Source organism: Miniopterus schreibersii (assembly GCF_964146895.1).
Source record: "Miniopterus schreibersii genome assembly, chromosome: 8".
Taxonomy (NCBI): Eukaryota; Metazoa; Chordata; class Mammalia; order Chiroptera; family Miniopteridae; genus Miniopterus; species Miniopterus schreibersii.
In genome coordinates this window covers 13,817,218-14,084,244 of record NC_138109.1, presented here as the reverse complement: position 1 = coordinate 14,084,244, position 267,027 = coordinate 13,817,218, and the positions used below count along the sequence as shown (strand labels likewise).

At 49.8% G+C, this 267,027-nt stretch overlaps 7 protein-coding genes and 1 long non-coding RNA gene across 23 annotated transcripts; 4 read left to right on the top strand and 4 right to left on the bottom strand.

Annotated features, from left to right (window-relative positions):
• The first annotated feature begins 23,708 nt into the window (after positions 1 to 23,708).
• STMN1 (stathmin 1) lies at positions 23,709 to 30,154 on the top strand. Of its 2 annotated transcripts, XM_081143997.1 has the most exons (6): positions 24,116 to 24,166; positions 24,486 to 24,694; positions 25,671 to 25,743; positions 26,239 to 26,411; positions 28,545 to 28,736; positions 29,643 to 30,154. In XM_081143997.1, the coding sequence occupies exons 3-6, from the start codon at positions 25,731 to 25,733 to the stop codon at positions 29,712 to 29,714; spliced, it is 450 nt and encodes a 149-aa protein (XP_081000123.1). In that variant the 5' UTR covers positions 24,116 to 24,166; positions 24,486 to 24,694; positions 25,671 to 25,730; the 3' UTR covers positions 29,715 to 30,154. The 2 variants fall into 2 exon arrangements, with proteins under 2 accessions (XP_081000122.1, XP_081000123.1); XM_081143996.1 differs by lacking the exon at positions 24,486 to 24,694 and having other exon boundaries at positions 23,709 to 24,166.
• A 20,621-nt stretch (positions 30,155 to 50,775) lies between these two features.
• Positions 50,776 to 61,468, top strand: PAQR7 (progestin and adipoQ receptor family member 7). Of its 3 annotated transcripts, none has more exons than XM_081143815.1 (3): positions 50,776 to 51,079; positions 55,376 to 55,471; positions 59,392 to 61,468. In XM_081143815.1, exon 3 carries the CDS (start codon positions 59,413 to 59,415, stop codon positions 60,454 to 60,456), a length of 1,044 nt encoding a protein of 347 aa, XP_080999941.1. In that variant the 5' UTR covers positions 50,776 to 51,079; positions 55,376 to 55,471; positions 59,392 to 59,412; the 3' UTR covers positions 60,457 to 61,468. The 3 variants fall into 3 exon arrangements, with proteins under 3 accessions (XP_080999941.1, XP_080999940.1, XP_080999942.1); XM_081143814.1 differs by having other exon boundaries at positions 51,045 to 51,165; positions 59,392 to 61,460; XM_081143816.1 differs by lacking the exon at positions 50,776 to 51,079 and adding an exon at positions 51,342 to 51,822.
• A 1,131-nt stretch (positions 61,469 to 62,599) lies between these two features.
• AUNIP (aurora kinase A and ninein interacting protein) lies at positions 62,600 to 66,861 on the top strand. The gene is made up of 3 exons (XM_081144688.1): positions 62,600 to 62,764; positions 64,448 to 64,586; positions 65,906 to 66,861. Exons 1-3 carry the CDS (start codon positions 62,681 to 62,683, stop codon positions 66,757 to 66,759), a joined length of 1,077 nt encoding a protein of 358 aa, XP_081000814.1. The 5' UTR covers positions 62,600 to 62,680; the 3' UTR covers positions 66,760 to 66,861.
• Positions 66,862 to 68,079: 1,218 nt separating this feature from the next.
• MTFR1L (mitochondrial fission regulator 1 like) lies at positions 68,080 to 80,367 on the bottom strand. 11 transcript variants are annotated; one of them, XM_081144689.1, is made up of 8 exons: positions 79,406 to 79,619; positions 78,908 to 79,170; positions 77,529 to 77,652; positions 76,883 to 76,987; positions 73,176 to 73,285; positions 72,750 to 72,961; positions 71,228 to 71,549; positions 68,080 to 69,049 (listed from the first exon to the last, which is right to left on the bottom strand). In XM_081144689.1, the coding sequence occupies exons 3-8, from the start codon at positions 77,550 to 77,552 to the stop codon at positions 68,944 to 68,946; spliced, it is 879 nt and encodes a 292-aa protein (XP_081000815.1). In that variant the 5' UTR covers positions 77,553 to 77,652; positions 78,908 to 79,170; positions 79,406 to 79,619; the 3' UTR covers positions 68,080 to 68,943. The 11 variants fall into 11 exon arrangements, with proteins under 11 accessions (XP_081000815.1, XP_081000819.1, XP_081000818.1 ...); XM_081144693.1 differs by having other exon boundaries at positions 78,937 to 79,084; positions 79,406 to 79,557; XM_081144692.1 differs by having other exon boundaries at positions 78,908 to 79,084; positions 79,406 to 79,529.
• A 278-nt stretch (positions 80,368 to 80,645) lies between these two features.
• SELENON (selenoprotein N) lies at positions 80,646 to 94,818 on the bottom strand (the record flags this gene model as incomplete). 2 transcript variants are annotated; one of them, XM_081144686.1, is made up of 12 exons in its annotated part: positions 80,646 to 82,896; positions 84,324 to 84,425; positions 84,518 to 84,630; positions 85,678 to 85,783; positions 86,139 to 86,327; positions 86,773 to 86,854; positions 88,575 to 88,712; positions 89,250 to 89,374; positions 89,546 to 89,758; positions 90,346 to 90,479; positions 93,888 to 94,005; positions 94,627 to 94,818. In XM_081144686.1, 12 exons carry the CDS (start codon positions 94,816 to 94,818, stop codon positions 82,732 to 82,734), a joined length of 1,677 nt encoding a protein of 558 aa, XP_081000812.1. In that variant the 3' UTR covers positions 80,646 to 82,731. The 2 variants fall into 2 exon arrangements, with proteins under 2 accessions (XP_081000812.1, XP_081000813.1); XM_081144687.1 differs by lacking the exon at positions 84,324 to 84,425 and having other exon boundaries at positions 80,669 to 82,896.
• Positions 94,819 to 94,930: 112 nt separating this feature from the next.
• Positions 94,931 to 97,182, top strand: LOC308560627. Its single transcript, XR_013999361.1, has 3 exons — positions 94,931 to 95,417; positions 95,683 to 95,898; positions 96,815 to 97,182. It is a non-coding gene; the product is annotated as an uncharacterized lncRNA (long non-coding RNA).
• A 4,476-nt stretch (positions 97,183 to 101,658) lies between these two features.
• MAN1C1 (mannosidase alpha class 1C member 1) lies at positions 101,659 to 211,369 on the bottom strand. Its single transcript, XM_081146214.1, has 12 exons — positions 210,774 to 211,369; positions 170,733 to 170,829; positions 132,916 to 133,031; positions 130,652 to 130,732; positions 124,893 to 124,987; positions 117,618 to 117,744; positions 114,524 to 114,617; positions 110,275 to 110,390; positions 107,841 to 108,060; positions 104,928 to 105,100; positions 103,616 to 103,731; positions 101,659 to 102,662 (listed from the first exon to the last, which is right to left on the bottom strand). Exons 1-12 carry the CDS (start codon positions 211,266 to 211,268, stop codon positions 102,536 to 102,538), a joined length of 1,857 nt encoding a protein of 618 aa, XP_081002340.1. The 5' UTR covers positions 211,269 to 211,369; the 3' UTR covers positions 101,659 to 102,535.
• A 27,747-nt stretch (positions 211,370 to 239,116) lies between these two features.
• LDLRAP1 (low density lipoprotein receptor adaptor protein 1) lies at positions 239,117 to 261,978 on the bottom strand. 2 transcript variants are annotated; one of them, XM_081146240.1, is made up of 9 exons: positions 261,788 to 261,978; positions 253,613 to 253,755; positions 252,733 to 252,845; positions 250,653 to 250,767; positions 245,186 to 245,258; positions 244,721 to 244,807; positions 244,077 to 244,207; positions 242,642 to 242,676; positions 239,117 to 241,115 (listed from the first exon to the last, which is right to left on the bottom strand). In XM_081146240.1, exons 1-9 carry the CDS (start codon positions 261,873 to 261,875, stop codon positions 240,971 to 240,973), a joined length of 930 nt encoding a protein of 309 aa, XP_081002366.1. In that variant the 5' UTR covers positions 261,876 to 261,978; the 3' UTR covers positions 239,117 to 240,970. The 2 variants fall into 2 exon arrangements, with proteins under 2 accessions (XP_081002366.1, XP_081002367.1); XM_081146241.1 differs by lacking the exon at positions 261,788 to 261,978 and adding an exon at positions 261,354 to 261,410 and having other exon boundaries at positions 239,124 to 241,115.
• Between the last annotated feature and the right edge of the window lie 5,049 nt (positions 261,979 to 267,027).

Genomic DNA, 267,027 nt, shown 5'->3' with positions numbered 1-267,027 from the left:
AGCAGAAACAGAATCTATTCACTCAGGAAGTCTGAAGTGGGGTTGCTGGCTGTCTGCATGGTTGGCAAACAGCCCCACGCTCCACAATCCCCAGGGAAGATCTTGGAGATGTCCTCTCCCAGGGACCATATTATTAGACTCCGTGGAAGGGGATTGACTCTGCTTGTATCCTGTACTCACTTCTAGGGTGGCTGTGGACAAATGACAGGCACTGTAACTGTGCAGGCCTGAGCCATGGCTCAACTCTTACACCGCGGCAGGCATGACCCTGTGACTGATTGTTCAGACCATGTGGGGTGGCCGAAGGGCCAGCAGCCCCCAAAGGGCAGAATTCAGGCAGACAGACCCATATCCTCACAAGGATCCTAGGGTATTCATCCCTGGGTGGAGTTGCCTCTTTCTTTCCCTTCTGGGACCTCTCACCTCTTCACTTGGGAGCCCCCTAAGATCTTTCGCTTTGTTTAGAAAGCACTTCCAACACCTTTAGAAGATTTTAAAGTAGACATTCAACCATGACACATGGACACAGCGCTACTCATATGAGGATATTTATCCTAAAAACCAAATCATTAAATTTATAGTTTTGTGGGTTTTTTTTACTTTCAAGTGGTACATGTAAAGCAGACATCCTCACTTCCACTCCAAGCCCCACCCAATGCCAGCTCTCACCTCTGGAAATCAGGAATGCTCTGCAGTGGAGACTGTCAGAGAGACACGGTGGAAATCAAGAATAGAGTCAGCGTCAATGTTGGAATAAAAGTTAGGGGTAAGGTGAGCATCAGAGAAAAAGTAAGGGTTCACCCTGGCCAGTTTGGCTCAGTGGTTACAGTGTCGGCCTGCAGACTGAAGGTCCCGGGTTCAATTCTAGCCAAGGTCACATACCTCAGTTGCAGGCTCTATCCCCAGCCCTGGTTGGGGCCCATGCAGGAGGCAATCAATCAATGTCTCTCTCTTTCTCTCTCTCTGAAAAGCAATGGAAAAAATATCCTCAGTGAGGATTAAAAAAAAAAAAGTAAGGGATATGCCTTTCATAAGCTACTTGGTAATTTTTAACAGTAATTATATATATATATATTTTTTAAATGTATCTTTATTGACTTCAGAAAGAGGAAAGGAGAGGGAGAGAGAGAGATAGAAACATCAATGATGAGAGTGTTGTCATTGATCGGCTGCCTCCTGCACGCCCCCGACTGGGGACCGAGCCCACAACCCAGGCATGTGCCCTGACCGGGAATCGAACCCCAATCGCCTGGATCCTAGGTCGATGCTCAACTGCTGAGCCACGCCTGGCTGGGCAGTAATTTTATATTTTGACTCAGTTCTATCAAGATGTCTTCCATGTCAAAATGTCCCCCATATCAAATTGGCTTTGCCAGCCTGCCCTGCTTTGAGGCACAGTTGGACTGAGACTCAGGTGGCTGACTCCCAGGCCAATACTCTTATCAGATAGGGCACAGTCTCTTGGCAGAGTGGGCCCGGGTCCAGGCAGGACAGATTCCAGGCCCAGATCTGCCCTCGTTTGTCTCCCGTGAGCAGCCTGAGCAGTTGGCCTGAGCAGATGCTCCACCCATTCTTTGTCTCACTCCCCCCCCTTCCCCTCCCTCCTGGGTGAGGAAGGTGAGGGTGAAATGGGCAAGGGTGAGCTAGCCGCCCGATTCCACCCCACAGCCCCCACCCTAGCTTCTGCCACTCAGTCTTTCCAGCCTGCTTGTCCTCCATAAATAAAACGAACCCCAGGGGATGCCTTCACCTTCCTGCTCCACCCAGTTCAAAACACCCAGTTCAAAAGCTGCAGAGTCTGTAAGACTTCCTCTTAACTGCTCTCGGTGGCTGGGAAAGAGACCCACAGCCCCTGGACCCCTGGCCCTGGTGTAAACCGGCCAGTTGACTCCCCAGGGACCAGTCCCTCCTCACTTTAGGGTCTCAGCCTTGAGGCACTATTATTCGTTTTAATTTCTCTTTGCTTGCCCCCACCCCATCCCCATTCTTTGAGTAAGAGATGCTGTCTAGTTATCTGAGGCTGTCATAAAATACCATCAATTGGGTGGCTTAAACAACAGGCATTTATTTCTCACAGTTCTCATGCTGGGGAGTCCAAGAGGAAGGTGCCGCTGATTTGGTTCCTGGTGAGGGCCCTCTTCCTGGCTTAAAGACAGCTACCTTCTCTCGGTGTCCTCATAGGGCAGAGAGAGAGAAAAAATTCTTGTCTCTTTTCTCTTCTCATAAGGACACTAATCCCATCATGACCTCATTACCTCGAAAAGCCCCACTTCCAAATACCATCACATTGGGAATTGGGGCTTCAACATATAAATTTGGGGGAGAAACATTCAGTCCATGATAGATGCTTATTGTAAAAATTTTGAAAAATATGAAACAGAAAAGCACAAACCATCTAAAGTAGTTAGAAACTTCTAGCATATTTCCTTCAAGTATTTCTTGACACTTTTAAAAGTAGATCATACATAAAATTCCGTATCTTATAAGCATTTTCGCATATTAAGCAATTTTTATATAACATTTAATAATGTTTATGTATTCACCATTTTAAATGATTAAGTAGTATTTTACTCTATAACTATACCATAATTTGTGTGAGCAACACCACGGACTGGCTCTGCTGATCCTTCCTGGGGACTGTGCTCTGCTGCACGCCCCAGCATCTCTAGTTACCTGTTTTATTTTCTTACTCACAGATCCCTGTGAGCACTTAAATTAACTTGTGAACTAGCGCTTCGTATCGGCATCTCACCCACTTTGGCAGCTCGGGTGCCATCTTCTATAAATGACCTTTCTTCCAAAAAGCAGGCCAGCTGTCTGTTTATTTCCCTTTTACTCCATCACAAAGTCTGGAAGCTTCAAGTTTTCTAAGGATCGTTGAGTTCTTTTTATTAAAAGTGGGATGTATGCTTGGCTTTCCAACAGAAAATCAGGCTAAAGATTATTCACTGGATACTCTTTCATTTTCCAGCCACTGTTCCAGGCATCAAGGATATGGATAGAAGTCTTTGCCCTCATGGAGCCCAGGTTTTAGGGAAAGAAAACAAACAATAAACAAGTAAAGATACAGCCGATCAGATGCTTTAAAGTGCCTAGGGGAGAAATAAAACAGGGTTGGGGCATAGGGAGGACCCGAGATGAGGCATTGCACGCTTACTTCAGGCGACCAGGGAAGGCCTCACTCAGGAGTAACAATTGAGCTAAGACCTCTGCGGCATAGTGGAGAAAACAGGTTTTGGGGTCAGACAGGCTAAGTTTAAATCTCGACTCTGGTTTTTTTAATTGTGTGGCCTTGGACTACACTAGACTCAGACTGAGCTTTAGTTTCCCCATTTGCAGCAGGTAGATAAAAGTACCTACTTTATGGGGATGGGAACAGTTGTCAGAGCTTTTCTATATAATCTTGAGAGTCCATCCAATCCAGTGTTCCCTTATTTCTGGAGGGTCTTACTTGGATCCAGAGGCCCAAGGGAAGGGGCTAGAGTCTCCTTTTCCCGAGTCCAGCAGCAAAATGAGGTCTAAACCTTCTCCAGTGATGATTTAGAAGGAAGTCACTCTGCAGGAATATGAACACTTCTCTCTGAAAACAGGGTTTTTGTGTTTAAGAAAGACTCCTCATATTTCCCTCTTCCCCTGCCTGGTAAAGATGTGGTCTTCCACTCAGTTCCCTGGTTGCAAAAACCTGGGTTGATTCAACACGCTTCATCTATTTTCATCTCTCCACCACTTGCTTAAAATAAGGAGCTCATTGCTGTTCCTCCCACGGCAGCGCCCAAATCATAACTAGGCTGGGAGCTGAAAGCATTTCTCTCTTCTGCTAAATATAATTTTTATCTTTGAGGAGCCCACGGGGCCTCAGACAACAGTGTCTGCTTTAGCAGTCCATGTGTGGGTCTCCACGAAAGGTATTGAGGGACCCCTCTCTAGCTCAGGGTGAGCATCCAGCCCCATGACCTGTTTGCTCCCATTGAAAATTCTCCTCAACCCAGAGCTAGCGGAAGCCACCTTCCAAGCTGTCACCAGTCCCTCCTTCTGTTTTTTCCCTTCTTCTGTCCTTGGTGGGGGGAGGGGAGCTTTGCGAGCCCTTGAGTCTCCAGTTTTTCCTGCAAAGGCTTGAATCTCAGCTCTCTCTGGACGGGAGTCTCCCCACTTTTTCACCCTTTTTTATAAGAGGTAGAAGATTAGCAAAATGAGGAATTTAGGAAACTCCAAAAAGCAGTTTCATAAACGTGAATTAAAAGAGACTCTAGCCTCCCGAAAGGAATGATGTCAGGCTCTAAATTCAGCCTGAAACTCCTGCTTTTTCATCCCTAATCCTCTGCTTTCCAAGCCCAGCTCCTCCCATGTACCTGCTCTCCTCCTTCCCAGGACAAGGCCCACATTATCACCAACATTGTACAGGCCATGAAATCAGCCCCCTGGGGAGCAAGTCAGTGGCTTGGTCCCGATTAGGACGCGAGGCTCCCCTGAGGACAGACTGGAGCTTGAGGTGTTCCTCGACTGTCTCATTATTTTAATCATTAGGACTTTTCCCTTTTCAGTTAGCTACTGTGCACTTGTGATAAGAAATTCTTGCCACCCACCCGCATTGCAGACCTCGTGAGTGAGGAGAGGGACTGGGAGACAGAGTAAGCGCCCATTCTGCTGTTGGGAAGACTGAGAGTAACTGGGAGAAACAAAGGGCAAGGGCCCCGAGAGAGGAACACAGGAGCGAGGGTGAGGGCTGGCTTCTGCCTCTCAGCCGGAGCCATTCAGAACTGGCACTGCAAAGTGACGGGCTTTCCAGCTGTGAGCCGAGCACAAGACGGGCAAGGAAACAGGCTCTGAAGTGAGTCGGCCTCTAGCCAACCCTGATTCTGCTGTTTAGTAGCCATGTTACCTGGAACAAGTTACTTTGCCTTTCTGAGCCTCAATGTCCTCATCTGTAAAATAGGAATAATAATATTTCTACCTTGTAGGATTGTCATAAGAATTATGTGAGCCCTACCGGGTGTGGCTCAGTGGTTGAGCATTGACCTAGGATCCAGGAGATCGCGGTTCTATTCCCAGTCAGGGCTCATGCCAGGGTTGTGGCCTCGACCAATGACTCTCTCATCATTGATGTTCCTATCTCTCTCTCTCCCTCTCCCTTCCTCTCTCTGAAATCAATAAAGATATATTTAAAAAATAATAATTTACAAAAAAAAAAGAATTATGTGAGATGATACAGTGCAGCGCTATTCAGATTACAGTCTGGGCTCCAGGGTCCCATCCTTTCCGTGGGCACCTAGTGTTGGCTGTTGGTGGTTCCTGGGAGAAAGAAGGTCCAGTTGTGTTGGTTTGCTGCTGACCAGTGTAACTTGCCCCATCAGGCAGGCATTTCTGCCAAGCCACCATGGTAGGAGCTGGCTTCTATAGGGCCCAGCATACACCAGGCCATCCCATTCCAGGTCTGAGCAGGATTGGTTTTAATCACAACCCACTGCAACCTTATGCAGAGAGAACTCTTTAGGACACCTTCTTCAGAAGGGGCCATGAGTGGAGCAGGTACTTAGCTTTCCAGAACCCATCGCTTGATGGCGTTTGTTCTACATAGGCTGTGTTTTCTATTCTCTGAGTCCTTCTCAGTTGGGACATTAGGGTCCAAGGTTGCCATTTCATTATTTTTTTCTTCTTTATCCTGATCTTAATGCAGTTTCTCCTATGGAGCACTGCATGAAAGTTCTCCCTTGGACAGAGAGAGCTGGAGCTGAGAAGGAACCTTTAGAGATCACAGTCCAACTTACTTCACAGATGGGGAGACTGAGGCCCAGAAAAGGTAACAGACTTGCAAGTTAGTTGCAGGGCTAGGCCTAGAGTCAGGTCTCCTGACTTCAGTCAGAATTTTTGTTCGATATATAAAGGTACTTCTGCACTGTTGAAGTGTTTATGGAGCCACCTGCTGAGCACAAGGCAGCACTCTGTATCCTGGAAGAGGCAGCCATGTCATCCCTGTCCTCTAGGGAGCTACAGCCAGGGTGTCAGAGCACAAATAGAGAAAGAAAGCTGTCCAATTTAAAATGGCCTTGAGGCCCTGGCTGGTTTTCTCAGTGGTTAGAGCATCGCCCTATGGACTGAAGGGTCCCAGGTTCAATTCCAACCAAGGGCACATACCTCAGTTGCAGGCTCCATCCCTGGCCCTGGTGGGGATGTGTCTCTCTCACATCGATGTTTCTCTCCCCCCTCCACTCTCTCTGAAAAAGCAATGGAAAAAATATCCTTGGGTGAGGATAAGTAAATAAATAAATAAAGTGGCCCCGAGGGAAGCCAGTGCAGTTAGGTAAATTTTACTGTGTCGGAGGGAGAGATCTGTAAAGTTCTGGGTGCCTGTCTGATCCTCCATGACCTTCTGAGAGAGGTGATCATCAAGATTTTTTTAGGTTTTGGTCTTGTTAGAACCAGACAGGCCCCAGCTGGACGTGGCCATAAGCCAGCAGAGAGCAGTGAGGAGCCGGAGGGAATGGAAAGGGGAAAAGATTGGCGACCTCCCTGAGTGTGACCTGTTCCCTAAGCCATCTGTTCTTGCAGATCCCTATAAGCAGCCCAGAGCAACTAGTAAGAGGGACAGAGGTCTTTGAAACACAAATCATTAGTGATTACAAAGCCATTGGGTGTGAGACTGTCTTTCCTCTACAAGTGGATGTGGCTATAAAGGACAAGTGGTGGGGTTTTTTCTGGCTGGCCCAGTGTCCCTCCCTTGCAACAGCTAAGGGGATGCTGTCAGAGGCTCCTGGGAGCAGCGGTGGCCTGGCTTCCAGAAAGACCAGTTAAAGCCCGGCTCCAAGGTAAGCTCCAGAGCCTGGACCCAGGCAAATTAGTCTTTTGGCCTGGTTGCCATGGAGACAGACAGGCGGCAGCTGCGAGGGAAGAGGGAACAGCAGCTTCCCCGACATCTAAGATTCTGACGCAGCCACGATGGGGGAGGGGGCTTGACACCGCCCTTTCTCCCCCAGATACAGAAGCTCCCGTCTGCCCCCCGACGCCCAGACCCAGGATCTGGTGAGTTGCCAGGGTCACAAAAGGAGCCATGGCAGCCGCTGAGTCCCCGGGTTTTCTGCTTCTAGGCCAGCGCCCTCCCACCGACCATGCTGCCGGCTGCTCCACTTTTGGAGCAAACAGATCTTCCAGCGCTGAGTGCCGGGGCCCTGGGAGGGTTCCCGAGCTCCCTCCTTGGAGGGGATAAGTCATTAGAGGTGACTCTTAGTGTTGGCCACTGGAGGCCAATTTGGCCCTCTGCTCTCGCCATCTCTCTGGAAAACCTGGCAGAGGCTGTGTGGGGACGTGACCAGCCATTGTCTGGGAAAGGAACTTGAAACTGAGCCCAGAGGGAATTCAGCAAAGGATGGGGTTTATTGTTTTCCCATCTGATGCTACACTGATATCATTAATTTGTGGCTTCAAGCCCTGTCCTCACTGGCCTGGAGGAAACAGTGCTCGGCTCTCCCCTGCAGGGGGTTATCTCTGGAAACCGAGGGTGGGAGAGAGGGGCCCAGGATCCAGGTCGCCTGAGTCCACTTTCCCAGCGGAGCAGCCAGTGGTGTCCCAGCATCTCGGTTTCCTCCTCTTTGGAAGGGGAGAAATGAGGCTGGTATTGTCTGGGGCTTTGCGCTCCAGCAGGGTCGTTACCTAAGAGAACAGAGCCCTAGTGTGGAGGGAAGCAGAGCTGGAAAAAGCAGAGGCTCCTACCCACCAGCCAGGCTTTTAATGTTGTTGTTTTAATTATGATTTAATGTATGGTTTAATATAAAGTAAATAGAGAAAATGACCCAACCCCTCATCCCTGCTGGAAACTACTGGTAATTTTGTTGTGTATCTTTTCAGATCTTTCTCTAGGCTTATACTCTCCCCTGATATTATTATTTTAGTTAAACAAATGATATGAGAACACATTTTTATAGAAGATGGGAATACCACCCATCTTCAAGCAGAAGTCATCTTTTAGTCTTTTCCCTTCATCAGAGACAGCTTTTGTTAACAGTTTACTGCCCTCCACACATTTACACACAAACACAAATACCAAGTTCCAGCTTCTCTTTCTTTAGCATACATGCGACCATAGTATCTGCATTGTTCTGCAGGTTGCTTTTCCAACCACAATAATGTCACCCTGTAGATGCTTTCATGTTGACATACCTACCCCATTCTCCATAACTCTTGCTTAATAGTCTATATTTATGGGTGCTCTGTACTTACATAAGTGGTTTCCTCTCATGGACACTTGAATGTTTATAATCTTTTGGTATTAATAATACTCTGAGCACTTGTGCATCTATTTATACAGGACTTATTTCTAAAAGCAGAATTGCTGGGTTAATACGTCTATAGAGCTTTAATTGTTCTAAATACTGTGGGGATTTATTTTTAAGTTTTCTGTTTTTAAAGTTATCCAAAACAGGGATACCGATTGCAAAAAAAAAAAAAAAAAGTGTAGAAAGTTATACAGGGGGGACAAGATCACTCAAAATCTCTGCACCCCGTGGCCATGACTGTTTACTCTTGGTACACTCCCTTCCAGTTATTTTCTACGCCTGCTATTGTTACTGTGATCAGATCGCACTGCACAGATAATTTTCTATCCAGCTTCTTTTTTTTACTTAATGTTATAAGCATTTTCCTATGTTACTAAGGTATTTTTATAAACATCCTTTTTATGATTTCATGATAGGTATTATATGTACTTACCATAATTTTCTTAGCTATTCCCCTATTGTTGGACTTTTAAGCTTCTTACTTTCTTTTCGCTCTAACACCTCAGTGAATATCTTTTTGTGTAAATTTTTGTAATTTCCTTAAGCTAGATTCCCAAAAAGGAGAATTACTGGGTCTAGAGGTAGGATTTTAGTGAATCTATTTTTTTAAGTTGAATTTTGAATTGCTAATATGTACACCTAGTACAAAAGGTTATAAAATGAAAAAAATAATGTCTTTCTCTGACTTGGTCCTTTAGCTGTGATTTTCCTCCATAAAGGCAACACTAATCCAGGAGGCAGCAAATCGTTATGGTTAAAGGTTTCAAAGGCAACACTATTCCCTGGTTTCCTATGTATTTTTCTTAGGAAAAATAAAAAAATATATATATGTATATATACACACACATACATATATATATATATGTTCCTTTTTTCATATAGAAATAATAGCATATCAGGTACATACTTTTGCACTTTTCCCTTTTCATTTACTATTTTTGATGATTGTGCCATTATAAAAAACAACTGCCTCGTTTTCTAGAAATATTTACATAGAATTTCTTTAAATGGATCTGCTATAATGAGTCAATTCTGTTAATACATTAAAACATTTTTTTAATATATATCTTTATTGATTTCAGAGAGAGGAAGGGAGAGGGAGAGAGAGAAATAGAAATATCAATGATGAGAGTCATTGATCGGCTGCCTCCTGCACGCTCCGACTGGGAATCGAACCGCGGTCTCCTGGATCCTAGGTCGATGCTCCACCACTAAGCCATGCCTGGCTGGGCCTGTTAATACATTTTGAGGTTGTTTCCCATCTTTTGCTATTTGAGCAGTGCAGCAATGAGTGTCCTTACATATATACCATTTTGTCCATGTGCTAGGGCATCCATCGTAGAATAGATTCCTCCCAGTGGAATTGCTGGGTCTCAGGGAAGGTGTATTTTCCATGCCAATCATTACTGCTGCCTCCTTGCTGTCTCCTTAGAGGGTGGCCATTTCTTCATTAGAGGGGATGGACAGTTTCCAAGTTCTTGATTCAAATGGCTAAACTGCTTTTCAGAAGCGTTACCTATTTACACTCGCACCAGCAGTACACCAGTGCCCTGTTCATTCCTCCCACTGAGGGAAAACAGTATAGTGATGTTTGCGGTGTTTGTTCTCAATTGTCTTTTTCCCCAAAAAAAGTACCTGTGAGAGATTAGCAAAAGTGAGCAAATAGTTAATTTAAAAATATTAAAAAAAAAATAAAATACAGCATATGGGAGAATTTCCTAACCCACTTTTGCCACTACATACGTGTGACCTTGGGGAATTGATTAGCCTCGCTGAACCCGTCATAGCTTAGAGCTGCCACGGGGAGGAAATGAGATAATACACTTAGCACAGTGTGTGGCACATACTAAGGGCTCAAAAGGTGCTAGCTAAGAAAAAAATGTTTAAGAGCAACATGCTGGCCTCCAAGTAATCTCAACTGTGAGAGGAAGGGAGCCAGCCTGCCAGGCTCTGAAGGGTAGGCTGGGCCTCGCCAGCTTTGTTCTTCCCCAGATTATCCCACTGGCCCTCCCTGCCTTGAAGAGGAGAAGGGAAACCTGGCGCCCAGCTCCTGGGGGAGCAACACCCCACACCAGGACTGGCCCTGAAGGGGGGCTGGCGCCAGGGGCCTCGCCCTCATTCCCCTATGCACCTTGGAGGGGCCCAGGCAGCGCTGTCTTCACCCTCCGTGGAGGTCCCTGCTGCGGAGCTTACACCCCGATCGGAGACGGGGAAGAGAGGAGCGGGCCCAGCTTCCATGTCTTACTCAGCCGCGGGGCGCTGGCTGCCCGTGCCCCCCCCCCCCCCCCCCCCCGGGCCCAGCGGTTCCGAGCTGCGGGAGCCGCTGTGCACTAGCTGGGGAGGACCTCGTGAGAGCTGAGCTGCCCCTGGCTGCGGGGACCCCTCCGAGGTGCTGCAAGCGGCGGGAGGTGCCCCTGGCCACCGGGGGCTCCGCACCGCCGCCAGTGCAGGGGCCCTGCCTGCCCCTCCTCCCAGGACAGGGCTGCGTGGAAAACCCGCAGCCGGGCGCCACTGTTCCCGCCCCGGTCGGGGTCCGGGAGGAGCCGATCAGGTCCGCGCGTGCAGCTGCGACAGCTGCAGGTAGAAACTGCCTCGGGTGGGAGAGCAGATCCCTGCAGCGCCCGGGAGCCATTTTCCCGGAGGATCTGGAGTCGTTTCCACTCCTTGTACAAGGACCGCGTTGGAGAGGTTTTCCACTCACCCCCCTCCGCGCCCCCACCCCACGCACACAGGGGTCTTCCACTGATTTTCCAGGGAGGGTTGACAGGGACAGTGTGGTGCAAGGACTGTGCTGTGGGGAACCGGCTGACCTGGGGTTAGACTTGGCCCTGAACCTGCGCTGCGGCAGCCTCCTCGGGAGGCAGGACAGCCCCAGGCCCCAGGGTTCACATAAATAAAAATGCGAGGAATGAAATCAGACCACGTCAAGCACTGGTGAGGTTGTGGGGAAACGGAGGCTCTCCACTTGTCCTTACCTAGCAAAGCTGAAGATACTCAGACCCTGCCCCCTGACAGGCCCCTCAGTTTCTACCCTGGAGAAATACCTGCTCCTGCGGCCCGGGAGGCTGCCCACTGCAGGGCCTACCTGACAGCGAACCACTGAGAACAGCCCCATGGCCGCCAGCAGGGCGAGTGTAAATAAAATAGCATTTACATTCATAACGGGCCACTACACGGCTCTGAGAAGGAGCAAATTACATCGTAGATGCAGTGACATGGATAGAGCTCAAAACCTATTAAGTAAAAAGAGAAAGTTGCAGAATTATGCATACAACATAATACAAGTTTTGCAACATTTAAAACAGAAGTGTGGATTCTCTGTGCCATATTCAGATATATGTAAAAGCATTTTTTTTTTTAAATGAAAAGACTAAAAAGATATACTCCACACTCCTAAGAGTGGCTTTCTCTGGGGAGAGGGGAAGGGAGTTGGTACAGCTAGTGGAAATGAAAGAGAACTTCACCTTTCTTTGTAAGATTCTAATTTTTTCTTTTAAAAAATGACAGTACATGCATGTATTACTTAGGGAATTTTTAAAATATATATTTTTATTGATTTCAGGGAGAGAAGAGGGAAGAAGGAGTGAGAGAGAAACATCTATCTGAGGGAGAAACATCTATCGGCTGCCTCCTACATGAGCCCCAACTGGGGATAGAACCCACAACCTGGGTATGTGCCCTGACCTGGAATCGAACCTGCCACCTTTTGGTGTACAGTATGTCCCTCCAACCAACTGAGCTACACTGGCCAGGGCTCTTCTTTGTACTTTTGGGGTTTGTTTCAGTTTTTAAAAATTCAGGGAAGGGGTTCAAGGGTGACTGTGTGACCCATCAAATCTCTTACCTCAAAGGACCTGTGATCTTGTGATTCTAGGCTGGTTTTCCTAAAGTCCTAGCCCCAGTCCATCAAGGGTATGCATACCCAAAAAGCCACCAAGTATCTGAAGGATGTCACTTTACAGAAGCAATGTGTGCCATTCCATCGTTGTAGGTGTGCCCAGGCCAAACAGTGGAGATGGATACAGGATCAGTGGCCCAAAAAGAGTGTTGAATTTTTGCTGCACATGTTTCAAAATGCAGAGTATTGCTGAGCTTAAAGGTTTAGATGCAGATTCTCTGGTCATTAAGCACATCCAGGTGAACAAAGCTCCCGAGATGTGGTGCAGAATTTACAGAGTTCATGGACAGATTAACCCATACACGAGCTCTCCCTGCCACACTGAGATGATCCTCACTGAAAAAGAGCAGATTCTTCCTAAACCAGAAGAGGAGGTTGCACAGAAGAAAACAATACCCCAGAAAAAACTGAAGAAATAAAACTTATGGCCTGGGAATATATTCAGCATAAAATAAATGCTAATAAAAGTAAAAGCAGAATGTTGATTGTTTTTATTAGCAAATATATTTCAAGTGTCCTTACAAGATGGGTCAAATCAGTTTTCTTCTGATTAAAATTAAAAACATAAATTATTCTGTTAAAAAAAAAAAAAAGAATTGTGGAGGACCTCGTGTGCCATGCTAAGGAACTTGGCCTCTAATATCATAGGAATCGATAAAGTAGAGGGATGGAATCAGATGTTCTAAAGAGAACTTTGTGGTGACAATGGAGCAGAAGTTGACTTGTTTGGCAGTCATGGTATTACAAAAAGTTTAGTTATATTTAATTAGATGCCAATATTTAAAAATCAGGAGAGTTCATAAGAAATCCTAAATTCCAGCTTCTCTAGCCACACATTGTTCCAGGACAGCCATCAGGCAAAGCTAAGGGGAAGCCTCATCTATGGATTTAATTGTGTCCCCTCAATAGATGTTGAAATCCTGATCCCCTGTACCTGTGAATGTGACCTTATTCCTAAATTGGGTCTTTGCAGATGACCAAGTTAAGATGAGGTCATCAGGGTGGGCCTTAATCCCATATGACTGGTGTCCTTATAAAAGGGGGAAATTTGGACCCAGAAAATGCCCTCTACAAGCCAGGGAACGACCTAGGCCACCAGAAGCTAGAAGAGAAGCCTGGCAGATTCTCCCTCACAGCCCTCAGAAGGAACCAACCCTGTTGTTACTTTGGTTTTGAACTTCTGATGCCAGAACTATGAGACAATAAATTTCTCTTGGTTAAGCCATCCAGTTTGTGGCACTTTATTAAGGCAGCCCCAGAAAAGTAATACACCTCCCTCTTCCCGCTTAGATGGGGCCTGCGCTGTCCAGTGATTTGAGTTGGCAGGTGCCCATGTCCGAAATGGATTCGAGGCGGGTGGACGCAGACCAGTTAGGAGGCTGCTGTGCTGATGTTACTAATTGATGCAAGGGCTAAGCTCCCAAAGGTCTGTAAATCAGTCCGAGTTCCAGTGACACACCTTTTCTTCCCGCATGTATTTTCTCTTACACAGCATCCCACCCTTCTCTGCCTGACACCCCAGCCACCCCCACCTTCCCGGCTTGAATTCTACTCTGTGTATAATTTCACCCCTCAGAATGGGTGTGATTTCAGCAGCCTGGGTTTCAGCTTCCTGTGACAGTTGTAACCTCTGTTCTCACTGAATTGCTAAGATTGCTTCTGAATGTCAAATGCTTGGAAGTTTTGTGGGTACTGGGAACATAGTCCTGTGGCCAGGCCATGGAAAAATGGGCTATGGAATGGCCCAGAAATTTAATGAATTGAAAGTAACTGATAACGCCCCCTTGTTTTTAGGCCTGCCAGTGTCCACTCAAGAAAAGGACTAGATCTCAAATGAAAATCATCCTCCTAGCCCCAAATGGAACTTGTTTGAGGCCCCCCAAAACCCAGCAGAGGGCGAGGGCTCCAACTTCATCACTCCCACACCATTTTTCTTGCTCATGTTTTAATTATTTGGAAAAGGTTGATTAGAAGAAACAATAGAAAGAAATCACCTTAAATTAAATGTCACTGGTTAAGGAGACCTGATGCTACATGCAAGGTAGTGTCCCAAACTGGATCCCCAATTAAAGCCGGCCGTTTAGTTAATAGTACTGTACCCAATGTTAATGTTTTGGTTTGGATCTGTAAGATGTTAACATTAGCTGGCTGGAGGGTATGTGGGAACTCTGTACTAGCTTTACAATTCTCTGGAAATCCAAAATGATTTCAAAATTAAAAGTTTTGAATGTTTAGTTTTAAATGTCCCTGAGATAGCACTTTCTGGACTCTAGGAGACTAGACTCCAGAATATACCCGTAGTCATGCTGTTTGACCCTCTGCCTTAAGTGTCATTTAGTGGCCAAAACACAGCAGCCAAACAATTCGACATCTGCCGAGTGTCTATTCATGGCACTGTGGGGACACCGAGGCAAAGATACAGAACCCTGCCCTCAGAGAGCTCACTTCTCACTGCGGGAGACAAACGTGTGTGGATAGTTACAATGCCAGCGTAGTGTGTGAGGACCAGAGAGATTAAGCAAGGTGGAGAGAATTTCAACAAGACAGAGGCCAAGGGCCGCAAGCCTGAGAGCTCATGTCAGCAAAACACTGCGACATACAGGCGAGTGACTCCTTAGGGCGTTGGGATTAGTCCCATAAAGCTGAACCTTGGAGGCATGGGGAAAGCAGGGGCTGAGGTCCTAGCAGGACTTAAGAGCAGTGAGACATAGGAGGACTCACATCAGTGAGAATGACAAAACTCTTTTCTATTTTAAAAATATAATTGTTTTATCATTAATAAAAGTAATATATGCTCACTTTAAGGAATTTGGAAAATCCAGAATAGTACAAAGAAGAAAATTAAACTCAATTGTTATTTTACCCTCCAGACACGTATTTTGGGGCAATTCCTTCACTATATTTTGTTCCTAGTTGAGCTCATATCGTTCACAGTTGAATGGCCTTTGTTTAATTTAGTGTAATATCACAAGCCTTTACCCACCTTATTAAAAAAGAACCTTAAAGCATGAAGGGAGGTCACTTAGTCCACCTTTCTCCAAATGCAGGAACCCTTCTTCAACATTCCCAGGGGCTGAGTAACAAATCTTTGTCTGGACACCTCTCAGAGCAAGAATCTCATGCATTCTTTAAGAGGTCCATTCTGTTGTTAACCAAGTCCAGTGAGCACAGAGTTTTCCATGCATCCTAAGTGTGCTTCCCTAGAATTATCCTTTTTGAGATGGCAGATCTTCAAATACATCAAGAATCAAAGAGTCTTAGGGTTTAACTGATCTTGAGGTGGATTGCAGTTATCTCATGGAGGGTCTCAAAGACCCTGCCAATGACTCTTGGACTATAATCCAAAGAACTCATCAATTTTTTTAGGTTTCAGGAATTTTTATTTTTCTCATATTGTTACCAGGGAGACCACAACGAGACCTCGGTTCTTGTCTTCTTCAAGGAAAGATTTCAGTCAAGAGACAACACAGCAGAAATATCCTCAGGATGGTGAAACAAGGAAGGGCACAGAAGCAGCAACAGGGAGCCCAGGCTGGGCTGCTCCGGCTCAGTGCGGAGTCAGAGAGAAGGGGCCTTGGAGACAGGTTGGGAGCAGGGGACGCTCCTCTGGTGGGAAGCATGCCCGGGGTCTTTTGTCTTGAGCTCATTTATCTCTTTCTTGTGGGTGGAAATCTTAGGGGAGGTCTCTAGGGAGCATGTCGTGGTCTCCAATGATTGGTCGGTGCAGGCACGGGGGTGGGGGTGATCATTAGTCAATGTAGCTGGCCCTAAAGCAGCCAAGGCCCCATTGCCCCATTGGTCTGGTTTTGCTGCTTTTCTGGGCCTGGAGCTGAAATACAACTGAGGCCTAGATGTTATCTCTAGGAAGGAAATGCTCAGGGGGTCTAATATGCGGGTGGGAGGGGGGGAGGATAGGTTACCCTGAGGACAAAGTTCTTGTTTTCCCAGTTTTGCCCCTTTCTGCCCTGGTGAGTTTCTGTACCTGGCCCACTGTCCTTGCTCAGCTCATGTCTGCCTAACTACATATATAACAAACAGTATGACGCACCCAAAATTTAATTCATGGAATGTTTCAAGCTGAAAAGTGGCGTGATCAGAGTTGTGCTTGATGATTAATGCCGCAGCGGTCACCTATTGAGGGTTTAGTATGCATCAGAAACAATGCTAGGTACTTAACACATATCATTGCATTTAGTCCTGACAAAATCCCTGAGGTGGGGGCATTAATCCCACTCACAGATGATGAAATGCGGGCCCCAAAAAGGGGAAGTCACATGCCTGAGCTCACACAAATAGTAACTGAACTGTACCTGCAGCATCATTCCGGGCACAAGATGCAAATTCTGCTGTGATACGAATTTGCTGTGTGACCTTGGGCAGATGTCTAAAGTTCTCTGCCTTTCTCCCCAACCCATAAAATAATAGGGTTAGCCTGATAAACCAGTTTAGAGTGATAGCTAAAAGCAGAGACTTGGAACCAGACTACAAAAGCTCTGTGCCTCTGGGTAGCCTAGTTAGACAAGTGATTTAATCTCTCTGCAGGCCTCTGCTGACATTTGCCAGACCCTAGGTAGGCGTCTGAAAGGGAAGCCCACATACCTTAGATCTATCTAAGTATGTAAGAGTCACAAATCAAGCTAACAGACTAATTTTTTAAAAATACATGTTTATCCTTCTTGCTTGACAAATAAACCTCTGTAATAACCTGGAAAGCCAGCTCCTGAGTTGAGGATTCTGGGATTCCTGGGAGTTCCAGGTCAGAAGGAGGCAGAGCCAGCTCCCGTCTCTTCCCGCTCCTGGTCCTGGGCCCACCCCGGCCCCCTGGCCCAGGTTCTGCCCACACCACTTGCAGGCAGCCAGCCGTGCACTCACCGGCAGGGAAGTTCCCCTTGGCAGGAGAAAGGTCCGGAGTCCTGGGTGCCCGGAGTGTGGTCTAGAAGGGGTTAGTATTCTTGCCTCTGGAGCAGGAGGGGAGGGAGCGCAGCCTTCAGAGCCTGCGGCTAGGGCCAGGGCCCTACTTGACGCGTCTACAGAAGATACTGTCTCTCTGTGACTCAGGTTCCATTAGGGTGACCAACTCATGTGGGGTGGCCTGGAACTTTTCCAGTTTTAGCACTGAAAATCCTGCATCCCAGAAAACCCCCTCGGCCCCGGGCAGACGAGGACGGTTGCTCACCCTTGTTTCCTGATCCTTATAACGAGGCTAAAGGGGCTCGGAGGACTGTTAGGGGGATTAAATGAGTTTCTGCGGGTGGAATGTTTAGGCCAGTGCCCGCAGCATAGTAAGCACTGTATGAGCATGCTAGCTATTATCCCCCCCCCCGAATTATTTCTATTGTAATAAAATATACATAAAATTTACCACCTTAACAATTTATTTTTACTTTTTTAAAACCATTTCTAACTATTCAGTTCAGTGGTATTAAACACATTCAGAATGTATTTAATCATCACCATCCCTCTCCATAACCTTTTCATCTTGTAAAACTCAAACTCAATCCCCATTAAACAATAACTCCCCCCAGCTCCTGGCAACCACCCTGTGCTTTCTATTTCTATGATTTTTTTAAGAAAACTTTTATTGATTGATTTGAGAGAGAGAGAGAAAGACATTGATTTGTTGTACCCCTTATTTATGCATTCATTGGGTGCTTCTTCTATGTGCCCTGACCAGGGATGGAACCACAATCTTGTCATATTGGGACAATGCTCTAACCAACTGAGCTACCCAGCCAGGGCTCCTCTATGATTTTGACTAAGTATCTCACATAAGTGGAATCATACAGTATTTGTCTTCTTGTGACTGGCTTATTTCACTTAGCATAATATCCTCAAGGTTTATTCATGATGTAGCATGTGTCAGAATTTCCTTCCTTTTTAAGGCCGAGTAATACCCCATTGTATGTACATATACCACATTTTGCTTATCTGTACATCTGTCAATGGACTTTTGAGTGGCTTCTACACTTTAGCTATTGTGAATAATACTGCTGCGAGTGTGGGTGTGCAAATGTCTCTTCGAGACCCTGCTTTCAGTTATGTTGGGTGTCTCAGACTTGGAATCGCTGGATCAAATGGTAATTCTATTCTTAATTTTTTGAAGACCCCCCCACATGGTTTTCCACATTAGCTGTACATTCCTGCCAACAGTGCACAAGGGCTCCAATTTCTCCACATCCTCTCCAACACTTGTTTGTTTTTTTATAGCAGCCATCCTAGTGGATGTGAGGTGCTATCTCGTTGTGGGTTTTATTTGTATTTACCTAATGTTAGTGGTGTTGAGCATCTTTTCATGTGCTTATTGGCTACTTGTGTGTTTTCTTTGGGGAAATGTCTATTCAAGTCCTTTGCCCATTTTTCAATTGAAATTTCTTTTTTAGTTTTAGGAGTTCTCTCTATATTCTGGGTATTAATCCCTTAACAGATATATAATTTGCAAGTATTTTCTCTGATCTGTGGGTTGTCTTTTTACTCTGTTGATATTGTCTTTTGTTGCACAAAATTTTAAGTTTTCATGAAGTCCAATTTGTCTATTTTTTTCCTTTTATTTCCTGTGCCTTTGGTGTCACATCCAAGAAATCATTGCCAAATCCAATGTCTTAAAGCTTTTTCTCTGTTTTCCTCTAAGAGTTTTATAGTTTTAGGTCTTACATTTAGATCTTTGATCCATTTGGAGTTAATTTTTGTATATAGTGTAAGGTCAGAGTCCAACTTCATTCTTTTGCATGAGAATATCCAGTTTCCCCAGTATCATTTGTTGAAAAGACTGTCCTTTCCCCATTGAATGTCTTGGCATCCTTGTCAAAATCATTGGACCATATATGCAAGGGTTTCTTTCTTGGTTTTTTATTTTATTCATTGGTCTATATGTCTGTCTTTATGCCAGTACCACACTATTTTTATTCCTGTAGCAGTGTATTAAGTTTTGAAATCAGGAAGTGTCCAGCTTTGTTCTTCTTATAGCTATTATCATTTTAAAGGTTCCATTCTACTAGAAAATGCTAAGTTTCCATAATTGGAGGCATGGGGGCAAGGGGGAGAAGAGGAAGTACTGAATCTGACTGAAGTTTTAAACCTGGAGGGCAAGAGTCCAGCAAAGTCACCAGCTGAACAGGGAACCCTAGATGGTGGTTCAACCTGAGTCATATGAAATTTGATCTGGGATAGGGGCATCCATGAGAAGATGTCCTTTAGGCTTTAGAAATAGTGTGGTTTTATTTTATTTTTTAAAAAATATATCTTTATTGATTTCACAGAGAGGAAGGGAGAGGGAGAGAGGGAGATGGAAACATCAATGATGAGAGAGTCATTGATCTGCTGCCTCCTGCATGCCCCCCACTGGGGATGGAGCCTGCAACCCGGGCATGACTGGGAATCGAACCCTGATCTCCTGGACCCTAGGTTGATGCTCAACCACTGAGCCACGCCCAGCTGGGCAATAGTGTGGTTTTAGATTTCAGGAGAGAAATAGGAGCCCAAGAGGCAAAAGGGAGTCATCCTTATAAAACGAATCCTTAGAAGAAGGCATGGACTTCGATAAGGGGGGTGAGGGTTAGAACGTGGCGTGGGAGACTGGCAAGGGCAGTGACGTCTAGACCCCATTCCACTCACACATTTAATATGTGTGCGCTTTGCCGTATTTCACTGACTCAAAAATGCCACTGATTTTGAAGACATACCATTTATTTTTGTACCACTAAGAAGATATGCTATCAATAATTATGACATGTTATTTATTGACTATGAGGCACAACTGATTTCAAAGAACAAAAATGCGGGGGGGAAATATGTCTTAGAGTGAGTTAAGATATATGCCAGGCGCTGTGTCAGGAATCATGAGGAGGGGCGTGGGATAAAGCTGTGAAAAAGACCCTGCCTTCAAAAAGCTTCCAGTCTCGAAGCGACACCTACAGATACTTCTAACCCTCCGTACTGACTGAGACAACTGCTACAGCGCAGGCACCCGCGCTCTTCTGAGATCAGCTGCTGCTTCTCAAGTATTTTTGGAGTTATTAATATAGACAGAATTGACAGCCACATCCTTCTTGGGATTTCTAGTCTGCCCCCTCCTTTTCCCTGATGCCTGAAATTTCTAGGGACAAAGCCTTTCATATCATTTTTGAATGAACTGAGGTGGTGAATTAAACCACCGCATTGCACGTGTTGAACTGGTATAACTCCTGTGGAAGGCAAGCTGGCACCATCCAAATTACAAATGTGTTTGCCCTTTGACCTTGCAATATATATACTCTATATATACTCTAGCAATATATCTTGCAGATACATTCACCCACGTGGAAAGTGCTATACATACAAGGTTATTCATTATAGCATCATTTGAAATAGGAAATAATTGGGAACAACTTAAGAGTCATAGATAGGGCACTGGTTAACTAAGTTACGGAACATTCATTCATACAGTGGATCCCAGATCAAGGGAATGCTTGATCTGTGAACAGATCCCTGTATGAAAAGATCGCTGACGTGTATTGTTGAGTAAAAAAACTCCTAAGTGCAAAACAGTTATAGTAGACTAATAGAAGGGGCGAGGAATGCAAATCTACACATTTGCCTGTGTACGTATGGAGAGACTGTAGGATAGCAGGAAGAAACAATGTTATGCTGGGGCGGGGGGAGGAATCAAATTTGGCAGTGGGATAGGGAAGGGAGAACTTTTTGTACTTTATTTCTAAACTATATGAATCTGTTATCTATTCAAAATGTTAACTGAATTGAAATTTGTAAAATACCCCATGGAAAGAGTTAACCCAGTGACTGTGATTCCCACCAAAGGGTGAAAGCCTACTGTTCACTCATTCATTTATTCAATAACCTATAACAATCAAGAAACTTCTTTAGCAATCATAGTTAACACGTGTTAGGCACTTACGATGTGCCAGGCACTGTAGCGAGTACTTTTGTGTACATGATCTCACTGTAATCCTCTCGCATTACAGAAGAGGAAGCTGAGGGTGAGAGTTGTTACTGTCTAAAGTCAACTGCAAATATCCAGGCCCCACCATCCTGGACTGGGCTTGGCTCTGGACACTAGGGATATCAAGACAAAGATACCAACCCTGCCTTCTTGGACTTGCTACTCAAGTGAGGGAGCCAAGCGTGTGAAACAGCAGATTCACAGGCAGCATTGGAACAGGCAAGGGAGTGTTAGAGCACAATGCCTAGGAAATAGGGGACAAAGGGAACAGAGAGTCTGGGCACAAGGAGAAAACCTCTCCCACGACACCCTTTTGCCAAGGACAGGCCCTGTCAGCAGCAGTGGAACTCTGCTGTGCCTCTGTGGGAGACAACCCCTCCAGCCGCAGAACCAACAATGAACAAAGGCTGCCGGTGCTCTGTAAGAACAGAAGAGATCTGACAACTGCCCCTGCGCGTTTGATCAGTGTAGACATCCCTTCTGGACTTTGAAGCCTGAAGTGCTCTCCTTTAGCTGTCTACACAGATCAAATAAGCTGGATGACTGCCATATCTTGACTTCACTTTGTGCTAATCCAGTTACAGCCAGCTCCAGAGCAATCCGACCATCTGAGCAGAGGCAAAAATAATTCTCAGGGGTAAAGATAGACAGTGCCAAGATGTGAGCATTAACTGCTTGCTGCCCCTTCAGGAGGGAGTGGGTTTTGAAGTTAGTTTTAGGAAGCTTCCGAGAAGGGAGCTCCTTACCCTCTCCACGGGGAAGTGGCTAAACTGTTTTCTCTCCTTAGAGGTGAAAGCCCTTCCTATTCCAGGGCTCGTACATGAACACCCATAAGAGCTAACTGGCTCTCAGAAAGACAACCCCACCCTAAAGAACAGGGATCATCACACCACACAAGCTGGGGAAACCTTCCCCCAGCCTCCTCAGTCCCCAAGCAACAGTGAGGATCTCAGGAAATCCTTGTCACAGAGCCTGGCAGGACCAGGCATCTAACAACCAACCCAGAAGCTAAGTGGCATCATTAAAAAAGATTAAAAATCTACATGAGTTCTAACATCTTCGTTGCTAGCTATGGTTTCCATGGAAATAGACATCTGCTCTAGGGAGAAAGAAAAGGTGGGGGGAAGTGTTGTAAATGCTTTAAAATAATCAGTGTTTTGAAGGATTGATTCCGCCCCCCCCCCCCCCATCACAACATTAATAGTCAGAAAGTGTGAGATTTTTGCATAGCAATGCCTTATGTGTGCTTTTTTTTTAATGCACCAAATGGGTGGGACCTTCCTCTGGAAACCTCCAGATCAAGTACAAAGACTTCAAGATAAAGGCTGGTTCAGGGGATAATAGACCTCTTGGCCTTGGGTTCTTTGCTGTTTATTTGCCTGCCAATTTGTCACTTTTCAGTGAGGTCTGGTCCCCAGCTCTCTCCAGCTTTTCTAACAATTTCTGAAATTTCACTTGGAAAACTGACAGAGATGGAAACACTTGGCTGTTTCATAGGCAAGTTTGGTCTGAGAGGGAGAAGCCTTTCAGGGCTCAGAATCTGCATAATTTCTGGTCCTGCTCACAAGCTAAGGGAAAACTGCTTAGATTGGGGGTGGGGGAAAAGGCTGACCCCACACAAGGGCAATTGTTGGAGAAAATGCCGTAACAAGCATATTTCAGGCCACAGTACATTGCTAATTGTTTGCTTTGTGTGGAGTGTCTGCTGCCTGTATGATCCAGTTTTCCTTGTCTCAGGCACCTATTCACTGTATTTGTCTCCAGCACATCCTTAGTGACTAGCTGGACATGGAGGGTCTTTTTAAACTAGGACTGTTGTTTCAGCAGAGTTGCCGTATTTGCTTCTGGGTCTGGGGAGAGGAGGCCATTGGTTAATGGAATGAAGGTGTCCTTCTGCCCGGTCAGGATCTCAGAGCAGATGCATTGGTGGAATGACCACTACCTGAAGACACAGCCCTGGTCAGGGGAATGGGGGTGGAGGGGTGGGGGTGGCGGGAAACACATTCATTTTATTCTTTTTCCTCTGGCCTTCTTGTGGGAAGAGGGAGGCCAATCATTCTGATCTGAGAGCCGGGGTCAGACCGATTTCCTTTGCACCTGTGCTGTGCGTGATCTATCCAGGCAGCTAGGAATGGTGACCTTGTGGCTCCCTTTGTTTTGATTTTTTAAAAAGGGCCCAGCAAAGCTCTGGGGAGCACGTGCTCCAAGAACAAAAGCAACACTTAACTGCAATCTGTGTAACTGCTGTTGCTGGATCTTCCCTCTCTTCTGGCCAAAGGCTAGGCAGAACAGATGGAGCCTGCTTCTCAGCCTAGTGACTGTTACACCAAAGGAGATCCAATTCCGGAGCTTTTGGTCTAACGGTCACTCACGCTCCCCCCCTCAGCTCTCTGGTCACCAGTTCCGCGACCCCTCGGATGGTAGCGAGAACGCACACAGTGAGGAAAGGCCGAGTGGGTTAGAAATTATGATGTCACAATACAGGTGACACGCGGGTGTTAAGGTACGACTCCGGTGCAGGGGGCCTTTCCACGCCGCCTAGAGTGGCATTGTCTTGTCACCAGGGATCAGTCTTAGGTAGCGGCACGGGGTGGGGCACCGTTGGGGCACTGCTCTGAGTATTGTCCTTTGGGCGATGCAGGGCAAGTAGCTCAACCGAGGCGGAGTCCGGGCGGCCACCCTCGGAGAGGTGCGGAGAGACCCCGCCCCGTCTTGCCCCTTTCCTGGGGATGGGAGAGCTGGTCCAGATCCAGGCCAGGGGTCAGGGGAACGCCTTTTTCCGCGGCTAGACAACAGCCTGCGCCCCTGGCTTATACCTGGGGAGACCCACGAACGTCCCCACCCCTCGCATTGTCCTCCTGCCACGCCAGCCCGGACTACATTTCCCGAGGTGCTCCGGGGTCCACGGGGGCGGAGCCCACGGGCTGTGAGGGGAAGGGGCTGCACGTGCCGCCCCTCTCAGCCAATGCAGAGCCCTGCAGGGAGGTCACGTGCCGCTGTTTGGCGCTTTTGTGCGCGCTCGGGACTGTTGGTGCTCAGTGCGGCCAGGCGGCTCGGACCGAGCAGGTGGGTCGATGGTTCCTGGAGGAGGCTGCAGACAGCTAGAGGGACGCGGTGGGCGGGATGGGCTGGGCCTTCGTAGTGGCCCCCTGGGTGGAGGGCTGCAGGCGGGGCCGCCCGCCCAGAGGGGCTGACGGGTGGGGGTCGCTCCGCTTTGTATGTGGTTCGGGCGGAGCCTGGGCTTTGTCCCCGCTCCCTGGGGGCGCGGCTGTCGTGGGGAAGGGGCGCGGCCAGCTGGGCAAGCCTCGGGCCTTAGCCCCGGGGTGCTATCGAGGAGACAATAGGGGGCGTGGGTCCCCGTTTGCCTCCCTCACTCCCCCTGCAGACGCGGCCCTGCTGGGGTCCCCATTGTCTGAAGGGGCAGGGAGGCGCCTGCTGTGAGCAACGGCCTTTGGGCCAGACTGCGCCACGCTAGGGCTGCGCCCGCTCCCCGCTGTGGTCCTTGCCCAGTGACTGTGACGCTGCGGCCGAGAGGCTAACACCCCACCAAGGCTCCCGCTCTCGCGATGGGGGGCGCGGACAGCTAGGATGGCGGTAGGTTGGGTGGGGGCGCGGGGAGGAGGTGATGAGCCGATGTGGAGGCTGTCCCACGGCTTGTTCTCTAGCTGCAGCGGGGTGGGGGTGGCCTCGAGGTGTTTTTGGCGGGAGTTGGGGGGGGCGTCCGCGGGGGGTGAGCCTGGGATGGGCGGAGTTATCCGATAGGACCGTTAGTCCCGCCCATCCCTCCCCTTTCCACGCGCGCGGGCTCCCGGGTGTTGTGAGTTCGGGGAGATTCGAAAAGGCGCGGGGAGGAAGGGGGCGGGGCCCGGGGCCGGGGCGCTGAGCCTGCTCTGATTGGCCGGGGGCCGGGGGCCGCTTTTCTTGCCTTGCTTGACCAGGGCCACGCCCATCCTGGGGTCCAGTGCTGCGTTTAATGCTCTGCTAGTGTTAGGCCATTTCTCTGCCTCTGATTTTGATTTCCAACTGGTGGGAACCCGCAATCCTACGTTTTTGATGCTAGCCTGGGGCCTACAAGAATCACGACCTTAAAAAAATCAAGATAGGATGTAGAATTTTTCATGACTTACGGCAGCAAATATAACCTAAAACCTAGAGATGCGTAAAACTAATTTTGCCTACTGTTGGACAAGGAGCTTAAATCCCAAGAACAATAGGAGTTCAACATTATTGGTTAATATTAGCTTGGGGGTTTTGTTTTCCACCATGGCAGACACAGACAAAGCGTGGGTGGGTGGGTATTTCATTTGCACAATGAGTTGTAGGCAGTGTTAAGATGGCTCCGGTCTTACTGTTGAGTTGAACTATGACCAACGTTCTATTCAGTTCACATTTCCCAATGATTGGTATTTTAGAGATTTTCATAATGTCTAGTTAATGATGTTTTATTTAATTCCACGGTAGTGATTTTTCTGACGTTGATTTATGTGGATATGATTTGAGGTCCCCAAGGAATCAATGACATATAGAAATGCAAAGAAATTGATTGCATGCTTTTGAAAATCATTTTCAGGGCTTTCCTTGCCAGTGGATTGTGTAGAATATATTGCCAGGCTCTTGTCTTCTGTTCACCATGGCTTCTTCTGGTAGGTAAACTATTTAGAAAAACTGAAATTGTGATGGGCTTATGATTTTAGAATAGGAGATGGCTTAAGTCTTAAGCCATTAATTTGACAACTGTGTTTTGGTCTTATCAAAAAATGTATTTTATAAATTGGAGAATAATTAAAGAAAATGGTTATCACTTGAAATACTGAGAGCTTATAATTAATTGTTTCATTATTAGACGATTTGGCTTGCTTTGAAGCAAATTTGTGGAGTTTTGCACCAGTCTGTTCTTTTGTTCATGAAAGTGATGGTCAAATAATGATGTCTCAGAATGGTATTTATTAACCAAAATTTTTGAACTTTGTTTTTCTGGGAGGTGGTACTTACATAATAATTTCTTGCTTGCAAACACAGCTTCATCAGCCCTAATTCTATTCATTAAATTGCTTTGGTTTTTAGAAAATTATAGAACAGTTTATTAGAATAGGAAAACCCTATTTTTCTGAGTACATTATAAATACCATCAAATCCAGATATCCAGGTGAAAGAACTGGAGAAGCGTGCCTCAGGCCAGGCTTTTGAGCTGATTCTCAGCCCTCGATCAAAAGAATCCGTCCCAGAATTCCCCCTTTCCCCTCCAAAGAAGAAGGATCTTTCCCTGGAGGAAATTCAGAAGAAATTAGAAGCTGCAGAAGAAAGACGCAAGGTAAATATCACAATTCACAGAAATGGGGTATTTTTTATTCTAATGTGGCAAATCAGTTTTATTTTCATAGGAGGAAAACAGAATTATAGCTAGACGCTAGGCGTGAAAATTACGTAATGCCAGTGGCTGGAAGAAAATACCAACCATCATTTATTGAGCTCCTATTATGCACAATCTTCTTTACTTATATTTTTCCTTTTTAATACAGTGACTCTGAAAGGGTAGGTTTCATCTTAGATACCGAGCTTAGAAAATGGTCTTCGGGATGTTAAGTCATTTCCCCAAGTCATATAGCTAGTGAACATTGGAGTCGGAATTCAAGCCCAGGTCTGTCTGAAACCAAAGGTCATGCTTCTCATGCTTTCTCTTTGAAACGGACTTGTTGGTGTATGATTCATTTTCTTTATTTCTTTAGATTTTGGGGGTTTCTTTTGTTTTTTGTGTGTGCCTGTTTAGTATTTTTGTTTTTGTTTTTTTTGAGAATAAAACATTTAAATTGCTAGTAACGTGACTTTGTTGCTCAGCTGGCATTCTGGTATCGTGGCAGTTTTTCTCTTATGTAATCTATTCTGTTTAACGTAGGCACCTTTAAAAAGAACTAATCAGAAAAATTAACAAGTATTAATATGCTTGTTGTAGAAACATTGGAAACCACAGAAGTTTATAAATAAGAAATTAGGAGTATTCATTATCCTACTTCCTAGAAATAACCAGTAACATTTTGCTGGGGGTTTTTTAATCCTCACCAGAGGATATTTTTTCCATTGCTTTTCAGAGACAGTGAAGGGGGGGAGGGAGGGGGAAAAACATCAGTGTGAGAGACACATCAATTGGTTGCTTCCCACATGCGGCCCGACTGGGCCAGGGATCGAGCCTGCAGCCGAGGTACATGCCCTTGACCGGAATCAAACCTGAGACCCTTCAGTCCTTGGGCCGATGCTCTAACCACTGTGCAACTTGCCAGGGCTTGGTGCATTTTCTTCCATTCAACATTATTCTATTAATTGAGAACTTTACATAAATTCTCATTTAGTCCCCTTTACCAACAACCCTGATTGGAGTGAATGAGTGTAATTGTAAAATTAGGGAAACTAAGTCACAAAAAGGTCTTAAAGTAGTAACCTGCCCCCACCAACACAGCTAGTGCAGTTTAAGTCTGATACATTTACCCACATACATACACATATAGGCCCCTTTTTTAAGCTTCTGTAGCATGTGTTATGTACTTTTCAGTGCCACAGTTGTATACACACGCACTCGCCCACTATCAACACTGCAAACACATTTCCTCAGGAAGAGTGACAGTGTTTGCAGTGGTGCATTGTCTCCTACCTGCTCTTCTATGTAGTTTGTATTCATGGAAGAGATGCAGCTGAAAGCTGGACAGAGAAGTTTCTAGAAATCAACAGTGGCCCTGTAGCCATTAGCCTGTGCTTTACGTAGTAACTGACTAAATATAGTGAAACTCTTATCTGACTGGGATTTTGCAGAAGAGAATTAACAGAACCACTGGCAGATGCTTTGTAGTTTTCCTACAAGTCATTGCTTCCAAACACAGCAGAATCTGTTTGGTAACAAGCTATTCTGAGTCTGTTGAGGGAGCCACACTGGTAATCGAGCTCAGTGGTCTGGAAGTTAATGAAGCTTCCACAGAGAAACGCTAATAAGCTTTTTTTTTGAAACAGAAATCCTTCTGATTTAAATAGTAACCTGGAGGCTTACATTTTCTATCATTCATGCATTTTCTTTTATCAGTGTGGTTACATTTTTTATAATGAGCTAATTTTCTTCAGATAGCCTTTGAAGTCAAATAACAAAATTCTTTATAATAAAGTTACATTTTTAAGTGCATCTCATTCATGTCATCTTGATACCATTAAGCAGTAAATCTTACGAGGATTTCCTTAAGGAGTAATTGGGTAAGACTCTGGACAGCTTTCCAAAGTAAATACAAACACTAGCAAATGATTTTCGTAATATTTTGATACAGATAACTGAGGTCCTGACTTCAGTATTCTTTAAAGAGCACTAATATTCTGCCTCTTTCAGTCCTCCCAATTAATAATTTCTTCTGTAATTTTGCCTTATGCTAAATACATTTCTGAGAGCCTGACCGGTTAAACTTATTTTTAGTCCCATGAAGCTGAGGTCTTGAAGCAGCTTGCTGAGAAACGAGAGCACGAGAAAGAGGTGCTTCAGAAAGCTATTGAAGAAAACAACAACTTCAGTAAGATGGCAGAAGAGAAGCTGACCCACAAAATGGAAGCCAACAAAGAGAACCGGGAGGCACAAATGGCTGCCAAACTGGAGCGTTTGCGAGAGAAGGTAGGTGCCAGCCTGGCAAGAGGTGGCTTAAGAGCTTGAAGTTTCACGTACCAATGAACTGGCTTCAACTAATTGCCTTGATCCTTGGTCAAAGGTGTTTGGCATCGCTTTGGGGGCTTGCCATGTTAAATGAGAGGTCTCTTATTTTAAAATAAGAATGGATTTTCAACAATTTCCAGCAGAATTGCACTTTCTTTGGAAGAGTGGTAGGAGGTTCAGTCAGATTCCTTTGATGATCCAGGAAGTTTGAAGATTATGTCTTAGAACTCTAATTATATGATTCCCATAATACGTAATTATACAGTAGTCCTCTATCTGTGTGGGATGTGTTCAAGACCCCCAGTGGATGCCTGAAACCATGGGTAGTACCAAATCTTGTATGTATACACTGTGTTTTCCCTATGGCTACTTGCCTGTGATAAAGTTCACGACTTCTCTTCGGCACATCCAAATTGCCAGCATCACTCCTTTTGTACTTTGGTGTCATTATTAAGAAAATAAGGGTTACGTGAACATAGATACAGTGATTTTGTGACGGTTGATCTGATAACTGAGACTGCTACTAAAGGACTTAACAGGCAGGTAATACAGTGTGAATACACTGGACAAAGGGATGATTTATATCCCAGCGGGACAGAAGGACAGCGTGAGATTCATCATCCTATTCAGAACAGCATATAATTTAAAACTTATGAAATGTTTATTTCTGGAGTTTTCCATTTAATATTCTCATACTGTGGTGGCCTGCAGTTAACTGAAACTATGAAAAGCAGAGCTGCAGATATGGGGAACTACTGTATTTATATTATTACATCTATAATAAATATACTGGCACTGTGTTGGGCCTCTTTCGGAGGCGTGACTTGGTAGGCTGCTTTGACAGATATATATACTATTTCTTTACAGGACAAGCACATTGAAGAGGTGCGGAAGAACAAAGAATCCAAAGATCCTGCTGATGAGACTGAAGCTGACTAATTTGTTTTGAGAACTGACTTTCTCCCCCTCCCCTTCCTAAATATCCAAAGACTGTACTGGCCAGTGTCATTTTATTTTTGCCCTCCTGACGAATATTCTAGAAGCTGATGTAGGACCATAGGTAGATCCAGACTGTATGATGTTGTTTTAGGGGATAAAGGGGAGAAACGGAGTGTTTTACTCTTTTTCTAAAGTGTTGAGGTCTTTCTAATGTAGCTATTTTTCTTGTTGTATCTTTTCTACTTCAGTACACTTGGTGTGCTGGGTCAATGGCTAGTACTGTATTGGCTCTGTGAAAACATGTTTGTGAAAAGAGTATGTAGTGGCTTCTTTTAAGTTGTTAGATGCTGAATATCTGTTCACTTTTAAATCCCAATTCTGTCCCTATCTTACCAGATGCTACTGTACTTGAATGGTTAATAAAACTGCACAGTGCTGTTGGTGGCAGTGACTTTTTTCGATCCAGGTAACAAACTGCCCAGTGATGGAGACCCTCCTAGCTTATCCTTGTGCTGGGTGGGGCCTTCGGCTTGGCGGAAATACCCAGCAGGCACATGGCTGCAAGTTCTCTGCCCTCAGTTCCACCAGAGTGGTTTGCATTGTCTTCTTCCACAATCGTCACTTTGTTGTAGTGCCTCGGCCCAGATCAGCTGTTATGATAGTCATTCAGATGTTTATTTGCAAACAAGCATTTTTTTGTTCCTGTGTCCCTGTTAAAATGGCAGATCTTCAAGGCACAAATGGTGTTTCTAGAGAATAGAAGAAACCTTAAGATCCTAGTTAGAGGTATTTGACAGTTTGCTTTGTGTTACAGTTGAGGATGGGGGTGCATCCTAATGCTTTCCTGCTATGGAAGCTATGACTCAAGAGTTGAAATATCCATAAAACTTCTGTGCCCCTGTAGCAACTCCTGCGAAGTGATTAAATGGAACCTTAAATTCAGGAGCAGCATTTGACTTGGGTGGTTAAGATACGCAGTTGCTTCATCTCGTATCCAGAGGCTGTATAATGTTCACTGGTGTCAGAGCATTGCCTCTCAATTCAGGCAAAGCCTTTGGCAGCTTTCCTAGGGTATTTGGGAAGTAGGCTTAATTACATATTCTTTGCTTCTCAGCCATCTGTATAAAAGCTCTTGGGAGCCAGCACCTATAGCGAGGAGAGCTGCTAATGCAGTAGGGTCTGCGTGCCACCGTGTGTGCCTCTGCAGCTCTGGCTTTATCTTTTTTTTTTCTGGCTTTATCTTGATTAGAGTTTTACCAAACTTAGAAGGAGAATAGCCTCTCTCAATCTTCCTCTGTTAGGATTAAATGAGTTTGTATGTGTAGAAAGAGCATGCTTAGAAATATTTAGCATGTATTTAGTACTACCCATAAATAATAACTACTATTTGTCCAGAGGCCAGTGAGTGAGCTAAGTTTACACTCGAGTTAGAAATGATTGTGCAGTTTTTGTGTACCTTGAATTGATACAAATTTACTTAGACCAACATGATGATCAATTGTAGGAATTCAAAACAGAAAGGAGAATGTAAAGAGTTGCGGCCATATAGAGCCAGAAGGAACAAGATCAAGCGTAGTTTAGTAAAATGATAGGTTCAGACAATGCCTAAACATAGGTCAAGGTGAGGCCTGTGTGCAGGAACTCAGCATTGTTCATCCTCAGATCTTAGTCTCTGGCACTTAGTAGGTGTCAGAGGTTTGCGTGGGTGAGGTGGTGCCTGCAGGAATCTTTAAAACAAGTTCTGAGTAGCTGGAATATAAAGATGGCCTGAAAGAAATTTGGAGTAATGGTACAAGGTGTCCGACAGATGGCAGTAAGCTTTTCTTCATGTCCGACTCCCAGAGAAGGGAACAGCCCTGGAAAAAGCAAGAAAGGGGTCAAGCTGGGTTTGAGGGACAATCCTCCTGTTAGTTACAACCATCCATGGTGACCCTGACTTAGTACAGGAAGTGGTCCCGAGCTCCCACCTCATGACAATGGTGTCACGGACTGAAGGGGGTGCATTTACCCACAAAGTCAGAAGCCCCACTTTTCTGTTTCACCTCTGACCTTTGGAGAGGCACTTAGTCCTGGGCCTCAGTTTTCTCCTGGGTAAAATGATGTTTAGCTAGGTTAGTTAACTATCTTCCATTCCAAAATTCTTTGCCTATAATTTGGAGGGAAGGAGGAACAGTGGTGCCCATGGGTTTCCAGGGAGTGTCTGCCTTCCTGGGCCCAGGTGTTCTCTCTCCTGTCCTGTGCATCTCTTCCATCAGGGCCTCTCCCAGGAGCACACTCCACTCCCTTTGTTTTGATTGGAAAATAAGGTTTGTTTCCTCTTTCTGAAGCTTTGGTACTTGAATGTGGTGATTTCCTGGCCTTGGTGGAAGAGCAGTTTGAGGGCTGTGCAGAAGGCCCTTAAATCCACATTGAACAAGCACCCAGAATGTGGACCACATGGGGCTACACGCCAGCGATGGAGAGGTGAAGGGGGGTCTCAGCGCGTCACGCGTTATGCGGGAAGGGGGAGGGTAGCTGTACAACACGGCTGAGAACACTGCTCTCGACCACGTGCTCCTGCTCACCATGCGTGCTTCAGTGGTTCGGTGGAGGGAGTAACCACTTGTTATCTGGGGAGAGAGATTTTTGTGCCCCACCCACCGGCTCTGAAGGTGTTTCTCTCTGTGGGTGTTACTCTCCCAGTGGAGAGCCGATTTCCAGGGGGATTTAGCACCCCTTGTAAACCCTTCCAGGCAACAGTTTGACCACTTGACTGGAATTCAGTTGTCTGGATCACTATTAAGCATGATTTACTTGGGAACAAGAGGTGAAGGGCTGGCTCCTCAGAAGAGCTCCTCCTTTTGGGCAGGGGGTTGCATTAGGTGCCCTGACTTTCCTCTTCAATCTTCAAATCCAAGACTGGTTCTGGGTCTTCTCTACCTGGTTAGATTGCAGACTCCTGGGTCAGGGGTCATGTCTCAGCCACTCAGGATTTCCCCACTGAGCTCAACTCCAAAGTCCCAGAAACTGCTGCCACTTAAGTCTCTTACCACCTGCCTCCTACCTCTTCATCCAGGTCAAACAGAAGGTCCACAGTGTCCCTGTGGCTGAGACTTCTGCCAGCAGAAGCTGGTATTCTGTACTTAAGGGACACAAGGAAGGTTTCCTGACTTGTTTTGAGCAGGCACCCAGATTTTTAAAACTTAGTTGTAGAGTTTGATGAGCTACAAAAGAGAAGGGCTCTGGCCCATAGCTGGAAAGGCCCAGCCTTCTTCCAGTGTGCTCAAGAGTGGTACCTTCCCTGTCCTTGGGCACCAAGTCCAACTGGGGCAAGTGGGCTGTGAAATGGGTCCAAGGGAAGAAGAAACAGGCGGGAGATTAGCCAAATACCCATGGCCACAGTAGAATGGTAGACATGAGGGACACAGCCCCTGTGGGTGCAGGCATCTACCCTGTGGCCTTCCATCCCCTTTACTGGCAAGAAGCCCCAGTATCCCTAAGGTGGGGGATGACCTTGGGGGGGGCTCCCAGCTAAGCTAGGCACCCCTTTTACATGCTCTCACAGCTCTCTACAACACAATTTGGTATCTGTATACTCTATTGCATGCTCACCACCAGAAGTCTAGTTTCCTGTTACCATATATTTAACCCCTTTTACCCAATTTGCTCTCCCCCCAATCTCCCCTTAATTCTTAAAGGAAACTCCATACTGTTTTCCATAGTGGCTGCACTGATTTGCATTCCCGTCAGTGGTGCAGGAGAGCTCCCTTTTCTCCACACCCTCGCCAGCACTTGTTACCTTGTCTTTTCGATAACAGCCATTCTAACGGGTGTGAGGAGGTCTCTCATTGTGGTTTTGACTTGTTTTCCCTAATAATTAGTGATGTTGAGCATCTTTCCGTGTGCCTGTTGGCCTTCTGTATGTCTTCCTTAGAAAAATAGCTATTCAGATTCTCTGCCCACTTTGACTTTATTGATTTTTAGAGGGAGAGGGAGGGAGATGGGCAGAGAAACATCGATGAGACAGAAACATCGATGAGAGAAACATCATCGATCGGCTGCCTCTTGCATGCCCCCCACTGGGGTTCGAGCCCGAAACCCGGGCATGTGCCCTGAGTGGGAATCGAACTGTCACCACCTGGTTTATGGGTCGCTGCTCAACCGCTGAGCCACGCTGGCCGGTTGCTGTGCAGAAGCTGCTTAGTTTGATGTAGTCCCATTTGTTTACTTTTGCTTTTGTTTCCCTTACCTTTGGAGTCAAATTCACACAAACACCACTGAGACCAAGGTCCAGAAGCTTAGCGCCTATGTTTTCTTCTACGTGTTTTATTGTTTTGGGGCTTATATTTAAGTCTTTAATCCATTTTGAGTTAATTTTTGTGTATGATGTCAAATAGCAGTCTAGTTTTCTTCTTTCGCATGTGGCTTTCCAATTCTCCCAACACCATTTACTGAAGAGACTTTCCCCATTGTATGTTCTTGGCTCCTTTGTCATAAGTTAGTTGCCCATGCATGTATGGGTTTATTTCAGGGCTCTCCATTCTGTCCTATTGCTCTGTGTGTCTGTTTTTCTGCCAATTCCATACTGTTTCAATTACTGTAGTTTTGCAGTACAGTTTGAAATCAGAGAGTGTGATACTTCCAGGTTTGTTCTTTTTTCCCCTGGGTCGCTTTGGCTATTCGGGGTCTTTGCATCAAACCCAAACTTTTAACCCCCATGCTATACTGCAGCCCCTCATGTATCACAAATGAATCAATCATTATGCAATTATTTATTTCAAGAGTATCTCCCTAGCTAGAAGAAAGGGTTCCCCAGAACAGGGGCTATGCCTGTCACATTCACCACTGGATCTCTGGCACATGGTGGGAGGTTAAGAAATAAATACTGAATTAAATTATTATGAGTGGGTGATTCCTGCGGTCCACCTCTGGGCCCTTGCTTTGCCCTCACTCTTTGTGGACTCCATGGGGAGTCAACCCATTTTTCTAGAAGCATAGGATGGCTCTGCCCTGACTTCGCAGACTTGCCTCAGAGGTGTCCAATCCTTACTGGCAACCTCCTAGATCCAAATGCACAAACTGGCGGCCTGCAGCCAGAGTGTGTCCACAGGCATGTTGTGTTCGGCTCGTGCTGTTTTAAATTTTTGAATTAGTTGATAATGAATTCCATTTGAAAATCTAATTTCAGGCTTATCTTGAAAAACCAGAAGATCTGGCAACACTGGGCTCACATTCCCACCCCGACACAATCAGCAGGCTCTGGGCAGCTGCTGCCCCCTTGAGGTAGCACGTAAGCTCTACAGCTCTCCATTCCTCTGGGCCATGCACTTCTGTTCCTTAAGGACTGCGGGTGCCTCCCTGCTGCAGGCCTAGAGTTTGCAGTAACTGACATAGATGACAGACACTCCATCAATCAAACTTTTTAGGTCCAAAGGCCAGTCAGTACAAAAGGTATAATAAACAGTAAATAGTATAATAAATGACTCCTCTCCCTCTGACAGCCCTCAACTCTTCTTCCACAGACATGCTGCGCCTCTGTGTTACAGTCATTGTCACCTCTTAAGGGCCAGACACCAGCTGGATACCAGAGTCACATGGCACTTTTTCAAAATTCAGAGACTCAGGACCCTCAGACCTTTAGAGGCAGAATTTCTAAAATTGGAAGCTAGGTGTCTATAGGTTTTTTTAAAAAGCCAACAGTGTGTTGTTCTGTTGCTCAGCCAGACAGAGACTACTGTACTCAAGATGCGATGTCCCAGACCTAATTTCTGCTCTTCAGTCCCCCATGGTCTGGTGGAGTTGGGCCCAGAGCTCCAACCGTCAGAGATGCTGCTCAGAGTTGTGCAGAGTGTGCACTGCACAGGGCACCCAGCCAAGGCCTGAAATCTGGTCATCCCCTTGAACCAAGGCTCATGTTAACACTGCCCTACCCCCAGAGGAGCAGGCACCGCTTTCAAATTTACCATGTCAACCATTCAATGCAAATACAGGCAGACCTGTGCTGCGAAGTGGGGGCATAGACAGGCTCATCCTGCACGCCCAGGGTGACGTCCTGTAGGTGATGCGTGGGCCATGTTCGGTGTAGGGGTTAGAAGCAAAGAAGGCACACCTCTACCCTGTACCATCTCCCAGCTCACCCACTCCCCAACTCCCTGTGCTTATGAGGGCAGTTGATGGGAACACTGTAACACTGTGCATCAAGAAGGCCCCGGGAGATGGGCTAGGGTGGAAGGAGAGCTCTAGCCATGATTTGGACCAGTGTCCGGCCTGAGGCTGCTTGGGGTTGACTGGCCTGGCATCCAGAAGTACCTGCTTGGAGGAGCAGGGATGCAGGAGAATTGCTCCTTCTGGAAAGTCTTCTAAGGGGCTGTGCAAAGCCAGAGCCCACCTCTCAGCAGCCTGAATCAAACAGCAGTCCTTGGACGGCTGCCAGTCCACAGACTGTTACTGGTCTGCAAGGAGATCAGTACAGAAACTGAAAGTAAGCATTTAGAAACTTTTATAACAATCTTAGAGAATCTATTGAATACTAATAAAGGCTAGTATTTTGCATCTTTTTTTTTTTAAGCGGACATATCAAGATTTTAGTGTCAGGTAGTATGAAACTTAGAATTGGATCAATGGCCCTTTTTCTTCCTCTCTCTTCCCAGCTCAAAATGCTTGCATCTCTTAATAGCCAGCACTCTCTCAGACCTGCAGTTGGGCTCAACGCATTCAGACCTCAGCACAATCATCTTTGTAGTTTTAGTCTTTATGTGGAAAATGAGCTTCGTCTGCCCACCACGGCCACTCTGCTTCCTGTCATAACACTGCTGTCTGGGCATACAGAGGATGCATGCCCTTCTTGTTCTGTGTTACTTCGTGGGCTTGATGCTTATCACACTTCCTCCAGGAAGTCTGCCAGATTTTAGGAACATCGTGTTTGCAAAAGCACCATCGGCACTACCAGAAATGTACATCTTTCATCAAAAAGTTGTTATCGTAAAATATACATAACATAATATGTGCCATTTTAGCCATTTTAAGTGTACAATTTAGTGGCATTAAGTACCTTCACAATGTTGTGTAACCGTTACCACGATCTAGTAGATTTCTTTAATTTTTACTAAAGTATAATTCTTAGTAGATTAAAAAAAATTTTTTTTTTAAATATAGTTTGAGAAGCACTGGCCTAAATCTTGACCTGTGAGCTTCCCAAAGCATCAAAGGCTTTGGGGAAATAGGCACCTCATTGGAAGGTTTGATACATTGTTTGGCTTCATTTTCTCAAACTGTTGAGTTGAGATTTGCCCCAGAGAGTGGCGTGGGCTGGGAAGTGGAGGGATGGGCACCACCCTGGAAGCAGGGCAGGAGGCATTGCGCAGCCAGCCAGGGCTGGGGCAGGTGGAGGGGCTCTCCCTGGGCAGGGCTCCTAGGGCAAGAAGGCCAGATGAGAGGCTGCAGGGCCTTCTGGCAGGCTTGCCTCCTGACTCAGCCCTGGGATGCTGGGAGGGGTTAGTTTAGAATTCCAAGAATGTCAGCTCCAGCTGGAAGGGCCCTGGTGTCTACACTGCTTGTTTAAAGGAAGAATTTGAGTCTAGAGAGAAAGGACTTGCCTAACATTACAGCCAGTTAGTGGTAGTCCCAAATCCAGGCCTTTACTTTCCAGGCGGAAGCAGGGCACAGCTTTTTAGAGTCACACAGAATGGGGTTCAAGTTCCAGCTCTATTAGCTAGCTCTCCAGGGGCCTTGGGCATCCGTACCTTCATCTGTGAAATGGGGACAATCCCTCATGGGCTGGAGGAGTATTGAGCCGGTGCTGAGTTGAATGAAGCTCCTAGCACAGATCCTGGCTCTCGGGGGATGGGCAGAAGTCAGCCCCCTGCCCCTCCACGTCCTTCCTTGTCCCTCCTTGGCCAGTGCTCTTCCTGCCAAATGCAGGGGCTTCTCAGTCTGCCATTGCCCCTCACTGCAGATGAGGGCAAGGAGGCAGACACTCTCTCCAGACTGAGAACAGGGAGCTCACAATCCACCACACTGCCCACCCTCAGCATCTCCCTCCCCACTGGCCCTCTCTCTGCGCTTGACTCTTCTGCCAACTCTCTGGGCATATTAGAGACATTTTTGTCCTTTGTGGGACTCAGAACATTTGTAAAATGAGGGAGTTGAACCAGGAGAACTCGAAAGTCCATTTGGGAAGGGGATGCTAGAGTGCGGGTGCTTTAAAGTTCGTATCTTTCCTGGGAGAACCAAACTCCTGGCATGTCAGACTGGGCTGCCCCTGGGTTACTAGCCTCTCTCTGTTGTTGCCTCTCAGCACTTTCTTGCTCCCTCCTGCCTCTCTCTAGTGGCTGAGCGCTTACTATTTACTGTGCACTGTATGTGCATTTTCCATTTTCCATGTTAATGAGTCCTTAAAACACCCTTGTGAAGTCAATACTATTCTTATCCCATTTTCCAGATGAGGAAACAGGTTCAGAGAGGTTATGGCACTGACCCCTAGCTGGTCAGTGGCAGAACCAGCAGGTGGTGGTCTCAACACCAATCCCCAGAAGATCAGGTTCCACTCGGGCCTGAATTTGGCAGGTTCGATATGCCAGTGCTCACCTCCTCCCTCCTGTTTTCCCCACATGGACTCTGACTCTCACCTGGAGATGCTCCACTGGCAGGATCCCTTGGGCAGTCAGGGAGGAGGGTTTGGCTGTTGGTGGGAAGATCACTTGTTGGTTCCAGTTTCTGACTTGTATCTCAGGTATTACGTCCCCTCTCATCAATCTCTTTCCTCTCCTTTCTCTCTAGATGTCCAAGAGCAGGAAGGTCCCCTAAGGGATTACCCCAAACAAGCCTCTCCATTCATTCATTCATTGAACAAATACTGAGTCCCCCCTACATGCCAGGCACAGTTTCAGGCCATGGGAACATGGCTGTACGCACAGCAGATAAGGCCCCTGTCCTCATGAGCTTACATTCTGGTTGAGGAGACAGACAAAAAGCTTATGGTGAGTGCAATAGAAAAAGTGAAAATGGTGATGTAAGAGGCGAGGGTGAGGGGTGGGGGGAGTTTTCTGCAGATAAGGTCGGGGGCAGTGTTTTGCTGGCCGAGGGAACAGCTGCTACAAAGACCTAAAGGCAGGTACCATGTAAACATGTGATGGGGTAGAAGGTGGCATGTCTGTTCTCACCCACCCACTGTTAGCAAATCATAATGGTCAACATATTTCTCTCGTGTTTTCTATGACCTACCTGCATTCCTTTCTATGAGGAATTATTATCCCCATTTTGCAGGGAGATGCTATTATTAACCCCATTTACACAACTGATAAGTGGCTGTGCTGGAATGTGAACCCAGGGCTTTCAGATTCCAGAAACCACTGGGCTCACTGACCCCCTGGGTAGCCTCTTGGCCCCCCTTTCCTGAACCCCCTTTGGTCATTCTTTGCCAGACCCCTTCCTGATTTCTCCTCTTTCTTTGCTTCGGACAGGGACTATGTCTCTCGATCACCTCTCTATTCCAGGCACCTAACAAGGACCTGACACCCTTCACTCATTCATCCCACTTTTCAAGAAGCTTTTTCTGCACTAAGGAGTACAGGACAAGTCACAGAACAACCCACCCAGCCCAGGGAAGGGCAGGCAATTAACAGGCATCACAGTGTGGTGGGTGCTGGTAGGGTGTCAGAGGAGCCAACAGAACAGGGCAACCAAGTCAGACCACGGTGGTGGGGACCGGTCTGGGAGGGCTTCCTGAAGGAGTCAGCACCTGAGCTGAGTCCCAGAGGAGAAGAGGGAGTTGAGCAGGTAACAAAGCTGTGGTGAGTGTTTCAGACAAAGGGAGCAGCGCACAGAAGGCTGAGAGAGGTGAGGCATGTGGGGGTGACTGGACTATGGATGGAGTAGGAGGGAGGAGGGAGGCATGAGGCTGGGAGGTCACGCAAGGCCTTGTCAGCCAGGACAAGGAGTCTGGATTTGATTTGGTAGGCACTGGGGAGCCACCAATGGCTGATGAGCAGGGTAGGTCTGGGCACTCCCTACTTGATGGAATGAGCACATGAAAGGAATAACTGTGGGGTTCCATGCATGTGTCCTACAGGGAGGGGGCTGGTTAAATGACCTGACAATGGAAGGACAAGCCAGGCAGATGCCTGGCCACCAGCCAATCATTCCTCTCACCTTCCTCTTCTCTGCCTGGGCCACGACTGTCACTCACTGGAATCTTTAGGGGAGCCTCCCCGCCAGCCCCCTCTGCTGCCTGGCCCCCCTCTGTGTGTTCTCTAAGCCACCCAGTGACCTTCTGAAGTCAGGCTCTCCACTGCCCAATGCCTTTGCCACCTCAGCTGCATCCAAACGGAAGAAACTGCTGCACTCATCATGGACGTTGGCTCTGGCCTGTGCAAAGCTGGCTTTAGTGGGAACGATGCCCCCAGAGTGTCATCGTAAATGTGGGGCAGGACAGATAAGTGGGTGATGAGCTTGAAGCAAGAGTAGCGTCCTGACCCTGAAGTGCCCCACTGAACTCGGCTGACATGGAGAAGGATCTGGCATCATATCCACCACAGCGCCGCACTGCCCCGGGAATACCCTGTCCTCTACCAAAGCTCCACTAAGGCCAACAGAGAGGGTGACCCGGGCCAGCTCAGAGACCTTCGATGCCTCCCACGCATGCTGCTGCGCAGGCGCGGCCTCCCTGCGTGCCTCTGTTCACGCCGCCAGGATGCTCGTGGGCTCCAGCGTGGTGCTACCCTCGGGGCCCACTAGTGAGGGTTATGTCCTGCCCCACGCCAGCATCTGTACTCAGCTGGCCACAGCTTGAGAGACGACCCCACGGAGATCCCGACAAGAAGGGGCTACAGCTCCACTCTCCCAGCTGCGAGGGTGTAGGACACGGAGAAGCTGTGCTGTCACTCTGGCCCTGGGGCAGGAGACGCCCCTGCTGTGTCCTGCTGCTCTTCCCGGGAGAAGGCTCTGAGCTTCTGATGGTCAGGAGGTCGCCTTGGCAACAAGAAGTCCCGATGGCCAAAGCACCCTCCTTCCTGGGCTTGGAGTCCGGTGGCATTTCATGAAACAACTTCCAGCTCATGGGGTGTGACGTGGCCATCTGAAAAGGACCTGTGTGTGCCCACAGGACATGATCGGGGTGCCGACAGAACCCATGGAGACATCACAGCCAATGCCACAACCACTGTCCAGCAGATGTGGGTCAGCAGGAAGCGGGGGGAGGAGCGGGCCCATTTCCTGTCCACCGCGAGCGCCTCCGAGTGACGCAACTGCACAGCGTGTGCTGCCCGGCTTTGTTCACAAGGAGAACTTGCCCTGGCCTCGTGAGCCTGGAACGAGCCTTCCAGAAGAAGCCTGCCCCTGATACTGCAGAAATAGCAGGCCTGGGTTGTTAAGTGAGTTAATGAACTAGTGTAAGTCAGATCCTGCCTCCCACTGCCCCCAGACGGTGGCCCCGAGCACTAAGCGTCAGGGGGAGTCCTTGCAACCGGGAGGCTGAAGGAAACGCCGACCTTCCCCCCTCTCCCTCCTGACTGTCCTCCGAATGCCACCCATGCCAATTAGGGGCTTTTATATTTGTCCTCCGTGGGCATGCACGTGCCACCCTAGCCGAAGCAAGGCCCCCGTCCACCCTCTCTAAGCAGCCACCTTCCCGCCCCAGCATCGTGCCCTGCTCCTTGCCCTGCCTCATTTTATTCACAATTGATACCCTCTTCCCCCCATCAGGAGAGAGGTTTCCCAAGGACAGAGACTGTCCCTGTCCTGTCCTGGGCCCCTGGCGCGCAGTGGGCGAGGTGCTCTGTGAGTGCCTTTGGAAGGAAGATGCCTGGGCCCGTGAGGCACCCTGCGAGGCCTGTCTGTGCCCACGGCTGCCAGGCCCCGTCTCCAGCTCCCAGGCACTGTTCCTCCCACCGGCTGTCAGGGGAAGTGGAAATTTCCACTTAAAGAGGGAAAAATGACTCTGTTCCCTGGCTGGGCTAGAGGGACTAAGAGGAAATTTCCATGAACTGGAAAGGCTGACAGAGTGGCGGGGGTAAGGGGAGGGGCCAGGGGTGAGTGAACCCCGTGAACCCGTGAACCTGGGCCCCTGCCCCCTGCCCAGCCTGGAGGACAGTGTCTGTTTACAGATCTGCAGATAAGGGCTCCATCTGAGCTTGTCCAGTCTGTGGGGCCTGGAGCAAACTCCAGCCCTGGAGCCAGAGGCTCTTTCATCATCAAGTTCAATCCCCTCCTTTTCCAGATGCAGAAACTCAGGCCCAGAGAGGGGAAGCAATTTGTCCCAGATCACACAGAAAGTCTGTGACAGACAGGGGACTCAAACTCACTGCACTGCCTGGGTGTCTGCATCTCTTCCATTCCCTCCCTCCTACCCTTCCATACTCCTCCAACGAATCTTTCCCAAGTGCCACTTTTGACCAGCACAGTGTCCTAGGCCCTGAGGAGCTCCCTGCTCTGGGACCTCAGGCTCCCTGAAGCTTGTGTCATTGCCACTGCCTCCCATCAGACCTCAAGAGCTGCCTGCCCCTCCTCCCCACACCCTGGACCTGCCGCAAACTTTGCTACACATTTAAAAACCCTGAAGACCAGGTTGCTCCTCATACCAATTGGATAAGTATCTGGGGGTGGGGTCAAGGAATCAGTGTTTTAAAGGTCCCTGGGTGGTTCCATTTGCAGCAAAGCTTGGAAACCACTGTTTTAGCCTTAATTAATGGCACCTCCACCTCCTATCCCTTGGACCCCAGGCTGCAGATCACCTGCTGACTTTTTCCCCAAAATCTACTTTCTGGACACATAAGCCCAGGCCCCAGGACAGACCTCGGCTGAGTAATCCTATCTCTTTTTTGGAGAGTAAGAACTTTACCCTACTACAAAGGTTATTTCGGCTGGTCCAATAATTAAATTGATATGAGACAGATTAACAGGAGAAAAACAAATTTAATTTTGTACATACAGGAACCCCACATATGTGACAGGTTCCAACATAAAAGGTAAAATGAAGTTTATATACTATGCATATACCATCTGGAGTCAAAGAATGGGATAGGGGCTTGTAGTTTCAGAGGGGAGGAGGGTAATTCACAGGATAATAAGAGCAGATGTTCAGTAATTAGATGTTTGCCCTGCCATACAGATAGGTCATAACACTTATTTCTGGCAATAACTCTTATTATGAGCAAAGCCCCCAATTTACACTCATTAAGGGAGAGGTGAAAGTTTCTCTTGAATCCACAGGGGTCTTTAGCTCAAGATAATTGTCATGCCCAAGTAGTACATCTTGGGGGGCCTGTTCTTTTTTTTTCTTTTTTTTAAAATTTTTTTAAATTGATTTCAGAGAGAGGAAGGAAGAGGGAGAGAGAGATAGAAACATCAATGATGGGAGAGAGTCATTGATCGGCTGCCTCCTGCACGCCCCCTCCTGGGGATCGAGCCACAACCTGGCAAGTTCCCTGACAGGGAATTGGAACCGAGATCTCCTGGATCATAGGTCAATGCTCAACCACTGAGCTACTCCTGCCAGGCAGGTAGGTCTGTTCTGAACCCCTTCACCCTCTTGCTCCTGTTTTCGCCCAACCCTGGGCCTCCAGTCTGCCTAGATTGCCTGGCCTGACCTTCACCGGGTACTTATTAAATATTTGCTGTTAATGATGGCAACGATCTCAGTCTGGCCAAGAGGATCCTTGACTTGGAAGAAAGAAAAAGGCTTTGAGGTCAAGCAAACTTAGATTCTAACACCAACCAGTTCTGCTTGCTGTGCCTGGGCCCGGTTTACTCATCTGTGAAGGGGGTGGGGCAGGTGAAAAAGCCCACCTTGTAGTTTGCTGTCAGAGTCAGAGACACTACCAAATATATGTAGAGGGCCCAGCAGCTCACAAACCAGTTGCTCTGAGAACAGGCTGCTGTTACCTGATGGTGGGAAATGGTGACTGTTTCCGTGGGTGGGAAGTAAAACCTTAGGAAGGAAGGTGGCTGTGAGCCCTCTAAAGAAGACCCTGCCCATGGGGACTTCCTCCTGGGACATGGCAATCAAAACAGAGAGATGAGCCTGAGCCAGCTTTGTTCAGTGGTTAGAGCGTCAGCCTGCAGACTGAAGGTCCCGAGTTTGATTCTGGCCAAGGGTACATACCTCGGTTGCAGGCTTGATCTCCAGCCTTGATCAGGGCACGTGCAGGAGGCAAGTAATCGATGTGTCTCTCTCTCATCGATGTTTCTCTCCCCTTACCACTCTCTGAAAAGCAATGGAAAAAAACAACAGAGGTGAAGGGGAGGGTGCAGAAGCTGAGGGCTGGAGGTCGTAAGGGATCAGCTAGAAAGTGCCATCACCCTGCCTGAGAATGTAGGGTGGAGTCCCTGGTGGGGGGTTCTCTTGGGAACCCCCAAGGGGGCCTGCCTGGGGACAGAGTCAGCATTTGGCTACCTGCTCCCCCCGAGACACTAATGCCCGATTACAACCCCAGCAGACAAAGACGAATTTCCTCCCCTGTCTCTTCCTCTGAGCTATCAGAGGGGAGAAGCTTTAGACTGACTAATACATGAAAATTTTGATCACAACCAGAACTGGACTTTTTAAGACCTAGAAGATGAGACTGTGCTTTGCACCAAGAAGGAAAAGCTACAGGACCATATTAAGCAAGGGCAAGTCTCCAGGGAAGTTAAAGGGGCTCTGACAAGAAAGAATCAAGGGGCCACTGTTGCCACATTTAGTGACTGGGTCCTGTGGTATCTGAGTTATGAAGCCAGCCTGTGCTGGGCATCAATGGAACTACTGTCAAACGCCTGCGTGGCCTTGGCAAGGCTTTTTATTTATCTGGGCCTCAGTTTCCTTAGCTGTAAAATGCTTCTCTTTTCAAAGGGGCCTGCTAGACTTTGCCAGTTGGTAAAGAAATCGAGGTCTCTCAGCTCCAAGCAGGGAAATTAAGTATGTTCTCAGCCCAAAGCCTGAAACAAACTGGTAGGCCTTAGGAAGTAAGGTCAGGCAGCGAGTCTGAAAAATGACCTCTTCTGTATAGTGAGGAAATAAAAATTTTTTAAATTGTTGTTTAAAGATGTTAATTGCAATGCTATTCTTAACAGTTTTATTGCGACATTAATTCACATACTATAAGATTCATCTCTTTTTAGTGTACAATTCAATGACTTTTAGGAAGTTTACAGAGCTGTGTAATTACCACCACAATCTAATTTTAGAACATTCAAACATCCCAGAGATCTCTCATACCTATTTTCACCTCTACCCCTGGCAATCACTAATCTATTTTCTGTCTTATAGATTTGTCTTTTCTGGGCACTTCACATAAATGAAATCATGCAATATGTGTGTGTGTGTTTTTTTCGTATCTGGCTTAACATTCAGAGGTGACTAAACATAACATTTCTGAGGTTCATCCATGTTGTAGCATGTATCAGGACTTCATTCCTTCAAACAATAGTCTATTATATGGATATACCACATTTTATTTACCTGTTCATCACTGATGGACGTTTGGGTTGTTTCCACTTTGGGGGGCTATTATGAATAATGCTTCTCTGAACATTTGTGTTTAAGTCTTTGTGCGGATGTATGTTTTCAATTCTCTTGGGTAGATTCCTAGGAGTCTAATTGCTGGGTCATATGATAACTGTGTCTAACTCTGAGAAACTGCCAAATTGTTTTCCAAAGTGGCTGCACCAATTTTACACTCCCATTAGCAATGCATGAAGGTTCCAATTTCCTCACCTCCTTGACACGTTTCTTTTCTTTTTAATTATAAATATTGTAGCAGCTGTGCAGTTGAAACTCATTGTGGTTTTGATTGTGTTCCTGTAATGACTAATGATGCTAAACATCTATTCATGCGCTTCTTGGCCATCCATATAGTCTGTTTGCCGAAAAGTCTATTCAAATCCTTTGCCCACTTTTTAATTGAATTATTTATCTTGTTATTGAGTTGCAACAGTTCTTTACATATCCTAGATAAAAGTCTTTTAGCGGATATGTGATATTTGCAAATATAAATATAAGTCTGACATCTTTTTTTAGTTACTTTATCATAAATGTAAGGGTTTATTTCTGGACCCTCAGTTCTGTTCCATTATTTATGTCTCTTCTTATGCCAGTATCACAGTGTTTTCGTTATGTTATTCGATATTATCTTTTGAAACCAGGAAGTGAAAGTTTTCTATTTTGTTCTCTATTTTCAGAATTGTTTTGACTATTTTGGATTCTTTGCATTTTTATATAAATTTTAGGATCAGCCTTGGCCAGGTAGGTCAGTTGGTTAGAGCTTCGTCACTATACGCCAAGGTTGTAGGTTTGATACCGGTCAGGGCATATACAAGAATCAAAAAAATGAATGCGTAAAAAAGTGGAATGACAAGTTGGTGTCCCCTCCCCCCTCTGTCTCCCTTCCTCTCTCTCTAAAAATCAATAAATAAAAATTTTAAACAAGTGATTATTGCCTGGCTGGTATGGCTCAGTGGTTGAGAGTCAGCCCATGAACCAAGAGGCCAGCAGTTCGATTCCCAGTCAGGGCACATGCCCAGGTTACAGGCTCATTTCCCAATAGTGGGCCTGCAGGAGGCAGCCAATAGATGTTTCTCTCTCATCATCAATGTTTCTATCTCTATCCCTCTCCCTTCTGCTCTAAAATCAATAAAACATATTTTTAAAATTTTTAAGTGATTATTTAAGTGATTAATCTTCCCCCAAAGGATTACACTGATCATACAGGACCATGACAAACGCTGAGGGTAGGGACAACATCTAATTCATCTTCCTTTTCCTAGGACTGAGCAGAGAGCCAGGCACAAACCAGATGCTCTGTGTGATGGCCACTAGTGTTGGCCACCAAATATTTGTTTCTCAACGCTTACCACGATCTGGGTAACAGGGATAGTCAGCATGTAAATATCTGGGTCATCATAAAGCCGGTCCCGAATGGCTTGCATACAACGCCTATCAGCTGCTTCATCTTGGGTGGCCCACTTGGCATTAATAAGGGGAGATGGACGGTCTCCCTTCTCAGGGTAAACAGACCTTACAGTGGCTTTTACCCAGCCCACCATGCTGGCTGTGCCCTTGGGGATAAGATCCTGTGTGTCTGGATCATGCACGGCCACCTGTGATTGTTCCACAGGGAGCTGTGGGTCCTGCATGAACCCAGACGCACTCTTCCACGCTGCAGCATTCAAAACTGTGTCTCAGTGGACATTCAGCCTCGCTCATACTAGGAGAAATGCGAAGTAAAAGAAAACCAAGACTCCAGTTTTCACCTAGCAAGTTAGCAGAGATCAAAAGGTTGGATACCTCACTCAGGCGGCAAGGGGAACAGGCACTTTTACACATTGCTCGGTGGGCATTAGGTGCCAGCTTATATAGGTAGTCAGGGAAAGCCTAATAAGGTGACATTTAAACAGAGACCTGAAGGAAGTGGAGCAGCCAGTCATGCAGCTTCAAGGCCACGAGACCTGTGCAGTCACACAGGGCCCTGCGCTCCGCAAGGTCCCACGCTTGGTTTAATGTTTTGCTGTCGCTATCCTGAAATGTTTAAATTTTGAACGAAGGCCTGTGTTTTCATTTTGTACAGGGCCCCAGAAATGATGTAGTTGGTCCCTCTGGTGCAAAGTGAGTCCCAGGCAGAAGCAACTTCAGGTGCAAAGGTAACGAGGTGGGAATGTGTTGGCGACTCTGAGGCTGGAGCAGGAAAAGAGGGCGAGGCCGGCGTGTCTATTTCTGCCCTTTGAGCCCCACCCCGCTTCCCGCCCTGTGGCTCGGACCCCTCCAGGGCTCTCAGGAGGAGGCTCCAGGGGCAGGAAAGGTCCCCCTTAACCTACTGTCGAGCTAGTGTTCATGTTTTCCAGGCTTGGCAGGGGTTTAAGGAGGACTCTTTCTCTTGTTGGGGGATAGGGGTGCTTTCCTAGAAGCCTTGGTCTGGTCTCCCCCAAAGCAGAGCCTGAGACAGAGACTTAGGTGCATGTAGCCTGTTTGGAAGGTGACTCCAGGAAGCCAAGGGAGGGAGTGGGGACAGCGAGACAAGGAAGGAGGCAAAGCACGGAGGAGGGTGCGTCTCCCAGGCTGCTGCTTAGGTGGCGGAGCCTGGGTTCCGGACTGAGGTGCAAAGAGAACGCCTCTCCCCGATGATCTTCTCCTGGACAGGAGGCTGGGGCTTTACCAGCAGCTTCGACACACCGCTGGGTGAGGGCTGTTCCCAGGCAGAATGCACTTACATGCTTCAGTGCTTTGCCTCACCCAATAAATGATGCCCTTGTTTGGGGGAAAAGACAGTAATGTGTTCAGGACCCACGTTCATCCTTATGCTTACTTTGGGTCCACTAAAGCCCTTCCTGATGGTCTGACTTGTGAAGCCTTTTGACTCCTTTAAAGTACCTGATGTAGGCATGTCCAAGAATCCAGTCTCGCTGGAGGCCCCGTTCCTCTAAAGGCTGACCCTGTCACGGGGGAGGACAGCTGGATAATGCACAGGTGACCCAACAGGTTCCCCTTCCAGGGTTGACACGATTATGGGGCTTTGGGCTCCTAGAGCAGGGGAGTCACTGTACCTCACTCAGGGAGTCACTGTACGTCCCCTGGCCTAAGCCGGGGAGGGGGAAGATAGGAAGAGAGGAGCTCTTGGCTGTGCTAAAGGAATTGGAGCAGAGCAGGAAAGAAAGGATCCTGGCCCCACAGCTTCACTCCCTGATACCAGCACTCCGCAGCAGAGAGGAACTGGGCTTGCATTCCTGCCTGCCACTAGCCAAGTGAGTGGCCTTGGGTAGGTAACATCCTCCCAAGCCGGTTTCCTTATCTACAAACTGAGATAATGACAGCACCCCTCATGGGCCTACAGTGCATGCGAGGGGCTTTACATGAGGCCTGGCACATGGTAAGTGCTCCCTAACTGATCACTGTTTTTACTTTATAATGTTTAACATTCAGCTCTTAAATACCCACAGCCAGGCTTCATGGTTAAGTGGCTTTTCTCTCCACGCACAACTCCAGGTCCATTTCTCAAAGCCTGAATACATTGGAAGCTATGTGACCTGGACTAAGTACATCATGTCTCCCCTCACGGCCTCAGTTTTTCTTTCCATAAAATGGGGGTCATCACACTCCCCTCACAGGGATGCACGCATGAGGCTAAATAAGATAATATCAGTCCCATGTCCTCTTTCTGAGCCTCAGTTTCCCAATTTGTAAAATGGGTTAATAGAGTTGTCTGGATCAAAGAAAGTAGTCATGGCAACTGCTTAGGGCATGGCTGTACACATAAGAAGAGCTTAATAAATTGTAGCTTTATTTTACTTTATTTTTAACTCTCATCAGAGAATATTTTTTCTGTTGATTTTCAGAAAGGGTAGAAGGGAGAGAGAGAAACATTGACATGAAAGAGACACATCGATTGGCTGCCTCCCGCAAGTGGCCCTGGGGATGGAGCCTGCAACTGAGGTATGTGCCCTTGGCTGGGATTGAACCCGGGACCCTTCAGTCTGCAGGCCGATGTTCTAACCACTGAGCCAAGCCAGCTAGGGCAATAAATTGTAGCTTTAAAAGTAAGCCCAGTACAGAGCAGGTGTTCCAAAAATGGAAGCTGAATTCAAGTGACCTTCCAAGTTCTACATTTTTATTCACTATTATAGAATATATTCTATTTTATAGAATATAATCTCCATAATGTCCTTACTTGTTTTCATTCCTATACCCTACCTTTTCTAAATGATTAGATTTTCTATGACACTTTTCTTATCCCCATGGGTAATGGAGATTTAATTAATTTCTATAGGTTTGCCTAAATTTGTTGAAGTGGAGACCTGTTTCATCCTATCATATTATGATTATATGCACTTTGTTATAGTAAAGAAATATACGATCCTCTAGTACATTGCAGTTGACAAAGAATCTTCACATCCATTGTTTTATTTAATCCTCTTAACAATCCTGTCAGGTTGGTATTATCTCCAGGGTTTTTTTTGTTTTGTTTTTGAAAATTTGGAGAGCAGTAGCAAGTCATTTATTTATTTATTCATTCATTCATTCATTTAATATATCTTGATTGATTTTAGAGAGAGGAAAGGGGAGGGAGAGAGAGATAGAAGCATCAATGATTAGAGAGTCATCATTGATCTGCTGCCTCCTGCATGCCCCTGACTGGGGATCGAGCCCGCAACCCAGGCATGTGCCCTGACCGGGAATCGAACCTGGCTCTCCTGGATTCTAGGTCGATGCTCAACTGCTGAGCCACACCCAGCCGGGCTCCAGGTTTTTTTTTAATCCTCCCTCAAGAATATGTTTTTTTATTGATTTTCAGCGAGAAAGAAAGGGAGAGAGAGAGAAAACATCGACGTGAGAGAGAAATATTGATCAGCCACCTTCTGTATGAGCCCCAACCAGAGAACAACCCAGGTATGTGCCCTGACTGGAAATGGAACCTGAAACAATTTGGAGCAACGCTCCAACCAACTGAGCCACCCAGCCAGGGCAGTATTATCTCCATTTTACATGTAATAAAACTGAGGCCCATAGAGAACAAGGAGACTTGCCCAAGGTCACATGGTGAGTTAGAGGTAGGGTAAGGACAGATCCATCAGGCTGTGTGCTCCCAAGATGGGTGGGGTGTCTCCCTAGTCTGCTTGGTCCAGGTCTTTGCACACCTGAGGAGTGGACAATGCCTGCCATTGTTAGTCTGACATTTACTGAGAGCCTACTATGTGCAGGGACCCCTCACCTTTTGGTGTTCCCACTCCTGGGGGAGATGTACACTTACATTAGGGAGTAGAGAGTGGGTGTTTTAATACAGGTCCAAACAAAGTGCCTGGGGGTGGGCAAATCAAGGGACGCTGCCCAAGGAGAGGGCTTTAGGTAGGAACTTGAATATAAGGGGGTGCAGAGGTGGGGTGGAGCCCCCAGGCAGAGATGAAGATGGGGAAGGCTAGGCATTATCTCAAGCAGAAGTAGCTTAGGGAGCGGTGTGGTGTGGGGGTTTAAGTGGCTTCGGGGCCTAGCCTGGCCTCTAGCTGGGAAACTTGTCCTGCTCCTGCCAGGACTTGCTCCTTCAGGATAAAGTCAGCAAGGCCCAGCCCGGAGAGCCGGTGGTTCGGGTCCGCTGCAAGTGGGAACCGCTCGTTTGGAGCCTCCGCAGCTGAGCCCCGGGACTTGGACAACAACTTCTGCTCTCTGGCCCCCGTTTCCCTGTCTGCACACTGACCACAGAAACTCCCCGGACTCCATCCTGTGCGTGATCCTTCTCGCCTCCGCATGCAACAAGTGGACGCGGGGGGAGAAGCTGGCGACCGGCCCCTCCTCGGCGGGCGGAGTCCGCACCGGAGTCCCCCGGATCTGCCCGGCCCTCCCCCGGCTCGGGGTGGGGCCACCCCTTTATCTGCGCGCCCGCGGTCCAGACGCGCTCGGCCGCCTGCCCAGCGCCGCGGGCCCGCCGCAGGTACCCGGCTCGGGGCGCTGCAGGAGCGGGCGGAGCGCGGCGGGGTGCTCCCGCGGGGCGCGGGGTGCAGCGCGCAGCCCCGGACGGTGAGGGTGAGGGTGAGGGTGAGGGTGGGGGCCCGTGGGGAGAGAGAGGGGAGCAGGACCGCGTCGCCGGAGCTGGGGCTCCTCCGGACGCCAGGGGAAACCGGCTGGAGGCGGCGCCACCGCGCAGCTGGAGGGAGCGGGAGGGAGGCGCGGCGGGGGAGGGGCGCGGGGCGGGGGGCCGGGGAGAGGAGCTCCCGCTTCCTCCCAGGAGGAATCGAGGGAGACTCTAGGGGCAAAAGGGGGTGTGAGTGCCTGGAGCTGGGTACCGTGAGGAGAGTCCCTGCTGGGAAATCGGGAACTGTGGGAACTGCACCGCTGGGGGCCCAAGGAGCCTGGGCCCGGGGCGGTGGGGAGCCTCCGTTGGTGTCTGGAGAGCACGGGGTTCCCCCCCCCCCCGCAGTAAGGGAAGCGGAAGATGGAGCGCCACACCGCCCACAGCGTTTGACTCAAGCCTGCGGCTTTGAGGACCCCGAGGTTTCCCCGGGGACAGCCCCTGCAGGCCCGCCTGGAGTGCGCGGCCGGTCAGGCCGGGGCTGGGGAGTTGGAGAGTTCGATGGATTCTCAGAGCCTGGTTGCACCTGGGTGGATGGCCCAGCAGTCTGTCCGAGAGGGACCCAGCCTCCTGTCGTGGGGCTTGTGCCACCTCTGGGCCCTTTGGTAAGAGCGTGCCCCTCTCTAGCCTCACTTCTCATGCCCAGGGGGCTTCTGGCTGGTTAGTGGTGAAACTCAGGCTCTTTTCTGTTTCCCATGCTGGGTGACTGTAGCCAGCTTATCCAACCTCTCTGGGCCTGCTTTCCTCCTCCAGGTTCTTCCCTGTGCTCAGAGCATTTGTGAGCCTGAGCTCCACGGAAGAGTTCCTTTAAGTGTTATTTATTTCATTCAGATCACACTTTTCAGTACAAATGGAGGCCCTAAGTACAGTTACAAAAAAGCAAAAGTGGTTTCTGTTCAGTTTTGGAAGACATTTTCTTTAAACACATTGGGCTGAGTTGGGAAACTGGTTTGCATTCAGGGAGGTGACCCAGTTGCTGCCAACCAGGGATGAAAACTTTGCCTGTGTAATGTGTGGCCACCCACTGAGTGCCTGGGAGCTGGCCACAGTGGATGAAGGACGAGAGAACTGGGTTTAGAGTTAGATGGATGCCCTGTGCTCTGCCGTCCTGCCTCTGGAGTTGTGACACCAGTTTAGATGCAGATCGAAAGGATTGTAAACAGCAAGCCACTGTAAATTATTAATGATAGTTCTTTGTAAGCAGCAAGGGACTGTAAATTATTAATGTTGGTGCCTAATCTTATTAACATTTCAGGCCCTGCCATACCGTGTCATCCTTGTCAGTGTCCCTCAAGAGGATTTACCTCTGACAATCCTACTGTGAACACAGGCCTGGTCCTACTATTATTTGTATTTAATGAGGCTACACTTTGCTTTCCATGGCAAGATAAAGTTGACTCTAAGGGAGTGTGCTGAGCAATCAGAGCCTAGAAAAGCAACATTGCATTTGACCCTTGAACAAGGAGGGGGTCGGGGCACTGCCCCCCCAGTCAAAAATCTGCTTATAAACTTTTTTTGATATATCTTTACTGATTTCAGAGAGAGGATGGAAAAGGGAGAGAGAGAGAGAGAAACATCAATGATGAAAAAGTTGTCATTGATCGGCTGCCTCCTGCATGCCCCAATTGGGGATCGAGCCCACAACCCGGGCATGTGCCCTGACCAGGAATCGAACTGTGGGCTCCTGGATCCTAGGTTGATGCTCAACCACTGAACCACGCCCGGCCAGGCTGCTTATAAACTTTTGATTCCCCCCCAAACTTAACTACTAATAGCCTACTGTTGACTGGAAGCCTACCAATAACATAATCAATTGATTAACACGTATTTTGTATGTTATATGTATTATATACTGTATTCTCACAATAACGTAAGCTAGAGAAATGAAAATGTTATTAGGGAAATCATAAGGAAAATACACTTACAGTACTGTACTTATTTATTGGAAAAAAAATCCATGTGTAAATGGACTTGCGCAGTTCAAACCCGTGCTGTTCAAGGGTCAACTGTATTTTGCATACCAGAGGAGACAAAAGAAGAAGTGGAATTATAACCAAATAATATTTATAATAGCTAGGTGTTATTTAGTTAGGGTATTAAACTCCAAGACATCAGGATATTAATATCCTTAGGTGTTACCCTTAACTGTTAATGGGCTAGACTATTGATTATATGAGGGTGGTATTTTAACTGCTTTGTTCACTTTGGAAGCTCCAGGCCTGGCACATAGTAGGCCTAAAACAAATATTGGAATGTCTCAGGGCCTGAAGGACCCTTTGAAGTCATGGTGAACTCACTCTCCTGGATATTTGGAGAAAAAGAGCCAAGAGGGGAACAGACTTGCCCAAGGTCACAGGGATTGAATGGCTGAGCCAGGAATAGAACCCAACAAAAACAGTGGAACCAAGGCTGTGCCAGAGCCAACACCCAGCATCTGTGACTATTTTGCTTTTGCAAGAACCCTTGAGGTAGTTAATTGTTATTCTCTGATTATAAATGAGGAAAGTAGGCTCAGAGAGGTAAGTCACACAGCTGGTAAGTTCCAGTCTTGAAATCCCATCCTCACATAAAAATGGGCGCCAGGCTTCTTTTGAAATAGTGTGCCAGAGGTGAGTGGTGGATGCTGTCCCTTGGGGCAACAGTTCTCTCAGTCACCACCTTGGTGGCTTCTCGATGAGCTGGATTTTCTTAGGCCCTCGGGCATTTGGTTTGTTCGGTTTGTTTGTCAGGGCAGGGAGCCTGTCTGTTTCATTCAACACGTGCTGGTGGTGATCCTTGTATCTGGCATGTAGCAGACACTGAGTAAAATCTGTGGGATGCTATAACCTGGCGCTCTCCCGCTCCAGAGTGCATTTGCTACCCCGCCCCACAACCTAGTCCTCTGTTTTGCCCCCAGAGGTCTTAGTGGACTATGACAGTGTGTATCTGGTGGAGGGACCAGAGGGTGGCAAGCCTTGGCTGAGGAACGAGGTGGGGAGGTTGATCTTCAGTTTAGGAAAAGGGGAATGTAAATTGGGAAGGCTGGGGAGATGGGAGAGGAGAGGGGGAAGGAGCTGCTCAGTGTGACAGGAACTCCCACCATGGCTTCGGAGATTTCGGGTCTGAGGCTCTGCAAACCTGAAAACTTCCCGAACTTGCAAGACATGCCTGGCCAGGCCACATGCCTTTTGGATTACCTGCTGGCACAGTTTACCTCCTTTACTCTTCCCCTGCTTGTTCAGGGATGGGGCTGCTGGGGCTGCGGGGCTACCCCCTTTCCCCTGGGGGTTTCATTTCCCAGCCACCTCTCTTGGGCCTGTGGGCAAGTGTAAATCTTCAGAGCTCTGTGAATCCAGAGGGGTTACTCTGAATGGTCTTTGCTGAGAACAATTTATTTAATAAGGTCAGTGTCCCCAGAGGTCCAATATCTAGCCAAATGTCCCTGGTCCCTAAATGCACCCTCAGAGAAAGGTAAATATTTAAAGAGACACAGTTAACTTTCTGAAGGCCCCAAATCCAGTGGAATTAGCTATTGAGAGCTAAAAGAGGACTGAGGGTTTTTTTTGTTTTGTTTTATTTTTTTTATTTTATATATATCTTTATTGATTTCAGAGAGAGGAAGGGAGAGGGAGAGAGAGAGATAGAAACATTAATGATGAGAGAGTCATTGATCGGCTGCCTCCTGCACACCCGACTGAGGATCGAGCCCACAACCCAGGCATGTGCCCTGACCAGGAATCGAACCCCGATCGCCTGGATCCTAGGTCGATGCTCAACTGCTGAGTCATGCTGGTCTGGGCCTGTGTTTTTTTAGAGGATCCCAAGCAAATCTGTCAGGCTAGGGATATTTTCAATACTACTACTATTTTTAATAATTAATTACTACTATTAATAATAACAATAGCAGTCGTTTATTGAGTCCCTAAACTGTGCTAAAAGTTTGTTCTAATACATTTAACCTTCCCGGCACTCTGTGAGGTAGATAATATTGTAATGCCATGAGGGGCCTGAGGATCAGAGAAGGTGAATCACTTGGCTCAGATCACAGAGCTCGTATGTTACGGAATCTAGTCAAACTTGGTTTGCCTGAATCTGAAGTCCATCTCCTTCATGAGCCTGTATAGAACCTGCTTTCTTTTTTCTTCCTAACTTCCTTTTATTCTGTTTCCCACTGAATAGAGGACACAAGCCAGTCAAGGTTGCCTGACATTCAACAACCACGCCCTGGACACCTGATCTCAGCCCCACTTTGCCTCTCTGGCTGTGCGCTCTTGGGTAAGTCCTAGCTTTTCAGCCAGGCTCTGGTTTCCCCCATGTTTCATGCAGAGGTTAATGATGAGTTTCCTTTGGCAGCTGAGGTCTGGCTAGGAGGGCAGAGTTTAGCCTGGATTTGACCAATGTGGGAGCGGTCATGGGGGGAGGGGAGAGGAGTGGAGGTTGTTTTTAGCTCCACCCCTCTGGTGACATCACACAAGATACCTCCAGTCCCTGGAAACCCTGCCCTCAGTGACCCTTACCTGTGAAAGTGCCACCCAGTGCGTGGTATCTGGCTAATTTGCCCAGTCCCACAGCAGAAGTCATCAGCCTCAGGCTCTAGAGAAACCCCTAGGTAAGCTGTGCAAAGGGGCCATGGAGCTGTGCTGGGCTGGGGCAAGCTGCCTGGAATAGGCAGGTCCTGGCAGCCTGGTGGGCAGACTACTCAGAGATTGCCTTGAGGATGTCCTCTGGATACCCACCCTCATCCTTCCAGCTCGCGCTGAAACCCTGCCCCTGCTCCTTTCCCTTGAATCCAAGACCCTTTGTCATGGAGTCAAGATATGGGTACTAATTCTGAAAATAGACCTGTTCAGATGGACTGGGGTCTCTAGCTGAGGTCTAAAGGAAACAGGATGGCAGGACCTCTGTCATCTCAGTATGTGGCCTCTGGGTTCTGTGTTTAGGGCCCACTGTTCCTGGGGGAGAGGGGGAAGGCTGTGAATGAGAAGGTAGCTGTGAGCCAGGGTTTCACTGATGCAGAGCCAGTGGGTAGCTGCTAACTGGGGGAGACTGAGGTCCCTGGATGTGAGTCAGTTGCTAGAAGCCTAAGAGAGTAATTTACAGGAAAGGATTTGGTTGCCTGCTTTAGACCAGTATTTTGCAAAGTAGTTCTGTGGGATGCGGATAGGTGTGACAGGAGGCTGGGCAGCAGCAGAGCAGCTAAGAGAATGTGCTCTGCAGAGAGCTGGGCCCAGTCTTGGCTCCACCTCTCTCTCTGTCTCTGGGTGACCTTGGGTAAGAAGCCCACCTCTCTGAATTTCACTATCCTCAACAACAAAGTTGGCATAATAATATCTACCTCACAGGCTAGTTATGAGAATTAATTGCAACAAAGTAGTAAAGAGTAAGCATACTGTAAACACTTATTACATATCAGCTGGCTTTATAATATAATTACTACTGGGAAAGGAATTCTTGGTTACATAAGCTTGGCAAATGTAGGTTCAATAACAAAGTGAAGCAAGGTTCTTTGCTGCAGGACTTCTCAGAGCCTTTAGTATGCTGTGATGCCTTGGGAAGTTCTAAGAGTGGGATATGGAGCATTTGACTGACATAATGCATTACGGAGACCCAGGAACTAGCCTTCGCTCGTCTTTGTGGTGGGATTGAAACCTCATCGGATTGGGCAATTCTGGAAAAGGCCTTCCTGTCGCTGGGCTCTTCTTCCCTCAGTGTAAACAGAGGAGCTGCATGAGATGCTTTCAGAAGCCTTTTTTGGCTCCCTGAGGTTCTGAGATGGGAAGACAAAGTTGTAGACAAGGGTGGAGGCCAGACTGTTGAGGCTGAAGCTCAGTTTCTTGAGGAGGAGAAGTCCAATGTTGGCTCCCCAACCACCAAGGCAGGCCGGGGTGTTCTTGTGCTCTGGATGAAAGTGGTCCCATTAATTAGTCCCTCAGTAAGGTCTGCTTCCTAAACCTGCTCTGGGCCAGGCCGTCTGGGGAATAGGAAGTGCAAGAGTCCTGGAGTCCCCTGTCCGAGCATCCCTCATGCAGTAGAGTAATGACTTCTTTCACACCTGCCTTCCCATGAACTAGGAAAGGCTACAGACCAGAGAGATGCCAGAAGTGTAATGTGGGAGGCGCTTGCAGACGCAGATCCAGCTGGGGGCGAGGGGAGTGTGGCCTGGGGGCTTGTCTTGATGATGCCTTTGCATAGCAAGCTCTTTGCATTTACTTGGACCGTGTGGGAATTACTGAGTGGTTTTGGGGTGACCCTGGTGCTGCTGGTGGCAGAGAACATGAATACTTTTCCTGCCCAGGTCTCCTTGCCACTTGCAGTGCAAGAGTAGCCGTAATAAAATCTGATGCAAAGGTAGTTGTAATAAAATCTGATGAATGATGGACAGAAAACCTGGATGCTGAGTTCAGTAAGCTTGTTGGAGGGAATTTATTTGACGGAGGGGAGTTGTCTGGCAGGTGCTAGTTTTTCAGTAGATATTTGATTTAATGAATGACACAATGAATAATTGATAAGCCTGAATAAAGCAGCTGGTACCAGGCAAATGCTATAAAAAACTATAGCATATAATTACAAAGTGATTAATGGCACTTGCTACCTTATCTTGCAAAGGGCAGTTTAGGGTAATGGTTAAGATTGGAAACAGAATTTTCATTGTACCTCTGCTGCTTCCCAGCTAGGTGGGTAGTAGGGCACTTCTCTGTGGCTCAGTTTCCTTATCCAAAAAATGGGAATAAAGATAGTATCAACTTCACAGTGTATTAGGAAGTGTAAATGAGTCAATCACAATGCTTAAAACAGTGCCTGGCACATTGCAAGTACTGTATAAGTATTCGCTATGATTTGTTTTCCTTTCTAAAAGGAAAACCTCTACCATATCATGATGTTCCTGAGGAAGGTGCTCAAATACTTTTCCACTCTGCCCTCCCTGGATCCAGCACAGGACCTGAGGCAGAAGAGGAGCTCAGAGTTTGCTAAATGAATGGATGAATGAATTTTAAATGCTAAATTGTATAACCCATTATAAGCTTCCCACAGGGGAAAGTGGGTGGGTGCAGTAAGGAGGGCCCCTGGAGGTGGCAGCTTATGTAGGGAAAGGCAGTTGGTATAGGGTGTGACATTTGTGTTAGGTGGAAAATGAGGGTGGGAGCAGGTCATGAAGCCTTGAATGCTGGGGTGAGGGGTTATATTTGATTTTTTTGGAATTGGCAACCATGGCTGGGGTGGAAGGGCTGGAGGAGGGAACTCCTGAGTGGGGGATATGGCTGAGGGAAAGGGCTCTTTTTATAAGGATCAGTTATTCCTGGGGACTTTCAGCAAAAAAGTGGCTTTTTTAGTTGGGCCTTGAAGGGTATGAAGTATTATCAGGATGCTGCTGTTTTTTGACTCAGCATACATTGAGTGTCAGCTACCTGCTAAGCATCAGGGGTTCACAAAATAGTAAGACGAAGTGCCTACCCTCAGTGAGCTCACAGTAACAATTTTAATGCCCATGATAAGTGTTATATGGTCAAAGGACATGTATCTGATGGTAGGAACTCAACTAGAGAGGTCATCATTCAAGGTTCAAGGGGCCAGGGAAAGTATCACAGAAGAAATGGGTTTTGAGGGATGAATATAAGTTTGCCAGATAGGCAAGATGAGGAAAATGTTTCGGGTGGAGGGAACAGCTTATGCAAAGATATAGATATGTGAAACCGGCCCAGGGGGTTGGTGAGGCTGTGGCTGGATTTGAATGCATTGTGGTTGAGCAGTAAGGCTAGAAAAGGTAGCAGGGGCTAGATCATGTAAGGTAATGAAGGGTCAGGGGGAGACTGAAGGGGCTAAAGATAGAGGCAGCTGGTCTGTTAGCAAGGTCATTGTCACCACCATGTGAGCACTGATGGCAGGTTAAAAACACAGGAGAAAACAATGGGGGCTGCTGTGTGGCGCTTGGACTAGAAAAGAAATGGCTGAGGTATTGAACCTTATTAATTAATGCATTCCTCAAACAAATATTGAGCACCTGTTATGTGCCAGGCAGTGTTCTAGGCGTTTGGGATACATCAGGGAGCAGGACAGTCATGAGTCAGAGCTAAGCTTTCCCTCAGGATGACTCCTTTCTTCTGAAAGTCAGTGTGGGGATAAGGGGGCAGGGAGGAGGGCATGGGGGCGAGGGGGGAAGGCCACCAGCCCCTGACTTTGCTCTGCTCCGTCCCCAGCTCCCTCCCTAGCCCACAGCCATGGCCACCATGGTGGCCCAGAAGCTTGGCCACCTCCTGCCCAGTTTGTGGCAGGTCCCCCAGGAGCCTCGGCCGGCGCAGCCAGAGCCTGTGTTCACGGTAGACCGGGCCATGGTGCCCCGCCTCTTCTGGAAGCCCTACATCTACGCGGGCTACCGGCCGCTGCACCAGACGTGGCGCTTCTACTTCCGCACGCTGTTCCAGCAGCACAACGAGGCGGTCAACGTCTGGACCCACCTGCTGGCGGCCCTGGTGCTGCTGCTGCGGCTGGCCGTCTTCGTGGGCACCGTGGACTTCTGGGGAGACCCCCATGCGCTGCCCCTCTTCATCATCGTCCTCGCCTCCTTCACCTACCTCTTCCTCAGTGCCTTGGCTCACCTCCTGCAGGCCAAGTCCGAGTTCTGGCACTACAGCTTCTTCTTTCTGGACTACGTGGGTGTGGCCGTGTACCAGTTTGGCAGTGCCCTGGCACACTTCTACTATGCCATCGAGCCTGCCTGGCACGCCCAGGTGCAGACCATTTTCCTGCCCACGGCCGCCTTTCTCGCCTGGCTTTCCTGCACCGGCTCGTGCTACAACAAGTACATCCAGAAGCCCGGCCTGCTGGGCCGCACGTGCCAGGAGGTGCCCTCGGCGCTCGCCTATGCGCTGGACATCAGCCCGGTGGCACACCGCATCCTGGTGTCCCCCAACCCTGCCACGGATGACCTTGCTCTTCTCTACCACAAGTGCCAGGTCGTCTTCTTCCTGTTGGCTGCTGCTTTCTTCTCGGCCCTGATGCCTGAGCGCTGGTTCCCTGGCAGCTGCCACCTCTTTGGGCAGGGCCACCAGCTCTTCCATGTCTTCTTGGTGTTGTGCACACTGGCTCAGCTGGAGGCTGTGGCGCTGGACTATGAGGCCCGGCGGGCCATATATGAGCCACTGCATACCCGCTGGCCCCACAACTTCTCCGGCCTCTTCCTGCTTACCGTGGGCAGCAGTGTCCTCACCGCGTTCCTCCTGAGCCAGCTGGTACGGCGCAAACTGGATCAGAAGACCCAGTGAAGGGAGGTGGCAGCTGGTAGGGAGGGAGGTAGAGTGGGAGCCCAGGGGTCCAGGCTTGGCTCCACATAGGAACAAGGCCTGGTAAAGTTGTTTGTGTCTGGATTACGGTGACTCTGTGCGTACGCCTCAGCTGCCAAGGGTGGTGTTGGCTAGTACTTGGATTTAGGGATTGACTTGGAGCTGCTGGGGTCAACTCCTGGGCCTGCCCTAGCTCCCTGACTTGAGAGAGAGAAAGAGATGAAGATGCAGCCACCCTGGTTTGCCCCCCCTGATTGCCTCTCACTCGGGTTGAGGCTAGGAGGGTCAGCTGGGGCCAGGATTCTGGTTTGAGGCTTCCAGATTGTCTGGGAGGGGGTGGCGGTGGAATTTAGGCCAGAGTTAGATTTGATCTGAGGCAGAGGAGGCCTCAGCAACTCCCATGTACCCAGATTTCATTGGTGGATAGGGAAAGGGCAGGGCCAAAATGTGTGCAGGATATTACCATTGTTTGAACCCACGCCTGGAGCTTTGGAGCTTCAGAGTCCCCAAAGGTAAAGATTGTGCCAGGTGCAGTTGGATCCCATTGAGTGCCCCATATCTCTGTCACTGTCCCGGACAGTGAGCCCAGCCCTCCTAGCTTTGGCCTCTATGTTCCATGCATTCTGTTCTCGGTCATTCTCCTGGTTCCCTTGTCCACGATTCAGTTATCCATTCAGTGTTCCCAGGGCTTCTGCTCAGACGCAGGCCACTGAGTGGGCCCACGTGGCTCAGTGCAGAATCAAAGACTTTAATATTGGAATGAACTGTCGGGGGAAGCACTGAGGAGGGGGTAATCAGTATGGCCTGGGGCCCTCGGGGTCTTGAGTTGGGAAGGGTGAATAGGAGTTTGCAGCTGGGGAAGAGGAAGGGCATTCCAGGTAGAGGGGAAAACCTGTACAAAGGCCGGGAGGTATGGAAGGAGTCCAGTGGGACTGGAGCTCGGGGTAGCCTGGACTCTGGTATGTCCTGGATGCAATAAAGTTACTGTGACAACAGCTGCCTCTTTGTTTTCTGTCTCCTGTTCCAGGGAGACCCATGGGCCTTCTCATGGTGCGGTTTTGTTCGTTTTATCTTTCCCTGAGGTGACATTGGGGCCTTATACACTATATGTGTGAACTTTTTTGGAGGGGGGAGACATGGAAGTGGGGGGCAGTTTTCTTAAGTAATTTTTAGAAGTTAAAAGAATGTTTAAAAAATATACATATCCCATTTTGTAATTTGATAAATTTCATTTTTTGGTCTTTCCTTCAGTCAAGGAGGATTTTATGACTTTTCATGGTATTGCTACATGTTAACTTTTAATAATATTGCTTTTTTCAGAGTACACAAGCAATATATGTACAGCGAAGGAAAGTTAGGAAGTACAGATAAGAAAACCCCCCAAATTTCTAAGAAATATATACATACATATATATAAAACATCTGTAAAGACTGTGGTTAGGGATGGAAGGACAGGGGGATGCCATCATTTTTGCATTTCTGAGAGGCTTTCAGAATTTACAAAGTACTTTCACAAACATTACTTCACTTGATCTCCTTTAAAATCCAAATTCACACAGTAAGCCATGAAGGTGGGACCGAAAGCTACTTCTTGACTCCAAGTTTTTAGTTTTCATCTTAACATTTTCGAAATCCTCTCCCATGTGGTTTCGTAGTTAAGCTTAGATTTTCTTTCTTTGAATTACACAATTAATAAACTCGAGAGTATGTTCACCATTTCGGGCGGTGGTGTGGACCTCGGATTTGGAGTCGGATCGGAGCTTCCACTCCACCCTTCCTCTCGGAGACGAGGAAAACCCTGAGCCCCGGGGTAGTTATATTTACAATAAGAAAGCACAACTAACTCGGCAAAAAGAAAATGCACGGTTCCTGTGCAGAGCGGCGAACGCTTATTTCCCGGAACACAACCCTTGAATGAAAAGAGCAGCGAGAACACGTCGCCCTTGGCAACGGGAAAGGCGCTTCACGCAGGACGGGATGGGTTTGCGGTCGTCTTTCAGCGTCGGGCGGGGCTTAGGAAAAGGGGCGGAGCTTGGTCCGGGCCCGAGCCGACGCTGGGGGCGGTACGTGCGCCGGGGCGGCCGTGACGTAGCTCCGTCCCCGGAGTTGGCGCGAGATACGAACGTCGGCCGAGGCTGCGGGGGCTGTTCCCTGAGGCGGCCGGGCCCTAGCCCCGCGTCGGGTTCGCTTGGTGCCCTCAGCGGCCATGAGGCGAACAGGCCCCGAGGAGGAGGAGGAGGCCTGCGGCGTGTGGCTGGACGCGGCGGCGCTGAAGAGGCGGAAAGTGCAGGTGGGACGGTGGGAGCGTGAGGGGTTTGGGGAGGGGTTAGGGGCGGTTTGGGGGGGACCCGGAGGTGATGAAGGTAAAGTCGGGGACTGAGAAAGGAAGAGCTTCGGGAATTCAAAGGCGAGAGGGAGTGGAGTTTGGGGAGGGTGGAGAGAAAGTGGGGGCGGAAGGAAGACTGGGGGGATTCGCAGAGACTGGGACCCCAGGCCTCGAGGTGTGGGGCGGGGTGGAGAGAAAACGCGCTCTGACGATTCCGTCCGGCAGACTCGTCGGGAACTCGGAGCCGAAGTGCTGGGAAGCTCTGGCCCTTGGGTATCATCTAACACATGTGTAGGTTAGTATTCAGTAACAGTCTGAAGGGATCTCTATGTAGATTCCTGAATGTTTTCTCTGTGCTGGAAAATCCCAGCCACCTCAGTTTCCTCAACTTCTAATCTCAATTTACTCCATTCATTGAGACTGTGGTGCTCTGCCTGGTACTCTATACATTGCAGTCTGGCAAGTGCTTCCAAGAAGAAAGCTAGGGCATGGGGCTTACCTCATTTGTTTTCCTTCTCAAAAATCCTTTTCCGGGATCACAGTCCTGCACTGTCTGTTATCCACTGCCTAAAATCAGTTGTTTCATTTAACTTACCCAGTTTTCTAGTTTTGTACAGTAAAAGGGAAAGTTCTATACCAATATCACAAGTCAAAGTATGAATTTTAAATCCAGAATTTTTTTCATTTAACCACTTAAGTTTTTTAGTTTCCAGATGTAAAAATAAAATGAAGTCAGCTTTGGGCTAGAATTAATAATTTGGGTTCAGGTTTCATGCCTACTTCTAACTTGCTGCATGAATATTGGCAAATCCCATTTCTTCCTTGACTTTTACAGCCAAAATGAATTGAATACAACTCTATTCTCCCTACTTCTCAGGCATTCCACAACAAGCAAATAGAAATAAAAACAAATCACACTAAATAAAGATGAGGTTATAAAAGCTGACACTTCCAAAACCTCTCTGGCCCATCTTCCATTTCATGTTGTGTGGTATAAAGGGGCCTGAAATGAAAGTTTGGTAAGACTGATGCTGTTTCATTGCTTTTCCTTCTATTATTGAATGCAGCTATTATTGAGTGGCAGGGACTGTGTAAGAATTTTTCGTGAATTAACTCACCAAATCCTCATAACTGCCCAGTGGGATAGGTAATGTCATGTGTCCCCATTTCTCACATGAGAATGAGACACAGAGAGATTAAGCAGCTTGCAGAGGGTCATACAGCTAAATGGCAGTGCCAGAATTGGGATTGATTTGAACCCAAGCTGTGTGACGCAGGAGCCATGCTCTTAACCACTATGGGACTCTGAAAACTATCGAAATTCATCAACTGCTGCTGATAGAATCATTGTCTTAACTATAAATTCATCCCCGGAATTCTTTTAACAAATCCTATTTGTTTAGTTGGCCTGATTTCAGTGAGGAAGCAGAAAGATTGGGTTATAGTTGGAATGTGATTCCTGAGAAAAACACACCACCGGTATTGCAGGAAATGGTGGAAGATGGTATACAGCAAAAACTACCTAGGAAATAGGATCTGAGTGGAGTCCAAGGGTCCAGCATGGGGCCACTGGTGTTTATTGAGTTTCTCCTGGCTGGCAAATGTTTTGATATTAATAGTCTCTATTGTTTTTCTCCCCATTTTCAGACACATTTAATCAAGTCACACACCAAAATGCTAACACTCTTTCCTGGAGAGAGAAAGGCTAAGATCTCTTTTACTGAAAGAACTCCACCTGCAGGCGTTCGGCAGACCAGCATTGCTTCCTTCTTCACCTTGCAGCCAGGTATGGTGACCTGCCTGGGCACACCCAGGGAGCAAAAAGAAGTGTGTTCATTTTTTCATGCTGGAACATTTATAAGTGGAGACACCAGTGCATAGCTCACCTCTTAGAAGAGGTTATAAAACAAGAAATTGCTTTTTGAAAAGCAATATATACATGCTTTTTTTTTTATTTTTTAAATATATCTTTATTGATTTCAGAGAGAGGAAAGGAGAGGGAGAGAGAGAGATAGAAACATCAGTGATGAGAGAGCCATTGATTGAGCACTGCAACCCGGGCATGTGCCCTGACTGGGAATCGAACCCCGATCGCCTGGATCCTAGGTCAATGCTCAACCGCTGAGCCACGCCTGGCCGGGCATACATGCTTTTACAAACAAACTTTTCTGGTTCTGTTTTGCTCAGTCTAATATTAAATATTTGTATTCCCTGTCAGAGCAGTGAAGAAGGGTTTACTTGGGATTGAGGGTATATAGGGGAACCGACGTTTAGTTAGGTGTGTCTTGGATTGGTCACAATGAGTAGTTTGTGTAAGATTAATTGATAATATTTTTGTATGAAGCTTCTCAAATTAGTCAAGGTTCAACAATGGTTTTTTTCTTAGAAAAGTTGGCATAAAGTTGGCTTGTGTCTCATCATCCTTTGACGATTCTTTGCTTGCATGTCCCACTTCAGGGGACCAGCTGATTCAGAGCAGGCTAGGGCTTGCAGAGCAAGGTTCCTGCCAGGTGAAAGAGCTCCAACTCTTGGTGCGGTTCCCAGAATTGCTTTGCATAAACCGTCGAAATGCACTCTCCATACTCCAAACAAAAACTTAAACTCTTTTGCTTTAACAAGGACAGACTTTTTCCCCCAAAAACACTTTCCATTTCAAAATTCCATTTCAAATTCAAAAATTCTGGTATATTCTAGTCTATAGAATTTTTAGGCAAAATTGAGAACTCTTTCACAAAACATAGTTTCTGCAGTATAATTCTTGGAGAAGGAAAGGAAATCAGTAGCTCAAACCCCATATATGAAAACTCAGCTGGAAAAGGAAACTGTGGTCTGATTATATGTCATATTTGACTTTATTAGGTAGGTCATGGGAAGCATCTATATATTTGAGTAGAGGCATATATAAGATCTGTTTTAGAAAGATCATTCAGACGAGAATACAGAGATTGAAAGCAGGAAGCTCAGCCACAAAGGTATGTGAAGAGTCTAAGACCCCTGTACAAAGTAGTGATAGTAGCTGATACTGATTTCTGAAAACGCCAGCTAAATCCTGCTCAGCGCAGAGTTTTCCTGCAGAATAATATTTGTTCATGTCTGTTTTACTAGGAAAGACAAATGGTGGTGATCAAAGGAGCGTTTCATCGTATATAGAAGGTCAGACCAACAGAGATTCTAAGAAAGATGCAACCCAGCTAGACCATCTGATCCAGGGCTTGGGGGATGATTGTGTGGCACCCCCTTTAGCTACTTCAACCCCTACAGACATCCAGGAAGCTGGACTTTCTCCTCAGTCTGTGCAGGCTTCTGGCCACCACAGAATGGAAACCCCATTCTTGACTGTGCTGTCTTTGTTCCAGCCTGAGACCTTAGTCTGTGCTGGTGAGAGTCAAGAGTCACTAGCTTGTTCCTTCACCCAGGACTTGGAAAGTTCTTGCTTGATGGACCAAAAGGAGGGAGAGATGGATTCTTCCTGGAAAAAGGAATGGCTTCATGGATCTAAGAAAAAGAACTGTCAAAGTATGGAGAGACGCAGTAAACCACTAGGGGGCAAGAGCCATCAGCCCTTGGACAAACCTAAATTGGAAAAGATGTCTGCCAAAGAAAATAGGCATGCCCCTGACCTCTTTCAAACATACAGGGAGTCCTGGAGTGGAGAGAACACAGAAGCAGTGAAACAAAGTTCTTGTCCTGTTCCTGTGGTTTCCTGGGACAGTGAAAAGAATGACAGGGACTCCTGGAGTCAGCTTTTCACTGAGGATTCTCAGGGCCAGCGGGTCATTGCTCACAACTCTAGAGCTCCTCTCCGAGAGGTAACCAACAACCGGAACCAGGGCTTAGGGCAGTTTCCTAACAGCCTTTGGGCTCAGTGCCAGGATAGGCCCACTCTGTTAAATTTGCAGCCTGATTTGCTCTTTACCCAGGACTCTGAAGGTAATCAAGTTATCAGGCACCAAATCTAAATGTCTTTGAGGGTTTGGTTTTAAAAATACTTTTTGAAATGCCAGGTATAGGAAAATATCTTGGGGAGAGGTTGGTGGGGAGTAGTTTGGGTAAGGGGTAGGTATGGGATGAAGCCGTTATTGTTGTTGAACATTTTCTTTGTGTAAATAAAGCAGGTAGTGACATTTATTGAGACAATATGGTTGGCATCATGCCTTTCCCTGAAGAAAAGGTGGCTGGTGCATTCCCTGTATGAATCTGGTGAGCACTGAGGAGACAGGGGAGGGGTATTCATCCCTCCACTAAAGGGCCTTACTCAGCTGCACTGAGCCACTTCTTTGCCCTTTCATTTGCCTAACTGGGATATTGCTTTTTATAGTGTATACTTTTAATCTCTGGTTGTAATCATACTTACTCAACCTAAGCTTGGGACCACTAATTCCTGACACTATTTTGAGTGGAAACAGGGGCAGGGATCCAGATAGAGAAGAGGAAGGTAGAATGATGGCAGTTTTATTTATTATTTTTTGTTATTTTTATGGCGACTTTACAGCATTTTAAACTTCTCTGTTTAAACATCTCTCCCTTAAAATTCCTGAGCTATATAACAATCTGGATGTGACTATATCACTCTTATACAAAGTGGGAGAGAACTCCCTTTGTAAAACTGAGTCCAAATAAATGACTGTTTACAAAACTGGCTCTGATGGTAATTAAAACATTACCAGTTTTATTTTTTAAAAAGCAACATTTTAATATTAGATGCTGTCACTGCCCGGGTCTGATCTGAGCAGGAGTCTAATTTGACCTTTGTTCTACCCAAGACTTTATCCACCAGGTAGCAGTTTTCCGTGATACAGGTGTGGTACCTAAGAGACTCCTAGGGGCAAGCTTGCAAGTTATAAGATAGAACTGCTTTAAGAGCTTAGGGCCATATCTCTACAGAAAGGTACAAGAGCTTTTTAGGGAAGCTTTATTTTTTTTAAAATCCTCACCTGAGGATATTTTTTCCATTGCTTTTCAGAGAGAGTGGAAGGGGGAGGGAGAGAGAAACATTGATGTGAGAGAGACACATCAATTCGTTGCCTCCTGCACATGCCCTGGCCGGGGCCCAGGATTGGGCCTGCAGCCGAGGTACGTGCCCTTGGCCAGAATCAGACCTGGGACCCTTTAGTCCGAGGGCCGACACTCTAATCATTGCACCAAACTGGCTAGGGCAGGACGTTAAAAGGAAAGGGGGGAAGCCAGGAGCCTATTAATGAAAGCTCATATACTATAAAACTGTACCCATGGGGGATACTAGGTGATTTTAACTCAGAGATGGACACAGCAAATGCAGTATCTTGCCAAATCCTTCTTTTAATGTCAGGTAGTGCTTCAACCCAAACACACAGGATACATACTGCAGAGAAAGGGACCTGAGGGTGTCTGAGTCATGCATGGTGTGGGTACAAACCTTGGCCCAATGCAAAGAAGCAGTCAAGGGCCTGGAAGAAAGATGGTATTTTCTTTCCCCTCCTGATTTCTCTTTCCTACTGGGCTTAAACTAAAGTCCATGGAAGAGCAAAAGTTCAATCAGTGGAACCAATGAGGCCCCAGGGCCTTGGAGGGTAGATGTGGTTGTACAGTATTACAAAATAAATTTAAGAAAAAAACAGCCCAGGCCTCCTAGATGCAGCCCAAATGTCAGCTGGTCCAGAGGCCTGACCTCTACATCTAGGTGTTGGACACAGGAGAGGGTGATTGCTGGGCATTGGTGTTGGTTTGTGATGTGAACATGTACATAAACACTGATAGCTCCCTCAGCTCTGCTCTGCTGCAAGGAAGCTGCTGAGAGTGACAGCTGGTCACAAAGTGTCCTGTGAGACCAGTTATGGGGTCTATGCAGTGAATTAACTCATTCAGGACCGATTTTCACACAAGGGCAAGGAAAAACCAGAAACTTATAGCTCAGCCTTTAGACTGAAACATTCCAATCTATACATTTACCTGTAACAAGTGTCTCAGCTCAAATTGGGCCTTAGCTTCTGCTAAGGTTTGAAGTATGTGAAACATATAATCCAGCTCTTCTTTCAGTCCAAGCTCCAGCTTTCGGCAAGACTGTTGCAGAAAACTAACGGAGAGGCAGAAACATCTGCAGTGAGAAAGGCAGCTACTGAAGGAATTCCAGGAGCATGAGACTGAGTGTGCAGAGCTGAGTGCTGTCAGTTTCCTTTCCTACTGATATCTTCTTCCTTCAGAGCAAACTTCCTTCTTAGGACCTCAGAGATAAGGACGGCAGGGTCCTCCTCCTTCAATAAACTCCGGTTCCTAGAAACACAATAATAGTTTAATTATTAATAATTTAATAATTTATTGAGTACTTACTCTGTCTCGGGCAGTATTCCATGTGTTTGAATTTGATCTCATGTAATCCTCACAACAATCTTGGAAGGTAGGTGCTACTACAACTCTCTTTTACAAACAAGGAAACTGAAGCACAGAAAGGTTATACAATTTCCCCCAAATTACTAAGCCAGTAAGTGGTGAATCCAGAGTTCAAAACCAAGCTAGCTGGTTGTAGATCTCATTTAACTAGAATGCTTTACTATTTCCTGAGATGGCTATGAAATGTGGGCAAAGTTAAGGGACGATTATCTCATTAGAATTGGCTGTAGTGGCTAAGCTTCTGCTCCCACCTTTGGTGCTATCTTTTCTTAGTAACTTTTCCCCAGATCAGCAGGGGAAGTGACTAATAACTCTTGGCCATTCTGATCTTTATTAGTTCCAGGGAAAAGGTGTTTGGAAGATTTCCTACTATTCTGTCTCCCCATCAAAGGGGCTGTGAGATTTTTTAAAAAATGACATCTAGAATTAATAGTAAGATGTTCACATCATAAGGGACCTGTGGGAACAAAACCAACTCCAGATTGGTGTAGGTTCAAGTGACCTGATACATCATAAAAGCGTGTCCTAGATATCTGGAAAATAGTTGCTTGAAATCCTAGTGAACTTACATTCATATCCATACATCCTCATGAAGGTGTTTTACTAGTCATTAGGCTAGATGTAAGGATCAAGAATGATTATTACACCTTGAAAGCAAAAACAAGAGTAATTGCCTTCAGTCTGTCACATTTCTGCCCCTTTGCTGGTGGGGCTACTTTCACATCCTTAGTCATTGGCCCATCTCCTATTAACAAGGGACAAAAGATCCCAGGACACAAGTGGGAGGAGGGCCTTAGATCTAATATGGGGCAAGAGGCAAGTAAAAGAAAGCTTGAGAGTCTATGAAACACTGACCAGAAGAGAAGGACTTGGGGTAGCCCCAAAACAGCAGCTGAATTTGGGAATGCAGGAGACCAAAGAACTGGGGGAATGACCAAGATTAACTTGGCTAGGGCCAGAAAGGAAGGTGAAAGTGACTTCACTAAAGGACGGACTACCAGGAAGCAATAAGGGAGTCACAGCCTTGTCTGGTTTTCAGACAGAAATGGGTCACAGAAAGGGGTCCTTGCACAGGTGAGTAACCTTCCCTTCAACAGGAACTTCAACTCGGGAGAGAGCCCTCATCTCCCACAAGAGCTTTAAATCTACACTAACAATACAGCTGCACATCCTGGCCTCTCGCCCAGGAACCTGCAAACAAGCTCCTCTAGTATGTCCCACACAGGTGCCCTGACCTCCCACCAAACACCTAGAGCTCCACTCTGCGGGTTTGGATTTAGTACGTGTAAGGTGTATTTTGAACAAACATGAGAAATTCCAATGGGCAGCCAGGTTTAGGAACTTCCTATGAGTCTCAAAAAAGCCTTGTTCTCCAATCTCTGAAATTGCAGGGTTAGTTTCCATAACAGACCACTGAATTTCAAAGCAGAAACTCCCAACTTTATGAAATTCTTCCACCAAAAAACTCTACCAATCTGAGCTACTAAAATTATCATGCTACCCAACTTTGAAGGGTGGGCATGGGAACACTTACTAGCAGAATGAGAATGGAAGTGGTAAAGCCCCTGGGGGACAGAAGCAGGGTTAGAAGCAGCCTGCAAAATTCCTATCACTTTTTTTTTTTAAAATATATCTTTATTGATTTCAGAGAGAGGAAAGGAGAGGAAGAGAGAGAGAGAGAAACATCAATGATGAGAGAGTCACTGATCGGCTGCCTCCTGCATGCCCTAGACTGGGCATTGAGCCCGCAACCAGGGCATGTGCCCTGACCGGGAATCAAACCCAGATCGCCTGGATCCTAGGTTGATGCTCAACCGCTGAGCCATGCCTGGCCGGACCCTACCACTCTTAACGGTTGAGTTAGATCACTCCAACCAAATGTAAAATGTTCTTTCCTCAAACTGGGGCCCCAGTAATTAGCAAGCAGGTAGCAAGGTTTGTGAATGAAGTGAACACATGGCTATTACTGAGGACTTGCTATGTAAGTACCTCTAGTAGATCACTGGCCACAGGTGACTTAAATAGTAACTAGACCACCAGAGCTCCTTATCATATACTTACAGATCTTGGCTCTGTTTCATCCGGTGAAAGTCCTTCAGGATCCCCATCATATCTGCAAAGCTGCTGGCCTTGGACAGAGAGACGCAGTCATCTTCTTCAGACGAGCTGCAGGTAGCTTTGTGTTCTGGTTTGCAACATTCAGGGCTGGCAGAACAAAGCAGGGGGACTGATGGAAGCTCGGGGACCTCTACCTCGGTCTCCTCGGTGATGTCACTAATGACAAAGGAAGTTGTAGAGTGGAATGAGGATCCAAAACAAGGTAAGGGAGAAGAGACATTTGAACTTCCTGGAGATAAGAAATCTGGCGTTAATGAAGCCGAAGCTGAAAGAGAAAACAATAGGCATGGATGGACATTGGGGCCAGAATACAGCAGTAATATCTTCTCCTCACAAGCACTGCCTACCAACATTCTCTCACTGGTCTGACACCATGACATCCCGAAAGCCCAGGGTGGTATCTAAGCCAGTGGAAGGTTTTTCCACTACCCTTCCTTCCCTCAGGACCTCAAGAAGATGCAGAAGCACTGCGGTCCAGGGGGGCAGAACACTTCCCACCCCACCCATAAAGGCCTTCGCTCCTAAAAGCTCTCATTCTGCATTGAGCTCTGGAACAGCAGCCCTGTGCAGACGGAAACAAGGCCAGAATCTGTCCTTTTCTCTAACTGAGCTCGTGCTCTTGACGACCCTCCTTTGAATGCTGTCTGACTGGAAGAAGCATCCTGCAGCAAAAGCAATGGCGATGGTCCTACTTTCCCAAATTTTAATAAACTTCCTCAATTACTAAGTTTCTAAGAAGCACTCTAGTTTTTCATAAACTACTTTAGCCTGTCTCTTAGATGACAAAAAAGTAGCCAAGAAATGCAGTTCCTTTATAAAACTGTCATACAAAGGAATTAAATACATGAAGATTTCAAAGAGCATAATTTTCATGTGTTCTACCAACTGATAAGGTTTGGGAACTGACTGAGCTCAACTAGGAGCAAAAATGTGGATGGGAGGAATATGAGGATAAATAAACGAGCTTGGAGAGATCCACCTGATGGTATTTTGTGCTACTGGTGAAGGCAGACTCCCAGCCTTTCCCGGTGTTCTGCCTTAACTGCACACGGAAAGGTGGAGGGGTGGAGAGGTGGTCCCTGGTAGACAGGACAAGGAGCGGAGACAGGTGTTTAAAGGGAATGTTTATTTCTTAGGTTGAAAAGGAAAAACTGCTGAGGGCTCATGGAAGACATGTTCTTAGAGACACTTGGCAGAGGGTGTTGGTTTTGTGGCCAAGGGAGAGAACCTGCTTGGGGTCACAGGTTAAGTGAAGCTCTTGTTCCTGACCAAACCAGTCAGCTCAAAATAACTGACAAGCCATCCAAGAAGTACTTCAGGCTAGCCAGGCCTCAGAGCAGCCCCAGAGTCCTGGGCCCAAGTCCCCTTGAACCAGGGATCATCATTTTCTTTACCACTATCCTGTCCAAAAGCCAGGGGGAAGGAACAGCCTGCTATATTCTGGCTCTGACTCAGAGGCTCCTACCTGTATCAGCTGCCACTATCTTAGCAATCTGGCTGCGCAGGTGGCTCAGCTCATCCTGCAGCTCTGTGGTACGGCTCAGGGCTGGCAGGGCTGGCTTCTTCAAGGCCAGGAGCCTCTCCTCGGACCCACGCAGGTTGGGCACTGAGGCATTTCGCTGCATGACAATCAGAGGGCTGGGCTTCCAGGTGTGCCTCAGGGGGCGCGTATCACTCCTGGACCGGGGAAAGACAGGTATATTAGAGTCAGCTGGCTACTCACCCCTTCTAAAATCCCTACAAGATTAACAGCCAGGCTTTGCTTCCATTCTGAGACAGAGATCTCATTCCTATTGCGCTCAGCCTCTCACAGGCACTCCCCCTGCTGCCTGCCACTTCACCTGGGAAGAAGCGCCCCATTCCCCAGCAGACCGGCTACTGCCTCAGCTACCTGACCCGGGCATATGTCTCCTCTTCATCTGCAGCAATCCAGGCGATGTCAGCCAGAGTAGGGACTGGGGGCACATCCCTCAGACACAGATCAGAGATGTTGGGCAGGGTCTATATGGAAGCAAAATTCATCAGCAAACACATCATGATGAAACAACCAGACTGCGCAAAATACAGAGGAGGGGCATCTAATCCAGTACTGGGTGTCAGGAAGGCTTCCTAGAGGAGAAGGTTGGGTTCCAGGTTGGAGACAGCTTGAATAAGAGGCCAGAAGCGAGAGTTTGTGGGATTACAAATAGTTCAGCATGGCTCAAACAGAGGATGGGGGTGAGGGGGTTGCAAGAGATTGGAAAGTGAATTAGGAGCTTTGACTCAAAGACCAATAATAAGCTACTGGAAGATTTTAAGTAAGAATTAGACTTTAGGTTTTATTATTTATTATTTTTAAATTTTTAAAAATATGTCTATTGATTTCAGAGAGGAAGGGAGAGGGAGAGATAGACACATCAATGACGAGTCACTGATCGGCTGCCTCCCGCATGCCACCTACTGGGGGGATCAGGCTTGCAACCTGGGCATGTGCCATCCACTGCCATCTCCTGGATCCTACTGCCATCTCCTGGATCCTAGGTCGATGCTCAACCGCTGAGCCATGCTGGCCAGGCTAGACTTTAGGTTTTAAAAGATTACTCTACTGCTGTGTGGAACACAGATAGGAGGGTGAACAGCCCAGTTATGAGACTGTTGTATCTTTCAAGCAAAACAGGGTGGCCTAGAGGACGGATGGGCCCTGTTTTAATAAAGTTTTATTTGAAAAACAATCCCACCAATTTGTGTGTTTTTTTTATGAATATATCTTTTATCTATTTTAGAGATGAGAAGGGAGAAAGAAACATCAATGAGAGAGAAACATCGATTGGCTGCCTCCTGCAAGCCCCCTACCGGGGATTAAGCCTGAAATCTGGGCATGTGCCCTGATGGGAATCCCACCAGCGACCTCTTGGTGCTTGGGACAACACTGAACCAACTGAGTCACACCAGCAAGGGCCCACCAATTTGTTTATGTGTTGTCTGTGGTGGTTTTTAAGCTATAACTGCAAAAGTAAGTAGTAACACTGTTACAGCCCACAGCCTAAATGTTTATTATCTGGCCTTTTAAAGAAAAAGGGGTTTTCAGTGGGACCAACCAGAGTTACCTTTTAACAGAGATGGTTACTGTCTTAGGAGTGTCTTGCCCTCTGGTTGTGAGAATACAGGTGCAAGGATATCAATCTGTTACACCAACAGGAAGTTTCCTCTGGCTAGCTCTTTACCACACCTCTGTAGTGAATTGGGATTTACATTATTAACAGCAACATTGTTTTAAACCAACTTGATAATCTGAATATTCAGACTTGAATAAAAAGACATGATTAATTATACAAAAGGAATATAGTAGGATTCCTTAAAATAGCCCTTCAACCCAAATGAACAACCAGGGAACAGAGAGGCTGACACTATGTTAAAATTAAATGAAAAATTAGGAGGATTCAATCATGTTGAGTGTGAATACAAAAAAAATACATCTAGAAAAAGAACTACACCAGAACAACAATAGTTACTGTGTCATGACTATGTGATTATAGGTAATTTTCCTTCTTTTTTCCTTAATCCTCACCCAAGGATATGTTGATTGATTTTAGGGGGGGAAGAGAGGGAGAGAGTTGCCTCCCATAGGCACCCCGACTGGGGACTGAACCCACAACCTTTTTGGTATACCAGACGATGCTCCAACCAACTGAGCCACCCCAGCCAGGTTCTTTTCTCTTTATTTCCCATAATTCAATATTTTTATATAGGTAAATTTAAAAAATAAATCAAGATTTCCTTAAATAATATTCAAGGTAATTTACAACAGAAATTCAGGGATAATTTCTCAAAAATCTACCTATACATGGGTTAAATTCAGTTGTTCCTGCTACCAATTGTTTGGTTGGTGGCTCAGGAATTGATGGCTTTTGCTTTTAGATAGGGAACCTGGGTCTCACAGGAGTGAAGTGATCTTTCACTGACCCAGGAGCTGCTGCTAAGGTGGGCCATTTAGGGAAGCTTTCCTGGATTAGTTAAAGCACTCTGCTATTGGCAATAAAATGAGTTAACAAAGTACTCAGCACAGCACCTAGCATATAGTATGTGCTTGGTAAATGTTAGCTGGTATTACTGATACAGGCATACCTTGCTTTATTGTGCTTCACAGATGTATTTTTACAAATTGAAGGCAAGACCCTCCATGAGTAAAAAGGATTACAACCTGCTTTATTGTGATACTTGCTTTTTTGTGGTGGTCTGGAACTAAACCTGCAACATCTCTGAGGTATGCCTGTACTATTCACAAATACTCCTATGTGGGAACCTGTGCCCCTGATTAGCTCTGCCCAGCAACATCTGGCCAAAGGACTGGAGAGATTATAACCAAGTGTCAGAGCAACCTCTACTGAGTCCCCTATACTCCTAGCTGTGCTTCCCTCGTTTCTGATGCTTGAGACAGTTAGGGCCACACCCCACTCGTGCCCTTTAGGCAATTCTGGATAATTTGGGTCATGAGACAGCTCTCCCTTTACCCCCCAATGCACACAACCTTCCAACCCCATTCCTGATTCTCAATACCAACCCCGACACCACTTCTGACTCCGGACAGACTTCACAGGCTAACATCTAATATTCATCTCCTTTTTTTTTTTTTTAATTCTTCCATTGCTTTTCAGAGAGTGGAAGGGAGAGAGAGAAACATCGATGTGAGAGAGAGACACATCTATTGGTTGCCTCCCACACATGCCCTGATCAAGGCCAGGGATTGAGCCTGCAACCGAGATATGTGCCCTTGGGCAGAATTACTGAGCCAAACTGACTATGGCCATCTCCTTCATTTCTGTAGCCACCTGGGCCCACATCTTTTCGGGCATATATTTCTGCCTCCTCTGTGTAGGCAGAAAGTTGGAAGTGTTTCTTTTGTGTCTCAGCTCCCCAGACACACACACCTTAAGCATGTAGCCTGAAGCTGTACTTAACCATTAGTTCTTAGAGGGAGGCAGCTGGGACTAATAAATGCTACTTGGTTTTCCATTGCAGAAAGGGGTCTCAGAGACACTGGCTACGCAAGAAGCTCTACTGCCCAGTGGGTGCTAAAGGCCCCATAGACACAGAGGTAAGACTGAAGTAGCCCAGTAAAGGAATGGCCAGACTTGCCCAGAAAGAGGCTGGGCCTCAGGGAAACTAAAAATAGGTGGCTAAGTGGCCAAGTCTTAGCGCTAGTAAAGAAAAGCAGAGTTCAAGTCTGAGTCACACACAGCACTCCAATGTCCCACGTGGGGATCTGCCAGTGTTGTAGGCAAACACCTCAGAGCACAGACATGGCTAGTCTGGTGATGTGGCTCAGTAAGGGCCTTTGGCCCGCTCTGAGAAACTGAGCTGCTAGAGTCTGATGAAATCTGAGTCACTTAGCAGAGGTATCAAACATGTAAAATTATGAATTTATGTGCAAATTGGAAACCTGGCTGTTGTGGTCATAGGTCTATGTGCAATCAGGAAGGCACAGTGACCAGGATCCCTTAACAAGCACTTACAAATTGGAAAAAAAAAGAAAAAAGACCAGGAGTCTGGGGCACAGAGCAGCATCATCCTTCCATACTCTCTGAGCCTCTATTCTCCCTGACTTTCCAGTGCACTCACCTCAAAGGATGCTCGAGGACATGGCTTCAGGGGCAGGTTGGTCCCAATTCTTCTCACTACACTGCGAGCAGCCCCATGTGGTTTGTTTTGCCAGATTGGGATGGTCTAGAGCAGAAAGAGGGACAGCCGCAACCTCAGAGATGAGTTCAAGCATTGTCCCTGTCCTCTCCCCAACTCCCCTTAACCAGGGAGACTGGATTCCTCAATCCCAGGGACAGGGCACCCTGGGGGTGTAAGTCCAGTCTTAGTTATAAGTCGAGGGCAGGTTTTCCAATTGTTAGCCTTTGCCTTGGCAAGCCAGTTAAGGGATACCTGCTGCCGCCAAGGCACAGTCAATGTTGGGAGGGTCCAGTAAAGGGCTGAGGAATTAGCTGGGTTGGGGATCATCCAGGCTTCCCTCCCTTCCCTCTGCACAGAAAGGCAGAAACACATGGACTCTTTAACTGCCCCCAGATCATAGTTGGTTCTGCCTGGGGGAGTGAGTGGAAGGATAGCCTCCCTCCAGTTCCAGACCTCCAAGGGAAAGGAAGGATTACCTGGAGAGTCTCCATTTCAGCAGGCCCGTGCCCGGCCTTCCCCACCACACCATTGCCCTGGGAGTGCCCAGCCTTCCCCACCACACCATTACCCTGGGAGTGCCCCTTACCACATTGGCTTCCATTCCTGACATTTCAACTGGCTTCTGCACTTGAAGGACAAGGCAGCTTGGGGAGGCGGGAGGCGTGATTCCTTCATATCAGGCCATCTTACGAAACACCAGCGTTCCCCTCCTGTGAAACCACCCTCAGAGTGGGGACTCAATGGACTACCACACAAGCCCCACAAAACCAGGCCCTGCAGAGCAGGGACTAACCAAGGCTTCTCTTATATTTCACAGGGGAGAAAACCAGCCCAAGAGGCTGCCCTCACCCACCAATGGCTCTTCCAAATCCAGACCCTTAAAGGTTCTGTTCCAGACCTGTTGCAGGAGCTCAGACAACCCTGGGAGCCCACCTGGGCCCTTGGGTTCCAGAGGCAAAACTTCTAAAGATGAACTAGAACCTCTTGGTAGTTTAAAAAGTTCATGGGAAAGGCAAACTATAGGTATCACCAAGCCCTGCATTCATTCTTGAAGACGAGATGTAAAAGCCCGGCTGGTGCCACCCAAAGCTCATTCTCAATAATAATTCTTACGAGCTCCGCTCAAGCATCACTTCCCCCTCCCTGACAGTCAGGTCCTTTACTGTTCAGCCCACAGCATCCTGTATTTCCTCCATAGTTCGCCACTTGTCCCAAGGGCAGGGACTTCCCCAGGCACAGCACAGTCCTGCCCGGGCCCCAGTACACACGTAAACATTTTTTCAATTAAGGAACGAACGAGCCCCGCCTGAGCCTTCACGCCCTCCCCCCCCACCTTCACAGTGTCACTGGCTAGAAGAACGTCGTCCCCGTTCCCCGGCAGCGCTGGTTGGTTCTTACCACCCTGCGCTCGCACAGCCCCTCTCGAGGCCGCTGTCACGTTCACACAAGGTCTCCCGCGGGAGACGGGCAGCGCGGGGCCTGGTCTCATCACCGCTGGGTCCCGGGCGCCCCACGGAGACCGCCGCGCTTAGCGGAACTTCGCTAAGCGGACAGCGGCGCCCGGAGCCGCTGCGGGGACCTTGCCCGGGCCACGCCTCCCCTCCCCCGCAACAGCCCGACCCGACAGGGCCAAGGTCGGCCAAGTTCTCGCCGCCGGCCCGGCGGTCCCTGGACCCACAGGCCCGGGGACAGGCCCCAAAGGAGCGAGGAGGTGGCAGAGGCGGCGCGGCCGGCCGAGGACCGCGGCCGAAACGAGAAGCCTCCGTGTAGCTCGGCCACCGAAGCTGGGTGACTCGGCTGAGCAGTTACTCCTTGCGGACTCAGTTTCCCCCCTTGCCAAAGGAGGCCGACAGCGACCGGCTCCCGCGAGAACTGGCGCGGCAACAGGAGCCGCGAACCCCGCACAGCGCCAGGCACTAGGCCGCGCTCCCTCCTCCCGGGCGGCACTCGGACCTAGTCTCTCACCTCAGTCTCGGGCTCCTGGGCTCACTCACCTCACGGCCCCTCCTACTACAGCGGGCCGCCCAGCCTCAACCGCCCTCACTTCCGCTGGCCCGCCTCCGGAAGCGATCCTCTGCGGCTGCGCACGGAGCCGCGCCCCCGCGCGCCGTCAGAAAGCGGCCCCGCGAGCGCGGCTTCTGCCTGGGCGGGGCGGGGAGCGGTCTCACGTGAGCACTCCGAGGGGGGCCACGCCCATCCCCGAGACCACACCCCCTCCTGTCCGAGCCCTGCGGGGAAATGGACGGGGCTTCCAGAGGCCTGAGAGCTGACTGGTCGCAAACCCCTCTCTGGTCTCTGTCTCTTTGTTGCTCTCAGTGCCGAAGGACCTTTGGAATCGGAGGTCTGACTAAGTCGCTGCTCGGCCCCAAAACTGTCTACTGTCCCCACCCCGACATTTCAGGTCCTTCGGCCGCAGAGCTTGCCTTCCTTATCGCCCTGACCCCCTTCACAGCTCATACTCACCAGCCACGACCCTCTGCAACCTTCTCTCCAGCAAGAACGGGCCTCTCTGGCTCCTGCCCTCCAGCGCTTTGTAGCTTTCTCCCGCTTTAGCCGATATGTGTTACACACACACAGTATTTTCAGTGACTTGGGTAGGGTAGATTCCAGAGGCACTGGAAAGAGAACCACCCACATTCCCACATTCTTTCCAGGCCCACTCACCCAACCCAGCCCTGGTCTCCTCGGCATCCAGGCCTGGATCACATGCATCCCGCTGACCTCAGCACGGGCTGGGCCTGGCACCCAGGTTGCAGCTTTTTGGTCTCAAATCCTGCAAGTTCCAGCTGCTGGGCACAGGCCAGTCACACAGGGCCTCAGGTCAGGACTCCGTACTTGTTTTAATGTTCTGCTGTTGTCCTCTTGAAATTCATATATATATATATATTTAAACAAGGGGCCCTGCATTTTCATTTTGCACTGGACTCTGCAAATTGTTAGCCGGTCTTGGCCAGAGACCTCAGAGGTTGTCCCCAAGCACCACCACATTTCAAATGATGTTGACTTCCAGGTCCAGCCCTTTTTCCAGGACAGCAAACTGTTTAATCATTGATTTCACCGTCCTGGGTAATGCAGATCTTGCAAATCCACCCTAGCTGTCTTTCCTGGACGTGGTAGATGCTGTCTTGGTGCCCCACCCAGGTCCCCTTTACTCTGCCAGTGAATCCATCCTCCAGCTGCTGTTGACTTACAGCTGCCCCCTTTTCTGGAAAACTGTCCTTGCAGAAGGGAGTGTGGAGGCCCTATCTTGGGAAGCTACTCCACCCCGCTAGCCAATGACTGACTGATACAGGTTACAAAAGGCTGGTTCAACTTTGTGATGTGGTTTATGCTCCAGAGCTCCTTTCCTGTGATCAGACCAAGGCCAGGCTTTGATGCTATCCCTGCTCAGCATTTTTCCTTTCCCCTTTTGCTTCACTTTTTATAGGTTTTTCCTGAAGTCCACTCCCTCAAAAAAAAAAAAAAAAATTTACCTAATGCCTGTCTCAAGCTGTGCTTCTAAGACAATGGGTTTGACTTTATTAACACAGCATCAGATCCTAAATATAGGTCCCTCACAAAATTATTTTAAGAAAGTCACTCAAGCCCTCTTGTGACAGAGAAGATAGTCCCCAAAGGCATTCCAGCCACGTTCCCTTGCCCATCTAGCAAGCCAGTCCCGCAGGGAAGTCAGATCAAGGACAAAACTGAACAACATCCCACTCAAAGGCACTTCAAACCACCCTTATCTCTCCAATTTTATTACAGGACATGATGGGGACAGGTGAGGGAAGTGGCAGAGGTGTGACAAGAGGGCAGCTGGGGGCCCTCCCCCACCATGAGCTTTGAGGCACATGGGAATTGGGTAGAAGCATCTGATGAGGATGCTGAAAGCCCAAGCAGTCAGTACCTTACTGCACCCATGCTTGGAAGCAGAGATAGGTTTAGGGACCCTCCCTCCCTGTAAAGGGCATGGAAGCAGGCCTCCCAGGACATAAAGAACTTGGCTGAGCTTGCTGGCTCATGCCTCATTTGGTCTAGAGATCAGAAGGGAATGAGACATTTTGGGTTGAAAGTCTTTCTTTTTCACTTCAGTGAAAACAGGCAGGGGACAGGTAGGGGTGCAATGCAAAACAAAACACCCCAGAATCAAGACTCAGGCTGAATCTCAACTTTCCCACTGGGTGACGCTGAGCAAGTCATTTCCCTGAGGCACAGTTTCTTCATCTGCAAAATGGGAATGATTAATAGCTGCCTCACAGGCCTGTTGCGAGGATTAAATGAGAAAAGACGTAATCTTAACAAAGTGCCTCAGATAGAGAAGGCTCAGGGTGGCTACTCCAGTGGCAGGCAGGCCAGGGAACTTGGCCGATGAAGGCCTGGGGGGTTGTCTGAGGAACCGTCTGCCTTCCTTCCTCTTCCAGGTTTCAGAGTGAGCCCTGCGGGGCGAGGGCAGGGAGCAGGCTTGGCGCCCTGGCCTTAACGAAAGCCCTAGGGGCCTCATGGGCCTGAGTGGAGAGTAAGGATGTATTGACCCTCTGAGGGCTGTTTTTAAAAAACTAGAAGAGAAGGAAGAGAGGAATGTTTCTTCCCATGGGTGCAGCTACAGACACATCAAGCTGGATCCATCCAGGATTTCAGATCCAGCCATCATGGGGCAGCTGCTGGGGGAAGCCTACCCCTTCCTTCTCCTTAGAGCTGGGGTTATCAAAAATACCTACAAACTGTGAGAAAGTTCACGTAAAAACACTTTTCTGCACCTATAAAAAAGAGACTGGCCGTGGTCAGTGGCTTGGGATGTGAACAAGGTCCTAAGAGTGGCCAAAGAGAGTCAATAGTCACCCAATGGTGGACAAGCTGGTCTGGGGGCCCTGACAGTCGCCTCTGGGGGAGGCCCTGTTCTTTGGCTGGGTTACGCTGCTGTGGAACTGAGGTGTCAGGGGCAGGAGGCAACACCAGGGCTCTGGCTCCAGTAGTCTACTGTGACCCTGTGCTGGGGTTGGTAGGGGGGTGCCTTGGGTCTGGGCCTCAGGGACCCCTCAGTGGACCCCCTTGCTAAGGGCAGCAGCCTACTTCACAGTAAATCTTCCCACACAGCTGGCCTTCAGCAAGTCCCAAAACAGGTTTGGGGGTCCTATCAATAGGTCGGATAGATGAGACTGCTCTGGGAGCCAAAGTCTGGGGTACTGTGTGGTTTCCCCTCTGGAGAAGAGTTCTGCCCTCCAAAGTCTCCAGCTGAGACTGACCCAAGCAGGGACACCAGGCACAGGGCAGCAAGGACTGTGGCCAGGAAGGCAGCTCCGGACAAAAGCAAAAGCACTTCTCTGGCACCCCCATCCCCACCCCATGCCAGGACTTCTGGATGTTCCTTTGGGAAGGGGTGATAAGGTAAGGTGAAAGGGGTGGCCCTGTTTTCCGAGCACCCACTTCTCCCTGTTCTTCACCCCACAAGGGCCTGGACTATGTGCCTGAGGGTGATGCCTAGAGAAATGACCCCATGCTCCGTTTGGGAGGTCCGAAGCAGCTTCCGGAGCCGGGTGGGTAGTAAAGGGCTGATGGTGGCAGCTGGAGCTGGAGGTTCACCCACTGGTCAGCCCAGGCACCTCCTTGTCAACCCCCCCATAACAGATGCAATAGGCTAGCTCCCACCTCAGAGGCAACCTGGGCATGGTGGGGGGGGAATGCCTGACGTTTGAAATGTGTGAGGACCACTCTGGCTCTAGGCCGACGGCCTGTCCATCGCTGCTGGAGGCCTTTCTTTCCAGCTCCCCTCTCAGCCTCCTGGCACGGATGAGGCAGGCACACTAGGGCTAGAGGAGGGGCAGGCCGCGCCGCAGGCCCTCCTTCAGGAACTGCATGTAGGTGGCTGTGGATGGGTCTTCAAAGGTGGACGAGAAGCTGAAGGCGTTGTTCTCGATGTCCTCAGGCTTCATGGAGGTGATGTCCAAGAAGTAGTTGGCATTGATGTGGTGGACCTTAGAGAAAGGCTCGGTGAGGCGCGGGGCCCACCCAGGCTCGCAGCCCCTCTGCTCTGTCTGCTCGGCCTCTCGGGAGAAGTGGCCACTCTCAGGCCTCAACTGTCCTCACTGAGTGGATGGCAGACAGATGAACCCTTGTCAGAACCCAGCCCTGGACCAGCCGGCATGGCTCAGTGGTTGTGTGTCGATCTAGGATCCAGAAGATTACAGTTCGATTCCTGGTCAGGGCATGTGCCAGGGTTGCAGACTCAATCCCCAGCAGGGGCATGCAGGAGGCAGCTGATCAATGACTCTGATCATTGATGTTTCTATCTCTCTCTCCCTCTTCCTTCCTCTCTCTGGAAACAATAAAAATATATTAAAAAAAAGAGAAAAGAACCCAACCTGGGGCCAGGCTGGTTCCCTCCTGCCTCTGCTCACACAGGGCCCTCTGACCACAGAACTCACTCTCCTCCTCCACTAGATGAAAACCTAATGCCTTTCAATTCACCTTTCTCTCGCCGCACCCCACCCCCACTCCTTTGCTCCCGTGACCCCTGAACTCCACACTCCGTTTGGTCAGGAAGAGCAGGAGATGCTGAGGCTCCCAGGCAGGCCTGGTTTCAAAGTCAGCTACACAGCTTTCTTTAAATCCTCACCTGAGGATATGTTTTTTTGTTTATAAGAGCGAGAGAAACATCGATGTGAGAGAGAACCATTGATCGGTTGCCTTCTGTACACGTCCATATGCATCCTGACCATGGAATGAACCTGAAACCCAGGTATGTGCCCTGACTGGGAATTAAACCAGTGACCCTTCAGTGCACGGGCTGATGCTCCAACCATCTGAGCCACCTGGCCAGGACTCAGCTACACTTCTTACTTGTGCAAGTGTCACCAAGTCTCTGGACCTTTTGAGCCTCAGTTTCCTTGTCTATAAAGTGGGCATTTGTAATCATCTAGCTCCCAAAGCTCCTGTGAGAGTCCAACTGGAGGACGTGCTTGGTGCTCATAAGGGGACCTTAGGGAGAAGTCGAGTCTTGAAGTTTGGCTGGGCCTGGGGGGTGTCCCTGGTCCTCTCTACCTGTCACAAGGCCTGGCCGGTCCCTCCTTCTTCCATCCCAGGGATGACTGCAGAGGTCCAAGGTGAGCCTTATGCCTCTTTCCACTCTGCTGCTACACTGTACCTACTGCTTCCTAGTCCCCAAAATGCTGTTGGGGTCCCCCTTCCCATAGCAGAATCCAGACACTGGTACGACACTGGGCATCAGGATTCCTATTTTATAGATGTGATAACTGAGGCTCAGGCTGGCTAAGAGACCAGCCAGGAGGTGGTGGAGCCAGACCGGAAGCCTGATGAGGCCTGTGAGTCTGTGCCCCTGGCTGGCTGCTTCCTCTACCCAGTGCCAGGCCTGGACTGGGTGTAGGGAATGGAGGTAACCTACCACAGTGCCATTGGGCAGACAGATCATCATCTCCACGGGGAAGCTGTACTTCTCCAGGTGCAGGTCGGCCAGCTTCTTGTGGGATGGGTTCTCCTGATTGTTCTATGGGGACAGTCGGGCACACTCCTGATGCCTCAGCCCCCAGTACTGTTCTAGGGGCTCCTAAGGGGTGTTCCCAGCCATCCCCTACTCACCTGTAGGTCCTCCAGCTCCTTCACCAGGGACCAGGTGCTAATGAAGCTCTCGTTGAGGAGGGCAAGGATGGGCGAACTTTCCAGGACCGTCTCCCGGAGAGTCCGCCCTGAACCTGTGCAGGGAGAGGCAAGGCCCGAAGAGTGAGGCATCCCCACATGTCTTACTGGCTCAACCATCAATAAGCCTTGTGGACTACAGAATGGCCTGTGCACCCAGGTGAAATAACAGAGTCAAGAGTCTGTAGGTGCAGAATAAATGGTAGCTGTAATTCACATCAACATACTGGCATCCTGGGCTGAGATTTAGGGTGGAGCCCTACCCAGGGACCTGTAGTCTCAAATCCACGAAACTCTGTGTCCCAGGGCCTTTGCACAGACTGTTCTTATACCTAAAATACTCTTCCTCCTGTCACTTGACAAACTCCTACTCATCCTTCAAAGTCTCATCTTAAACGTCACTTTCTCTAAGAAGTCTCCTGACACCTCAGTTACACACCCTCGTGCCCCTCTGGACCTTGCCTGTGTAACACTCACCATGCTTGTACTTACTCACTCACCGTCTGCCTTCTGCCCTGCACTGTGCACTCCCCAAGGACAAGCACCACTTCTGCCTTCCTCATTGCAAGACCCCCAGCACCTAGCTGATGGCGTGGCAAGGGGCACCCAGGATTGCTGACTGACTGACGAGGCCAGGCTCATCGCATTACTCATCTTTGTACCCGCTGTGTGACAGCTGAAGAACCTGGCACGCAGCAGGTCTTTGGTGAATTCTCTGGATAAGCAAATGCATGCCCAGCCTCTGGCAGTTTTATTTTTTATCTCACTGTGTGCCACACTTAGCAGAGCACAGGCACTTTCACGCCATTTCTCACAACTCTGGGAGGTATGTTATTCCTCCTTTACTGTTGAGAAAACTGAGGCTCAGGGAGAAGTCGCTTGGCCAAGGTTTCTAAGCTGAAACCGGCTAGTTGGGCTCTTTCTACTGTATCCAGCAGCCTCCTCTGAGCTCAGCACAGAAACCTCCAAAGCCCTCCCCCTGCCCCTACCCTGTATAGGCCCCAAGTCCCTCATGCTCCAAAAGGAGAGGCCCATTGGTCTTAGATCCTTTATACCCCATGAGGTGTGACACTCCCCCTCCATCCTCCCCTTGGGCTCCTCACCTCAGCAGGACTGGTCATCCAGGGCCCCCCACAGCAGGATCGAGTGCACCAGCTTGTTCTTGGCTTTCGCTTGGTCGAAGGCCTCGATGAATGGCAGGTAGGTGACCTGGGCCAAGTCAAGACAGAGAGGAGCTACTGTGTGCAGCCAGGGTCCCATTCAGGGGCTGAGTGTGTACCTTGTATGTATATGCATATGTGTGTGTGTGTGTGTGTGTGTAGTATAATGTGTGTGTGTGTGAGTGTGTGTGCGTGTGAAGGGGTGTTGCTGAGATGGGGGATGCCTCCTCCAAGTCCCAAATGGTGAAGGGAGGCTCCCCTGGCACCACTGGGCCCTGCAGGGAGAAAGCCTAAGTAGCAAGCACTGCACACAGCCCAGTGCCCTGTGCCCACCTGCTGTTCCCACAGCTCCAGCCCCAGCCCCATAAATTGTGTGCCCTGCCCTCATCCCTGCCCACTCTCACCTTCTTGAAGGGGTACATGGCCACCTCTAGGCGCTGGGCGGCCTCCTCCCAGCTCAGCTCCTGCTGCCACTTGATCTCCTCAAACACAAACTGAAGGGGTTCCCCTGAGGGCAGGCGGCTGTCAATCATGTTGCCATTCTCGTCCAGGATCACAGAGGGTACTGAGGGGCCTGTGGCCTCCAACTCCATCTAGGCCAGAGGTCAGCAAGGGGTGACCTCAGTCAGGGATATCTCAGAGATGGGCAAGAATCCTCAAGGGGCCCGAGAGACCCTCAAACGGACCCCACTCATTGCAGAGGTGCGGAAACTGAGGCACAGGGAAGGGAAGGGCCTGGTCAAGGCTATGCAGTGAGTCCAGGTCAGGGCCAGTGTCCAGCCAGGGCTCCTTCCACTGCGTGATGCTATCCGAGGGACACGGCAGATGCTGGGTTCTGTGTGCATTCAGGTGGCTTCCCAGAATCCTACTTTGGGACAGTTGGCCTCAGTCTGCCAGGAGCTCCATCCTTGACCCTGGATTGCCCTGAGGCCCCTCGCCAACTGGGCCCTCCCTGCAGCCAGGCTGAGAGGCCCGGTGACAGAGCCTTGCAGCTGAGCCCCGCCTTCCTAGCTGGGTAGGGACCACCTGTGCGCTCACCTGGGGTATGTAGCCAATGTCCACCTCCATATTGCTATTCTCACCGGCCCCATACAGCCACTCCATGTCCACATTCAGAGACCTGGACACGGAGAGAGTGGCCAGGGCAGAGCATCATCAGCAAGGCCCATGAACATATGTCAGACAGTATCTTGCTGAAAGCACATAGCTGTCCCCATTTTACAGATGAGGACACTGAGGCTTGGCAAATTGAACCCAAGAACTCAGTGCTGCTGCGACTCGGACTGAAGAGCCTGGGCCCTTTCCTCTCCCCGGCTGCTCTTCCTAAGGCACTGCAACCACACCCCCTCCAGGGGCCCAGCCCTCATGTTCACAAAGGGCTTTCACACCCATGACTTTTGTATTGCCTTCGACCCTTCTAGGCAGAAATCAGTGCATCCCCCAGGACACAGTGGAGCGGACTGACAATCTGGCACAGTCCTCCAGCAGGAAGTCTGGCCTGACCAGGTGCCATCTGCAGATCTGCCACATGGAGGCACCCCAAGACTGACAACCAACCACTATGGGCAGAGTGAGCTGGGTGCCCTCAGAGGGGGTCAGGAGTCCCTGTGGCCTGGTCCTGGTCATTTACCCCTCTCCTTCTGTTTTATCCAGTCCAGGACCCCCTACCTTCAGCCCTGGGGTGGAGGCAGGTGTGACCTGGGCTGAGCCCGTGGAACACAGGTGCTTGCCTACTGAGCAGAGGAAGGAGGAGTCAAAGGAGAGGAAGCCACTCAGTTCCTAGGGGCAACTTTCTCTTCCCAGGTCATCCCGACCATCCCCTCACCCCTGCCAGCCTCCTATCTAGAAAATGAGGAAACCGAGGCTCAGAGCCTTGCCCCTAGACATGCAGTCCACTGGTGTCACAGCTGAGAGACTTAACTCTGGGCCTCCCTGCTCCCACCCCAGGTTTTCTCCCTGTACAGTCACTAAGTGGCCACTTAGGAGTCAAGAAAGACTCAAAACCTGGGTCTCCAGGTCTTCTGATCCTCCAACAAGAGGTTGACCCTAAGCTGGTCAGACAGACAGGCAGGTGGCTGGCACAGAGCCATCCCAGAAGCCCCTAAGGCCCAGTGGTAGCAACTACAGGCAGCAGAGGGCCTGCTCTCAGGCCTCTGCATGTGCTGTTCCTCTACCTGGCTAAACCCTCCTCAGCTCCCAAGTCTCTGCCTAGATGTCCCTTTCTCTGAGAAGCCTTTCTATTTTTTAAAAAAATATGTCTTTATTGATGTCAGAAAGAGGAAGGGAGAGGGAGAAGGAGAGGGAGAGATCACCAATGATGAGAGAGTCATTGATCGGCTATGTCCTGCATGCCCCCTACTGGGGATTGAGCCTGCAACCCGGGCATGTGCCCTGACCGGGAGTCGAATCATGATCTCCTGGATCACAGGTCAATTCTCAACCACCAAGCCATGCCAGCTGGGCTGAGAAGCCTTTCTAGACTCCAACCAGTCAAGTCCCTGCCCACCTGCTGGCCTCCCACTAGGGTGGCATAAGCAGGCTGTGGTTATGGATCAGCGTTATGAGGGTGAAGAGGCTCCAGCTTCAAGGAGGGTCTGTTGCTGCTGCGCTGGGTCCTGGGCACAGAGTTGGTAGGTGGGCTCAGCCCATGCAGCACCTGGGACATGCTTGTCAAATGATGGAATGACCCTCCTCAATCTGCTGCAAGCTGCCTCTTCCTGGGTTAGCCCTTGGTCCCTCCCAAGAGGGTGCCCAGGCCTCTCCCAAGGACAGAGACTGAGGGGGACCTCTAGTCACCCGATTCCAACCCTGGAGCCAGGGACTTGGGCCAAAGCTCCCACCTGTGGTTGGGCACGAAGAGCCGGAAGTCGCGGACGTGGGTGGCGTCTTTGGAGAGGGTGATGTGGCCGGTGAACTGGCCGGGTGAGAACCAGAAAGGGAAGTCGGGCGGCTCACTGAGCTGGAACTCGGCGTGGATCCTGGGGGAAGGAGCCCAGCTGGGAGCAGGCCCCGCTGAGCGGGAGCCACCCTCTCACACCTGCCCCAAAGCCTGGGAACCAGGCTCCATGTGGGGGGGGACAGGGCTCGGCAGGGGGTAAGGAGAGCGTGGGGCAGGGAGAAGGTTCAAGGCCTCCAAGCACCACCCATCCTCAGGGCCCAATTCACATGCTGCCTTCAGAAGCCTTGTCTGGCCCTCCTCTGAGCTCTCTCAGTCTCTCAAGAGTGTGTGGGACCTGCCGTCACAGCTCTAGACACCCCTCTTCTGTATGGATGACAATCACAGCCACCAGCCCTGTGCTAAAGATGCTCTGGCCCTTTTCCTCCTAGAAGGAAGTCACCACCCTTGATCTTCACATGAGGAAACCGAGGCTCAGAGAGCCCAAGAACGCAGGATGCTAAGTGGTGGAGTGGCGGCTCTGAGCCAGGCCTGCTCTCCCCTTGCTGTGCTCTTCTGTGCTGCCCTGGAGTCTCAGGCCCGTGTGGGAGGAAAGGATGGGGCTGGGAGGACCACCCACCTGAACATCACAGTGTAGTAGAAGTCACTGATGGCAGTCAGGCAGGCGACTGCCCCCTGAGGGGCAAAGCGGGTCTTCACAAAGGGCCGCGGGTGGAACATGCTCAGGAGCCGGTGGATGATGACCTGGGGGAAGGGCGGTGGGACCAGGCTGGCTGCCAGGCCCTGCAGGCCTAGGGCTCAGGGTGGAGGTGGGTCCAGAGGGAGGTGGACAGCAGGTGGGGTAGGCCTGGCATGGCGGTCCAGGTGAAGAAGGGGAGGGACGCAGGGCCCGGGGCTCCCATGGGCTGCCCTTACCTCCTTGCCCTTGGGTGGTGGTGGGTAGAAGCGGTTGTTGGACAGATAGCCAGTGAAGACGCTCAGCTCACTGGGGATGATCCACCAGGGCTCACCCAGCTCTGCCTGGCCCCGAGGGGGAAGGAAGGGCCGGAAGTGGCGGGCGGCAAACTGTGCACTCGGCAAGGCTGCGGTCGTCCAGTTGCGGAGGCCAGACAGGGCCAGGCGGGAGACCTGGGGCAGAGAAAGCCGAAGCTCTGGGGCACCGAGCACCACGACTTTGTCAGGCGTCCTCCCACCCCCCGGCCCCTGGCTGGGGGCAGAACCTCACAGAGTGGGGCACCCCTGTCAGGTACGGGGCACTGTGCTAGGGGCCTGGCGATGCACAAATGAGAACACAGGCTGCGGGGAGACGACCAACTTGCAGAAAGTAACAATTTGAAGTGAGGCGACTGCATCACTAGTGCACTTGCTATTTCCTCCAACCACACCCTTCCTTCCCCTGCCTCATCTGGCCAAGCCCTCCTCCCCCTGCAAGCTGTCAGATGTCACTGCTCCAGGCAGCCATCCCAGACCCCCCACGTGGGTTCCAAGCTCATGCTATCCCTCCTGCCTCCCCCAGACTGTGTTCCTGGACAGCAGGGATGGTAGTGCACCCGCTTTTGGACCCCAAGGCCTGGAACATTGGCTGCACAGAGGGCAGCTGATACAGGAAGAAGACGAGACAAACACAGCCCCATTCTCAGGCAGGGAGTGCACGCAGATGGTCCTCCTGTCTATGGTCCTACCTGTGGGGAGCCCCCTGCCTTACCCCAACTCACCCCTAGGAACCCATCTTTGCTCTTGGTCATGGACTCTGGGAGCAGCGGCTGGAATCGGGCTTCTATGGTGAGTGTCTCCTCGCTGGGGTCCGGGGGCAGCTCCTCCTCCTCGTAGCTGGTCGTAGGAGTTGACCCTATGAGACACAGATCACTGGAGAGGGGCTCTGCCCTTAGGCATCCACTCTGGCCAGTGACTAAGGGAGCCAGGCTTGGAGCTGGGGGCGGAGGAACAGTTAACAATCGCCCAAGTAACAACCAGTATGTATCACATTTTAGTCTCAGAGTAGTCCTGTGAGGCAGATAACATTACTACAGACTCCCGTTTTAGGAATGAAAAATTGGAGGCTCAGAGAGGTGATGTCACTTCCCCAAGGTCACACAGCTAGGTAGTGGGGGAGTCAGGATTCAAACCCAGGCCTATTTCATTACAAACTCATGGTTAACTACGACCCTCTTCTGGGGGAGTTAAAATCTCACAGCCTCCGTTTCCTCAAAAGCTCAGGAACCAGATGACCTAGGTTCAAATCCCAGCCCCACACCTCACCAGCTGTGTGGTGGTTGGCCAGCGGCTTGTTATGAGGATTAAGTGAGATAATCCACGTAGTGTTAGCACTAGGTCTGGTAGAGAGCAAACCCATAGTAAACTTTAACTGTGTCACTATTACCAGAGGTTTCAGGGTCAGGGAGCTAGGGAGCTGGGGAGCTGGGCTCAAACCTAGTCTCCAGACTTCAACCTGTGCTCTCTCCACCAGGCGAGGCTGGCCGCAGGAAGGACATTCTCACTGCCGCCCTTCCCTCTGCTCTCCAAACCGAGTCCCTGATGAATTTGGTGCTGGGCCATCAAAGGTGGCTTGTGGGCAGGCAGCTGCCTCTCCCAGTGGCTGGGATCCCCAGCACCAAAGAGAGAAACTATTTTCCAGGGCTAGGAGAGGAAAGCCCAGCCCAGCTCCAAGTTGAGGTTGACTCCACTTCCTGGACCATTTGGAGCAAATCGCTCAGCCTCTCTAGTTTTCCTACATGAGAAACGGGGACTATCCATGCTGTCGTGGGATCTCATGAAGAAACAAACACTGCAAGGAGAGGCTCTCAGTCCCAGGACCCAGAGCAACGGATGAAGCAAGAAGCAGAATCAGGCCATCTTTGGTGTCACAGAAAAGCACTGGTTTGGGAGGGAGGAGACTCACTTTTCCCTGATTTTCTGGGTGGCAGCTTTCTTTTTTAAAAAAATCCTCATCAAAGGATATGCTGAGAGAGAGGAAGGGAGAGAGAGAGAGAGAGAGAGACATGTATGCCCCCTGACTGGGGATCAAACCCGCAACCCAGGTATGGGCCCTGACCAGGAAATTGAACCAGCAACCTTTCGGTGCCCAGGACAACACTCAACCACCTGAGGTACTCTGGCGGGGCTGGGTGGCAACTTTCCCCATCTGTATAAGAAGGGCTGGACTGGCAGTGGTTGACCTTGATTTCTCAGATCTCTTCCTGCTCAGAGATGTGCCAAGTCTGCAATCTTTCAAGTGTGGAGGGAGTCATGATGAAGGCGTAAGGGAGAAATGACACCTAATTCAAAAGGGGTGACAAATAGAAGGGCAGGGCCCCACGACACAGAATGGAATAAAGCAGTGGTGGATCTTGTCACATCTGCTCTCCAGGGCCCGTGGTACAGAGATGGTGCTGGGCATTTGCTGACTGACTGACAGACTGCATGGGTACATTTGAAGCAATTCTTAACCAGGATCATCAGAATCCCTCAGGATGCCTTTTAAACCACGGATGCCCAGAACCCATCTCAGCCCTACGGAGTCAGAATCCTAAGGGGCCAGAATCAGCAAACTGCCCTTTTAATTAGCACTCCCAGGGCTCCTGATGCAAATCCCAGTCTGAAAGAATCACTGTTATATCTGCATTTGTAAGTTAATGCAGCAAATCTTCCCCAAACCCGCCATCTGGGAACCTCAGAGGAAGGGAACAGTAGGATGTACAGGGTTAGTAGTCTGCTTGCTTATTTATTTTACTGTTGTCAGAGATAATTATTAATAATAATGTCCAGCATTTTATGGCCCTTTGGTTTTTTAATAAAGTTTTATTTCCTGACTTATATAAGTAACATTTGCTCACTATAAACAGTTTGTAAAACTTTTAAGGCATAAAGCAGAAAATTAAACACTTAACTGTACCAGCTAAAAATACTGTTTACCTCTTTTTGTTGCTTAGATTTGGTGGTTTTTGTTTTGTTTTGTTTTGTTTTTTATTTTGTTTTCTCCAAAGTTGGTCTAATTTTGCACTCGCAGTGGCTCCGGAGGTAAGGGAGGGAGGGGTTATTCTCCCAACGGAGAAAAAAATTTATGTAAAAAAATTAAAAAGGCCCCCAAGCCCAGCAGGCTTGGCCAACATGTCATTACAGAGGAATTCTTGCTCACTGGCCATAAAATTGACGAGGAGATGGCTCTGTGGGTGCTTGGAGAAGTGTGTCCAAATTAAGAGGTCAAAGCGAGCCCACACAGGGCTGACCTGTTTACCTGCCTGTCTGCTTTCACCACAGACCTGACTGCCACAGAGACACTGACCCATGTCTGCTCCGGCAAATTAGCATTTTTTATCTGACTCTCCTCCTCTGGCAGTGACCACAGGTCACCGGGCCAGCAAGTGATGGACCTACCCGACCCATCCTGAGACCCAGGAAGCTCATCACTGGGCTTTGGTGCTTACTTGCCGGAGAGCAGCTCGCTTCTCTTCTTGCCTTTCCCATCAATTGACCTACTTACAATGGGCAATTTGGGTAAGAAGTAGATGCCCAAGATCCTAAGTTCAAGAAATGTCACAAGAAATGGACACAGAGGTTGGAGTGGTGGTGAGGGGGTGAGAGAAGTATTTTATAATTCATCAGATGTTTCAGGCCTTCATCTTTACAAAAAACCCCCCAAAAACCCACTGATTACAGTGAGGCGAAAATGGGTAGAGAGAATGGGACAGGAATCTGACAGCACCTAAGAGAGTTTAATGTTTAGTAAAATATTTGGAATAGACCCTACTGACTATCTACTGCTTATCAGTCACTTTGCAGACACACTAATCCTGGGGCAGGACCTGGAGCCAGATGATCCTGGCTCTGCCCTTTCTAGCTCAGGCAAATCGGTGACCCTTCCTATGTCTCAGTCTCCCAAACTATAAACATGGGGATCTCATAGGGCATCCTATGAGATAACTCCCATGAAGTGCTTCAGTGATGTCTGTCTGGCCCTGAGGAAGCGGTCAGGGAATGTTAACCAGTACAATTCACATGTGAGGAGTACAGACTGGAGTGTGTGTGTGTGTGTGTGTGTGTGTGTGTGTGTGTGTGTGTTGTGTGTGCACACGCAAAGCAGCTTGCTCCAACCAGCAGCTAGAAAGTATCAGAGCCAGGAGGCCCCCAGGGCTGCCAGGACCCACAACCCTCCCTCTATTCCAGGCGCCCACCTGCTCACAGCAGACACAGCAGCAGGCAAGCAGCAGAGGGAGGTGCCTGGGCTCCCTCCTCCCCAGTCCCCAGCTTCTCCTGGTACCTGTCAGCTTCTCCGCGATGGGCCTGAACTCCTCAGGGCTGAGGCACAAATCCCCGTCAGTGTCCAAGGAGGAGAAGAGGAAGAGGCCCTCTGTCCCCAGGGCCTTCAGCGCCGACTCCTGCTGGGGGAGGGCCGGCTGACCACCAGCTGGATGCCCTCTTCCTGAGTTCCCTCAACACCTGGGCCATCGGTCTAAATGCCGCCGCCCCGGGGCCCCAGGCCCCCTTCTCTGGTCCCTGCCCATCCACTGTGGTCCCGCCTTTCCCAGTCCCTCCTATCAGGCGCCATGCCCACTTCACCCTATTCAGAGACCCACTGTCCCCTCTCACCTCCCCTCCCTGCTGTCTCCGCGCTCCCCAGCCCCCCTTCCAAATTCTCCGGGTGCCAGCTTCACTCTAGGTTGGTCCGCAGGCCACTGTCCTGAGGACTGCGCCCTGCAGTCTGTCCTTCCCAGTCTGCCCAACCCCTGCTACCCTCTCCTCCCCCGCTTCCAAGCCGCCCTCCTCAGCCCCCCGGCCCCTCCCCAGGCCCCGCCCCCGCCCCCCACCCCCGGCCCCGGCCCCCTCCAGGCCGCCTCTCCACCTCCCCAGCAGCTCAACCCTCCCGACGCTCCCGCACCGGCCCCTCCAGCGGATGCACCCGCCTCCCCCGCCTCCCCACCGGGGGCCCGGACGCGCGCTGCCCCCTCCCCCCGTCTCGGTGCCCGCGCCCCCGCCCCCGCCCCCGCCCCCGGCCGGACCTGCCGCGCGGCCGCCTGGGCCTCGGCGTGGCGGGCATAGGCCCGGGCGGCGGCGGCCGCGGCGGCGGCGGCGAGCAGGGCCCCGAGCAGCGCCAGGGCGCGAGCGCAGCGCGGCGGGGGCGCGGGGGGCGCGGGCGGCGCGGCGGGGCGGGGGCTGGGGGGCCCGCGCTCGCCCGGCCGGGACCGGCCCATGGCGGCGGCTGGGCGGCTGGGACGGGGACCGGCGGGGCGGGGCGGGGCGGGGCCGGGAGGCGGGGCGGGGCGCGGCCTCCGGGCTGTGGGGCCGGGACCCCCGGGGGCCGCCTCCCGCGCCTGGCGCGGTCCGGGCGCGCGGCGGCGTCAGCGGGTCCTGCGCGAGTCGGTACCGGATGCCGCAGCCCCTGCTGCCCCTGCCATCCTCAGGCCTGTCCTTGCTGCCGTCTCCGTGCCTCCTTCCCGCACATCCACTTCCCCCGCGGCCCCTCTGCAGGCGGAGGCGGGAAGCAACTCCAGGCTGGGGACGCGGAGAAGGGCGGGGCTGGGACGGAGGGGGCAGGGTCCGCACGCCCGGAGCTTCCAGGGGAGTGGGCTCATGGGCCCCCAGGCCTGGCGTCCACCTCCGGCGGCCCTGCCCGTCTAAAGCAGCAGATGGGCACACCCCTCTCCACTCTCACCCCACTTGCTTCTAAAATGTCTTCCTTCAGTCAGCTAGAAAGAGAAAAATGGCAAAATTTAACGCCTGTTTCCTTTATGGTCCAGCTGGAAGGCACCTCTGCAGGTTTATCAGAGACAGAGGTACCTGGCGCACACAGGTAGGGGTGCAGGCCCGAGACCCTCGCCGGTCAGGGCCCGGCTTTCCTCCAGCGAGGAGGGGTCGAGAAGCCCTCCTTGGGCTGTGGTGGGCGGGCCAACCTCAGCTGCGGGGCTGGGCGGTGAGTCGCTGGCTGCCCTCTGCTCTGCTGGGCTTGGCATCGCCACAGGTGTGATTTTTCCAAGAGCAACATTTGGCATGCTTGGCGAAGGACCTTGGGAATGGAGGTGGGTGGGGTTTGAGGAAATGTTTTCCTGTCTGTGAAGCCCCCAGGACCCTCGATTCCACTGGAGCTCTTTTCCGTTATGTCAGCGCCCCCAGGAGCCCGGGGAGGCTCTGTCTGCACTTTCCCAGGAGAGGGCAGCAGCGACTGAAGCCTCTGGATCTGAGCCCAGGGAAGCAGCGGTGCCATCCTTGGAGATCACCGCTAACCCCAGCGCTTGTGCAACTGTCCGGTTTGGGATGTCAGTGGGATTTAACAGGTATTGAACCCCCACTGTGCCCTGGACTTGGTGGTGGGTGCTTTACCTGACCTCATTTTGTTCTCAAGCGACCCGGTGGGGTGAGGATTATTTGCCTCATTTAAAAATTAAGGGCCTGAGTTTTGGCACCTAGGTTTGTCTGAGTCCAAATCTCTTGCTCACCTCCCAGGGGATGACCCAGTGGACTGCGTGGGGGCAGGGGCTTGTCACTACCACCACTTATGTCTTTCATGGGTAACCAGCCATGACAGTACCATGCAGGCAGGGCCCTGTCTTCCAAGCTCCACACAGGACCTGGCATATGGTGGGCAGTGTCTTTTGGATGAATGATTCCCAGGGACCAGGAATTGTGGGTCCTGGACCCAGCCCCCTGCCCAGTGCTCTGGCTCCACATCCTCAGAAGCATCCACGGAGGGCCTGACATCTGGTGTTGGCTTCCAAAGGCTTCCAACTGTGCCACTTCCAACTCATTACCATTAATGTTTGGGGACACCCCGCATACGGCAGATGCCATTAGAAAAGCAAATTCCATTCTGTCAGGAAGCAAAGCTAACAGAGCACAAAGCAGGTTAGGAGGGGAAGATTGATGAGCCAAAGCCCCTGGAAAATAAATGAGAGAAGTTTTCTTTACCAGATTACTTTTATGTACTACACTTTGTTTTTGTTTAAGACACAGACACCCCACTGGTCTCTGGGCCCAGGGCTGGAGAGATGTGCTGCTGGGATTGGGGTGTTTCTTTCTTTCAACGCTCAGAAGGGTGAGGGTGAGGGGTGGGCCTACAAGACTGCTCAGGTCAGCGAGCCTCTGGGAAAAGGCTCAGCTCTGGGGAGATGGCAACTCTGGGCTTCCGTAGAGCTGCCCAGGGGCCAAGAACAGCTGTTACACCTGAGCAAGCCTTGGTTTCCTCTTCTGTAGATCTTTGCCTTCAGGGTTCATCAGGACTCCTGTGAAGAGGAAATATGAATTGGACCTCAAACATCCCCCAAAGCAGGGACACCTCTCTGCCAGATTCCTGGGCAAGCTCTCAGCATCTTCCTTCAATCCTCCACGCCTGCCTGAGCATCCCTCAAGGCCAGCCTGGTCCCGGGAAGCCCTTGGACAGTCAACAAATCTTCCTCCCAATTTCCTAGATTCAGGGCTAACGGCAAGATGCTTGCTCAATGCAAAAGACATAAAATGTTCAGATTTATTGCTCTGAGAATTTTGTCTGTCTCCTGAGTCTGGTTGATGCTGTTTCCTCCAAGTTTCAGAGCATTTTGTTTTAAAAAAAGGATTTCGATAGCAGTGTTTTGCCTCACATTTACTCAAGGCTTTATGGTTTACAAAGGACATTCACACAATAGTAATCATCACTGTATGTATTGAGTTTCAACACTGGGGAGCTCAATTAACCCTTGAAATCACCCTTACTTTCCACAGATGGGGAAGCATATGCTCAGGGAGGTTAAGGGCCTTGCCCAAGGTCACACAGCCCAGGGAAAGGGCACAGGTGGGCTGAACCCAGGTCCACTTGGTTTCAACCTGTGCTGGTCCCCTTCTGTCCTGCCACTCTGCCCGTCTCTTCAACCTGACAGAATGCACGGCTATCTGCAGGTAAACAGTGAGGGAGAAAAAAACCAAAACAAAATAAAAGCCAGAGGCTTTTGCAGAAAACAGTCGGAAGCTGGGATGAGTATAAAAATAACCACGTATATTCAAGGGAATCCTTGAGTTCCCACACAGTGTGTGTTGTGCCAAGATTACTTTTGTAATGATGCAGCTGGTGGAGGGTCAGGGAGTTAGTGAGCAGAGGACAGGCTTTCTAAGTCAGCACTGTCCAAACAGCGACTGGGAATCATACGTGGCTATTTATATTTAATTAAAATGAAACAAAATTAAATATTTCGTTCCTCAGTCACACCTGCCAAATTTTAAGTGCTCAACATCCACATGTGTCTTCCCTGCTAGATGGCACAGATATGGAACATTCCCATCGTCGCAGAGAATTCTACCGGACAGTATTGATGCAAGCCGCCAGCAAGCCTGCTCCTTTCTTATCCTGACTGCCCTGGAGGAGGGGGAGCTGCTGGCGTAGGTAATAGACACATCTTTGTTCTCTGCAGCCAAGGTACCGATAGATGCCATCCCAACACCTAAGTCCCTCTACTGTACTCTGGAGAGGCTACAACTCCAGGGATGCAAATACAAGGCAGAAACCAAAGGAGTGGCCATTAACTGAGGCCTTATTACTCAGAGTGTGGCCCTAGGACCTGCAGCATCAGCATCTCCCGGGAGGTTGTTAGAAGTGCGGGATCTTGGGCTCCACACCAGAGCCACTGAATATGAACCTGCATTTTAACAAGATCCCCAGGTGGTTCAGGTGCACATTCAAGTTTGAGAAGCTCTGATTTAAGAGACAGGCTGAGTGGGATCAAAATATTGTCCCAAATATAGGAAACCTAACAGATATTTTTGGATATAAAATAAAAAGCATCAGTACCCCTCTCCCCCAGTAGTGTGTGATTAAGCATTGATCGTTGAGGGCTGACATCTCTGTGTCACAGGATCAATGAGCCTGTTTTCAAGGACAGACCCCCAGAGGGGGAGGGGAGCTGGGGGGATCTGGCCCATTTCCCATCTCCAGCACCTTCTCAGACCATGAAGGGTTGCCTCCCCAGAGCAAAGGGAAAAGAACTGAGAATCACATTTTGGATCGCAGGGATGCTGCCTTTATTTTATTTTATTTTAAAATATATCTTTATTGATTTCAGAGAGGGGAAGGAAGAGGAAGAGAGAGAGATGGAAACAGCAGTGATGAGAGAGTCGTCGTTGATCGGCTGCCTCCTGCACGCCCTCGACTGGGGATCGAGCCGGCAACCTGGGCATGTGCCCTGACTGGGAATCGAACCGTGGCCTCCTGGATCCTAGGCCGATGCTCAACCGCTGAGCCAGGTCAGGCCAGGCAGGGATGCTGCCTTTAAATCAGATTTTCTGTTTCTGCTTCTCTTTCCAATGCATTTTGTCTTTTGAACTTTGTAACTTGCCAAAGACACAGTGCGATGCACGACGCCAGTCCAAACAAACACACAGTCACTTAAAGGGAGGAATCTGGAAAAGGGGGACAGTGTCCCCCTCTTCCCAGGGGTGTGGTGCTCTGCAGGCCTCAGTGCCTGGAGCCAGGTGCTAGCGAAGCATTAAGCTGGTCTATGAAGAAAACAGGTGCAAAGGTGGTTCCATCCAAAATCAAGGGCAAAAATGAGGCTTAAATGAGCCCAGCATCACGCTGACTTGGGCTCTGGAGGAGGGGTCTGCTCAAGGTTCAGGAGCTTGGATTCTGCCTCAGTGAGTATGACTCAGCCTTTAAGTCCTCTCTCCTCTCAGCCTGCCTCAACTCTTACTTATTTTATCCCTGGAACAGAGTTAAATTGCCTAAAGGGCCCTTCACCTGCGAGGGCCCTCCTGGGGGATGAATTTAAAAATATTCATTTTTACAACTTGTTCCCAGCGATACCGCAGAAGACAAGATACTGGGGGAGGAGAGGACAAGTGACATGGGCCCAGTGGGGGAGCCTGGGGCCTTGGAGAACTTTGAAGTGACTCTGCAGTAGGGAGATATTCCAGGAGCTGACCCTAAGGAGTTGGACAGAGGGAAAGAGGAATGGTCGAGTACGCTCTCATAATTCTCTTTATGATGCTGAGAAACATCAAAGCAAAACCCGTGAACAGTCCTGCTGTTTTTGCCTAGCCAGCAGGCAGGTCTATTATTTTGGTAGCAAACCTCATTTTCTCCTCCAGTCAGGATGCCCGCCCCCTGCCTTGGCTGGGGGAAACACTTGGATTCACCCAGCCCACCCAGCCTGGTGGTGGTGCCTCGGGAGGCTGCCCCCCCCCCCCGTTCTTGCAGCCTGGGTACCTCGCCAGATCCTCTGCCTAGTCCTTCTTGAGGTCTGGCTGTCCACGCTCTTGTTTCACGAGCCAACCCGAGGCATTTCAATACATTATTGTTATTATTATTTTGCTTAAATCCGACGGAGTTAGTTTCTATTTGGAGCTAAGAACCCAAACTGACGCCAACCCAAATGCCCAGCAATAGGGCTTAGACCCAAGCGCGTGATACAGCGCACGAGGGAATGCTATGCAGCCAGGCACAGCGATGAGGTAAATGCACATTTGTTGGCATGGAAAGATGTTCATAATCTGTAGTTTAGTGCAGAGCAGATTATACTAAGACAGGATGCATAGTATGATACCATATTTGCAAAAAAAAATACTCTGTACATTCATAGAAAAAGATCTTGAAGAAAATATAGCGGTATTCATCCTGGAGGGTCAGACAGTGAATGATTTCTCTTTTATCTTATCTGTCTTCCCTAACTTCTCTACAATGTTTGTGTAATGCATTTTTCTGTTTTCCTTTCTTTTTTAATGGGCATGGGTGAGTCTCCAGGGCCATGCTTTCAGGGGTGCAGTGATTTGCTAGATTTGGGCAGTGACTTATCCACCGAATGCCAGGGCTCCTGCTACAGGGACAGTTCACCTATAGCTCTGACTACTGCTTAGGAAACATGCTGGGAACACTTCCCACACCCCCAGGGCACCAGCAGTATCCCTCTTACTCTGACAGCAACCTTGTGAGGTGGAGGGTCTTCCCTCTGCTTGATGGAAAAGATGACCCAGAGAGGTGAGGTCACCTGGCCCGGGCCCCAACAACCCGGGGGCTACTCAAGTTGATAACAGAGCCAAAATGAAGCAGCTGAGCAGGAGGAAGGGCTCGAAACTACCTTGTGAAGTACGCTGTGTAGACAAGCTGCAGAGGGGTGGGGGCGAGGGGAGGAAAAGCGCTCACCACACTGTTGGGACCTGAATTCCTGCTCAGCAGGGGAGCCTGTGTTTCAGGGGGCCTCAGGGAAGCAGGGGATGGGTGGTCACGGGGGAGAGTGGGTTTGTGGGGTGCTTGTCCCACCCTTCCTTCTTATCTTCTAGGTGTCAGCTTGAAGGTTATCTGGTCAGAGAGGCTCTCCTTGACCCCTAAGATACGTCCTTGCCATCAGTACTTCAGCCCTTTGTCTCCTCTGTAGCATTTCCTATAACTTGCAGGCACGTTGCTTACTTGTTGGTTTGCTTTACTGTCTGTTTCTCCCTCGGTGACTTATAGGCTTCCTGAGGGCAGGACTTACGCCTGTCTCGCTTACAGCGTCTCTGGCACCTAGTGCAGTGTCCGATCCCCTGTAGGCACTCACTGAGTATCTGCTGAGTGATGGAGCAGACGTACACAGGGCTGGGATGGCCAGCAAATCACAGTGGCTGGGTCACCTCTGCCTTAATCGGCTGCGTGACCTCAGGCAAGTTGCTGCCTCTCTCTGGACCTCTTCCAAGCCTTGACCTAAGTATAAATATCCAACTCTTTCAAAAGGATTGTTCTCACCCTTCCTGAATATATTAGGTCCTATTTAAGGGAAGGTAATAGGAGTTGGAGTCATTTGCTAAATTATATCTTAAATCAGGGGTGGGGAATGTCTGGCCCTGCCACGGCCTCACCAAAGAGTAGCAGTTCCAGCCATCACATTAGGGGAGAGTAAATTAAATGTGTGACCAAATATAGCAGGCTAACTTTTAAGTTGGTAATTTTATACAGCCCTCGAATGATAGAAATATCCAAATGGCCCTTGGCAGACAAAAGTTTCCCCACACTTGCAGATCAACTGCTGGATGATTATTCTGATAACACTGCAGTGGTTTTCCCAGGAGTCACTGATGTACAATGAACCCAATCGTATTTTACTCAATAAACTCTTTTATTGTAAGTTTCCAGATTTTTCCATTACAATAATGAAAATAGCACTAGTGATTCGTAACACTTAGGCCCAAATCAAAGGGGAGCCCCTCCTCAAGTTATAACATAAATGACACATAACTGAACATATAGTGAATGTTGGGCAAGAGGCATTTAAAATACAGTGGTCCCTCGGTTTTCGAATGTGATCCGCTCCGGGAGACCGTTCGAGTTCTAAAATGTTCGAAAACCAAGGGATCCACAGCCGATAGCTGGGCCTCAGGAGCTTGCCCTCAGCGGAAGCCGTGTGGCGTGTTCGACTTCCGAGGCGTGTTCGAAAACCGAAGCATTTAATTTCGGGTTTACAGCATTTGTAACCCAAAATGTTCGTAAGCAGAGACGTTCGGATTCCGAGGCACCACTGTACAGAAAATAAGGTCAAGGTTTTTGTACGTGGACAAACACTTTAAGGTTTAATTGATCAACGTGATTGTTTTTGAAAGCACATGATTTTGAAAACTACTTATAATTTGTGATAAAACACAACTGTAGAGAAAAGGGAAAAATCAAGCAAAAATAAAAATACCCCCAAAATGAAAGGAAGTGAACCAAATACATGGGGTCGATATGCAAACCTCCAGTCCTTTGGCCCTGAAATGGCAACTGAGAGGGTTTCATAGAAATTCTCTGTAGAAAGGAATGTCTGGCCTGGTGCGACATTGCTGTGTCTTCAAGTCCTGTCTCCTCACAGAGGAAAATAAGTTGCTTATCCAGCACATCTGCCTGGAGTGGGGCCTACGTTCCCAATCCTTTTGAGAACAGTCCCAAAACCTGAAAAGGCAAGGTGTCCCTGCAGCGGCCTCAGGAGTGGCAGGGAGATGGGGTCAGAGTTGGTCCCCAACCCTGCCAGCGCTGTCCGAGTGGTTCACGGGGAGTGGGTGGGCCTCCGTGTTGAACACCCAGTCTTCTAGGGAGAGCATGTCATCTTCAGAGAACAGAAGATAGAGATACCTGTGCCCCCAGCAGGGAGGGAAGCAATACACAGCCTGTCAGTGCTCTGGGAACAGGGCCTCCCCCGAGAATGAACCTCAGGGGCCTCTGTCACAGGCCTGTGGCTATGGGTGCAGGGTGCTCCAAGACCCCAAATCCGCTTGGAGGGTTGGACCCAGGGAAGATGCTGTGGACGCCAAGAAGAGCACTGAGCTTTGGGGAAAACAGCCCTGGTTTAATCCTGGCTCTGCCCCCAGCCCTCACACCTAACAGCTGTGTTCAGGTACTTGCCCCACCTGGCCCTGTGTGTGAGTCCCGCCAGGAAACCTTATGGCCTAGATTCTCCTTTCTCTGCAGGGTGGCCTGAGTACTGCACCAGTCTAAACTCTTGGGATGCTCCCTTACGTGCCCTCCAGGAGACTCTATAAAGTAGATGTTAGGGCACTAAAATGAACAGGAAGTGGTAACTCCAGAACCCCAGCTTCCCAAGCCATGTGGGTTTTTACTAGAAGGAAAGGATCATTCAAGTTCATCCTAAAGGGTTAAGGCTCAAGGGCATTGCTCTGGGGAACAGCAAGGAAGCGAGGGAACAGTGCAGCTACATGCAGAGGTAAGTCACCAGCAGTGACCAGTATCGAGATCATCATGGTTATTTTTATTTACAGAAGAAGGCACAGTTTTATAGGACTTCAGTAACCTGAGGAGACAGGCTACAGAACTGAACTTACCACAGCTAATACTTCGTGGGGTAGAGTCCAACCTGGCCTCACTCTCTGAGTAGAGAAACTGGCTGGGCCCAAGGCTCATTCCTGGGGATGTCACACTCTGGATCCCAAGACCCCCATCCCTCTTGGGCCCCTTCCTGTGACTGAAGACTCTGACACTGGTGAAGGGACAAACTGCTGACCCCTCCGCCATCCCTAAGAAAAGCCATGTAGTCCATTGGAAAGAATGCTGACCAAGCCCCGACTCACTTTAGTGTCTCCGCTAGAAAGAAGGTCTGCTGCTTGTTGTCGTAGCTGGGAATGCTACTGTACACATTCTGGATCCCAGAGAAACCGGTTTTTGTCCGACAGTATTTCTCCAAGGCCTGAAGAAAAGGAAGTGAGCCCTGGTGTGAGGAGAGGAGAGGCCCCCCAAGACTCATGCCTGTGCAGCAGGCCAAGCTTGACAATGGTCAGGCCCCTGACCCCTCAATGGGGACCCCTGGCATTTGTGGAGGCAGAAGGCCGAATTGTTCTCAAGGTTCAGCCCTGCTGCCAGGCTTGAAGGGCCTGCTGCCCAAAGCTCGGTCCCAACGGACTGCCCGAGCTCTGCACCTGGTGTGAGCCTAAAAGAAGCTTCTCTTTACCTTTCAGGGAATAGACTGATGGCAGACTTGTCTACAGTGGGGACAGAGGAAGGCAACTGGTGATGTCTGTGGGCTGGGATCTGGGACTGACATACTCCAGAATTCTCCATGGAGATGTGGTCCGTGGGCTAGAGGTCCGTGGGCTGTCTGGTTTTTGTATAGAAATGCACTTTTTACCCACTGAGCGTTTGCAGATGGGGCCCAGGAGCACAAAATACTTAGCCTTCAGTGGCCAAGGACCAGGTCTCAGGGAAGCAGGAGACTGGCCAGTGAGCCATTGCAATGAACCTGAGCAGGCCCCTGTGCTCCAACTGAGGATAACACTCTGGATATGGCTCTCTCCAGGACAGTCAGTGCCTCTGAGAGCAGTGGGTTGGGGAAGGTGGGGGGAAGGACAGAAAAGGCACAGCATCCATCAAGGAACCTTCTGGGGTCTCCACACCTGCCTTTGACACCTGCCCCAAAGTGGGCATGAAATTTCCCACTAGGTAGTTGGGGACAAGAGGGCTACTAGAGGAGAGACTGGTGGTAGGGGTGGGTGGAGCAGAGCCCAGAGAGGGATGGGGGTTGCATGGGACTGGGATGGCTTTGGAGAAAGGAGGGAAGTGAGCTGCTGGCCTGGCAGCCATTCCTGTTTGAGAGAAGAAATCTGCAGCATTGGTCCAGGCTTCAGGGTCAGAAAGCAGGCCCCCAAGGCTACGGGCCTCAAAACTTTCTTCTCAAGCCCCTGGCTTGATTCTGCCGAGCTGGGGACTCCTGGCTCTGCAAACACAACTTTGACCCTTTGAATTCTGAACTTTAGCCAGATGCCAACCTGACTTGACCTTCCTCTCAGTGCTGAGTCAGGGGGTTTGGACCCTGACTGTGACTTCTCAGGGTCACCTGCTACCCGTTTAAGCCTCCCCACCCCTTTTCCCCCAGCCTGGCCCACTCACCATCACCACTTCCCAGCCCCACTCCCTGTAGATGGGGTTGTGGGTCTGCCGCCATAAGTACATGTAGCTCTCCACCACCTCAGGTCTCAGGATGTAGTAGCTCTCGCTCAGCTGCGTGGCCATTGCTTCTTTGCCGGAGTTAAACCAGAAGGCCTCGGGCCCCAGTTTGGTATCTGTGGAATGACCCAGAAAACAGAGGGCCTGGGTCAGACTGTCCATCTGCTTTTCAGGATATGGCTGCCCCAGGATAGATCTGGGAGTGATGGTTGATGATGGACCGGTGTGGGGTAGGCCCTGCCTGCAATGCCTGATAAGGTTGAGTCTGGCAGATATACAGCTTCCCTGTTGGCCCAGGTTGGCCAAAGCAAGACCCTGGAGGCCTCAAAAATTTTGCAGTTTTAGAACTTGAGAATCCAACGACCCAGCAGTCTGGGGAAGCAAAGGTTGGGGTGGTGTTCCCTAACTGTGTATTTTGAGACATCAGCTCTGTGAGATGTTAGCCAGAGCTCAGCCAAGACAGGGTTCCAGGTTTAAATACATTTGGAGAACAGTGGGTTAAGCAAAGTAAAATAGTCTCACTCACACAGGACTTATCAGATCCTTTAATATGCTAATATGCAATGAAGCTTCTCCACAGACCTTAGGAAACTGCTTTTAGCTCTTCTCAGAAACAGCCTTCCAGAGTTGACAGTTTGGGAGACTGTTGACATGGAGATGAGGGAAAGACCTGCCCAGAGCACATACTCAGGCAGGGGATGCTGACTAAATAAAGAAGGCTGGTGAGGTCTGGGTTTTGCTGCTGTTATTGTTTTGTTTGTGGACAATTTACTGCCATTCCTGTTTTGTGGATGACCACAATTACATCACCACCACTGCAGCTGCCATTTATGATTTCAAAGGCTGTGCTGGGTGCTTTACAGACATTGTTTCAATCCTTAAAGAAATGTGGTTTTGCTGAGGGAGATGTTATCCCTGTCATGAGTGTGGAAACTGAGGATCAGAGAGGCTGAGTAACCTGTCCCAGGGAACACAGAGCAAGCTGTGGCTGAGCTGGGATGACACCCTGGATCTGTCTGATGCCCTTTCCCAGCCTGTGCCCTCTCTCTTTCCCTTCTGAGCCTAAAATTTAGGGTATGTGGGTTGGATGTTCCTCTCTTTTTACTTTTTTAAAATATATTTTATTGATTTTAGAGAGAGGAAGAGAGATAGAAACATTAATGATGAGAGTCATTGACTGGCTGCCTCCTGCACGCCCCCTGCTGGGGATCGAGCCCACAACCTGGGCGTGTGTCCCGACTGGGAATCAAACTGTGACCTCCTGGTTCATAGGTCGAGCTCAACTGCTGAGCCACGCCGGCCGGGCAGGACCCTCCTCCCTTTAGTGCCTGCGCATCCTGTGCAGGTTGGCAGAGGGCCCAGTTTTGGTCCTGTTGTGAGCCCTTCCTCTGCTCACTGGGGTTCAGGACCCGAGAGGCCGTGAGCTGCCTTTCCTCAGGACACAGGCGTCACAGGACATCCTACTCTTCTGTGGAGGGCTTCCTAGAAGAGGCGTAAGCCAGACCCAGGCCCTTCTGATCTCCCAAATGGTGCAGCCACTCCTAACATCAGAAAGCGGTCGTCTTGCCAAGCTGCTAATGGGCGAGGGTGAAAGCGACTCCTGCAGCCGTCCGTGGCCAAGCCGGGCTGGCTGGAACGATCTGCTCTATTAAGCCGACTGTCTTTTACGGTCTGGGCTGATTGTCCCAGACAAATAGCAAGCTTTTATTGTTCCTGAGATTTCCTATTTGTTTATGGCGCTGACAGAGAGAGCTCTCTGAAGGGAACGGAAGACCAGTTTTAGGCACCCATCGTGAACCGCTGGCTTTCTGAACAGCTCGGGAGATCAGGATTCACTGTGGCGGTCACAGACACATTTCTGTGGGCCACTAACAAACGCCTCCGTGCTATTGGCTGAAGGAGGCCGGCAACGTGCTTTCTGTGGGACCCTCTACTATCCTGGAGACCTGCATTATTGTTCCCATTGAACCGATGAGAAAACGGAGGCCATCTAGCTGGTGAGTGGTGGAGTGGCACCCGACCCAGGAATTTTTACTGTAAATCTTGGGTCCTCTCCTCCAAATAAGACTGGGATTAAATTCAGAGTATCGGGCACCTTCTGGGGTCCTGGGGGCCGGGGATTGTTCTGAGGGCCGCTGTTCAGAGGCAGCATACAAGGTGGACCTGAGCATCAGGAGACCTGGGTTCGAGCCCCAGCTTAGCTACTCACAGCGGTGTGACTTTGGCTCTGGACTGACTCTGTTCTCCATGTGTAAAATGAGGAGTCAGGCTCATGTTCTTTAACATGACTTCTGACTCTAGCATTTGACAGTTCTGCCTGAGTGCTGAGCGGACAGTGAAAAGCCCTCAAGCTTGGATCAAAGAGGTTGATAAATGGTGGTGCCAGGAGGTGCCGAGACTCACTGAATGGGGGGGGGCTTCTGGGGAGGAAAAGCAGAGGTATGTTTGAGGGTCGGGGGTCAGGGGAAGGAATTCACTAGCCTCAGGAAGCCAATGTTTCTGCCTCAGGGGCCGGAGGACTCCGCTCTGTGCCCCACTCATGGGACCTTGGCCGCGTCATCTCTGAGCCTGTTTCCTCATCTGTGTTGTGAGGTTCAGCGATGATATATGTCAAGTGCTGAACAACACCTGGCACACACCAATGGCTTCATACATCATCCCTATTTTCCCTGTAACTTAGGTTACAGCCTCAGCGCATAGAGAGCACGTCCCTCGTTAAATTCTGTATACCTGCAGAAGGTGACACTTCCCTAAGACCACGTGTTCCCTTCACTCCTGCCACTCTGCTGGACTTCCCAGTTCTTCCTTGTGTCTAGCCTCAGTCTGTCCTGCTGGTCAGTCTCCTTGCTGGGTTACCTGAGCGGTCGTATGACTCGTGGCACGTCTTAGTGATCTGGGCTGCGAGTTCTCGGTAGTGGGCCCTCTTGTCCTCCTCGGCATCCTCGGCGCCGAGGGCGATCATGCCCCCAGAGAAACAGGCCAGGTGCCCCATCTTGTGGTCCAGAATCCCCCCGCGCCACTCAGCAATGTAGGTCAGCCCCTCAGGAGACACTTTCACCAAGTAGGTATCTATTGCCTGGGAGCAAGGTAGGAATTAGGCGGGAGAGGGGGTGTGGGAGGGCACAGAGAAGGGAGGGGAAAGGATGGAAAATGAATGTTTTGGAGACAGCAGCAGACACAGCTCCACTGAGCCCTGCATCCCGGGCAAAGGAGGCCGACTGACTTCAGCCGGGAGCTGGCCCGATGGTGCCTATGGAGGTTCCGCCCTCGCCCAGCTGAGGCCTGGTGCCTGCTGGGGCTTAAACATAAGGTAGCTGCCCAGGGTAAGCCTCTTACATAGACTTTTAAATCTTCTACATACAAAAAAATTTGTTTCAGCAAATCTTTTTTTTTTTTTTTTAATACATCTGTTGATTTCAGAGAGAGGGAGGGAGGGGGAGAGAGAGAGACATATCAATGGTGAGAGAGTCACTGGACCTGGAGGCAATCAGACTGTGTTTGCACCCTGGCTCTGACTTGCTGTTGTGTGATCTTGGGCCTTTCTGACCCTCAGTTTCATCTGTAAGATGGGGGCTAAATAAAACCAGGCACTGAAGGTACCTGCCAGGAGAAGGCCAGAGTGACAGAAGCTCTGCCCTTCTTGCCCGTTTTCCCATAACCCTCAGGGGTTGCCCAGTTGGCCTGTCTGAAGCCCCCACACCCTAACCTGCACACTGGAACTGCCCCTCCCTCCACCCCAGCAGCTTTCCAGGCTGTTGCTTGGGTCCCACCCCAGAGGTTCTGATGTAACCTTGGTGGGGTGCACACTGGCCATTGGGATTTAAAAAAATACATTTTTTATTGATTTTTAGAGAGGGAGGAAGGGAGAGAGATAGAGAAACATTGATGTGAAAGAGAGACATCTATCAGTTGCCTCTCACAGGTTGCCTCTCGCATGCACCCTGGCCGGGAATGGAACCAGCAACCCTTCAGTGTATGCGATGATGCCCCAACCTACTGAGTCACACCAGCCAGGGCTGACCATTGGGATTCTTAACGTGTGACTTTTAACATGCCAACAAGGTTGACAACCACCAGAACATTCTTCAAAGTACCAAATTTGCCACAGGTCCAGCCCTTACCCAGGGTCAGAGACACTGAAGGCTGTTCACTGGGGAGATCAAATACAGAGCAAAGCCAGTTGTCTCCTGTTCAATCAAGTGTTTCCGTAAAGCCCCCAGTTTGCTTAAATAATTCATGGTCATTTCTTCCCTTGAGGCCTCAGCTACAGGGTGCCCTGAAGGCAGGGAACTAGGCTGCTTGTTAACTGTGGTGAATGGTGGAAAGGGTAGCAAGGGCCTTTCCAGGCAGCACATCTGGCCACCAGCTGAACGCTAATCCCACAGGAGACACTGGCTGAGGGCTGAGCTCAGCCATAGAAGCTTGGGGTGGATGGGCTGAGCCAGACTGAGCTGGGACCGGAGTCCTAAGAGCTGCTTCATGACTGCAGTGTTGGTGCCTGGGAGCTGGGCAGGGAAAACTCATTATTGAGGCCGTAGATTAAAGAGTCCATAGCCCTGCAGACCTGTTTCAATGTGTTTCCTTTAAGCATTATCATTGCTGGCTAGATTCATGTGATCATGGCGTAGTTTCGTCCATCCAACCAACTGCCTACAATCCATCCACCCATCTCCACCTACCCATCCACCCTTCCATCCTTCCACCCACCCATCTATCCACCCATCCTTCTGTCCATCTATCCAGAGCCAGGACACCTTGCTCTAGCTTCAGCTCTGCCAGTTCCGTGCTGTGTGGCTTTGCCTAAGTGCTTCCCCCTCTGGGCCTTGGTTTCCATCTACATAAAGAGAAGGAACAGAGCTGGATGCTCCACTGACGAAGGGCCCTCCCAGCTTGAATATAATAATTGTCACCTCTGGCTGGGCAGGAAGATGGCTGATGCTTTGGCAGCCGCCCGTGTGGGGGCTCCCAGCCCCCCAACTGGCTGCATTCTGGGCTCTGACACATCAACTGAAGCATAGATACCGTGGTTTCTGAATCAAACTGCCTGCTGCTTCCTGTGAGACCTCAGACAAATGATTTCACCTCCCTGAACTTGGGTTTTATATCTGTGAGACACGGATGCTAACCCGGCCCTCACCGCAAGGTGCTGGGAAGAGTCCTGAGAGGGGGTGTGCAGAGTGGCCGACTGGGGAGGGAGCTGTCTTGGGGGGGTGAGCGAGGCCCCCGCGCTCAGGGGCCTGTGTGAGCTGGTGGCAAATGCCCGCCCGCCAAGAAGCCGGGCCTGCCTTACCTTCAAGGCTTTGTAGTACATATCTTTAGCCTCCATATCTGTCTTGGCCGACATCAACCAGGATTTGATCAGATATTCATAAAAACTGTCCCCGAGTCCTCCGACCGAGACGTGGTCTGTGAGGGGAAGAGAGGACAAGGCATTATCTCTGTCTGTGAGGCCCCAGCACAGGGCACATCCTGCCCACTGGCCTGGGCGGCCAGTGCTGTGCTCGGTGCCAGCGAGCATTTAATCAGCAGCCGCCACGCTCGGAACGAGACGGAGAGAAGACACGGCCAGCACCGGGGGAGCCAGGCTGTCTCAGCGCAATGGTCCCACACAAAGGTGCCCGGGCTCTTCCAGGTGCTATAAATCATGTCGCTTTAGCAGGCCAAGGACGGCAGGGCCTCCGGTTATTAGCTGTAAATGAGCTGCATTTCTTTAAAAAAGATAATCTGGTGGCAGGGAGTTGAGATTTGTATTACCTGGTGACAAACATGGTAATTAATGCTGGGCAGGTTCATAAAAGGCAGAAAGAGAGGCTTAATTTAGCCAGAGTACAGAGCCCTTCTAGAAAAACAGCTTAAATTTAGCAACTTGGGATAAACAGAGTTCAAAGGAGCAGGGGGAAGGACAAATCGGGTTTGAGGACCCTCCTCTCTGCCTGGTGACATCTGCCCGGAGTCCCTACAGAGCAGGACTCCAGGTTGTGGTTGAAGGAGGAGGCATCTCCACACGGGGCCGTCCCAGGAGAAAGACGAGGTGACCAAGGACCACTTAACCACAGAAGCAAGACACGGAAAACACTCACATGCTTTAAAAATTAACAACAGGGAAACATAAAGGCATTTAATGATATAACAAAGCACAAAACGCCAGTTCCCTGTTATGATTCACTTAAGCAGAGAGACAGAGGAAGGGGCTCGGGGTGGGGGTGGACGAAGGTAGGTGGGGAACGGGAAGGATATTTTCAGCTCCTCTGCAGAAAGGCGGTAGAAAGAGAGGGAAAATGGGAGAGTGGGGAGAAATAGAGAATACACCAAGAGCTACCATTTATTGGGTCCACGGTGAGCTAGGAGCTTCACTGTATATTCGTAACAACCTTCCCAAGAACCTTGCGAGGTGAGCACTGTCAGCCCCATTTCCCACAGAAGGAGGCCCTGGCTCACAGGTATGCAGCTCGGGGCACTGCCATCTCCACACTCACCTGCTGGCCCTGCCTCCCCTCACTGTTTTCTCTCTACCCCAGACATTCCTAGCCCCCGGCCTTCCCACATTATTTCTCACCTGAGACTACCCCTCCACCCTCCACCTGGAATGGCCTTCCCCACCTGGCATGGCTCCCTGTCCTCAGAAAGGCTTCGCCCAGTGGTCTCATAAACCTGCTCACAGTCCCTCCCCGCAGGGTGACCATGAGGCTGAGTGTGACAAGGCATACACCACACCTGACCCGGGTGGAAGCGCTCGGTGGTGGCTGCCCTGCCGTTGCTGGGTGGGTGCCTGATGCTGTTGTAGGAATCTGTTTGTGGGTCTGCCTCCCCAATTAGGCTGGGGGCTCTCTGTGGAGAGGGACTGTGTAGGACTCACGTTTTATGTCCAGTATCTTTATGGCACGCAGCAGACACCCTGAACAAATGAAAGGAAGGTAGGTTTGAGCCGTGCTGGAAAGGGCCTCGAATGCCAAGCCAGAGAGTTTGGACTTCATCATATGATTTTAGAGTGTGTGTGTGAGATGTGGTTGAGGGCTTTACCTGGCAGGTGTGCAGGAGAGGGGAGCCAGGTCACCAGGAGTTCCACAGGCGATTGAGGCCTGACACCCTCTTGGGGTGTGTGTATAGTCTCTCGGGGGACCGTGACTGAAGTGAACAATTCTCACTTGGAGGTCCCACGGCCTTCTAGCTGCTGTGTGCGTGCGGTGTCATCCCCAGCACCATGTAAGTGCGGGAGTGGGAATCAGAAAACGGGTCTGGGCAAGCCATTTCCCCCGTGGGCCTTTAGTTTTCTGATGTAAAATGCTTTTAAAAGGGGAGCTCGAGTTGGTGTCAGTGGGCTTTAGAGCACAGATGGATTCTGCTGCTTCCTGACCGTGTCAACACTCTCATCACACCGGGCAGCAGGGGGCAGCCACCCTACAAGCCGGGAAATCAGCCGGCAGAAAAGTAGCAGGAACTGGGGGAAGCTGCCAGGCTGGGGCTAATGGGCAGCTCATGGTCCCATTTGGAAGAATCTAGACCTGCCACTTCCCACCGAGGAAAGAGGGGGATTCAGGAAGTGGACAACGAAGACAAGTCACTTCGGGGCCAAGCTGAGAGGCTGGCATCCACGCTTGGTGCCAGCAGGAGCCTGGAAGCTTCTCCCGGCTGTGAGGTCCTAGCAGCAGGAGCTCTTGGTCTCCCCTGTTGCCCTGAAGCTCAGCTTCAAGCAAGAGTGGGGAGCAGCCAAGAGCACCCCAGTTCCTCCTGCACCTCTCTAAGCTGCAATTTCTGTGGTTGTAAATGGGCTAAACAGGATTCAAGGAGAGAAAAGAATGTGAACACACTTAGCTTCTGCAAGTTGGGAATGTTATCATCTGGAAAAATACACAATCACACACACACACGAAAGAAAACCCGAGATAATCCCAGGCGCCAAAGCCAGGAAAGGATGACAGCAGACACCCAGGCGAGCAGGGCTTTGTAACCCTCCTCTGCTCTTTAACAGGCTCTGGATTCATATTTTATTAATATGAAACAATTTTTCACGTGACTGACTTTGCCCAGCCCTGTGACCCCTGGCGCAGCCTGAAAAGAAAATTATGCTTCTCGGTGGGGGCTCCCCTGTAATTTGCCAAGGTAGCTGTTCAGGCTGGGAAGCCACACCCCTCTCCTTTTTATGGGTTTTGCTGCATTGTGCTGGAGCAGCTAAGGCCAGCAGCAGGGTAGTTTATCTCCTTGCCCAGTCAGGCCTTGCAATTAAAAGCAGTAACAGTTACTGAACTGTCTCTTCCTGTGGCCATAATCTGTAATTCAAACCTTCATTTTCTCCCACACTTTTAGATTTCGCAGCATGTTCGGTTAAAAATACTTTACATTTCTAGAAGTGGTTTTTGCAGGAGGCCACTTGAGAGTGAGGCCATCACCAGGGAAAAGTCCTGGGTCGAACTTTCTGGGCCCCCTGGACCTGCAGATAGATCTTGGAGGCTGGGGTTGGAAGCAAAAGGCCCCTACAGTCTCCACACATCCCTGCCAGGCCCTGCTTTCATACTTTTACTGATGGGACCTCTTCCCTTTCGGGACAACCCATCTCTGGCAGGTGAACTGAAATCTGTTTCCTGCAGCTTTTGACCATTACTTCACACCCCTTCCCGATACGCAAAGGACATATCTCAAGTGCACCCAATTTGGAGGAGAGGAATCTAAGGCTCAAAGAGATAAAAAAACTCCCTGGGGCCCCAGTCATACTTTGCCCGCCCCCCCCAAGCCCTTGCTGATGCCATTTAACAGCTGGGGCTAGAGGGGGTGAGGGAAGGAGAAGGGTCCTTGTTTGGGCAGAGGCAGTGAGGCGGGGCTCTGGGAAGCCCCGAGAGCAGGGCCATGGAACCTGCTGCCACCAATCTGTGCTATGACCACAGGACCAGGGCCTTGGTCAGGAGGGCAGGGTGGAGCAGTGCTTCTCAGCATGGGTGCAATGCCAGGGGTCTGGGAGATTCTCAACACTCTCCCACCTGAGCATTCCCCCAGGACCCATTCTGTTTCAGTGGGTGAAGCTGGGGGCTGTGAGTGAGGCTCCATAGGTGACCAGGTGACCAACAACCGTCTACTTGAGAAACAAGCCTCTGAACAGAGAACAGCAGGAAGTTCTGGGACCGATTCTGGCAGGTATAAGATACAGCAGTGAACTTATACTGCTGTATTAGTTAGGTTCTGCTTAAGTTATTTTTTAAATCTAAAGTTGGAGGTGGGAAACCAGATGGAAGGGGCTAGGACAGGAACATTCCTGAAAGGGTGGGGGATGAGGAGACTTCAGTGGGCACCAGAGATGGAAGCTTTAGCCCTGATGGAGGCTGGAGACAGCGAGTGCAAGGGGGACACACAGGGCAGGGCCTTACTGGACCATCATGTCTGTCACCACAGCAATGACAACTATAGTGAAAACTCCCCAAGCTACCTGGGGGGGCTGGGGGATCCAGGAGCACTGAGTGAATGACTCACTGGTCTGAGCCCTGCCAGGGGCCCCATGGAAAGTTGGGTGGGAACCAGCTGCAGGAGGGGCGGGGTGTCTCTGTACTCACGTTGCATCCAGTTCCCACTCACTGGACTGATGAAGTTGGGGTAGAGGCCGAAGGGCTTACTGATATTCCTGAGGACCTTCCGGATGTGCCTGACCTGCCAAGAGATGGACACCAGGTGCGCCTTCACTTTTTAGCCGAAGCCAGCCCACTCCCAGCCCACCGAGGACCGGGGCAGCTGGTTCAGATCCAGAGGAAACAATTCCAAGGAGGCGGAAAGGGAGAGCTGCGTGACCGACAGCAGGCTCTGACCCAGAGCTGGTGGGACGGCCTTGACCTGCACTGTGCCCATGTGCGGGCATTGGGGCCTGACCCACTATCTCTGCACTGACCACTCTGCCAGGCCCCTTACCCCCACTCTCACCTCACCCCTTCCTCACTGCATGTTGCTTTTTTGGAGGTGGGTCTTTTTAGGAGGGGAGATTCATATAAGGGATAGTAGCTGTTTTGTAGACTAGGTAAAACTGCCTTTTTAATAGGTCAGAAATGGTCAAATATTGGAAATTTCATATGGTTCAACCTGGTAACACATTATTTTTTTCTGACACCGTAGGAACCATTCCAGAGGAGAGGTCTGGGCTCCTCAGTACCCCTGGGCCCTCATAGGCACCTCAGGGTCTTAAAAAAAACAGCAGCTGTTAACATTTCTCAGTTCCTCTGAGCCAGACCTGTTATATACATTATCTCCAAAAATTAGGACAACCTATGTGGTATTATTATCTCAGTGTAACAGATAAGACACCTGAATCTTAGAGAGGTTCAGTGACTGGCCCATAGTTACCCAGTACGTAAGTGGCAGGGCCAGAACATGAGTCAGGTTTGTCTGACCACATGGACCAGCTCCTGGGTCTAGCACGGACTGGGGTGGGGACAATGCAGCAACGTGTAGCAGAGGCTGCCCCACCTGAGCAAAAGGAAGCTAGATTTGCAACCTTTGGGGATACCAAGCACAAGGGGGCTTTGGGCTATAAAAGTGGGAAGGCTTTATCCCTCAGGGTCTTTACTCTGGCAATCCATGAAATCCTCCCAGGACGGCACCTGCCGGGAGAGAAAGGCCCTCTGGGGCTTTACTGTATCATGCTCATAGATTTATCTACAAGGCAAGGAGCAAGGGAAGCAGCCTTTTAGCTGTCAGGCCTTTCCTTACAGGGGATGGCATTTGCTTTGCCACATCGGATTTCATATCCACTTATGTTAATGCAGTCCATTATGGGGACAGGGCTGTGCTTGTACCTGACTTATTCTCGACTGTCCTGGTGGTAAGCAGTGAGGCAGGCTAAATGAGCTCCCCCAGAGGGTGCGGGCGCTTCTAGAATTTGGGCCAATTTGTTGACTGCCAATAATCACCTCTGTGGGAGGCATGACTGGGGGATGGAAATAGCTGGAGAATGTAAATGGAGAGAGAGAGAGAAGCAGAGAGGCGGTGGACTCTGGAGAAAAAGCCTAAAGCCTGCTGTACTGATCTGCTCTTGAAAGAGCGTGGGCCTCAGAGACAAGAAGTCCTGGATTTGAACCCTGGTGCTATCACTTTCCAGATGGATGATCCAGGACAAGTGACTTAACCTCTGAGTCTTAGTTTCCTCTTCTGTAAAATGAAGATGACGTGGAGCTGGGAAGAATGATCGGCAAATAAAATTAATTGGGAAGAAGGATTAAACTTATTGCATGAACTTTTGAGGTGGAGTGTCACAGGGAGGCAGAGTCCTTTCCATACAAGGTCTGACGACGTGATGGGCTCTTTAAGGGTGGTAGTGAGCCCCAAGGCAGAGGAAATGATCAAGGAGCTGAAATGTTCTTGAGTGTTTTCTCGAGAACACGTGGCTGGATTCCCACACTGAATAAGCAGTGGTCCTAAAGCTGGAGTCAAAACATGCACGAGCCCGGCCAGGCGTGGCTCAGCGCTTGAACATGGACCTAGGATCCGATCGGGAGATTGCAGTTCGATTCCTGGTCAGGGCACTGCCCGGGTTGCGGGCTTGATCCCCAGTTGGGGGCATGCAGGAGGCAGCCGATCAATGACTCTCTCTCATCATTGATGTTTCTATCTTTCTCTCCCTCTTTCTGAAATCAATAAAGATATATTTAACAAAACAAAACAAAAAGCACACGAGTGCTTTTATTAAAAATGCAGATTCCTGGGCCTGGGGCAAAGCCCAGAGATCTGTTTCCTCACAGGCATGCCGGGGGATGCTCTGAGGCTGGTTGGCGGACAGAGACTGGGAGCCACTGGGTGAAGAGTAGATCTAGGAGCTCCTAGCCCCCTGGCGTTCTAAGAGCTGACCATTAGGGGGAAAGGCTTTGGGAGTGGGGCCCTTCAAAGGGTCCTTCTTGGAGGGCAGGGCTTCATCTCCTTGGGCAGGACTCAGGGAGAGACAACTGCTAATGAAGCCTAAGTGTCATCTGAGGGTGGTGTGAGTACACTTCCCTTCTTTGGGTTTAGGGTAAGACCCATGGAGACACTTCCAGACAGTGGGACTGACAAGGCTGAGGCACTGAGAAACTGCTCCTCTGGAGGGCCTCACAGAGGGACAGGCGGCTGTCGGAATGGACGGCAGCCTGGATGCTCTCTCTCAGCATCCCCATGGCCTTAGCCAGCCTGGTAACAGTGAAAAGGAACAGACACGTGCCTCTGCTGTAGAGTGAAATTGCTTTGCCAGCCTGTGGACAGCATGAGCTAGATGGGCATCTGGAAGGAAAGGTCAGGCAGATCTCACATGAAAAAGTTAAATGTCTCTGGAAAGGGGGCTTCTGCATCGGGTGGCCCATTTCTGCCAGTGTGAGTTGATGCCTAGATTTCAGCTGCTGCGCTTTCTGTAGACTCACGTTATGCATGGTCACCACGAGCTGACATGTGCAGCTGACAACTTTCCCCGGGGCAGCTTTGTCTCTTCCTTGCCCTCCCTAGGATCCCGAGCACTCCCTGCACTCGCCTTCCCTGCCACCTGGGATTGGGTTCAATCAGGTCTTTCCCAAGTAACTGTTAGTGGGGCTCTGGGTTCCCCACGCACCCTCCCGCTGATCTGGGAGCCACTTTCCTGTGGCCCATCATTCTGCTCTCCATGGGGCTGTCTGGGGAGGGAGCAGGGAGAAGACTTGCCTTTTCAGCGAAGACCTGGTTGCCAGAGAGCTCAGTGAGGTGTAAGAACTCCAAGTGCAGGGATCCAAACTCCGCCAGGATGCTGCTGCTCCCGGCCATGGTCCAGCCCCAGCTCCTGTTGGAGCCACTGAAAAGACAGAAGCAGCCACCATCACTCCTGCCTCCAGCTGGCTCCTCTATTGAGGGTAAGGCGACTGCTTAGTGGGGGAGCACCTACCCTGTGCCAGCACTGTCCTAGGACCTTTCGCAACGTAACCTCAGTTAATCCTCCCTGGGGATCTGTACTAGTAATTGACCCATTTTGCTAATAAGAACACTGAGGTTGAGATGAAGTCGATAGTGGAGAAGGGCACAGAATAAGAACAGAGCCCCAGTTGTTTAATAATTATTCACCTTACTAACTATAGATAAGAGGTTTTCTTACAGGCCCTGGGAAACTGGAGGATGTGTTGCAAGAAGAAAAACAGGGCTGTAAAGAGAAATATACTTTTGTTTGTTTTAATCTTCACCTGAGCATATTTTTTTCCATTGCTTTTCAGAGAGAGTAGAAGGGAGAGAGAAAGAGAGAGAAACAGCGATGTGACAGAGACACATCGATTGGTTGCCTCCTGTATGTGCACCAACAGGGGGCTGGGGATGAGCCTGCAACTGAGGTACGTGCCCTTGGCCAGAATCGAACCCAGGATCCTTCAGTCTGCAGGCCGATGCTCTAACCACTGAGCAAAACCTGCCAGGGCTAAAAAGAAATACATTTTGAGAACAGACCAAGGACAGAACACGCTTTGATTTGGTTGCTGTGCCCGGACCCTGACCCCCTCCGGGAGTTTGCCTCAGGAACACTGACCATTCTTTGGTCCCAAGAACCAGGCTGAGCCGTTTGTAACATCACAGATTAGCCATCTGGTTATCGGACTTTGAGCTCCTGAAGGCCCGACTGCAGCCCTCCCCTCCCCTTTCCCTGTTACGCTTGTAGCTCGCAGCTGCAGGTAGCTATCTTCCCCCCTCGCTGGTACATAACCAGTCAGCTGGTGAGGGGGTCAGAGCAGAATTTCCAGGATGACCAGCTGCTCTCCCCATACTGCCAGCATTATTGGAATAAACGCTCATATATGATTCAACCCTGTGTCTGCTTAATTTGGCTCAAGTAGTGACAGGAGGCCTTGGATCCATTGTGTCCAGTTTCAAAGTGACTTGCTGAAGGTTATTTAAACCCAGGCCTGTCTGACTTGCACTCTTCTTTGTCCCTGTACGACTTGCAGGCTTGAGAAGGACAGCAGCAGCACTGTCTTGGTGGCCAAGACACGGCACAGGTGCTTTTCTAAATTTACAGGTGATAACTACAATGCTGTCAGGACCATAAAGACCCCAGAGACACTCCATTTCCATCCTGTGGCTGAAGGCAACCCGGTGGCTCACAGTCAATGGCTCTGCATGTGGAGGGAGGGTCTGAACAGGGGCTGATGAAAAGCAGGGACCCCGCCTGGCCCTTCTCCTTTCCCTTCCCTGCCAATGCTGCCCAAGGACACACAAGGGCCGCCTCTTCGAGTTTCATGGAACCCACACCTGATAGGGAGGCAGCTCTGATATAACTACACACCTGGAGCTGTCAGACCCTGGGGAAGCCGAGGTTAGAAATAAAAGAAGCAGGGGCTCTTGAAGCAAAGATTTCTTCACTGGTGAACCATGTATTCTCAAGAACACCTTAGATAAAGTACATGAGGTATTACTAACACCCTGCCACCTCACCGGACAAGGCTGTCAAATGACTCTTCACACACTGGGTGCTTCCAAGGAGGGAGAGTGCAGAGGCAGGGCCTCAGGCAACCCTCCCATCTGCTCCTTTTACAGATGAGGAAAACAGGGTACAGCACAGTAACATCACCTGCCCAAGATCACACATCAAGTGGAGCAGCTGGGACCCAACGCTGGGCTGATGTCCTAACCACCTAACCACCATACTTTTATTACACATTAATAAGCAAGGACACTGCCCTTCCAGGTGCTTTCACTTAACATTTCCCTAGGGTTTGCAGCCTGGAGGCACAGGTTCAAGTGTGTTAGCTGAGAGGCCTTGGGCAAACCATTCCTCCTCGTGTACTTCAGTTTCTGCACTGGACAAAGTAGGCAAGAGTAATACCTCCCAGTCTCCATCCTAGGACTTTTGTGGGGATTTAGAGAGAAGAGGAAGGTGCAGAATGGGGTGGCCTTGGGCAAGCTGCTTCCTCTCCCTGTGCCTCAGTTTCCTCATATGCATCATGATGATCTTTTCTATGAGACATTTAGAACAACTAGGGGGGCAGGGGTCAACCTCCCTCTACAAGAGATTGTGGAGGATGGGGTGGGGTCAGAGCAGGGTGGAGTGAGCTCCTCATTTGTAGGGGCTCCGAGGTGTAGTTAGTATAGGGTAGGGCTGGGGGAGAGCCCTTTTGCTTCCTTGCTGTGATAGCTCTGGCTCCCTAGGAATAGCTCCTGTCTGTCCCTCTGCCACTCAGAGACAGGACCTAAGAAGGCAGGCATGGGTTTGGGAGGTCACAGTTTGTCACCTGAGGGGCACTGATTTTCCTGGGGTGGGGCTGGGGCTCCCAAGGCTGCCCTTCTCATTTCTAAAGTCCATTCTCTAGCCTGGATGCAGTTTCCGGGAAAGTTGGGAAACTCAAGTCTCCCAGCTTCCAGAAACAGTCAGAGGACTTGCATTTTGGGATCTTTTGGGGCAGGTGACCTCAGTAAACATAGAGGAGACCACCGGTCCTTTCTTCCTGTCTCCACTTCCTTGGGTATTTTCCTGACTTGGGGGGAAGGGGCAGATGGAGGAGGGATGGATTCCATAGAGAGGGGACACTTGGCTCCTGGGTAATAAATAAAACAGCTTCCATTTATTGAGCTGCTATAGATGGCAGGCACTGGGGCAAGCTGCTTGCATTATTTCATTTAAAGCCCACAAGGTAAAGCATCATTAATTCCAATATGCAGAGGAAACTGAGGCTCAGAGAGGGAAGAGAGCTGTCGAAGGTCACTTTGGTAGGTGGTGGAGATGGGATTCAAACTGAGGTGTGCAGGGCACTTCCCTAAGGGGGTCTCCCACCCAGATGGCCCTACATCCACCCGGAGGAAAGGGGAAGCTGTCCCCACTCTGTCCCTCTTTCCCAGAGAGACTTCTCTCTCCAGCTTGTGATCTCAATGGGCAGAGGGTTTTCTGAATAATTGATGCTTCCTGCCCTTGCAGAGAAATTCAAGGTAAGAAGAAAGCCACCAGCTTTCCAGACATCTTTTGTTCTAGTTTCTCCCCACAAAAGCCTTCCTCTCCTCCTCCCTCCAAAGCTCACCCTCCCAAGTGGGCTTTCTGTAGGGGAGCCGCCCTGGCAGACAGGCCGTGCCAGCCAGGGCAGAGGCGGGCAGCGGGCAGTGCCTTCCCCCCTCCTGCCTGCCTTCAAAATGCTGGCTCCCCACGTGACCTCAGGCAGGTAGGTTCATTTCTCTAGATCCCAGTTTCCTCATCCATTAAATGACGGTACCCACACCTCAGAGAGTCGGTGTGAGGTATAAATTATGCATGTAATTACTGTCATTTTATCATTATGTAATTATGCACATATAAATTATGTGCTGTTTGTTAGAGTTATTAAGTTCCTGATATGTGCCAGGCAGCTGTGGTATCTTATTTTAACTTCACATCCAACTTTGGAGGGTAGATACCATTCCTTATTTCATAGGTGAAGATACACAGGCTCAGAGAGGGGAAGACGCTTTCCTCAAGGCCACACAGTAAGTGATAGAGCTGGTAGAGTTGAATCTAAATCCAAATCCCAAATGCTTCTTCTCTGGGCAGCATCGGGAGACTGGAAGGGCCTCTGGTCAGCCCTGTGAGGCAGTGAGCTAATGGGAGCTCTGCCCTCCCCTCCCCTCCCAGGCTTTGAAGCCTGCAAGTGGGCCTGTAACCTGTGCTCTCTCCCCTCGGCGGGAGGGGCCGCTCCACAGTGCCCCTCCCCAGCCTGGCAGAAGTTTCTATGTGTGTGTGTGCACTCCTGTGTATGGTGCAGTGATTAACTTTGGAGCCAGACCTGGATTCTGATTCTAAGTTCACTTTGCTGCTGTGTGACCTTGACTAAGACACCTCACCTTTCTGAGCCTTAGTTTTTTCACTGATAAAATGGGATCCATGTGGTTGTTGTGAAATTGAAAAAAGAGAATCCATGTCATGGGCTCACATTGTGCCTGACACACAGTGAAAACTCAATAAATGGAGGCGATTACTAAGATGTGTACATCAGTGTGTGTGCATTTGAAAATGCATATTTTTGAGTGTGCGCACATATGTATGGATGTGAGTGTGTGACACAAAGGCGAGCTTATGTATCTGAGCCTTCACGTTTTGGGTGGGTGGCAGTAGAGAGTAATGTGTGTGTAAGAGCGAGTGAGTCAGCTGCAGGGGTCCTTGGAGTGGCCACGGCCACTTTCCCAGAGAGCCCAGGTCCCTGGAGGTCACCGGTCATGGCTGCCCCTGCCTCTGCCTCCCAGGCCAGGCTGCAAAGACACACCTCCCCATCAGGTAGGAGGAGCAGTCAAGCTCACTCGGGGACCACCTCCCTCAGGGTCCCTGTGACCAGCAATTTCGGGTCAGAGCCTAGCTCCCCCTCCTGTTGGGGCCCACAGCCAGCCCTGCCCAGAACAGGGGCAGCGGTGTGTGGCCCAGCTTCCCCAGAGCACCCTCCAAAGAGCAGAGTCAGTGCCACTCGGGCTGCATTCATCCCTGACATTCCCTGGGGAACAGGGAGGCGCTTTTAGCAACAGACTCCTACCCAGAAAATGGAAGGGGGTGTTGCCAGGAAAGCAGCACATGCCTACACGTGTGCACAGCGCCGGCAGCATGCACACAGCCCCCACATAAATGCGCTTTCTTAATCAGGAACGGCAGGACCTATGCGGACCGGGTCCGGGCTCTGAGGGCCTCTTAACCAGACAGCTAGGGCTGTGGTTTGTACAGCCCGCAGTGCTCGCACACAGGAGGAGGGATGCCTGAGCTAGCTCCCTGTCCCAGACGCCAGGCAGCGAGGCTCCAGAAGCTGGACCCAGGAGGGAGCTGTGCTTGTCTCAACTCCATGTCAGCTGGTCCTGTTTCTTTAGGTTTGTGGAAAAGGAATCTGAGCAGAGATCCAAGTGTCCAGTTCTGAGGAGTCAACCCTGGCCCTCAGAGATTTCAGCGAGGTCACACCCCGAGAAAGCCTTCTGACCACAGAAGACAGTAGGTGGAGATGCCAAGTCCTCTCTTCTCTGTGAGGCCCAAGAGGGGATGCTGAAGCAATTCAGGCTGACGTGAGGGCGGGGCCTCCCCAGGACAGAGAGGGAGCCGGGCACTCTCACCAGGGCCCAAGCCCCCCCCCCCCAGTGTCTTCCTTCCCTCCCAGACAGCTGGCTGAAGCTCCTGTTGGGCTGAGAGCCCTGAGATAAGAAATCACTTTAGGAGGCAGACAGGGGACATCTGGCGCGATGGAAACGTTACAGCCTTCCTCCCAGGCCTGGGGTTATAGGAGGGCCTGGAGGTTCAAGGATGGCCCCAGAGAGCTCTCCGGGTGTTTTCTACAAGGTTTCCCAGGGGTCCACTCTGCACAGCTCAGGGGCAGCAGGGTTCCCATCTGAGGGCCAGCCGGGCAGGCTGTAAGAGCAGAGCTTTCCAATCGATCATAACAAAATGAGTTTAAATCTTAGCCCTATTACCTATTAGCTAGGAGACCTTGGGCAAGTTACTTCATCTCTCTGAGACTCCGTTTTAACAATGGGATAATATAAATGCCTACCCTCAAAGGATTGCTGTGAGTAGGAAGTTTGGTGAGGCAATGTACAGAAACTCTTAGCACCATGCTAGGCACATGGCGACTACTCAATAAATGAAACAGTGTTATTGTAAATCTTTTATCCCAAACACACTGTCTAGCAGGAATATTTGTCAAAGGAACAAGAATTGGATGTGGATCCTGACCTTGAGAAGCTCCCAGGCCAGTGGGGGAACATGAAGATGCGTGTGACAAGGGCCATGAGAAAGGAGATAAAGTGCCTGGAGGCCAGGACAGGCAAAGACACTTTTGGCCTAATGACAAAGATGTCCTCTGAGCTGGGTTTTGATGGTCAGGGAAGCTGTGAGAGATGGGCAATCCAGTGAAGGGACAGAGTGAGAGAAAGCAAGACAGGGGGCACATCTGGGATGTCCAGAAGCAAGATATATGCACCCCAATGTATCTTAAAGCTGGCTGGGCCATTAGTTTTCTTGACTTTGACCCTGTCCTTTCCCCTCTCTGGGTCTCAGTTGCTACATATGGAAAATGGGTAGATATAAATACACTCCTATCCCATGAGAGGGAAGTGTTGAGGGGACAAGTAAATGCCCTGAGGTATTGAGGGAACAGGTGAGCAGGACAGAGCTGCAGCCCTGGCTCCACCCTTCTCTGGCTGTGTCACTCTGGCTCTGTGACTTAGGGACTACCCAGGGAGATTTTAGTTCACATACTGAATTAAGCAACAGATCAGAGGGGAAATAATGAAAGTGGCCAATAAAAATAAATGTTTTAAGACAGAGCCAGGAGAAAGAAACACTACCAGTGAGTGGATTCTTTCATTAGTGGGACCACATGTTATTTTTTAGTCTTATCCAACATTTTTGGTATAATCCACATGTTCTGCAAAGAGAATTTATTATTTTTACAGAGGGTAAATTCCAATAAATATTATGGTTAAAAATGGAGTTGGAATTCCTGGGTTCATGTCTTGAAATGGTCAGTTACTAGCTTATGTGAACTCAGCCAGTCACACACTTTACTCCTCGGGGTCTGAGCCCCTGTGGGTTTGACACTCCTGGAAGCCCCTGTGTTCTGACACTGGGCTCCTGAGACCCAGCCCTGAGGGTGGGGGTCGACAGACCAGGGGACCCTCTGCCCAGGGTCCTGAGACCCCCTAGCAGCTTTGGGTGCCTTCACATGGCGGAGGGTATGGTGTGCCTTACTGGCCCCTGGCCCTAGCTAGAGAGGGAGGGCACACCTGGAGGGCTGTGGGTCAAGGCAGTGGATGGGACAATCACAGAGGAACAGCTGCCCCTGCCCACCCCTGAGGATCAGGCCTTGGGTGTCCTAAACCCCAGAACCAGGTTTGGTGACAAACACCAGCCCAGGAGAGCCCTTGGTGAGGGCCAGTCTTCACTTTGCTGCTGACTGGCTGTGATTCCAGAGGCGAGTATTACGCTCTCTCTGTGCCTCAGTTTCCACGCAGATGCAACCAAAGGAGTCCTACCTTTTGAAGTTCACGACACCTTTTGGGATTCCCGTGGGGGTGTTGAAGGCCGGCAGGAGTTTCTCTCCGAGCTTGATGGCCTTTACTCGGAACACCTGGAAGGATCAAAGGACATTGTGAATCTGGGCTGGGTGGGGTGCAGTCGCTGCAAAAAACTGCTGCTGCTGGGTAAACCCGCCAACGCTGCCGGGCCCAGGGTGGGAGGTGGCGCTGCATGAGGCTCTGCAGTGGGACAGGCCTGGATGTGAGCCTGGCTCCTCGAATTCCCGACTCTGTGGTCTGAGGTGAGGCACCTCTCTCTGAGCCTCAATTTCCTTGGTCATAAAACAGCGACAATATTGCCTTCCTCAGAGGGTTATTGGGAGGAATACAAATTAGGTAATAGTTGCAAAGCACTTAGGCGGTGTCAGGACTACAGGGAAGGCTCAATAATTATATCTGTGAATGGGTGACCTGAGAGAAGATGAAGCAGCCAGGGCAGTGGGTCACCAAGGGTCCAGGCCTGCCCACACCGTGGGACCAGGATGTCACAGGCTGAGCTAGCAGGAAACACATTTGTACAGAATGTGTTTAGAGCCCTGGACTGGGAGCCCAGACCTCGACCCGGTTCCCGTCCTTGTCGCACAGCTTGGCATCTATGTGCTTCTCAGCAAACCACTGGCCTCCCTCTGGGAAACACTTACCCGTTGTAAACCAGGGAAGCACCTTTTCCCCTTTCCCCTTCGGATTCTGCCTACTGTTTCCATTTTATGGACCAGAGAAGGAGAAGGAAGGGAATGGCTCATCCTAAACCACGGGCATGATAGAAAGAGAGCCACAGGAGGTCCCAGGCTCAGGGCCCCTGCCCCAGGCTATGACCCTGTCAAACTGCTGTTCTGATTGATTCAAAAGCTCTGGTGACCTCCTGACTCAGCAGTTTCCCTTGCAGGAATTTATTCTAAGGAAATACATAATCAAGGGTGTCCTGAAGATTTAACCTTATGGCCATTTATTCCAGCATTGTTAGAACAGTGGGGAGAAAATGGAAACACTCTGAATAGGAAACGATAGGGAAGCGGTTAGGCGACAGCTTAGCCCTACCTTGGAACACCAAGCAGCCCCTGAAATGATGCTGTAGAGGACTAGTTAATAGTGAAGAAAGGGTTTATAATGTATTCAGAAAAAAACATGTCAAAATAGTGTAATTCATCTTTTTAAAAAAATTACATGCACGTGGACACGTGGGGAAAGGATGGACCACGCCAAACTATTAGCAATGGTCTCCTGGGAGGGGTGGGCAGGCTCATGGAGGATTTTTCTTTTCTTTTCTTGGCTTATCTCTATTTTCTGTGCTATTTTTATAATGAAAACAAACCCACACTAAACGTCATTTATCTTTTAAAAGATGAGAATCGAGTCCCTAAGCAACCGCTCCCAGTGGGACAACACACGTTTCCTTTTACTTCTGGAGCTTGAGGGTGACCCAGTTTGCTGACCTCCTGCATGTAGTTGCAAAGCAAGGTCATCTTGAGGCCCCCCCCACCCCAACTAACGCTGAGGCAGCTGCTAAGGGAATGCAGTGGGAAGAGGCTTGGGAGGGGTCCTTGCTTAGGAGGAGGGGAGAGGGGGGTGAAGGCAGGCAGGAGGGGAGGGGCTCGGCAGTGATGGGCAAGAGAAGGCGATAATGTCAGTGCCAGGCAGGAGGTCCAAGAGTGGACACTGGGGGCTATGTCAGAGTTCCTGGGGAGCTTGGCCAGAATCCAGGTTCCAAAGTCTCCCTGTCACCCCAGAAGCCATGGGTTGAGCAACAACTAAGGGCTTTCATTTGAGGCTCCTGATACCTTCACTGACTCCTGAGGAGGCCGAGCTACAGACCCAGGGGACCCACTGGAACCTGAACCCAAGGCTGAAGCTCCAGGCCGCTGTCTGGCTGCCCTCTGCTCTGAGCACTGAGGGCTCACTCTTCTTAGATGCGCTCCTCGGCCGGCAAACCATGTCTTCCCCTGCGGAAGGCCTTGCTGCCGGCTGGCCGTGCAGGCTCTCAGCCATCCCAGGGAGGATGCTGAGTGGGTGTGTGTGGACCAGAGTGGGACCGTGGGAACAGAGCACTGATCCCTCTTGTCACCTAGGATGTGAGTGGGTGCGTAAGGGGTCCTGGACCCAGTTCCACTGTGGGTGTGGGAGTTTTCCCACACCACCAAGCGATTCTCTAGACACCAGCTCCATGTCCAAGAATTCAACTCGATTCTGACACTATGTATGTGGAGATAGCATCAGATTCCATAGGTTAAGGGTTCAGTCCTACAAGACTGCCCCCCCCCCCCCCATACTTCGGCTGCCAATGGAAAGTGCAGGCTGTTACCTGTACTTCTGACTGACAGGCTATAAACGACAGGTTCCCATGAACTCCACCTTAGGTTTGATTAATTTTCTAGAGCAGCTCACAGAATTCAGAGAAACATTTTACTTACTGAACTACCGGTTAATTATAAAAGGATGTAACTCAGAACAGCCAGACGGAAGAGATCCCTAGGGCAAGAACTGGGGGAAGGGCATGGAGCTTCCATGTTCTCTGAGTGCAGCACTCTCCCCAAATCTCTGCCTGCTCACAATCCAGAAGCTCTCTGAACCCTGTCCTTCTGGGTTTTTATGGAGACTTCATTGCATAGGCTGGGTTGATGAAATCACTGGCCACTGATTTGTCCTCTAACCCCTCTCCCCTCCTCGAAGGTCAGGGCGGGTATCTGAAAGCTCCAACCCTCTAATCACATGACTGTTTCTCCTGGCAACCAGCCCCCATCCTATGTGGGGTCCCAAAATCACCTCAATAACATAACAGAAGACACTTTTATCATTATCATCACTTAGGGAATTCCGATGGTTTTAGGAGCTCTGTGCCAGAAACAGGGTGAAGACCAAATACCTAGTTCTTATGATAACTCACAATAGCACGGTGTGCCAGGTGTCTCATCTACAGGACCCCCAATCCCTGCGTCAGCCTTGTGGGCAAGGCGTTGACCCACTTGGAGGACTAAACCGAGTCTCAGCAAAGCATGTTGCCTGAGGTGTGGAGCTATGAGGTGGCTCTTTTCCAGGACACCCAGTGGCCTTTCCAACACAGAAAGGCCTCAGACAGCATGGTAAGCAATGGGCAGCGGCTGTTGGCACCAGAACAGAGATGAAAGAAAGCGGCAAGAATTATTATTACTATTATTATTTTAAAATATACCTTTATTGATTTCAGAGTGAGGAAGGGAGAGGGAGAGATCATAGAAACATCCATGATGAGAGAGTCATCATTGATCGGCTGCCTCCTGCATGCCCCTGAATGGGGATCGAGCCCGCAACCCGGGCATGTGCCCTGACCGGGAATCAAACTGTTATCACCTGGATCACAGGTCAATGCTCAACTGCTGACCCACATCCGGCTGGGCAAGAATTATATTCTGTAGAGTGATATGGGTGCTGCACTGGGAGTCAGAGCCCAGGTTCAGATCTTCCCACTTAGCAGCCATGTGACCTTGGGCAAGTCATGCACTGTCTCTGAGCCTCCTCTGCACAGCGGAATGGTGACACGTGCCCTGGCTGCTTGACAGGGTTCTAGACATCGAATGAGAGGGTGTGTGCAAGTAAGTGTGCTATATAAACTGTAAAGTGCTATGCCAGCGTCACCTGGTGTAACTGTGGCTGTATTTGGGACTCTCATGGGTGTCTTGGTAGGGCTGGCTACCCAGCAGGGGATTCCCCTCCCCCAGGTCCCCTCTGAAGCAAAGAACGGCATCAGCCCAGGAAAGGGTATGGGGCCTCTTCACCATTCAGAGTGAGGATATTCATGGGGGATTTTTAAAAAGCCTCACTCCACAGGCACCCATTGTGTGTGAGATGGAGGACTGCGAGAGGAGGGCGGCCTGCACCAGGCTGAAGGAGGGCCGACGGTGGAGAGGCCAGAGTCATGAGTTGACCCAAAATAGCCTCAGAGACCGTGTGACCTGAGCAAGTGACTGCTAAGTCTCAGATTCTGCACCTGCAAATCAGTGAAGACAACATTTCATGGGCTGTGTGAGGAACAAGGACAGCGCACATGCCCCATCACTCTGCATGTGGAGGTGCTGGGGACAGAGAGGGACCAGGAAGGTGTGGCTGGAGGACAGGGGCTGCGCCAGTAACCTGCCTGCTCAGGGATTCTGAGCCACTTAGGCGTCTCCTTGGGCCTTAGGGACTATTTCTAAGTCACAGGTGCTCCTGTCCACATCCCACTGGCTAGGCTGCATCCTGGGAAGCCAGGAGGATGGTCCCTTCTAGGGAGCCAAGGTCTCAGAACAAGTTCTCAGAATCACAGACACCTCAGAGCAGGGAGGGAGGGACAGCAGGCCTGAGGAGCGCCAGCTCCAGCCTAACCCACTGGCCCCCACACCGTCCCCTGTAAGCCCCGCTGTATCACTGCCTCCCCTTCCCCGCATCCACCGCCACCTCCCGCCACCTAGACGGGAGGTGGGCAAATGCCCGCAGACTCGAGTGCCTTTTTCTGCTCCGTGTGTCATTTCCTGTCCTGGGGTTTCCAAATGAGATTCAGGCCTTGGGTGGCTCAAAGCTGAGGGCTCCCATCTACAATTACTTGGGGACAAATTGGTACAAGTGGTAATCTCCGCTGAGGAGATTATGCCTGATGGAGAGAGTCTAAAGCAAGCGGAGAGATAAAGCGCATGCTCGTTCTCTCTGAACTCGCTTCAGTCCGTTGCCTTAAATGAAGGGAAGTGGGTCAGGCAGCAGCTGTGCAGGTGAAGGGGGCCTTTTCCTCCACTTGCCCCTGCAGGCATAATTATTCACCTCCGGGTGGACAGAGAGGGGCAATGAGGGGAAAGGAAAGGGGTCCAGCCCCAGGGCAGCGGTCACACCGGGCAGTGGCCCTTCTAACTAATGGGGAGCACAGCTGACCGATGTCCTAGGAACTCAGCCCACCTCACTGGCAGACACTCGGGCTGTAGTTTCATAGAGGCTCACAAGGGCCTCCCATTCGTACAGAACTCTGGTTGTCAAACTCCTCTCATAGTGCAGCACTGGGGTGAAACACTTGTCCTCCTGCCCCATGTCAAAAGACTTTTTGACCCAAGCAGGGATTAGGACCATCCCCATGGTGGGGAAGGGAGTGAGGCCCAGGGATGGGAGAAGGGACTCGCTGAAGGCCACAGGCAGGTGTGGTGTGGGAAGGAGGTCCAGGTTTCCTGTGCCCACGGCCCTCCTGGAAGCCAGAGCAGTGCACCTGGGCTGAGGTCTGGTACTTACAGCATGTGGCTGCTCCATCTCCTTTACTGGCCCCCTCAGACCTAGAGCTGGTGTCTGGCTCAGAAGGGGAGGGCAAGGGGTGGTTGTCGAGTCCAGAACAAGGCCTAGGAGCCCCTGAGTGGAAATGGTGAAACAATGGTCTGGCTCTATCAATCCTGAGAACCAACACCTGCAATAACCAGTCCAGCAGCTCTGCAAGCCCACACCGAGCCCAGGTATTGCCGCACACCCTGCAAGGACTACATGGATGATGAGGAGACCCAGTTATTGCTCTCAGAGAATTTACTACCAACTGTGGAGCCACTAGGGCTCACCTGGCCCTACTGAAGCATCAGACAGAAGAGGTTGCATGCAGGTGGCACCATGGAGGTAAGAGACTTGGGTGGCCCTGGGCACATCCTCTTGGATGCCTGTTTGGCATCCTTATTGGTGAAATGAAGGGATGGGAAGGATGTTCTCCCAAGCCCTTTCCAGCCTGGATGGAAGCACCAACTCACCTCCTCTCCTGTCAGGTAGAAGGCTGAGAGGAGTCCTCCGATGTACCGGATGTTCACCTCAAACAAAGATGCTTCTCCACTCTGTAGGGCAGAAAGAAGGGGGGAGGGCAGTGAGGACACTCGTGAGATGCCCGCAGGGCTCCCAGAGGTGGCCTGCCGCTTGAGACAGGTCACACCACCATTGCACCCCACCCCACCCCGCTGATCTGGCCGCACCTGGGCTGGTTCCTGGGATGCTCAGTGGTGGTTTTCAGAGCAAAAGGCACCTGCCTGGTGGCCCCTGCACATTTACAACATTCCAAATAAACACCGGGTTTGGCTTCCTTCCCCAGCCCCTGCCCGAGGCCACTGGAGCAAAGTTATGCCTGGCTGCCCTCCAAGGAGCTTAAGAACCCACATGGGAGCTGCTGGCTGAAGCTTAGCCTGAGAGGAGGCTAATCTTCCTCTAGCCTGGCCACCTCGGCTTAAAAGGAGGGGCCCTTCCTTGAGGTGACAGGGCAAGGGGAAGGGTCCCAGGAGGCTCTGGGATAGACAGGGCAGTGCCAAGACTGAGAAGGAGGAGCGCCAAGTAGATACTTGTAGGTCAACAGCAATTTCTCTGCCTGGATCTGCAGCCTTTGGGGTATGCCCAACCTTGCCTGAATCGTTTTTTTCTTTCTGAAGTGTGGCCTGCATATCAGGGGTGCTGGGCATCATGCCACAGACCAGATCTGGGTGAAAACACCATCTGAGCCACTTCCTTGGCTTTGGGGCTTTGAGCAAGATGCTCAGCCTTCCCTTTCCTGAGTTTCTTTATCCCGAGCAGGGCAGATAGGAGACGATGAGTGGTGCAGGTGAGGTGCATTCCCAGTGCCAGGAGTGGCTTCAGAAAGGGACCTGTTGTTGCCTCCCCTGCCCCCAGGGCTCTCCTTGGCACACTTGCCATGTGATGGCCTTTTATTACTGACAAGAACAATGATCATCCCTTTATCTGGGGGAGCTTTTCCCTGGACAGAGCCCTTGCAAAGCCACTCTTTTCTAGCCTCACAGCACACAGTGATGTCATTGTTCCCATTTTTCAGATGAGAAAGCCAAGGCTCAGAGAGGGGGAGTGACCATGTCTTGCTTTCTCCCAGGGACACTCCCTAACCTGTCCCGGCCTGAATGCTCCCAGGCTCCCTCAACCTGGCCACCACCTGGTACCTCCGGCAGCTGCCTGATGCCCACTCTCTACCCAACATCTGCAGAGGGACAAGGTGGGTCTATGAAGATACCTCCCTTCTCCTGCTTCTGTCTTTCTTCCATCTGAGACAGTAGAAAATGAGATTCTAAATTTCTCACGTCACACAGACCATTGGAAGTCATAACAAGCCTCAAAATAATCATGATGGGATAATGGTGGCACTTACATCTGTGTGGGACTTGATGGTGTTATAAAACGCTTTTTACAGCCCTCCGTGATAGTTAAGGCTCACAGGCCTGCGCATTAGGCATCGTTAGTGTTGCTGTTGTGTCATTCTGTCTTAAAGTGGGCCAACTAAGGCCCAGGGAGGTTGAATGACCTTCCCCAGCCTGCGTGCTGAGCCAGAGAAGCGCTCCTGTAGCTTTGCTTTCCCAGACTTTCTCATTTGTCTCTCTGCCCTGCTCTGTACTGATATTGGCCTCAATTCTACCATGAGCTGCAGGAGCTGTCCCCATTCCCACCAGGACCTGTCACTCGTAGAGCCCGATGGAACCCTACAGTGTGTTTTGATGTCACCCCCTACCCCTTCCCATCTGTCTCCATTTCTTGCTCCCCAAATCCATCTAATCAGCCTCTTCCCATGCTGGGTGGGGAGATCAGTGGGGGTGGGGTCTGATACTTAAGGGTTTTGTGCCATCCAGACACATTACCATCTCCTTCTCAAGACTCTGGTCCCTGACCAAGGATGCTTTCAAGGCTGAAAACCAAGAGGGGGTTCGGACCTGGTAACAGGCCTCTCACCTATCGCAGCACAGGGGGGGATCCAGGTTAGAGCAGCTCTGAGCAGATAAGCCTCTTCTCTACTCCAGAGTCACTTCCCCTGCTGCTGTTGTGACAGATGCAGCCTTAGAAGGGTCTTCCTGGGTGTGAGAAACGTGCCTGGTGCCCCAGGGAGGGGAAGGAACGGCCATGGCTGGACTGCTCTGCTGCGCAGCCTGGAGCCAGAGTCCCCACACCTCTGGGTTTCAGAGATGACAGGGTGGAGCTGGCCATGACCTCTCGGGCTGCTTCTGGCCCTAACACCCCAGGGGCCCTGACTCACCACGTTCAGGTGGAAGTTCTTTTCAACCCAGGCCTTGGCCTCCTGGAACTCCTCCTTCAGCTCCATAAGGTAGAGGGTATCAAGGGAGTCAATGATAGTCGCCCCTCTGAGGCCTCCTGCAGTACAAAAGATTGAAGGCGTGACCCAGGGTCATGCATACCCTTTCCATGCAGCCATACAAGCCGCTATCCCCCAGACCCCTCTAAATGCCTGGGCAGGCTCCAAGGCCAAGGCTGGCCCAGGAACTATCCAGGGAGACTCCAGAGCCACCAGCCTTTGAAGGCAAAGGGGAAACCAAGTTCATGGGCTGAGCTACTTCCCAGACCTGGGGCCACTGATATCTGCCAACAGGTCCACCAGTCGGGCACCCACCGCTTTTCTGTGATGCTGGAGGTAAGGACAAACTGGCTTTTGGCTCACACAGTCTTAACAAATGTGCCAGTCCTCTGGCTCTTCAATTCCATTCCTTATTTAATTCTAAGAAAGAAACATGGAGATGTTCACAAATATTTATGTAGGAAGGTATTTATTGCAGTGTCATTTATAATGGGGAAAAGTATGTGTGTGGGGGGAACTCCAGGTCCAACAATGGTAGATTAGTTATTTAAATTGTGGCTCAAATGTAAGAGAGGATATTAGCCCTGGCTGGGTGGCTCACTTGGTTGGAGCATCATCTCATACATCAAAAAGGCTGAAGGTTCAATTCCTGGTCAGGGCACATACCTAGGTTGGGGGTTCAATCTCTGGTCAGGGTGCACACAGGAGGCAAACAATCGATGTTTCTCTCTCACATCGATGTTTCTCTCTCTCAAAACTCAATAAAAACATATTTTTTAAAAGTAGATTGCAAAAACAAACTAAAAGCACAGTACAATTTCTTTATTGTATGTCAAATGTGGATGTGTCTGCACAGAACTAAGTCTGGCAGGACATGATTCCTTGGTTAGCTCCCAGTACTGGCATTACAGGTGCTTTCTGATTTCTTCACTCATGAATTATTTTTATAATCAGAAATTTATTTCCATTTTTAAAAAAGGAAAGAATATTTGGGCAAAGAAACCACACAATGCACAAAACAAAGATTTTCATAGCCATTCTTGCTCTGGGCAGTGAGTATACAAGCATGATCTATGAGGCCTGGCCCCTGCCACCGGGGCTTCGAATCTTGTCCTGGGAATAAAGGCTGAGAAAATTGTGCAAGTACGTTTTCCACACCACAAATTGGGCAGAAGAGTGATGTGGAAGACCTCTCCATGTGGCACAACCAGAGACTGAAGTGCAGAGGAGTGTGAAGGAGGAAGGGAAGAAAAAAGAGATGCACCTGCTGTCTTCTGGAGGGCTTCCTGGAAGAGGTGGCTGCTGCCTCCCATCAACTTCTTACAACTACTGTCATTGCAGGCAGCAGCAATTTCCTTTAGGGACCAGAGGGTAGCTTATGAGAAGTGATAGTTCCTTCAATGTCCTCCTTGCAAGGGGCTCAAAGCATTGAGAACTGCAGGCTCGGCCTTCCCCACTGGAACTCTAGAGCCCGCTGACAGCGCTGAGCCCCACTTGAATCTCAAGCACAGCTTAGTGGGCACTCCGGCATTCAGAGTTAGCATCTAATCTCCTTAATTAGTGCTTCCCTAACTGCTCACTTGTGTTGACTTTGCAGCCAGAGAATCCTTCCTTCTGAAACTCAAACACTTAACCACCTCTGAAGGCAGGTGGAAAGGGCGCCGCAGGGAAAACATCTGGAGGGAAAAGTTGGAGAAAGATAAGGGGGGGTTAAAGAAGTCACTTCCAGAAGGGAGGATTTGCAAGGGAGAGCGGAAGGAGGGGAGGGTGGGGAAGGGGTCATCTTCTGGAGGAGCTTCGGCAATTGGGTTGAAGTGGATTTCTAGAATGTCAACCCCTCCTCTGCTGAAGGATTTAGTAGAAAAACATACCCAAAGCCAAACAAAGTCAATCCTTTTCTGGTTTATCCCAGCTGCTTCCCCTGTAGGTGTCAAAGGCTAAACATGGATCATGGGAACTCTACCCTCCTGAGGGGCTCAGGAACAGGACAATGATGTGCCACAAAACCCAGGTCACAGACCCCGGCTTTGTTATGCCACAGGGCCTTAGACCTCGGTTTTTAAGCACCTGAAGGGACTTTTGAGATCCTGCTGCCCAATCCCTTCATTTCATAGATGAGAACCACAGAGCAGGGTTGGGATGGCCTAAGATGAGACTTTAGACCAAGGGAGGAGTGGAGCCCCGGCCCCCGTAAATGTGTGATGTATTTTCCATGACAAGGGTGCCTTTCAGCTCCCTGTGAAAATTTCAGGTCTGATTGCTGACCCTGCCCCACCCCTGCAAGGGCAGGAGGCCGCTCTGAGCTCAAAGAGAAACCCAGGCTGTGCGCTGTGCATTCTTCAAGGCCAACGGAGAGGTGGCCCAGAGTATCTGATTTCTGATTCTTGCCCTGGGCTGCCTGGTGTTTTCACCTCATGGGACCTGCTGCCCCTGGGCTGAGCCGAAGGCCTGGCCCTTAACTGGGCTGGGAGGGCAGCCAGGGCTCCTCGTGACCAGCTCTCATTCCCAAACCCTCCCTCCAGAGGCACAGGCTGAGAACGCAGCTTGCTAAGAGACTTGTTGGCAAGGTTCTGCCCCTGCTCTCAGATTCCTGAATTCTTCTCTTGGTTGATCTCTCACCCTCACATCCACCTACCACATAGCTGGGCTGTGGGCCAGCAAGGCACTTATTGGAAAGCCTTTCATTCCAGGCCAGAGGTTACTCAGCGGCCAGGCTGGGCAGGAGAGAAGGCCCTATCCTGAATTCAACTCTATTTGTACCTGTGGTGGCCTGGGCAGCTTCCCAAGGGGAAAAGACACATGCCCATTCAGTAAGCAGGTCCATGATTTATATGCAAAGAACCAACAGGGCACAAAAGTCAGGCAGCCAGCTTGGACTGGGCTGGGCCTGAGCATGGGGCAGGTTCCAGGTTGGCCCTTCCCCCAGCTCCAGCTCTGAACACTAGCTGTTCACAAAGGACTCCTCCCCCTCCTCTTCCTGCCAGGACAGGAGGCAGTGAGGGTTTGGGTTCAAACCCCAGGGGTTTGGGTTCAAACCCCAGTTTGGGCCAGCAACACATCTGCTCTAAGTGTCAAAGTTCTCATCTGTTAGACCAATGGGCTAGGGTACTGGGGAGTCACTATAGGTTCCTGAGCCTGGATAAATGCATCATATATATACTTGGCCCAAATACATCTGATAAGGGCATTTGTATATGCCTGGCTCAGAGCAAGTGCTTGACAAATCAGTTCACTGGTTATTTCTGTGATCCCTGAGCTCACTTTGAAACATTGGCCTAGCCAAGGAGAAGTGGGTTCAAAACAGCTCCATCACATACTAGCTTTGTACCTCTCTGAGCCTCTTGTGCCTCATCTGCAAAATGGGGATGGTAAAAAGTACCCAAGATATTGGGTACATGTGAGCTTAACATAGTAAATAGAAGTGTGCTCCCCATCCAACTGCCCCTGGGTAGCCCCTGCACAAAGTCTTTTGGGGTCATTGTAGCCTTGTGGAGCTCCTGCATTACTGGCCTCTCCCCTGCCCTGCAGGGCTGTGTGGTCATGAGACTGCAATTTACAAAACCTTTGGCCCAACTTAGAGGAAAAGTGTCACATGGGTCCCACCTGTGTCTGCTGCTGAAGTCATCACCACCACTGACCTGGGTGTGCTACCTCCCTTTTCTTCTAGTTCACACTGTACATTGTTGCCTGACCTGTCTTCCTAAAACCAGACCCCACCTAGTCCCTCCACAGCTCAGGAACCTGCAATGGCTTCCCAGTAACCATGCAATAAGGGGGTGAGACCTTTTGGGTCTGATTCCAAACGATCTGGTTAATCTCATCTCCCATCAAGCTCTGCTTCCTGGACACATATTGCAAGCCCCTGCCTCCATACCTTTGCATGTGTGGCCTCTGCCAAGAAAGCTCCTCCATGCATCTGGGCTTACTCAAAGCCCACACATCCTTCAAAATCCACCTCCCTCTGGCAACCTTCCCTGATTCTACCCAGCCAACCTCCTCCTGCTTAGAGAACTACAGCATTTTCTTGGCCTCCCATTCAGGCACCCACTACTCCCCCCCGGGACTGTGGGGCTTTGTCTGCTTGAGGTCAAAGGTTCCCATGGCCTCTCTCACATCTCTTCCCCTCCTTGTCTCCAAGCAACCCCAAAGGCCAGAGCCCCCAACCCAAATGGGCCACCCACCATTCCTTGTGACACTTGTACAAATTGCCAGGAATTGCCTTCCCATTCCACCTTCTCCTGTGGAAATCCAGAGCCCACCCCTTGCCCATAAAGCTGTTGTGATCTCTACCCCATGGTCCACATGAAGTCTCACCCCCCCTGACTCTCCTCCATGAGAACTGTCCCCTGGCCCCTCCAGGGCACATTGGATGCCCCCACTCTGTCCACCTCACCTCCAGCACAAGTGCTCCCATTCCTATCACACTATAAAGGGTTCATCAATTTACTTGTCCCTGCCCCTCCCTAATAGCAGGAGCTCTAGTCTGCATCAGAGTCATCTCCAAGCTCAAGGAGCCTCTGAGAGTGAAAGTGGGAAGGCAGGAGGGTGGGCGTCCCGCTTGCTCTCTGCTGGATCTTGGCCTTCGGGACATGGTCTTCCTCTTGCTTGTCCTCCTAACCCTGTGATTGCTTCTTTGCAGCCCCTCTGCTGGTTCTGCCTCATCTCTACACCTCTAAAGACAGGTGCCCAGGGCTCTGTGCTGGGGCCTTTTCTCTTCTCTGTCCTTCACTCCCTTAGCGATTCAATGCGGCCTCACAGCTTAAATACCCTCTGCGTGATGACTCCCAGATTTAAATTTCCATCAAGGGCCTTGTCCTCGAACCCAGATTTACCTATCCAACAACTCCCCACCCACATTGCCACACGGAGCTCCACAGGTATCTCACGTTCAACTGTCTGAAAGCAAATACTGCTCCTCCTTCAAACCGACTCCTCCCACAGTCTTCCCACCTCGGTAAATGCCAACCCCTTCCTCCTAAGAGCTGTGGCTTCAAACCCTCGCCTCACTCCCACATCCCGTCCTGCTGCAGATCCTAGTGGCTCTATCCTCACTATTTCCAGATTCAGCCCACTTCTTACCTCCTCCAGATACCACCTTTGAAAATGCAAATCACATCATGTGACTCCTCTGCTCAAAACCCTCCCACGGTCCCATCGGACTGAGGCCTGTTACCTGGCCCTGGCTTCCTCTCCCCCTGCCCGGCCTCTCACCCCCAGTCGCGAACTGCTCCCGAGCCCTCAAGCCTGCGCCATCCCTAGGCCTTGGCGGTGTGACTGCTCCGCTCAAAGAGAACCCCCTTGGCCTTCCCCACCCTCTTTCTTTTCCTCAGCACCTTTAGCCTAGGGGTGTTACTCATGGATCTGCTTCCCCTGTTTGCTGTCCTCCCTGACAGAGCACAAGCTGCTGGGGGGAGAGCTCTGCTCTGTTCACTGCTGTCCTGCACCACCTAGAACCCTTTCCAGCCCATCGCAGGGGCCCCTCCCCTTGGGGGAGGCTTTGAGTGGGCTGTGGCTCACTCACATCTCTCAGTGCCTGGCCCCCAGAGGCATTAAGGGTATACATGTCGGTTGGACAAACTGAGCGGGCATCTGCAGGGACCATATCCAGGTCAGCTTCACTGTCTCCTCGGCACCACTGCCCTGTGCAGAGCTATTTGTCATGTGTGTGTCAGCTCTACCGGGAGCGACTCAGCTCCTGTAACCTCCTCTCTGGGGGCTGCCTGGCTAAGCACCACCCTGCCCTGCTGGACTGTGCTTGTCATCTTCTGATTCTGCCACATTGGTGACAATGGGTTTTTTTAAATGTGATTTTATATGAACAAAGAGAAGTGGGTCAGGCTGGGCGACATAAGCTCCAGGAAGAACATTTAGAAGGAAAAAAATCACCCAAGGCATAGCCTATTACTGCAGTATCCCCAGAGCCATATATACTAATGGCTGCATTTAATTTGATGATATAATCCACCAGAGGCTTCTTAATCTGTAAAGAAACAACACAATGTTTTTCTCAGCTTCCAATGAAACCAGTGTGGCTGAGTGGCAGGCTGTGTTTTCCAAAGATGAGAAATACACCCCATCCCACAAGAGGAGCTCGTCCCAGGGCTCCTCCCCTTGAACCTGGGTGGACCTGTGGGACTGCCTGGAGCAACAGAACAGAGCAGAAGGATCATGTGCTACTTCCAGGCCCAGACCCTAAGAAACAGGCAGTTTCCACTTTCTCTTGGAATGCTGGCTCTTGGAACCAGCCACCATAATCCAAGGTAGCCGCAAGAAGAGAACATACGGAGAGGCCATGTGTATGTTTTTTGACTGATAGCCCATCTGAGCTCCTAGCCAACAGCCAGCATCAATTCCAGACCCGTGCGTGGAAAAGGTCCCAGCTGCCGAGTCACTCTTGGCCTTCAAGCCCTTTCAGCCGAGGGCCCATGCACGGTGGTAGAGATAAGCTGGCCCTGTTGCGCCCTTTCTGAATTCCTGACTCTGAATCTGTGAGCATAATTACTAAGTGTTCTGAGATACTAAGTTTTGGAGTAATTTGCTATGCAGCTGTAGCAACTGGAATGTTCTTCCACGTGGGTTTCTAGAAAGATTAAAGTGATAGCCCCACTATCCCCAAGTACATTGTTTAAAACCACATCATCTTACGTGGCGAGGTCTTCTGGCTGCATGAAGTCCGTATAGGGTTTAGGGCCTCTCCATTCCTATCATGGCTGGGTTTTGTTTTGTTTTGTGTTTTCCTCCGGTATGAATTTTTCTTGAATCCTCCCGCAATGGCTACTTGCTAGGTCAAATAAAGTTTCATTCATAGGCTGTTTCCAGGCAAAGGTTTCTCAAAGCCTCTGGAAGGACTAACAGTATTTTTTAGGAACTATTTCTGGAACCCAATAGAATGCTCTTTCTAGAGGCTGACTAATAAAATGTGATCAGATCTGACCACGTCACTGCCCTTTTAAAAAGCTGTCAATGCCCCTGTTCTCCACGTTCAAAGTCCTGGGCACAGTGTACAGGGTGCCTGTGGTCCAGGCCTTGGCAACCTCTCTACTACTCTCTCTGCATGTGATGCTCCACCCAAAAGCTCTGGAATGTCTGCTGACACGGGTGCCTCTGCCTGCACGCCTTCCTTTTCCGAGTCGGCTTGATAAACGCCTACCCATCGTTCTGGCCTTGGCTCACATGTTGAGTCCCTGAGCCACCAGGCAAACCTGACCACCCCTCCTTTGCAAGCCTGTCCTGCTCCACTGCAGGTGCCTCCTTCACAGCACTGCCCATGCCTGTGCTTACATGCCTGTGAGTCCCAGGGGCAGTGGCTGGATCTGACCTTTCCCAGAGCCTGGGCATCTATCCCCAGGCCAGGCACAGAGAAGGTGGGAACAGATAACTGTTGAATGAATGAACGGCTAGCGGCAATGCCTACAGCACTCTCCTAGGGATCTCCGAAAACTTTACAAGGCCTCTTGGCCTCGGAGAAAATGCCACATGCAGCAGTGGTCAGCTTTCCAAGGAAAATACCGTTGGAGGGACAAGATGGGCAGCAGCAGATGTCAGGGCCCTAGTGGAACTAATGGCTTCCTCCAGCCTTCCCAAACAGAGGCCACACTTTGCAGCCAGGGCCGCCTGGAGAATGCTTGCCATGGTCAACTGCTGGATAAGGTTCATTGTGACGAATGGCCCGACATGGTTCATTCACTCAGTCTACTGGACAGGGCTCCACTGGAAATAAGGTGGTTTTAAAATTTTAATGTATTATTTGTTTGTTTTTAAATAAGAGCTGAGGGTGCTGTCTGCCCTGGAAACTTATATTTAAAAACTCTCTGACAGTGCTGAGGATCAAGCTCTGCACAGCTTTTATCTCAGAATATCTGAGAGAAGAAAAGGCAGATGGAGAAACTGGAGCCCAGGACGCTGCGGTGATTCTCCAAGGTCCCAGAGGCTCAGCAGCTCAGGGCAGGCTGTAATCAGATATCCAGATACCACCTTCTGCCCACTGACCTTGCAGGCGTGCTTCTAACCCCAGCTTTGTCCCTTCCCAGCTGACTCAACCCTTCTGGGCCTCAGGAAAATGGGACAATGGGATCTCCTTTTTAGAGCGGTGTGGCCAGTTCAGACAAAGGTATACACAGAGCATTCAGCGGACACTCAACATAAGAGAATCTGATATACCCAGCACACAGCAGGTGCTCAATGCATGGGGCTGTTATCACAAGGCTCAGGTCCAGCCAAGGAAGCCACACCAGGGCTGGCAAAGCTAGGACCTTCTGTAGATCATTGGCTCAGCAGGGAGGATGGCACAGCCTTTATGCCAGACAGGCAGGCAGGGAGTGTGAGCCATCGGGAAGGCAGGACAGAGCTGGACAGGCACTGTGGCATTTTTAACATGATTTTTGCCTCAGTAGGGAGAAGAGCCCTTAGCTGCTCACCCCAAGAGACACTGAAACACAACTGCTGCTCCAGGCAGCTTCTGAGGGCAGGCCCGGGTGATTGCTCAGTTCTCTCTCCACCTCCACAGGAGGGGTGAACATCTCTGCCCCGCTCTCAGCCTCGGTCTTGCCCATGTACCTTGCTTTGGCATCATGTTGGGTGGGGAATTAAACTCTGCCCCTGACTTTAGGCTTGACCATGAGACTTGCCAATGGGACTAGTGGACATGACCCTCCTGCGCTCCTGCTCTTCACCCTGAGGACAAGTTTCTAACGGCCAGTGGTCCAGGAAGGATGAGAGACAGGTGGAGCAGCCCTGTGCCCCGCCGAGCAGAGCCCAGGCGGCCGGAACTCCAGCTTCTCTGCAGCCAGACGCACGAGAAACAAATGCTCACCGTTGTTTGCCACTCGCTGTGGGGTGATTTGTTACACGAATTATTTCGGAAACAGCTGACTAATAAAATATGCTCTACTTCTTAAGTCTTTTCATGTTTTCCATACTCTAGCTAGAAAACCGATTCTATGTGGTCCACTCTTTCTAACCATCCAGCCTTTACTCAAGCTGTTCTCAAATGCCCTTCTCTCACCCCAAATATCCCACGGATGTCCCAAACCACACACCTATTTTGAGTCCTAGAGAAAATGCTGCTTCTTCAAGAACCTCAAAGACATCTCTGATTCTCCCACCTGGACCTGAGGCTGTCTTCCTCTGAACTCTTTTATTAAAAGAACTGCTCTCCGACTCTCACTGGAGTAACCTAGGTCATTGCTGTGTCGTTTCTCAAGTCCGTCCCAGGCAGAGAGTCTGCAGGACTGAGTCTAAGCCTGGTCCCTCTAAGCCGGCACAGGCCCTGCAGAGTCCAGGCGTCACTGTGATCTGCCGAATGAAGGGTCGCGCAGCCTCCTCCCATTGCCTCATGCCCAGAGGAGGAAGCCTCCCCAAGAGCCAGTGCCCCTGCCAGAGGCTGCTCCTGTGTGGTGTGAGGTGCTGGGGGCAGAGAGCAACTCCAAGATCCTGCCCCGGGGCAGAGACCCCACAAAGGTTTGCTGGTGGAATGTGGAATTCTCCTAAATGCCAGTCACCAACCCTTCCCCAACACAGGCTAAAGGAAATAATCATAGCACGACCAAGCACTTGCTTGGTGCCAGGCATTGTGCTACGTGTGTCACACACATCTTGTTTTTTAAACCTCATGACAACTCTATTACTGTCCTTTTACAGATGAAAAATGAGGTTTCAAGGAATTGAGTCACTTGCTCAAGATTTATTTAGTCCCCCCAAAACATATTTTTGAGTGCTAGGGATGCACCTGGTGCTAGAGCACAGTGGGGAAGGGGCAGTCCTGGTCTCCACCCTCAAAGAGCTGCTGGCCTGATGGGGGAGAGAGACACTAATCAGGTGTCACACAGGTGACATCTGGCTACAAAGTAATGTGCGTGATAAAGGTAAAGAGAGCAAGCGGCAGCTGCGGCCAGGAGGGGGTAGCGGCAATGCCCCCTAAAGGAAGCACAGGAGGGAAGAGAGGGCATGGGACCATGCCAGGCAGACAGCACAGCAAGCAGAAGAGCCTGAGGTGGGGAAGTCTTGCCCTGTTTATGGAGCAGAGAGGTCACCGGGACTGAGAAAGAGGGAACACAGTGGGCGGTGAGGGGGCGGGGCCTTGGGGGCTGTAGGGATGGCTTAGAAACTTGTTCTGACTGGTGTTTTGAAATGATCCTCTGGTAGCTGTGTGAAGAGGGGCCCAGAGAGGACCCCATGTGGGTAATTCATGAGCTATTGATCTGGGTTGTTGAGTGCCCACTAGTCACTTTTGGACGGAAGGGGGAGGCAAGGAGCACCCGGGCCTGCACATTGAGACCTCACAAAGGCAGCTGCTTACCAGCCCAGGAACAAGAAGAATTAACCCAGAGCACAGGGCGACACTGGCCAGTTGCCTCACCTCAGCCCCGTCAGGGGAGGCTCCAGCTGTCCTCTGATGGCACCGGGGCCGCCCAGGCCCACAGGCTCAGGGCCACAATGCTATCTTGGATATACATTGTGGCCACACAGAGCTATGCATTGATCATGGCAAACACAGCCTGTGGGCCAGAGCCAAGAGGCGCAGATGTGTAGCTTTGATAACAAGATGAATGATGATGATTGGAAAGGGGAAAAGAAAGGGAATCAAAGAGGCCCTATTCAACCTAAGAAACAAAGAGACGTCAGAGGCAGGGTCGGGAGAACCTGGTACAGAACTGAGCCCCAGCAGAGGGTCCTTGTTAGCTGCAGGGTATGGGACAGCAGAAAGGGCTGAGCCCTGGAGCCACACTTCCTAGCTGCCTCAGTTTCTTCATCTGTACAATGGGAACAACACCACCTCCACCTTGCAGAACTATCCTGAGGGTTAGAGATCGCATAGTGTGTGTGTAAAGAGTGGATGCAGCAGCCACTCCCAGCAGGCCTCAGTGGACGTGACAGTGATCAGCGTGTGTGGAGGCAGATGCTGTGCTGCTGAGCTCCCCATGGGCAGTACCTCTTTTAATCCTCCCAACAACCCTATGAGGAAGTTAAAATTAGTATCCCTGTTTTACAGACAGAGAAGATGAAGCTTCGAGAGAACATGCAAATTTCTCAAGGCTGATGAATGGGGAAGCCAGAATTCAACTCAGGCCGCCTGCCTTGGAGGTTGCGTTTCATTGCTGTGACATCCTGCTCTTGTGCAATATCTGCAACTTGGCCAGGTTCAGAGGGTTTGAAGGGGTCCCAGGGAGGTGCCCACAGCCACAAAACCCCCAGGCCATCTCCTCAGGGCCTCGCAGTACCTCCTACCCGTGGGCTGGGGTAATGGCCCTCAGTAGCAAGTAGGTGAGAAGAGGCGGGTGTCTCTTCCTGCAGGAGCCCTGCCCATGATACACTCAGACCAGCCTGGCACCACTTCCTCTTGGGACAGATTTTTATTTCCTACAGAGGATGGGGTAAAAAGTTATTTTGGAGTCGGGTAGACATAGTGTAAAATCTTACCTTGGTATTCCTAGCTGTGTGACCTCTGGTTAGTATTTCACCCATGTGAGCCTCAACATCCCCACCTGTGAAATGGGGATAACTTCAGAGACTGCATATTACTAGAGAGACTGGCATTAGAAGGTGCACGGTGAAGGTTTTTTTTTTTCTTAAATGTAAATGGGCTGCTGGGGGTGCTGTGAGTCACCTTTTATTCAATTTAATTTGACTTTAGATGCAGCAATAAGAGTGGTTCTGGTCAAAGTGTTTGAGTGTTGGCTTTGCATATTACCAGCTGTGTGACCACAACCAAGTTACTTAACCTCTCTAAGCCATGAGCCTGCATCTTGAAGGTGTGGGCGGATTGGATGAGGCACAGAGTCTGGCAGAAAGAAGGAGCAGGAGATGGAGGGGTCTGTGCCTGGGCTGAGCAGGGAGAGGCCCCTGCCCCACTTGCCTATGCCCACCCACCCACTCCTCAACCCCTGGTGGGCCAGCCCTGAGCATGCTTCCAGGGTGAGAACTGCCTCTGCTTTAGATCTCGAGTCACAAATGCAGCAAACATGTCACAGCCCAGGAGACAGCTCTGTCTGCTTCAGAGAAAACACACAGTTCAATCTCCTGAAGATCGAACCCCAGGAGCCTTTCAAGGTTTTCCCAACAAGAGCAGTTCTCGGAACTCGGGAGGCACTGCCCTCACGCGACTGAACAATTAAAGCCCCACGTATTTGTCATTCTCAGCGAAGGTTGGCGAGGATGACTGAGAAAATGAAAAAAGAACTGATTTCAGCGGTGCAGTGTTCAGAAATGTAAGGCAATCCATTTCTGTCAATCCACGGAAGGCACTGCTCAAATCATTAAAAAGCCATCGTACTTAATCATGCAGAGAAGGCCGGTCCGTGCCTCTTAGATCATTTTCAAATCGTTTCAGGTTAACTTTCAAAAACTGACAGGCAAACAGGGAGGGGATTATGACAGATGATAATCTCAGGAATTTCTGGTTCTGGTTCTCAGGAGAGGGGGGGATTTATTTGAGAGAAAACCGCCACCCAGGCCTTGGCATGGTGGTGGTGGGGACAGTGGTGAGGAGGAGTCCAGGATGGATCAGCTGTGACTCCTGCCCTCAAGGAGTGTGCAGCTGAAAAACAGCAAATTCACAGCAAACTATTCAGTAAATGAACAGTTACGATGAATTGTGACAGGTGCTGATAAAAGGCGGAAGTTTACCCAGTGGTTAAGTCTCAGCTGTGAGCACACACACCTGGTTTTGGAACTTGCCTTTGCCATTCACTAGCTGTGTGACCGCACAAGTTCCTGTATCTCTCAGGGGCTCATCTACAAAATGGGATGCTCATCTCATAGGCTTGGGAGGTTATGAATGAGTTAATTCTTATAAAGCCTTCAGGCACTGCCTGGCACATACCGAGTTCTCATTCAATGCTGGCTAAGCAGCTAACTCTGCTGAAGGAGGCCTCATAGATGACCTTTGATTTGGATCAGGAAAAATGGGGAGGAGTCTGCAGGGGTAGAGCTGGAGGGGGGACATTCCAGCAAAGGCCCAGCGGGAAGACATTCGTCTGGGGGAGCAGCACAGGGTACATGGGAAGAGGGTGAGGGAGGGAATGCTGCAAGCTAAATTGGAGTCTTCCTGTGAAGGCCTGTGGATGTCAAGCTAAGGAATTGGATCTTACTGAGAGGGCAATGGGGAGTCATGGAGGTGTGTTAGCAGGGCCAGGCCCGTGAGCAGCTATGTGGATTAGAAGCTAATTGAGGGGTAATGAGGCGGCTTTGGACAGTGTGTGAGACGCAGGCTCCTCAAAGGTCAGGGATGTCTGTGTCTTCTTCCAGGTCTCAGTTCATGTTGGGGGTTTGTTGACTTTCAGGTGACCACCCCCTACATCAAACTCTGATCCAGGGTCCCCAGGCTTTGTTTGAAGAAAACACCCTTTACTATGGTCAGCAAAGCCCACGCTCCCCTTTCTCAGGGCAGAGCTGCTGTAGGGAAACCGCTGCCCAGTCAGAAACTGCGTTTCACCCCCCTTTGCATTTAGGTGGGGCCCTACCACCTAGTTCTGGCCAGTGGAATGTGGACATAAGTTACATACACCACTCTGAGGCCTGGTCCATTAGCACCAGCCATGGGATCCTCCAAAGCTGAGACAACATCAAGAGTCATAATCTGAAGATGGAGTCTCCACCATCCTGGGTCCCCGAGTGACCCTGGGGAGCAGACTCCTTCTTCTTCCCACCAACTGGACTTTACATGAGCAAGAAAGAAATGCCTGTTTTCTCAATCCACTGCAATCTCTGGGATTATTTGTTATAGCAGCTAACACTACCTTAAATAAATATACCCACTAAATGGGATGACCTTGGGCATATTATTTCACCTCTCTGGGCCTCAGCTTCTCTAATGCATATTTCTGTGAAGGCCCCAAATATGAGCAATGATTTGCAAGCAGGGAAGTACTACAGAGATGCCATTCACAGCAGTGTTACTGGCTTAAGTCTCTCAGAGAGCCTGATGGAGAGGGAACTTTGCCCAGCCCCCACTGAGGCAGGGGGAGTGCAGTCCAGGGCTTGGAGAAGCAAGGGGTTGAGATCCACCAGCAGATTCTGACCCAGACTGGAGACCCTCGCTCCAGTTCCGCCCTCTGCAGAGATGCTCTCCATTAGCTGAGTCTTCTGGGGCCTGGCTTCCATCTCCTGCTGGCTCCCCTGGGAAGGAGTCAGCCCAGCCTCCCTGATAACTTGGTTCCAGCCTCTCACAACTCATTAACAGGGAACTGCGTGCCCTGCCAGGAAGATGCACGCCTGACTTTTCAGACATGTCAGGTAGACACTGTTATCAAACCCCTGTCTTGTCTCTGCACAGCCCTACATTCTCCTGCTCTGGTGCCCTCCTACCAGGCTCGGTGCTCAGGGCACATGCTCACTGCCTTTGGAGATTTAAGAACCTCATGTGCTTGAGTGTTCTGCCAGACAGGCTGGCTGGGAGCAGGGGCTTAGGATGGAAGCCCACAACGGTGACGAGGCTCACCCTGCACCCCACTCCTAAGTAGTACTGCACTCCCAGCCCAGGGCTGGTGCTGAGACCCTGCAGGAAGACAGGAGCAATGCCTGAGCACTGTGGGATGTGCTGAGCTGGATCTGGTCACTGGCAACTTTAACAGGACTCTGGTCATTACATGTCCTTTTGCTGAGGGGGTTTCCTCTTCCACATCTTGGGGGCAGGGGGTGGAGAATGCCCCATCCCCAGCCTCTGAAGCCTGTACACACGACCCCACGGCCCCATTCTCAGGCAGGCAGGTGCAGACACTGGCCTGTCCACCTCCCGTGCTCACTCACCTTTGCCTACTGCCCTGCTTGCCAGCTCTAGGTAGGAGTTTTGAGAAAAACCATCAACACCCTGGACTAGGCTCTATGAAACAACAGTGATGGCTAAAAGCATCCATTTCCACAGTCTTTTCACACACAATACTGCACATGTTTGATCCCTACACTCATGCAAGGGTGCCATCACCCCTGTTTCACTGAGGAGGAAACTGAGGCTCACAGAGATTAAATGACTAGTGCCCAAGGTCGCCCAGCTAGTCCACTAGCAATAATCTGAGCCGGGTCCAGCAGGCCCCATAATGATCATGGTCATTTGTTTAGTAAATCCTACATGCCAGTCACTAAATTGAGCATTTTATTCCTAATCCTCATACAACTCTACAACATAGCAAATTATATCATCTCCTTTTCCAGATGCCAAAACTAAGGTTCAGAGAGGTTAAGCAACTTGTCCGAGGTTACACAGCAAGTAAGTAGGAACCATGGCCTTTTAAAAAATTATTATTTGTTTTTACTGATTTCAGAGGGAGGAAAGGAGAGGGAGAGAGAGAGGGAGAGATAGAAACATCAGTGATGAGAGAGAGCTACCGGGGATCAAGCCCACAACCCGGGCATGTGTCCTGACCAGGAATTGAACCGTGACCTCCTGGTTCATAGGATGACACTCAACCACTGAACCACGCCAGCCGGGCAACCATGCCCGGCCTTTTAATGCCTACAGCGTTGGTGCTCTCTTCCTACACTAATTACCTCACCAGTGAGAAGGGTCCCACCTGGGGAAGGCAGGGAAAGAAGCTGCAAGATCCTACCAAACCAAAAAGCAGGATATAAAACTGCACACCTGCTGGTCACCATTCCATTAAAAACTGAGTGTGCATGGTAGACAGTGGCGCACGACTCAGAGTGAGTCAGCGCATCGCAACGTGCCAGTTAGTTCCTGGCCTCTCTTGGCTGAACTTTTCTTTGTAAGGATGGCGAACAGGGGCTCAGTGGGGCAGGTGTGATGGTTCAGCCTTTCGTGGCCCTGGTGGCAGGGGCCCCTCCCTCCTCCCCAGGTGCAGGAGCCACCTGGCCAGCTAACCTCTCCACCCACCGCATTCCAGACAAGCTTCAGTTTCAGGCAGAGATCAAAGCAAGCCAGCGACCACTCCTCTGGAGACGTACAGCTTTTGAAACAGTGAACACTTGCCGGAGAGGGGCTGAAGCAGCTGCTATAACCCAAGCAGTGTCAGAGAGGCCCCCATGTCTGCAGTCCCCCATCATAGATGCCAAGGCCAAGGAGCTGGTCTCCAATTACCCTCTAAAAGGCACTTAGTCATCTAGCCCCTGCTCACCTGGGCAGCTCATTACCCACCTTTCATTTCATGTTACAGACACACTCAATTCAAGATACCACACCGCCACGCCTTTGCCCAGGCCGCACCTTCCGCCCAGAACGCCCTCCCTTCCCCTGCCCTCCTATCTGTCAGCTCTAAAGAGCACACTCATCGTTCTCAGTTGCCTTGAATCTATCCCTCACTTTTCAGATTGTTCAGAGCTTCCCTCAAAAGTCAAATATCTTAAACTTCTGTTAAACACTTTAAAAGACAAAGTGGGGTGGAAAGGGAGGGTCAGGAAGGGGAGAGAGGAACTGGGAAGCGTGAGGGGATGGCCCCAGGAGACGCTGCACACCTGCTCTGGGAGGCCCTGGGCAGCCTGCTCTAGTCTGCCTCTGTCACAGCTCCTGGGCCCTCACAGCACCTCGCCTCTGCACAGGCTGTGCCCTCCACCTGACATGCAATGCTGCTCTTTTCTGCACGGGAAGCTCCAGCTCATCCTTCAAGACCCAGTTTCGCTAAAGCTCCAGAGGTAAAGCCAGTGGCTCCCTCCTTTGTATTCCCAGCACTCTGTACCTCACAATTACATGTGGCTCCTTCTCTCTAGGAGAACTCTTTGGGGCAAGGGACATGGTTAATTCACCTTTGCATCTCCAGCATCAGCCCAGAACTGGCCTAGAAACGCCTCATGAATGAACGAACAAATGAATGAGCCTCCTGCTAAGATCCCAGGATGCCTAATTCCCCACTTCCTGCTGGGCCTTCCCTCTCCGTCAGGAAAGGAACAAACTGCGCCTTTGTCTCCAGAGCACATTGGTATTGACCAGAGTTGGGTTTTAATGGTGCTTTGACAAAGGGCAGCGCCCACGTTCATTTTCCCTGGCTAATTACATTTCCCAATTGAAATGCTTCTCTCTGGGCTGGTGTTAAAGACATGATTAGTTTCCAGAATGGATTCAAAAGAGGTGAGAAGCAAGAAAATAATTAAGCCAACTTCTGATTGAATCAAATAATTAAGCAGATTAAATCGGTTGCCAGTGATCTACAGCCCCAGCCCGAGCCTGGAGAGTGCATTTCTCCGTCGGAGAGAGCATTTCTGATCGTGTTACAGATGGAGAGCATTTCTTCATCTGTAGTAGGTAAAGGAGTGACTCTTTCAACTGAATATAAATCAGAACAGCAGGACCCCAGGTTAAGCAAATTATTCTGGGTTTAGTAGAAGAAAACTCGAAGTTGGGGAGTGCTCTATTCCAGAGCCATGCCTGGGCACCCATGGTAAAGAGGCAGAATCAATGGCCCCCGCTCCTCATCTCGCCCTGTGTCCAAGCCCTCTGCCACTCTGAGCAGGGAGTCCTGCCCTGTCCTCTTACTCTGGGCTCAGCCATGTGGCTAACTTTAGCCAATGAGAGCAAATGTGATGTAAGCAGAGGCTTGAAAAGCGCTTGCATGTTTCCACCTGCTTCCTTACCCCTTTACCATCACCATGAGAATACACCTGGACTACTGCTGAAAACGAGAGCCACGTAGAGGAGACCTGTGTTGCCCAGTTGTCCCAGCCAAGGGACAGTCCACAGACATGAGGGTGAGCACATTCAAGATCAGCAGAGTCACTTAGCCAACCCAGCCTGGAGCAGCTGAGCCACGAAGACTCCCATGCTAAATAAACACTTACTGTTGCATGCTGTGAGGTTTGTGGGTGTTTGCTGTGCAGTATCACTGTGACAAAAGATAAATGATACAGCACACCTCAGCCCAGGTGGGCCCATTCTCCAGCTGCAGCCTGTAGAAGGTACCCTGTACACTCAGCCAAGCAGCCCTTAGAACCTTGGAGTTTGAACAGTAAATCCTTACACAAAAATTCATCTGACCCTCACAAAGGCTTTTGGGAAGCAGTCATGACAGGGATCATTTGCCCCATTTTACAGATGATGATGAGGCTCAGGAAACCAAGCAATTAGAAGAGCAAGAGATCAAGGTTAAAGAGAGTGGGTTGAATAAATGCATTAGCTTCTATTTTCCCAAAGAAACTGCACTAAAACAACATTATGAGATTTTTTAAAAAAAGGCATAACCCACAAGGACAAAGCAAACGGGGGAAATACAATAGCAACAAAATCTTGGTAGCTGGAAAGGAGACAGACATGTAGTATTGACTTAGCAAGGCCAGGAAAGAATCTGAGCCATGATACTGAAAGCAAACCATCACTCAAGTCTACACCAGAAAACCCCAGAGGCCCTGGGATTGGTGACAACACAAGGCATATCTCTGGAAGTGGAATAACAAGAGGATTTGTTGAAAGTCAGCATAAAAGACAGTAAGACCCATAGATCTCCTCCAAGAAAGTGTCCCCCTCATCCGAGCAGAAAACTAGAGGTTAAGTCTTGGGAAGAAGTAAAACAAAGGTCCTCTGGGCTGTGGGACACCTGGCAGAGGCAGAGGGCACCATCCTAAGAGCACGGGGGTTAGGTGAAGATTTCTGAACTGCCTCACTTTGTCCCCCAGTCCTCCTGACCACCTGGCTCTCAGCACGCTGCAGCCAGGAGTCTATTCTCCAGGTAAGAGAATGAAAAAATTGTCTATGCAGAATCTGACCAGCCCTAGATATCAAAAGCCTATATCAAGAGTACCCCTGTCGGATCACCCCACAGCGAGGCACCAGCCAACAGAACCCACTCGCCTGCCACACTGGAGCTCCAGCCATCTTCTTTTCTGTCCACATTTAACATGAACACACAGCCAAGAATCCTCAAACATCTGAGGAAAAACTACCATGCGAGGAAGAGACAAACAGAAAAAGTAAACCTGGAGGACACAGAGGCTCTCTAGGAAGAAGGAAACTGCAAAAAATATCTTCTAAGAGACAAAATAAAATGTTGCATCTATGAGATAAGAAGAGGTTGCTCAAAAGAGAACATTCACAAAATAAAACAGAACTCTCGGAAATCAATATACTCTCTGACAGCAGAAATGAAAAACTCAGTGGAAGAGTTGGAAGATAAACTTGAAGAAATTTCCTAGAGTAGAACCAGAGAGAGAGGGAGGGAGGGAGGGAGGGAAAGAAAATAGCAGAGAAATAATAAGAAAATTAGAAGAACAGCTCATGAAGTCTCACATTCAAACTGGAAATTCTAGGAATGGAAAGGGAAAAATAATCCAAGAAACAATTCAAGAAAATTTCTCAGAACTGAAGGACATGGGTTCCAAGATCAAAAAAGTCCACCAAATGAGAGACATATAGAAGAAAGGGCATGGATTTGTAAAGCAGAGCAAACAGCATTAAGTGTGGCTGTGTCTGCTAGGTGCCCCCTAATATCCAATCTTCCTGACATTTATAGAAACAGAAGCCACAGTTTTAGCTGAGCACATGGCCATGAGAATAAAGACTACATCTCCCTGCTTCCCTTGCAGCTAGGTATAGGTATGCGCACAAGTTCCAGTCAATGACATGTGATTGGAAGTGGCGTGTGAAACTCTGGAGAGTATATGTAAAAGGAAGGGATATTCCTTCTTTTCCCTTCCAGCTGGCTGGAATGTGAACATGATGCCTGGAACAGAGCAGATATCTTGGACTGCAAGGTAGACGCCACTACTAAGGATGAATGGTGGAATCTGAGCCCCTGACAAGAGTAGAGTCACGTTATCACTCCTAAATTGACCACCTGGACTTGCAACTGAGAGAAAAAGAAATATCTTGTTGTTGTTGTTGTTTAAGCTATTGCTATTTTGGGTTTTCTGTTAGTTCCAGAAGGATCTAACACCAAGCAATAAAATGAGCAAAGGCAAAGAGAGGTAAAGTGAAAATGTCCCCAGTGCCATAGACTCCTGGACACCATCATCAAGGTTTGACTATATACTGCTTGAGGGCAGGGTCGGGCATTCCTCATCTTTCTGTTTCCAGGGCTTGGCACCCAGCATGTGCTCAGGAAAAACATTGAGTTGTCTGGAAGACCATAGCATGGCTCAAGACCCACCATGATGTTATGGACTGAATGTCTGTATCTCCCCCAAATTCATATATTGAAATCTTAACCCTCCAATAAGATGATATTTGGAGATGGGGCCTTTGAGAAAAAATTAGGTTTAGATGAGATCATGAGGGTGGGATCCTCTGATGGCACTAGTGTCCTTACAAGAAGAGATACCAGAAAGCACTCAACATACACCTCCCCTCCCTCTCCCACATGTATATGAGATGTGAGTACACAGAGAGAGGGTGGACACCTACAAGCCAAGAGAAGAAGCCTCAGATGAAACCCACCTTTCTGGCACCTTGTTCTTAGACTTTCCAGCCTCCAGACCTTTGAGAAATAAATTTCTGTTGTTTAAGCCAGCCAATCTGTGGTATTTTGTTATGGAAGCCAGAGCTGATTAACACACACAAGATAGACTATGTGCTTGCTCTCTGAGGGTAGGGCCTGGATCCTCCTGTTCACCACCATAACCCTTGCACCCAGCTCCAGAAGGCTTATCGTGGGATCTCAGATGTATGTTGAAGGAAGAATGAAAGGCTGATGTAGCAGTAATCTGAGGTTTTAAAGGCCAGCATCTACCCATCCTTCTTGTTAACAGGTGCCCAAATCACCACCTGGGGTACCTCCTCTCCTCCCTCATTCCTAGTCCATGACCTTCTTGGGGTGGGACTGTCTAAACCCTCAACAATGGGAATGAGCATGTGACCTAGACCTCAGCCAATCCATACCTTTCATCTCTCTGGACATAAGAATTCGAGACAGACGGAGCCATGGGCCTAATGAAAGCTTGTCAGAGCTAATCTTGTGGCGCTATTTTACACCACACACAAATTGGGTGGATGGACGCTAAAGGAGCTGTAGCCAAATTGTTATCGCAACTGTACAGAAACTTCATTTCTTTCATATGAACTTTTCAGCTTTCTTTCCTTTTGATTCAAACTGCCCTTATCCAGCACCCTGACCCACCTGCCTCCCCTTCCCTTGCACGTCCACTCCCTTAATCATGAAGCCCTCAGGACAATGAGATCAGCATCAAATAATCTTAGGAACAAAGCCTTGGGCCTGTAGACCACAGAGACAGAGTTTTAGTCAAACTAGAGATAACATCTAGGCCTCATTTGTATTTCAGCTCCAGGTTCAGAAAACCTGGATGACCCCACTGACCACACCCTTATGAAACCAGACAGAGTGACTCCATGGCTGACATCAGGACCAGAAGCAATGATGGGCTACCCCCAACCCTAGCACCAAACAATCAGTAGAGACCATGACCCTGACCACGACTCTAACTCCCTTAGTTACCATGATTAATGATTTTCCCCTATATAACCCATCCCCTGGAAGCCAAAAGAGAATCAGGTCTTTGAGCACAAACTCACCTGTGACTCTGGATGTGATACCATTTCCTTAAAAATAAACCTTTACTTTCTTGGCTGCAAACTCCTGTTTGTGTTTGACTGGGCTTTAATGCACGCAGGTGAAAGAACCCCTTTAATTTGGTAACACCACCAAGGAAGAACTGATCTGAGAATGAAGCCAACTCAGAGGGAGAAAGAGAAACTGAGTCTTGGTGACTTCATTTGATGCCTGGATCAAGCTGTGCCTGAAGTCTATCCCTAGTGGTTTCAAGTAAGTGATGTAGTAAATTTCCTTTGGGCTTAAACCAAATGGGCTTGAGTCTATTTGTCTCTTGCAACCCAGAGAGTACACACTAACATAGCTGACCTTAAAATATGTCATCTTGGGGGCAGTGCTGCCATCTAACACAGGTGCCAGGGCACCACTAGGCTGTTGCATTAACTCTACTTCCTTTCGAGTGTAGCTGACTCAGAACTCAAACAAGACCACCTTGATTCTACCTGGTATGTGACATTGTAAACCAATCTCACATTATCAGCATTGCAAAAATCCCCCTGTAAAAACACAGGAGTCTGAAATGTTAATCTGGGAATTAGTGGACATTTATCTTCTTTTGGACTGGTATAATTTCCTCCGATTTTTTTTATCTGCTTTCTGAGCCACCTCATTTATCTAAGCTTTCAAAAGCTCATGCAAAACACATAATGCACTTCAGCTACAAAAATCAATACTTGAGGACGCATTTTTACCAGGATGGCTATGGAAATTCTTCTATTGCTTTTTTTATTCATGAATAAGAGTCAGAGTAGTTTTACTTATAAACCAAGCTTTCCCCTAATTTTCAAATCAAGGAAAAAACATAATTTTAAAAATACGTTCTTTTTCATTTTTGAAGCGAAGGAGGCTTCAAACAACCCTCACCTCCCCCCAAACACCAGGGACAACTGACTGACTTTAATTAAAGACCATTTACCCTGGGAACGGCTTGCTTGCTGCAGTTTGTACCTAAGACACACATTTGCAGACAAATGAATTGCAGTCCTTAGAGTTTCTCAAACGAGCTGTTATGTGCCCTTGTCACTTCTTCACTCTATTAAGGGAATAATTTGGAGGGACTCTCTGCTACTCTGCATTTTAAAGTGTGATCTATTTCAAGGCCTCCAACACTTTTCTCCCCTTAAAAATGAGTGATGTTTAAGGAAAAATGCCAGCTGGGTGTCTGTTTGAGGAGGGGCTGCAGGAAACTCGGTTTCTAACTCCCTCCGAAGCCCCAGTTGCTTGCAAGTGCATGAGTAATCAACCTGTAGCCTGGGTTTGCGACTGCAAACAGCAGACAGAGACGATCTGGAGGGCAGGAGGGGGCTAATCAAGTTCACACGCAGGCTCGGGATGCCTTATTTTATTTTCGTATTTCCTGGCCACCCAGTGCTGGAGGGGTTTGGACAGGGCTAACTCCAGAGCCATGGAGTTTTAACAGAACTGTCGGGCCCTAAGGCTTCCTAATTCGTATGGGGTCTGAAAAGAGGCCTGTGGATCTGCCTCAGCACTGGGCTGAAGGAAGCCCAAACTATAGGGAGGTCTCTGGTGTTGTGTTAAAACAAGGTCCTCTGGTGTCTTCTCCATGACCCCGTGAACACCTGTGGGTGCTGCATTACAATGCTCTTGGTGTCTGTGACCCTGAAGGACTGAGGGTGCCTCCTCAGGGCTTAGCTCATTACCTGGCACACAACTGGTGCTCAATAAATGCACAGTGAGTGACTGAGGAAAAACCTGTTCTTTAGTTCTGTCCATATGGAGCTGAGCTCAGCACCAAGTGACTGGGAGCCTGCTCAGTTTCTCCCAAATCCAGGAAAGGCATATCTAGCCGGAGACGATGGGGCTTTAACTCCTTTCTCTCACACGGATCCATGAGTTGATTTTAGAGTAGGAAGGAATCTCAGTGTGGTGGATTGAAAAAATATTTCTGTTTTTCCACCCCTTTCTGTATCCATGACTTTAGCAGTGTAACTTAGCAGCTGCTCTTTTTTTTTTTTTTTTTTTTTTAATATATCTTTATTGATTTCATAGAGAGGAAAGGAGCGGGAGAGAAAGAAACACCAATGATGAGAGAGTCATTGATCGGCTGCCTCCTGCATGCCCTCGACTGGGGATCAAGCCCGCAACCGGGGCATGTGCCCTGACCAGGAATCAAACCCCCATCACCTGGATCCTGGGTCGATGCTCAACCGTTGAGCCACGCCTGGCTGGGCTTAGCAGCTGCTCTTATCAAGACATGGAATCTATCTCCTTGCCCCTAGGTCTAGGCTGGCTTTTTAACTTGCTTGACCAATAGAATGTGAAGGAAATGACGGCGTGCCAGTTCGGAGCCTGGGTCTTGAGAGGCTTCCACCTATCTCTGCCCTTCTGTTTCCAACACTGTTTCCCAGCACCTGCATCCTAACTGTTTGCACCTGTCTTCCCCATGAGATCGAGAGCAATGTAAGGGCAGGGCCCAGGTCTGATTTCTCTCTGAAATCTCCAGTGTCTAATCCAATACTTGGAACTCCAGTTCAACAATGGCTCACTGAATGAACAAATAAATCAATAACTGATAAATAAGTCTTGTCCGGTGACCGCTTCGCTGTACCAGGGGCCGAGCTGGAAAGGACTGTGAGGCTGGTGACAGGGAGGAAGAGGTAAAACTGTCCAAGGTTATAGCGGAGTTCTCGGCAGGGAGAAAGACGCCGACCTTCCCAACCTCAAAGCCCGCAGGAGCTTTTCCCAGCTGGCCTGTACCCTTTTGAAGCTCTCAAATGCATTTTCTCCTCAAGATAAAGTACTTCCGAGGCAAACCAACTCTCTGGTTATATAAAGAGAATGTGAGCAGATTATCTATTGATTGTCACTCCCCCCCCACTCCCCAGGGGTTTTACAGAGCACTGACGGGCCAAGAGGCAGTAGGATGGGAGATCCAGAGGCCAGAGCTTCCAATGGCCCAATTTTAGTGGTTTGGAAATGTCTGCCTTTGTGCGATGGCTTTCTATGTTGGCATTTCCGCTCCCTGGGTTTTAAAGAATGAGAAATCTGTGGCTGATCACATATTCAGCAACCAAGTGCACTTATTCGAAGACCTAAATTGCAGAAATAACTCGCGTGATTAGCTGAATGAATATGAGTCTGGATCATCAGGCTCAATCTATGGATAAATCAGGAAGAGAAAACTGGGCCACGTGGAGGGCAAGCCCTCCCCATCCAGCTTGTCTGCTGGGCCAAGAAATACATTCCCTGCCAAGTGGCCATGGCGGGGATCCTCAGAGATGCTTTGCCTTACATCCACATACCAGAGCCAGCCACACTCCGTGTCTCAGCTCCACAGCAGAGCTTCAAGGTCCGAGGCAGCTGGACTTCTGGTGGTCCTCAAAGGGCAGAGCTGCTGCTGATGAGCCAGGCCCAGTGAGGGTCATGAGAAGAGGGCCCTGGTCCCACCTCCAGGCCACAAGCCTGTCCTAGTGCTCACTGGTAAGTCCCTGCAAAACAGGTCTTACCTTCTGGCTCTGGCCTTGGATTTGCCCAGTCTAGCCACATTCTCACCAGCACATCCCCACAGCCCCTGTCTTAGAGTCTGCCTCTCCCTCCTACTCTTCTTTTCCCAGTACACTTCCTGCTGAGAGCTCAAGTGCCTTGTGCATGCTCAACTCTCCCCACAGTGGTCTGCAAAGATTTCCCCAACCAGACCCCAGTTTTTGCAAGGAGCCTGCTCTAGGAAGAGCACAGATCCTCCCAGCACAAGTGCTCACTCAGCCTGGCTACACCTCAGCCCAGGCCCGATGGCACACTGTGAAGGCATGCTCACAGTTCCCCCATGGTGGGTCTCCAATTGCCTCTTCCTGGCCCTGATGGTTTCCTAGAAGACACCTCCCAGGGACTGAGAACCGCATCTAGGTTACAGTGACATAGCACAAATACCACAGATTCTTCCTTTCCTGTTCCCACTGTGCAACTGTGGGTCTGAGGGACTCCCAGAGACCAGGTGTCAGGCAAGGCAATCACTGAGTAAACAGCTGCAGGAGAGGAAGTAGGGGACAGGCAGTCTTAAACCACAGAGGGGGAGGCGAACAGACCTAACCTTTTGTATCAGAAGCTTCTGGGCTCAAAGGGCTTGGGTTCTAATCCTGGCTCTGCAATTTGCTGGCCGTGTGACCCCAGCCAATGTATATAACCTCTCTGGGCCTCAGTACAATACAGGTATTTCTGTATAGAATCATGCAGGATTCAGTAGATATTATATTTAAAGCGCTCAGCAGAGTGGCATGTGGTAAATATTTGGACATGTTAGCTAGTCCTGTTCTAAACACTTATCCTAAGAAAACTTTAGGATAAGTATGCAAAGATTAGTGAACTGAATTAGGAAATTCATCTCACTATTGCTTAGAATGGCAAAAAATCAGAAATAATCTAAATGTCCAGTAATAAGGAGGAGAAAATGTATAAAATGTGTACATATATAATATATATATATATCCATGTGTATATACACATATGTATATAATCCATCCATACAATAGAATACCACACAGCCATTAAGTATGACAATATAAGTATTTAATATTTAACAGCTTAAAAAGATAATCACAAAATACTAACTAAAATAAGACAGTATTATCATATAATTCTGTTTATGTAAAAATACATATTTATATCTATTCATTTTCATGGAACATACCTAGAAAGACACATGAAACTATGGGTCGCCTCTGGCTGGTAGGATTTCAGAAGCTTTTCTTTCTAGTCCTTAGTTGTGATTTCTTTTTTTAAAAAAATGTTTTTATTGATTTTAGAGAGAGGAAGGAAGAGGGAGAGAGAGAGAGAGAAACATCGATGAGAGAGAAACATTGATCGGCTGCCTCCTGCAAGTCCCTGGGGATCGAGCCTGCATCCCAGGCATGTGCCCTGACCGGAAATCGAACCAGCGACCTTTTGGTGCATGGGACAACCCTCAACCACTGAGCCACAAGAGCTGGGCCTTACTTGTAATTTCTAATTTCTCCACAATGGGCATGGGCATATATTACATTTATCTTTTTTTTTTTTAAAAGAAAAAAACGAAAAAGTAATTTTAAGGGTAGAAAAGGATTTTTCATACTCAGGTAATTCCAACACGGACAAAGGGATTTGTTCAAACGTCATCACTCTCCAATTGAGAAGAGGCGTGACGAACAGCAGCCTTAAGAAGAGGGAAAATCCACGTCTCAAGGTCCAGTGTCTATGAAGAGCCGCTTCCAAATGAAAGTGTCTCCCGCTATCCTTATGTGTCCTTCCCCATCGCTCCGTCCCATGGGACACCAACCTTGAAAATCAGCAATAAACCCGATACGAAGCGGGCCCTCCTCCCGGAGAGTGCGAAATCAGAGGATGACAACAAATTTCTATTTTACTTCAAAAAGAGACCTTTCCCGCTGAGATGAGGAACTGTGGGGCATAAATCAGCTCTCTGGAAGGAGAGACATTTTAACAGGCTCAGCTGGAGGTCGGGGAAAACTGAGATGAGAGGTCTAAACATCTCCATGTCATAACTTTGTCAGCTGTGTTGAAGTTGACAAGATGCTTACCCAGCACCTGTGCCAAATTGAAGCCGTGAAATGGGTGAGCCATAATCGCTACTGAGATTCTTCAGCAAGCCCGTGCCCAGAGGCCTGCTGGGCCCTGCTCCCCACGCCCGCCCAGTGATGGGGTCTCAGGGCAGGAGCTGATTGGCTTATTCACCTGCCCGTCTCCAGCATCTCTGCTGCTGGTGCCAGTGCTGGATGCCAGGGTCAGTCGGAAGCGGTGCCTGCCTTCAGAAAGCAGTTCCGACTGCACAGCTTGTTTTTCAAAGAGAGACACAAATCCAATTTACCTCACAAAGGGAATGACAGGATTGGAGGCAGGCAGGGAGGTAGCGGGCACGGGTGGGTAGAGAGAGGCTGTTCCTGCCACTGAGCCTCAGGGGAAAGAAGGGGGCCAAGGCTGCCTGCTTTCCCTCCTATTGATTAGAGAAGGAAGCAGAGATGATGTGCTGAAGCGGTAAGGAGCCAGGTCAGAGTGGCAGGCAGGGGTCTGCAGGGGGGCTGGGCAACGGGATGAGCTCTGCCAGGGGAAGGTGGGCAGTTGGGTCCAATGGTGCCCAAGGAGATGGGCCATTTATGATAACAAAGCTCCTTTGAGGCTTTTCTTATCAAAAGCATCCAATATCCTTTCCCTGGGTAGCAGGAAGGCGGGGCTCACATACATCCACACCCGCAGCCCTTCTCAGCCGTGCTCAGAAACAGTGCAGTTACATGGACAACGTCCTACATGACCTGGGGGTGGGTTAGCCCCCATGCACCAAGTGGCCAGCAGGCACCCGTTTCTCACTGTTCTGCTGCCATTTGCAAATGCTCCTGTTCACCAGACATCTGCTGAATGAAAACCCCTGGAAGCCCCCCGCCCACTCCCATCACACAGATGCTCTCCAGGCCACACAGCCTTCCCGCTGACCCCGGGGCCTCCAATACAGCAGGACCCCTGCCCAGGAGGCAGACTCGGCACAGAGGGGCAGGGGCTTACCCCTGCCAAAGGCACCCTGCCCAATGGAGCTATGGGAGCGGGATTGATCACTTCAGGAGTGCATTTTAGATCAGGAGGGTCCTGTGGTTCCTAATTGGGTTGTGCATCAGAACCATTGATGGAGATTCTGTTTTTAATACAGATCCTGGGTCAGCTCCAGACCCACTGAATCAGAATTTCTGGGATGGAACCCAGAAGTCCCTGTTTGCAAAAGCTCTGCAGGTAATTCCAATACTTTCACCTCGTTAAGAGCCACAAATTGGTCCAAACTGCTAGATAGCAAGCATCCCAGGGAGGTGTGGGGCAAGTGTGCTGTCCAAGGTCACACAGGCAGTCTTGGCAGAGCAGGGACGGACACAACTCTCCTGCTTCCCTGGGCAGCTCTGACGGTATTAATAGACGACGGTGATGATGGTAACAGCAGCTACTATTTCTCGGTACCAGTCTAAGCCCTTTACATGTATTAACTAATTGGACTCTCACAACCACTCTGAGGTAGGTATTATTTTCCCTGTTTTTTCTATAGGAGAAAACTATGGCACAGAGAGGTTAATTCAATTGCCCAAGGTCACACAGTCAGCAAGTCGTGAAAATGGTGACCAGGCAGCCTGATGCCAAAGCCTGTGATCCTAACCAGCTGGTGTAACTGCCTCAGACCACCAAGATCCTCCCTCATGGGTCATGCTTCCTCCCATCAGTGAGTTGAGCTGGACTCTGGGATGTTTCTGGGAAAATGATCTCTGTGGAGCTGTTCAGGAGGCAGAGCCACAGCCCTGACCCTTGGAACCTGGGGGAGCCCAGAGAGTAGGTCTGTTTGGCTGTTGGCCAAGGGACCTGCTTTTGCACTTACATCTGGGTCTGGGTGTGGTTCATGTCCCAGGAATTCAAGGCCTTTCAGATGCAGCCACATCCCCAGTGGGAAGAACAGGAGAGGTGGCATTTCCCAGCCCAGCCCCCTGGCATCCTCTCAGATCATGGTGAGGGTCATGCGATAGCCTCATAGGGGGTGCTAGGGATGTGTCCCCCTTAGTTTGGGGAAGTAACAACTTTGGCTTTGCTTTTACAGCCTAATACAGAGAGACAATGGACCAAGGCTGAGCAGGGTCAGCAGAGAACGTCACAACCTCCTTTAGTCAATACACACATACAGACCCTTCCTTGCCATTCCCTGTTACCTCTGGGTCCCGCCAAAGCACGAGCTGGCCTGATGCCACACTGGTAATGCACAAGGCAGGTGACACAGGAAGTCCTGGCACAACGGGGGTTCACGGTCCCTGAGGCAGAGGACCCAGGACGTGTGGGCTCTGGAGGCAGACAAGCCTGAGTCTGAACTGCCGCTCTGACGCTCTGCGGGCTTGAACAAGGAACCTCTCCTCTCAGAGTCGCAGTTTTGTCATCATAACACCACCTGCCTCAGAGGGGAACCGTAAGGAATAGATGAAACTCGCAAAAAGGCGCCTGCTCTAGCAGGTGGGCACCTGCGGCGACGCCCGTCCCACGACACATGTCAGAGACAAAGAGCCTGAGCTGCTGGTGGTTTCATCTGCCAGCTTTAATGACAGCGAGAAGGAAGGGACTCTTGCCCTTCAAGTCTGGGCAGCCACAGGCTCCTGGGCCCCTCACCAGGCGAGGAAGGCAAGGACACCGGAGCAGGGCTGAACTATAACTTCCGCGGGCCCTACTGCCATGAAAAAAATACTAAAAACGATCTTTTACCATTGTATTGATATAACTCAGGCTGGAGTCATTATTAAGGATTCATTATTATATTCATATTTTCCTTCTGACTTTAAAAGAAATTTAAGTACTTTTGTGAACCGAAGGCACTGTGCCTAACGGTGATGTGGGCCCTGTGCAGGGGCAGCCGGGGGAGCGCCTGGCTGGGTGCTGGATGCCCAGACTCAGCCCCTTTTCTCCAAGTCTGCAGCCTCCGTTTCCCCCCCAAGCGCCCCCTTCTCTCTGAGAGACAACACGCTGCCCAGGCTGGCCTCCTAGGCGTGGCCTCTGCTGTTCCCCCGCCTAGAACGGATTTCACTGGTGTTTGTCAAAATCCACCCCCTCCCATGCGATGCCCCTCGAATGTCACCATCTTTGTGAGTCCCCTGCAATGAAATGTGGGGAACTTTATGAAAACTTTTAAAACGGTCTCAGGAACGTGGCTCAGCAGCTCTCCTGAGAGACTGGCGTGCTCTCCTGCAGCGTGTGGCTCAGGCACGCACTCTGTCTGGCAGCACAGCCAGACGTCGTTTGTCTCCTGTCCAATGAGCTCATCGTGTCTTGTTCATTTTTGTGCCCCGCCCCCACTCCATACTCAGTGCAGAACCTGGCACACAGTAGGTACTCAATGCAAAGTTGCAGAATTGAATTAAAACCTAAGAAGTAACTCCAACTCTCCATGTCCCCAAGTGCTATCAGTTACTTGTTGCAAAACAATATGCAGATGCATTTCTGGGCGACTGCTATTCTGGGAACAGTATTATTTGGGGAGCTGAGCCCTGCTTGCTGGGTAAGAAACAGGCTGGCGGCCTCTGCCACGGTGGCTCCCTCCCTCCCTGTCCTAATCATTTGCTTGGCCATTGGTGGGATTAGACAACAGCAATTATCCCCATATGGTCTATTTCCAGAATTCAAAGTTATTGGGGGAGAAAATTCAATTGTGCTTTATCCAGTGATTAAAAATTAAAAAAGCAAGAGCCCTGGATTTCAAACTGTCTTTCAGACTTGATGAAAAGAAAAACAAACTTGAGTATTAGCCCCAAATTGTGCTGACAATACACTTCCAGGTCTCTTTGTTCTCTGCCAGGCTCCCTTCAGAATTTTTCAACAATCCCCGCTGAGCCCTGCGTGGCTCTCATCCGACCGTTTATGCTTGGGAGAGCACCGTCTGTGCAGCAGGGCCCCGAGCTGCCTGCCTGAGAGACCCCAAGGGGTAGGCGGAATGAAGTCCTGGCTCCCACCTCCCAGAGAAGTTTTCTAGTTCGGTCCTCGCCCTGTGTGGTGCCACTGTGACCAGTTCAGCACCTCCGCCTCCATCACTGAGCCAGCTGCCCACTTGGATGCACCAGGCTCTCTTCCACCAGGGAGAAACACCCCCAAAATCGCTTCCTATTTTAGGACCTACCAGTAACATGAGAGACCGTATGCCAGACTCCCATGCTGTATGGTGGAGAGATAAGCTCAGAGAGGGACGGCCTTGTCTGGGTCCCAGAGCAGATAGGTGGCCAAGAAGCAATTAGAAGCCAGGTCTCTTGGCTCTTGGGGCTGGGGGTAGAAAGAAAGTACTGGGGAGCTACATTCATGGGGCCTTATTCATATACCAGCAGTGCTCATAGACAGTCTCTTACCATGCCGCCCCCTCCCCCACACCCCACTAAACATTTTTTTTTAAAGGGAGCCCAAGATGAATAAAAATAATGAGAGAGTAAGAAAGAACTTCTCTTTTTTTTTAAAGAATTTTGTTGATTTTTAGAGAGAGAGAAACATCGATTGGCTGCCTCCTGCATGCCTCCCACCTGCTGCCTCCCCTGTGTCTAGAACAGTGTCTGGCACACAGCAGGCACTGAACAATCCTTGACAGATAAAGAAATGTTCTCATGTGATCCCAGTGATAATCCGGTGAGCAGGTATCACCATCCCCGTTCCACAGGAGAGAAAACCGAGGCTCAGAAAGGAAATGTGACATTTGCCCAGTGAGTTAGTGGTGGAGCCAGGATTTGGAGAACTCAAGTATTCTGACTCCCAGGTCAACATTTTCTCTATTTAGACCCCTTTCTTGGCACAATAATGAAACTAGAGAAATTCCAGTCCATGCCACCTTGGGCTGTGTGTCACAGCTAGGGTGGGCTGGGAGGTAGAGGCCACCCCATGTCACTGGGAAGACAGCATGGGGAGGGGAAAGTGAAGGAAGACATTGCCAACCATTCCTTCTGCAAGGAGCACTTGAAGCAGGTGGCCTGGGAGCCTGGACTCACCACTTAGTTAAGGCAGAAAGAACAGGGGCTCTCTCCAGACCAGGGCTGAGCAGGCAGTGCAGGGCAGCTGGACTCCAGGGAGCGCAGGCCCCGGAGGCCGGGGCTTTGAATGTGGGGTGTGGTTAGGGCTTGATTAGGAGGGAGGCGGTGTTCAGCAGGAGGCTAATATTAAGCATACTGACAACAGCCAACACTGGTGAGGATAAGGGAGCAACCAGAATTCATCAGAGCCAGAGGGACTACCTTATTCACTCTGGAAAACCAGCAGCATTCAACTTGAGCTCAACATAGTCTAACAGTATAACCCAGCAATTCAAATCCTGGGCGGATTTCAACATAAATGACTGCTTATTTCCACCAAAAGCATGCACAAAAGAGTTTATAGCCCTCAAATACTCAGGATGGGAACGCAAAATGGTGCAGCCACTTTGGAAAAACAGTCTAGCAGCTCCTCAAAAGGATATACAGAGTTACCATATGACCCAGCAACTGTACACCTAGGCATATGAGCAAGAGAAAATCTATGTCCACACACAAACTTACACATGAATGGTCATAGCAACATTATATGTAATATAGCTAAAAAAGTAGATACAATCCCAATGTCCATCAACTGCTGAATGGATAAGTAAAAAGGTACAGGAGAATACTATGTGTCAATAAAGAGGAATGAAGTACTGATACTTGGCTACAATGTGAATGAACCTTGAAACATCATGCTAAGTGAAAGAAGCAGTCACAAAAGGCCAGATTTTTTTTTTAATATATAATATATTTTTATTGCTTTCAAAGAGAGGAAGGGAGAGGGAGAGAGAGAGAGAAAATCAATGATGAGAGAATCATCGATCCGCTGCCTCCTGCACGTCCCCCACTAGGGATCGAGCCCGCAACCCCGGCATGTGCCCTGACCAGGAATCGAACTGCAATCTCCTGGATCCTAGGTCGATGTTCAGCCACTAAGCCATGCCTGGCTGGGCAAAAGGCCAGATATTATATGATTCCTTTTATATGAAATGTTCAGAATAGACAAATCTATATAGGAATGGAAAGCAGCTTAGTAGTGGCGTAGGGCTGATGAAAATAACCAGTCACTAAATTTTAAACAATAAAAAATGTGTTTATAGCAGCTTTACTCATAATTACCAAATAGAGGGAACAAAAATGTCCAGCAAAAGTCGAATGGATAGTCCTGGCCAGTGTGGCTTTGTGGTTAGAGTGTCGGCCCTCACAACGAAGGGTTGCAGGCTGGATTCCTGGCCCTCATTGGGGCACGTGTGGGAGGCAACCAATCGATGTGTCTCTCTCACATTGATGTTTCTCTCTCTCCCTCTCTCTCTCCCCTCCTCCCTGCCTCCCTTCTACTTTCTCTAAAAAAAAAAAAATCAATGGAAAAAATATCCTCAAGTGAGGATTAACAGCAACAAAGAAAGCTGAATGGGTAAACCTGAAAAACTAGAGTTTAGAATATAACTGTGAGTGAAAAAAGTAAACTGTAAAAGAGTATATACAATATGATATGAAATTTTAAAGCAGATAAAACAAATCTAAGGCGATAGAAGTCAGAACAGTGGTGACTCCTGGGGGCTACTAACCAGGAGGGGTCTGGGGGAACCTTCTGGGGAAAGGGAAAGGCTCCCTATGTTGATCTATGGGGCTGGTTACAGGGATGTATCCGTATGTGAGATTCATTCCACTGCACACTTAAGATTTCTGCATTTTACTGTATGTAAGTTATAAGTTACATTTCAATGTTTTAAAAAGAAAAAGGAAAACACAGAGGCCCAAATTAAAAACCAGGGGCCGAGTGCTGGCTGTCAGACCTTCGCAAGTCCTTGTGCCTCTTACTCCCATCATCAGACAACTGGACCAGATGATTTCAAAGAATCCAACTGGCACTGCCGATCTGAGGTTTTGTGAACTCACATACCTATTTGTCACTGCGTTTGCTGGGAAATTTGGCAAATGCTTGCCATCAATGCCGTGCAAAGAAAAAGGGGCGGGCTGGCTGCGGTGGGCTCAGCCTTGTTTCCAAGGAAGGAAAGGCCTTTAGAAAGTGGGTGGGAGCAGGTTGCCACCGGGAATGTCAGTTTCAATATGAATCATCTTCTGCATCCCCAGCAACGTGTTCTGGGAATAGACACCCTGACTCACTCCTTCCTGACAGGAACAAGACTTGCTACTAAAATTTCAGATTTCAAGAGAACCAGCACAGTCCATATAGCCTGGCAGAGGTGGTGGTGGTGGGGGGAACCAACCGGGAATCACAGCGAGGACGCTCGGCCCAGGGTACAAACCTCTTTGTACAAGGCCCAAAGGAGGCCGCTGGCGCCAGGGCTGGGCTGGGGACCCAAGACTCCTAACCTCGAGTTTTCTTTTTACAACAGCCTGCTACTATATTTTCTAGCGAAATAAATTATGCTTTGTGCTGGTAGGAAGCCTTTCGAATAAAAAGAAAAGGAAAACCGCCAAGACGCATCTTAATTAGAAGTTGCTTGGGAAAAAAAATCTTCGAGGGAGGGGGGTGCAAAGCACCGTGCGGTGAGTGGTCAGTGGGGTGGGAGTGTGAAATGAGCAGGCTCATTAGGAGATGAATGGTTTACCTTGATAATCACCCAGCGTGACCCAAGGGGCCTTCTGGTTTCCAGAAGGTGGCCGAAGAATCGTGGATGTGTCATTCAAGGCCACAGGGAGACCACCCTGGGTGATAGCATCTGACCTGCGACTGCCAGTTCTGCCTGCCTGTCCTTCACATGCAGGGGGTGCATATTTTTATCCTGGCCACGTCCTTGTGCTAAAGGCCTGTCTGCTAGGGACCGGGTGCTTCTAATCCACTTGCTCTGCATTGTGACAGCCTCTGGCCTCCAGATGGAGCAACTAGGGCTCCCCAAACATGTGACTCCTGGGAAGTTTTTTTCTGCTGCCCTTAAGACTGACCCGTTCTATCCAAGGAATTGCAACATCACCACTTCTGAGGCTGATGACAGCTCTTTCACAAAATAAACTCAAGGCCTGGGTCAGGAATGTGTACCACAGTCTGACAGTGATTTTCCAAAGACGATGGACACTTGGCGTTTTCCTTCAGGGAAAAAAGAACTCACGAAGCAAAACTCATGAAAAGAAGACATAGTGTTTTCCACCAGATGAATCAAAATGCTCTGTACCCAACAAAAGGGGAGAAAGGAAAGAAACTGGGATGGATGTGGGTGCGTGCAGGGAAGAAAAAAACTCACGTTGCGTGAGGATTTACTATGTGCTAGAAAGTGTGCTGGGGCTACCTAACCCTGGCCCCCTGGCCTTTTCACAGGTGAGTAAACTGAGGTTCAGGGAACTCTGTCACTTGCTCAGTTTCATTCAGCTGGTAAATGCTGGGGATTTGAACCCGGGTGTATCTCCATCGTCAAAACTGCTGCCTCTCAGAAACGAAATCAGAGAGCCGTGGAAACAACATGGAGATTCGAGGAAAACTGGGGAAGCAGGTGGTTTTCACAAACTGCCTGGCAATGTGCGCAGTTCCCCAGGCAGCCACGCTGGTAGAATAACTCACTGCAAAAGACCCAGCGAGACGGGTGTGTGCGTGGAGGAGACTGTGAACAGTCTGCAGAAGGCACTACTAAGTCACACGCCAGAAAGCAATTGTAAAAATGACATCTTGGGGCCTGGATTTCTTCCCTCTTCAACATCATATTTGCTCCGTTTACAAGGCAAAGACGATTCTTCTCCCTGCCAAGGCCGAGCATTCCCAGCCCGTGATCTGAAAATCATGCTGTGTTCATTTTGCCTCTTAACTCACCCAAGGCCATAAATCATCCCTCAAAATGGGGATTTGGTTGGCAGTTCCATCAGGGATTCACAGGGCAGAGGCAGAATCCAATCTGGGGCTCTCACGGTCATCCTGGGCCAGCTCGGAGCAGGGGGTGTTGCTTCTGGCAGTGCAAGCTCCTCCGTCTTCCACAGAGAAGACGCCCGAGATCACATCTGCTGACCGAGCAGGATGGCTGCTCTTACAGGGTTAGTCTGCTGACTCTAACTGCCCTTTGTGACAGAGGAGGAGGTCAAGGCAGCAAAGAGGGGGAGAGGAACAGAGAGCAAAGCAGGGCCCAGCCCTTCCTCAGCCGAACCCAGGATGTGGGGCAGGCAGGTCAGAAATCAACAGCCTTGCCCCAACCTCCACCAATTCCCTGAATATCCGCAGACTGTTTAGGGAGGAGAGGAGAAGCTTCCTTGGTCACATCCCTGATTTACGCTAGAGGCCAAAGCTCTGACGACTGAGATGCACACCAGCTATCTTTCCCCAGTGCTGAGGTGGGCTGCCGGGGAAGGTCTGTGCTCTAGGCAGGTAAGGCAGCTGAGCTCCTAAACTGGAATCCACACTTTTCCTACCTGAGGGCAAAGAAACATCCGTCATCCTCTCCTCTGACTCAGGAGTCCTCTCTAGGCATCTATCCTAAGACAAACATTTTATGCACAAAGATGATAACGGCTGCATTATTTTTAAGAGCAAAAAAATTGGAAACGACCTTTGTCCAACATTAGCGGGTGGTTAAATGAATTACGGCACATCCCGGCAATAACTGCAACCATTAAAAACGCTCTTTAGGAAAAAATTTAAATGCGTTACACTTATAAGTGTAACACTTATGATATAACGTTAAGTCGAGAAAACAAAAACAAAGGACATAAAATTGTATAGAGAGAGGAAAAAAGCAAGCAGAAGATTGGATGTAAATGAACCAAGATGTCAACAGAGGCTGTATCTATGTGGCAAAAGAGTTATTTTTTGCCTCCTTTACACTTTTTGATACTTTCTCAATTCCCTACATTCCTATGATAATGGGGAGGGGGGTGGTAGAGAAAGAAGCCACCCAAATTCACACACCCCCTCCTCACCAGGGGAGTACATTGTCTGAACAGCCAGAAGGGGTGTGAGTCTGGATGGTTAGAGCGAGGCAGGAAGGTCCCATGTCCCTTTTCCCACAACACAGATACTTCCGACAGGGCCACACACGTGTGTGTGTAGGGGAGGCTGTCCCTCGTAAACCTGCTTTTGAGATTTCCCTGGGACTCGGTATCTGACTTGGTTCTTTGGTCCCCGACTTCAGGAGCCTGTGTGTCTAAGGGGTGAGGAATACAGGTACTGGATTTTTCCGTCTCCAGCCCCAGATACCTCCTGTCTCTCAGGGAAGAAGGAAGTCGGGCTGCTGCCAGCATCTTTTCACGTGAGAGGCCTGCACAGAGGGGAGCTGGCAACCTGGATGGGTGTTAAATTTGAAACCCGAGGCCCTGCCCACAGTAAGGCACCTTGCAGTCTCTTCGTCTGAGAGAGGCTTTTGAGGTGTTGGGTTAGGAGAATCCTGTGGCTGGAAAGGGCAGGGACACCAGCAGTGAGGCTGCAGATCAAACACAAGCTGCCGACACACAGCAGTCCCTGTGCGGCTCCCTAAAGTGTCCACCGAGTCAGTGTGCAAGAGATACCCGCCCCCAAGACCCTAAAAGCAGCATATGTGCCCACCTCATTGGAAATGTGCTCAGGTTCTCTGTGAAAACAGCCAGTATTGTTTTACAGCTATCCTCAGAGGAGTGGGTTAAACAAGTCTCCATCACTCACTGTCCCCACTTACATTTCCAAGTTTGTTTGCTCTAAGAAAGAAGTGATTGGGGCATACAAAGAAGTGTGTAAGGTTAGAGAGAAGAGTAGGGTTGCCCCAAATCCAAAAGCTCAGAAGCCTGAACAGTCCAGAAGGAACCCAGACTTGGAGAAACAGACACAGCTCAGGTGATGAAAAAAAACCAGTAAGTTCCGCTCAACCACTGGGGGGCAGTGGGTCTCCCCGGAAAGGGCACTCACCGAACATGTTGCCCTCGGAGCCTTCCATTGTGAGGGGCCGGAGTTCATTTTCTCCCATCGCGTAAAGCTTGTAGTTCTGCCAGGCGAACTGCATCATCTATAAGAAAAGGCGGGGAACATGAGCGTCGTGATTCCCAACAGGGAGGACTGGCCACCCAGCTTTGCCCTTTGCAACAGGGTTTGAAACCACAATTAAAAAACAATCTTTCAAATTGAGGAAAATGATTCCCTCACTATAATTTTATTCATGGTTACAGCTGTCCGAAAGGCCATTCGCCTCCTACAACCCCACGTGTCCAACTTCTGTGTATAGATTTCCTAGAGAATACAGAGACAAAGCAAAGAGCCACCTCTTCCAGGAAGCCTTCTCTGTTTTGCTCTGGCCTAAAGTGACCCTCTGAAGGATGGAAACAACTCACTGAATGACACCTGTTATAATCAAACAGGACAACCCCCTGAGCAAAGGGTTGCTAAATCCATATTTGTAGATAAAAAGACAGGTCAGACGTGAGGTGACTTGCCCAAGGTTACACAGTGAGTCAGTGCTGGGAATTGAACCCATGCCCTCTGGCTCCAAAGCCTCAGGACTGTCCCCAAAACCTTGGCACTGTCTCTTAAAGTCACCACATGATTCTCTTAGAACTCCTCTAACACTTGGCGGGACCTACCCTGGCTGTCCCAGGCTCCCTGGTAACTCAGCTGGTCACTGTTATTTTTTGTTTTCCTGGTTCTGAAACATAAACTCCTTCAAGTCAGAAACTACACTTACCTTGCCTCAGTTTCTCCCACAGCACCTAGCACAGGGCTTGGCACATGTAGGCAGCAATGAGTATCTGTCAACTTTGTCACCCAGCGTGTGAGTTATGTTACTACATTAAGGCAACTATGTCAGCTCCTTGGGAGCATTATGCAAGCACCTTAGTGCCCTGGCTGCACTGGGCTCTGGAGGCTGGAGGAATGCAAGGTGAGGATGGGCCCCAGCCCCACTCCCATCCCCCAGGGTCTCCTTTATTTGCCTTTATGGTACAGGCTTTTTGCCTTTGCATGGCTGGCTGCAGAGGAGGAGAGCAGAGCAGAGCTCTGGGTGACTGTGGGGTAGAGGAGGGAGCCAGGGCAGGCAGCTGAGACACAGATGGGTGGCAGCAGCTTGGTACGGTGGAAAGAACTCAGAGGCCTGGGTTCTAATTCTATCTCTGTCACTATCTCTTTGACTTTGGCCAGTGACAAAACGTATTTGAGCCTCTATGGCCTCATCTTTGAATTGGGAATAGCAAGGCCCACTTTGCCACAATCCTGAAGGGTTTAACTGAAAGAAAGAAGCTGGCAGTGCCCAGTTTCTGACCTGACACAGCAAGTGATCAACAAATGCTGGTTGATCAGCCTTTAAAATACCCACCTGGCTCTCCTAGCCTCATCTGTGCACCCCTCCTTCTATCTACCCTATTAGTTCTCAAACTTCAGCATGCACCAGAATCACCTGCAGGGCTTGCCCCATTCCTGAGCTTCTGATTCAACAGGCCTGGGGTGGGCCTAACAGTTTGCTTTTCTAACAAGTTCCCACATGATATTGCTGTCCATGGGCCACAACTGCGAAACCACTGATCTAGCGTATGTGTTTATTTGTATTTGTTACCTCAATTCTAGGCTTCCTTTTGTTTTTCTTCTATCTCTCAGCCTCCCTTTCTGCCTCAGTCCCCTTTCAGGACATTTCCACCTGTATTCTCTGTGTTCTGCCGCACCTGGTGCCAAGGCTTAGAAGCCATCTCTTCTAGGCACATCAGGACAGTAACTACTGCCACACTTGCTGCACAGACCAGGAGGGCAGACGTGACATGCTTATGGCCTGCACGCTCCATCAAATGGCAGAATAACCTAGTATCTCTCCATTTTACAGATGATGAAACTGAGGCCCACAGACAGAAAGTGGTCAGGGCGGCAGAGCCAGCAGGGCTGGAATCCAGCTCTTTCAACTTCCAGGCCAGCAGACCCCACCCCCTCGCCTGGCCTGATATGTGGCTTCCCATGTGACATACATGTAAATGTCATGGTAATGCATGCAAAGCACTTTGCACAGGCTTTGAGTCCTGGTTCCATTCCTCTGTTATTTTCTACTTATCTTGAATTGGCAATAACAGAAACTAATTGCTGCGTATGAGTGCTGGAAGGAGACTGGCCTCCTCCCTCAGTCTCTCTTATCCAGGGGCTCCCTTGGTTAAGTCAGTGTGAGGGAAGGGCAGGGCGGTGGAGGGGTGGGAGAGCAGCAGGAGGCTGTCAAAACATAAATGACAGCAGGAAAGAAGGAGCAGAGGTCTAGAGGGGGAAGACAGCACCTTACCCTCAATACCCCCTCCTCCTTGAGAGAGAGAGAGAGAGAGATGTGGGTGTAGAGGAGTAATTAAGAAAATCACAGGTATCTACATGTTCTCAAAGAAGCTGTCACTGCAGGGATGCAGAGATGTTTGGAACATAGCCCGTTCTCACAGTCCTCCACATCAACAAAGGGAAATGATGGCACCAGTGATCCCTGTGTCACTTGGGACTGGATTCGGAAGGCCATCAGACATTCTCTCAATTGCATGCAAACGCACATACACACAAAGTACACGCAGACCCGCAAACCTTGGACCCCCCACCTTGAGTCACGAGTAGCTCAGCCCAGGCACTGGATGAGCAGGGGACAGGAAAGACCCCCAACCAGGCAGTCCTCATTTCTCTTCCTCACGCACCCTAAGCAGCCCCTACCAGGTGTCCTGTCCTGTGCTTGGCCACAGTTTGGGCTGCGGCTTTGGGGAGAAATGCTCTCCCAACCCCACCCTCTACTTCCAACTGCTTGTCTTCCTTCAGATCCAGGTTGAAAGGTCACTTTCGCAGAGAGAGCTCCTCCCCAGCCAACCCAAAGTCAGGACCCTACTCCTACCCTACATTCCTGATGCCCAGTCTCTTAGCAGCCTACAGCCAAGCTTTTATGCTTGCAACTATTTGGTCAGTCCCCCTACCCCTTATTCACTGCCACAAGCCAGGCAACTCATCCAGGGACTGGCACATAACAGGCACTCATTAAATATTTGCTGAATGAATGTAATCACACACAAGAAAATTGGCTCTGGAGCTTAACATATGGCTGGGAGACTCAATGTGGGCCACACACAGCACAAGTGAGATAGGTAACAGATCAGAGGCAAGGTTCCTGCGAACAACAGAAGTGCTCAGAGGAGGGTAAGCCTGGGTCTCAAGGGGAGCTTCGTGGGGCCCCAAGTACCCTGACGGCCAAGTAGTACTGTGAGTTGCACAAGAAGGGGATGATGCATAGAAAGGCTAATCCTAACCTGGTGCTGGTGATAAATGCCCTGGGAGACCCCTGGACTTGGCTTTAGAGATGGACAGTCCCTCGCCCAGCCGGGCGTGGCTCAGCGGTTGAGCATCAACCCAGGATCCAAGCGATCAGGGTTCGATTCCCGGTCACGGCACATGCCCGGGTTGTGGGATGCAGCCAATCAATGACTCTCTCCTCGTCATTGATGTTTCTCTCTCTCTCCTCTCCTCTCTCTGAAGTCAATAAAGATATATTTAAAAAAAAAAAAAAAGAGATGGATAGTCCCTGGTTTATGCTTCAGCCGTTCTAAGGCCTCAAGGTCATCAGGTCCATTTCCTGCCGCATGCAAGTTTCTTAATAAAAGATTAAGTAATCTTTCTTTGAACACCCCCAGTGAAAGACTATACTTTCAGGGATCATTTCTATAGTTTGTGAACACCCCCAGTGACAGAGACCTCACCACTTTACAGGGCAGCCCATTCCATTGTGGAGTTTCACAAAGTTCTTCCTTAATCGGTCCAAATCTGTGTTCCCCTTTGGGCCACGGGGAATACAGTTCATATACTTCTATACCAGAAACCTCCAGCCAGGGGAGGCCAACTCCCAAATGGTTCAGAAAACAATGTGTTTCTCCACTTTAACTTATGGCAGAATGTGCCTGTTGCCCATCTCCTTGCAGCTGCTGTTACCCACAGCTCCTCAAAACCCTGCTGGGCCTTCTGGTCCCCTCACCACGCCTGTCCTGCCCACTTTGGCCAGATGACAGAGCAAATGAGGAACTAGCAATTTGGGTTCTCCTTTTAAAATTATATCATCATGTTAAGTGAGGTGCCCGTTTTTACTCTGTTTTTCCTGCTCTAAAAATAAAAGGCCCCTTTTATGAAAATAAAAGGCATTTTCCAGAAGTCCCAGCAAGTCTGGGCTTCAGCCCCCAGGCCCACATCTGGGTCAGTCCTTTCACTTAGCAGGTTCAATTCCAGGTCAGGGCACATACCCAGGTTGCAGGTTCGATACCCAGGTGGGGCGCATACAGGAGGCAACCAGTTGATGTTTCTCTCTCGCATCAATGTTTCTCTCTCCCTTTCTCCCTCTCTCCTTCCTTCCCTCCCTCCTTTCCTCTCTTCCTCTCTCTAAGATCAATTATTAAAACCTCAGCTATGGCAAGATAAATTTGGGACAGACTCAAGAATATGACTATAAGAATCAAGGGACATGAGAACTAAATACCAAGAGAAATTGTACCTCTGCTCCCACTGGGTGTGCGTGTGTCTGTGCTAGAGATAGAAGGCAACTCTAGATGGTCTCTGGAAGCCCCTCCCTTCCATCGGTCTGTGATTTATGGATTCAAAGAACATCTAACAATAGCCTGCAAAGACTTCCCTTCACTGAGTCCTGCGAAAGCAGAAAACAAAGCTCCAATGATAGAGAGACAGGCAGAGCAACTGGAGCTGAAGCCTAAGACATCTTGTTAGTTCTTTCTCAAACAAAAACTCTTCTTGTCCACCGGAACAAATTACAATGACATGAAATCTTAAAATGAAAAATAATTTACAAGTTTGAGGCAGACATTATTATTTTATTTAAGGTGTTCTTTCTACCTGTCTTGGAGCTCTAGGATTACTCTCCTGCAGAAAGATGACTAGAATTCACTGTGTCACCCAGGCCCAGATGCCCATCCCAGCTGAGGAGCCTCAGAACAATGGAACCAAGAGAGAAAGGGTGCATGTGAGAAGGGAGGGAATGGGAACACTGGCAGACCACCTCCAGAGTGGAAAACTAATAGAAAGTTTGCATAGGAAAGTTCTTTGGGGGCAACTGGGGAGGAAGGAGATGAGCGTGGAAATAGCGAGACATTCTCACCTTTTTAAAATAAACACATACACAGGCAGGATCAAGTCTGGCAGTGACCCAGAGCCACAGTTGCAACATCTCCAGGCTGCCAAGAAGGGAAATGGATCTTCCCAGTCATTAAAGACAAGTGCTCACACCTTATTTGCATCTCCCAGCAGTGACGCCTGGCCCCATTAGCAGGGGCAGAGTGGGAAAGGATTTGGTCTCTAATAACCCTGGGATCTAATGACCACACAGATAGAGAGATCAGAACAGGGAGTTGATTTTTTTCCTTTCACTTTCAGCACAGTCCAGGGAAAAAGCTAACAGCTTGGTACCTGGACACAACCTGTTAGATTTCTCAATCCACCCCCAACTATGGGTGCCCCACAAAATGATCTGATTGGTGACTGTTGATGAGACATAACCCCCAGTCTATAGTTCAGAAGCTGGATGCGGGTGGGACTGGGTTATATGCTGTGGGTGGGGGGGTAGTAGAGGGGGAGGTCCTGCCTCCAACCCTCTCACTCTTGGGTTTGCTTGAGCTATTGAAAGGCAGATGTTGGAAATGAAAATGTGATGACTCTACCTATCGGAGGTCCACACAGGTCTCCTACATCCTGCCCACAGGAATTCAGATTTGAGCAGTCTCAGAAATCTCACCCCAGCTCTAGCTGTTCTGAGTCACAATGGTTGCAAGAGTGGGCCCTGGAGGTAGACAGACCTTTGCCTCTCAAAGTGTGGTCTTGAGACGAGCAGACGGGCAGACCCAGGGAGCATGTCAGAAAGTCAGCATCCTGGGCCTCACCCCAGACCTGCTGAATCAGAGCCAGCATTTTAACAAGATCCAAACGCACATTAAAGTTAGACACTGCCATAGAGCTCCGCCACCTAATGGCTATGTGCCCTTGAGTGAGTCGCCTAACCTCTCTGAGACTCAGTTTCCTTATCTGTAAAAGGACGACAGGAATATGTAATCCTTATAATAACACAGAGAGTAAATAACATGTAAATCGTTTAGCACAGCAGCTGGTATATCAGGAGTGCTCAATACAAAGCAGCCATAAGATGACTGCTCTCCTATTAATTTACCTACTAAGTATCCTTCTACCCATTTCTCTCCGCATTCTAACCTGAGCCCCTCCCACTTCTCAGCGGGACTCCTGCAGCAGCCAGTCGCTGGCCTAGAGGAGTCCTCTTTAGCCTCCCACACTGTGGCCAGGGAGATTACTTAAAATGCAAATTCATTCATATCTCCACCTCACCCCCAACACACACTTACATACTTCCTTCAGACATAAAGATCAACCTCATTAAAGCCCATCAAGACCTGCAGAGTCCTACCACTCACCATACCCTCCCCATCTCTGTCCCAGCCACACTAGCTTCCATTCTCAGTTCCTTAAAAATCCACGCCGCCTCCTGCTACAGGGCCTCTTAACACCATAGCCCCACTCCCTGGACCACTTTTGGCCTGGCAAATACCACTTATCTTTCAGATCTCGGTTAACTGCCATGTCCTGGTGAAGTTTGGCCTCTTGGGTCAGGTCGAATGCCCGTTACAGAGGAATATTAAAGTCAGAATTATATATTAATTGTGTGATTGATTAATCAGCATCTATTTGCTTACTATTGCTCCCCAGCCCTTAGCAGAGTGTCTACCATTTAGAGGCCCTCCATGAAAATATGCTGAATAAATAAATGTCTAAGGATGGTGACAACACAGGGGGAGTCCCTGGCCTGCTCCTGTCGTGGGGACAATTGGAAAATTGTAACGCCTGGAACAGAAACCCACTGCCCGGTGGCTTTGACTCAACAAGGATTTAAGCAAAAGCCCAACAAGGGAACAGCTCCAACGGTCAGGCCACAAGGGATAGCAAGAATGAGTGAGACCCTTTCCTACCGAGAACCTTTATGATCTTGGTGCAGAGTTTGCTAATGGACAAAAGAAGCTGATGGAGGTCACAAGCAAATTCGAGCTCTGTCACTGCACTGAGATTGGTTCCCTGACTGCAAAGTGAAGGGCCCTCCTTGATTTTAGCCCAGAACTACATGAGAATAAATATGTGTTGTTTTAAGTCACAGAGTCTGTGTGATTTGTTACTGTAACAATAGGAAACTATTGTTATATCACCATGGGGCCCTTGCACTTGCCAACGAAAAACTGAATGAACAAACTACCACATCTCCAATGCACTTTCCATCCCACCATAGCCCTTTCTCTGATATTCTGGAGCATGGGTACCAGCATCCTGTTCTGCTACAGCCCCTTGCCATCCATCAATGACAATACTTACCCCTTTTGCAGGATATTTTCTTTCGTGTCTGTCTCCCCTGCCCTTGAGTTCTGTGACCTATTCATCTCTGCAACCCAACCCCTGGCACGGAGCCTGGACAAACAGAGGAACTCAAATGGCGCATTAGTACTAATAATGGCTGCTTGTGCTACCTCTGTTACCCAGCAGTGGACATCTGCTGAGCCCTGGGCCAAGTCCTGTACCAACCTTGCAAGGCGAGATACCATTATTATCCCTATTTCACAGAATGAAGCAATCGAGTCCTGGAGGGTTAAATAACTTGCAAAGTTATAACAGAACAAGTTAGTGGCAGAGCCAGGCAGTGGGGCAGGAGCAAGGTCGGGAGCCTGCACTCCACTGGGGCAGCACACTGCTTCCCACTCGATCCTCGCTGAGGTAAGACGGGCGCCTCCTTTTCCCAACACTCGGGGCTATGCGGTGGGCAAGTGACGGGGCAGGTGTTTGAAGCTGGGGTCTGGCTATTTCAGAAGGCCATGGTATCCTTTCCATCTCACCAGGCTGATTCACTATCGAATGAATAAATGAACAAAAGCATCGGCCCGCCACCTCTGGATGGCACATGCACCCACTCCGAGACTCAAAACGAGAACCAGCTGCTGCCTTGAGCCTGGAGATTCCACTCCTGGACTCGAGAAGGAGGCCTGAGAAACATCGGATGCTCACAGGCAGGAGAGGACCCTGTTTCTTGTCCAGGAAAATTTTGTCATCAAGACTTGGAGAATGAGCCATCGGGCATCTCCATGTAGCAGCCAGATGTCATCCCATCTAAGCCTCCATCGCTACTCTGGGAAGCAGGTATTATGCCCATTTTATAGAGAAGGATACTGAGGTTCAGAGAGGTTCTGTAACTATCCTAAGGGCACACAGCCAGTCAGTGGAGGGTTTAGATTCAAACCCAGGTCTGGTTCCAACCTTTGCCTCTTCTTGTTTCTCCTTAACCTTCCCCCATCTGAAACCCACTCAGAAAACATGTATGGAGCATGTACTATGTGCACCATGTTCTGGTACCTGCAGCAGTAAAGGAGACAGGCAAAGCTCTTGCGTTCACAGCTGCTGCTCCCTGGTGCGGGGAGACAGACCATAAGAAAGAAACAAGTTAGCAGGGTGACTCTGAATGGTGACAAGCGCTATGAAGGAAAATCAAGCGAGGGAAGGGGATAGGGGACGACCGTGGGTGGAGGTGACCACGGAAGGCCTCCAAGAGAACATCTGCATTGAGATCTTAATTAGTATCTGAAATAAGAGCTCCTTCTGCTTCTCACATGTAGCCTGAGAAATGCGCTTGGCTTCTCTCTTTATTTCTCCTAGGCTCCCATCGGCAGAGATTTCAAAGTACACATTTTCCGTTTCTGGTTTTTTCTTTCTTTCTTTTCTCTTTTCCTTTTTTGGCTAGAAAGGCTTGCAAACCCCACTGATAAGGTTACCATTCACACCAGGAGAGAGAATTCCAAAGCAGTACACAGACCCGCTTCAGCCCTACAGAAACTATTAAAATGACTCAGGTCTTGGAGCTCATTCGTCCCAGGAAGCCAAGTGGCTGCCACCCCGCAAGCTCCTTGATTTTGCATTGATCAGACAGCTCCGCGTACGTTTTCTTTTCATTTTTTCTAGGTCTGTGATGACGGATGACGGGCAGGGACATTTCTGGATCATAATCAGAGGCTGATGGTGGTTTCTCACTCCTGTAAGACTGAATTTCATGGGACACGTTCCTTGACGGTGCTGAGCAGAGGCACTGTGTTCTTGAAAGGATTCCTGCAGCCCTATTATGAAAGATGATCTAATCACACGGGAGAGAGTAAAACATCAAGCAATTTGATTTCAAAACCCTGAAATAGAACTCCACAGAATAATTAACTAAGAAAACCCAAAGGCTCTAATCTTGATGAATGAATGGGACAGACTAGGAGAGAGAGAGAAAAAACGCAGGTCTTTAAGTGTCACAGATTTTTGAATTATTTCAATGATCAGAATCAAAGCTCCCACAGGCCCGGCATGATATTTTCCCTTCTCCTCCCACCTCCCTCAAATCCACACATCCCACTCCCTGAGAACTGAACGCAGCCTCCCGAGCTCCGCTGCTCTGGCTTCTAATGGGACCAGGATTTTCTCTTTCCGAAGCCGCCTCCAGATCTGGGCTTCCTGCTGGGGCCTGTGGACCTGCTGCAGGAAGGTGGCTGCTCCCGCAGAGCCCACAAAACAGACCCTTCCACAGAAGGCAGACAGACAGACTGAAGGCTGCAACTGGTGATGGAACTTTCACACAACCTCTCTTCCCTGTGCTTGCTTTTGAGGTACAACTATGGGCGGTGGTAGCTCACTAGGGCTCTTTCATAAATCTCAAAGACAGGCCCTTTCAGACATTCCCAACAAAAGAAAGGCCGGGGTGAGATTCGTCACTGACAGCCGTATATCCTGCGTAAGGAAGAAAACCATCCTGTTTTCTCAATTCTGAGCACAATGCTGAAAAAACAGTACATAAAATGCTATCAGCTCAGCTGGCAGGGTGGGGGTGGGGTGGGGTCTTCTCCAGTTGCTGTTAATAAAATACACCAAGTCTTAGATGCCTTTTCTAAGGAGGGGTGTCTTTGACTCAAAGCACCAAGAAGCTGCTCTTTTTGTCTGTCTTTTTCTGGGCGAGAGGAAGAAATTCCTCTTACTTTCACTGTGGACTTGGTACTCCATTTAGGAACCTGAGAAAGATGTGTGTCACTGCTCACTCTCAGATCTGACTCCAGGCCTGGGGGGTACCACTTACAGTGAAAAAAAAACAGGATGCGCCTCATTAGCTGGAATTCCATGGCCCCCTCATGGCTGGAAGTCACTAAGTGAGAAAGCTTCATTCAGGGTGATGAAAGGGGGTCAGGGGTGGAAATGATGCAAAAGATACAGAGGCTGTAAATGCAAAAACGTTTCCTGAGTGATTTGCTGTGGCTATTTAACCATTAAAAGTTTAAACTCTCTTGAGGTCAGAGAAAGAACCAGAGGAAAATCAGAGGCACATTTCCTCTTTTCCTGGGATAAACCCAGCAAAATTTTAAAATGCAAAGCATCTCTAAACAGCTATTTGATTAGGTTCCCCCCACCCCCCGCAATGAGGCTATATAATTAGCAAATGTCTGGAAGATGAGATTTAAATATGCCAATCAGGCCATCTCAAGAGTTTAGCATGAACAATGTAGAATGTAATTATCTTTAAGCGATAAGCACTTTTGTGGGGCTACAGCCTTCACTAAAGACCTGAAACCCAAAAGATGACCTCTCCCCATGCCCAGAGCAGCTGTTTCCCATTTAAAAGAAAAATAGCAATGACAAGTGTTATCTGAAAATTCCACCAGTGTGACCTTTAAAGAGAATGATTTTGAGTACTTCTGGTGATAACTCTGCCATCATTTCTTCCACTAATGGAGCATTTTCAAAACCAGCAGGGTGATGGAGAGAACCTGACTTCACAGGGGTGCAAATAGACTCTCCCTGCAACATCTGATCTCCTATTTTCTCCATTGGTGACTATTTCTTAGGCTGGAAATCATCAAAAACCTAAAGGTTCACAACTTCCCCCTTCTCGTGCAGTCTGTAGGGGTGCGCAAAATGGGTCCCGCAGTAGAGACTGGTCTGTAACGGGGCAGAATATTATCGAAAGAGGAGAGCAGAATGCAGTCAACTGTTTAGAAGTGGGTGGGGTTTTTTCCTTCTGTCTTGCTACTGGGGAATGTTGAATCATGAAAAATACTCTAGTTCAAAAGAAATCTTAGGCCCTGGCCAGTGTCGCTTAGTTGGTTGGGTGTTCTGTGCACCGAAAGGCCGCTGGTTCGATTCCCAGTCAGGGCACATGCCCAGGTTGAGGGCTTAATCCCCAGCAGGGGGCATGCAGGAGGCAGTGGATTCACATAGATGTTTTGCTCTCACACTGATGTTTCTCTCTCTCTTCCTTCCTCTCTCTAATTAAAAATAAATAAATAAATAAATAAAGCTAGGCTTGGTCCCTGCCCATGGGAAGCTCCAGTGGTGCAGTGGGTTCTCCTACTCAGTCCCAAGAAAATGGGAGCTTTAAAAAAAAAGACGTCTTAGAATTCTAAGACTCAGGCTGTCATCACAACCGGGTCCATTTTTCACCCCCCAGACTGGACTCAACTATTTCTCTAAATAGCTTTTTATAATATTGTGATGGCAAAATGGCTGAAAAAGAGCAAGATTCCACTTATTCATCCTGTAACTACAGAAACGTGCGTCTTGGGCACAAAGGGATGTTACCAGGCAACATGACAAAAATGAATAGCATTGATAACCCATCCCATGGTAACAGCTTTTATAATTAAAGATTACTGCAAATACAATAGATCCCAACACAAATGGGAATGGAGACACGGCCATCTCTCTGCCTTTCTGTCAGCAACTCTCCTGTCTACACATGGACCTTGTACTTCTGGGGGACTGGAGAGGTCTGTCATGAACCACCTGCCAGTGTTGGTGGCCATAACTCTAACTGGGGCAGCACGTCCTTGACTAAGTTCTCTCAAGTGATAATTAAACCCGCCAGCTTCACTTGTAAGGTCTGATCACAACTGAGCAGTACATACACATGTTGGCATGTCTAACGGTGACGAATCCTCCAAGTACCTCCGGCTGGTGCCAGGGCTGCCAGCACTCTCATCATGAGATAAGTATCTCTTTATGTGAGCACCTTAAGTCACAGCCCCTGCCCCATGAGCCTTCACCTTTTCTTTTAATCGAACAATGTTTTGCAATTTCAGCTCCATCCATCAGTCACCTCCACTGTCTGCTAATGGAATTTACAGAACTCTATTCCCCAGTGTATAGCCAGGGCCAAGGACTCTTCCGTCATTCCTGTAAGTCCACGAACATTTCAGATGCACTCACTATAAATTGAACTTGAACTTGGTCCACCATCGGCTGCTGACCTGAGAACCTGCCAGCAAGGGCTTTCGTTCATAATGAGATGTTGGCTAGACAAAGTACCTGCCAATGGTACCTCTGCCTATCAGCATCGCACAGGCCAATAATGTTCAACGTGGGGATACATGGAAAGAGAGCTCTCCCGGGAGGAAGTGTTTTGCGAAATCCATTTCCTTGACAACTATTTTCCAAGCAAATGCTAGTACTGTAGGTTTTTTTTACCCCATGGTTTTGAAGTACTCTGACGTCTAAAAATCACCACTGTCAAACGCCCTAATGTGAAAAATAGGGATTAAAATAGAAGCAAAAAAAAAAAAAAAAAAATTAAGCTTCTAGAGTCTAACATTTTAAAAGCCAGGGATTTACACTACCTTCTTGGGGGGGTGGGGAGAGTAATGAGCAAAAGATGGGCAACATTTAGAGGTACCTCTAGGGAGCACTTATTCAATCCCGGTGACCATGGAGCAGAATCTGGAGGACAGATGGCCTGCTACGCTGGACCCCTCTACCCAAAGTTGGAGAGGACTAATCTAGTCTCTATGGGGAGTGCAATCTAGTCCCTGATCATCCCCTTCTGGGTTTTAAAGAAGCTCTAAAGAACAAGCCAATCACCCTCAGGACTAGGTTATGTTCCTTTAGAATCACACAGTCTCTGATTTTCTGAGACAGGCCCAATTTTAAATATTCCATCCCATTATCAATGTGTCAGATACCATGTGCTAAGTTTTTATTTGGAAAATGGTCTTATGGAATTGGCGGGCCTCCGGGGTGTGGACAGAACCACACTCTTAGGGCAAGGACAGAGCAGTGGTGTAAGGAGTGCTATCATTCTCTGCTCAAGCTGACCCCTCTCCCGCCCATGAATTCAATGGAATTATAGGCTCAACTCTAAACAGGTCATGGCAGATCAGGACACTTCTTAACATAATCATCTACCCAGTCATCCTTCGATTGATCTACCCACTGTTCCACATTAAGTACTGCCTATATACCAAGAACCATGCTTGAGATTGGGGCTACAGAGGAACAGGAATGTGCCTACTATGGCGAATCATTTTTAAAAGCAGGGGCTTATGGATTTTGATTGGGGCTTATGGATGGAAGGGGAGCCTCTGATCCCCTTGAAATGAAAGGAAAACTGTGTGGGTTTTTGCGCACACATGTGCACACCATGTGCATTAGTCTTGGAAGGAAGGTTTATAGTTTTTATCAGATGAGCATAGCAATCTGTGACTCAAGAAAGGTTAAGAATCACATAAAGCTCTAACACACATTGCTGTGTTCTGTCCCAGAGATCTATCCACAGAGAAAGGGTAAGAGAAAGCTATGCAACAAAGGTTATGCTTGGGTGGGACTTGGACATGTTCATGAGTTTGGCTTCACCTACCCCAAGTCAAAGAATGAAGGCTTCATTCTTCTAGCTCAAGCTTCTTCTTCCAGTGCCCTCTGGGCCTCTTACCCACATCAATCTCCCTCCTCCATGCTCCTTCTTCCATTCACTTACTCAATGAGTTTCTCCTGAGTGAGTGCCTACTTGGGCCCTGTAAACAAGACAGACATGGGTCCCTGCCCTCCTGGACCCAACATTCTCATGAGAGAGACAGACATCCATCAAACATGGACAGAGACATATAAGTACACACTGAGATCAATGCTAAGTGGGGGCAGAACAGAGAAAGAAGCAATCTGGATTACAAACTGCCCCATGAATCTGAAAATCCCTCACAGGGAGAGACCATGGATAATATGGCGTGGCAGCTCATAGGGCTCCCAAGCCCCTGGCTCTGGGTAGGCACTTGTATTTGCTGAACAAATAGACGAATGAATCAGCAGGCTATACTGCAACATTTCTTATATTAAATATTTTTAAGTCCTTTCAGATGCAAAGGTCTCATTTTAGATATCCTTCAACCTCATAGCACAGAGAACAGCTAACAAATCATTAGACTGGGAGGATGCATGCCAATTTCACAAACTCTAAAGAAACTATGATTTTGCTTCCCTCTTACTGGCTTTCTCCCACAGAGTTACTTTAATATTCAGTCCTGGGCCTTCATTCAAGTTCCAAGCCATTCACACATGACTCTGCTCAGACTCCGTCCTTGAGCAGAGCCAAGGCTCATCCCCATCAGTGCAAAGTTGACAGATGTGATCACGGTGGAGGCAGAGCTCACACTTGGTGGGGGTGATCAAGACCCAGAGGGGGGCACCTGTGCCTCGAAGGAGGGAAGAGGTTGCAAATGGGGTTGACATATTAATTTTGTTTACTGTCTGTTTTGTTCCCTGCTGTGTCTCTGATGCCTGGCACATAGTACACACTCGATAGTTATTTGTTAAATAAATGAGTCAGTGAGTGAAAGGGGAGCTGGGTATGCCAGTCAAGGCACTGAGGTGGTAACATACACGGGCCATACAGCAAAGCCGTACCCAGCGGTGTGGTGGCAAAGGTGTACTTCCCACATGAGCACTGGTTGATACTTTCATTTATCTTAAAAAGTGAGACTAAAGTGAAGTAACAAAAACATACCAGAATTTCATTTGTTTGTCAGTGACATGAGCAGACTCCTTCCTGAATTGGAAGGTAGTTTCTGAAAACTGGAAGAATGTTATTTTCCATTTTTTGTGCAATTTACAATGATACACTTTAAAGTTTACTCTGCATTATTGACATTTTCTCCACCACTTCTGTGGTGTAAATATTTCCACCACGGCCAGTTTTCAGCTACCAATGACATCAGAAAGGGATGTCAGTAGCACACTATGCCATATAGATACAACAGGTGTATCTGTACATAAATAATAAAGCCCAGCAAATCAATTAGAAAGTGATGAGTTCTGAGTATTCGCTACCTTTGCTTTTAATATAATTTATTTAATTGTACATTTGTATAATTCACTGAAAAATAATGGCTGTTTTTAACAATCAGCTCACAAAATTTCTGAAAATTTAACAATGGCTTTTTACAACTCAGCTTTAGCACATGACTGGGTGCATCCTATAGGCAGACCCAACCCTGCTATGGGGTCACAGAAGATTCAGCTGAATGGGCTCACCCAGGACTGTGCAATCAGAAAAGCTGGAAAGCAGCTATATCAGTGTTTATACAACGTGTAACTTTGCCATTAAAATAAATAAATAAATAAAAATTTCTTTTAAATTACATTTTGGGCCCCCAAATCTCCCTGGATTTAGGGTTTCTAACAGCTGTGCTCCAGCCCCACCCCAGGCCTCAGTTCCCTGGAGGAAGGGTATGCCAGGGTGTTCTCTGGAGGGACTGGCTGACTTTTAGAGGGCTTGAGAAAGATGTAGCCAGCATGGTGCTTTTTAGGTAGTGAAGCATATATTGTAGAAAATTGTGGCCGCCCCAAACCATGGAGACTCCAGCCCCCTCTCCACTCCAGTCAGCTCTTAAGAGTCTATAGCTTGTGCATCTTGTGATCAAGGGCAGAAGGGAATAACCAAGAGTCCCACTCTAGATTCATCCCCTGGCTCTGCCACTTTCTAGCTGTGTAAATCGGGGCATGTTGCTTAACATCTCTGAGCCTTAGCTTCCTCAACTATAACACAAGGAGAACCATCTCTGTCTCCTACAACCATCATGAAGATGAAAAACCTAAGGGAAAGGCCCACCCTCTGGTAGTGGTCACTGAGTTTTGGCTTTGAATGACTGACATCTGCTAAGCCACCCAGAGGGAGACCAGGTATTCTTCAGAGAACAGGGGCTGTGGTCTTGTTTAGATGGTTCAAGGCCTCAGGGGGCAGGAAGTGGGCACAGAGAACAGGGAGGAGCACAAAAGATGCTTGACTGTAAATGCATCTTAAGTGGGTGAGTCCTCAAGCGAGCTGGTGTCCAGCTGGTGGGCCAGGGTCCACGTGTGCTCACCCATGTCCTTTCATCTGAAGCCAGGCCATGGCCTACAGTTCATCACCCCTGACCACACTACAGGGCGGTGATTTGCTGTGCAAGTTACATGGGTGTTTTCATTCTAGTAAGAATGACATATAAAGGGAAGGCAGTGGGAGACGGTGATAACTAACCGAGGCCAAAGCCCCGTGGGCAACAGGGCCTAACATGAGGTCACTGAGCTCCCTGGTTCTGCCTTCTCGTTTTTCTATGGCTCTTGCTGTATTAATCTCTTTTTTGTGTGTTTGTCAAAGGGCATCCCCCAAGCCCCCAAGTGGGACATAAATAGAACTGATGTACAAAGAGCTACTATATTCTCAGCACAGGGAGTGTAAGGCCCTTAGTCTCAAAGTGACAGATGAGTAGGAAATTATTTCTTGCTACAGAATAATGAAGGTCATAAATTGTGTATGGATGATTCACCAGAAGGTGAGCAACTCTGACTGTAAAAGGAAGTCACCACCATTTAGGGCCTCAGGGCCCTGCTCGGTGGCTTTGTTCCCATACTTCAAGCTCCCCAATCTGCCCCCGCGCCCCACTCCCACCCCCATCCTTATAACCCTTGCCCCTCCTACTCCCCAACCTCTGGAAAAAGGCATGTGTTGAGGGTGGATTTCTCAGTCTGAAAGTTCCTCACTCCTCGAGTTTCATGACAATGACAGGTTCTCTCTTAGAAGGCTGAAGGCCCTGGGGTCCATTTTCCACCCAGATGCCAGACCTTCCCTTTGCCTGGCTACAACCCAGAAAAACTGCCCACGTGCCAAAAAGTTCCCTTCCTACACCCTATAGAGCCTTCCTCCCAACCCCTCGGCGCTGATGCCATGTGGAGCTCAGCCCATCCGTATCCAGATGCTTTAACCATCTGTATTCAGGTGCCCTCATAAAATTGCCTTTACCCTTCTCATCTGGCCTCGTGTGTTCCTCCTCAGCAAGCTGAACACACAGCACCCTGGAACCACCGAAAATTTACAGCCTAAATGTGAGCAAATTACATTCCACAGCATCTGCCATAAAGTCAGGCTTCCCAATGCAGCCATACATGGATTAAGGTAAAAGGTCCACTAAGCATGAAGAAAGGACAATTATTGGGAATAGCTGCTTCAGCAATGGCTACCTCCTGGGACCTGGGAGCGGTGGTGGTGGTGGGGGGTGCCCACCCACCACGTGGGCCACAGCTTCCTTAACTAAGGGCCTGGATCCAGCTCAACAGTCCCCTCTCCCCTAAATAAAAGTCAGAACTGCCTTTCTTTTACAAAGCTTTACCCTCTGGAAGGAGCCAGGTGCCTCATGAATCCATATAACAGGGTCTCCTAACACAACAATCTCTACACTAGACTTGAAGTCTTTGAAAGATCCTCACCTAGAAAGGCAACTCCCAGGATCTTTGTACATAAGGAATGAAAACTTAGGCTCAGATGGGTTAATTAATTTGTTCACAGTCGCACAGCACATCAGTAAGAGATAAGTGATTCTAGGTTCTTAGGCAGGGAGACAGGAATGAATGAAGGACTCAGGCTGACCTATTTGGGTGGTGTAGCTCCTACAGTCTTTAGGATTCCCGAACTTGTCTCCCTGTTCAGCCAGGAATAGACCAGGGTTTCTAAACCTCATCACTATTGACATTCGGGGCTGGATAACTCTTCATTGGGGGGGGGGTCCTATGCATTGCCAATGTTTTAGCAACATCCTTGGTCTCTACCCACTGGATGCAAATAACATCCCTAGCTGTGACAACCAAAATGTCTCTGGATATTGTCAAATGTCTCCCTCCCCTGGGGGAGGGCAGGCAAAATTACCCCAGTTGAAAACCACTGGAATACACAGACAGCAGATTTCAGAGAGTGCAATCCCCTGTACTGTCCTCCCAAACATGCCCTAGGAAAGAACTGGGATACTCACAGTAAATTTTCTGCAGGAGTCAGACTTGAGGGAAGCTGAAGCCAGCTATAGCAGCCTAATTCTGGGGAAAGTAGCTAAAGACCAATACCCTCTCTGATACGGCCCCTCAGCCCAGGATGTTGACCCCTGCTGGGTGCAAGAGGGTTCAGAAAAATCAGGGAGTCTGTGGAGTATCCAGGGTGGGGTGACAGGACACCTGATTAGAAGGGATTTGAATTAGGGGCACACAATAGTCACATCACAACACAAAAGGATGGTTTCCTATAAGGGCCCCTTGGAGAGATGGGCCATGACCAGCAGTGCCAGGAAATTTTCAATGGTCTCAGCAGAGAAGTTACAATAGAAGCTAACATTGATTAAACACCTACTATGTGCTAGGCACTATGCTAAGCAATTTATGCATACTCCAACCCCAAGGTTATCACCTACTGTGCAGTAAAGGAAACTGAGGCAGAGGTTAAGTAACTTGTTTGAAGCCCCTGTTCATCCTGCATGCTGTGGGAGGGCACCCAAGCTCTGCTTTAGGAGGAAGCAACCTTATGACAGTGCCTCGTGGGGCTCTGGCCCCAGCTCGAAAGACCCACCGAGGTGGGGGAAAAGACAGCATGACTTGAGGCAGCAGCTATCTTTGCTAAACAGCCACGTGCCAAGTGCTGCCACCAGCTCAGGCCTATGCCTGAGTGGGTGCTGGGGGCCTTCCAGCCGGCGCCCAGCTGGGAACAGCTGGCGCCAGCTGGAACAGAACTTGAGGACGTGTTAGCCGTCTCACTTCCCAGGGGAGCGCAACTTCGCCGCACTGAGCAGACTTCTTTGGCAGCAAGAAGTACTTGCAGGAGTCCTCGTGTCACTTAGAGAAGCCATTTATTTCCCAACAGCAACCAGGAAGGCGGTAGCCGTTCTGGAGCAGGAGTCACTGGCACTGCCTGAACCTCTGGTCAGGGAGGTCTCTGCTGGGGAACACACAGGCCTTCCAGCCCTGACACTTGGGGCAAAGGCGCCTCTGCTCAGAGCCTAGGAGTAGAATATCTATCTACCAGTGTCCTCAAGAAGTGTCTGGAGGCCTGGCGGTCAGCCATAAGACTCCTAGGAGTCAGGAGCGGCTATGAAGGTGCAAACTGGAAAGATGAAGCACCTGGCTTTGGGTGCTGCTGCTGGGAAGCAGGACATGCCCACTGAGTCCCCAGATTCCTCGGCAATCCTTGTTCAGGGCGGTCTAAAGCCACAGCAGGCAGGCTGCAGGGTCTTCCTTCGCACTCAGAACCCCTCATAACACTGATATGGGACTATGTTGCTAACACTCCTCAGATAGAACAGACTTAATTGCTTTTCTAAATTGCATACCCAGGAGTCTGAGGAAACACCTGAAATAAGCCTAATATAACCCCCAAAGCACATATTTTCCCCAGGGAGACTATCTTTCTTTCTGACAGCTGACCTCAGGCTCCCACCGGGGTAGGGATTGGAATGCCTGCTAACAGGCCAGAAGGATCAGTTTGTGGTTAAAGGGTGAGCATGTTAATTCTGTACGACCTGCTCAGTGACAGTAGCCAGAGCGAGGAGCATACATTTAGTCTCTCCCTGCACGGGCACTGTACTTGGAGGAATGGAGTTCCTTGGGTCACAGCCCCGCAGACACAGAAGGGCAGGACACTGCCTTGAGGAGTCTTGTCACATTGCTGGGCATAGCTGTGTTTTCCCACCAGCTGGGAAGCTGCTCACAATGACAAAGGCAGAAAGAGAACAGGAATCTGTCCAATTCCTACTACTTACAGGACAAGGAGCAGTTCGGAGCAACCCTCCCAGCCCCAGGAACAGGGCAGTGGGCTGGGAGAGACTTGAGGTACAGCTGAAAATCTAAGCGAGCTCAGGTTCAGGTCTGGGAGAACCAAGAACACTCTCGCCTCTCAAACAGGGCAGTTTGTCTTTCTGGCCAGGTTGGCCCAGTTACCATCAGAAGTCCCCAGCAAGGGCTAGTCTGCACTTCCCCCCAGGAGAGAAGAAAGAATGGGAGAGGACTTCCACCTGGCACTCCGGAACTCAGCAGTGGCCAGCCGGCCAGCCCTTGGGTTCTTGGCATTCATTGATTTCTAGCAAGTTGGTTCATTAGTTGGTGAACACCATTCTGAGTGTCCAGCAGGTGGGGATCTCTCCAGAACCAAGCTTCTCACCCAACTCTTTCTGTGGTCATGTACTCTCTTTCTCCTAAGCCAATCCCTTCCAGTTCTCCTTTCAGGTGTTCTTATTTACTGAACAAACAAGTGAAAAATAAGCACAGATAAGAGCAATAAAGCCTCTGTTAGCCTTTGCCATTAAAACTGATTTGAAATAGGAGAGCCCGATTTTCCAGGTTAGAATTACAGGGTTTGTGGATTACGGAAACAACCAAATCTCCTTTACTTTTCTTTTCTAAGGACTAAGTTGATATTTACTTGCACAAGCCAAGAGCAAAAAGGGACAGCCAGCTCTCCCAACAGCTATTTATACATCCAAGTGTGGCAGATTTATCAGCGTCTAAAATGGCAGAGAGAGAAATCAGAACATGATTGTGTCAGAGATAAGTTCTATATTGTCCCAAATAGAGTTTTCTATTGTTAAGAGCCCCTGTTCCTTGCTGGAGGGGAGATCTGGGTTATGCCCTAGAGAGAACACAGTCAAGCAGGCAATGTCTGACTTAGTCTCTCAGAGGGCAGGTCATGAGCTCCCAACCACAGACCTGAAAATAAGCTCAGAACAACCTCAGAAGCAACAACTACATGGAAGCAGCCTGGAGTGGTGGTTGTTTGCAGAGGCTGATGGGTCTCCTAGAGGCCTAGCATGGTGCACACAGGGCACTGATTTGGAAACAAAAGGCTCCAAACTTCTACACAGTTGCTAGTTGGATCCCCTCAGCTTTTGGTCAAACTAATACCTGCCCCACAAGGTCATAGCACAGCAATGAGCCAGATGCCTCCTTACTCATTTCTTGAGGGAAGAAAAATAAATGTTGGTAAGAAACAGTGCTGAAGACCTGACATATAAAGGGGAGAACAATCTGTCTTGTGTAGAAAAGACTGGCCTCATGCCCATGGTAAGTGGAGACCCACAGGATCCCACCGGGGGCTGCCAGCATTTATACCCTCTGCTTTCAGAGTCAGAAGCTCTTTCCCACCCCACTGGCAACTTGGCATGTGGCCAAAGGTCTTCTAAGGAGCCAGTACAGCCATGGACAAGATGGAGCCTTTAGAGTTTTAAAAGCATTAGAAGCAACAAGGCTGGCATACACTTAACCTCTGGAGTTCACCCTGTGACACTGGACTGGGACCAGATGCTTCCATCAGATGCAGGGCAGCTGGAGAAGAGCAGCAGGCAGGCTCTCAGACCCCAGGAACCACGAAGTGTCCTTGGGAGGCAGGGGGTCCAGCATTCTGGGACCCTCCCGCCTAGAAGCCACACGTGTATTGTATTCCAGGAACAGAAACATGCATCTGGACAAACTGGCCTCTGAAGCCTTGAAACCATCTCTTGCCTATGAAATGGCAGTGGTGTCTCATAGGCCAAAGGGGCCCGCAGGGAAATGCAGAAATGCTGAGGACAGAAATGACAGGTTCCAAGGGCAGGTATTCAGGGGTATTCAGGGCAAGATGCTAAGGTTTCTGCCTCAGAGCTGGCCACTGGTGAACTACAGCAGCAAAATGACCCAGCAACTTGAACTTCAGAACCATTAAGAGCAGCTACCCAGCCCCAAGACTAGGGAAGCTGGTGCAGCCCAATGACCCAGGCAAAGGATCAGCCAATATGGACTGAGGATCCCCCAGAAGGTGCTGGTAAAATCCTGAAATGCAAGGACTTCTTTGCCCAGGAGAGACTCAGTCAAGAAAGTCAACAGGAAAGAGATGAAAATGGGGCGAGGGTGGACCAGAGAGACGAGAAGGCATTCAGTCAGACTGAGGCCTTCGGAGTCCTCCGTCTTTCCCACACTCTGCGGATTCACACCGTTACGAGGAACATGTCTGGGATTTCGGATGTTCAAACAGTGCCTGAGTATCAGCAGGCTGTGTATGCCTTCATATCATGCATTTGTCACGAAGACAAAAACGGAGGCTCAGCGTCTCCGGTGGAAAACACAAAGCATCTTCAGAAGACCTGGTGCCAAGAGTTCTTCTTATGAGACTCAAGTGCCAGGAGGTCCAGGAGGGTGCACTTTCTAAGCTGGGTGAAAATGCAAATTAAGAGTCCTGGGGTCCTTCCTGGTACGTGCCTGGCATAAACGTTAAGAAAGATGCTTGTGAAACTCCTAAGGAAACGCAGTGGCAGGCTGAAGCGGCTTCTACCGTTGACAGGAAGTAGGAGACAGGTAGTCAGGGAAGAATGACAGTTTGGGGATTAGTGTGATGACAATTAGCCAAGTTCTGCTCTGCTTCTCTTTACAAAGAAAACTTCCCTTCTCTTTGCTCTTGGAGTGACTGCCATGTTAGAAGAGAGACATTTCCATGGCAACCACATACACATTTAGTGATGTGTCACTAAACTTGTGTGTGCACAAAGGCACATTAGGAGGCTTTTTGAATGTGGCAAGAGAAATAGATTTTCATAATTGAATGTTGCCCTCAAGTAGAGTTTACCATTTGCTGAAAGCTGGGGCTGCAAGCAGGAGATGCTGACTCTGCCTCATCAAAACCAAGGATCGACCCCAAAATCTCAGCCAACTTCAGATAAGGTCTATCACTTTGGGAGGCTGCTGCCCAGAAACAGACACAGACAGATGGGAGACCAGTGGGGGGCCAAGATGGCCTTGGCAGAGCAGGGAAAACAGATCCATCTCACGTTTGACCAGAGCCCAGGGAGAGCAAGACCCACCTGCGTAAGAATCAGACATGACCCTGATCCTTCCCCAGGTTCTTAGCATCTCATGACTCCAAGACTCCCCGTCTGTTCCAACAAAGAGAACGTAGGAAAAGATTGGCACCAGTATCAGACAGCTTCCCCAGGAAGTGGAACACGATAAAAAGAATGCTGGATCTAGAGCCTGAAGTCCCAGGTATGTGTCCTAATTCTGTCTCTTCCTAATCATGAACTTTGAAAGCCACTCTTTTCTAAGCCTCAATCTGTAAACTGGGAATATGCTCCCTGATTCACAAATGCTCCAAGGAGGCAGTGAATGTAGACACATCACTATGAAACTGTAATGCTGTTAAACTATAACACTGCTTATGAGGTGGCACTGACCTGGCCCACGTACCCTGGAGGAGGCCTCTGCCAGATGCAGGCTGGACTCCCAGAGCCTGGCTACGGTGAAGGGAGCCACCTTCACCCTGTTGTGGGTTTATGGCGGCCTGAGAGCCAGTATGACAAGGGGTGAGAGGACATCCCTGAGGCACGTGCCAGAGCCTCTGAGGTTAGTCTTTCTGCTCCTCCCCGGCCTCACACCTGCCCTAGGTCCCAAGCCAGTCAGTACAGCTAACAGAAGGATGGGAAGTCACATTAGGTACACATTTAACTCACATATAATCAATTCTACACTTCTGCCACCCAATCTCTTTATTTTCCCTATTACACTTGCCCCACTCAAATGAGACCTTGGCTTCCACTGCTCCAGGAAAAGAGAAGCCACCAAGGGCCTAGATCCTGGCAACAAGAGACCGTCAAGGACAGTTTTGACCACACAAGCTTAGATTTCACCTCACATGCTTAATTCAGAACCTAACCCCAGATTCAGGGCAATCAGCTGCCTTGGCCTCAGGAGAGGGGCATTGCTTTGGGGTAAGACATGGCACCTCCATTGACTAGAGCCCAGGGAAGTGCCCCCACCCTCCACTGCAGCGCTCCCTCCCCCTGCTCCCCCATCAGCCTCCTCTGTGGGCAGGGCTTGGACCTGCCTCCTCTTTCTACTGGAAACCAGTCTTCCCTAGGGTGAGGCCACACTGCCACCATCCCAGGCTCAGGGTCTAACCCCTCACACCCACAGGCACCACCTGGGTCAGGCCTCCAAAGCCCACCATGTAGCCCTCCCACTAATCAAATCACCTGTCCTACACTTCACAAACCCCACCAAACTGAAGAGGTTCAACCACCCCTGCGGGCTGGGCCCTGGAAGGCCCAGCTGTGCTTGTGACCTCAATCAGAGTTCCCCAGGCCCCGTGTTCTGCCCCTGCTCATTCCTGAAGCCACTGGTCCCAGCTACCCTATACTGAGGCTCACCCCAGATAATTATTTTGGTTTATGCAGCGGGGCTGGCACATTTAGCTTCAAAGGTCACCACCACCCTTGATACTCCTGATGAGAATGTAAGATGGTGCAGCCATTGTGGAAGCTGGGCAGTTCATCAATGAATTAAACACAGAATTATCATGTGGTCCAGAGCAAGTCCACTCCTAGGTACGTACTCAAAGGAACTGAAAACATATGTCCACCCCAAAAAAGTATAAATTAACGTTCATAGCAGCATTACTTATAACAGCCCAAAGGTAGAAACATCCTAAATGTCCATCAGAGGGTGAATGGAAAAACAAAATGGAACATTATTCAGGTATAAAAAGAAATGAAACTGACACATGCTACAGCATGAATGAACCCTAAAAGCATCATACAGCCCCATATTATATGATTCCATTTATAAATGTGAACTATCCCGAATAGAAAAATCCAGGCACAGGAAGCAGAATAGTGGTTGCCAGGGGCTGAGGGGCTAGGGAGCTGGGGGACTGGGGGCTGGGGCTGGGGGGTGGGGAGTGGTACTCAATGGGCACAGGGTTTCCATTGGGAGTGATGAGGAAGTTTTGGAACCAGACAGTGGTTATGGTCACACATCATCATGAATATACTTACTGCTACTGAATTGTACATTTTTAAGTGATTAGAATGATACATGGTTTTTAAAAGGTTAGCACCTCATGTAGCAAGCTCTGCAGCCTCAGTGCATGTGAGATTCTGGAGTCTCCGGAGCTCCAGGACTGCAGAGGGAGTGCTGAGGACAGAAAGTTCAGGCTGGGGGGGAAGAGGGGGGGCAGCAAGTGTATACAGAGTCAGGATGTCCAACGCTTTTCAGCATAGCTGGGAACTGCAACAAGGTCTTCTGCCAACATAAAAAATCTGGGTGAGGGTGGGCATGGATGAAGGAACAGGAAATCACTTTAGCTTTCAGCACCTCTCCGAGGAGGCCTAGCAACCCAACACAGGCTATTGTTGGAAACACAGTGACCGCAGGGGAGAAAAGCACCACACACTTTTCAGTTCTTTGACAATAAACCAGAACTGACCAGCACTCCACACTTTAGCTGGTACCCAGAGGACGAGCAGACTTAAACATTCAGACTTCAGGATGCTCAGGCCACTTCAGGAAAAGTCAGAATGATCGGGACAAGACAGAAAAGGTCAAGACTACCTGGTTGCCACAGACGGGGGCTGATCTGGCACCATGGCTTTCAGGATTTCTTCCAGACACACAGCCCAGCTGAGGAGTCTGTTTCTGATCCCAGGCTGGGCCAGGAAGCAGGCAGCTTCTGGGGTGAGGGCTGAGCCAACAGGAGAAAATCTGGAAGGGTGGCCAGGATGAGAATGCCATTTAGACACTCCTTAGATGGCAGTTTCAGCAGAGACTTTGCCAAATGACCCTTCCTTCCATGGTCAGGGGCTTGGTTTCAGAAGAATCCGCCCACAAGCCTAGAAGAACATGGTATCTATTTGGCCACTGACTGCTGCTGCGGTCACTGGGAAAAGACAAAATGCACCTTCACCAGGCCACAATCTCTTCCTTTCCTCGACAGTAATGAAGATTAAACTATGCCTTCTCCCAGCACAGGTGGTCTCCTCTCTCACTGATGAAGGAGCTGGCCTATGAATCTTTAGTGAGTGGCCAGGCCGGGGATGCACACCCCCCATATCCAGAAGGGAGCTGGAGGACGGCTCCACATGTCTGCTGGGACAAGCAGGAAGCAAGCTACACGGCTGGGCTCACTCAGCATCAGGCCAGGAGAAGTCGCCCCATCCTCAGGCTGGCTCCTGGGCTCTCGCTCAGAAGTCAAAGAGCAGACAGCTCAGAGCACCCGGCTCTTCTTAGCAGAGGTCTGGTGGTGAGCCCTGATATTCCACCAGGAAACAAAGGGGAGACTCTCTATCCCTGATGCCAGCAGGGAAGGAAAGCTAAGGAATCCGTGGCAAGAGGAGATAATCCTCTGAAGCTGGGAGTGGGAGGGGGGGAGCCGAAAACTAAGGGCAGGCCCCTCAGGAGAGGCACCGGGTGCAAGCTCGCATGAGGCTGAGAGATGAGAGCTGGGGTCCATGGGCCACAAGGTGTGGCAGACCAGCTGGTGCAAGGAAAAAGGAGAGTAGACACAGCTCTCTTGGTCCCTCTGCCACTTGCCTCTACCTTGTCCCAAAGGCTCTGACCCCTGTGCCTTGCAGTCCAGTCCAGGTTTTCCTTGAATAGCTTTGTACTCAAGCCTTCAACCCCTGGCACACATACTAAATCTGCATCTCCTGTGCCAGCACCCCCACTGGTACTAAACCTACATTTCCTAACCACCTAGATTTCACAAGCGTATCATTTCTTTCATGTCTAGAATTCAACTCTTCTCCCCTTCCCTGGATTTCTCCCTGTCTCAATTCCTGGTCTCCATCTACCCCAGATGGAAACCTTAGCCATTCTAAACTTCACCTCCCACGCCCACACCTATGTCACCTCCCCAGACCCAGCATGTGGAGCCCCCTGCTGTTTTGCAAGCCCACTGCCCCATACTCTCCACATCTGCTTGAAATGCCGTCCTTTCCCCCAATCTCACTCCAGGCTGACATGACTCCCCAGCCCTTTGTTCACTCCCTTATTTGGCACCTTCATAGTGTTACAACTGTGTATACGCTGTACACTGTTTACACGTCTGCCACACCCTGACTAGATGTCGTACTTGTTGAGGGCAGAAGCCTTGTCTTTGCAGCCGCAGCCTCTAGGCCACTGCCTGGCATGCAGTCAGAGCAAGGTAAGTTCTCTGAAAAAGTTGAACTGGAGTGAGACAGATAAGCAGCAGGTTGTTAATATTCCACTCACTACATATCAGTTCAACTACATTATTTCATAAAGTCTGGTTTGAATCTGTTTGACAACTAGATTTCCAACATGCATCAGCTCTGCAAATTCTGGCAGTCACATGAAGGCAGTTCCAGAACAAAAATGGGGGGGGGGGGGAACACCCAGCAACTGAAAGGAGGTAGGACTGAGGGTTATATCAAGACAAAAATGAGGGGAGAGAAAGTTGGGCCCAGAAAAGCCCCAGACCCTCTCCAACCTAAGGATTGGCATCCACCTGGGAGAACTGACAGAAATGGACCCTTGCAGAAATGCCTCAGCATCTAATTAAACATTTTAGACTCCACTGCACACGGAAGGAAAGCCACGTCCCCCACGGAATCCTGACAAATGAGTCGTTTCCAACCAATCTATCACCGTAGCATCTGGGTACCTCAGAAAGATGAAAATAAGACCAATGCATAAATGAAAAGCAATATACAAACAACCTTCCCCCAACCCAGGCCTCCAGGAAGCCGCGGCTACAGCCATCTGCCAGGCTCCATCCCGGTCACTGCTTCCTGCAGCCAGGGGCCTCCGAGTAAGCACGCCTTAACATAAGATTTCACGACAGAAGGAAATGTCTTCTCTGAAGCCTGACTCTCCATTAGTGCTAAATGCCCACCCCCTTCAAGCTGGAATGAAATAAGTTTAGGATAAAACGGACTTGTTCTATGGTCCACATCAGCCAAAGAATTTGCTAGAAATAGTTGGGACAGATTGAAGAAAGACTGCAACTGGGCACCGGTTGAGAATTCAAAGGTTTCTTGCATGGAAACAGCTCACACTGACGTGCAGTGTATTCTCACCTCCCTCAGCTTTCCCTGGAAGTGGCCTGGACAGATGTGATCTGATCAGCCCAGGGCAGCAGTTCTCAGGTTAAGTCACACGCAGCTCCTGGCAAGGCGGAGATGATACGAAACTGCAGGCGCTGCTGCCGTGAATCTGAACACCCGGGACTGGGCTTGGCTCCTCCACTCCTCCAATATATTCTTTTTCCTGAGCACCTGTTATCGGATTTTAAGGCCCAAGCCCCATTGTGAAAGGCTGCTCTGTTAGCTGGAAAGTGGCAGAGGCAGCCACAGGAGGAAGGGTGATGGCCTTTTGGGAAATCTACTTCTGGGCAAGCAACTATTTTCATTTCAGATGTTTATGCCCCACCTGCTTCCCCAAAAGAGATTTCAGTGGGACAAGCAAATATTTATGCAGCTTGTTTAATTCCAACGTTTGTCTCCCTCTATACATCTGTGTGTGGTGGGAAGTGATTCAGACGCATGACAATGTTACACTATAAAATTTCTGAAAACCAGAGATTTCTCTGCTGTTCCTTCAGCTCATACAGCCTTCACTGTGTAGCTGAGGCTCAACAGTTGGTGTTTTCAATATTTTCTCTTACCATTTTAATCAACTTATAACTTTTCTTCACCATGTTAACAACATATGATCTTAACTCTAGAAAACTCCGTTTTAACTGAGTCTTTGCCCCAGCTCATTTTTCCCCCTGATCCTCGTTGAGGTCTTAATAAATATAGAAAATTTCCAAACTCTTCAGTAAGTGGGTAAAAGGGAAACCTAGCCAGAAAGGAGATATAGCTCAAGTGAAGACAAAACTGCCATAGATGAGTTCTAAAGCATAGTGCATGTTAGAACCACCTGGAAAGTTTTTTAAAATCCCAGTGCTTAGGCTTCACCCCAGACCAATTAAATCAGACTCCTGGGGGGCGGGGGAGAGAACTGGGGCATCAGTATTTACTAAGATCTCCTAGGGGGTTCCAGATTGCAATAAAGGTTAAAATCCCTGTTCTTTTGAATACCTACCAAGACTATGACAATTTCTACTTAATTCCATCCCAAAGTGAACTCTTCCTCTAATTATCACTCATTAGCTTTCAGATGATGTAACAGAAAGAATGTCAACCTAAGCGTCAGGAGAAGAGATTTAAGTCGGTGCATCACAATTTAAACTGGCAGGGCCTGGAGCTGGTCCCTTCCTTTTCAGGGTCTTCCTTCTCTTTGCTATAAAATGGAATTATAGGCCACAGGCTGTTGTGGGGATCAGCTAACCTCTTAATGGGAAGCTAGGGCTCTACTAAGAAAACCACGTACATGAGGAATTACTGATCTGATCTGTCTATGAGGTGTGGTCATCAGCCCAGCTCAGCCCAGCCCCCACTCCCTCCAAAGCAGAACCCCCTGGGGATTTAAAAGACAATGGGTGGTACAGAGGCCAGAGAGTCAGAAACCCTTTCCTAACACGCAAGATGACTTCGAATTCCAGGGCTGACAAACTGGAATTCTGTTCCCACCAGTGCCAAGTTTAAGAGCCCTTTACTCAGAGCACATAATCTTGTTATGCTTTCATCTAATCCAGCCTAATCACAGGAAATGTCTAACATCCCTCGTCTCCCTCAGTCCCATCTGGACTGATGCCACTCTGGTACCATTTCTCACTACTCAAAGATCAATAATCAGACATAGACCTCCTGGCATGATAAAAGAGAGACTATTATACAAGACCACCTTGGAGAGACTCAGTGTAAAGTCTCTACCCCTTACATAATATTACACACCCAGGAAGGCCTGTATCTGAAACTGCTAGAAGTCTCTAAACCGAGCTTCTATTTTTCTGTCAATACATGAACCTTTCTTATAGAGGGTTTCCTTATATTCTAAAGTAGCAAAATTGTTTGTATTTGATAGGCTGCTCTCGAAAAGATCCAGTTCTAAAAGCAAGAGACTAATGTCTTCTTTTCCCATGATTCTTATTATTAAAAACCAAGACTACGCCAGAACTCTGTAGGAATGACATGGAAGAGTTGGAAAGGAGGAAGACTTGTTGATTTAGGTCAAAAACACAGTTCAGAAAAACAAAAAGGTGCTGAAATGTCTTCCCAGGAGACCAGCATTTACTTGGCAAAGCGTAGGTTTAACCTCTGAGAAGCTCACTCTAGGAGTGAAAGTGGGGAGAAGGATCTGAAATAAGAGACATAACTTTTATTCAACCCCCACATGCCCCAATGAGACAAATGCAATTAAAGGTAGACTTTTCAAAAAGATACTACATTTATTTCATTCTGAACTTTCCTGAGCAAGGGGAAATAAGAGATCAGAGCTCACAGGTGCACCTTGGAAATCCTTTAGCCATGTACATTTAGCATCCTTCTGATCAGTAATTCAGCTACTTGGCCTACACGAACAGTTCTTTTTTTTTCTTTTTTTAAATGTGGGGATTTACAAACCAAATTTTAAATAGTCATCATTAGACTTAAGGCAAGGAGCCAAAGAAAATATTAGACACATTAAAAAAAATCCTAAGAGGAAAGTCACACTAATGGAGGCTGCTGGAACATCAGAAATACCAACAAATAATTCTTTTAACATCTAAAAGCAGAAAAGCAAAAATGCACACATAATATAAGATGACATCAACCAGAAATCAGAAGCCCTTTTGAGAACTATTGTCTCTATTCAGGGTATGTTGCAACACAAAATTGTATTTCATGCATCTAATATCAATTACCAAAAATGAATAAGAATCTTTAAATATCTAAACTACACTAAAATATGTACATTAAAGTCCAAGCACTGGATTCAGGAGTCTTCAGAGACCTACTCAAGTCTGCTTATTTGTACTTTACATATAAAGCTAACGAGCTAGACTGAACACTTTCCTGGCTCACTGCAGGTTAGAAACAGCAAAATAGGAAGAGCAGAGAACAAGCAGCAAGAGGCGGGTGTCCTGGCAGCCGAAAGCAGTGACAGCTGACAGCTTAACAGAAAGGGGAAGAAAAACTGCTTAAAAGCAGACAAATCTAGAATTTCAAAAAAGCAGTATTCACAATGTTTGTTATAAAATTTAAAAAATGAGTAGACACATGTAGAAAAATGTGAGATAACCAGGAGATAAATGGCCAACAGAGACAGACCCAATGATGACAAAGATATTGGAAATAGCAAAGACTTCTTAAAAAGCTATTATACACATGTGTGTATATTATATTATATTAATTATATTATATTATTATATTATATTATATTATATTATATTATATTATATTATATTATATTATATTATTATTATATACGCCTTAGGGCTTAAAGGAAAATATGGAAACAATGAGTGAATAGAGAGGAAATACTGGAGAAACAGAAACAATAAAGAAAAGGTCCAAATTAAAATTCTAGAAGTAAAAAACATTACTTGAAATAAAAAAATTCACTGGGTGAGCTTAATAACTCATTGGACACTACAGAAGAAAAGTTTAGTGAACTTAAGGTGGGTTAATATAAATTATCTACACCAAAGCACAGAGAGAAAGAAAGAATGAAAAGAAAATGAAGAGAGACTCAGTAACCTCTAGGAAAATATCAGGGAATCTAACTTATATGTAACTGGAATTCTAAAAGAAAAGGATAGATTGGGGTAAAAAAAATGTTAAAGAAATATGGGCAAAATGTTTCCAAACTTGATGAAAAAAACATTAACAAAAGAAGCTCAACAAACCCCAAGAAGGATAAACAATATCTGCACCCAGGCACAACATAATCAAATTATTGAAAACTAAAGATAAAGAGAAAATCTTAATAGCATTCAAAGAAAGGGGAAAAGATTATATGCAAGGGAATATATTCTAACCTCTCACCAGAAACAATGCAAGTTATGAAACAATGGGTCTTTTATGTAAAAAAAGAAAAAAGTCAACTTAAAATTCTATATCCAGAAAAAATATCCTTTTAAAATGAAAGCAAAATAGAGGCATTTTCAGATAAACAAAGCTGCAAGAATTTGTTACCAGCAGAACTGCACTACCAGAAATGTTAAATAGATTTTCAAGTTGAAGGGAAAATGATTCTATACAGAAACTCAGACATACAAGAAGGAAGGAAGAACACTGTACGTAAATATAGGGGGTAAATAATAAGACTCTGATTTATTAATTTCTTTAAGAAAATTGACTGTTTAAAGCAAAAACAATACCAATGTATTATGAGGTTTATAACACAAGTAGAAGCAAAATATATGACAGCTACAGAATATAGATTAGAGGAGGATTAGTGGACATAGGCAGATTGTCAGGCTAGATAAAGAAATTAGAAAAAGAGAATAAATTAAGCCCAAAATAAGCATAAGGAAGGAAAGAGTTAAAAATCAATAAAACTAAAAAATGAATATTTTAAAAAGATCAAAAGTTGGTCCTTAGGAAAGATCAGTGAAACTAATAAACTACTAACAAAGCTATTTTTAAGAATAAAACAGAGAAATCAATTACCAGGGTGAGGAATGAAAGAGGGAACACCGCTACAGATCCTACAAAGACTCAAAGTAAAATGAGAATCATAAAAACAATGGTATTCCAATAAATTCCACAACTTGGATGAAAGAGGTAAATTTCTTGAAAGTAAAATTGACAAAACTGACACAAAGACTAGAAGTTGTGAACAGTGGTATAGCTGTTAACGTAATTGAATTCGTAATTTAAAACTACACATACACACACACACACACACACACACAAATCCACTAGGCCTAGATGGCTTTCGTAGTGAATTCTATCAAACATTTAAGGAAGAGGAAATATTAGTGTCCCACAAACTTTTTCAGAAAATAAAGAGAACACTTTCAGTTCACTTTATGAGGCCAATATAATGCTTTACCAAAATCAGACAAAGGCTTCACAAGAAAACTACGCACCAAAATCCCTTACAAACATAGATGCAAAAATTCTTAATCAAATATTAGAAAATCAAATGCATGTTTGGTTTAACATTTTTTAAAAAATCAATATGATTCACTATATTAACAAAATTAAACAGGAAAACCATATGAAGATCATCTCCATAGATACAGGAAAAAAAGCATTTGGAAAAATTCAATCCCATTCCTAATTTAAAAAAAAAACAAAAAACCACCTTTCAGCAAACTAGGAAGAGCAGCTTTATTCATAATAGCCAAACACTGAAAACCACCAAAAAGTCCAACAACAGGTATATGGATAAACAAATTATGGGATATTTATACAACAGAATACATATCAGCAATAAAAAGGAATGAAGTACTGATCCCATGTGGATGAAAGAAGCCTTGCCCCAAAAGGCATATATTGTACTATTCCATTTATTTGGAGTTCTAGAACAGGCGAAACTACTCTCTGGTGACAAATCAAAGCAGTAGTTGGGAGTGGGTGAAAGGGGATTGACTGGGAAGGAGCAGAGGGGCTTTTCTACGGTGGTGGAAATGTTTCATATCTTGATAGGGGAGTAGTTTACATGGCTTTCTGTATTTGTTAAAACTTAGCAAACTGTGTATTTAGGATCTGTGCATTTTGCCATATATATATATAAATTATACTTAAATAAGTACATGATACCTGTATCACAAGGTGGTTGTAAAAAAAATAAAACAAATAAAAAGACAAGAACACAAGGGACAGGCATTGAGAGGCCGACAGTCTTATCTATAGACCTCATCAGGCCCTATAAAACACTGCTGTATTGCACAGTGGGTTTTATGGTGACCACCAAGTCACGGCAGAGGTGGAAGGAGAGGAGCAAAATCTACTTCTCAGTCACCGAAGATGGTTGCTATTTAGTGAAAATTGTTTGCCTAGAAGATTCACCTGTGGAGCAGCTGAATCCCAGAGCACACCAGATAAGAGCACAAATACTGCTTATCTATTAAAGAGGACACTAATCAGTATGCCAAAGTTTCCTCTGTAAGAGTTACCACTAACAGTACTACACTAAAACAGCTGGACAATTGCCCTGGTCTTTAATTAATGAAAATTCAAAGTTAAGAGACATACTCAGACCCCTTATAGTACGAGCTGTTCTGACTTGCCTGACTGCCGAGTTTGGGGAGCTCTCAACCCAAACCTTAGAAAATAGCTTTCTCAGGGAAAGAAACACCTATAACTGGACCATCACACTGAGGCCGCAGCCTGTAGCTGTGATCTCTGTAGCTTCTGTTCTCCAGTGATGGAGACACCAAAAAGCACGTGTGGCTTACAGTGATCTCTGCATTTAAGAAAACCAAAACTATGCTGCCTCAGCTATTACCTGGCCCCCGGAGCTGAGTGAGGGTGAAGAAAAGAAGGGGAGGGGGACTTAGGTCCTTGAATCCTCAAAATTGTTTGAGGAGTCTCCAGTTTGTTTCTTACCCTCACCTGCCACGAGAATACAGAGCTGAGAAAGCCCATCATCCCCTCCCCCCCAAATTATGCAAACACTTGTGCATAAGGCCTGGCCCCAGGGTAATGGGAAATCAAGAGCTAGGGCTTATTGTTTGAATGAGCCTGGTTTTTTTGGACTGCAGGTGTACAGAACTGAAATAATAATAATCCTTGGTTTATGAAATTCATCCCTGCTCTTTGCACGGCCCTTTTAAAAAAAGAAATGTAATAAATGCCCATGAATTCACCTGAGGCAACCACTCTCCTGAATCCTGTCCATCATTTCCTTGCTAAGGCTTTCCTAACCTGGCCCATGAAAGCAAGGTAGGGAGAGAATTTCCTAAAGCTCCCACCACCTCCTTTAACACAGACTTAACTTAGGATGCAGAGGCAGGGACCCTCCCCCAGCCAGAGGCAGAAACCCAAGGTTGGGTGCCCACCTAGATTGCCAAACAGCTTCCCTACACAGGGCTTTCCAATCTGCAAGCCTGATTTATTTGTTTCAATAAGAGAAGAGATGTAAGTCCCTTTGAGCAAAGTATGCCTGATATATATCACAATATTTATTTTTGGTGGAGTAATGGATCAGTCTTCGGGGAAAGCTAGAGAAAAGGCATTTCTTAAGCTTGGATGTAAATCAGTCACTCTAAAAACCGCAGGGGAATCTATACTCTTACCCCCCTGCTAACTACAATGTGAAGTAAGCAGCTGACTTTTAAAAGTCATTGTATTATTTGTTTCTAGACCAAACACTAAAAATAGTCAGGGATGTGAGGCCTGAGAAGCAATTAGTCCTGGAATGTATGTGCCTAATTTCCCCAAGGGATGGTGCAACTCAAAATAAAAGTAGAGACCCACCTAACCTGGGGGTGTTAAGTTGTACACCTGGAGGGAACGATTCTAAGCCTTCCTTGCAGTACGCAGTTCCAAGGAAGAAGAATGAGGTATGTGGCCAAGCTTAGGATGTAAGAGTCACCCAAGGGACCTGTCCAGTTATTATAGGCCACTCTTTCCACTATATTAAATGTATCATAGAACAGGACAACAGTAAAACTGAAGGACTAGGGGGGAACAAAGATATTCAGTGGATTTGCAACTTAAACAGAGCTCTTCAAAGGAAAGCTATTTAAATCTGAGGTGTTCCTAGTATTAATTATCCTGAATGTCTCACACACTCAGACTCACATGCTACAAAGAACACAAAGCCTTTTAATTTTCCTACCTGTCCCTGACACTAGTGGTGATAAATCAGACATGCAGAGAAACCACATATGACTAACGAAACCAGCCCATTAATGGGGAGCAAAGATCATTTGCCAAGATGACTTTCTCAGACATAGCCACATATAACCAGCAATATCCTGGAGGCTTAACACAGCAGGCATGGACAGCAAGAGCCCAGGCACCCCCTGCCAAGTCGCAGGCACTTCAGGGCGACTCGGGCATCCCGCAGATGCCCGCTATCCAAGCATGAAAGATTTCACTCATGACTGCCCCTCCCCACTCCCTTCAAGATAAACTTGCACTTGGAAAATTACTACAACTTTTTTTTTTCTTTCTTTTTTTACTGCAACTTCTAGAAGGTCTCTTGGGTCCTGGAGCTGCTAAGCTCCCAAACCTTGCTGTGGCCCCCTACTGAGAATCAGGTACCCTAGAAGAAGGGCCAGCCTCTGCCACCAGCAATCCTAACTGCTAATTTATAGATCTTTACTGTAGCCACTCACTCAATTATCTGAGCCAACTAGGTGTCATACCCTATTCTAGGTGCTTGGGCAGATCCATAAACAAAACAGTAAACAGATGGGAGTGAGGGAGAGAGAAGAATCCCCTAAACGCCAGTCTGTTCATTTTACCATGAACACTGAGGCACAGTGACAAATAGGAATTCTCCCATGAGGCTGGAGAAGATGGTGTGGCCAGGATGTGAACCCAGGTTGGATTCTTAGTGGGACTGCCACATACAGTGGTGGATACGGGCAGAGAGGATTGGGACAAGAGTGAAATTTAACCCACATTCTTCAGGGGACTGAGGGCAGCCCCCTCCAGTACTATGTTCTCATTGTCCCAGACTGCTCAATTCCCCTTAATAAAAGCTTCACTGGAAGGGACGATTGAGGTTCCCCAGATCAGCAGCCAACCATCATTAGTAGGACCCAGGAGAATTTGAATCCTTTCACTGGGATGCAACCCTGCCAAGCTAATATACCCCCAACTCTTGTCATGAGTCAGAAGAATCTGTTGAACTTAAATCCATCAGAAACCCACCTATGGCTGAGGTCTCTATAATAATTTTAACAATAATATCCTATATTATCGTCAGATCTGAAAGGGAAGACCGCTAGCAAGCTGTTTTACATTTTCGTCAACCCTTTATGATTCCAAGCTGAGGATCTGTCACTGTTCAATCCCACCTCTAAAGCTCAGTTTATAGGTGATGAGCATAATTAACTTAATCAACTCTATAAATATCTATTCTTGACTAGGTGCTAGGGAAATAATAGTAAACACCACCACCATCAGTAGCAACACCCCTCTGTCCCAGACTTCATGGAACTAAGACATGTTGATACAGAGCTGGGAAAAGCCCACCTGCTAAGAAGCCCCTGAGAAGACTGGCAATCTACTTAGAGGCCAGGTCTCGAAGCAAGAGTGTATGTGACCAGCCTATTCTCCCCTCACTCACCCCATGTTACAGAAGGAAAAATCAGGCCCAGGAAGGAGAGGAAGCTGCTTGTCCAGAGTCAGACAGATGATAGTTGAGCTAAACTGTCAAACCCATGTTCTCTGGGTCTTCCCTTTCCACCACATTGCCTCCCCTAAGGTTCCAAAATTGCAAAGTGAGGAGACGTAGTTGGCTGGAGTGACAGACTGTTTCCTGATGCATGTACACTCAGAACACACAGCTCCAACCCACCTTATCGGCACAGACCTTGTGCCCATGTCCATCTCTCAAACTAGGATGTTTATAAATATTTCGTTGATCTAGAGCCCAGTGTCCAGTCTTCATTCACTCTCATTTATCACCCTGACACTCTCTTGATGTTTACTTTCACTTTAAAAAAACCTCATCTTATAAGAACAGAGCGCTTTTTATCTGATGCTAGCTTCCCCTCTGCTCCTGGGGTCTAATCAATCCATGTCTGGAAATAAACAAGCTGGAGAGGAAAGCAACAGTCCCTTTTATGAAAACAGGCACCTTTCTGAAATGATCCACCCGTGGGCATGGCACAGATAGAAATTTAAATGAGGAGGAAATAAAGATACTCTCCAGCAACAGTCATATGCATTTCCCATCAGGCGGGGCACCAGGGAAGGTAGCTTTGGGTTAAGAGAGAAATCGAAAACTTGGCCCCACATAACTCAGGTTGTTTGGGAGGGTGGGGGAGGGGAGGATCCAAGCTCAGGAAGTCTGACAGAAGCAATAAGCTTCAAAACATTAATAGTGTATATAGTCCAGGCCCCTCCATTCTGAGGAGCTTAAGATCTTCAAGATAGTAAGAGAGGGCTCACTGAACGTCAACTTCAGGTATATGCAAGTAGGCCTCCAGCTACTGCTGGGGCACACGAAGATGCCAGATAGAAAGATCCAGACATCTGGCATTCAGCACAGACCTCCACCCATCATGTTATTTTACACCCACCTGCAAAGCATAGTCTCCACACCCCCCAACTCTCACCACCCCGCAGCCACTGCAGCAAGTCAAGCCCACAGACTCTACCAGGGAGGTAGGCTGTCTTTGTACAGAGGGGCAAAACCAAATCCCCACTAGCCAGGCCACCATGACTCCCAGCCCCAGGCTTTCAGAAATGGGTCACACGTCCAGACACAAATGTAAAACGTACCTCTTCTGAGGACAGTAATTAATTCCTTTTTAAATATATATATATATATCTTTATTGATTTCAGAGAGGGAAGGGGAGAGAGAGAGAGAGAGAGAGAGAAATATCAGTGATGAGAGAGTCATCATTCATCGGCTGCCTCTTGCATGTGCCCTGACTGGGAATCGAAATGCGAACTCCTGGATCTTAGGTCCACGCACAACCGCTGAGCCAACCCAGACGGGTCAGTAGTTAATTCTTAATTCTTTGGGGATCCTTTTTAAAATCTATGGCAGCTCTGGGCACCCCATGAAAAACTGCAACCATGCAGTTTATATGTAATTTCACTGGGGGTTACTGCCCTTTGAGGAGGTCTGAAAGTGCAGAAAGGGCTAAAGTGCTCAGAGGCAGCTTTGAGAAAGGGTGCTGTGGGTGGTCCAGGTGAGTATTCAACAGTTTCTTAACCAAAAAGATGCCCCCTCCTTAGCTACTGCAAGTTCCAGCCTTTAATAAACCTTTGAGATTTCAACAAGAATTTGGAAAGTGAGAGTGGGTACACACACACACTAAACAAGGACTCATCTTTGTGGCTTCCTATCTTGATGTCACAAAATGTCCTGTGAATGCTAGTTAAGACAGTCTCCAGACAGGGCTTAGTGCAGAAGAGCTGAGTAGCAGCAGAGATAAGAAGTGAGGAAAGCTGGGCACTGGGAAGGAGGAGAGTTTGGACAAGGAGAGGGGGGCAACGAAGCTCTCCACTGGCTGAGTAGGTCTTGACAGGGCAGGTCCTGAACCTCGCTGTCTGCTCCCCCTGGAAATCACACCAGACCTGCTGACTCCTTTGCAGCAAACTGAGAAGTTCAGAGAGAAGCATCCCTTGCCTCCTGGGCTCCTCCAGGTAGGGAGCATCCTCTCTTTTCTAGAAGACCCTGGCCCACTGCTTGCCCACAGCCCCCTGGTGGCCTGGGGGTGTCACTGCAGCCCGCTGTGCATCGCTGGGCAAAAGCCTCACACAGGCAGCTCTAGCAGTGGTAGAGCAGAATATTTAGGTACCAGTGGCAGCTTGACAAGTCTTCAAGCCATGGTGAGGCTACGTTTGCTTTTGGTTTCTTAAACTAAGATTCAGGCTCAAAGTGATCCTTCTAAACCCCTCCCTGGTACAATCCCTACAGGGAACAAGTCCAAGAACTGCCACATTAAGCCAATAACCCTGGAGCTTCTGTAACATTACCACCACCTTACTGGTCATTTCTTCCTGCATCACGTGCAATTACGTGCAACTGTTCCAAAGCGCAATAGAAACAGTGAACAAGAATGCACCTCTGATTTGTAGGTTGCTGGCTAGGTTACAAAAGATTTGCAGGACACCAAATACCGCCCCTTCCTAATCCTGGGTTTCCAGGTAGCAGATCCTACAGGGGTTTGGGGAAAGTCAGGACATAAGAACACACAATGAGAAAGAACATAGCCCTTGGCTCCCTGCAAGCAGATAGGGTACCATTAAAGGACCTTACTAGAGACTGCACAGAAGTCTTACTAACAACTCCAGGGCTGGGGAATGGACTGGAGAGACCAGAGTCCGGGGGTGGGGGAAAGTTGGTCCAGTGGCTCAGCTACCATTTGTCAGGAATGGGGACCATTAACTGAACCCAGCAGTGGGAAAGTGAGCACGTAGGAATAAAGGTGGGAAGTTTCGGAGGAGAAAGAAGGTCACAGAGTGCGCCAGGAGAGCCTAGGATAGACCAGGGATCTGGAGTGATAGGGCCAGGGGTAGTGGAAGCAAGCACGAGAGGGTCTTTTCTTTTGGGGGGGGCTGGGGGCAGAGAGTACTTACCTCCTTGATTTTCTTCCGCTGGGACTGAACTAGGCTCGGGGGGTCCTCACTGTCCTGAGTTCTAGTCCCCAGGACCGGGTGGTGGAGGCGGCTCCGGAACGCATGAAAGTCGAAGCTAAACGGGATGCTCTCCTCCTGCGGTGCGAGGGCCTCGGCGCTGCCGCCGCCGCTCCTGGTGGGGGGCGCCCGGCGCGGCCCCCCTTTCCCGCTGCGGACACTGGCCTGGCTGCTGGGGTCGTCCTCGCCTGGGGCTGGCGCCGCGGGGGCCGGGTTGGGGGGCGGCTCCTGCTCTCGGGCCACCACCTCCACGCCGGGCTGCTGGGTCCGGGGGGGCAGGAAGAGGCGCCTGAAGCGAGAGGAGTTGGGCAGCAGGAAGAGGGCCCCGAAACACAGGGTGAAGATGCCGGATAGGAAGAGCAGGAAGAGGAACTTCTGCGGCAGCCGCAGCCCCCACGGGGAGGCCGGGACGAAGCCGGGCACCTTCCTCACGAGCATCGTGGCCTGGCGCGCGGCTGGGAGCCGTCGGCTCCGGCCGGCCCCTCAGGCTTTCAGATCCGGGCAGCGGCCGGCAGGGGTCCCGGCCGGGGGAGGGCGCCGCCCGGGGCGGGGGTCCCCGCGAGGTTCTCCGGGTCGGGGACTGCCCCTCAAGGAAGTTCAGGGAGTTTGGAGAGAGTCTTCCCGCGCCTCGGCGGGGGCGCGGCGGCCTCGGCGGGGCCCGGGCGAGCGGGCAGCGCGGCTCAGGACCCGGGCCCGCAAGGGCCGCCCGCGCGCCGCAGCCTCTTCCCTTCGGCGGCCGCCCGAGCCCCCGGGGCCCGCGGGGCGCGCGCCTTCCCGCGCTGCGGCCGCCGCTGTGCCGTCACATGCCGTCCGCGGGGCCCCGGCTGTCGACGCAGAGGGGCGCCCGCAGGCCTCGTCCCCGCGCCGAGCCTCACCCAGCCCCTCGGCCCAAAGTTTCCGCCTCGGAAGCAGTTTCCAGAGAGGGCAGGCTCGGGGCACCAGGCGGCGGCGAGGCCGGCGCGTCGGCGGCGCTCCGAGAGCGCGCCCACCCAGCCAGGGCACAGCTCCGGGGCCGGGTTCGGGACGCGTCCACAACTTTGCCCCGCCGAGGAGCAGCTTCGGGCACCGGCAGCAGACACTTCTGAGCCTGCGGGCGCAGGGGGCTTCCCGAGCCCTGGTGAGACGAGGGATGCCCTAGCCCAGGTCCGGAGGCGGGCGCCGTCCGCAGCCAGCTGCGCCCGGGAGTGCGGGCTCTCGCCCCGCAACTCGGGAGGGCTGTGGGTCCCCGCTGGGATCACCTGTTCCCAGCCCCCGGCGGCGCCCGGGAGCGCGCGGCCCCGGCGGAGCCTCCCCCGCTGCAGCTGGCGTCCGCGCAGGGGCCGCTCCAGACGGGCCGCCGCCGCCGCAGGCTGAGCCGCCGCCGCCGAGCCTGCGCCCCACGGGAGCCCCGCCGCCCGCCGCCTCGGCCGCCGCCGCGCCGCTGCAGCCCCGGCTTTGGCTGTGACTGCGCCCGCGGCTCCGCCTCCCGCCGGGCCACGCCCTCGGCCACGCCCACTGCGCGCGCCTGCCGTCCACTTCGGCCGCGGCGCGGCAGCCCGGCCAATGGCCTCACATCTGGGCGTAGGGAGCGCGGGGCCTCAGCGAGGGTGGGGAAGGGGACCCGGACTCCAGGCCACGCCCCCTCCCTCAAATGGCCAGCGCGGCGCGCGCTCCCCGCATCCCACCAGCACCAATGGTCCAGCTGCGCGGGGTTGGCGGGGGCGGGGGTGGGGAGCGGAGGGAGGTCATTGGCTGCCTCGGAGGGATCCCTGTTGGGCCGCAGCCGCCCATTGGTTAGCGCCCAGCGTTCGCTGGCCTGGAAGCGACCCAGACCTAACCCCCCGCCCCCCCATCCCCCCGCTGTTGGTCCCGCGTTAGGGGGTGGGCAGGAGGGCTGGCTAGTCTGGAGGCCTCTGGCCAGCGCTGAGTAACCTCTCTCACCCCTCAGTGTCAGTCCAGAGTTGGCACGGGCTGCGGGCCTGCCAGGGGTCGCCGAGCTTCTGCAGGAGCCGCAGTGGTCCGCTGTGGCAGGCTGCGAGGAAGGGGTGGCTGGAGCCAGGCCGGGGAGCTGTGGCTGCGGTGGGGCCCGGTTAAGGCAGTGTGTCGACTGGACCCCTGCAGACCACTGCTCTGCCTGCCTTTTCCCTCGGTCCACAGCCGGGCCAGCACCCCTGGGTGGGGCAGACAGAGATGCTAACCGCAGGGGTAGACGGGCAAGAAAGGAGAGGCCCAGTCGCGTGTACAGAAGGCCGCCACTCACACGTGACATGCGTACCTAGATGCCTGCGAGTGTTTATGTGCACTTGTGTGTTCCTATGCATAGATACATATGCGCTCAGACATTGCGCGTGTGCGTGTGTGTGCTTGCGCACAAACATACACTTAATTCAGGTGTGGACACCACGTGATTATACCAATGACTACATAGACCTATACATATTAGTACAAATATTCACAGGAGCACTCACCTACCCACAAATGCACAACACATAGGTCCAAAAACATGCACATGTACACACTGCCCAGACACGTGTGTCTCCACCTCAAGGCCCTCGCTCCTTCCTCCTTGGACTTAAGTCTCTCTGTGTCTTTCCTTCCTGTTAAAACTAACCCAGGGCAAAGCAACATTGTGCTATGTGGGTCTTTCATGCAAAACACTTTATAGAGACAAATAACAGCAGAGGGAGAGACAAATTAAGAGGTGTAATAGGCAAGAGGGAAAATATCTGCTTTCAGCTGCAATTTAAAATGAAATGCAGCATTGACGAGACAGAAAATACTGCAGGGAGGCCTTTCCCGACAGAAGAATCAGCCCAGGCAGGCTCTCACCTCGTAAATCCTAAATCGTGCTTCTTCCCTGAGGCCTGCTATGGATGGGCTGTAGGGACTCAGACATCCTTGTACATCTGGCCAGGCCACAGACAGCAGACCCTCCCCTGATAGTTAAATACCTTTGCCATGGCCCGGCTAGGCGTGGCTCAGTGGTGGAGCATCGACCTAGGATACAGGAGATTGAGGTTCGATTCCCAGTCAGGGCACATGCCCTGGCTGTGGACTCAATTCCCAGTTGGGGGTTTGTAGGAGGCAGCCGATTAGAAACTCTTTCCTCATTGATGTTTTTATCTCTCTCTCTCTCCCTCTCCCTTCCTCTCTCTGAAATCAATATATACTTTAAAAAATAAAAATAAATAAATAAATACCTCTGCCATGTAAATCTCTTTCGGCTGAAAATAAAAGGCTGGCCTGGGTAACAGGTACAAATAATTTGGTCATTGGGTTGAACAGTCCCTCCCAAACCCACAAATTCTAATTCAGATATTTCAGTCTCTGCTGAGTTTGATTGGCAGGAGTCAGCTCTGTGGAACCATCAGAGATGGGGATGTGATCCACTTGGATACAGGAGCCCAGAAACCGGGCCTGGCCTCTCCTGACTCCCAGCGCCTAAGCATTTCCTCACTGGGTCTCACCTCCAGAAGTGGCAGGCTTGTCTCTGGAGAACCAGATAGGAACCCAGCTCTCCTTGAAGGTACCCCACATTATTCCACGTTGAAAGAGTACGGGAATCACTGTTCAGTCCCCTGAGAAAGTAGGACCCGGAGAAAGAGAGGAAGGCAAGGCCGAGACTCAGAAGGACATACCTGTTTGAACTGGATGCTCACTGTGATGGTGACACCTGGACAGTGTGTGGTATGTTGGTGAGCCAGGGTAGAAAGTGGACTGCAGCAGGATTGACATGCCTTCCACAGACTCAGGCTACAAAAACCAGAGTCCAGACGGGACAACTCCATTTCCAACAAATATCATTTGGTGATTACACTTAGTTGGTAATACCATAACCTTTACAATCTCCCCAGCAAGCTCACTGGAACTCTGGAGGTCCCCATCCCACCCCCACACCTCTGGCCCCCATAGATCTTACACACGCTATGGCTATTTTCTTACTGGATTTTTACTATTGATATGCTGTCCCAAAACAGACACTGAATTCCTCAAGGCAGGGACAATAGCTTATTCACCTCTCTAACTGCCCTAGGTCTTAACTACAATGCCTTGCACACGGGCACTATGTTTGTTGAGTAATGAATGAATGAATGAATGGATGCCCATTTCACAAGTGAGGAATCTGAGGCTCAGGAAAGGGAATAATAGTCACCTAACCTTTTCTATGTTTCGATTACATATTGCTTCATTTAGTTTTCAGGACAATCTTATGAGGTAAATCCTATTTTACAGATAAGAATACTAAGGCTTAGAGATATTGAGGGTCAGTTAACAAGTATCTTTCTCAGTTTAATTCAGAAACTAAAGTGGGATTGGGCACAGAAATGAAAGCTATTTTAAAAAGCTATTTACTCTGTCCACAAACGTTTATTGAAATCAGATGCTAGGTATTACACTGGTCTCGAGAGGACACAAAGATGAACCAGGCATGGTCCTGTCATTGCTGATTCATTCATTCTTTTCATGAAGAACTGTTTATTGAACACCTATTATGTGCCAGGTACAGAGAGGCTGGGCATAACAGCCCTAAATAAGGCAGACACAAAGCCTATCTTCAGGGACTTGCTCGTCTGAAAGGCAACAGGGACCAATTGAGCCCATTAGGCAGGGAGCCCCAGGCACTGGGCACTGTGCTAAGCCCTTTACTCTCATCCTATCCAACCCTCACAATCCTCCTCTCTGAAGTAGGCCTTGAGATACCAATTTAACAGATGGGGAAACTGAGGCTCAGGGGTATGACATAGCCTGTCCAAACTCACACAGGGAATACTTAATAAATATGAGAGAAAACCAGACTCATCCCAGAATCTACACTTTTTCGTGAATAATATTGATAATAACTAAGATTAATGGGGCACTCACTATGTGTCAAGCCCTTATAAAAGCATGTTGTAGAAGCTCATTTATTTGATCCTTACAACCCCCTTGAGACAGGTACTATTATTACTGACATTTTACAGAAGAGGAAACTCAAACGCAAAGATGTTAAAGAAATTGCCTAATGTCACACAGATGAGAAGTGGCAGAGGGGGGATTATGAACCCAGTTGGTCAGGTTCCAGAGCCCCTTCTGTGTTTCAGTCTATTGCTTTTAATGCCACGACAGCAGGTGCTGCAGGAGGTCAGGGCAGAGAAGGAGCACAGGAGAAATTCTCACAGGCTTGCTGCAGTATATGAGTTCATTCAGTCACTCTATAAGTATGTATAAAGGACCTGCTATGTTTCAGGCAATATACTGGGCTTTAGGGATAGAAGCAAAAATAGACACACTGTTCCCATTGTGGAGCTTACAGTTTCTTGGGGAAGAAGAGTTAAAATAAACAGGCAACCCCCAAATAAGTATGCAAGCTGAGATAAGAGAAAGGAAGGGGAAAGAAATACTGCCATAATAATATGTAACAATGGATCTGGACCCAGACTCGGGTTGGGTGAGAAGTGGCCAGGGAAGGCTTCCATAAGGATGAGTGGAGTTACCTAAGCAAAGGGGGATAGTCAGAACACTCAGGCTGAGGGGACAGCATATGCAAAGGCCCTGAGGTGGGGGAAACATGGCGCTTTTGAGAACAGACAAGCCAGTATGTCTGGAGTAGACAGAATGACGGAGAAAGACAGTAAATGTCACTGAATGATTTAAAGCAGGAGTAGGAATGTGTGTGTAGGGTTGGGTGGGTGGGTGGATTCACATTAACATTTTTAAAAGGCTACTATAGCTACAGTGTGAAGCAGAATGGAAGGCAGGAGTGAATGAAGTGGGCGCCTTTCAGAGGGTATTGCAAGCCTGTGGTGTCTTGGACTGGGGAAGCAAAGACAGGACACAGGACCCAAATCATACTTAGAATCCAAAACTGATTGGACTTGTTGATGGCTTGAAATTGGATGTTGATAGAGAGAGACATCTGTAACGATTCCCAGGTCTCTAACTTGCCTGGCGGTGGTGGCATTTGCTGGGATGGGAGCAGTGAACCAGGTGGGGCCTCCTGTCTGCCTGAGAAGGCACTAGCCAATTGGTGCGAAATGGAATCTCAAGTGGTCGTTAGTCCCATTTAGAATCGAAGACTAGAAATAAAGCCAAGTTTGAGCCAAGAGATAATCATCAGGCAGTTTTCTTAATGGCCTCCAGACAAATTCAACCCTGGGCAAGAGAGACAGGGCCTGCCGGGGGAGAGCGCGCCAGGTCAGTCCCCAGATAAAAGGCCCTGCGGCTGTCCTATGCTCATTCCAGCGGCTGCAGTCAATACCTCACCGTGTGCACCGAGGCTGATTTCAGGATTACAGAGCCCAGAATACCTGCCCTCAGACTCTTAAAAGATCATGAAAGTGTCCTTTCAATTCTTCTTGCCTCAGTCCCCAGCCCTGCATCACAGGTGGCCCGGTCAGCTGGGAACAAGAGGTCTCAACCAGGAGCAATATTGCCCCAGGGAACATTTGGCCATGTCTGGAGATAATTTTGTTTGTCACAGTTGGAAAAGGAGTGCTACTGGCATCTAGTGGATAGCAGTCAAAGATGCTATTAAATACCTTACAATGCACAGAAGAGCCCACCCCCACAACAAAGAATTGTCCAGCCCCAAATGTCAACAGTGCCAAGGGTGAGAAACCCTGGCTCAAAGCCAAGGCTTTGGAGTCAGAGAGGCCTGGCCTTGCATCCTGGCTTTGCACACATTGGCTGCTTGATCTTGACCAACTTGTCTGACCTCTCAGAGCCTCGATCTCTTCATCTGTCAAATGGGGTCAATAGTAATGCACTCCTCATAAAGCTGACGTGGGACTTAAATGACATAACTGGCTATAAAGAGCCTGAAGCAAAGGTTGCACTCACCCTCCAAGTAAGCAGGGCTCGGTGAGACTTATTCTGGATCCACCCCCAAACCTAAGTCCTCAGTATGCTAGAGAAGGGTAAGCAGAGTGGTAAGAACAAGGACCCTCGGTTCAGAGCCCCCATTTTGAATCTTGACTCAATCTCCTACCAGCGGTGAGATCTTGGGCAAATTGCTCACCTCTTGAAGCCTCAGTTTTCCCATCTGTGAAATGGAGATAATCACAGTATCCACCACATAGGGTGTTATGGGGAATAAAGGTAAATGTCTTAGCACAGGGTCTGGTACATAGCGAGCACTGGAAAAATGTGAACCGATATTATCGAAGACAACAAGAATTAGTGTTGCCTCATTTCCTAGTGGCAAGCAAGCTAGCAACCCGAACTGAAACTTTGCAATTTAGTTTCCAGGGAAGCTCTGATTTCAAATGCTCTGTCCCTAGACCCTATGAGAACTCTCATTTGTCAGATTGCACACGCCGATTTTCATTTCTGAAGATATGGTCCCTGTCTTGACAACAATAATAATACTGTTTATGAAGTCCTATTGAGGTAAACATGTTCAGGTAAACCCCTCCTCTCCAGGAGTTTCTAGATCATCGAGTTGAATGGTAGAATGTTGCAGATGTGGAATCTAAGTGGCCCAGCTGGCTGCTGGATCTCAGTACTTGAGAATCCCTGCTGAGGCCACTTCCGCAAGCAAACTAAGGGGTCAAGGTTCTTCTCATTCACACAGTCCTGGGTTACATTTGCCCAGCTGACATTGTAAGGATTAAGTGAAATAATCCATGTTAATGTTCTAGCAGAGTGCCTGGCATATAGCAGGAACTAAATGTTAGTATTATTTATGGTGCTGGTACGTTTTAAAGGGCATGTAAAATAAATAGGTTTGAATCTCATAAAAATACATTTCCAAAAGCTTACATCAATCCCCCCTAAAGCAAGAAATAAAATTGTATGTTCAAAATGTAACCCTGGCATAATTTAGTCAGCTGGTTCTACTTGTTAATGTCAAGGAGTTTTTGGTTGTTTGTATGTCTATTTTTTAACGTCCGTGTGTTATTGACGCTCCAACTTCTATGCAGGGTCTGAGAATTTCTGCCCCTCTGGGATTAGGGTGGTGAGAAGGTCCCAAGGCATCAGGCAGGTGTTGCTGGGTGAAGACCACATAGACCAAACAACTGTGGGAAATTCCTGCAAATCTTATTCATTATGCCATCCAAGTGTTTTCTAGAACCAGATCAATAACCCAGAGGGACAAAAGAGCATTGTGGCCAGAGCTTTTTATCTCATAGACATGCATGTGAATCCAACTCCTGCCTCTTGGTGGCTACGTAACCCTAGGCAAGTTACCTCATCTGTTTAAGCCTCAGTTTACTTGACTATAAAATAGCAACAGTAATATCACTAAATTCAATATATGTTAAATGTTAGTATTATTAAAAGAAGCAAAAAACAGCAAGTTTAAGATAGAGGGACCCATAATACCCTGAGATAACCAGTGGGTAGGGACTTTGTTAGTGTTAACGCATAAGACTCGTGCCTATGAAACCTGTTGGGAAGTCATTTTCATCACTCCACAAATATTTATTGAGCCTCAATCATAATTTAAAATTTTTTGTGATTCCCCCTGATATATTTCCCATTTTATTCCATTCAACTTTTTCTAATATCCTATTCTATGTATTTTAAAGAAACAAAAAAGCTGATAGAAACCAAGCTAGTCATTTGCCGTTTGCCAAATATTTCCGAATCTCTGCCTTTGGGGCACAGGGCAGGATGTCTCCACCCACTTAAGTAGATTAAGTAGAGCCATGTGGCTAATCGTGGCCAATGAGCTGCTAGCAGAGATGACAGATGTCACTTTTGGTTCCGAGCATTGTGTTGCCAATGCCATACCCTCCAGAGCTCTGTCTTTCTCTCTAGCAAGGTGACTGACAGGGGTTGAGATGGCAGCTGCTCCATCAGCCAGGGTCCCTGTGTGACTGTGACGAGCAGAACCGTCTGCACATCTGCACCCGAACGGGGGAGCTTAAGTCAGAAATTAATATGTGTTGTGTTGAGCCACTGAGACCACAGGGCTTTAACTTAAAAAAAATCTTAAGGTGAAATTAACTTTAATAATATATTTTATTTAATCTAACATATCCAAAATATTATTTCAATTATTATTTTTAAAGCCAGTAATGAGCTAGGTTACATTTTTTTTTTTTTTACATACTAAATCTTCATGATCTCATGTGTATTTTACATTTACAGCACATCTTAATTCAGACGAGCCACATTTCAAGTGCACAAGCAGCCCCATGTGGCTAGTGGCTACCGGACTGGACAGCACTGCGGTCATGAAAATGACCCTCATTTTGAAGCACATTGTTCTAAGGCATCCTGAATAAATAAATCTCTATCTTTGTCCAAAGGTCTTTAGAAAAGGAAATCCCGTGTTTCATAAAACAGGCTGTGACTAGACTTTAGAGCCATTTCTCCTCATTTAGTCTGCAGTGGGGGGTTTCCTTCCTGCATTACTACTGGCTGCCATTTCCCTTCCTCTAGCTAATTTGCTCACCTCCATGCTCTCAAATTTTTAAAAGGGGGGGTGCTTTTAAGATGCCCAGGTTGAAAATAAAAAGTGTGACTATTTAAAATGTTCTCGGGCCCGGCCGGGCGTGGCTCAGCAGTTGAGTGTCGACCTAGGATCCAGGCGATCGGGGTTCGATTCCCGGTCAGGGCACATGCCCGGGTTGCTGGCTCGATCAATGACTCTCTCATCATTGATGTTTCTATCTCTCTCTCTCCCTCTCCTTTCCTCTCTCTGAAATCAATAAAGATATATTTAAAAAATAAAAATAAAATAAAATAAAATGTTTTCGGTACCCACTGTTTTCCAGCATACTGAGGACTTAGGTTTGGGGGGCAGAGCCCAATAGTAAGAGCAAGTCCAACCCAGCCCCTGCTCACTTGGAGGGTGAGTGCAACCTTTGCTTCAGGCTCTTTATAGCCAGTTATGTCATTTATGTCCCACGTCAGCTTTATGAGGAGTGCATTACTATTGACCCCATTTGACAGATGAAGAGATCGAGGCTCTGAGAGGTCAGACAAGTTGGTCAAGATCAAGCAGCCACTGTGTGCAAAGCCAGGATGCAAGGCCAGGCCTCTCTGACTCCAAAGCCTTGGCTTTGAGCCAGGGTTTCTCACCCTTGGCACTGTTGACATTTGGAGCTGGACAATTCTTTGTTGTGGGGGTGGGCTCTTCTGTGCATTGTAAGGTGTTTAATAGCATCTTTGACCGCTATGCTCTATGCCAGTAGCAGGTTGGGATGGGGGTGGGGGGGCGTATCCATGCACTTTCTTCTGCACAGAATATAAACTATTGGCTTCAAGATCCTGAGGGATGGAGGATAGGGGTGGGAGGAGGGTGAGGCTAAGGCATTAGAACTTGACAGAATTCCTTCTGACTTGGGATGTTCAACTGGGACCTAGACAACAGGATTACGGGTTGCAGGTAAATATTAATTATTTTCTTATTAATTTGTGATTATACGTGTGTGCTATTGTTAAAATGGGATTATACTGCACCTACTGCTTAGGAAACGTGTTTCTTTAATTTACCAATATGTCAGGAACATTTTCCCATAAAACTAAATATTCTTTCACTTCATCATTCTGACAGCCAAAAGTATTTTTTAAATGGATATACCAGACTTTATTTACCCAATGCAGTGTTGCTGGACATTAAGGTCATTTCTGATTGTCATTGCATTTGACAATAGTTTATTGCTCTCAAAATGCCTTGGGTTCCACAGAAAGCAGGTCAGAGGACACATTCAGATTGAGAAAAGCATGATCACCCCCAAGGCGTCTTTCTGGCCTTGTGGGGTTTTAACACATAAGACACCAACTCCGTGGAGGAGGGGAGGGCGCAGCTTTCTCTGAGCATTGCCGGGGAGCTGTAAGGGGAAAGTGTTCGAGACAGAGGCCCACGGTGGTACCAGATCCCGCCACTTATTAGCGCTGTGGAGATCCTCTCTAAGCTCAATTTGCTCATTTGGGAAATGAGAATAATAACGCTGGCCCCTTGGTATTGCTGTGAAGATTAAATTAGACTGGCTATGAATTCTGGCTAAAATAGACAGAGCGAGCACACACACAAAGCTAGTGCTTCACTAACATGAAGCGAAGGAGACTTTTCTAAAGGCATAAAGCCACAAGGACGGTCAGCACAGGTGAGGAGGTCACAGTAACACAGTTTGAAAGGCAGAGATGGGTTGTACCTTAGGGGAACCAAGAATCTTGAACCCTAAACTGCCAGTGGGGAAAGCTAGAAGTAACTAGATTTATACTTTAGAACCCCCAAAAGGCTCAGCGATTATCTACAGAGGTCAAGGTGAGGGGGAGCTAAAAACAGGAGAGTGGGTCCCTGCTCCTCCCTGCCTTCCCCTGTACCCAGGTACCACCTCTGGGTGGGGCCTGAGGACAGGTGTGAGGGAGGCCATCCCTCCTGGGGGCCTGCCCAGCCGGCTCCACGCCAGGCCCCAGGTGCTGGGGGGGGGGGGGCGATGCAGACACAGACCCTGTAGGACCCAGCAGAACGGCCAGCTGGCCACGCGGGTTAGAGGGGACTGAGGCAGGGAGGGCTGCGGGGCCGCCTCACACGGAGCGTTTGCTTCAACTGCCCACGTTAAGATGGGGGCACTGGGGCCCGGCCGGGCGTGGCTCAGCGGTTGAGCGTCGACCTAGGGTCCAGGCGATAGGGGTTCGATTCCCGGTCAGGGCACATGCCCAGGTTGCGGGCTCTATCAATGACTCTCTCATCATTGATGTTTCTCTCTCTCTCCCTCTCCTTTCCTCTCTCTAAAATCAATAAAGATATATTTAAAAAAGAAAAAAAAATGGGGGCACTGGGCTCAGAGAGCACGGGCCTTGCCCCAAATTCACACTCTTCAGCCTCTCCAGCCCCCCCTCTCTGTGCCTCCCCTTCCTCCACCACACAGACAATGGCCTCTTCCAGGCCCTGTCCCTGATGCTTTCTCTTCAGCCCTTGCTCAGGGGGTGTGGGGACCACCCTGCTCAGCCTGTAGCTGGGCCCAGGACCCTCAGTCTGGGGTCTCCCACTCCTCAGAGGCCGCCCCCCCTTCCAGGAAATCGCCACTGAATCCTGTGCTCAGAAACTCCGACGCGCAATCAGCGGTCTCATAAAGCGCTAGCTGGTGTGGCTTCAGCCCTCTCGGAGGCAGCTGAGCTCCCCGAGCATCTGAAAAGCAGCGAGCATCCGGAGAGCAAAGGTGGGAAGAGGGGCCTCAGTTGGCCAAAGGAGGGTGGCTCACGTCTCAGCTGTCGGTGGCCAGCCCCACAGGGCAGGCGCACTGCGGTAAGGGGGAGCAGGGGGGAAGGTACCCCTGGGCCTGTCTGCTCACCTGGAGTCAAACGCCTTCACAGAGGTGAAGAGGGAGTGCTCGGACCCCGCCCCCAGGACCAGAGCCAGGCATTTCAGGACTGAACCGGGAAAGGAAAACGCAGGACGTCCAGCCACATCTGAATTCCAGATAAGAACCGATAACTTTCACGAGCAAGTATGCTCCACGCGGTGTGAGGGACATACACACAGTAACAGATCACGCGTTATTCCTCTGGAATTCCAGCTTAATGGGGCTTTCTGTACTTTATCTGGCAACTCCATCTGTCCCAGCATAGCGTCTGGCACACAGCAAGTGCTCATTGAAGGAGGGATTTGTTTGTGCTTTGAACGGGATGTGAAATGAAATTTTACATTTCACTGGGTCAGGGTGGACTTTCTACTGAAAGTGAGGTGGTTTTTTCCCATTGATATATATATATTTAGAGAGAGTGGAAGGGAGGGAGGGTCGTGGGCAGGGTAGAGAAAGAGAGAGACATTGATGTGAGAGAGACACATCGATTGGTTTCTTCCAGCACTCACCCCGACCAGGGCCAGGGAACAAACCTGCAACCAAGGTACATGCTCTTGACCAGAAACGCACCTGTGACCCTTTGGTCTGCAGGCCAACACTCTAACCACTGAGCCACACTGAAAGTGAGTTTTAATTACCAAAATGAAATTGTTATTTTTACCAAAAGGAACCAGAAAGCCATGGATCTGCCTGAATTATCATCAGAAGTCAAGGGTTGAGCAGGGAAACTTTCCCCTTACCCCTTTAGTTCTCCTGGCTGATTGAATAGTTTATACAACATGCAGCAGATTAACAGGAGAAAAACAAATTTTAGTATGCACATGGGGAACTCACATAAGCATGAAAATTCCCAAGACAGTGAGGCAAATGAAGCATATATGTCACTTTGGACTAAGGAGGGGGAGGTAGGCAGCTCATAAGTAGGTGAGAAAGAGCAAGTGCTTGGTAAACAAATTCTTGCGGGGCCACCCAAAAACAATGGGACAAAAGGGGACCTAGTGGAACAGATTTTTGCTTGGACTCTCCCTGTCCATCACATGTACTAAGGTGGTCATGCTAAGGTTCCCTTTCTGAAGCAGATTTTTCTATCTGAATCTCTTTAAACAGGAAAGGGGCTGGTAAAAAAAACAAACCCCAAAAAACCACAAAAAACCACATACACACACAAAAAAACAACAACAACCTTGGTTGGTTGGGCGTTGTCCTGTGCACCAAAAGGCTGCCAGTTCAGTTCCCAGTCAGGGCACATGCCCAGGTTTTGGATTCCATCCTCTGTCAGGGCACATATGGAAGGCAACCAATTGATGTTTCTCCCTCACATTGATGCCTCTCCCTCTGCCTCTCTTCCTCTCTCTAACCATGTCCTTGGTGAGAATTAAAAACAAAAAAATTAAAAAATATCCCATGACTCAGCTTGCCTGAAAATCAGAGAAGCATGACCTCTGCCTCATGGACAAGGCTAATGTCCATGTATGTCTGATTAATAGAAGAACCTAAATCACCTCTGGACACTTGGTTTTAGAAGTCTAGCTTCTTGGTGGTAACTCCACAGTCTTACCTTCTCTCAGTCCCTGGTAATTGCTCTGCTTCCTCTTGCCACAGGGCCTTTGTACATGCTGTTCCCTCTACCCACAATTCTCTTCTCTCTCCCCTTTCCCTCCTTTCTTCAGATCCTAATACAAGTATCTTCTCCGATCTTCCTATTATTTTATATCTCCGTTTTACAGATGAGGAAACTGAGGCCCAGAGAGGTCAAGCAATTTGCCCAAGAGCACATAGCCAGTAAGCAGTGAGCTGGAATTTGAACTCGGGCACACTGACTCCAGAGCCTGCTCTGCTGAGCAGCTGCGTTCTGTTATGCAAAGGTCAGTGTTAAAAGGCCAGGGCCGGGGCATCAAGCTGCCCTAAAATAAACAAGGATGACGCTTCAGCAAACGCTGATGAGCCCAGAAAACTCTGAGAGTCACAGGATGTGCAGGTGAAAGGTCTCAAGACATGAAAACATCAAATACGGCTGAGCAGAGGAGTCCACGGAGCCCTGACGACGACGCCCTCCGCTAAGGACAGGGAGCAAGCCGCACTGTGTGGGGGGAGGCATCGCATGTCTCTCCCAAGAGGGGTTATCGATTTCAGTGGCAAACCCACAATCACAGCAAACAAAGTGTGTTCAGTTCTCATAATTTGAACAGGCAGAATTTTTTAGGGCAAAGAGCTGTTAAGGAGAAGGAGCCACCATAAAGGAGGGACTTGGGGTACAATTGGTGCCTCCGCTTGTGTTCCCTTGGCAGCCAGGGCCCAGTGAAGAAAACTGAGAAACTCAGAGGACATTAGATTTTTTTTTGATTTTTTATGTAATATTTCCTCAGTCCACAAGCAGCAAAAGGGATCCCTTGCCCCCCACCCCAAGCCAGGTATAGGAATCCCTGGAATAGAAGAATAGTGTTCCCTCCTCCCTGGCTGCCATGACCAGGTCCCTCTAAGCCAGCAGATGCTCAGCAAAGGAAAAAGACAGACCAGGAAACCTGGGTCAGTGAACCTGCTCTGTCACTTACCTGCCCTGTGGCCTTGGGCAAAGACCTTCTCCCCTAAACCTGCTTCTTTGTCCATGAAATGAGGGCACTGGATGAGCGCAAACATTTTAAACCTTTTTTCTTGGCAGCAAAACCTTTGTTCAAAAAAAAAAAATCTTACATAGCCCTGTCCTCTGGTTGACTAGGGGATGTGGGGACTCAGAGGCCGCTCACAACCCCGGCCCCGGTGAGGCCCACCTCGAGCGGCCCACTCAGGAGACGATGCCTGCATTTCTCGCTGTGTGGAAATGTTACCACTAGTCATGTGTGCGATTATTTATGTAGTCACTGCAATAATCTTAGGAGGAAGCCAGACGCAGCGTGACGTATCGCTGAGTCACAGAGCGAGGACATTCCCTTCCCATCTTCTGTCAAGGGGAAAGTCCCTCAGGTGCTCTCTGTCTCCAACACCTCGATGACACCTGTTCATCTCCCTTTTTTAACAAGAGGAAGTCGACTTTGGGGTCAGAGCCTTAAGCAGGTGATGGGCTGTAACATTATTTCATTTTCATTAGGTTTAGTTTTAGGTCACTGTGTACATGACACAAATTTGGATGGTACTTAAGTGAATCAGTTACATGCAAAATAGTAAGTGAATAATATTTATACCTGGGACATGAGGCTACGTCAGAATTCCTGAAGATGGTGAATGTTTATGAAGAAAAATGATCTGCTGACGTCACTTGCAGGCTTGGTGTCCGATCCAGATCCGGTCTCCCCTGCACACCTTCCCCGCTGCCCACTCCGGTGCAGGCGGGTGAAACTCCTGCACTTTCTCCCAACCTCCCAGCCTCTCTCGCCTTCAAACCGCTGCACCTGTACATCCCTCTGCCCGGAACTCTCCCCTCCTTCCTCTTATCTGGAGAATTCCCACTCAGCCCTCAGGTCTTGGCTTAGATGAGGCCTCCTCCAGGAAGCCCTTCCGCTGCTGCTAGCGCTCCCTGCGCCCCTGCATTGCATCACCCCGCGTAGTTAGCTCCCTGCACTGCACATTAGAGGGGAGCTGGCTGAGGGCAGGGACCCTGTCCAGTTCGACCCTCACTCACTCACTGGGCAGTTTTACCGGGTGCCTACTAAAGTGCCAGGCCCTGTTCTAGAAGACACAGCAGTAAATGGGACAGAAAAGTCCCTGTCTTCATTCTAGAGCGGGAGTTGGATAAAAATGAAATAAAATCCATATGTTATATAGATACAATTGTAGGTTTTAATAAGTCCTTTCAATACATTAAAACAGAGTTAGGTAATTTTTGTTCTTTATAAAAGATGGGCAGCAATGGGACACTGGCTCTATTTTCATACAGGGTCAGAAAAGGGCTCTGTGAGGAGGTGACGTTTGTACAGAAACCTGAAGGGAGTGGGGGGGGGACAATGGGAACAGTGAGGAGGAAGATCCTGAGGCACAAACAAGCCTGGTGCGTTTAAGGGACATCTAAGGGGCTGGGGTGGCCGGAGCAGAGGGAGCTTCCAGGATGCAGAAAGCCTGGGTGCCCGCTCCTGCTCTGGGGTTCAGAAAGGGGGCTCCCCCAGGATTGGGAATGTGCTTTGAGCAAACAGGAGGGAGGAGGCGCTCGGGGCCTGTCTGCCTGCCATCCCGCCCGGAGCCCTGCCTGAGAGACTGTGGCGTTTGCAGAGGTGCTTCCTGTTAACATTTACCTTGGCTGATGTTTATTAATCGGGTCTATTAATAGCCTTTTTTTTTGGCCCTTCCTAAGGAATAACTTCTAGAAGCAGCATTTCTCCCATTATGCCCTGCCTTGCATAATGTTTCGGATTTGTAAATTGCTTTTTGAGCCCCTATCTTTTGATCTATTAATTTATCCATAGCACACACATAATTTACTGAGCAGGGAACAAGACAGACTCAGCTCCTACCCTTGCGAAGCATATATTTTTGATGAGAGACAAGCCTGGAGGGCCCTGGAGGCTCACTTTTCCCCCCTGGCCTCTGAGAGCTGAGAGAGAGCTGGCTGGGCTGGGCCAGGCCGGTCTGTGGGGGGCAGCTGACAGCGTCGGGGGTGCTGAGACTCTTCAAGGCTCTTCCCAAGTCCTCGGGGTGCGGCCCTGGGCCTTGGTGAGCACACTCCCCAGTGTCACTCACGCCCAGACATCCCTTGATATATTTCTTATTACTCAGAGAAATTCCATGTCCTCTCTCGGGCCAGCGGCGCGGGCGGGCCCTTCCTCTTGGAGCTCGCTGCCCGCCAGCCCTCTGGCTGAGGCGGACCCTCTGGGCTGACGCCGGGCACTTGAGGACAGACACGCTTGCCAGGCTGGCGCCCATGCTGGTGACGCTAAGTTTCTCTGCTTCTAAGTTTCCCCGCCCCTCCGATCTTTCTCTGCACCATGTGGTGCTGGTGCTGTGTCCATGTCCCCTTCGTGACAATTTTAGTGGAAGTAGACAGGAAACAAAGAAGTACCCTAAATTATTATGTTACAAAAATGATGACCAAGTGTCATGGGAGTAACCTATGACTTGGACCGGGGGTGTCGTCACAGGCTGGGTGCTCAGGAGGCAGAATCTGGGAGGGAGGTCCGAGGGAGGCGTTTTAGGGAGTGTTCTGAGATGGAGGGGCAGGAAGCTGGGTGGGGGAGGCGAGACCCCAATACTGGTCCAATGGCAGCCTCAGCTGACCCTGTGGGAGCCCTGGACCTAGAAGGGGCCTTCAGAGTTGTTCTGAATTGGGTGGAGATGGCTGGGTCTTCGATTCTCTTTCCTGCCAGTGCTTCCTGAACAGTCACTGGACGTGGGCAGCCGGACTGGGGTGACGCTGAGGGGTGAAGGCTGCCTGCAGACCTGGGGCACCGAGTCTCTCACTGAAGGATGATCTGGGTAACGTCCTTAGGTCCACCAGAGGAACTTCAGGGAGGCTTCCTGGAGGAAGGGGCATTTTGCCTGGGGATGCAGGGGTGGACAAGGAAGGGACAGTGGTCCAGCCAAGGGGGCAGCATATAAAACGACCTAAAGGTGAGATGGCAAAGGGCGCTCTCAGGAGCCACACAACGCAGGAGGAAAGCAGCTGGGTCCATTTTAAGATGAAGAAACAATCTCGACAAGGCAACGGACTCATCCAAAATCAGGTTTCAGTAAATGATGGAGACTAGATGAGAACCACAGCTGTGGGCTCTGACCCAGAGCCCTCCACACACACCCCCTCCTCGCAGTCTGGTTACCAGTCCCTGGCCGGGGCGTTCTCGCCTTTGAAATTGCCACTCTCATCCTGACACCCCTCCGGGCCTTGTGCAGTATCCACAGCTCTGCCCGATGAAACACAAGCATTCCTCTGGTCCCAGCACATTTTCTGTTATTTGAAGGGACCCTGGGCTCCAGCTGGGTTAGGTTTCAGGTCAAGGGTTTGTTGTTTGGAAATTAGAGGTCAGTCTGTGGCCACCATCACAGTTCAGCCAAGGATTGAGGTCAGCACTGATTTAAGGCCGGATCATGCCTGAATTTCTGACCAGAGTCGCGATTTATTTGGGCATTAGCTTTAGAGCTTAATCTATAGTAAGGGCCTACCTGGAACCAGGGTCAAAGAAATGTCTAGAAAAAAGAGAAGAGCTCAGTTTTAGAACAAGGCCAGGGATCAGCTTGGAGCCAGGATTAGGACTCAGCCTGGGATTCTGATCAGGATCAGGCTAGGGGCAGGTTTGGGTCTCAGCCTGGAACCAGAGTCATGGTTACGACATGAGCTGGGGCTCAGGGATGTGAACGGGATCCGAGACTGGACTGAGGACCATCAGGGTTCTGGCGTCGCAGCCCCTCAGGCCTGGGATCTGAGCTGCACCCAGGGTGGGAGTAGGCAGGAGATACTCAGGGACTGACACATGCCACCCTCAGCCCAGCTGAAGCTCCACCCCAGCCGCAGTGCTGGGAACACGAACACACACACACACACACACACACACACACACACACACACACACACACGTGCGCGTGCACACACACTAGGTATGTGGGAAGCGGGGACCCTTGGGAGTGCTGCGGACTGCGGGAGTCTGGTGTCTGCAAGGAATGGCCTGCACAGACCAGATGGGGCCCCAGGGAAATCAGCATCAGCAACCAGGCAGGCCCAGAGACGGGTGTGGGTGGGCGAGGGGCTCAGGCTGCACTCCCCAAGCCTATTACCAGAACTCAGTCTTCCAAAATCTGAGCCTCTGCATCAGCTGCCCACCGTAAGTCCACTGTGAGTGACCCTGCCCCACCCCCTGGAAGGAGGGCGACGGAAAGGTATAGAGGAAAGAGACCCAGGCTTCGTCATAGGGGTCTTGGGACCACTGCCTTGCTTCCCTTCTCTGGATCATCTGTAAAATGGGAATAAAAGCACTTAAAAGGGTATTTGACAAAAGAGGAAACTGAGAGGGAAGGTATTGACCCCTGGTCACACAGCTCAATGAGGAGCGTGGGGACCAGCCCCCAGACCTGCTAGCACCAAAGCCCTTACTTCTCTTGCCATTCGGGGCTCCTTCGCCTCCAAGACTGACCACAGCCTGCCTGTGTCCCACCCCATTCAGGCTCCCAGGTAAGGCAGGCAAAGGGAAGGGGGAGGTTGGGGCAGGACAGATATCCACTTGGGTCTGCTGGGATCATGGAGCACAGACGAGTTGAATGGTCTCAGAGGCCAGGCCTGTTCTGTGCTGGTGACGCTCCAGCTCGGACCCAGGTTCAAATCCCAGCTTCCCTGTGTACCTGTGTGATTTCAGGCAAGTCGTCTCGCCTTGCTGAGCAACATGCAAACCTCCATCTAGAAAAGGGGGCTGCCAGAGTGATTTCCTCTTGTGCGATTATTGGGGGGAGTGCCGTGCAGGGTGAATGGCCTATAAATGCTGCTGCTGCTGCCCTGGCTGCTGGCAGCCCAGCCTCACTTATCAGCCTCCTCTCAGTCTCACCGCCCCCAGCACACCGGCCTGCCTGTCTCCCCAACATTTCGTGCTCCTTCTTGCTTCAGGAACTTGGATGCGCTTTCCCTCAGCCCGGCCTGGCCTCAAAAGTCACTTCCTGGGGATAGCCCCAGAGGGGACTAGAATAGTTTTACACTTTCTTTTTTTTTAAATCCTTACCCAAGGATATGTTTTTATTGATTTTGAGAGAGAGGAAGGGAAGGAGAGGGGGAGGGAGAGAGGGAGAGAGAGGCAAACGTTGTGAGAAACATCAATTGGTTGCCTCCTATATGAACCCTGACCAGGGATCGAACTCACCACCTTTTGATGTACAGGACGATGCTCCGGCCAACTGAGCCACCCGGCCAGGGCTCTATACTTCCTTTTAAAGCACTTGTCAGAACTGTCATATGAGGATAGGATTATATGTCTAATAGAATATTGGAAGGAACTTCTCCATTTGCCCCAGAATTGACAACTGGGTGCAGAGCTGGGGTGAATAATTGCTGAGCACCCCATGTTCTGAATAGAGGCCCCAAAACGGGGTCAGACGGCCCCTCCAGGGCTTTCCAAGTAACACACACAAACACTACAAATTCCTCAGGTCTGGTGGCTGGGGACAAAGGAAGGGAAATTGCCTCTAGGACTGGGATTTCAAACAGATGGTTTTGTAATAACTGAATGTGGCCACAAGACCCTGGGACCCACCACTGCACAGTTGGGGCCAGTGATTAAAGGAAAATGAAACTGCTCCCTGTTAAGACCCCTGTACTCAGAGAGCTCAGTAAACTGGCTAGAGATGTTCACTGTCAGCTCCGCATGGAGCACAAACTCTTTGAAGGCAGGGCTGCTGGGTCTGGCTCACGCTGGGCTCAGCACAGAGCCAGGCACATCTTGAGTCAATGGTTGATGAAAGAATGAAGAATTTCCCTCATTAGAAAGAAAAGGAAACTGAGGCCCAGGGAGGCCATGACCCTGACCAGATCCTCACAACCAGGTAAAGGTGGAGGCCAGGACAAGACCAAGATTTTGAACTCCTATGGCCCAGGCCCATGCTGGACAGGGCTGGATTCCACGGAGAGTCCCTCCTCCAGCTGTGCACATCTGTCCGCCCTAGCAGGATGAGGCAATCGCCCAGAAGCTTGGCCAAGGATTCAAACATCCGGAACAGAACAACAGGAGGCTCTTCCAAGGGGCAGGTTGGCAGCCTGGATCCCCGCAGGGCTGCCTCCTCCGGCCTGGCTCTGGGAGCTGCATTCCTAAGGCCACACCTCCCCCTGTCCCCCTAATTCCTTCTGGCTGGGAAGTGGGAATCCTGGGAGACTGTCCTGGTTAGCCACCCTCCCGCGGATGAACTCAGCAGGTCCCCGCCCTCCCTGGGTCTCGATTTCCCCTTCAGTATAATCAGATTCCTCCAGCTCTGCTAGTCCCATGCCTCCACCCTGTGTGGGGTTTGCTGGCACTGACTTCCTAGGACACTCAGCCGGCATCCAGATGGCCCAATCTGAGGGAAGAGACACTCCACCTTAGAAGCCCCAGTCTGAGGTGGGAAACAGCCTTGCGCATGGGACCTCTGGTCTGTTGGAAGAGATGTCACTCTACTCGAAGGAGCCCCCATTCTAAGGAGGGATACCCCTTCTGATCCAGGAACTCCTAGTCTGACGGGGGAGACCTGGTCTAGCAGGAGGCCCCTGTGCCAATGCTTGGGCTCTGGGCTTTCGTCAACCTCTCTCTTTTTCAGATATCCTCTCCTCTTTCCAGGTGGGGGGACAGAGGGCTCACACCTCTCTGCTTCTCAGAACCCAGCATCTCTCCATTTACACAGCAGGGGCCCCACTGGAGGCTGCTGGCTGCAGCGTGTCATGACAGACTGCCCACATGCTGAGGCCTGACAGAAAACACGTGTTCTGTTACACAGCTGGCTTTTGCTGAGGAGCTCTCCGGCTCAGCTGTGGCTGCCACAGTCCCCGGGATGATGCCCCCTTGGCCCAGGACCTGTCCCAAGCAGGGCAACAGCAGTGGTGTCTAGAATCAGTAAGTGCTCAGACTGGACAGGCTCTTCCCGCCTCTGGGAGGCCCAAAGGCCAAGGTTGGCCTAAACTTAGGGCAACCCCTCCAAAAACCTGGCTCTGAGCTGTCCAGCATCCATGGTACCCAGCCTGGTCCTCACAGTACCCCGGAAGTCTGGGGTTGTTACTGATGAAAAAACTCAGATGTTTTCCTAGCTGCAAAATGAATTTGATAAAAGATCATTGTGAAGATGAAATTGAGATAATGCAGGTAAATGCTGGCACATTGCCTCACCACAGTGAACATTTGCTGTTATTTCTTTTCCTGATCAGCACTCAACCCCCTTTCTTGTTTGGGGGGCCTCTTGCCAGCCCCCTCCACATCTGTCCCTTCCCTGATCCTGTTCTCTAATTGATTCTGCAAGCTCCTTGGTATCCTGCCAATAAATTCCTGTTCCGCTTAAATTAGCATCCATTTTCACTGTTTTCCACCAAGAAACCTGACTAGTTTGGAAACTGGTCTGAGGAGGTGGGTTTCAGACAAGACATCCATAAAGAAATGGGAAAAAATAATTATCTGGTCTAGTTAGGGCTGAAGGAAGCGAAAATCCAGTTAGTATCTAGGAATGAGAATCTATGTAGTGGCGAAACCACTAATTAAATTAAATTAATTAATTAAACTATGGCCTGTGGCCATCTGGAAAAAGTGCCATTGAAGGCAGGGCTTTGAGGCCTGAATGGCGACTGCCACTGAGCACAGGAATGGCACCAAGATGTCAGATGGGGTGGCTGCTGCTGTGACACTGGACGGTTAAAAGAAAAAGAACAGCAAGCTTCAATCACTAAACTCTTGGCTCAAGGCATAGACTGGAACTTTCTGTAGCTGGGCTAAAAATTCTCTTATCTTTCACCGCAGCAGCTCCCACGGCTGCCGGCTGCCGGCTGTCGGGGGGCTGGTGCTTTTCTCCCCCGGCTCCACACCCTCCAGGGCCGCTGGCTGCAAGGGCGGACGCGCGCATCCTAACTCCACGTTCAGTGACGGTCAAGTTGGCAGCTTGAAACTGGCCACGGAGGGGATATTTACACCATGGAAGTCAGTAAATGCTACAAATCAGCGCTGTTTGGGGTTTTTTAATTGGAGATGGTTTACCAGCCACACCAGGGCTTCACGCTAGGTCTGGCTCCCTAAGGGTGGCAGCGGGGCCACCTGCTTCTTTGTGAGTGTGCAGCGGGGAGAGGGAGACAAAGGGAGGGAGGCGGGGGGGGGGCAGCTCTCCCCTGACTGTGGGAGAGCCTCGCTGGGACCAGCGCCGGGGGGGATCCCATGACCTGAGGCTGGGCTGTGAGTTCAGCTGCCCTGAAGAGCAAGGGCTCTGTTGGAGGCAGATCTCTGAACAAAACAAGTTTTTCAGAGAATGAGGAAAAGGGAGTGGAGGTGATGTGCTCCCCGTATTCTCTGGGGTGCACGCTCACACCCGTGGTTTCACTGACCACTTTCAAATCAGCGCCCAGACCTGTGTAACTGACCACCCACTGGACATCTCCGCCTGGGCAATAAGAACAATAATCCTGAGAGCTAACGCACAGCACTGACCACGTGCCAGCCCCTGTTCCAAGTGCTTCACCCGTGTCAGTGCATCTGACCACGATGGCCCTCTGGGCGGTCACTGCTGCCCCCTCACAGGTGAGGAAAATGGAGCTCAGAGCTGGCACAGCCCACGGTGCTGGTGCTGGGCCAGGGAACCAGCCGCCTGGCTCCAGGTCCTTGCTCTGAACCTCCTCTCCAGCCCGTGTCCGCAGGCACCTCAAACTCATCGCCTTCCCTCCGAACGCGCTTGAAGCCTCAACTCCACGCGCAGGAGTCGCCGCAGGCATCTCTGTTCTAGGCCTTTCTCACCCCAGGCCAGGTGAGACGTGCTGTCCGTGCCTGGCACTGTGACTTCTGCCTCCTCCATCGGAGCCTCTGGCCCTGGACGTTGCAACATTCTGGCTTCTTGTCTGTTTCCCTTGAGGGCAGGGAATAGGTCTGCTCCATCTCCATATGCCCAGAGTCCTCAGCCCAGGGCCCGCAGCACACAGGGGCCACTTGGTAAAGAATAGGTGGGTGAGAGCCCAGCCCTGGGCTCTGGTGGTCCTGGCACCTGCAGGCCCCTTTCACCAACCTTCCAGGCAAATATCCTGGCAGTCCCTCTGCCACCCAGCCTCTCCAGCTGGGTCTACTTCACACGCTCAGCACGGATTTCCTTACCTCCGCGTCTCAGCCTCCTTCCTGCTTTACTCTTTTATTAAGATTCTAATTAAATAATTCTAATTAAATGTAATGAGCTGAATCGACAAACTTATTGCAATAAAGCAGCATTCGAGACATTCTCTCTCCTGATCTTTCTCGGGCAGCGGAAGCGAAAATGCATGGGGCCTCCGCTTCCCCAGAGTGGCTCGGCAGGGCTGGGGCTGAATGTCATGCTTGGAGGACATCGCATGTGCCAGAACCACTGGTGGGCACCCACGTCCCAGCCTCCCCTGACCGAGCCACCCTGCGGCTCCATGCTTCATTTCCTCCTTCTAACAGCTGGGGGGGGGGGGGAGATGGATGTATTCTTGACTTAATCCTGACTGGAAAAGAAAGTTTTTGAAGTTTTAGCTGAGGGCACAATTTGATGGTGGGGAGGGGCCAGAGGGTACAGCTGGGTGGCGTCAGGGTGGAAGCTGGTGGGACAGCTTCCTCCCCAACTTGTCTCCTCCCCAAATTTGCCACCTTGAGGGGCCTTACCTCTGGGGTGAGACTGGTCTTCCCCACTGATTTCCCCACCCGCCCACCCATAGAGCTGTCCTTGCAACGACAGTAAATACCAAGTGCCAGCCACAGAGGGCAGTGTTCTCAGCACCTTGTAGGTATTAACTCATTGACTCATTTACTCCTCACAACACCCTGGTTTGGACAGTACTGATATCACCCTATTTTACACATGAGTAAACTGAGACCCAGGCTATTATTTGCTAGTAACTCACTGACATGGCTAGTAAGTGGCAAAGCTGAGGTTCAGACCCAGTCTGGCTCTAGAGGCCGGGCTCATAACCACACCCCCTCTTCCCTCTTCCAGGCAGCTGCGCCTGCAGCTCAAGCTGCAGATGAGGCCTCGGGCCCTGGAGGAGGGAGAATGAAGAGACGGTGGTGCGTTGATTATGTGCTTGAGAACCCAAGGTCCTTCCTCCAGCTCTTCTCATAACCACTTCCACTTCCCCACAGCCCTCAAGCGTGCGGCCCCCTTCCAGCGGGTGTGGGGAAAGGATTTCTTTCCTCTCCACCCGGTGGATGGAGGGCTGGGCATGGCGTCTGTAGGAAAGAATACAGCTCAGATCTCAGCTCTGCTTAACTGCCCGTGCAGCCTGGGGAAGTCCTGTCCCTCTGTGGGCCTCGGTTCCCAACTGTGAACAGAGAGGGTAGGCTGGGAGACCATTATGGGCTCGAGAAGCATCCACATTCTAGAGTCCTGCTTTAAAGACATTTTGAAAATGAAGATCTTTGGCCAGGCCGCTGGCTGAGTGTCAAAGCCCAGTATGCATGGGGGCGTTGGCCACAGGATGGGTTTGCCTCCAGAACAGATAACCTGCAAAGCGGTCCATCAGCTTGCCAACTGACCCAGGGCTGCCCCTTCTCTCAACAGTTTCTCACAGGAAGCCAGGCTGGTTGTATTTTTTAAGCTGACTTGAGTCACTGATGGCCGCACTATGCTAGATCCTGGGGCCACAGGGTGAACCAAACACAAGCCCTGGCCTCTCAAAGTTCCCAAGCTAGCGAAGGCAGACTTTAACCTTTCTATTCTCCTTCAGCACCCAACTGGAACACTCCCCTCTTGCAGGAGCCCCCTGGCTTCCTCAACCGACTTCCAATGTCCCCCTGGTGTGGTGCATACCTAGCCCACACCCAGGAACTTTCTAGGGCACCATGACCCACAACCCCTGGACTCTGAAGAAATCGAGCCAGACCCTGGCATCCCCACCCCATGCAGGGGTGTTCAGCAGGTAGTGTCAGAATTGTTGCTTGGCAATAAGACCTTGTGGCACAGCTCACACCTATCCTGGCTAGAAGGAAAACTCCAGCCTGATCCAGCATCTAGGCTCTGGGCACTTGGCTAAGGTCATTCTGTGCTGGGCTCAGAAGCTCCTAAGCAAGCAAGATCACTGTGATGTCCAAATGTTTCAAGTGACCGGCAGAGAGGCAGGGTCACCCCAGGCCAGTGGAGAATGCAGGCTTTGAATCCCAGGCCTGCGAAAGCTCCGTAGGCTTTAGTTTTATCATCTCTAAAAAGGCTAGCAATGCCCACTAGCAGAGTCACTGTGCAGCTTAACCTAGCTGACATGCACATGGCTGCGGTGCTCCAGATCGTGCTCCCCTCCTTCCCAGCCCCTCTGAGGCTGGCATTCACTACCCACAACACACTGAGTCTGCACCAAAGCTCATTCTGGGCCCCCTCCCACCCTGTGCCCCATAGGCTGTACAGCGTCTACTAGGGCAAGACAGGGCCCCGATGTGATGAGACACACCCTGCTGAGTCCTAAATTGGGCATGTCCAGAGCAGCAGCCCCAGAGGGCAGCCACCTGGGAAGAGGCGGGAAGGATCTGTCCTAACCAGTCTATGAAGACAGCCCCTGCCTCAGGTACCCAGCCTGGCCTAGGCCTGACAACCTGCCTGTGGAGACACCCACTGGCCAGCATCTCCCGCCTGTCCTTTGGTAGAGGCTGCCCATTGCTGGGCAGCTGGCGGCACAGAGCAGGGCACGGGCAGCTCAGCTTGGACTTGTCCTTCACCCCACGGGTGGGTGGTGCCATGGGAATAAGCTCTGGAGTCAGACAGACTGGGGCTCCAATTGCAGGTCCACTCCTTACTGGTTATGATCCTCTCCTGACCCTCAGCTGTCCCATCTTGAAAATGAGACTAGGATCATCCATCTTGTCGCACGGTTGTTAGGACCAGTATCACTGATGTTATAAAGAACCTAAGAGGGCCGGGCATGTAGTTAGCACTGGAGAAAGGCCCCCCTCTTCATATACAAACGGGACACCTGTTGTGATCCCTACAAGGGGTAGCCAAGGGAGGGAGGCTGGGGTCAGGAGAGACCCCAAGGCAGCTCCAACCCCAAGCCAACGCCAAGGGTACAGAATCTACCCAGATTCCCTATCCAGGTTTGTCACAGTCTTTGGAGAGATTTAATGGGGGTGGTTTCTCCTCCTGGGAGAGACCCCAACATCCCCCAGCGAAGCTGAAGGTCAATCAGACCTGAAAGGCGACTTTGTTCTTCCTGGCTTTTCCGTTACGCATGAAAGAGCAGACAGCGGGTGCCCAGGATTCATAATTTGAGACATCCAGAGACTAAAGACATTGGCCAAATTTAAACCGAAAGATGAACTTGTTGGGTGTCTTTTCAGATTACGGGGGAAGAAGAAAGAGAATTTAGTCACCCAGGATCCACTCAGAATTCACAGCGTCTGCCGCCGGCTGACATCTCGGGGCTTTGCCTCTGGGTTTGAACACTTTGAGAATCACTGTTTGAAAGGAACAAAGCATGAATGTCTGAGGAGACCCCCCACTGGAGCCTGGAGAGCGGCTGTTCTGTGAGGGCTGTGCGTGCGGGTCGCCAGGTCACAGGCACCACGACCGCAGACATGGCTCCTGGGAGGCCACAACATCGTGGGTCAAAGGTCACATTTCTGAGTCTGGGCTGTGGCTCTGCCAAGTGCCGGAAGGTGACTGCCTTCCTCCCTGCGCCTTGGTGCCTGCATCTGTAAAAGGGGCTGATCCCATCTGGGCTCCACAGGGCTACTGTGATGAGACAAAGCTGAGAGCTCAGCAGAGCCCGTGCACAGAGTAAGAGCTCAGTTAATAGCAACTCTTGGTTGTCAATTTTACTTTCATTCCTTAAACATATTTGCTCCAAATTTCCTGAGATAACCTTTAGATAAGCCCTCTAAGGACACCACCAATATGACAGTGGTCACCTCTGAGTCTCATAAAACCAGGGAGGTAGGAAGGGTGGGGCTTATTGCACCCTTTTTCCAGGTGGGGAAATTGAGGCTCAAGGAAAGAAGTTGACTGATCCACTTAAGTCTCTAAGTGGCAGAGCCAGGGCTAGACCTTGGGTCTCCAAAGCCACTTTCCCCCATCGCCCATCCCAGTCCCATCACACCCAAGTCACACATCCTGAATCCACTTGGACCCTGTCTGGACTGCCACCCCCAGCACTGCGCCCCAGGCCCAGTTTGTGTTCAGCACAGTCTGTCAAATGAATAAATTTTGAGGACCCATTTGAGAATGTGATGGAAATGATAGACAACACCCTCCCCAAGAAAAACGTACACACACACAATTGCATGCACATCCTGGGGCTTCGCAGACCCTGGTTACGAAGTTCAAACCTAGGTTTTCAGAGACCTCTTGGGTGCTGACCCTACTGAGGGGCCCAGAGATGACCTCATCACACCCATCTGCTGAGTGAAAAGGGGGTCCTGATGGGCTCCAGCCTGTGGTCACTGCTGCTCCGCCCACCGGAGGGCAGGAGCTGCTGGTCGCCCACTCCCACATTGTCCTAGGTTGCTCCATCCAAGTGCTCTTTGTGTTTCCAAAAAGAGAGCATTTATTACTTGTCCTTTCCTCATTAGAAATTCCTTTACAACAACACGGAGAAAAGCACAAGACTTATCTGTAGGCACACGGGGAGCACACCAACCGCAGGTGCCCAGAGACCACGGTGAAGGCCGCAGTCCAACATATACAAACACAGCCCGGCCCTTCTCAGGGCTCCTGGACCCCAGTGCCAAGGACAGCTTGTCAGGCCCAACCCACACTGCCTCATGACAAAAACAGGGGCTGATACCAAGGTCAGGGGAGAGCAGCAGGGGTGTAGGGGCTGAGCAGAGAAAGGAAGTTGTATTTTGATAAAGGCCCTACAAACCCTACCCCACCCCTCACCCAGGCACTTCTGTCTTTGTGTTTTGGTATAAGTGCTTAGACAAGTAGATTCTAAGAAATGGTGTTTTCCTGGGCTGGGGAAACCTGCTCTGACTATCAGCAGTGTCTTACTTAAGATTAGCAAAGCAAGACCCAGGAGGCACCTCACGATGGTGAAGTGCTGGCAGCTTGGCTGGGTTTCAGGATGTGGGGAGCCCTGTGGAGACTAAGACGGAGGCAGGAAGGAAGACCCTGAAAACAGGCTGCTGCTGGTGTGTCCCGACCCGGGAGGTCAAGAGTGTCAGGATGCTTAGAGTTTGGTTTTGTTTAACCGCCTGAATTAACAGACGTCAAACAATTCCATTTTCCCGGAAATCAACAGCAATGAGGCAGCGAGCAGGGCACGGAGGCCCCTGCCAGTTCTGTGTGGAAAGGCACCAGATGGTTTGTTACAAAACACATTTTGGTCATGAAATAGCTGGGGTTTTTGGTTTCTGGGAGGACAACAAAGCTAGAAAAAAGGATGTGTGAACTGTGTGAGGCATAGGTGAGAAGGCAGCTTTGGCATCAGGTCTGCGTTCTACTCTAGACTCTACCCCTTTCACGCTGCTGGCCTCAGTTTTCTCATCTATAAAAGGGCAACAAAATATTCTTCCTCAAATCCAGGAAGTACGGGAGGTGGGGCTCAGGGACACTCAGACACAGATAAAAGGGAGGAGTGAGCACAGCTCATCCATATGGGGAAAAGTGGCGGGGGATGCCACTGGAGGGCAGCCATGCAGCAGACTCTGGGAGTCCATGGGCAGCTGGTCACACTGGGTCAGAGCACTGACGGACCATCCTCGGGGACTTTGGGCCCCTTCTCGTGGAAGGGCAGCAAGAAAGCTCTTTGCACTGCAACACCGTCGTGCACCCTGGGAGCCACACCTGTTGTGTGTGCTTTAAAGTGCCAGCTGTGTGTCATCTTTGGTCAGGGGCCGCCCCTCTGTCTCTGAGAATCCCCGGGTCCAGGGGCTCAAACCCAGGCCTGCTGGGGCCCCTGCGGCAGACAAGCAGAAGGATGCAGTCCTCTATGAGGCTGCAGTGCCCTCCTGTGCTCAGAAGGTGACAGAAATGAATGCTCCTACTGCCTTCAGTGAGGAGCAGGGCTGCCTCCAGGGAAATCTGGGTCCTTAGAGAAAAGGGACAAGAAATGCTTTGGTCACTGTCCGGACACACACAGCAGAGCAGAGCTTGCTCAAGAGAAGGCAGGAAGCTGGTTTTAACACTGCGCTTGTGCCTGACATAGAACCAGCTTCCGAGTTGAACCAGAAGTCACTGAATAAATATTCAAGGCACCTTTCAGTTCTTAGACAGCGGGATTAAAAAAAAAAGGTTCCTTTCCTTTGCTTGACTGGCTGCAGCTGTGATCTGTAGGCTGACAGTGCTGTGCACCAGAAAAGGGTGGCTGGGGGTCCTGGGGCTGCCCCACCCCAACCGCAGGAGACTTTGGTCACATGCCCCGGCAGCCCTGGGCGCTCAGAAGCTGAAGAGATCGTCCTGCTCAGTGCTGCTGCTGTCAGGCTTGTCCCAGTCGACGGGCGAGAGGCACTGGGCGTCATGGATGTCCTGTGCTGTCAGTCCAGTGTCCAGGACCTGAGGGTTTGTCCGAGATTGGGCGAGCCTGGAAGGCAGAGCTGTATGAGCCGAGGGCCCAGGCAAGGAGCTGGCGGGGGCATGAGGAGCCAGTCCAGCCCAATCGGCACCAGGGTCAGAAGTGAGAGGGCACGGGTGGGAAAATGCCAGGACACAGGGGCCAAAAAAGAAAGTCTCAGATGTCAGGAGAGGTAGAGTCTCTAAGCAGACAGCCTACCCTTGACGGTCAAACGGCTCAGAAAACTGTGGGGCAGGCAGTGGCATTCTCGCCACAGAGAGGCGGGGGCACCCACACCGTTCACGGCTCCATCGGGAAATGCCCAAGAAAGGGGCAAGGGCGGCACCGGCGAGGGCAGCGAGAGGGGCACACGTGGGAGGGAGACAGTACAACCACGAAACTGTTGGCTGTAACTATGTTCAACACAGTGCCATCCAAAAATGAATTTAACAAGGGGGACAACCTAAGGAGCGAACAGGGGAGAGTTAAGTAAATTACGGCCCATGTCCTTAAAGGAATGCAGGCAGTGGATGAAAGATGTGTGTGTGCCTAAGGCGTTTTCAACAGCCCGGAGAAATGCTCCCGATTTGTCAGTGATAAGTGAAAATCAGGACCCCCAAATGTAAATATGACGAGCTGATCAATGCAAAACAATGCATCTGTATAGGATTAAGCCCAAAAGCCTGGGCTGTGGGATTATGGGTTATTACTTCCTATTTAATGCTTTGCTGATTTTTGAAGTTTTTAATAAAAGGAACATGATACTTGGGTAATCTGGAAAAAGCAAATGGAAGATTTTCTTCAAATGAGGCGGACAGCCAGCCAGCAAAGCAGGGAAAACAGTAAACGAATGTCTTTGCCTCCAGGAAGGAGCCACACATGCTGGTCCCCGCCTCCGGGGCCAGGGGCTCCCCAGGCTCGGGCAGGAAGGGCTTGAGGAGGAGGGAGAGGAATGTAGGGGGCTGCTGGGTGTCCCCAGGGAGAAAGGGAAGCCAACTGGGAACCCTGAGCTGCCGGGCCTCTCCTCAGCCTTCTCGGTGGCCCTTTCCCAAGCTAACGGTAGCCATGGCTAAAGGGATGGCCCCCGGGAAGGAGAAATGCCACCACCCCAGGCTAAAGGAAAGTATCTCCTTGCTGTGCCTGACATTCCTCCTCTATGGAATGCTCTGTGGGCTTGAGTGAGCACTGCCTTCTCCCTGCCCCTTTCCATAAATGTAAAACCTCTGGAGGGAACAAAGGCTGCAAAAAAGCCACTTTTTGAAGGTTACACCAGGTGCAGGAAGAGGAAGTCTGCCTGAGCAATAGCAGTGTGTTTAGTTCAGCTCCAACTACGGTAAAGCAGCCACTAGGAATAGTTTCTGACTTAATAGCAAGAGCTTTCTAGCAGACCTGGCCAACCCCAGACAGTGAGGTCCCCATCCCTGGAGGCATTCAAGTTGAGATTTTTGTTCTGGAGAAGGTCAGAATTCATGCTCTCAGACATGGCAAAGGGCCCCAGAGACCAGCCGACAAATGCCAGGCCTCCTTCCCCAGCAAAAGGAGCCCAGTAATGTTACCTTGAAAATGCTTCATCCAGGTCATCATCCAGCTCCTTGGGGAAAACAAAGTGGGAGATATGAACCCTAGGTCGGGAGGCCCATGCTCATAGCTGGGACTTGTCCCAGCCCTGGGTAAGCTATAGGGACTCCAGCACAAGCATAGGAGTCTGGTGAGCACCTGAAGGAACAGGCATAAGCAGGTCTCCCACCTGGCTACCACCAGCAGCACCTCAGCCCAGGGACCCAAACCTGGGATGTGGAACAGGAGAAAGAGCGCCTGGGTAGGTTCCATTCCCAGCTCTGTCACTACTTGAGTGACCCCTTAGGCAAGACACTACTCCTCTTTGAGACTCTGCTTTTCCTCCTGTCAAATGAGGGGGTTGAGCTGAATGACTGCTAAGGCTTTCAATTCTGAGAGGAGGAGGGCGGGGAAGGTTTTTTTGCTTTCATCTGCTTCCAAAAGCCCAGCCCAAATTCCAAGCTCCAGGGAGAGCTGCCTCAGTGGGAAAACAATGGGCGAGGCCTCCGCAGTCTCCCTGAGCATGGGCAGGGGCCAAGGGTGGTTCCAGACAGCGGAGAACAGGCTCAGCGCGCCTGCTCAGTGGACGCTGGGCGGCCCCCAACTGGCAGCGGGATTTCACAGTTTTTCATGTCCCTCAACGTGCCAGATTATTTAAAATTAAAGAGCTATGACAAGTAATGTGCGATTCTGCAATGGACCCTGGTCCAGAAAAAGGACACCGTGGGGACAAGTGGTGAAATGTGAATAAAGCCTAAGATTATATAATCGTGTCGTATCAGTGTTAATGACTTTGATCACTGTAATGTGGTTACATAAGATGCTAAGGTTTGGGAAGTCTGGATGAAGGGTAAACAGGAATTCTTTGCATTGTTTTGTAACATTTTATAATTCTAAAATTATTTCCCAATGAAAACTACTTTTAATTTTAAAAATCAGGTTCCTCTGGGAGATGCTGCAGGCAGAGGTCATCGCCCTCACTGAAGGGATGAAAAAGCTGGGACACAGAGGTCAGGGGTCTGCCCTAAGTCACAGAGCGTGTCAGGGACCAACTGCTGACTGCCCAAGTCTCAGACTCCTCATTCAGTGGCTAAGCGAGGAGGGGTGTCAGGAGCCAACTGCCCACACAAAGAACAAGGGAGCCTTTAGCTCGTCCTGTGGTGGGTTGAGCTCTGGGTGCTCAGGCCAAGAGGCTGGGCATTGTGAGGAGACAGCTGTGCTGGGAGCCAAGCCTATTGAGGACGTAGCCCTGGGTTCAAAGGGGACATTGTTTACCCCCTACCCTGGGTCTGGGTGCTGCTGGGCTGGGTCTGACCCTTCTAGATGCCTGTAAGTCATGGGTGCCAGGCCCTGGACCACCCTTAGGCCTCACCCCAGGAACAGGCTGAGGCTCACTGGATCCCTGTGGGGTCAGCAGGCCACATGAACACTCACCCAGACAACGCTGCTGTTATTCAAGGCTTGAGGCCTCAGTGACTCGTCGACGTTAGTGGTATTAGCGCTGACCGTGGACAGCGGGGCCTTGGCCATCTCTTCCAAGTCCAGCAGGTTCCCAGTGGCGACCACTGTGAGGGGTCCGGTCAGATGTGTCAGTGGGAGAGGAGCCTCCTGGGCTGTCCTGGTCCGGACTCCCTCCTTCGGCATGGCCTTTCCCATGTCTATCACTGAGACCACCCAGAGCCCTACTTTGGTACCTCCCAAAGCGGCTGAACAGCTGCCCCCAATGTGAGAACTTCTCCCCAACTAATGGTTTAGGCTGGAACTTTTATATTCACAACAGGTGTTAAGTTTTTAGGAGATCCCACACAGGATGTAAAGTATATACAGGGAGGTATATACATATGTTCATATTTTTGCATAGGAACCTATGTGGAAGAACATGCGTCATAATGAGTAACTTTCCCCCTTTATCTCCATTTTCTAATTTATAACGACCATGTATTATTTATTTAACAACAAAACAAAAATAAAAAAACCAAGAGTTTGCTCCAGCCCAGGAGGGAGTGGGGCCCTCTGGGTAAAGGGCAGACCCCATGTCATGCAGCTGATTCCACCCCCTCCCCCTGCCCAAGACTCACGGTTCTTCAACGAGGGGGTGCTGTCGCCGCGGCCCCCGCCCAGGCCATCCCCTCCCTCTTGGCTGGCTTTCTCCCTCTTCTCCTTCTCTGTGGGACCAAGGCACAGCGCTTTAGCGCCTCTGACCCTAGCACTCCGACCCCAGCACTCCGTCCGGGGAATTGCTGGGCAGGGAGTAAGCTATGGCCAACCTCAGGGGACAGGGGTAGGTCTCCAACAGGGAGGAAAGAAATGCAGATGTCAGTTAATCTCCACAAGCACTTTGGGGGGAGAGACAGCTGTTTCCATTTCCTCAGATAGGGACACTGAGACTCAGAGAGGTAAAGGGACCGTCCAAGGTCATACATCAGGTAGGTAATGAAGGTGGGAGTCAGCCCAGGCCTTTACCAACCCCTCCCCACCCCATTCTGCCAGCCTTCTTCAACACTCCCTCTACCCCCACCCCAATGTCTGTGAACAAGGCTCACCTTCCTTGGACACCTGCCAAAACTCAAAGGCAACTTTGAAGGCCTGGGCTACTGTGAGGGTGACAGCCTGCGCCTGAAAAACAGGAAGTGGGGTCAAGGGAGGGGTGCATATTAAGCATGTAACAGCAAGTCTTAACAGGAGGCTGGGGGTCCTGGCCAGGCCCACCCTGGCTCCATTCCAAGGCTCTGGAATGCCTGATGGATGGAGGCAGAGTCCTGGCCCCTCCCAGGTCACAAAGCAGCCAGGTTATAATGAGGCCACACCCTCTCCACCGGTTGGGGGGGGTGGCATCTTCACCACCTGTAGCCCAGCCAAGGTTCCCACCCTCATTCCAGCCCTCCCGCCTCGGCAATGGCTGTTCACCTCCACCTTTTTCCCTTCCCTTTGGGCTTCCCTAAATTCAATTAAGTGTAAGGCTTACTTCCTCTGAGAAGTCCTCCCTAATTACTAGAGGACCTCACATACTTACTTAACCCTTGGAATCAAAAAACAGAAAAGCCAGAGGTGGAAAGGGTCCGACCACTGTCTGAATGAGCTACAGCAGCAAAGGTCACACTGGTTAGTACTATACAGAGTCAGAGGGCTTATAACTGTGTCCCAGAAAGGCAGTAGGAAGCTTATACATTTCCTGGCAGGAGCAAGATGTCAATGAGTGCCCATGGCAGGGAACCAAAGCCATTCAGTGCCATAACCCACCTGGAAGGAGGGGCCACACCCTGGGCCTTCACCCTTGGGGAACTCCCATCTACTCTTCAAACCCAACTCAAATGTCACCCCCTTTCTCATGTCACAAGCTCACATGCCTGTGTCATCCCATCTGGGTGCTCCCTAAAGGCAAGAATCACAACCCTCCAGAGGTGCAACAAGCTGGCTGAAGCGCATTGTCCCAAGAGGCAGGCATCCTGAGGCTTCGCACTCCCACATTCAATTCAACCCCTTCCTCTCTCTGATTCTAGTTCAGGGTTACTCAGTCAGCTTCTGGGAGTGCAAGTCCCAGAGCTCATAGCTATAGCTGGAGGCGACACCTAGCTTCCTTCGGAAAGCCTGGGCCTAGGGAAGAAAGGCCCGTACCCTTTCAAGTGTACAAGTTCAGGCTTAACCAGCCTCTGCCCCACTCCCTTCTTCTCCGCCAGACAACTCAATTTAACTGAGAAATGAATCCGTGGCTACTGCCTTTAGGTTTTTTTTTTTTAATTTAAAATCCCTAAACAAGCTGACTGATCCATGCCAATTAAACTTCACGAAGTATAAAATCTCATTTGAATGTCTCCGTCATTTACATTTTTGATGGAAGTATGGGCACTTTATGGCAAAACTTAAATATGGTAATTAAGTATGAAACTCTTCACAGCTGTTTACAATTTAAGCTGTCACATCTGAATCAAGTTTAATAGACCCAGTTACCATTGAGAATTGCCCATGAACTAAAAATATGGACTAATTACAAGCCCGAGTCCGATCACTACACACCCAAGCAAGGGATGGTCACTCAGTGCAGCAGGGAGATGAAAACACCATTATTTTTGCCTCCAGGAAATCTGTGAGCACAAGCCTGATAGCGTTTTTGCATAAATCTGCTTGTTCATTTGCATACACGCCTGCCCTTTTGCCCTGAAGTCCCAAGCTGTAAGTTAAACCAAATACAACCCAAGATTCGGAGGTGTACAGGTGGCTGCAAGCCCAGGCTGAGCAAGGACTGGGAGGGGGTTGGGCCCTGCTTCCTGGGGCGGCTGCAGGAATTTGGGCAGCATCAGAAGAAAGGGCTGCCCCAGCCTGCCCTCGGGTAGGGGGGAGATGAGTGGGGGAAGGGGGAGGGAGTCTTCCTGGATTCCACAGGACAGATGTCTATCCCTCTGAGTGTCTCTGGCCTGTGTATCTTATTACCCTGACCAGGTTCTACCTCGCCCAGTTTTTCATGTTCCTGTCACCAGGCTGTTAGGTCCTCAAAGGGACAAGGTCTAGCTTAGGGCTGCAGAACTGGGCCAGGACCCTGGGATGCCAAATTCTAGCCCAGTACTCAGACCAAGTTGAGCCACAAGTCCCTGATAGCCCTGCTGCCCCAGAAACATAACTCTACACAAAAGGATTACCTGAGAAATGCCAATGGCTATGTGAGGGAGGACAGCTCTGCCCCACCCTGCCTGGGGCAGGATTAAGAGCATCATTTTGCTCACTGCCAGTACAGCTGCATCTTTACCTCAGAGCCCAGAGGCTGAAGTGCTTCCTGAGGAGTCCCAGTTGGGCAGATGGAAACGTTTCTTTGCAGAGAAACTTACCCTGGCTGTGCCCAACAGGGGCCACTGGGGAAGGGAGGCCTGGTGGTTGTACTGCCTGGGTTGAGCGGAACTGGTGGGCAACGCAGAAAGGAATCCCTTGCCCTCGACCCCGGATGGGTCATAGGCATCTCACTTATTCAGGCATCCAGGCAAGAGAGGGTGGGGATGTAGAGACTATGGGCCCCAGGCCAAAAGGAGTGAGGATTATGCCAGCATCCAAATTTAAGGCTCCCCTTTGAGATGACTTGACCTCACCACCCTCCCAGGCTCCAGTGACATGAGTCCTAAACTACCACTCACTCCACTGAATTCTGCACCTGTGTCTTTGCGCTTGCTAACTCCTGTGCTGGAGGGCACTCACCTTCTCACCATGCCCACCCCTTTCTCTTGGCCTGGCAAACTCCTACCTATTACTCATCCTTCAGAGCCCAATTCAAAACATCTCCTTCTCTGGGAAGTCTTGCTGACTTCCAGTGAGACTTAATATCCTCCCAGTAGAACCAAGACCCCTTTATCCCAGTTACTGAATCCAGCCTCTTCTCCCACCCACCGCCTTGTTCATTTCTCCATGGCTGACTCCCTGGGTCCCCAGTGCCCGACACAGAGCTTAGCCCAGGACAGACAGCAGCAAGCATCTGTGGGGCCACCTGCTGCCTCCTCCCCAGAAACGTCCACTAAGCCCCAAGAATCCCGGGATTTTCACCATGGCCAGGCCACCAAGCCATCAACACACCACCAGCTTGGGCTTAGCTGAAGACTTGGGGAACACAAGAACACCATCCTTGCATCACATGGTCAATTTACACCCCCTTGGGCTGGGCTAGCTCATCGATGAGCTTCCCCAGGGCTCCCTGAAGGGGGGAGGCAGGTGGGAGAGGGTAGAGAAGCACAAACCATGATCCGACCAATCATCCGACACAGATGAAAACCTGCCAAGAGAGCATGCGTCTGGACCTAAGTGTCCAGCAGGAGCCCTTCCCTCTGCCCAATCGGGGATCTGCTGTCAGCACGAAGCAGTGACCAAGCTGTTTTCCTCAGTAACTGACCTCTTGGCCTGGGGCAGGCTGATCTCAATCGGTCTGTCTAAAGTCCTCTGGACGCGGAGGACCTGGGCCAGGCCTCCCTTCGCAGCTGGGCCAGCACAGGCTTTCTTTTACCTCCCAACTGCGCCTTCCCAGAGGAAGCTTCTGCATCTTGGGAGCCCCCTCCCCAATCCGCCGCTCTGCAGCAATGGCCATGGCCAGGTGCCCTGCCCAGCGCCTGCTCTGGTCAGTGGGGAAGAAGAGAGGGACAATGGGGACATGAGCCTGCATTTTTAAGTCTGTATGGATTCATAAGAAACAAAGCCAGGAGTCCAGTGTCATGGAAGAATCCACCACAGCTCAGGGACCTAGGGTATCACGAGGCACAGGCTGAGTGGCCAGTGACACTGAGTCTACCGAAAAAATGGTGCACAAAAGAAACTGGGGCCTTACAGAACAATCCTGGAGGTCACTGAGGTGACCTCCTCATTCTGTTGATGGGCAAGCAGCCCAGAGAAGGGCAGGGTCTTATCCACGGTTACACAGCAAGTACATCAGCCAGGATCACACCCCTCACGTCTTCTCCTGTAGTGGTCCTTCCAAGAAACCTGTGGGACGCTGAATTGTGATCCCAAAGATGCCCACATCCTAATCTCTGGAACCTGTGAACCTTACCTCACATGGCAAAAGGGACTTTGCTGATGTGATTAAGGATTTTGAGATGAGGGATTATCCCGGATTACCCAGTAGGCCCAATCACAAGGGGCCTTATGAGAGGGAGGCAGGAGAGTCCAAGCCAGAAATAGTTATTGATGAAGGAAGCAGAGAGGGAGATTGGCAGATGCCACAATGCTGACTCTGAGGCTGAAGGGGGCCATAAACCAAGGAATGCAGGTGGTCTCTAAAACTATAAACAGCAAGAAAATGTATATCCCCTAGAACCTTCAGGAGGAAAACCACCCTGCCGACCCACTTCAGACATCTGACCTCCAGAACTATACGAGAATAAATCTGTGTTGTTTTAAACACTAACTTTGTGGTAAGTTCTTATAGCAGCAATAGAAAACTTATATCGTATCTAAAGCATGTCTGATGGGTATACCAGTAAGTATGGAGGTCCATTTAAAGACTGTGATGTCCTTGACGTGTTCTTGATGACAGAGGAAAGGGATAACCCACAGGGCATCTCCTCTGAGTTTCTGAGAGCCTGTTTTCCCACTCCACCACTTTTCTCCTTGACTCCCATGACCACAGGGCATGGGGACTGGGGCTCTGTGCTCTGTACACAGAGGTTAACAGAGGCCAAAACTAAATCAATAAATGTGTGGAACCTCTTTCCAGGGCAAATGCTCAGACTTCAGGGGCCAAGGAAAGGAAGGGGGCTTCCAACACCAATGGTTGACTCACTCGGGCTGCCTGCCCCAAAGTTCAAGACAAATGCCTAGAGACCACAGAGATTCCCACTGGTTACAGATAGATGTGGCCAGGGGGTGACCTAGAAATGGGGCCAGGAGTCCCTGGCTCCTGACAGTCACGCAAGGAGGGGGAAAAAACATGGGTTTCACTCTGCCTGGCTAGTTGTGTCATCTTCAACAAGACAGCTTACCTCTATAAGTCTGTTTTCTCATTAAAAATAAAAATAAAAACAATGAAGACAGTAACTGCTCCCACCTCACAGTGCTGTTGTATTAAATAAAAAGATAGCTTAGAGGTGACCACTGAAACAAGCACACAGTACGTACCCAAAAAGTGGCCATTTTCCTCCCTGCTCTGCCACAGGAAGATGGGCCTTCCTAAGGTTCTCACTTTTGCTTTTCACCGTGGGCCCCTCTGATCACCAATCTCCAAGGACTAGTCCCAGACAAGGCCCTGCACCTCCAGATCACATTATTAACAGGAGACCCCCCAAAATCTCAAATCCAACAAATCGTGTTATAGACTGGAAGGTGTCCAGGGCACTCACTAGGGATAGGGGCTTGTCAATGCTCACAGCCCACTCTGACAGGTGTCTTGGAGCCCTCAGTTCTCACCACCCACTTGGGGTTCCCAGAGATTTCATACTTTAAATGATGTGCCACTCTGGTCTTGCCTCCCCACCAGACAGGGCCCCAAGGACAGGCTTCCAACGCAAGCAGAGCCTGCTGGAGCTCCAGCCTCTCCCCACTGACCATTTTCCGCTTGGTGCAGAGGAAGGCATGGCACTCAAGATTCTCGTTGTGCTGGCTCTGGGCGATGTAGGCAAATACTTTGCCATGCATCTTGTCTGCTGTGCAGTAGGAGATCCTGAAAGGCAAGTAGGAAATGTCACCAGACCCCAGCATGGGGGCCTGACAACAACCAGCTAGGGCATCTCCCGAGTTCCAGGCAGCCTGCTCTCCCACTCCACCAGTGCGAGGCTCCAGAGAGACAGCCTTGGCCTCTGGGCCTGGCATCCTGGGCCATCCACGGGGGCAAGGGGGGGACCCAGGCTAGGCAGGAAGGAGTGGAGAAAAGACGGGAGACAGGGAACTTTCCCCCTCTACTGAGTCACCCCTAAAGTTGAAATAGTTGAGCCCTTACTGTATACCAGGCAACGTTCAGACATCACCTCATTTAACTCAGAGCTGCCCTCTGAGATGGGTTCTAGTATTATTCCTATTTTTCAGATGAAAAAACTGAAGCTAGCGTCTCAGACAACCAAGCTAGTGGCAGAGCTGACACCGATCTAATCTGCTGATTCCAGAGGCTGTAACCACTGCCATGCTACCTCTCAAGAGTTTGTGTTGACCAGCTAGAAGGGGAAGCGGGACACTGCCCACCCACCGAGGCCCTTTACCTGGCCTCCCCCTCCCCTACCTGCCCTCCGGTCATGCTGCTGGCCAGAGGTCAGAGGGGTTCCAGGACTGTCCCTCCCAGGGTTCTGAGACTGCTAGCAGATTCTCCTGGAGCTTGGATGAAGTGGAAGGGCTGGGGGTAGGATGAGGAAGTATGGGCCCAGGGGCTCCCTCCTCTTGGAACACTCGCCTCCCTTGTCTGACTCCTCCCTGCTGGCTCCAGTCAGCCTGGGAATCTCAACCAGCAGAGGAACTGGCAGCCCAGAATGGGCTGACTCCCTTGCCCGGTGTGGCCCCAGCTTCAATCACAGGCATTGACATAGGGATTAGTACCACTTAAGACCCCCAGGTGGGCAGAGGAATGGGGTACCAGGTCCCCAGCTACCTCTTCTCCATCCAGAGGATCCAGCTTCCTGCCACCTCCCCTGGGAGGCCTTCCCAGGTTTCCCCGGGCAGGCCCTTCCTTTTCTGCCCTCTTGGGAAATACTTATACTCCATCTCCTATTTCCTTCCCTCCATTCCCTCCTAGACTAGAAGTTCCTTGAGGGCAGGGCTGGGTCTGACACCTCGCAACCTGGTTGAAGGAGGCAGAGAGAATCAAGAAGGTGAAAAATATGAGCCAGAAACTACAAAACTGCCACCACCCCAGTACTGGCCTGTGCTCCAGCCAACTAAGCCACCTGCTTAGAGACAACGCAATATGGTAGAGGGATGCCTGACAGACCAGGGTCTGCTAGACAGAACTCAGGTCTTGGTGTCCTGGTCCCTACTAACTCACTGTGAGACCTTGGTGGACCTGAGGCCTCTCTGGACCTCAGACTCTCCATTTGTAATATGAATCTCTGCTGTCCCTCTCAGCTCTGAAATCTTACAACTGACCAGCTGAGAGAGGACAGGGAAAGCATGTGGCTCCAAGGGCTGGGCTCTGCCTCCTCATAAGCAGGGCACTTCTCCCACCTCATACCATCTACACTCTGGCCTCAGACTCTGCCTTCAGATATCACCTCTTTTAATTCAGTGGCTTCCCTGGATACCTGGCCAGATGTCCACAGCAGAGCTGCTGCATTCACAGTGGAAGGAAAGAACTGGGACTCTGCAGCTCTCTGCTCCAAGCCTGACTTAGCAGCATGCTTGGGGTGGGGAGAGCAAGGGGAGATGTGGTTCCCACTCCTGATCAGGCCTCAGCGGCCTGCTGCAACTAGTGAGCATGACAGCAGCAACTGTCATTTAACCAAGCACCCATTGTGAGCCAGGTGCTGTGCACTCTGCGCTTCAGAACAGCACTGAGGCAGGATCTATTTCCACTTCAACTTACAGATGAGGAAACTGAGGCTCCAAGGTCATTCAGAAAGGGAGTGATAGAGCCAGGCTTCAGACAAGGCATTCTACCCACTGCCCCAACTGGCAGAATGAATGTGAGCAATGCTGAGCTTACCTGTAAATGGACACGTTCTCAATGAGTTGGTTGGTGATACCATCGGTCAGGATAATCCCCCGGGGCGACACCTTGAGAGTCACCTTCTGCAGCTTCTTCCCGCTGGCCTTGGCCTTGGGGCAGACTTGAGTCAAAGAAAGGACCCACCCTTGTGGCTACACCTAGCTCCTCCAGGCCCCAAACTCCAGACCCAAGTGAGGCCTCAGCTTAGGTGACTGGAAGACATGATTTAGAAGACAATTCAGCTAACACCTTCTTCTGCCAAGCACTGATCCTCGAGTCATCACAGGCAGCAGTGCCTCTTCCCAGGAGAAAATGGACCCAGAGAGGTTAAGGGACTTGCCCAAGGACACACAGCTACGAGGGAGCTCACACTCTGAGTGCTGACTGGGTCATCACAACCCAGCAGGATGACTCCTGGAGACTCTCTGCTCCACCCACTGACCCCGGCTATAGGGCCTGAGCTGAGGGGTCTGAAACCACCTAGGGAGGTGGATTTATAGGGCCCAAGTTTACTCAGAGCTGAAGAGGGAATAATCTGGTCTCTGGTATGCTAACCTGCCCCTCAGGCCACAGAGCAAGTGGCTGGGTGACAGTAACCTCCCCCATCCCTTCCTAGCATTAAGTTACCAACCATTAGGCAAGGGGCCTGAGTTGGGTGAGCAGAGGCTGGGAGAGGACATGGCCACAACTGCTAGAAAGGAGGACACTGACCCTCACCCCACAAGCCCAACTGCTACTCTTTACCAGAGTCCCTGATGCAAGGGAACTCAAGGGCAGAGACAGGTCAGACACATTCAATTGGGGTAATAATCAGGAGACAAGCAGCACCCCAGAAGGAAGCTGTCCCTGACTCCTGGCTCCCCCAGCTGGGGCTCACCGTGGCCACGATCCTCTTGACGGCGGCCGCTGACATCTCCTCGCCCTTGGGTTGCTCCACCAGCGTCATGCCCAGGTACTTGAGGCTGAAGAGCATCCCCTCGAGCAGCGTCTCCCGAGTGTCTGTCCAGTTCTCAGGCAGCTCTGGGCAGGAGGACAGGCGCTCAGACCCTGCTGGGCAGGCCCACCCCAGCAACAGCTCTCGCAGTCCCTTTTCCCAGGGAGACCCAACAAGGGGCTGAGGCCATGGGGTCCTGCCATCTACCATTATAGTTAATAAAGGGCTAAACTAACATTTTCCAGTATGTACCAAGTACTCTGGTAAGCTTTACATCAAATACTCTCAATCCTCATGAGAACTTAGAAGGTAAATACTTTATCATACCGATTTATTTACAAAGACACTGAAACCCAGGGAGGCAAAATCATATAACCAAGTCCAAAGGGCCAGCAAGTACAAGAGCCAAGATTCGAACCCATACATTCAAGTCCAAAGCCCAAACTCAACTTCAGTGCTAACAGTTGCTGAGGGCAAACCGTATCATTTTCTCACTAAATCTCCATCACAATCTTATCTCCTGTAAGGTGGATATTATCCCCACATCAGAGATTAGGAAACTGAGGCTCAGAGAGGCAGTCATCAGACAAAGGCCCCATTCGATGGGTAAAGAAAGAGACGAAACAGAGCTATCAAGTAACAGAAGACAATAATCACAAAGCAAGAGCTCCTAGCATTACCTCTAATACTCAAGGCTACCTAGCAAGCAGGCATTTTTTATTCCCATTTCACAGAGGAGGAAACTGAGATTCAAAGGACCAGTAATATGTCCAATTAGCTGTCTATTCAACTCGAAAGCCCAAAACCTATCCATTAGGCAAGACTATCTGCCCATGAGGCAAACTACCTTAACATTAGCAAAAGGTCAGAGAGAAGTTCCTAGAGCCACAGTTATTTCCTCCCGAAGTCCATAATTCCCGAGGCTTACCCTCTGTTAGTAGATAACAGGACTGCCACTGTCTTTATTTTATTTTTTAAATCTTCACTGGAGGACATTTTCATTGATTTTTTAAAATTTTTATTATTTTTTTTTAGAGAGAAGGAGAGAGAGAAACATCAATGTAAGAGAGAAACACTGATCAGTTACCTTCCTCATGTGTCCCAACTAGGGTGGGGATTGAACCTGAAAGCTGGGCATGGGCCCCCGACTGGGAATCGAACCTGAGACCTTTTGGCATATGGGGCAATGCTCCCACCAGCTGAGCCACACCGGCCAGGGCCAGACCACCACTTTCAACCAGAAGTCCACCTAAGCAGGGCTGGCAAAGTAGGTACTACCATGCCTGTCTCCTGGCAGACATTGCTAATCACTTGCAGCTCTCTATCCCCTCTGATTTATGGGCTTTGGACAGTTTTTCAACACAAGGCTCCAGGCAGGCAACACCAATTGATCAGGGTGGCCTTGTTCATCTCACTATCCATCACTACCCTATGGCAAACATTCCCCCCCACCCCCAACCACCATTTTCATGTCCCCACTCTCCCATTTCCTCTGGCTCAGCCCTTTCCTGGTCTGTCTCCAAAGCCACTTCCGCTCCCTCCATTCCAAAGGACCAAAGCTTGCCAAGGTCACAGACGACCTCTTTGCTGTGAAAACATTCCCTAGCCCTCCCTGACCTCTGAAATGCTCGACATTTTTCTGCATTCCTCCTTCCCTGGCCTGCCCCTGCCCCTAGTCTACGGCCTCCTGGAAGACACCCCAGTAGGCGGGTTGCTGCTCATCAGCCTTGGAGACCTTCAGCTCAAACCCCTCCCTTTACAGGTGATGAAACTGAAGCCCAGAGAAGAATGGGACTTGTGCAAGGTCACACAAGTAAAGGGAACCCCAGCTCCCAATCCACTACAAGCAAGTCCTACAATGACTGTTGGGGAGCTACAGGTCCCCCATCTCCTCTCCCACAATATCCTATACACACACACTCAACAGAAGCTTTAACCATGAAGTTTCTTCCTCATGGTGTAACATTTACTTTCCCATCTCTGTGCCTTTGCTCAGGTGGTTTCCTCTACCATAAATGCTCTTCCCCTGCCCTGATCAAAATCCCTTACACCCAGCCTCCTCCAGGAAGCCTTCTCTGAGTCACTATGGCCTAGTGGTTAAGAGCAAGGGCCTTAATCCTAGAATCCCAGTTCTGACACTAACTTAAGTGAATTAATTACCTTCCTTGAGCCTCAGTTTTCTCATCTATAAAGTGGGGGAAACAAGTCCCCAGCTTACAGGGCTGTTCTGACCTTTTGATGAGATAATAAAACGTAACATGCTCAGCAGAAGGCCCCGCCGACAGCTATGCCTCCTAGTGGCCTCATCCCTCCTGTCAGCGGGTTGCTCCTGCCTCCTGAGTGTGGACTTCCTTTTCTTACCAGTCAAGCAGCTGCCTACCATGTGTCTTCCTCTTGAAGGACTTCCATTCTTGCCTCCCCCAGAAACTGGTATGGAGGTGCATTCCTGCCCAACGGTGCTGTTCTGCCTGTCCTACTTCTCCCTTGCCCACCTTCCATCCCCCACGGCCCTCCTAGGACCAGCAGATCCTCCTCCCCCTCTAGGGAAGCCAGCCTCCGCTTCTACAGTTCTGGGCACGACTCCTCTCTTTAATGAGGTGTATGGTCTCTCATGCCCCATGCCCTCTTCAAGACACCAGCACCTAGAAGCTCTCCATATACACAGAGGTAGAATTCAAATACCATGCTCCTGTTCACTGCTCAGCCACCTCACATAGGCTGGAGGAGCCTGGGCTTCAGGAAGAGCTCCCAGAGGGCCCCAGACAAAATACAGGCTTGAGTCCACACCCTTGTTCTGGTCTGGGTTATTTTTGGTCCTGTGGTGGGTAATGACTAGCTATTTTAACGTTGCAATTTTACAGATGACCTATCAGAGTTAGCTGGGGATAGACCATATGCCCAGTCTAACTTGGGGCTGCAAACATGTGCTCTATCCTCATTAAGACCCCCTGCCCAGGAGTCAGAGGTGCCCCTACACAGGTGCCCCTATGCCCTTTCTGCAGCCCCAGGTGACCTGACCTGGCTGGTATCTGGAACATCAGAGTTGCAGCTAAACCCATTGCCTGGGGGGAAGCTCTGACTGGGGCCCTAGCCTCCAGTCTTCCCCGCCTGGAGGGGAGATGGCCTCAGAACCCTCAAAGTGACATCTCAGAAGGGGTATCAAGCTCTGCTGTGACCTGGAGTGTGCTGCTCCTCTAGGCCATGGTTTCCTTATCTAACAAATGGGTTCAGCCCCTCAGGAGCCTCATCAGAAAAAAGTTCAGGATGTGAAAAGTGCTAGGCAAATTTCAGAAGTTGTTAAGATCATGCCCTGGCTGGGTAGCTCAGCTGGTTAGAGCGTCACCCCGATACACCAAGGTTGCGGGTTTGATCCCTGGTCAAACCCGCACATATAAGAATGAATCAATGAATGCATAAAGAAGTGGACCAACAAGTCAATGTTTCTCTCTCTAAAATCAGTATTTTTAAAAGTTGTTAATGTTATCAAGAGAAAATTTTAAAATGATAATAGTGGCAGCTACCATTTCCTAAGTACCTACTTACACTGAGAAAAATATGCTGCCAAGGTTAAAACAATGGGGTCTGGAGATGGGCTGTGGGGTTCATAGTCCCTCCACCTCCCTGCTCCTGTTTCCTCTAGATGGGGATAATACCACTACCCACCCCATGGGGCTCTTGTGAGGATGAAACGAATTCACACGAGGTAGGCTTAGAACCATGCCTGGTACATACCAAGTGCGGCTGAAGTGTGAGCTATTGTTATTTCCAAGGGTCAAGGGCAAAGAGCTTTAATGTATACACGGCCATTTGCAGTATTTGATAAGAAGAGTCAAGGAGATATTAGGATTCCCGTCTCAGGTAAGGAAGCTCAGAGGAGTCTGGCCATGGTTCATAACTGACAGCGCTGGGTCTCGAATCCTACAGCCCATGCTCTTTACCCACTCGCCGCCCACCGTGCCCTTTCCTATGCAAGGCAGGAGTCAGACTCAGGCTCCCCCAGGAGGGGGCGGGCGTGCTGCCCTGCAGGACTGCCTGAGAGGAGTGTCCGGCTCCCCCTCAGTAGGCAGCAGATGACCTGACTCCTTCAAGCCACATATCCCTCTGCTGCCAGACCTGTGAGAAGCAGAATCCCAGCCTCCAGTTAAATGTTCCTTGTACCTGCTGTCCCTCTGGCTGGAATGCTGTTCCCAGATTCCTCCCTCCCTGTATTCATACATGTGTTCCAAAGTCACCTTCTCCGAGAGGCCTTCCCTGACTTCCAGCACTGACACTATCAGTGCCCCTCCTTTATCCCCTTGGTGGGTACCATTTCCACAAACGCCACCTGACATATCACTCTCTGCCTGCAGCTCTCTTTGGCTGCTAGAGGTGCCCATGCAGACTGGGAGCATTAGAGTTCCTATCCCTAGAAGCCCTGCACCCACCACTGATGGAACTGCCCCTCAAACAGAGTAGAGTAACTGCAGAGCACAATCTACACCTCCTCCCAAAGCTCCCCACAGGATGGCGCTCCAGTCGCCCACAGTGGTAAGTGATTCAGTGTTCACTTTTTGGACTCCCTTCCCTGTTTACTTCTCCTAATACTATTTCCTGGGACCAAATAAATGACCTGTACTCACATCTATTTTTTTAAATTTTTATTTATTGATTGATTTGAGAGAGAGGAAAGGAGAGAGAGAAAGAGAAACATCAATTTGTTGTTCCACTTATTTATGCATTCATTGGTTGATTCTTATATGTGCCCTGACCCAGGATCGAACCCACAACCTTGGCTACTGGTCAGGGTTTGTACTCAGATCTTTGTCTCAGCATCTGCTTCTAGAAGAACCCAAATGAAAATACCACCCTATGTAAAGAAGCTACCCCATCATTTCTTCACTCCACTTTACCTGTCTTCATAGCTTCACCACTACCCACAACATACTACCCATTTGCACCCTGGTCAACCTACCTTCTCCACCAGACAGTAAACACTATCAGAAGGGAGACCAACTCATTCACCAGACTCCCCAACACCTCTATCAGTGTATGACACATAGTCAGTGCTCAATAAATATTATGGCCTGAGTGTTTATATCTTTTATCGTAAATATTAAAAATAAGCATGAACAGATCCTCTGCCCCCCCTTCCACCATGAACTAGCTTTACTGAACCTGTGCCTCATATTTCATTAGCTGTTCTCACTGAGTTCTCTGATAGGCTGGCACAACCCAGAAGGAGCCTGAGGGTCAGAGGGACCCTCTTGGAAAAAAGGGTGCTAAGGGACCAGGGTGAGTCACTCTTCCGACAGCTGGAAGAAAGGAAAATCCCTGGCCAGAGACTGAGATAAAACTTTTATGGTTCCCGAAGAGATGGGAGGAAAAATCACATGTGGGAGAGGGAGAGAATCCCCTTCGAAGTCAGGATTAACTGGGAGACAATGGGCCATGAGGTTCAGTGCAAAGAAGCCTGGGGTGCTGGCTTTGCAGTGTGACCTCGGGCAACCTGCCTCCCTTCTCTGAGCTTGTTTCTCCACAAATAAAACAATGATCATGCTTGGCCCTGGCTGGGTAGCTCAGCTGGTTAGAATGTTGTCCCCATACACCAAGGTTGGGGGTTTGATCCCTGGTCAGGACACATACAAGAATCAGTCAAGGAATGCATAAATAAGTGGAATAACAAATTGATGTTTCTCCCACTCCCCTCCTCTCTCTCTAAAAATCAATTAAAAAATTTTTTGTTAATGATCATGCTAATCCCAGGTGAGGACCCTGAGGTGTGATGTGAGGAGCAGGTCACAGCTGATAGCAGATGTCAAGTGTACCCCTAACTCCACCTGTTTCAATTTGGCCCCAAAACAACCTAGCCCTCAAGGTCTGAGCCCAAGGCCTAGCTGGGAACCACCACAGGTCCGGCTGCCCCCACATCCCACCCCAGACACACCTCACAGTTTCCCTCTCTATCTTGTGTCCACTACTGTCCTCAGGGGTAACCAGCCCAACATGGGATGGGCCTGCACCTGCTCCTCCCATGGCCAGAGTCCATGAGGCACAATGTTAACATCTGGGCTGGGGATTTGGAGCACTGCCTCTCGGAAGCTGTGTAGGAAACTCTGGGTCAGGGTCGGTGACTCCACTTCCATCAGCCTCGGTTCCTTTATCTCTAAAATGGATCTGATAAGAATCCTTGCTCTCATCTCACAGGAGCAAATGAAATAATGGAAATGAAAACACTGCGTAAACCATTAAATGACAAAAGCAGTTGTTACCATTTATCAAACTCTTTCTCTATGTCAGGCAAAACATGATTTCATTTAACCCCGACAAAAACAAAATCTTAGGAGAGTATTACTACCATTATTTACAATTTACATATGAGGAACTGAGACTTAATAATGAGGGACAGATGGGAATTTGACCCAGATCATTCTGGGTCCAGAAAGCTTCAGGACAGCATTCTGGGCTTACTGGGGGACAGTAGGAGAGAGGGGTTCTCCTCTTCCTTCTGCAGGTATAGACAGGCTCTGAGACCCCCCAAAAACTTGTTCAACCACACTATCAGTCATGTGGAATGCACATATAACAGGCGACAGAAGGGGAGTGGGAGAGAAGTAAACTACCAATTAGGTGCCAGAAGGAAGCATGATTAACAATAACTTTCTCAACACCCCTACCAGGTTAGAATTTTTACCCCCATTTTACAGATGAAGAAACTGAGGATCAGAAAGGACAAGTGACTTGTCCAATATCAGAGCAGGCAGGAGAAACTGTTTTCTACCAACCAAGATTTCCAGTTCCCCAGATTCAGAGGGGCTTCTAAGGTTCCTTCCCTTGACCTGCATCCCCTCCCGCCCTCATCCCAGGAGAAAATGGCAGGGTTTCCCCACTGGAACAGTTCATCATTCTCAGAAGTCCTGGTCAAATCCCACAAATATTTAAAGGGGCTATTTTGGGATTCATAAGTGTGGGAGATGGTGTGTGCCTGGCCCTAAGGAGTCTCTGACCCCACCCCGACCCACAAGCACAGCCCACCTTCCCAATGCCAGTCTCAGTTTAGGAGGCCGCGGCAGCTGGAACAGCAGAGTTCAAGAGGAGGGGCAGGGAGGGTTCTCTAGGCCCAGACACGCTGGCACTCCTGGGCTGAGGGAACTGCGACTCCCCTGGCTGAGCCCAGGAACGCAAAGGCAAGCGGGTGGGGGTGGCTGTACTGTCAGTGGTTTCCTGGTGGGGGAGACGCCAGCGTCCAGGTGGTTGGCAGGGGGGTGGGAGTGTGTAGGAGTCCTGGCTTTGGCTCCATCTACCAGGAAGGCCTCTGTGACTCCAGACAAGCCACCCGGTTTGTCCTCACGAAAAAGCAGGGACTTAGGTTGGGTTTCTCAGGCCTCAGGAGAAGGTGCCAGGTGACGGCTTCCCTTAGAGTAACTCGAGACGGGGAGAGGAGGCCGGATGAGGCCCCTCCCAGGCGCCCTGGGGAGAGGTGGTGTCGAGTAAGTTACTCCCCTGGGCGCCCTGGGACCTTGGAAGCCCGAGGGGGAAGGTGTAAGAGAAAACAGGTTTCAAAAACAGCCAGGACGCCAGCCTCCACACCTGGGCTCGGCTACAGGAGGGGACGCAGGGGTCTAGGGCCGGGTGTGTGGTACCTCCCGAGCCCCGAGGCTGACCTCGACCCAACTTCAAGTAGGTACCTGCGAAACCAGGCTCGTACCTGGGACAGTTTCTAGGCGCCTGGGAGTCAAAAGATCACCTCCGAGGTTGGACAGGTGGAGGGGGCCAGATGGGCTCCGGTCGGCCGCTAGCGTCGCGGCTGGGGCGCACGGGTGAGGGCTTGGGGCACACTCCCCTCCCCGGGGCACGCACGCGGAGCTCCGGCCTCCCCTAGCTGTCCAGGGCGGCGGGGTGGGGAGGTGCCGGGGGTCGCGCAGGTCCCCCCTCCGGACCTGCCAACCCTTTCCCACTGCTTCTGTCCCTCCTGCCCAGCGGCTCTGAGCCGGCACGAGGCGGGAGGCACGGCTTGACCCCGGGCGACCCCGAGCCCCGCAGGACGCGGGTCAAGCCCCGCCTCTCCCACCGGCGCCAGGGAGGCCGATCCCCGCGGCCTGACCCCCGCCCGGCCCCCCCGGCGGACGCGCGCACACTCACTCCGGTGCCGGCCGCCGCCCCCCCAGCTCTGCTTGGCGAGGCTGGGGCTCCGGATCAGCGCCCTCCCGGCGGACTTGAGCGCGTCCATGGCCGCTCCGGCCGCCGCCGCCGCCGCCGCCAAAACTCCGCCAGAGAAAACTTTCCGCCGGGGTCGGGCGGCGCGTGGGCTCCGCGCTCCTCCCCTCCCAGCGCGAGCTCGGCACCGACGTCGAAGGGGCGGGGCAGGGCGGGCAAGCCCCGCCCGCGACCCCGCCCCCGACACGCCGGCCCCGCCCCCACGGCCCTGGCCGCTGCTCCCGAGGCTGTCCAGACAAAGGGCGCCCGTAAGGGAGGGAGCCCAAAGCCCGAGAAGACGCCGTCTTTTCCTCCCTCTCTCCAGTCCCCTTACTACTCACCCCGTAGGAGTCTGAAGGTTGGCGAGGCGCCTTCCGCGCCGCTGGAGTTGCGGGCCTAGGATCTCTAGACAGTGCAGCGTTAGGGTACTTGGAAACCATTTCATAAATTGGGAGACTGAGGGCTGAGGGGAAGTGTCATGCTTAAGAGGAGGGAGATGCCCAGGGCAGTGGGAGACTTAGGAGAGGTGAAAGTTGTAGAACTTTGCCGGGAACGGGGCAGTAGTGTAAAAGTTTGCCTTAGCAAGACCAGTTGCACTTACTAACGCAGTTGCCCCCAGGCTGCTCCCTGGTATCACCTGGGCACACTGGGCCTCCCCATGCCCAACCCACTCCCCAAGTAGCCTTCAGGTGGTATGGCCTGGGTGTTATGATCTGAGGTATAGGGAAAGAAGTGTTAGCTCTGGCTCTGACTTGCTGTGTGACCTCAGACAAGTCCTTTCCCTCTCTGGGTCTTAACCTTATCTGTAAAATGAGATGGGATCCTATCTCTCATGATCCTTCACATCTGCCAGGGCCAGGTGCTGCATGACATAGACCCAGACCCTGCCCTGCTTGCTAGGAGGCACTTGGAGGAGAGTCTGGATGCTAGAAATTCTCAAGCACAGATGTTCTAACTCCAGGATTTAGAATTCTCTCTAGAATCCTGTGCCATCCCAGCAGGCTTTGCCAAAGGAAGTCAAAAGGAGGGCACATATATTCTGGCTGCTTCTAGAAGGTGGTGCCTCAGCAAGGCAAACTTCAGCCTCTGAGGTTGCTCCTGGCTCAAAGGCAGGAGTCCTGTTTCTGTGTCTGGGGAAAGACTGGGGTGTGCTATCTCCAGCTGGATAGGAGACCTTGCTGACATTTCCTCTCTCCATTTATAAATTGCTTTTTCAGCCATTCTGTCCTTAGCCTTCCAACAACACTGCAGCCAACAATAGAGTAAGAGCCCGAGGCCCAGGAGAGGAGCACTCACTGAGGGTCTCTCTGAGTCAGAGGCTGGGATCAAACTGAAACCCAAGCCCAGAGACCAGAGGAGAGTGCCAGGGGTTTGAACCCAACTTTCCTCCTTTTAGTGGTTGTGAACTCACCTAACTTACCCTCATCTATAAAAGGGGAAACAATACCTATTCCCTAGGGCTGTCTGTAAGGATTAAATAACATGAGTTGGAAAGGCTGAGTCTGCCTTGAGAACTCACCTATAAAGTTGCCTCCTCTAGCAAACCTCCCTGACTATCACCCATTGGTTAGGCTTCTCCCTGTGGGACCCCAAAGGCCTGAGCTTTTGGCATTGCAATTGTTGCTGCTGTCTGTTTCTACTCTTCTCACCCTGACTAGACTTTGTGTCCTTCAAGGGCAGTTACGTTTTTCAGATTCATTTCTCAATCCCAAATGCCTAGCAAGAGGTCCAAATGGAGTTGGAATAAAGTCAATGTTCCCTTCCTTCCTCCCTTCTTCCCTCCTTCCCTCTCCCCTGTTTTTCAACACACCAGGCTGTCTTCTGTCACAAAGGGCTGTGGTGATGGGTAGGTAGGTCCTTAGGGCTAAGCAGATCCCAGCTCTCTTACCCTGAGCCAGCTGGGTCCTGGGGCATTAGAAAGAACACTCTGGAGCCTAATGGAAAAGCAGTCACCCAGGGCTGGCTGGTGAAGGGCATCTGGTGGTGTCCAGCTGGCAGGGGGCACCATATGGGCCCAGTCAAGCAGGCAGGCCCGGGAACGCTGTGCCTGCAATGAAGGCTGTTTACAGGGCCATTGCATCCTCCCGGAGGTGACTTGCTGTGAGCTGTCAGCCATGCATCCCCCGCAGAGGGGCAGCCTGCTTGTGCCCCTTCTGCCAGTCCCAGAAACAGAAGCAGAAACAGAAGGTGAGAGCTGTGAGGGGCCTCATCTGAGGTCACCATGTCCAAACTTTCATTTCACAGGTGAGATGTGGCCCAGAGAAGGGCTGGGACTTGCCCAAGGTCACACAGAAAGCCAGGACCAGAAACCAAGTCTCTTGCCTTCCAGCTTGAATGCTTCTAAAAAATAGAGAGGGAGCAAAGAAATCTTCAATATATACCAGTATACAAGAGGAATTTTGAGATGATTTTTCTTTTTCTTTTCTTCCTTTTTTTCTTATCTGATCTTTGTGAAAATTTCTGCAATGATCATCTAACCTTTATTAATCAGAAAGGGGGGCAAAAAAAATGAAAGGGAAGAAGCTAACTATGGGCATAACTGGCCTTTGTCTTTAAGAAAATGGTGTCAGAATTGTAATCTTACTGTTTTCTCCCCCACTGGTCCCTTAAGGGACCCCAATGAGGCAGTGGGTGCCAGGGAGCTGAGAGGGCTCTCAGCTTCTCTCCAGCTACCACTCGGGCTCGCAGTAGGGACCAAGACAGAGCCTAGACTAGGATCAGGAGTCCTGCTTTCCTCAAGGGATCTGTCCTCCCTACTTCCCTATGAGCTAGCCACTCCCTTCATCTGGCTAGGCCTGTTTTTCCATCTATAAAGTGGGAGTTTTTAGAGCAGAGTATGTATTCTTGCCCCCACTAGCAAAGCATAGTGGTTAAACACATGGATACTGGAGCCTAGGATCCCATGTCCCACACTTCTTTATTTTATGACTTTAGGCAAGTTACTTAAATTATAGGCCTTAGTTTCCTCACCTGTAAAATGGGGATCATATAAAAATAAGTAAGTAAATAAATAATAAAATGAGGATTATACCTCATAGGTGTTTGTAAGGATTAAGAGTTAATGTTTAGGACATCTTTAGAATTATGCCTGGTGTATAGTAAGTGCTATATATGCTGCATATTTTAATAAAACTAAAATCACTTTCCTAGTTGGATGAACAGTGAAGATGGAGTAACGGTTATTATTATAATTCTTGGTTGGTCCCCAGGGAAGGGAGTTCTATTGGGATTGAAACCAGCCTGGCCCAGGCTGAGCTGTGGGTAATCCAGCCTCACCCTTGAGCACCCCACCCGTATGCCCTACTGGTGGGCTAGGACCACCCCCCTTCCTCCTTGGCCCAGGTCATTCAGCCTTCTCCCAAGGAATCAGAGGTAACCTGGGTTACTGGCGAGTCAGAAGCCCAAAGGGTTTCCTGCTTAGACTTGACCCTGACCTTTCACCCAGTCTCCGAGGCTGCTTCTGCCTGCTGTGTTCCCCTGACCCAGCTGCCCAACCAGTTACCTCTGAGCCCTTCCCCCTCAGACTCAGACTCTTTCCATGCTGTTTCCTCTTCCAGAAACATCCAGCCAGATTGCCTTCTCAACTCTCCCAGCCTCTCTACCTTTGCCCAGAACATCTAGTTGGCCTCCATCCCAATACCCCAAGTCACAGCTACCCACACACCTCACTTCCCACCTCACCACACACACACACACACACACACACAGTCCTAGGCAATAACGTTTGACCCTGGAGTTCTATCTACCTGGGCTCAAAAACAAAATCCTCCACAAATTTTATAAATATATGCAACTTTAGCTAACTGGGCCTCAGTCTCTGTATTTGTACAATGGGGGTAATACCTGCCTTAGAGAGCTTCATGAGGCTTCTGTGGGATAATATGCGGGAAATGCTTAGCCCAGTACCTGGCATGTGGCAAGAGCTCAGTAAATGGAAACTGGTTGTCATTCTTTTATTATGGTTTTTGGTGAACCTGTTTGCCTCTCGCAGCAGCTGAGCATGCCTGGAGACCATCAGTCACCCCAGTGTTCCCTGGAGCAGCTAACCAGTGCCTCACACAGAGGAGGTGCCTAGTACAAATCCAGGGACTTGACTTAAGTTCTGTCTTCTGGTTCTCAGAGTGCGCCCAGCATGACCCTCCGCAGGTGGAGAAGCAGCAGCACCTAAAGGGGCTGGGGGAGTGCTCATGAGGGGCCCCTACCTGCCTAGACTGCCATCCAGGGTAGCACCAGCAGCTGTATCCTCTTCTGCCTGGGCAACCACAGGGAGGTATCCGGCTATGGAGCTGCTGAGCTAATTAAGAATGACAAAGCACCATGTAATTGCCAGCAATCAATGAGTCCCCTGCCTCTTCCTGCCTCTCTTTTCCCTTGCCCTCCTTGGCACTGTCTGGCATGGAGGTCACCACACAGACACAGAGGCAGAGAGAGTGTTGAAACTGAGCACAGGCTGGAGTCAGGAGACCTGGAGGCTGGCTGCCTCTGCCACCCCCTTGCAGTGGGATCCTGGGCAAGGAAGCTCCCTTCTTACATTGGCTCCATTTCCCTGCCTTCAGGGCTCGATCATGTGTTAGGAGGACAACACTACGAGGCTCTGCCGAGGGACTGCTGCACCTGCCAGATGGATTGGGTGCAACAAGGCAGACAGCTGCAGGTTTGAATCCCAGCCCTGCCACTCACCAGGTATGTGATCTTGGGCCAGCCACTTACCTTCTCTGAGCAACAGATTCCTCATGTCCAAGATGGGATTTGTTTGAGAGCACTTAGCTCTTACTAGGAGAGCCTGCATTTGTCCTACTAAATCTCTGCCTGTCACAGAGATCCCTGGACAAGCCCATCTCTATCAACATGAATATAGAAATTAAGGGTTAAGAACTTGTACAGCAATTTGACAGAGCAATTTTATGTCTTAAATCTCATAATAAACGCTTCATCTTTTGGATTTTTTTATTTTCTTTTTTTAGTAATTCATTTTCCTTGTATTTTACAAAAGTTTAACAACCAGCTTGCAAAGTTCCTGAATATTTAACAGTCTGCTCTGCGAGCCGCCCTGCTCCAGCATCCTGCCAGGACCCCTCTGGGTGGGACTGCTCTGAGCAGAAGAGCAGCCAGAGCAGTCTTGGGGCCCCAGTTGAGAGACAGGCTGCCTCCCCGGCCCTCTACCCAGCCGGCACATTGAGGGCCAC

Excerpts from the sequence above, each read along its gene's own strand:
- MTFR1L (XM_081144696.1), bottom strand. The coding sequence starts at position 77,552 with ATGTCAGGAATGGAAGCCAATGTG. Across the intron at positions 76,988-77,528 it reads CAGGAATGGAAGCCAATGTG|ACCATCCCAATCTGGCAAAA; the intron begins GTAAGGGGCACT and ends TTTCTGCTCTAG. Across the intron at positions 69,050-71,227 it reads ATGAAACAGAGCCAAGATCT|GAACCGGAGTTTATTGAAGG; the intron begins GTAAGTATATGA and ends TTGTGTTTCTAG.
- STMN1 (XM_081143996.1), top strand. Across the intron at positions 26,412-28,544 it reads CTGCAGAAGAAAGACGCAAG|TCCCATGAAGCTGAGGTCTT; the intron begins GTAAATATCACA and ends ACTTATTTTTAG. Across the intron at positions 28,737-29,642 it reads TGGAGCGTTTGCGAGAGAAG|GACAAGCACATTGAAGAGGT; the intron begins GTAGGTGCCAGC and ends ATTTCTTTACAG.
- AUNIP (XM_081144688.1), top strand. The coding sequence starts at position 62,681 with ATGAGGCGAACAGGCCCCGAGGAGGAGGAGGAGGCCTGCGGCGTGTGG. Across the intron at positions 62,765-64,447 it reads TGAAGAGGCGGAAAGTGCAG|ACACATTTAATCAAGTCACA; the intron begins GTGGGACGGTGG and ends CCCCATTTTCAG. Across the intron at positions 64,587-65,905 it reads CTTCTTCACCTTGCAGCCAG|GAAAGACAAATGGTGGTGAT; the intron begins GTATGGTGACCT and ends CTGTTTTACTAG.
- LDLRAP1 (XM_081146240.1), bottom strand. The coding sequence starts at position 261,875 with ATGGACGCGCTCAAGTCCGCCGGGAGGGCGCTGATCCGGAGCCCCAGC. Across the intron at positions 253,756-261,787 it reads GGGCGGCGGCCGGCACCGGA|AGCTGCCTGAGAACTGGACA; the intron begins GTGAGTGTGCGC and ends CCTCCTGCCCAG. Across the intron at positions 245,259-250,652 it reads TCTGCACCAAGCGGAAAATG|GCGCAGGCTGTCACCCTCAC; the intron begins GTCAGTGGGGAG and ends CCTGTTTTTCAG.
- PAQR7 (XM_081143815.1), top strand. The coding sequence starts at position 59,413 with ATGGCCACCATGGTGGCCCAGAAGCTTGGCCACCTCCTGCCCAGTTTG.
- MAN1C1 (XM_081146214.1), bottom strand. The coding sequence starts at position 211,268 with ATGCTCGTGAGGAAGGTGCCCGGCTTCGTCCCGGCCTCCCCGTGGGGG. Across the intron at positions 110,391-114,523 it reads GAGTGGGAACTGGATGCAAC|ACCACGTCTCGGTCGGAGGA; the intron begins GTGAGTACAGAG and ends TTCCCCTCACAG. Across the intron at positions 108,061-110,274 it reads TGTACTACAAAGCCTTGAAG|GCAATAGATACCTACTTGGT; the intron begins GTAAGGCAGGCC and ends CCTTGCTCCCAG.